General features: G+C 44.2%; 104 non-coding genes across 104 annotated transcripts; all 104 read right to left on the bottom strand.

Moving 5' to 3' along the window:
- Positions 1-6,032: 6,032 nt before the first annotated feature.
- Trnak-uuu (transfer RNA lysine (anticodon UUU)) lies at positions 6,033-6,105 on the bottom strand. The gene has a single exon. It is a non-coding gene; the product is annotated as a tRNA-Lys (tRNA).
- Positions 6,106-14,753: 8,648 nt separating this feature from the next.
- On the bottom strand, positions 14,754-14,826 carry Trnar-ucg (transfer RNA arginine (anticodon UCG)). Its single transcript has one exon. It is a non-coding gene; the product is annotated as a tRNA-Arg (tRNA).
- Positions 14,827-22,095: 7,269 nt separating this feature from the next.
- Trnar-ucg (transfer RNA arginine (anticodon UCG)) lies at positions 22,096-22,168 on the bottom strand. The gene has a single exon. It is a non-coding gene; the product is annotated as a tRNA-Arg (tRNA).
- A 6,397-nt stretch (positions 22,169-28,565) lies between these two features.
- On the bottom strand, positions 28,566-28,638 carry Trnak-cuu (transfer RNA lysine (anticodon CUU)). The gene has a single exon. It is a non-coding gene; the product is annotated as a tRNA-Lys (tRNA).
- A 462-nt stretch (positions 28,639-29,100) lies between these two features.
- Positions 29,101-29,173, bottom strand: Trnar-ucg (transfer RNA arginine (anticodon UCG)). Its single transcript has one exon. It is a non-coding gene; the product is annotated as a tRNA-Arg (tRNA).
- Positions 29,174-30,610: 1,437 nt separating this feature from the next.
- Trnar-ucg (transfer RNA arginine (anticodon UCG)) lies at positions 30,611-30,683 on the bottom strand. The gene has a single exon. It is a non-coding gene; the product is annotated as a tRNA-Arg (tRNA).
- A 1,468-nt stretch (positions 30,684-32,151) lies between these two features.
- Trnap-ugg (transfer RNA proline (anticodon UGG)) lies at positions 32,152-32,224 on the bottom strand. Its single transcript has one exon. It is a non-coding gene; the product is annotated as a tRNA-Pro (tRNA).
- Positions 32,225-38,551: 6,327 nt separating this feature from the next.
- On the bottom strand, positions 38,552-38,624 carry Trnak-cuu (transfer RNA lysine (anticodon CUU)). The gene has a single exon. It is a non-coding gene; the product is annotated as a tRNA-Lys (tRNA).
- A 451-nt stretch (positions 38,625-39,075) lies between these two features.
- On the bottom strand, positions 39,076-39,148 carry Trnar-ucg (transfer RNA arginine (anticodon UCG)). The gene has a single exon. It is a non-coding gene; the product is annotated as a tRNA-Arg (tRNA).
- A 508-nt stretch (positions 39,149-39,656) lies between these two features.
- On the bottom strand, positions 39,657-39,728 carry Trnat-agu (transfer RNA threonine (anticodon AGU)). The gene has a single exon. It is a non-coding gene; the product is annotated as a tRNA-Thr (tRNA).
- Positions 39,729-42,086: 2,358 nt separating this feature from the next.
- On the bottom strand, positions 42,087-42,159 carry Trnar-ucg (transfer RNA arginine (anticodon UCG)). Its single transcript has one exon. It is a non-coding gene; the product is annotated as a tRNA-Arg (tRNA).
- An 8,351-nt stretch (positions 42,160-50,510) lies between these two features.
- Positions 50,511-50,583, bottom strand: Trnar-ucg (transfer RNA arginine (anticodon UCG)). The gene has a single exon. It is a non-coding gene; the product is annotated as a tRNA-Arg (tRNA).
- A 510-nt stretch (positions 50,584-51,093) lies between these two features.
- Trnat-agu (transfer RNA threonine (anticodon AGU)) lies at positions 51,094-51,165 on the bottom strand. The gene has a single exon. It is a non-coding gene; the product is annotated as a tRNA-Thr (tRNA).
- Positions 51,166-51,502: 337 nt separating this feature from the next.
- Positions 51,503-51,575, bottom strand: Trnak-cuu (transfer RNA lysine (anticodon CUU)). Its single transcript has one exon. It is a non-coding gene; the product is annotated as a tRNA-Lys (tRNA).
- Positions 51,576-52,027: 452 nt separating this feature from the next.
- Positions 52,028-52,100, bottom strand: Trnar-ucg (transfer RNA arginine (anticodon UCG)). The gene has a single exon. It is a non-coding gene; the product is annotated as a tRNA-Arg (tRNA).
- Positions 52,101-53,524: 1,424 nt separating this feature from the next.
- Trnar-ucg (transfer RNA arginine (anticodon UCG)) lies at positions 53,525-53,597 on the bottom strand. The gene has a single exon. It is a non-coding gene; the product is annotated as a tRNA-Arg (tRNA).
- Positions 53,598-54,526: 929 nt separating this feature from the next.
- Positions 54,527-54,599, bottom strand: Trnak-cuu (transfer RNA lysine (anticodon CUU)). Its single transcript has one exon. It is a non-coding gene; the product is annotated as a tRNA-Lys (tRNA).
- Positions 54,600-55,643: 1,044 nt separating this feature from the next.
- Trnat-agu (transfer RNA threonine (anticodon AGU)) lies at positions 55,644-55,715 on the bottom strand. The gene has a single exon. It is a non-coding gene; the product is annotated as a tRNA-Thr (tRNA).
- A 338-nt stretch (positions 55,716-56,053) lies between these two features.
- On the bottom strand, positions 56,054-56,126 carry Trnak-cuu (transfer RNA lysine (anticodon CUU)). The gene has a single exon. It is a non-coding gene; the product is annotated as a tRNA-Lys (tRNA).
- Positions 56,127-56,578: 452 nt separating this feature from the next.
- Positions 56,579-56,651, bottom strand: Trnar-ucg (transfer RNA arginine (anticodon UCG)). Its single transcript has one exon. It is a non-coding gene; the product is annotated as a tRNA-Arg (tRNA).
- A 489-nt stretch (positions 56,652-57,140) lies between these two features.
- Trnat-agu (transfer RNA threonine (anticodon AGU)) lies at positions 57,141-57,212 on the bottom strand. The gene has a single exon. It is a non-coding gene; the product is annotated as a tRNA-Thr (tRNA).
- Positions 57,213-57,550: 338 nt separating this feature from the next.
- Trnak-cuu (transfer RNA lysine (anticodon CUU)) lies at positions 57,551-57,623 on the bottom strand. The gene has a single exon. It is a non-coding gene; the product is annotated as a tRNA-Lys (tRNA).
- A 451-nt stretch (positions 57,624-58,074) lies between these two features.
- On the bottom strand, positions 58,075-58,147 carry Trnar-ucg (transfer RNA arginine (anticodon UCG)). Its single transcript has one exon. It is a non-coding gene; the product is annotated as a tRNA-Arg (tRNA).
- Positions 58,148-58,660: 513 nt separating this feature from the next.
- Positions 58,661-58,732, bottom strand: Trnat-agu (transfer RNA threonine (anticodon AGU)). Its single transcript has one exon. It is a non-coding gene; the product is annotated as a tRNA-Thr (tRNA).
- Positions 58,733-59,070: 338 nt separating this feature from the next.
- On the bottom strand, positions 59,071-59,143 carry Trnak-cuu (transfer RNA lysine (anticodon CUU)). The gene has a single exon. It is a non-coding gene; the product is annotated as a tRNA-Lys (tRNA).
- Positions 59,144-59,594: 451 nt separating this feature from the next.
- On the bottom strand, positions 59,595-59,667 carry Trnar-ucg (transfer RNA arginine (anticodon UCG)). The gene has a single exon. It is a non-coding gene; the product is annotated as a tRNA-Arg (tRNA).
- Positions 59,668-60,592: 925 nt separating this feature from the next.
- On the bottom strand, positions 60,593-60,665 carry Trnak-cuu (transfer RNA lysine (anticodon CUU)). The gene has a single exon. It is a non-coding gene; the product is annotated as a tRNA-Lys (tRNA).
- A 451-nt stretch (positions 60,666-61,116) lies between these two features.
- Positions 61,117-61,189, bottom strand: Trnar-ucg (transfer RNA arginine (anticodon UCG)). The gene has a single exon. It is a non-coding gene; the product is annotated as a tRNA-Arg (tRNA).
- A 524-nt stretch (positions 61,190-61,713) lies between these two features.
- Positions 61,714-61,785, bottom strand: Trnat-agu (transfer RNA threonine (anticodon AGU)). Its single transcript has one exon. It is a non-coding gene; the product is annotated as a tRNA-Thr (tRNA).
- A 338-nt stretch (positions 61,786-62,123) lies between these two features.
- Trnak-cuu (transfer RNA lysine (anticodon CUU)) lies at positions 62,124-62,196 on the bottom strand. The gene has a single exon. It is a non-coding gene; the product is annotated as a tRNA-Lys (tRNA).
- A 9,424-nt stretch (positions 62,197-71,620) lies between these two features.
- On the bottom strand, positions 71,621-71,693 carry Trnak-cuu (transfer RNA lysine (anticodon CUU)). The gene has a single exon. It is a non-coding gene; the product is annotated as a tRNA-Lys (tRNA).
- Positions 71,694-72,145: 452 nt separating this feature from the next.
- Trnar-ucg (transfer RNA arginine (anticodon UCG)) lies at positions 72,146-72,218 on the bottom strand. Its single transcript has one exon. It is a non-coding gene; the product is annotated as a tRNA-Arg (tRNA).
- Positions 72,219-72,746: 528 nt separating this feature from the next.
- Trnat-agu (transfer RNA threonine (anticodon AGU)) lies at positions 72,747-72,818 on the bottom strand. Its single transcript has one exon. It is a non-coding gene; the product is annotated as a tRNA-Thr (tRNA).
- Positions 72,819-73,156: 338 nt separating this feature from the next.
- Positions 73,157-73,229, bottom strand: Trnak-cuu (transfer RNA lysine (anticodon CUU)). Its single transcript has one exon. It is a non-coding gene; the product is annotated as a tRNA-Lys (tRNA).
- Positions 73,230-73,681: 452 nt separating this feature from the next.
- Trnar-ucg (transfer RNA arginine (anticodon UCG)) lies at positions 73,682-73,754 on the bottom strand. Its single transcript has one exon. It is a non-coding gene; the product is annotated as a tRNA-Arg (tRNA).
- Positions 73,755-74,682: 928 nt separating this feature from the next.
- Trnak-cuu (transfer RNA lysine (anticodon CUU)) lies at positions 74,683-74,755 on the bottom strand. The gene has a single exon. It is a non-coding gene; the product is annotated as a tRNA-Lys (tRNA).
- Positions 74,756-75,806: 1,051 nt separating this feature from the next.
- Positions 75,807-75,878, bottom strand: Trnat-agu (transfer RNA threonine (anticodon AGU)). Its single transcript has one exon. It is a non-coding gene; the product is annotated as a tRNA-Thr (tRNA).
- Positions 75,879-76,741: 863 nt separating this feature from the next.
- Trnar-ucg (transfer RNA arginine (anticodon UCG)) lies at positions 76,742-76,814 on the bottom strand. Its single transcript has one exon. It is a non-coding gene; the product is annotated as a tRNA-Arg (tRNA).
- Positions 76,815-77,739: 925 nt separating this feature from the next.
- On the bottom strand, positions 77,740-77,812 carry Trnak-cuu (transfer RNA lysine (anticodon CUU)). The gene has a single exon. It is a non-coding gene; the product is annotated as a tRNA-Lys (tRNA).
- A 453-nt stretch (positions 77,813-78,265) lies between these two features.
- Positions 78,266-78,338, bottom strand: Trnar-ucg (transfer RNA arginine (anticodon UCG)). Its single transcript has one exon. It is a non-coding gene; the product is annotated as a tRNA-Arg (tRNA).
- A 509-nt stretch (positions 78,339-78,847) lies between these two features.
- On the bottom strand, positions 78,848-78,919 carry Trnat-agu (transfer RNA threonine (anticodon AGU)). Its single transcript has one exon. It is a non-coding gene; the product is annotated as a tRNA-Thr (tRNA).
- Positions 78,920-79,257: 338 nt separating this feature from the next.
- On the bottom strand, positions 79,258-79,330 carry Trnak-cuu (transfer RNA lysine (anticodon CUU)). The gene has a single exon. It is a non-coding gene; the product is annotated as a tRNA-Lys (tRNA).
- A 452-nt stretch (positions 79,331-79,782) lies between these two features.
- Trnar-ucg (transfer RNA arginine (anticodon UCG)) lies at positions 79,783-79,855 on the bottom strand. The gene has a single exon. It is a non-coding gene; the product is annotated as a tRNA-Arg (tRNA).
- Positions 79,856-81,326: 1,471 nt separating this feature from the next.
- On the bottom strand, positions 81,327-81,399 carry Trnar-ucg (transfer RNA arginine (anticodon UCG)). Its single transcript has one exon. It is a non-coding gene; the product is annotated as a tRNA-Arg (tRNA).
- Positions 81,400-82,301: 902 nt separating this feature from the next.
- Positions 82,302-82,374, bottom strand: Trnak-cuu (transfer RNA lysine (anticodon CUU)). Its single transcript has one exon. It is a non-coding gene; the product is annotated as a tRNA-Lys (tRNA).
- Positions 82,375-82,832: 458 nt separating this feature from the next.
- Positions 82,833-82,905, bottom strand: Trnar-ucg (transfer RNA arginine (anticodon UCG)). Its single transcript has one exon. It is a non-coding gene; the product is annotated as a tRNA-Arg (tRNA).
- Positions 82,906-83,435: 530 nt separating this feature from the next.
- Positions 83,436-83,507, bottom strand: Trnat-agu (transfer RNA threonine (anticodon AGU)). Its single transcript has one exon. It is a non-coding gene; the product is annotated as a tRNA-Thr (tRNA).
- An 867-nt stretch (positions 83,508-84,374) lies between these two features.
- Positions 84,375-84,447, bottom strand: Trnar-ucg (transfer RNA arginine (anticodon UCG)). Its single transcript has one exon. It is a non-coding gene; the product is annotated as a tRNA-Arg (tRNA).
- Positions 84,448-84,956: 509 nt separating this feature from the next.
- On the bottom strand, positions 84,957-85,028 carry Trnat-agu (transfer RNA threonine (anticodon AGU)). The gene has a single exon. It is a non-coding gene; the product is annotated as a tRNA-Thr (tRNA).
- Positions 85,029-85,891: 863 nt separating this feature from the next.
- Trnar-ucg (transfer RNA arginine (anticodon UCG)) lies at positions 85,892-85,964 on the bottom strand. Its single transcript has one exon. It is a non-coding gene; the product is annotated as a tRNA-Arg (tRNA).
- An 8,212-nt stretch (positions 85,965-94,176) lies between these two features.
- Trnar-ucg (transfer RNA arginine (anticodon UCG)) lies at positions 94,177-94,249 on the bottom strand. The gene has a single exon. It is a non-coding gene; the product is annotated as a tRNA-Arg (tRNA).
- Positions 94,250-94,771: 522 nt separating this feature from the next.
- On the bottom strand, positions 94,772-94,843 carry Trnat-agu (transfer RNA threonine (anticodon AGU)). The gene has a single exon. It is a non-coding gene; the product is annotated as a tRNA-Thr (tRNA).
- An 863-nt stretch (positions 94,844-95,706) lies between these two features.
- Trnaq-uug (transfer RNA glutamine (anticodon UUG)) lies at positions 95,707-95,779 on the bottom strand. The gene has a single exon. It is a non-coding gene; the product is annotated as a tRNA-Gln (tRNA).
- A 498-nt stretch (positions 95,780-96,277) lies between these two features.
- Trnat-agu (transfer RNA threonine (anticodon AGU)) lies at positions 96,278-96,349 on the bottom strand. The gene has a single exon. It is a non-coding gene; the product is annotated as a tRNA-Thr (tRNA).
- A 332-nt stretch (positions 96,350-96,681) lies between these two features.
- On the bottom strand, positions 96,682-96,754 carry Trnak-cuu (transfer RNA lysine (anticodon CUU)). Its single transcript has one exon. It is a non-coding gene; the product is annotated as a tRNA-Lys (tRNA).
- A 452-nt stretch (positions 96,755-97,206) lies between these two features.
- Trnar-ucg (transfer RNA arginine (anticodon UCG)) lies at positions 97,207-97,279 on the bottom strand. The gene has a single exon. It is a non-coding gene; the product is annotated as a tRNA-Arg (tRNA).
- Positions 97,280-98,745: 1,466 nt separating this feature from the next.
- On the bottom strand, positions 98,746-98,818 carry Trnar-ucg (transfer RNA arginine (anticodon UCG)). The gene has a single exon. It is a non-coding gene; the product is annotated as a tRNA-Arg (tRNA).
- A 513-nt stretch (positions 98,819-99,331) lies between these two features.
- Trnat-agu (transfer RNA threonine (anticodon AGU)) lies at positions 99,332-99,403 on the bottom strand. The gene has a single exon. It is a non-coding gene; the product is annotated as a tRNA-Thr (tRNA).
- Positions 99,404-99,741: 338 nt separating this feature from the next.
- On the bottom strand, positions 99,742-99,814 carry Trnak-cuu (transfer RNA lysine (anticodon CUU)). The gene has a single exon. It is a non-coding gene; the product is annotated as a tRNA-Lys (tRNA).
- A 452-nt stretch (positions 99,815-100,266) lies between these two features.
- On the bottom strand, positions 100,267-100,339 carry Trnaq-uug (transfer RNA glutamine (anticodon UUG)). The gene has a single exon. It is a non-coding gene; the product is annotated as a tRNA-Gln (tRNA).
- Positions 100,340-101,259: 920 nt separating this feature from the next.
- On the bottom strand, positions 101,260-101,332 carry Trnak-cuu (transfer RNA lysine (anticodon CUU)). The gene has a single exon. It is a non-coding gene; the product is annotated as a tRNA-Lys (tRNA).
- Positions 101,333-101,784: 452 nt separating this feature from the next.
- Trnar-ucg (transfer RNA arginine (anticodon UCG)) lies at positions 101,785-101,857 on the bottom strand. Its single transcript has one exon. It is a non-coding gene; the product is annotated as a tRNA-Arg (tRNA).
- Positions 101,858-103,299: 1,442 nt separating this feature from the next.
- On the bottom strand, positions 103,300-103,372 carry Trnar-ucg (transfer RNA arginine (anticodon UCG)). Its single transcript has one exon. It is a non-coding gene; the product is annotated as a tRNA-Arg (tRNA).
- A 1,442-nt stretch (positions 103,373-104,814) lies between these two features.
- Positions 104,815-104,887, bottom strand: Trnar-ucg (transfer RNA arginine (anticodon UCG)). The gene has a single exon. It is a non-coding gene; the product is annotated as a tRNA-Arg (tRNA).
- Positions 104,888-105,389: 502 nt separating this feature from the next.
- Trnat-agu (transfer RNA threonine (anticodon AGU)) lies at positions 105,390-105,461 on the bottom strand. The gene has a single exon. It is a non-coding gene; the product is annotated as a tRNA-Thr (tRNA).
- A 338-nt stretch (positions 105,462-105,799) lies between these two features.
- Trnak-cuu (transfer RNA lysine (anticodon CUU)) lies at positions 105,800-105,872 on the bottom strand. Its single transcript has one exon. It is a non-coding gene; the product is annotated as a tRNA-Lys (tRNA).
- Positions 105,873-106,324: 452 nt separating this feature from the next.
- Trnar-ucg (transfer RNA arginine (anticodon UCG)) lies at positions 106,325-106,397 on the bottom strand. Its single transcript has one exon. It is a non-coding gene; the product is annotated as a tRNA-Arg (tRNA).
- A 1,351-nt stretch (positions 106,398-107,748) lies between these two features.
- Trnar-ucg (transfer RNA arginine (anticodon UCG)) lies at positions 107,749-107,821 on the bottom strand. The gene has a single exon. It is a non-coding gene; the product is annotated as a tRNA-Arg (tRNA).
- Positions 107,822-108,750: 929 nt separating this feature from the next.
- Trnak-cuu (transfer RNA lysine (anticodon CUU)) lies at positions 108,751-108,823 on the bottom strand. Its single transcript has one exon. It is a non-coding gene; the product is annotated as a tRNA-Lys (tRNA).
- Positions 108,824-109,423: 600 nt separating this feature from the next.
- On the bottom strand, positions 109,424-109,496 carry Trnar-ucg (transfer RNA arginine (anticodon UCG)). Its single transcript has one exon. It is a non-coding gene; the product is annotated as a tRNA-Arg (tRNA).
- Positions 109,497-110,425: 929 nt separating this feature from the next.
- Trnak-cuu (transfer RNA lysine (anticodon CUU)) lies at positions 110,426-110,498 on the bottom strand. The gene has a single exon. It is a non-coding gene; the product is annotated as a tRNA-Lys (tRNA).
- Positions 110,499-110,950: 452 nt separating this feature from the next.
- Trnar-ucg (transfer RNA arginine (anticodon UCG)) lies at positions 110,951-111,023 on the bottom strand. The gene has a single exon. It is a non-coding gene; the product is annotated as a tRNA-Arg (tRNA).
- A 946-nt stretch (positions 111,024-111,969) lies between these two features.
- Trnak-cuu (transfer RNA lysine (anticodon CUU)) lies at positions 111,970-112,042 on the bottom strand. Its single transcript has one exon. It is a non-coding gene; the product is annotated as a tRNA-Lys (tRNA).
- Positions 112,043-113,496: 1,454 nt separating this feature from the next.
- Trnak-cuu (transfer RNA lysine (anticodon CUU)) lies at positions 113,497-113,569 on the bottom strand. Its single transcript has one exon. It is a non-coding gene; the product is annotated as a tRNA-Lys (tRNA).
- A 1,454-nt stretch (positions 113,570-115,023) lies between these two features.
- Positions 115,024-115,096, bottom strand: Trnak-cuu (transfer RNA lysine (anticodon CUU)). The gene has a single exon. It is a non-coding gene; the product is annotated as a tRNA-Lys (tRNA).
- A 1,454-nt stretch (positions 115,097-116,550) lies between these two features.
- Positions 116,551-116,623, bottom strand: Trnak-cuu (transfer RNA lysine (anticodon CUU)). Its single transcript has one exon. It is a non-coding gene; the product is annotated as a tRNA-Lys (tRNA).
- Positions 116,624-118,077: 1,454 nt separating this feature from the next.
- Trnak-cuu (transfer RNA lysine (anticodon CUU)) lies at positions 118,078-118,150 on the bottom strand. The gene has a single exon. It is a non-coding gene; the product is annotated as a tRNA-Lys (tRNA).
- Positions 118,151-118,602: 452 nt separating this feature from the next.
- On the bottom strand, positions 118,603-118,675 carry Trnar-ucg (transfer RNA arginine (anticodon UCG)). Its single transcript has one exon. It is a non-coding gene; the product is annotated as a tRNA-Arg (tRNA).
- A 1,446-nt stretch (positions 118,676-120,121) lies between these two features.
- Positions 120,122-120,194, bottom strand: Trnar-ucg (transfer RNA arginine (anticodon UCG)). Its single transcript has one exon. It is a non-coding gene; the product is annotated as a tRNA-Arg (tRNA).
- Positions 120,195-123,148: 2,954 nt separating this feature from the next.
- On the bottom strand, positions 123,149-123,221 carry Trnar-ucg (transfer RNA arginine (anticodon UCG)). Its single transcript has one exon. It is a non-coding gene; the product is annotated as a tRNA-Arg (tRNA).
- A 513-nt stretch (positions 123,222-123,734) lies between these two features.
- On the bottom strand, positions 123,735-123,806 carry Trnat-agu (transfer RNA threonine (anticodon AGU)). Its single transcript has one exon. It is a non-coding gene; the product is annotated as a tRNA-Thr (tRNA).
- Positions 123,807-124,645: 839 nt separating this feature from the next.
- Positions 124,646-124,718, bottom strand: Trnar-ucg (transfer RNA arginine (anticodon UCG)). The gene has a single exon. It is a non-coding gene; the product is annotated as a tRNA-Arg (tRNA).
- A 6,836-nt stretch (positions 124,719-131,554) lies between these two features.
- On the bottom strand, positions 131,555-131,626 carry Trnat-agu (transfer RNA threonine (anticodon AGU)). The gene has a single exon. It is a non-coding gene; the product is annotated as a tRNA-Thr (tRNA).
- An 863-nt stretch (positions 131,627-132,489) lies between these two features.
- On the bottom strand, positions 132,490-132,562 carry Trnar-ucg (transfer RNA arginine (anticodon UCG)). The gene has a single exon. It is a non-coding gene; the product is annotated as a tRNA-Arg (tRNA).
- Positions 132,563-133,065: 503 nt separating this feature from the next.
- Trnat-agu (transfer RNA threonine (anticodon AGU)) lies at positions 133,066-133,137 on the bottom strand. Its single transcript has one exon. It is a non-coding gene; the product is annotated as a tRNA-Thr (tRNA).
- A 338-nt stretch (positions 133,138-133,475) lies between these two features.
- Trnak-cuu (transfer RNA lysine (anticodon CUU)) lies at positions 133,476-133,548 on the bottom strand. Its single transcript has one exon. It is a non-coding gene; the product is annotated as a tRNA-Lys (tRNA).
- Positions 133,549-134,995: 1,447 nt separating this feature from the next.
- On the bottom strand, positions 134,996-135,068 carry Trnak-cuu (transfer RNA lysine (anticodon CUU)). Its single transcript has one exon. It is a non-coding gene; the product is annotated as a tRNA-Lys (tRNA).
- A 452-nt stretch (positions 135,069-135,520) lies between these two features.
- Positions 135,521-135,593, bottom strand: Trnar-ucg (transfer RNA arginine (anticodon UCG)). Its single transcript has one exon. It is a non-coding gene; the product is annotated as a tRNA-Arg (tRNA).
- A 934-nt stretch (positions 135,594-136,527) lies between these two features.
- Positions 136,528-136,600, bottom strand: Trnak-cuu (transfer RNA lysine (anticodon CUU)). Its single transcript has one exon. It is a non-coding gene; the product is annotated as a tRNA-Lys (tRNA).
- Positions 136,601-137,052: 452 nt separating this feature from the next.
- Trnar-ucg (transfer RNA arginine (anticodon UCG)) lies at positions 137,053-137,125 on the bottom strand. The gene has a single exon. It is a non-coding gene; the product is annotated as a tRNA-Arg (tRNA).
- A 914-nt stretch (positions 137,126-138,039) lies between these two features.
- Positions 138,040-138,112, bottom strand: Trnak-cuu (transfer RNA lysine (anticodon CUU)). Its single transcript has one exon. It is a non-coding gene; the product is annotated as a tRNA-Lys (tRNA).
- Positions 138,113-139,547: 1,435 nt separating this feature from the next.
- Trnak-cuu (transfer RNA lysine (anticodon CUU)) lies at positions 139,548-139,620 on the bottom strand. Its single transcript has one exon. It is a non-coding gene; the product is annotated as a tRNA-Lys (tRNA).
- A 452-nt stretch (positions 139,621-140,072) lies between these two features.
- Positions 140,073-140,145, bottom strand: Trnar-ucg (transfer RNA arginine (anticodon UCG)). Its single transcript has one exon. It is a non-coding gene; the product is annotated as a tRNA-Arg (tRNA).
- Positions 140,146-141,061: 916 nt separating this feature from the next.
- Positions 141,062-141,134, bottom strand: Trnar-ccu (transfer RNA arginine (anticodon CCU)). Its single transcript has one exon. It is a non-coding gene; the product is annotated as a tRNA-Arg (tRNA).
- Positions 141,135-141,586: 452 nt separating this feature from the next.
- Trnar-ucg (transfer RNA arginine (anticodon UCG)) lies at positions 141,587-141,659 on the bottom strand. The gene has a single exon. It is a non-coding gene; the product is annotated as a tRNA-Arg (tRNA).
- A 504-nt stretch (positions 141,660-142,163) lies between these two features.
- Trnat-agu (transfer RNA threonine (anticodon AGU)) lies at positions 142,164-142,235 on the bottom strand. The gene has a single exon. It is a non-coding gene; the product is annotated as a tRNA-Thr (tRNA).
- A 338-nt stretch (positions 142,236-142,573) lies between these two features.
- Positions 142,574-142,646, bottom strand: Trnar-ccu (transfer RNA arginine (anticodon CCU)). Its single transcript has one exon. It is a non-coding gene; the product is annotated as a tRNA-Arg (tRNA).
- Positions 142,647-143,092: 446 nt separating this feature from the next.
- Trnar-ucg (transfer RNA arginine (anticodon UCG)) lies at positions 143,093-143,165 on the bottom strand. The gene has a single exon. It is a non-coding gene; the product is annotated as a tRNA-Arg (tRNA).
- A 510-nt stretch (positions 143,166-143,675) lies between these two features.
- Trnat-agu (transfer RNA threonine (anticodon AGU)) lies at positions 143,676-143,747 on the bottom strand. The gene has a single exon. It is a non-coding gene; the product is annotated as a tRNA-Thr (tRNA).
- Positions 143,748-144,085: 338 nt separating this feature from the next.
- On the bottom strand, positions 144,086-144,158 carry Trnak-cuu (transfer RNA lysine (anticodon CUU)). The gene has a single exon. It is a non-coding gene; the product is annotated as a tRNA-Lys (tRNA).
- A 452-nt stretch (positions 144,159-144,610) lies between these two features.
- Positions 144,611-144,683, bottom strand: Trnar-ucg (transfer RNA arginine (anticodon UCG)). Its single transcript has one exon. It is a non-coding gene; the product is annotated as a tRNA-Arg (tRNA).
- Positions 144,684-145,182: 499 nt separating this feature from the next.
- On the bottom strand, positions 145,183-145,254 carry Trnat-agu (transfer RNA threonine (anticodon AGU)). Its single transcript has one exon. It is a non-coding gene; the product is annotated as a tRNA-Thr (tRNA).
- Positions 145,255-146,106: 852 nt separating this feature from the next.
- Positions 146,107-146,179, bottom strand: Trnar-ucg (transfer RNA arginine (anticodon UCG)). Its single transcript has one exon. It is a non-coding gene; the product is annotated as a tRNA-Arg (tRNA).
- A 505-nt stretch (positions 146,180-146,684) lies between these two features.
- Trnat-agu (transfer RNA threonine (anticodon AGU)) lies at positions 146,685-146,756 on the bottom strand. The gene has a single exon. It is a non-coding gene; the product is annotated as a tRNA-Thr (tRNA).
- Positions 146,757-287,020: the final 140,264 nt, after the last annotated feature.

Here is a 287,020-nt window from a genome sequence, read left to right on the forward strand (position 1 = left end):
CTCTCGTAAAGAAGTTTATATGACTGTGTGACCGCTCGGACGATATCCATTTGTGCGTCAACGCGTCGCCCATCCTCCGTCTCAACCTCGGTAATGAGATGCCTCTTGCGTCTTCTGCGTTCTTGAATGATATGGTGGAGGGAAGGTCGTTCACCACGAACATCATCAGTCGTCCTCGCTCGCACCCGCACACCCGCAAGACGTACGGCGTTGATACGAAGCAATTGTGCCTTGACGCGTTGTACTGCTGATTGTCGCTCTGGCAACGGCGGTTGTACAGCCAGTTCGCGGAGAGCAGTATAGTAGAAATCAGTAGTCGCAGTATACCAGCGCGCTCGGTCGCGTCCATAGCTGACTAATGTTCGGCACAGAGCGGGTTTTGCACACCGTAACCACCATTGAAGTACAGAACGGTAGGCGGGTAAACGCCTGTGGCAATTGCTCCATGTGGACTCGACTGCGCGTCTGCAATTTATCTCATCAAGAAGGGCCACATTGAGGCGCCATGGACCCCTACTTCGGCGGACGCGCTGGCGGGGAAGGATGAGAGTACACACATATGCGAGGTGATCCGTGAACGCTGCCGGCCACATCTCAGCGTCGACAACGGCCGATCGTAGGCCGCGGGTGACGTAGACTCGATCCAAACGGCTCGCGGAGTGACTAGTAAAGTAGGTGTGTTGGATGATCCAGGTGTCCAACAAGGCCAAGTCCTGTACAAGTGCCTGGAGTGCCGGACAGGTGGTATAGTGTGGCTCCTGGTCGGATGGGCGAGCACACAATTAAAATCGCCACCTACTACCAAGTGGTCGGTATTGCCCTGGAAGAGCGGGGCTATATCTTCGGCAAAAAAGGTGCGCCGTACTCTCCTTTTGCCGGTGCCTGAAGGAGCATATAAGTTCACCAGACGTACTGTACCAATCGTGAGTGCGACCCCCCGGGCCGACGGTAAATAGGAGACATCAGTGGCCATTATCCCTTCTCGCAGTAGAATCGCCGTACCTCCGCCGCCCACTTCTGCAGGCATAGTGTAGGCGTCATATCCGTAGGCATCGAGACAGAGTCCTGATCGGACTTCTTGAAGGAAAACAACGTCCAGATCCGCAGCGCGTAACGTATCCTTGAGCATACGGGTCTTGACATCAGTTGTAATGCCATTGACGTTGATCGTGGCGAGGCGGTATGCCTGGTCCATCAAGTCTCGGGAGGTGACCATGGTATGACAGAAGGGCAGTAGTCGTGACGTGGAGCGCCGGTCTTGCGAAGTGCTAGGCAGCGACGAGAGGTGCTCATGCCGCCTTAGGCGTCTGTCGCCGGCCGCGTAGACGCTGCCATCGGCATCGGTGCATCGTCTTGGTCCTGAAACGCATCCTGCAACTCCATCTCCTGCGCCCAGTCGCCCAGGGTCGTTGACACCACTAGATCTCGAGAGGCAGACGGAGGCAAGGGTGCATCCCCGGTGTCGGAGCTGCGGTGATCTCCCGCATCCCCATGTGGTCCAGACCCAGCGGTAGTGGGAGAAGACGTCGAACCGTGTGAGATGGTAGGGTCGCCTGTGTCGGCGCGGTGGAGCGGTTGAGGCACCTTGTCATCCAGCGGTGTCGCCTCGGGCTGTTCTACGTCGTCGGTTGTCTTGCGCCGCTTCTTATGACGCTTGGGTGATTTCTGCTTACGCTGCCACGCCTCTGTTTCCGACGTAGGGCAAGGGGAGGACGCTGCATCCTGTGCTTCAACTTCCATCGCACCGTCGGCGAGCCGTTGTGACGGTGCGCCGGGGTCCGACGAAAGGACATCAGTAGCATCAGCACTGAAAGACGCTTGGGGCTCCGTGGAAGCTACTGCAGGGTCCTCCAAAGCTCGCACCAATACAGTGGGGTCGTCATATAAAGCTGGCGTCTCCCGTCTCGCCGCCGCAACATACGTAATCGGCAGAGAGGTCGGTGTCGACGGACGAATCTGGTCGGTCGAGGGTGTCTGCACGAGACGGCGTTGCAGGCATTCGGTACGCATGTGTCCCGTCTGGCCACAACCGGAGCAGGTTCTCGGCTGACCGTCGTAAATAATTATTGCCCTGCAACCAGCGATCGTGAGATACGAAGGAATATGGCGATGCAGGTCAATACGGACTTGTCGCACCCCGTTAAGGACTGGGTAGGTGTCGAAGGTCTTCCATTTTTCGGCCGTGTGGCCGAGAACTGTTCCATAGGGTCAAAGAGCAAGGGTGACCAAACCCGCTGGAACTTCAAAAGGTAGCTCAAACACGCGCACATTTTGGATTCCCAATCCAGCACGTTCAAGCGTCACCACACCCACGTTTCCGTCTGAGTGGCAGAACCGATAACCTGGCGTCGAGCGTCTGAGAAGTTTGTCACATACTTCGTCGTCAGTGAACTTAAGATATACGACGCTGGAGACAATAGATAAGTGGATACCGAACAGCTCGTTAGGATCAACATGTATCACATCGCGTAAAAAACGCTCTACTTCGTGGGCCTTGGGTCTAGAGTACGTAGTGTCGAACTGCAGCTTGATCGTGGCTTTCCGATACGAAAGAGCCATTGTGTGTCAGGAACGTGACGGCAATACGTAACACTAGCGCGGCGGCGCGGTAAACGACAACACACCCGGAAACGCGACACGGAGCGGCCGGGACGTACCGCACCGCTCCACAGCCAAAGGCCGACTTGCCAACTGAGCTACGCCCCATGCACGACCAAACTGCGCTATTCCCCATTCTTTGCGACTCTGATGCGCATGGACACGGTGGTTGGTTGGTTTGTAGCGGTGAAGGGAGCAGAGTACAAAGGTACGGACACGTTCATATACACAAAAGTGCCAAGTACTTTCGATGCTCTGGTATTACAAATGCAAATTCCGTCTGTTTTTAACGTCTTAAATTGAAAGAGCCGTCACAAATTGCTCCGTTTTCACTCCTTGTCGACAATCATACAGCACCTGAGGTAACAAACACATCTCGAGCCCCATTGCGCACTCCATTATTCATGAAAACTCAGTGCCTCGCTCTTTACTACTGTGTACCAGTCTTGTCGTTCAACTGCAAAACACTGGGCCACAACAAGTTTCCGCGTCTCCATTGCACTGCGCATACTACGAAACGCTCCCCAAACTTGGCACTCACCCACGCAGCTGACTTTTCCGACTTTCCACGACGCTAACGCAACGCTCACGCTAGTGACAGCATTATTTCTAGTTCGACGTCGCGCCAAAGCGAATGAGCACATTTCGCCTACGGCTTAGGCCGCCCTCCTAGTGTGGCTGCTCGGTGTCTGCAGGCAGCGAGGGTCTGCAAGCTTCCTGTGTTCGCACCTATGTCACCTGTGCTTGCTTGTCAGAGACAGACTATCGCAAAACATACAACTCACTCCATGAAGTGATTGCTACGGCATCTATTATCAGCAGTCACAACTAGCAACACCAGTAGCAGCCGACTGCACGCAATGAATAGGAATGTGCAGTCGGATTTACGTGAACTCGGCGCAAGGCAGATCTTTCCGACATAGGCTTGAGAATCTTACGGGAACACTTGTACTGTTTCTAAATTAAGTGTAGGCGTTGGAGGAGGGTGCTTCCCGCGCACTGATAACAGCACGCTTGCCAATTGTGGATGCTAATCATTCGCTTGTATCTTCCTAGACACATCTGAAGGCTGAGAATTATTCCACTTGCATGGCAAGGTGCGCATGTAGGTGTGTTAAAAATTCTGGAGGCACTGGGTATTGATCCCAGTACCTCTCGCATACTAAGCGAGCGCTCTACCAACCGAGCTACTCCCGCCCTCTCCCCCGAAGACTAATGGTGCTACATACAGCCATATAGACGACACAGACCCTTGCACTCCCATTATTCAGCATACAAACACTACTCTCTATGTATCCGTTAGGGTGTCTTTCAGGTTTCGTGCATTCTGTATCGAATCGTAGTTTGCCACAATGAATGTGGCACGTATAACGTTGAAAACAGAGTTCGGACAGCGCTCTGAGTAAGACGAACGTGTTGTCCACCCTCTAGACTTTAATGAGGTTAAGCCGTGATACCTAAGACAGATCTGCACTCGATGACACCTCGATAACAGCCGGTCCCCACACTTACATCTTGCTCTCCTTACGTCAGTATACATCATATCAGTCTGTGACGCTGGCTTTGCAACATCTTGCGTGCCTTTAGGTTCGCCGCGACCAACACTTACAATGCACTGACCACAAAAAATTGAAGCGCCGCGGCTTGAACCCTGCACCTTTCACATGCGAAGCGAACGCTCTACAAACTGAGCTACGCCCCAGGCACGACCAAACTGCGCTATTCCCCATTCTTTGCGACTCTGATGCGCACGGACACGATGGTTGGTTGGTTTGTAGCGGTGAAGGGAGCAGAGTACAAAGGCGCGGACACGTTCATATACACAAAAGTTCCATGTAGTTTCGATGCTCTGGTATTACAAATGCAAATTCCGTCTGTTTTTAACATCATATCAGTCTGTGACGCTGGCTTTGCAACATCTTGCGTGCCTTTAGGTTCGCCGCGACCAACACTTACCATGCACTGACCACAAAAAATGGAGGCGCCGCGGCTTGAACCCTGGACCTTTCACATGCGAAGCGAACGCTACGCCCCATGCACGACCAAACTGCGCTATTCCCCATTCTTTGCGACTCTGATGCGCACGAACACGATTGTTGGTTGGTTTGTAGCGCTGAAGGGAGCAGAGTACAAATTCGCGGACACGTTCATATACACAAAAGTTCCAAGTAGTTTCGATGCTCTGGTATTACAAATGCAAATTCCGTCTGTTTTTAACGTCTTAAATTGAAAGAGCCGTCACAAATTGCTCCGTTTTTACTCCTTGTCGACAATCATACAGCACCTGAGGTAACAAACACATCTCGAGCCCCATTGTGCACTCCATTACGACGACGACGACGACGACCGCGAGAGGCTCTGAGATTTGTGAGAAATACATCTATAAAATGAAATTCAGACTGCCTCGTCGCAACTTATGCTTTCTCAGAACTGGAAAAACACGACCGTGGCACGATTAGAACCTGCAATCTTCGGATCCGAAGTCCAACGCCTTATCTATTAGGCCACACCGTCACTGACGACAATGTATAACTTACATACGACTCATCTCGAAACGCTCACACCCCCTGAGGAATTGTGTTTTCGTTCCACACAGCCGCTGCCCCTTGCTCTATCCCACCCATTCGTTACATTCAACCTCTTACGAGACCGAAAAAATATAGACTACTACATACTTTGTGCATTCGGAATCGAAGGCAGGGTGTCCCGCGCTCATTTGCTACGATGGCCATTTGCTACTTCTGCAGAAACGGCGGCGGCGACGACGACGACGACGACGACGTTGACGACGACATCCACGACCGCGAGAGGCTCTGAGATTTGTGAGAAATACATCTATAAAATGTAATTCAGACTGCCTCGTCCCACCTTATGCCGTACCGTTTTGGCAAATGCTTTATCTGCGCCATTCGCCTTAATCTCATCTGAGAGTAATTCTTAATAAAACGCCTGTCGCTAATTGTTCGTCATCACAGATACTGTTTGCTATACGGCCACGACGCGCAACTGATTTCCAAAATTCGTCTTCCTCCTGTGAGAATGGAACTCACGACCCCTAGTTTACTAGACCAGTGTTCTACCACTGAGCTAAAGAGGCGCGGCCTAGCGGCAATTTTGTGTACTTCGTCCGTACGGTCGTCTGAATCATCAGACTTCAGCTGACAATCCTTCATATTTTCGACTAATATTTGCACCTATGGCGACCCAATACTGCTTGGCTACACATCTGACACATAGCCGATATTCTCTCCAAACAAAACCACTTGCACTTCAGAACATGACTTTCACACATGTCTACAAAATCACCTTCACCTTCAAATACAGTTTCTTGCGACTGATGGAGACGTAGGCAAATTTTAAAGTTGCTATTTCCATTACATCTCGTTAAACAGAAAAACGGCAATTTACAACTGCAGCGGAAAAAAATACCGTTCCGCCCAGCGTAGGGCTCGAACCCACGACCCTGTGACTAAAAATCGCATGCTCTACCGACTGAGCTAGCCGTGCTAACTCGTTGGATACCTGCTGGGTAGCAGATCACACAGCACTCGTTTGGGTTTGTTGCTCCCATACAGAATCCCTCCATGCTGCCTAATGTTTTCCTAACGTCACACTCGTCACGTACTTCACTTTTATTTCATAATCATTTCTGAGAGGTAAAGGAGTTGCATGACAATCTGCAGAGCTAGCAGCGTCAAAATTAACACACTTACTTGATGTGACTCAAAAGCTGAACGAGTTACTTTCCGACGTTGTTATAGATGTGCAAGTGCCAGTCGAAGCTCGCGGTGACGGCACTCTGCCGACCATTTCGCTAGTTAACACCGGTCTTGTTGTGTGTTTCTCAAGCTCAAGACCATCTCCAAGCAGAAAATGGTCAACAGCAACATTCAGACGGTTTCGTACAGCTCAATTGCTACATTAAAACGGTATGTTTCTTTTTCAGAACTGGAAAAACACGACCGTGACACGATTCGAACCTGCAATCTTTGCATTTGAAGTCCAACGCCTTATCTATTAGACCACACCGTCACTGACGACCAAGTATAACTTATATACGACTCCTTTCGAAACGCTCACACCCCCTGAGGAATCGCGTTTTCGTTCCACACAGCCGCTGCCCCTTGCTCTATCCCACCCATTCGTTACATTCAACCTCTTACGAGACCGACCAAATATAGACTGGCAAACAAGACCACACACTTTGTGCATTCAGAATCGAAGGCAGGGTGTCCCTCACCACATTTGCTACGATGGCCATTTGCTACTTCTGAAGAAACGGCGGCGGCGGCGGCGACGACGACGACAACGACCGCGAGAGGCTCTGAGATTTGTGAGAAGTACATCTATAAAATGTAATTCAGACTGCCTCGTCCCACCTAATGCCGTAACGCTTTGGCAAATGCTTCATCTGCGCCATTCGCCTTAATCACATCTGAGAGTAATTCTTAGTAATACGCCTGTCGCTAATTGTCCGTCATCACAGATACTGTTTGCTATACGGCCACGACGCGCAACTGATTTAGAAAATTCGTCTTCCTCCTGTGAGAATGGAACTCACGACCCCTGGTTTACTAGACCATTGTTCTACCACTGAGCTAAAGAGGCGCGGCCTAGCGGCAATTTTGTGTACTTCGTCCGTACGGTCGTCTGAATCATCAGACTTCAGCTGACAACACTTCATATTTTCAACTAATATTTGCACCTATTGCGACCCATTACTGCTTGGCTACACATCTGACACGTAGGCGATGTTCTCTCCAAACAAAACCACTTGCACTTCAGAACATGACGTTCACACATGTCTACAAAATCACCTTCACCTTCAAATACAGTTTCTTGCGACTGTTGGAGACGTAGGCAAATTTTAAAGTTGCTATTTCCATTACATCACGTTAATCAGAAAAATGGTAATTTACATCTGCAGCGGAAAAAAATTTCATTCCACCCATCGTAGCGCTCGAACCCACGACCCTGTGATTAAGAGTCTCATGCTCTACCGACTGAGCTAGCCGTGCTAACTCGTTGGATACCTGCTGGGTAGCAGATCACACAGTACTCGTTTGGGTTGGTTGCTCCCATACAGAATCCCTCCATGCTGCCTAATGTTTTCCTAACGTCACACTCGTCACGTACTTCACTTTTATTTTATAATCATTTCTGAGAGGTAAAGGAGTTGCATGACAATCTGCAGAGCTAGCAGCGTCAAAATTAAAACACATACTTGATATGACTCAAAAGCTGAACGAGTTACTTTCCGACGCTGTTTTAGATGTGCAAGTGCCAGTCAAAACTCGCGGTGACGGCACTCTGCCGACCATTTCGCTAGTTAACAACGGTCTTATTGTGTGTGTTTCAAGGTCAAGACCATCTCCAAGCATAAAATGGATTACAGCAACATTCAGACGGTTTCGTACTGCTCAATTGCTACATTAAAACGGTATGTTTCTTTTTCAGAACTGGAAAAACACGACCGTGACACGATTCGAACCTGCAATCTTCGCATCCGAAGTCCAACGCCTTATCTATTTTTTTTGTTTTTTTTTTGTTTTTTTCCTTCTCTTTTTGTTTTTTTTATTTCTTTTTTTTTAGTTTTGGGCCTCCCATCACCCCTTTTAGCCCATCCTTGCGCTCTCCATAATTCGCCTTCATCGGCGTCGGCTTCTCACGCCATGTACATAACGATAAACTGATGAGACAAGGTTAATCCCTTTATCGTGGAGAAACTAATGTACCCCTTCTTTGGGCTTATTGATAATGTGAAAAAAGAATGAAGTCTTCAGTAGGTAGAAACAGAAGTTATGTTCAGTTTGTTTCCTTCTTCATCGCTGTTGTTTGTTGTCACACTTAAAGCAAATAGGCTTCCTTGACAAAGAAACGTCAGAGGGCATTCCGAAACTGCCTCTTCTCTCTGAAAATGCTTAAAAAAAACCATATGCGGTGAGAAGCAACTATTTATAATGGCTTCTTGAAAAATAAATTAATAAACGTTGAACTCAAAGAACGGCAATTCCGGTAAAAACTAAAATACTTTTTTTTTTCCACGATTGTAAAGTAATTTAGTAGTGGTGAACACTCTCTTACGTTTGTCTTCCGTGTCCGCAGATATTTCTTGTTAATTCTTTTACATCAAGGTCTTGATTAAAAAATTTGCGTATGTTTCTTTATATTTACTAGTCTTCAGTAACATGTGATGCTCAGTTAGCAGATAGATCCAAAAATCCTCTTGGCTTTTCTCTTCCTTCGTGAAGAGGTAATGTATCGTTGCCGCTTTCAGCCAATTGACTGCGTTGCGTTTCGTGTTAGGAAAGGGTACATCATCCGGTGTCAAAAAGTCCGCAGGCGTTATAGCGTTAGGTGACGTTCGAAGGATGAGTGCCAGCTTTCGTCGGACATTCAGCCATATATCTTTAACCTTGTCACACACGAAACGATGTTCTTCGTTATCAATTAAACTACACGTTGCACACAAAGGCGAATCCGCTAAGTGGATCGTATGAAGTTTCGAGTTTGTTGCAACTTTCCTATTTACAACAAAGTACCATGTTGCTTTCAGATGAGTAGCTAAGTTACGGTTATGAATATTTGCTCATATCACTTTCCAGTTAGAACATGGATAGTTTTGTTCTATTTTGTTGTTCTTCTTTTCTTCCATCAATTTACCATATATTTCTTTTACGTTTGTCATGTCTTTTTCCGGAATTCTTGAATGTAGGTAGCTATATTCTATTAAAAACCATCGTAAATGGTAAAGTCCGCTCGGTATGTGCTGCACATTAATGGGTGGAGAGAGGTCATCTGGAGCTATTTCAGATAGCAAGTGCGCGGCGATACAGCTGCCGGATTGTCTCCATTGTTGAAACGTATTGGAGATGTACAGAGCCTGCGACTTTTTAGTAACATTCGTTAAGTTTAAGCCACCATTATTAGTGGCGAGCGTCAGAGTGTCATACTGGATTTTAAATATGTGGCCACGGCTCACAAAATAGCCTATTGCTGACATAATTTGTTTGGCGATGCCGGCGGGTATTGGCAGTATCTGGGCGACATAATTGACTTTGGAAGTAATAGAGACGTTCGCTAAAGACACTCTCTGAATTTCATTTAATTGTCGAATACTATGTGTCCGTACACTAGCTCGTATGGTAGTTAGTACTTGTCTATAGTTGGCCGCAATAGTTTGACGTATATTTTTTCGGAAATCAATGCCGAGACACTTCAAGGCTGTTAGCTCACGTAACTGACCGTGTGTGCGCATGCCAATGCCACGTCCGATATTGAATATGCCGGACTTGGTTTTGTTTAACCTCGCGGCTGACGCTCGTTCGTATTTTTCTATTATGTGCATTGCCGTCCCGACTTCCGCTACATTCATAACGAGAAACCCAACATCGTCCGCATAAGCTTTACATATTATTTTGTTTCCTTGTATTTGCAATCCTTGTAACCGCTGAGTCAAGGTAGCGAGCAAAGGTTCGATGGCCATGGCAAAAAGTGCCATGGACAACGGACAACCTTGCCTGACGGAACATGCGATCTCGACTGGCCGGCTAGGCTGTCCATTTATGATGATTCTGGAGGAGTTATTCGCTACCAAACGTCGTATGAGGTCAACGAATCTCGGCGGAAAACCCATTGCGCCTATCGTTTTCAGGAGGTAGGAGTGGCTGATCCTGTCGAAGGCTTTATCGAAATCTAACGACACGATGGCACATTTTAGTCGACATACGTCTGCTATTGAAATTATGTCGCGGTAGTCGGACAGCGTCTGCTGAATTTTCCTACCTTTGCCCACGCTAGACTGATATGGGCCGGTGACGCTGGCCATTACATTTTTAAGTCTGTGGGCTAAGAGCCGCGAAAAAATTTTATAGTCACTGTACAGCAGAGTGATTGGTCTCAAATTTCCAATTTTCTTGCCAGCCGATTTTTTGCGATTAACACTATCATACCTTCGCGAAAATCTTTCGGTATCTCCTTATTGAGGTTCAGAAGTTAATTACAGATGCATGTAATTCTATGTTTTATATGTTCCCAGAAGACTTGATAAAATTCTTCTGGTATGCCGTCAGCTCCAGGGGATTTATTTTTTGCACTTTGATAGACAGCATAGTGTACATCGTCTTCGGTCGCCTCCGCTATTAGAGCTTCCGCGTACGCGTTACCAACGCGTCCTTGCAGGTGGGTCAGTAAATCGTCCTGTGCTTTTTCGTCTACCTCTTTATGTGAAAACAAGTTGTCGAAGTGGGTTAGTATTTCTGCTTTTATTTCGTTGTGCATTGTCAAGGTGGTTCCATTATCAGTTTTAAGCTCCGTCAGTATTTTGCGGAATCCTCGTTTAGTTTCACGAATCACATGATATACCGAAGTGGCTTCTTTTTGCGCCACAGTCTCTGCTCTTGACCTTATTTGGTATCCTTCAAGCTGTTGTCGCCTTAATGTCAGTATTTTTGCCTGGATTTTTTAAATTCTCCTATGGTTCGCAATAGCTGTAGCACCTTGCAGGTAGAGTTCTCGGAGACAATGAAAGTAAAATTCTATCGTTCTTTTCCGCCAAAAGCTCTTCTCCCGGGAGTAGTTGATGAAACATCTCCGGATCTGAGGTTTGGCGCATTTGAGCCACCAATCCAAAGTCGAGTGGTAAGAGATGAGTTTGGTCTCGCAGGCTCTCCAAATGGTGAGAAAGGCTTCTCGACAGGCAGGATCTTTTAAGTGTGAAACATTAAGTTTCCATGGCCCTTTATATCGACAGGTTCCTTGTCGTTCCAAATTTAAAGTGCATATATATGCAGCGGTGTCTGAAAAAACGGTTGGCCAAATTTCAGACTGCAGGATGCGGTGTTTCAGATTGGGCGAGACATATATTCGATCCAACCGGCTCGCTGAATGATTAGTGAGGTGGGTAAAGCCGGGTGCCGCGCAACGCTTTTGCTCCCACGAATCAGTTAAACGGAGGTCGGTGACGATACGTTCCAGGTCCGGCGATTTGTTGTAGTTCGGAGTTTGGTCTTTGGCATGTATGACACTGTTATAGTCGCCTCCAAGGATGGTATGGGTGCAGTGTACACCAAAGAAAGGAACAATTCCCTCCTTAAAAAACTGTGCTCGTTGGCACCGATTGGTAGAACCAGATGGGGCATAGACATTAATAATCCTGGTGTTATAAAGCGTGCCGGCAATGCCTCTGCCGTTAGGCAGTTTTGTTACGTCTGTAATGACGACGCCCTCTTTGAAAAGAAATGCGGTACCCAAATCACATCCAATTCCAGTATTGACTATAGCATTATACCCCTGTATGAAGTCAAGTTTGATATTTGTTACTTCTTGTAAAAACAAAATGTCCACATCAGCTGCATACAGGAAATCTTTTAAATTTTGTAAATTAAATGGGCTACAAATTTTATTGATGTTCAGCGTAGCGATCTTATAGGCCTGCAACGAAACTACGTTAGCCAAGACGGGAGTGTAATTAGGAAAAACTCTGGCAACATATCATTTCGAAAAAACATTAAGAAATCTGACCCGAGAGACATGTGGACACAACTCAGTAAAACCTTTCAGACTAGAAATATTCATGACTTGGGAAGGGATCAGTCGGCTTCTCCGTGTCTGGGACAGTATCCGTCGCGGCGATGACATTCAAGACGACGTCATCTCGTGGTGTGGCCATCGTGGTGACTGTAACGGTTCCTGTGGTGTCCATAATTGCGTCCTCCTTTGTAGTGTCGTCGACATCGTCTGCCCACGGATTCGACAGCCCTGTCATCGGTTCGTCATTAAGTGGTGCACTATATTCAGGTGTTTGCTGGTGATTTTTATCTTCGGTTCGGGTAATTGCTACGTCATCGGAGGGCAAACTGGCAGAACCTGAGGTACTATCCAAGGACACAGGGTCTTCGTTAGATGACTGCTGATTGCACTGCAAGTTCTCAGATGCAGATTGACGTATTTTGCCCCCTATTTGCTTCGCCTGTTCACGCAGTTGTGGTGCAGTCTGCTCTGCACCTTCACGCGCGATCCTCCGTTTTTTAGATTTCTTGGGAGATGCGTCTCGTGGTGGACTTTGGACGGTACCTGAAGAAGCCTCAGGTTGCAAAGTAGCACTACTCGAAGTGACTGACGCCAGGTCTGATTTCATTGCACTTGACGGGCTGTGGTCAGTGCCTAAGGCAGCTGCAGGATTCGGAGGAGCACCACTAGAAACGGCTGGTTGCGAGTCCGTTTTCTGTGCACCTGATACGCTTTTGATACCTCCTAAAGAAGCTCCAGGATGCAGAGGAGCACTACCCGAAGCGACTGAGGTCGCGTCCGTATCCATTGCCTCATTGGGCGATTCCACGGCGACAAGGGCAGGAGCAGATATGTCTTCGCAGGAGGGTTTAGTGTCTACAGATGCTACACCTGAGTCGGTCGGTTGGTCGGTCGCTTGTGGGTCGGTGTTCGTAGTAACTTCGGGGGGCGCAGTGGCACTTGCAAAACCGCGCGCTACGGCGACATATGTCACGGGCAGCGTTGACATAGCAGGGGGCCTGACGGCATCGCCGGCAGGCAGTTGCGCCACTCGCCTTTGAACACATTCTGCACGAACGTGGCCTGGTAAATTGCAGACAGCACACGTTTTCGGTTGGTCATCATACATCACAACAGCTCTATATCCGCAGACGTTTATAAACGACGGAATGTGCTTCTGCAATTCGACTTTTAATTGGCGCACACCATTCAAAACAGGGAATTTGTGTGCAGCAGACCACCGTTCGGCAATATTACTCAAAACTTTCCCGTATGGAGCAATAACAGCATTTATCTGGTCACTTGTAATTTCAAAGGGAAGTTCAAAGACTCGTACGGTCCGAATACCTAGACCAGCATGGGTAACGGTAACCTCCCCAACATTTCCGTCAGCATGTTTAAATTTCAGAATGCCACCACAAGATCGAACTACCCTTTCACACAATTCTGGACTGGCAAGTTTCACGAAAACCACACTGTTCATAATCGAGAAATGTATGCCGATAATATCATCAAGTCCTATTTTAACATCATCCTCTAACCACTGTTCAACATCAAATGACCTCGGTCGGACAAAGTTGCGATCAAACGTGAATTTCAAAGTATCTTTTCGTTGCGGTTGCGACATCTCTTAATTCTTTTTCATGTCTACACAAATACTATAGACAGCGACGCGTTGCAGCAAGAGCACAGACTTACCACGCGGAGCTAACGCAGCACAGCACACAGCACGGCACGTCCGACCTCCAGCGCAACCGCTGGCTGACGCACTGAGCTAAAGAGGCGCGTCCTAGCGGCAATTTTGTGTACTGCGTCCGTACGGTCGTCTGAATCATCAGACTTCAGCTGACAACACTTGATATTTTCAACTAATATTTGCAGCTATGGCGACCCATTACTGCTTGGCTACACATCTGACACGTAGCCGATGTTCTCTCCAAACAAAACCACTTGCACTTCACAACATGACTTTCACACATGTCTACAAAATCACCTTCACCTTCAAATACAGTTTCTAGCGACTGATGGAGACGTAGGCAAATTTTAAAGTTGCTATTTCCATTACATCACGTTAATGAGAAAAACGGTAATTTACATCTGCAGCGGAAAAAAATTCCGTTCCGCCCAGCGTAGGGCTCGAAACCACGACCCTATGATTAATGGTCTCATGCTCTACCGACTGCACTAGCCGTGATAACTCGATGGATACCTGCTGGGTAGCAGATCACACAGTACTCGTTTGGGTTGGTTGCTCCCATACAGAATCCCTCCACGCTGCTTAATGTTTTCCTAACGTCACACTCGTCACGTACTTCACTTTTATTTCATAATCATTTCTGAGAGCTAAAGGAGTTGCATGACAATCTGCAGAGCTAGCAGCGTCAAAATTAACACACATACTTGATGTGACTCAAAAGCTGAACGAGTTACTTTCCGACGTTGTTATAGATGTGCAAGTGCCAGTCAAAACTCGCGGTGACGGCACTCTGCCGACCATTTCGCTAGTTAACACCGGTCTTGTTGTGTGTGTTTCAAGCTCAAGACCATCTCCAAGCACAAAATGGTCAACAGCAACATTCAGACGGTTTCGTACTGCACAATTGCTACATTAAAACGGTATGTTTCTTTTTCAGAACTGAAAAACACGACCGTGACAGGATTCGAACCTGCAATCTTCGGATCCGAAGTCCTACGCCTTATCCATTAGGCCACACGGTCATTTTCGACCAAGTATAACTTATATACGACTCATCTCGAAACGCTCACACCCCCTGATGATTTGTGTTTTCGTTCCACACAGCCGCTGCCCCTTACTCTTTCCCACCCATTCGTTACATTCAACCTCTTACGAGACCGACCAAACATAGACAGGAAAACAAGACCACACACTTTGCGCATTCGGAATCGATGGCAGGGTGTCTCTCGCCGCATTTGCTACGATGGCCATTTGCTACTTCTGCAGAAGCGGCGGCGGCGGCGACGACGTACGACGACGACGACCGCGAGAGGCTCAGAGATTTGTGAGAAATACATCTATAAAATGTAATTCAGACTGCCTCGTCCCACCTTATGCCTTACCGCTTTGGCAAATGCTTTATCTGCGCCATTCGCCTTAATCACATCTGAGAGTAATTCTTAATAAAACGCCTCTCGCTAATTGTTCGTCATCACAGATACTGTTTGCTATACGGCCATGACGCGCAACTGATTTCCAAAATTCGTCTTCCTCCTGTGAGGATGGAACTCACGACTCCTGGTTTACTAGACCAGTGCTCTACCACTTTTTTATATATATATATATATATCGTGACAGCATTCGAACCTGTAATCTTCAGATCCGAAGTCCGGCGCCTGATCCATTTTTTTTTATTTTTTAGTCTGGCGCCTTGGACCGCTTTTTATTGTTTTTTATAAGGATGCATATCAGTAGGCGCATGGCGGGGACAACGAGGGCAGGGGTCAAAGAACTCGAGGCCTGGCCACGATGCCCCCAACATCACTCCCACCAAATGGCTCATTCAGTGCATTTTAATTGTTATAGAAAAGCGGGTATAGTCGTGTATATTTTTCGCCTGCTCTCTTTATTGTGGTAAGGAGCACTTGTTGTACGACATCTGGGGGTGAGATCCCATTGCAAAGCCGTCATTCGAGTTTTCTGTCAACAGACATTCGAGTACTAATCATGTGATTATATTGGAATATACATCGAGCATTTATGAGACACTTATTGGGTTGCAGACGTAACATAAATGGATAAAAGAGGAGGCATTTCCTTCATCTTGAACGTAGATTCATACTTCTCTTCTGCAGTACTCCTATAATAGTAAATTTAGTGTTTGACTGTGCGCTTTAACCAACACCTATTCGTTCGAATAAAATGATCAGCATGTTTCCATACATTTTCCTGTGGTCTGCATATTGCTTAATGTTGCTGTACTCCATTTGCATAAAAAGCTTGAACTCCGTTTCGTCGTCACCACCTATTTTATTGATAATGTAATGGACAAACTGTCCCATTAACCAATGTAATGCATTATTTTTGGTTTTGGGGTAATACTTAGTTTCAGGTCTGAAAAGCAACATAGGAGTAATGGAATTGGGTGACGTTAGTTGCAGTAGTGCAAGACTTTTCCTGAGCCAATGCCAATTGTTGAGATTTCCAGCACACGTAAATCTATGAATCACAGTGTCAACTAGTTTACGTTTCTGACATAAGGGGGTTTCAGCTTTCTCAATTTTATAAAGCCGCTCGTTGGTGCTGACAATATTATTGACGGCTTTGTACCATGCCGTTATCACATGTGAATTGAGCCCGTTAATACTAATATTCTCCCAAATTGCATCCCAGTTGTGACTCATATATTTCGTGGCAATTTTATTTTGTCCTTCATATTGTTGTCTTTGTCTCATGATATCTCTGGCTGTAATTTGCAGTGAAGTTCTGAGTTTCTCGTTAACATAGCTCAATTCTGTGTACAAGAGCCTAACGTATCGCAGGCGGGGGTTAATTTTTTGTACGTCTGCCGGTGGTTGAAGGCTTTCTGGTTGGACACATTTAAACAATTGTGTAGTAATACTGCCGGGGTTGGCGTGAAATATGTTTAAAGACCTTTTTATGAAAAGCGCAGATGCTTTATTGCGTATGTCCCCCAGTCCGAGGCCTCCATTTCTAGGATGTAAAGTCGCAGTTCTTAGGTTAACCCTGAAGATTTCCTCCTTCCATAAGAAATTTGCAACCCTCGACATTATTTTCTGAGCTATCAACTTCGGCAAGGGAAAAACTTGTGCCATATAAAATGCCTTTGAGAGAATGCATAAGTTTATGAACCTGACCCTCTGAACTTGGTTCATAAGTCGTTGTGAGTTCTCAGTAAGTCCCCCTTGAATCTTTGTTAATACCTCTTTCCAATTGAGGGCTGTCATCCTCATTGGACATACCGTCAGGATTGTCCCCAGGGTTTTATGTGTGGTAACTGACTTCGCCCGATCGATGAGTATCCGTTCAAGACCCCGCATTCCCAGGATTGTACTTTTATTTTAGTTTGCTGTCGCACCCAATGCGCTGCAGTAGTTTTGAAGAATGGCCCCTAGTCGAATTACATCATCTTGCCCTCTTATGACGACACCAACATCGTCAGCATAGGCTCTCACTACAGTTTTCCTGCCAGTTATAGTTATGCCCTTTAACCTTTCATGAACACTTCTTAAAAAGGGCTCTAACGACACAACAAACAAAAACATAGATAAGGGACTTCCCTGTGGGATGCCGCGGTTTATTTGAATTTGCCGCGTCAGCTGACCGTTGACAGCTAATTCAGCGTTCAGACCAGTAGCAACGTTTTTTATAACATTAAGTGTTTTGTGGACGAGTCCCATTTTTGTCAGTACCTCAAATAGGAAGCGGTGATTCACCGAGTCGAAGGAATTATTAAAATCTATAAAAAGTAAAGCACATTTGATATTGGAAACCGATGCTAAGGCGATGATGTCTCTATATTCAGAAATCGTATTAAAATACTTCTATTTGCTGCACTTGACTGATGTTGACTAATTAATTTGTCGGTCAGAGGGGAGAGTCTCTTTTTTAAAATCCTGCATACTATTTTGTAGTCAGTGTTTAAAAGGAAAATAGGGCGGTAATTGTTTAACTTTTCGTCCCTTTGTTTTTCGGTAAAAGTACAATTTTGCTGTCTTTAAAATCTGCAGGTATCGTCTGCTCGTAAAAATCTCATTGACAATGCATGTAAACGTGTCACCAACTAAAAACCAGAACTTTCTGTAAAATTCTACAGGGAGTCCGTCGGGTCCAGCAGATTTATTCACCGGGGACTTGGTTATTGTCTCACGAAACTCTTCGTTACTGACTTCAGAAAGGATATCGTCGTTTTCAGAACTTGTCAATTGTGGGGATAAAACACTGAGAAACTCTTGCAGAGACCCCTCGTGAGGTGGGCTGGAGGAATATAATGCATAGCAGTACTGGTATACTGCATTTAGAATCTCCTTCTGAGACGTCAGTGTTGTCCCATTGGGGGTTTTAAGTTCACTAATAACAGTGCGTCGCCTATTCTTTGCATGCCGAAGCAGATGATATAAGGATGTTGTTTCATCATCTACCACCGACTTCGCCTTGGACTTCAGTTTTAAACCTCCCATCTGTTGTCTTTTAATGGCGAGTAATTTCGCTTTGGTGTGTCTGATGTCTTGTAATCTAATGGTTGACACGTTTGCCTGTTCATAGAGGTCCCGCAACAAACTGTAATAAAATTCCATACTGTTTTTTAACTCCCACGCTCTTTCTGTGCTGTATCTGGTACACACTTTTCTCAGTCTCGGCTTTGCAACCTTAATCCACCAGTCAAATACTGTGGGGTGCCTCTCGATCGACCGCAGACATAAGGTCCACGCATCCGATACCGCTTCTGCCAAACCTTGCTCTTTTAAGAGAGAGACATTTAGATGCCACTGGTTCCTAAAAATCTCAATCGGCTGTGGAGCTAAATTAATGCACGCCTTCATACTGCAGTGGTCACTAAAATATACAGGTACGATTTCTGAATTTAGTAGACATCTTTCCAAGTTTTGGGAAACATAAAATCTGTCTATTCTACTGCGCGAAGTCTGTGTTATGTACGTATATTCAACCTTCGTTGGATATTTTAGTTCCCATGCGTCCTTAAGTTTTAGGTCGGTTACTAGGCGTTTAAGTTCCAAAGAACCGTTAAAATGTGGTTGTTGATCTTTACGATTTAACACACAGTTAAAATCACCGCCCATTATAAAACTGTTTCGGTTTCGACGTAATAAATATATAAGTTCCTCTTTATAAAATGCTGCCCTGTCCTGTCTATTACTATTTCCTGAGGGAGCGTATAAGTTAATCAATGTGGTACCGAAAACGTTAATACTAATTGCCCTTCCAGATTCCAACCGCTCCACTTGAGATACGGGAATCCCTTCCCTGAGCAGAACCGCTGTTCCTGTATGTGTTTGACAAGATACGTTAACAATTGCGGTGTATCCTGGTATTACAAATTCCGACGTTACAACGTCCTGTAGCAAAGCGATATCGGTTCCAGAGTCATACAAAAATTCCTTGAGAGCAGCTAGCTTTAATGAGGTTCGAATTTTATTTATATTGATCGTTGTGATAGAGTATGCTTGCATCTCTAACTTGCTATTGGCCACCGACAAAGTTGGTCAAAAAAAAAAACCTGTTGTACTTTTGGAGTGCTGAGATCCGGTTTAGAACTACAGTCATTCAGAACTTGGTAGCAGTCCTAGTAACACGGTCGCTAAACGTTAGTTTGTCTGCCATTGTCATCCTGCACCTTAGTACTGAGGGGCTGTTCGACATTGAGTGTGTCAGGAGGCTCATCTGAAGCACCTTCTCTGACAATTTCATATCGTATTTTTTTCTGTGATTTTACGTCTGACATTTCCGCTTTTTGTTTGGCTTGGTTGCGAGAAACAGTAAGGTGGACGCCCTGAAAACCCTGACCTGATTTTGTTGTGGCAACACTCGACGCGGCCGCTTCAGCAGCAGTGTCTAGAGAGACCTGGTTTGTAAACACTGTCTGCTGTTTACATGCTACCTTCGTTTGTTGTGATGCTTGCGACGGTGTTTGCTTATTTTCCGGTTCAGGAGTAAACACTTTCTCTTGTTTACACTCTGGTGCCGGTTGCTGTGCTGTTGCGGTGTCGTGGTGTTGTTGTTCTACCGCTTTCGCGAAGTTCCCGTCGGTAAACAGCTGATTATTGCTGTTTTCAGCTGGGCAAGTTGTCACTGCTTGGGGGACTTCTACTTTCTCGCTGTCGGCAGCTGCCGTTGCATTTTCTGGCAGTGAGCGAGATGTATCAGAAACTGCAATTAAATCCACTTGCATTCCGTCTTGGGGCACATGCAGATTTTCATCGCCAGCTTTCTGTTTACGTACAGCAGGAGATTGTCGGGAGGTGTAATCATCAGAATGATCATCTGTATGTTCAAGTGGTCGTTTCTTGGTTAGTACGTCTAACTCACGGGCAGAGGAATCACAATTGAAGCGTGTTACCAGGGGTGGAAAATCACTGCCATCAACTGCAATAGTTCCAGAACTAGGTACAGGATCCGAACCGTCACCCTGTTTGGCTGTGTTATCGGTTGCCAAAACTTCGCTCAAGGTCATCTTGCGGCGTTGGACTAAATTTGTTTTTAGTACAAAGATACGACGGGGACATTCCTGCCTTAAATGACCCGATTCATTGCATATATGGCACGTAGGGCTTTGACCAGTATAAATCACGTGTGCTTTATGCCCGTCAACAGTTATATGAGATGGGATATTTGTCTTTACTTCCATCTCTACCGAACGAATACCATAGAAGCTCTGAATTTTAAATTGCTTCTACCAACGTTCGTTAACTATATCCTTTACCTCAAGTTAATTGAGACAGGGCAACCTTGATTTTCTCATTATCTATCTCGATAGGTAAATTTAACACCCGCACAGATCTATAAAGAGCATCAGCTCTCCTGATAGCCACTTTACTTGTAGTGCCGTCTCTATGCAAAAATTCGACATAATACCCGAATTTTCCAATAATTTTATCGACCGAAACGGGATCCAAAAACTTTACGAAAACACAGTAGTTGTCAGTATCTAGCTGAGTGGTATGCACCTTATCAGAATTTATGCCAAGTACCTGATCAAGCCAATCATGAATTTCCAGAGCAGTCGGCTGAACACGTCGTGTTTCCTTAGCAAAGGCAAAAACCAGCGTATTCTTCCTATCAGTTGTAGCCATGGTATGCAGTAATCAAGGGGAGATTCCGGTAATTACCGAAAACTCCACAAACGACAAATAATCGTCGATAGAAAACAAAATAAACAGATCACACAGGAGGCAGAAGAATCACAAGTTACACACGAATAAAATCACAAAACTCAAAAACACCGAAACGCAAAAGTAAACACTGGCGAAACACTGACTACACGCAGCAAAAGGAGGCACGTCCGTACGCGTCGGCAGATAGAGCCAGAATAAACGCCACTGATTCCCAAAATTTGTCTTCCTCCTGTGAGGATGGAACTCACGAGCCCTGGTTTACTAGATCAGTGCTCTACCACTGAGCTAAACAGGCGCGGCCTAGCGGAACTTTTGCGTTCTTCGTGCGTACGGTCGTCTGAATCATCAGACTTCAGCTGACAGCACTTCATATTTTCGACTAATATTTGCAGCTATGGCGACCCATTACTGCTTGGCTACACATCTGACACGTAGCCGTGTTCTCTTCAAACAAAACCACCTGCACTTCAGAACATGACTTTCACACATATCTACAAAATCACCTTCACCTTCAAATACAGTTTTCTTGCGACTGATTGAGACGTAGGCAAATTTTAAAGTTGCTACTTCTATTACATCACGTTAATCAGAAAATCGGTAATTTACATCTGCAGCGGAAAGAAACTCCGTTCCGCCCAGCGTAGGGCTCGAACCCACGACCCTATGATTAACAGCCTCATTCTCTACCGACTGAGCTAGCCGTGCTGCCTCGTTGGATACCTGCTGGGTAGCAGATCACACTGTACTCGTTTGGGTTGGTTGGTCCCCTTACAGAATCTCTCCATGCTGCCTAATGTTTTCCTAACGTCACACTCGTCACGTACTTCACTTTTATTTCATAATCGTTTTTGAGAGGTAAAGGAATTGCACGACAATCTGCAGAGCTAGCGGCGTCAAAATTAACACACATACTTGACGTGACTCAAAAGCCGAACGAGTTACTTTCCGACGTTGTTTTAGATGTGCAAGTGCCAGTCAAACCTCGCGGTGAGGGCACTCTGCCGACCATTTCGCTAGTTAACACCGGTCTTGTTGTGTGTGTTTCAAGCTCAAGACCATCTCCAAGCACAAAATGGTCAACAGCAACATTCAGACGGTTTCGTACTGCACAATTGCTACATTAAAACGGTATGTTTCTTTTTCAGAACTGAAAAAACACGACCGTGACAGGATTCGAACCTGCAATCTTCGGATCCGAAGTCCGACGCCTTATCCATTAGGCAACACGGTCACTAACGACCAAGTATAACTTATATACGACTCATCTCGAAACGCTCACGCCCCTGAGGAATTGTGTTTTCGTTCCACACAGCCGCTGCCCCTTACTCTTTCCCACCCATTCGTTACATTCAACCTCTTACGAGACCGACCAAACACAGACAGGAAAACAAGACCACACACTTTGCGCATTCGGAATCGATGGCAGGGTGTCCCTCGACGCATTTGCTACAATGGCCATTTGCTACTTCTGCAGAAGCGGTGGCGGCGGAGGCGACGACGACGACGACGACGACGACGACCGCGAGAGGCTCAGAGATTTTTGAGAAATACATCTATAAAATGTAATTCAGACTGCCTCGTCCCACCTTATGCCGTACTGTTTTTTTTTCCTTTATTGTCATTTTATACCTACAAAGGTAGGCCGGCAGCGGCCTAATATGCCGCTCTTCGGCCACAAGAAACATACAAGAGATAAAAACAGGAAGACATAATCTCAAAACACAGACATGGAGGACAAAAATCAGAAGACAACAGAGAATAAAAAGAATTGAAGTCGTTCACCGACGCAGCACTGTTTCAGTTAAAAAAAAAAAAAAAAAAAAAACGGGCAGCACAGCACGGAACAGAGAACACTAGCACAGGTGAACGGTGGAGCAGAAAACGAAGAAACACTCGAGGCACAGACCGGACGAAATACACGGACACTGCGGAGATGGGCTTCGGCGCTTGCAGGGGCACTGTCCACACCGAAAAGCTGGGGGCCTGCCAAGGGAGAAAACAGGGGGAGGGAAGGAGGGAGGGGGAGATAGGATGCCAGGGAGGAGGAGGGGAGAAAACGAAAAGAGGGGGGTGGAAGCCCAGGGAGAGGGGGAGGGGAGGTAAGGATGGAAGGAGGGAGAGACGGAGGGAGAGAAGGGAGAGTGGGTGCCCACAGGAAAATGAGAGGAGAGGGGAAGGCAAGGCTCAAAGTTGGTAGTAGGGGTAGATGGAGGGGAGGAGGGCATCATCCGGGAGGGGGAGTCGGCGGAAGCCACCTTGGGAGAGGGTGTGGAGAGTGTGAAGATGGAGAGCAGGTGGGATACAGGAGTACAGGCGCGGCAGGGGGTTGGCGTGGGAGAGGATGGAAGAGACAAGCGGGTGGGGAGGATCAAGCTTGCGGGAGGTGTAGAGGATCCGTATCCGTTGGAGGAAGAGGAGGAGGTGTGGGAAGGGGATGAGGTCATAGAGGAGCCGCGTGGGGGAAGGGAGGCGGATGCGATAGGCGAGGCGGAGTGCATGCCGTTCAAGGATTTGAAGGGATTTGCAAAAGGTAGGCGGGGCAGAGATCCAGGCGGGATGGGCATAACAGAGGATAGGGCGGATGAGAGATTTATAGGTGTGGAGGACGGTGGAGGGGTCCAGACCCCATGTGCGGCCAGAAATGAGCTTCAGGAGGTGGAGTCGGGAGCGTGCCTTGGCTTGGATTGTCCGGAGATGAGGAGTCCAGGAGAGGCGACGGTCAAGGTTGACGCCAAGGTACTTGAGGGTGGGTGTGAGGTTAATAGGACGGCCATAAATGGTAAGATAGAAATCAAGGAGACGGAAGGAAGGGGTGGTTTTGCCTACGATGATTGCCTGGGTCTTGGAAGGATTGACCTTAAGCAACCACTGGTTACACCAAGAGGTGAACCGGTCCAGATGGGATTGGAGAAGGTGTTGGGAGCGTTGCAGGGTGGGGGCAAGGGCAAGGAAGGCGGTGTCATCGGCGTACTGGAGAAGGTGAAGGGGGGGTGCAGGTGGAGGCATGTCCGCCGTATAAAGAAGGTAAAGAAGAGGGGAAAGGACGGAACCTTGGGGCACACCGGCAGAGGGGTAGAAGGTGTAGGAATCAGTGTTGTGGATAGTGACATAGGAAGGGCGGTGGGAAATGAAGGAGGCGATCAGACGGACGTAGTTAATAGGAAGAGCAAAGGTTTGGAGCTTGAAGAGGAGACCAGAATGCCACACACGGTCATAGGCGCGTTCAAGGTCAAGGGAGAGGAATATGGCGGAGCGACGGGAGTTGAGTTATTCGGAGAGGAGGTGAGTGAGGTGAAGGAGAAGGTCATCGGCAGAGAAGGATGGTCGAAAGCCACATTGGGTGGAGGGAAGGAAGCGGTGCCGGTGGAGATGCTGGTGGATGCGGCGGGTTAGAATGGATTCCAGGACCTTGCTGAAGACCGAGGTAAGGCTTATAGGACGGTAGGAGGAGACAGCGGAAGGTGGTTTATCGGGTTTGAGGAACATCAGGATCCGGGAGGGTTTCCACAGGTCGGGGTAGAAGCCGGTGGACAAGACCACATTGTACAGCCTGGCCAGGGTGGAGAGGAAAGGGGCGGGAGCTTCACGGAGGTGACGGTAAGTAACACGGTCGTGACCAGGAGCAGTGTTGCGTTTGGTGCGGAGTATATCGATGATGTCTTGAGTAGTTATAGGGTTATTGAGTTCAGTGTGTGTAATGTTGTCCAAATACTGGAAGCCAGGAGCTAGTGGAGGGATAGAGGTGTCAGTTCGATCGCAGACATCGGGGAAGAGGGAATAATCGAACTGGGGATCGTCAGGGATGGTAAAGACATCGGTGAGGTAGGAGGCAAAATGGTTGGCCTTACTAAGGTTGTCAGGAAAGGGATTGTCATTATGAAGGAGGGGATAGTAAGGGGGGGGGGTTTGATCCAGTAAGGCGGCGGAAGGCTGACCAGTATTTGGACGAGTTAATAGGTAGGGTAGCAGTAAGACGGGTGCATGTCTGTCGCCAGTCCCGGCGTTTCTTAGCCGCGAGCAAGTTCCGGATGTGTCTCTGGAGTTGCCGGTGGCGATGTAGTGTGTCCCGGTCACGCGTGTGGAGGAAGGCACGGTAGAGACGACGGGATTCTCGAAGGAGGAGGACGGCCTGTGGGGGTAAAGTGGGACGGTGCGGGTGGATGGCGACGGTAGGGATGTGGGCCTCCACGGCCTCAGACAAGGTCTGCTGGAGAAAGGATGCGGCATGGGTTATGTCATGTGGGCGGTGGTAGGTGAGGGGGTGGCTATCGACTCGGGTAGTAAGGGTATCCCGGTATGCATTCCAGTCGGCACGGGAGTAATCATGGACATACTTGGGGGGAGGGTCAAGGCGAGGATCAGGACGGGGGCGACGACCGTCTGATGTGGTAAGAAGGACAGGGAGATGGTCACTGCCAATAGGGTCGAGGACGTCCACCGCTATGCGGCCAAGGAGGTTGGGGGAGGCTAGGACGACATCGGGTGTGGTATTGGATTCAGGGCGGGTGTGTTGGGGAAGAGGAAGGACATCTCCTTGGATGGTGGCGAGGAACCGATGCCACCGCCGTAACTGGGTGGCGGAGCGACTATGGATATTGAGATCTGCGGCAATCACGTAGGAGGAGAAGGTACGGTCGATGTGGGAAAGGAAGTCAAAAGGAATAGGGGCAGAGGGCGGACATAGATGGTGGCGCAGGTAACGGTGAGGCCGGGGAAGAATAGACTAAGGATCAGGTGTTCCGTGGGGTTGGGAAGGAGGGGTTGGAGCCGAACAGGGATCTGGCGATGGTGGCCAATGGCAACTCCGCCACGCGCTATCGGGAGGGGGTTGTCAGAGCGGTGAAGGAGGTAGGGCGAGGTATGGACAGTATGGTGGGGCTGGAGAAATGTTTCGTTTAGGAGGAAGGCATCCACGCGGTGGGTGGTGAGGGTATGCATAAGGAGATTCTTGTTGACAGGAAGGGAACGGATGTTGTTAAACAGGATACGTTGCTGTCGCGCCATAGTGGGAATTTAGACGAGGGTGTCGAGACGGGAGAAGGTAAAATGGGCCTGGTTATGGGAGTAGGTGGCGTAAGTGTTGAGCTGGAAGACGGAACGGGCGGCAAGGGATATCTGCTGGAGGGTGTGGGGGCGCTGAAAGGGGTGGATGTTCTGAAGGACAACGGTTACAAAGCAGATGATGTCCTCAGCTGTGGGGGGGGGACGGAGGGAATTGCCGGGAGGGGTGGGGGCATCCAAGGGGCGGACAGGGACAGTGAGTTCAGGAGCGGAGGGAGGGGGTCGGGCCTTGCACTTTTGGGAGTAGGTTGGGTGTTGGAGGTTACAGGTGTTACAGGAGGGGGGGGGACTGAAGGTTGGGGCACTGCCGGAGGAAGTGTGCTTCTATTGCAGTGCGGGCAGACGGGGGCCTCGCGGCACTCAGATGTAGGATGTGCATTATAGCGCAAGCACCTCAGGCAGCGGATGGACTGTGGAAGGGAGCGGGAGGGGTCGACCTTATAACGGCGGTTGAAAAGGAGGGCACCCTCCTTGAGGAGGAGGTCTATGGAGGGAGCATGCTCGGAGAACACCCGCATGAGGTGGGTGGGGCCGGCTGGATTGTGAATCTGGCGGACAGCTCGAACCTCTAGATAGGGATGGGCCTTCAGCTCCGCCAACACCTCCTCCTCCGTGATCATCGGGCTAAGCCGAGTGATCACGGCAGTGAGGGTCGGTGGGCGACGGGGCGGCTGGGGTTGTCGGGATGAGGAGGGGGAGGGAGCAGGGGCAAGGGAGGCATGGGGACCAAACCGGGTGAGGGGAATGCGGGAGAGGATGTCGGAGTGGAGGGTGGGGCTGGGGGATGTGATCAGGACGGAGTCCCAACGGGGGGTGAGAAGGGAGATCGGGGCTCCGGGGAAGTGCTGGCGGAGGAGAAGGGTAAGATTGCGGGCCTCCAGGAGAGAGGGACCAGGGTGAGAAAGGAGGTACCTGTAGGAGGGGGAGGTAGAGGAGGGAGTAGATAGGGCAGGTGGGGTGGTATCCATGGCATCCTGGGGGGTTGGAGGGGGGAGAGTCTGCGACTTCTTGGGAGCAGAAGAGGCTGGGGTGCCGCTGGGACGTTTCACAACGGGAGAGGGATGGGAAGAGGTGTGGGGGATGGGGACGACCGGGAGATGGCGGGAGATGGCAGGTCCCACCGGCGGTGCAGGCACTGGTGGTGGTGCTGATGCTGGCGCTGGAGCTGGAGCTGGCGCCACAGAAGATGCAGTGGCAGTGGTTGGCACTGGCGATGGCGAGGGCGATGGTGATGGTGATGGTGATGTCGATGATGATGGTGTGGCGTGGGTGGTGGCCCGACGGGCAACAACCCTGCCGGGGGTGGCATGAGTTACATGTGGGAGGGGAGGGAATGGGTCACGTGAGGCATGGGGGGTAGGAACAGGGGAGGGAGCAACAAAAGGAGCGGGGGTGGGAAGAGTGAGGAGGGGGGGGAATATATGGGGGAGGCGGTGATTAAGCACACCACGTGATGGTGGTGGTAGCAAGTGAGCGGGACGTGTACACCATTGCAGTGGTAGTGGCGGTAGTTGTGGGGGTTGTCATGGTGAGAGGATAAGTGGGAGAGGGGAAAAGAGGGAAAATAACAGGGGACAGTCAAAGGACAAGGACAAGAGACTGACGAAGAGGAAGGGTAAGACGTAAGCAGAGACGACAGAACGAAAGACGGGCAGGGAGCGGCGGCGGCGGCGGCGGCGGCGGCGGCGGCGGCGGCGGCGGCGGGAACCGGCGGCGGCGGTGGAAACCGGCGGCGGCGTCGGCGGCGAGCAGCGGCAGCGGCGGCACGAACCAGATGCGGCGCCGGCGGCGGCGGTCGGCAACAGCAGCAGCGGCAGGAACCGGATACGGTGGCGGCAACCGGCGTCGGCGGGAGACCGGCGCCGGCGGCGGCGGCGGCTGGGACCAACAGCGGCAAAGGCTCGGGACAACGGCAGCTGCAGCGATCACTGAAACTCCTAGCACTTCGATATTAACGACAATAATATCGAAGCGCGCAACCCTCTCGAGTTACGCCGAAGATGACGCCGTACTGCTTTGGCAAATGCTTTATCTGCGCCATTCGCCTTAATCACATCTGAGAGTAATTCTTAATGATACGACTGTCGCTAATTGTTCCTCATCACAGATACTGTTTGCTATACGGCCACGATGCGCAACTGATTTCCAAGATTCGTCTTCCTCCTGTGAGGATGGAACTCACAAACCCTGGTTTACTAGACCAATGCTCTACCACTGAGCTAAACAGGCGCCGCCTAGCGGCACTTTTGCGTACTTCGTCCGTACGGTCGTCTGAATCATCAGACTTCAGCTGACAACACTTCATATTTTCGACTAATATTTGCAGCTATGGCGCCCCATTACTTCTTGGCTACACATCTGACACATAGCCGATGTTCTCTCCAAACAAAACCACCTGCACTTCAGAACATGACTTTCACACATGTCTACAAAATCACCTTCACCTTCAAATACAGTTTTCTTGCGACTGATGGAGACGTAGGCAAATTTTTAAGTTGCTATTTTCATTACATCACGTTAATCAGAAAATCGGTAATTTACATCTGCAGCGGAAAAAAATTCCGTTCCGCCCAGCGTGGGGCTAGAACCCACAACACTGTGAATAAGAGTCTCATGCTCTACCGACTGAGCTAGCCGTGCTGCCTCGTTGGATACTTGCTGGGTAGCAGATCACACTGTACACGTTTGGGATGGGGGGGGGGGGGGGCTCCCATACAGAATCTCTCCATGCTGCCTAATCTTTTCCTAACGTCACACTCGTCACGTACTTCACTTTCATTCCATAATCATTTCTGAGAGGCAAAGGAATTGCATGACAATCTGCAGAGCCAGCGGCGTCAAAATTAACACACATACTTGATGTGACTCAAAAGCCGAACGAGTTACTTCCCAACGTTGTTTTAGATGTGCAAGTGCGAGTCAAAACTCGCGGTGAGGGCATTCTGCCGACCATTTCGCTAGTTAACACCGGTCTTGTTGTGTGTGTTTCAGGCTCAAGACCATCTCCAAGCACAGAATGGTCAACAGCAACATTCAGACGGTTTCGTACTGCTCAATTGCTACATTAAAACGGTATGTTTCTTTTTCAGAACCTGAAAAACACGACCGTGACAGGATTCGAACCGACAATCTTCGGATCCGAAGTCCGACGCCTTATCCATTAGGCCACACGGTCACTGACGACCAAGTATAACTTATATACGACTCATCTCGAAACGCTCACACCCCCTGAGGAATTGTGTTTTCGTTCCACACTGCCGCTGCTCCTTATTCTTTCCCACCCATTCGTTACATTCAACCTCTTACGAGACCGACCAAACATAGACAGGAAAACAAGACCACACACTTTGCGCATTCGGAATCGATGGCAGGGTGTCAGTCGCCGCATTTGCTACAATGGCCATTTGCTACTTTCTTCAGAAGCGGCAGCGGCGACGACGACGACGACGACGAACGCGAGAGGCTCTGAGATTTGTGAGAAATACATCTATAAAATGTAATTCAGACTGCCTCGTCCCACCCTACGCCATACTGCTTTGGCAAATACTTTATCTGCGCCATTCGCATTAGTCACATCTGAGAGTAATTCTTAATAACGCGCCTGTCGCTAATTGTTCCTCATCGCAGATACTGTTTGCTATACGGCCACGATACGCAACTGATTTCCAAGATTCGTCTTCCTCCTGTGAGGATGGAACTCACGAACCCTGGTTTACTAGACCAAAGCTCTACCACTGAGCTAAACAGGCGCCGCCTAGCGGCACTTTTGCGTACTTTGTCCGTACGGTCGTCTGAATCATCAGACTTCAGCTGACCACACTTCATATTTTCCACTAATATTTGCAGCTATGGCGACCCATTACTGCTTGGCTACACATCTGACACGTAGCCGTGTTCTCTCCAACACAAAACAACTTGCACTTCAGAACATGACTTTCACACATGTCTACAAAATCACCTTCACCTTCAAATACAGTTTTCTTGCGACTGATGGAGACGTAGGCAAATTTTAAAGTTGCTATTTCCATTACATGACGTTAATCAGAAAATCGGTAATTTACATCTGCAGCGGAGAAAAATTCCGTTCAGCCCAGCGTAGAGCTCGAACCCACGACCGTGTGAATAAGAGTCTCATGATCTACCGACTGATCTAGCCGTGCTGCCTCGTTGGATACCTCCTGGGTAGCAGATCACACTGTACTCGTTTGGGTTGGGTGGTCCCATACAGAATCTCTCCATGCTGCCTAATGTTTTCCTAACGTCACACTCGTCACGTACTTCACTTTTATTTCATAATCATTTCTGAGAGGTAAAGGAATTGCATGACAATCTGCAGAGCTAGCGGCGTCAAAATTGACACATATACTTTACGTGACTCAAAAGCCGAACGAGTTACTTTCCGACGTTGTTTTAGATGTGCAAGTGCCAGTCAAAACTCGCGGTGAGGGCACTCTGCCGACCATTACGCTAGTTAACACCGGACTTGTTGTGTGTGTTTCAGGTTCAAGACCATCTCCAAGCACAAAATGGTCAACAGCAACATTCAGACGGTTTCGTACTGCACAATTGCTACATTAAAACGGTATGTTTGTTTTTCAGAACTGGAAAAACACGACCGTGACAGGATTCGAACCTGCAATCTTCGGATCCGAAGTCCGACGCCTTATCCATTAGGCCACATAGTCACTGACGACCAAGCAAAACTTATATACGACTCATCCCGAGACGCTCACGCCCCTGAGGAATTGTGTTTTCGTTCCACACAGCCGCTGCCCCTTACTCTTTCCCACCCATTCGTTACATTCAACCTCTTACGAGACCTACCAAACATAGACAGGAAAACAAGACCACACACTTTGCGCATTCGGAATCGATGGCAGGGTGTCCCTCGCCGCATTTGCTACGATGGCCATTTGCTACTTCTGCAGAAGCGGCGGCGGCGGCGGCGGCGACGACGACGACGACGACGACGACGACGACGACGACGACGACGACGACGACAGGCTCTGAGATTTGTGAGAAAGACATCTATTAAATGTAATTCAGAGTGCCTCGTCCCACCTTATGCCGTACTGCTTTAGCAAATGCTTTATCTGCGCCATTCGCCTTAATCACATCTGAGATTAGTTCTTAATTATACGACTGTCGCTAATTGTTCCTCATCACAGATACTGTTTGCTATACGGCCACGATGCGCAACTGATTTCCAAGATTCGTCTTCCTCCTCTGAGGATGGAACTCACAAACCCTGGTTTACTAGACCAATGCTCTACCACTGAGCTAAACAGGCACCGCCTAGCGGCACTTTTGCGTACTTCGTCCGTAAGGTCGTCTGAATCATAAGACTTCAGCTGACAACACTTCATATTTTCGACTAATATTTGCAGCTATGGCGACCCATTACTGCTTGGCTACACATCTGACACGTAGCCGATGTTCTCTCCAAACAAAACCACCTGCACTTCAGAACATGACTTTCACACATGTCTACAAAATCACCTTCACCTTCAAATACAGTTTTCTTGCGACTGATGGAGACGTAGGCAAATTTTAAAGTTGCTATTTCCATTACATCACGTTAATCAGAAAATCGGTAATTTACATCTGCAGCGGAAAATAATTCCGTTCCGCCCAGCGTAGGGCTCGAACCCACGACCCTGTGAATAAGAGTCTCATGCTGCACCGACTGAGCCAGCTGTGTTGCCTCGTTGGATACCTGCTGGGTAGGAGATCACACTGTACTCGTTTGGGTTGGGTGGTCCCATACAGAATCTCTCCATGCTGCATAATATTTTCCTAACGTCACACTCGTCACGTACTTCACTTTTATTTCATAATCATTTCTGAGAGGTAAAGGAATTGCATGACAATCTGCAGAGCCAGCAGCGTCAAAATTAACACATATACTTTACGTGACTCAAAAGCTGAACGAGTTACTTTCCGACGTTGTTTTAGATGTGCAAGTGCCAGTCAAATCTCGCGGTGAGGGCACTCTGCCGATCATTTCGCTAGTTAACACAGGTCTTGTTGTGTGTTTTTCAAACTCAAGACCATCTCCAAGCACATAATGGTCAACAGCCATATTCAGACGGTTTCGTACTGCACAATTGCTACATTAAGACGGGACGTTTGTATTTCAGAACTGGAAAAACACGACCGTGACAGGATTCGAACCTGCAATCTTCGGATCCCAAGTCCGACGCCTTATCCATTAGGCCACACGGTCACTGACGACTAAGTATTACTTATATCCGACTCATCTCGAAACGCTCACACCCCCTGAGGAATTGTGTTTTCGTTCCACACAGCCGCTGCCCCTTATTCTTTCCCACCCATTCGTTACATTCAACCTCTTACGAGACCGACCAAACATAGACAGGAAAACAAGACCACACACTTTGCGCATTCGGAATCGATGGCAGGGTGTCCCTCGCCGCATTTGCTACGATGGCCATTTGCTACTTCTGAAGAAGCGGCGGCGGCGACGACGACCGCGAGAGGCTCCGAGATTTGTGAGAAATACATCTATAAAATGTAATTCAGACTGCCTCGTCCCACCTTATGCCGTACCGCTTTGGCAAATGCTTTATCTTCGCCATTCGCCTTAATCACATCTGAGAGTAGTTCTTAATAAAACGCCTGTCGCTAATTGTTCGTCATCACAGATACTGTTTGCTATACGGCCATGAGGCGCAACTGATTTCCAAAATTCGTCTTCCTCCTGTGAGGATGGAACTCACGACCCCTGGTTTACTAGACCAATGCCCTACCACTTTTTTTTTTTTTTCAAGCTGAAAATGGTCAACAGCAACATTTATACGGTTTTGTACTGCTCAATTGCTACATTAAAACGGTATGTTTCTTTTTCAGAACTGATAAAACGCGAGCGTGACAGCATTCGAACCTGTAATCTCCAGATCCGAAGTCCGACGCCTTATCCATTTTTTTTTTTGTTTACCATCTTTTTCTTGTTGTTTCATTTTATTTTTCCTTTCTATGTTTTGTATTACTTGATATGCCATTGTTTAAAATTTAGGGGTGGCACTCAGATTCAGGCTGCGGAAACAAAGCGGGCATGGGTCGAAACCCGAGGCCTGGCCACGATGACTCCACCGTCCTGTTTCCGAATGGCACCTGTACTACGGTGTCGTACTTTCCCCTACTGTCTCGGTTCTTGGTCTCACGTTTTTCTTGTTCGTCCTAAATATCCACGAAAACTTCAGTCCAGGTTTAGAAAAGTAGTTTACAGAAAGGTGGCAAATCCAGAAACAGTATATAGGAAATCGGCTAACACAGGCGACCTTAGCCAACACCCTCCCTTTCAAATGTCAGGCTAAGCATATTTGCAAAATCTTCACGGGGTCCTGGCATGCGCAATCGGTTCCAGTAAGCAGTAAGAATGTACTGTCGAAACGTTAGGTGTTCATCCTCTTCATGACAACTAATAACAAAATGTACGAAGTGTCCAAGCAACCACATAACGGTATTGAGCTTCGTTCGCGGATAAAAGGAAGAATCGGGCCGTACGATGATGTCAATGGTATAAGCGGTTTCGGCATTCCTAGTGACAAAAGCCAGTTGTTTCCTGAGCCAAATCCAATTAGCAAGGTGCCCACTGCAGGTGAATCGATGCACAAGTGTGTCCAGGAGACCACACCGAGTGCAGTTGTCCATGTCAGAAAGACCAATACGGTGCAGTCGTACGTTGGTGGGGACCAAACCATTAACTACCCTACACCACGTGGACGCCACAGCCATAGTGTGGATCGGCAGACTAACATTCTTCCAGACGTTCTTCCAGGACACTGATGGAGACGCCAGTTCGATTGGATTGGGACCTGCCAGCCCCTCCCAACGGGCAATCAAGCTCTTGGTTGTTGGCACCGGTCGTCGCAAGAAGACGTCACCGAGGTAACTAACCGCAATATAAAATTCCCGTACGTGTTTCAACTTAAAATTGAGGCGACCGACGTCGACAGGTGGAGCAAGGCTCTTCGGACGCACAACAGTAAAAAGTCTGGATGTAATTGAAGTCACTTCTTGCGTAACAATTAGAGTCGTACGGCGGACGTACAAGGCAGATGCCTTGCGAGTAATGTCAGTGAGGCCCAAGCCTCCGGAGATACGCGGTTTCATCATAACCTCGTAACGCAACTTGAATAGATGACCCTTCCATATAAACCTGCTAGACAATTGGCGCAACCTTTTCGCCACCATAATGGGAAGGGGGAACAGCTGAGCAACATAATAGGCTTTACATAACACGTATGTGTCTAAAATTCTGACTTTTTGCAAAATGGTAGCAGAGCGCTGCTCATGGACCATCAGAGCCCCCTGTATCTTCTCGGTGACAGATTTAAATTAAGAGCTGCCATTTTTATAGGACACCGATCAATGGTAATCCCCAATGACGTATGGCGATCGACAAAAGTGGCCCAAGGAACATCAGCATCGCGAAACCCTCGAATATCAAGGAACTTACACTTACCCTGATTAAGACGCGCTCCAGAGACACAACAGTATGCATCGACTGCCCCTTTCAACAATGTGATATCATCACGTTGACGGAGGAGAACAACGACATCGTCCGCGTACGCCTTAACCGTGAGCTTCCCACCAGAGAGGGTCATACCCTGAAGCTTGAAAGCAAGAGTCCGAAGCAGCGGTTCCAGGGACAATATGAATAGCGACATAGAGAGCGGACTACCCTGAGGTACCCCTCGGCGGATAGCAAAGGGCGGCGTCAGCTGCCCATTGACTGACACCCGAGCAGTTATTCCCCTATACAAATTGCCAAGAACACCACGTGATGAAGCGTTAAAACCTATTGTATCTAAAACATGATCTAAAAACACATGACTGACGTGATCAAAATCCTTATAAAAATCGAGGAAAGCAAAGGCACAATGAACGTTTGTAACCGCCGCAACCGAGACAACATCCCGATATTCGGCTACTGGGGTCAGAATAGATCTACCAGGAAAACAACATTGATGTGCATCAATCACACCCCGAAGCAGTGAAGACAATCGACTATTGAGTGCTCTAGCAGCTGTCTTGTAATCAAAGTTCAGCAATGTGAGCGGACGAAGATTGGCAGTAGATAAACGACCAGTGGACTTCGGAATTAAAACAATTTTCCCTACATTAAAATCGGCAGGCACATCCATCCCCTTGACAATCTCATTTAAAATCTGCGTAAAAGTGCCACCCAAAAGAGGCCAAAAACGCAGATAAAATTCTTTAGGCAGGCCGTCTGGACCCGGCGATTTACCGGACGGAGAGTGAGCAATAAAATCAAAAACATCATCTACCTGCAACTCCCGGAGAAAGTCGCCGTTCGCGTCAGGCGTGATCGTCGCAGGAAGATCCTCAAGGACATCATCAGAAAGTGACGCACCAGAATCATCGGCAGAATAGAGATTAGCGTAATACTGATGAAGAGCACGAGTCATATCCTCCTGTGCAATAAGCTGTCGTCCATCATCCACCATAAGGACGTCGAGTCTGATGCCGCAGCAGGTGGTACAAAGAAGTCAGTTCACCTTCAACAAGAGAGTGAGGTTTCGACTTTACTCGCAGACCATCCAACTGTCGTCGTTTGAGGGTCAAGAGCTTGGCTTTAATACGACGAACATCATGGATCCGCAGAGGAGAAGGACCCGCCGCGTCATACAGTTCACGCAGGACAGAGTAGTAAAATTCATACGTGTACTTAAAATCACGCGCCCTTGCGGCACAGTAAAAAATAAAAGTCTGACGAATCTTGGGCTTGGCAAACGCAGTCCACCAAACGAGCAAGGAGGGGTAACGCGGGACGGAGCGAAGACATCGCTCCCACACGGCACTTACAACTTCATCAATGGCACTGTCGGCAAGGTGGGAAACATCTAACATCCACTGGGAACGATAAAGTTTTGCTGGTTGGTGACTAAGATTTACAGTTGCAGTAAAAGCACAATGGTCAGAAAAACTAGTAGGAATAACATCGACAGAAAGAATGTTATCACATAAAAAGTCAGAGAAGTAGAATCTGTCGAGTCTACTGCATGAGGGCGCGGTAAAATACGAAAATTTCACCAGGGTGGGATATTTGTGTTCCCAAACATCACGCAGGTGCATCGTACGAACCAAGTCATGTAAATCTCGGCCATAATTAAAATTGGGGGACTGGTCTTCGGGGCGTAAAACACAATTAAAACCGCCTCCGAGCAGGAGACTCCGAGGACTCTTGCGCAAAAGATAAATAAGCTCTTCCTTATAAAAGCGCGATCGAGCCACAGTGCGACCCGAACCAGAGGGGGCATACAAAACAACTAGGTGGAGATCAAAAAGACGACAACCAATCCCACGGCCAGAGTCAAGGAATTCAATGTCAGTAATAGGAATACCTTCTCGAAAGAAAAGAGCAGTTCCTGTTGAATTCTCCGGTGCGACATTAAAAACAGTTTGAAATCCAGGTAGAGAGAGATCAGAAAACAATACTTCCTGCAAAAATACTACGTCCGCACAGGAGTCGTAAAGAAACTGCCGCAAAGAGGCAATGCGAACGTCGGACTCAATACGGTTAACATTTAAGGTAAGAAAGGTGTATGCTTGAACCATGGAGAGAAAAGCGAGGGAAGAAATCACCTACACCGACGCATCAACATCACAGTCCATAGCAGGGGAGACGGAGGCATCCTAGGGAAGGGGACTGCTACCCCCTTCCGCGGATCCCTTACGTTTCGGTTTTTTACGAACAGCATTGACGTTCGGCTGAACGCGCAACTTGCGTCGGCTGACGGGCAAGGAAGCGGCAGCCGCCGGTGACGTAGGAGGGTCAAGTTCTGTATCTGACAACACCCGCGCCGGTCCACAGTCAGGGTCCGGGGTCGCGGGGGAAACATCCGACGAAACGGACTGGTCTACACCAGTATTAGCTTCCGGCAAACATGGACTACACGGAGGCGAAACGTGAGCAGGAAGCTCAGAAACTGCTAAGTTGGAAGGAAGCGGAGCAGCTCCGCTGGCAGAGGTGTGGGGCAGCGAAGCAGGAAGTTGTTGCGGCTCAACTTGTTGTGACAACGAAGTCGGTTCGGAAGGCGGCGCCAACAGGCCCGACCGACGAGCCGACTCGAGAGAAGCCGCGTCGGATGCCGGAGGGGCGTCAGCAGCCGCTACCGGAACAGCTACTTCTGGAGAACAGGGAGCATCTACACTACTCTGTGGCTCGGAGGATGTCGGTCTCTCGGATTGGGGCATCTCGGGGAGATCCTCATCCGTACTATTTCCATCTTGTGCGCGACGCCGTTTATTATTCAAAAGCGGCACACCCACCTGAGGAACAGACGGAACAACAGCAGATTTAGCACGCAAAGGAGGAAATTCTGTGTCAGGGGCGTGCAAAACCTGCGGCGGGGCGCTACTACCACTGGACTGTTCGACACCAAGAGCAGAACCACCGGCAACGAGGTCAGCGACCGTTAACTTGCGACGCTGTTCGAGAGAATTGTTTAACACAAAAACCCTCCGCGGACAGTCGGTACGCACGTGGCCACTCTCATTACACAAGAAACAGGTGCCAACCTGACCACTATATGTTACATGGACACGATATCCACCGATCTGCAGGTACGAGGGAATATTCTGCTTCACGTGCATTTCGACGGAACGAATACCACTGTAACACTGCAGACGATGTTGGCTGGACCAGCGTTCAAGGCGAATACTCTTAACATCACCATACTTGAGTAAACCCTCCTTAAGATACACATTATCCACCTCCGGCGGAAGGTTGTAAACACGAACACTGGTGTACGTAATGGAACCATTTGAAAGCAGTACGGTACTGACAGAATCATCCCGATGCCGAAAGAGAACCTGATGACCACATTTGGAAATAATTTTATCAACCTGAAGGGGGTCCATAAATTTAACAAAGAAAACATAGAGTTCTGTATCAAAATAGGCAGTGCGCACCCGATCCGAATTAATGCCAAAGGTACCTACTAACCAATCATGAATCTCAAGGGATCTAGGTTGCACATGGCGGGTGGACTTGTCGAAAGCAAAACTAACTGTAGCCTGACGAGGAATAACCTGAGACGACATTTTCAAAAACTACGCGGTCTAAACCGCTAAACAAAAACACTGAAATACACACAAAAAAAAACACAAGGAACGAAACAACGACGGAGAAAAACTTACAGAAGGTACAACACTACACGTAAACAAACGATATCCCACTAAACGTAACGCTACGGCGGAGCGGAAGACTAGGCACGTCCACACTGCACGGCGTCTGAAGCGGAACTGAACTAATATTTGCATCTATGGCGACCCATTACTGCTTGGCTACACATCTGACACGTAGCCGATGTTCTCTCCGAACAAAACCACCTGCACTGCAGAACATGACTTTCACACATGTCTACAAAATCACCTTCACCTTCAAATACAGTTTTCTTGCGACTGATGGAGACGTAGGCAAATTTTAAAGTTGCTATTTCCATTACATAACGGTAATCAGAAAATCGGTAATTTACATCTGCAGCGGAGAAAAATTCCGATCCGCCCAGCGAAGGGCTCGAACCCACGACCCTGTGATTAAGAGTCTCATGCTCTACCGACTGAGCTAGCCGTGCTGCCTCGTTGGATACCTGCTGGGTAGCAGATCACACAGTACTCGTTTGGGTTGGTTGGTCCCATACAGAATCTCTCCATGCTGCCTAATGTTTTTCTAACGTCACACTCGTCACGTACTTCACTTTTATTTCATAATCATTTCTGAGAGGTAAAGGAATTGCATGACAATCTGCAGAGCTAGCGGCGTCAAAATTAACACACACACTTGACGTGACTGAAAAGCCGAACGAGTTACTTTCCGACGTTGTTTTAGATGTGCAAGTGCCAGTCAAACCTCGCGGTGAGGGCACTTGCCAACCATTTCGCTAGTTAACACCGGTCTTGTTGTGTGTGTTTCAAGCTCAAGACCATCTACAAGCACAAAATGGCCAACAGCAACATTCAGACGGTTTCGTACTGCACAATTGCTACATTAAAACGGTATGTTTCTTTTTCAGAACTGGAAAAACACGACCGTGATAGGATTCGAACCTGCAATCTTCGGATCCGAAGTCCGACGCCTTATCCATTAGGCCACACGGTCACTGACGACCGAGTATAACTGATATACGACTCATCTCGAAACGCTCACACCCCGTGAGGAATTGTGTTTTCGTTCCACACAGCCGCTGCCCCTTACTCTTTCCCACCCATTCGTTACATTCAACCTCTTACGAGACCGACCAAACATAGACAGGAAAACAAGACCACACACTTTGCGCATTCGGAATCGATGGCAGGGTGTCCCTCGCCGCATTTGCTACGATGGCCATTTGCTACTTCTGCAGAAGCGGCGGCGGCGGCGACGACGTACGACGACGACGACGACCGCGAGAGGCTCAGAGATTTGTGAGAAATACATCTATAAAATGTAATTCAGACTGCCTCGTCCCACCTTATGCCGTACCGCTTTGGCAAATGCTTTATCAGCGCCATTCGCCTTAATCACATCTGAGAGTAATTCTTAATAAAACGCCTCTCGCTAATTGTTCGTCATCACAGATACTGTTTGCTATACGGCCATGACGCGCAACTGATTTCCAAAATTCGTCTTCCTCCTGTGAGGATGGAACTCACGACTCCTGGTTTACTAGACCAGTGCTCTACCACTGAGCTAAAGAGGCGCGGCCTAGCGGAACTTTTGCGTACTTCGTCCGTACGGTCGTCTGATTCATCAGACATCAGCTGAGAACACTTCATATTTTCGACTAATATTTGCAGCTATGGCGACCCATTACTGCTTGGCTACACATCTGACACGTAGCCGATGTTCTCTCCAAAGAAAACCACCTGCACTTCAGTACATGACTTTCACACATGTCTACAAAATCACCTTCACCTTCAAGTACAGTTTTCTTGCGACTGATGGAGACGTAGGCAAATTTTAAAGTTGCTATTTCCATTACATCACGTTAATCAGAAAATCGGTAATTTACATCTGCAGCAGAAAAAAATTACGTTCGTCCCAGCGTAGTTCTCGAACCCACGACACTGTGATTAAGAATATCATGCTCTACCGACTGAGCTAGCAGTGCTGCCTCGTTGGATACCTGCTGGGTAGCAGATCACACAGTACTCGTTTGGGTTGGTTGGTCCCATACAGAATCTCTCCATGCTTCCTAATGTTTTCCTAACACCACACTCGTCACGTACTTCTTTTTTATTTCATAATCGTTTCTGAGAGGTTAAGGAATTGCATGACAATCTGCAGAGAAAGCGGCGTCAAAATTAACACATATACTTGACGTGACTCAAAAGCCGAACGAGTTACTTTCCGACGTTCTTTTAGATGTGCAAGTGCCAGTCAAACCTCGCGGTGAGGGCACTCTGCCGACCATTTCGCTAGTTAACACCGGTCTTGTTGTGTGTGTTTCAAGCTCAAGACCAGCTCCAAGCACAAAATGGTCAACAGCAACATTCAGACGGTTTCGTACTGCACAATTGATACATTAAAACGTTATGTTTGTTTTTCATAACTGGAAAAACACGACGGTGACAGGAATCCAACCTGCAATCTTCGGATCCGAAGTCCGACGCCTTATCCATTAGGCCACACGGTCACTGACGACCAAGTGTAACTTATCTACGACTCATCTCAAAACGCTCACACCCCCTGAGGAATTGTGTTTTCGTTCCACACAGCCGCTGCCCCTTACTCTTTCCCACCGATTCGTTACATTCAACCTCTTACGAGACCGACCAAACATAGACAGGAAACAAGACCACACACTTTGCGCATTCGGAATCGATGGCAGGGTGTCCCTCGCCGCATTTGCTACGACGACCATTTGCTACTTCTGCAGAAGCGGCGGCGGCGACGACGACCGCGAGAGGCTCCGAGATTTGTGAGAAATACATCTATAAAATGTAATTCAGACTGCCTCGTCCCACCTTATGCCGTACGGCTTTGGCAAATGCTTTATCTGCGCCATTCGCCTTAATCACATCTGAGAGTAATTCTTAATAAAACGCCTGTCGCTAATTGTTCGTCATCACAGATACTGTTTGCTATACGGCCATGACGCGCAACTGATTTCCAAAATTCGTCTTCCTCCTGTGAGGATGGAACTCACGAACCCTGGTTTACTAGACCAATGCCCTACCACTGAGCTAAACAGGCGCTGCCTAGCGGCACTTATGCGTACTTCGTCCGTACGGTCGTCTGAATCATCCGACTTCAGCTGACAACACTTCATATTTTCGACTAATATTTGCAGCTATGGCGACCCATTACTGCTTGGCTACACATCTGACACGTAGCCGTGTTCTCTCCAACCAAAACAACTTGCACTTCAGAACATGACTTTCACACATGTCTACAAAATCACCTTCACCTTCAAATACAGTTTTCTTGCGACTGATTGAGACGTAGGCTAGTTTTAAAGTTGCTATTTCCATTACATCACGTTAATCAGAAAATCGGTAATTTACGTCTGCAGCGGAGAAAAATTCCGTTCCGCCCAGCGTAGGGCTCGAACCCTTGACACTGTGATTAAGAATTTCATGCTATACCGACTGAGCTAGCTGTGCTGCTTCGTTGGATACCTGCTGGGTAGCAGATCACACAGTACTCGTTTGGGTTGGTTGGTCCCATACAGAATCTCTCCATGCTGCCTAATGTTTTCCTAACGTCACACTCGTCTCGTACTTCACTTTTATTTCATAATCATTTCTGAGAGGTAAAGGAATTGCATGACAATCTGCAGACCTAGCGGCGTCAATATTAACACATATACTTTACGTGACTCAAAAGCTGAACGAGTTACTTTCCGACGTGGTTTTAGATGTGCAAGTGCCAGTCGAACCTAGCGTTGAGGGCACTCTGCCGATCATTTCGCTAGTTAACACCGGTCTTGTTGTGTGTGTTTCAAACTCAAGACCATGTCCAAGCACATAATGGTCAACAGCAATATTCAGACGGTTTCGTACTGCACAATTGCTACATTAAAACGGTATGTTTCTTTTTCAGAACTGGAAAAACACGACCGTGACAGGATTCGAACCTGCAATCTTCGGATCCGAAGTCCGACGCCTTATCCATTAGGCCACACGGTCACTGACGACTAAGTATTACTTATATACGACTCATCTCGAAACGCTCACACCCCCTGAGGAATTGTGTTTTCGTTCCACACAGCCGCTGCCCCTTATTCTTTCCCACCCATTCGTTACATTCAACCTCTTACGAGACCGACCAAACATAGACAGGAAAACAAGACCACACACTTTGCGCATTCGGAATCGATGGCAGGGTGCCCCTCGCCGCATTTGCTACGATGGCTATTTGCTACTTCTGCAGAAGCGGCGGCGGCGACGACGACCGCGAGAGGCTCCGAGATTTGTGAGAAATACATCTATAAAATGTAATTCAGACTGCCTCGTCCCACCTTATGCCGTACGGCTTTGGCAAATGCTTTATCTGCGCCATTCGCCTTAATCACATCTGAGAGTAATTCTTAATAAAACGCCTGTCGCTAATTGTTCGTCATCACAGATACTGTTTGCTATACGGCCATGAGGCGCAACTGATTTCCAAAATTCGTCTTCCTCCTGTGAGGATGGAACTCACGACCCCTGGTTTACTAGACCAATGCCCTACCACTTTTTTTTTTTTTTTTTCAAGCTGAAAATGGTCAACAGCAACATTTATACGGTTTTGTACTGCTCAATTGCTACATTAAAACGGTATGTTTCTTTTTCAGAACTGATAAAACGCGAGCGTGACAGCATTCGAACCTGTAATCTCCAGATCCGAAGTCCGACGCCTTATCCATTTTTTTTTTGTTTACCATCTTTTTCTTGTTGTTTCATTTTATTTTTCCTTTCTATGTTTTGTATTACTTGATATGCCATTGTTTAAAATTTAGGGGTGGCACTCAGATTCAGGCTGCGGAAACAAAGCGGGCATGGGTCGAAACCCGAGGCCTGGCCACGATGACTCCACCGTCCTGTTTCCGAATGGCACCTGTACTACGGTGTCGTACTTTCCCCTACTGTCTCGGTTCTTGGTCTCACGTTTTTCTTGTTCGTCCTAAATATCCACGAAAACTTCAGTCCAGGTTTAGAAAAGTAGTTTACAGAAAGGTGGCAAATCCAGAAACAGTATATAGGAAATCGGCTAACACAGGCGACCTTAGCCAACACCCTCCCTTTCAAATGTCAGGCTAAGCATATTTGCAAAATCTTCACGGGGTCCTGGCATGCGCAATCGGTTCCAGTAAGCAGTAAGAATGTACTGTCGAAACGTTAGGTGTTCATCCTCTTCATGACAACTAATAACAAAATGTACGAAGTGTCCAAGCAACCACATAACGGTATTGAGCTTCGTTCGCGGATAAAAGGAAGAATCGGGCCGTACGATGATGTCAATGGTATAAGCGGTTTCGGCATTCCTAGTGACAAAAGCCAGTTGTTTCCTGAGCCAAATCCAATTAGCAAGGTGCCCACTGCAGGTGAATCGATGCACAAGTGTGTCCAGGAGACCACACCGAGTGCAGTTGTCCATGTCAGAAAGACCAATACGGTGCAGTCGTACGTTGGTGGGGACCAAACCATTAACTACCCTACACCACGTGGACGCCACAGCCATAGTGTGGATCGGCAGACTAACATTCTTCCAGACGTTCTTCCAGGACACTGATGGAGACGCCAGTTCGATTGGATTGGGACCTGCCAGCCCCTCCCAACGGGCAATCAAGCTCTTGGTTGTTGGCACCGGTCGTCGCAAGAAGACGTCACCGAGGTAACTAACCGCAATATAAAATTCCCGTACGTGTTTCAACTTAAAATTGAGGCGACCGACGTCGACAGGTGGAGCAAGGCTCTTCGGACGCACAACAGTAAAAAGTCTGGATGTAATTGAAGTCACTTCTTGCGTAACAATTAGAGTCGTACGGCGGACGTACAAGGCAGATGCCTTGCGAGTAATGTCAGTGAGGCCCAAGCCTCCGGAGATACGCGGTTTCATCATAACCTCGTAACGCAACTTGAATAGATGACCCTTCCATATAAACCTGCTAGACAATTGGCGCAACCTTTTCGCCACCATAATGGGAAGGGGGAACAGCTGAGCAACATAATAGGCTTTACATAACACGTATGTGTCTAAAATTCTGACTTTTTGCAAAATGGTAGCAGAGCGCTGCTCATGGACCATCAGAGCCCCCTGTATCTTCTCGGTGACAGATTTAAATTAAGAGCTGCCATTTTTATAGGACACCGATCAATGGTAATCCCCAATGACGTATGGCGATCGACAAAAGTGGCCCAAGGAACATCAGCATCGCGAAACCCTCGAATATCAAGGAACTTACACTTACCCTGATTAAGACGCGCTCCAGAGACACAACAGTATGCATCGACTGCCCCTTTCAACAATGTGATATCATCACGTTGACGGAGGAGAACAACGACATCGTCCGCGTACGCCTTAACCGTGAGCTTCCCACCAGAGAGGGTCATACCCTGAAGCTTGAAAGCAAGAGTCCGAAGCAGCGGTTCCAGGGACAATATGAATAGCGACATAGAGAGCGGACTACCCTGAGGTACCCCTCGGCGGATAGCAAAGGGCGGCGTCAGCTGCCCATTGACTGACACCCGAGCAGTTATTCCCCTATACAAATTGCCAAGAACACCACGTGATGAAGCGTTAAAACCTATTGTATCTAAAACATGATCTAAAAACACATGACTGACGTGATCAAAATCCTTATAAAAATCGAGGAAAGCAAAGGCACAATGAACGTTTGTAACCGCCGCAACCGAGACAACATCCCGATATTCGGCTACTGGGGTCAGAATAGATCTACCAGGAAAACAACATTGATGTGCATCAATCACACCCCGAAGCAGTGAAGACAATCGACTATTGAGTGCTCTAGCAGCTGTCTTGTAATCAAAGTTCAGCAATGTGAGCGGACGAAGATTGGCAGTAGATAAACGACCAGTGGACTTCGGAATTAAAACAATTTTCCCTACATTAAAATCGGCAGGCACATCCATCCCCTTGACAATCTCATTTAAAATCTGCGTAAAAGTGCCACCCAAAAGAGGCCAAAAACGCAGATAAAATTCTTTAGGCAGGCCGTCTGGACCCGGCGATTTACCGGACGGAGAGTGAGCAATAAAATCAAAAACATCATCTACCTGCAACTCCCGGAGAAAGTCGCCGTTCGCGTCAGGCGTGATCGTCGCAGGAAGATCCTCAAGGACATCATCAGAAAGTGACGCACCAGAATCATCGGCAGAATAGAGATTAGCGTAATACTGATGAAGAGCACGAGTCATATCCTCCTGTGCAATAAGCTGTCGTCCATCATCCACCATAAGGACGTCGAGTCTGATGCCGCAGCAGGTGGTACAAAGAAGTCAGTTCACCTTCAACAAGAGAGTGAGGTTTCGACTTTACTCGCAGACCATCCAACTGTCGTCGTTTGAGGGTCAAGAGCTTGGCTTTAATACGACGAACATCATGGATCCGCAGAGGAGAAGGACCCGCCGCGTCATACAGTTCACGCAGGACAGAGTAGTAAAATTCATACGTGTACTTAAAATCACGCGCCCTTGCGGCACAGTAAAAAATAAAAGTCTGACGAATCTTGGGCTTGGCAAACGCAGTCCACCAAACGAGCAAGGAGGGGTAACGCGGGACGGAGCGAAGACATCGCTCCCACACGGCACTTACAACTTCATCAATGGCACTGTCGGCAAGGTGGGAAACATCTAACATCCACTGGGAACGATAAAGTTTTGCTGGTTGGTGACTAAGATTTACAGTTGCAGTAAAAGCACAATGGTCAGAAAAACTAGTAGGAATAACATCGACAGAAAGAATGTTATCACATAAAAAGTCAGAGAAGTAGAATCTGTCGAGTCTACTGCATGAGGGCGCGGTAAAATACGAAAATTTCACCAGGGTGGGATATTTGTGTTCCCAAACATCACGCAGGTGCATCGTACGAACCAAGTCATGTAAATCTCGGCCATAATTAAAATTGGGGGACTGGTCTTCGGGGCGTAAAACACAATTAAAACCGCCTCCGAGCAGGAGACTCCGAGGACTCTTGCGCAAAAGATAAATAAGCTCTTCCTTATAAAAGCGCGATCGAGCCACAGTGCGACCCGAACCAGAGGGGGCATACAAAACAACTAGGTGGAGATCAAAAAGACGACAACCAATCCCACGGCCAGAGTCAAGGAATTCAATGTCAGTAATAGGAATACCTTCTCGAAAGAAAAGAGCAGTTCCTGTTGAATTCTCCGGTGCGACATTAAAAACAGTTTGAAATCCAGGTAGAGAGAGATCAGAAAACAATACTTCCTGCAAAAATACTACGTCCGCACAGGAGTCGTAAAGAAACTGCCGCAAAGAGGCAATGCGAACGTCGGACTCAATACGGTTAACATTTAAGGTAAGAAAGGTGTATGCTTGAACCATGGAGAGAAAAGCGAGGGAAGAAATCACCTACACCGACGCATCAACATCACAGTCCATAGCAGGGGAGACGGAGGCATCCTAGGGAAGGGGACTGCTACCCCCTTCCGCGGATCCCTTACGTTTCGGTTTTTTTACGAACAGCATTGACGTTCGGCTGAACGCGCAACTTGCGTCGGCTGACGGGCAAGGAAGCGGCAGCCGCCGGTGACGTAGGAGGGTCAAGTTCTGTATCTGACAACACCCGCGCCGGTCCACAGTCAGGGTCCGGGGTCGCGGGGGAAACATCCGACGAAACGGACTGGTCTACACCAGTATTAGCTTCCGGCAAACATGGACTACACGGAGGCGAAACGTGAGCAGGAAGCTCAGAAACTGCTAAGTTGGAAGGAAGCGGAGCAGCTCCGCTGGCAGAGGTGTGGGGCAGCGAAGCAGGAAGTTGTTGCGGCTCAACTTGTTGTGACAACGAAGTCGGTTCGGAAGGCGGCGCCAACAGGCCCGACCGACGAGCCGACTCGAGAGAAGCCGCGTCGGATGCCGGAGGGGCGTCAGCAGCCGCTACCGGAACAGCTACTTCTGGAGAACAGGGAGCATCTACACTACTCTGTGGCTCGGAGGATGTCGGTCTCTCGGATTGGGGCATCTCGGGGAGATCCTCATCCGTACTATTTCCATCTTGTGCGCGACGCCGTTTATTATTCAAAAGCGGCACACCCACCTGAGGAACAGACGGAACAACAGCAGATTTAGCACGCAAAGGAGGAAATTCTGTGTCAGGGGCGTGCAAAACCTGCGGCGGGGCGCTACTACCACTGGACTGTTCGACACCAAGAGCAGAACCACCGGCAACGAGGTCAGCGACCGTTAACTTGCGACGCTGTTCGAGAGAATTGTTTAACACAAAAACCCTCCGCGGACAGTCGGTACGCACGTGGCCACTCTCATTACACAAGAAACAGGTGCCAACCTGACCACTATATGTTACATGGACACGATATACACCGATCTGCAGGTGCGAGGGAATATTGTGCTTCACGTGCATTTCGACGGAACGAATACCACTGTAACACTGCAGACGATGTTGGCTGGACCAGCGTTCAAGGCGAATACTCTTAACATCACCATACTTGAGTAAACCCTCCTTAAGATACACATTATCCACCTCCGGCGGAAGGTTGTAAACACGAACACTGGTGTACGTAATGGAACCATTTGAAAGCAGTACGGTACTGACAGAATCATCCCGATGCCGAAAGAGAACCTGATGACCAAATTTGGAAATAATTTTATCAACCTGAAGGGGGTCCATAAATTTAAAAAAGAAAACATAGAGTTCTGTATCAAAATAGGCAGTGCGCACCTGATCCGAATTAATGCCAAAGGTATCTACTAACCAATCATGAATCTCAAGGGAACTAGGTTGCACATGGCGGGTGGACTTGTCGAAAGCAAAACTAACTGTAGCCTAACGAGGAATAACCTGAGACGACATTTTCAAAAACTACGCGGTCTAAACCGCTAAACAAAAACACTGAAATACACACAGAAAGTAACACAAGGAACGAAACAACGACGGAGAAAAACTTACAGAAGGTACAACACTACACGTAAACAAACGATATCCCACTAAACGTAACGCTACGGCGGAGCGGAAGAATAGGCACGTCCACACTGCACGGCGTCTGAAGCGGAACTGAACTAATATTTGCATCTATGGCGACCCATTACTGCTTGGCTACACATCTGACATGTAGCCGATGTTCTCTCCGAACAAAACCACCTGCACTGCAGAACATGACTTTCACACATGTCTACAAAATCATCTTCACCTTCAAATACAGTTTTCTTGCGACTGATTGAGACGTAGGCAAATTTTAAAGTTGCTATTTCCATTACATCACGTTAATCAAAAAATCGGTAATTTACATCTGCAGCGGAGAAAAATTCCGATCCGCCCAGCGAAGGGCTCGAACCCACGACCCTGTGATTAAGAGTCTCATGCTCTACCGACAGAGCTAGCCGTGCTGCCTCGTTGGATACCTGCTGGGTAGCAGATCACGCAGTACTCGTTTGGGTTGGTTGGTCCCATACAGAATCTCTCCATGCTGCCTAATGTTTTCCTAACGTCACACTCGTCACGTACTTCACTTTTATTTCATAATTATTTCTGAAAGGTAAAGGAATTGCATGACAATCTGCAGAGCTAGCGGCGTCAAAATTAACACACATACTTGACGTGACTCAAAAGCCGAACGAGTTACTTTCCGACGTTGTTTTAGATGTGCAAGTGCCAGTCAAACCTCGCGGTGAGGGCACTCTGCCGAACATTTCGCTAGTTAACACCGGTCTTGTTGTGTGTGTTTCAAGCTCAAGACCATCTCCAAGCACAAAATGGTCAACAGCAACATTCAGACGGTTTCGTACTGCACAATTGCTACATTAAAACGGTATGTTTGTTTTTCAGAACTGGAAAAACACGAACCTGCAATCTTCGGATCCGAAGTCCGACGCCTTATCCATTAGGCCACACGGTCACTGACGACCAAGTATAACTTATATACGACTCATCTCGAAACGCTCACACCCCCTGAGATATTGTGTTTTCGTTCCACACAGCCGCTGCCCCTTACTCTTTCCCACCCATTCGTTACATTCAACCTCTTACGAGACCGACCAAATATAGACAGGCAAACAAGACCACACACTTTGCGCATTCGGAATCGAAAGCAGGGTGTCCCTCGCCGCATTTGCTACGATGGCCATTTGCTACTTCTGCAGAAGCGCCGGCGACGGCCTCGACGACGACGACGACGACGACGACAGGCTCTGAGATTTGTGGGAAACACATCTATAAAAAGTAGTTCAGACTGCCTCGTCCCACCTTATGCTGTACCGCTTTGGCAAATGCTTTATCTGCGCCATTCGCCTTAATCACATCTGAGAGTAATTCTTAATAAAACGCCTCTCGCTAATTGTTCGTCATCACAGATACTGTTTGCTATACGGCCATGACGCGCAACTGATTTCCAAAATTCGTCTTCCTCCTGTGAGGATGGAACTCACGACTCCTGGTTTACTAGACCAGTGCTCTACCACTGAGCAAAAGAGGCGCGGCCTAGCGGAACTTTTGCGTACTTCGTCCGTACGGTCGTCTGAATCATCAGACTTCAGCTGACAACACTTCATATTTTCGACTAATATTTGCAGCTATGGCGACCCATTTCTGCTTGGCTACACATCTGACACGTATCCGATGTTCTCTCCAAACAAAACCACCTGCACTTCAGAACATGACTTTCACACATGTCTACAAAATCACCTTCACCTTCAAAAACAGTTTTCTTGCGACTGACTGAGACATAGGCAAATTTTGAAGTTGCTATTTCCATTAAATCACGTTAATCGGAAAATCGGTAATTTACATCTGCAGCGGAGAAAAATTCCGTTCCGCCAAGCGTAGAGCTCGAACCCATGACCCTGTGATTAAGAGTCTCATGCTCTACCGACTGAGCTAGCCGTGCTGCCTCGTTGGGTACCTGCTGGTTAGCAGATCACACAGTACTCGTTTGGGTTGGTTGGTCCCATACAGAATCTCTCCATGCTGCCTAATGTTTTCCTAACGTCACACTCGTCACGTACTTCACTTTTATTTCGTAATCATTTCTGAGAGGTAAAGGAATTGCATGACAATCTGCAGAGCTAGCGACGTCAAAATTAACACACATACTTGACGTGACTCAAAAGCCGAACGAGTTACTTTCCGACGTTGTTTTAGATGTGCAAGTGCCAGTCAAACCTCGCGGTGAGGGCACTCTGCCGACCATTTCGCTAGTTAACACCGGTCTTGTTGTGTGTGATTCAAGCTCAAGACCATCTCCAAGCACAAAATGGTCAACAGCAACATTCAGACGGTTTCGTACTGCACAATTGCTACATTAAAACGGTATGCTTGTTTTTCAGAACTGGAAAAACACGATCGTGACAGGATTCGAACCTGCAATCTTCGGATCCGAAGTCCGACGCCTTATCCATTAGGCCACACGGTCACTGACGACCACGTATAACTTTTATACGACTCATCTCGAAACGCTCACACCCCCTGAGGAATTGTGCTTTCGTTCCACACAGCCGCTGCCCCTTACTCTTTCCCACCCATTCGTTACATTCAGCCTCTTACGAGACCGACCAAACATATACAGGAAAACAAGACCACACACTTTGCGCTTTCGGAATCGATGGCAGGGTGTCCCTCGCCGCATTTGCTACGATGGCCATTTGCTACTTTTGCAGAAGCGGCGGCGGCGACGACGACGACGACGACGTTGACGACGACTGCGAGAGGCTCAGAGATTTGTGAGAAATACACCTATAAAATGTAATTCAGACTGCCTCGTCCCACCTTATGCCGTACCGCTTTGGCAAATGCTTTATCTGCGCCATTCGCCTTAATCACATCTGAGAGTAATTCTTAATAAAACGCCTCTCGCTAATTGTTCGTCATCACAGATACTGTTTGCTATACGGCCATGACGCGCAACTGATTTCCAAAATTCGTCTTCCTCCTGTGAGGATGGAACTCACGACTCCTGGTTTACTAGACCAGTGCTCTACCACTGAGCTAAAGAGGCACGTCCTAGCGGCACTTTTGCTTACTTGGTCCATACGTCTTCTGAATCATCAGACTTCAGCTGACAACACTTCATATTTTCGACTAATATTTGCAGCTATGGCTACCCATTACTGCTTGGCTACACATCTGACACGTAGCCGATGTTCTCTCCAAACAAAACCACCTGCACTTCAGAACATGACTTTCACACATGTCTACAAAATCACCTTCACCTTCAAATACAGTTTTCTTGCGACTGATTGAGACGTAGGCAAATTTTAAATTTGCTATTTCCATTACATCACGTTAATCAGAAAATCGGTAATTTACATCTGCAGAGGAGAAAAACTCCGTTCCGCCCAGCGTAGGGCTCGAACCCACGACCCTGTGATTAAGAGTCTTATGCTCTACCGACTGAGCTAGCCGTGCTGCCTCGTTGGACACCTGCTATGTAGCAGATCACACAGTACACGTTTGGATTGGTTGGTCTCATACAGAATCTCTCCATGCTGCCTAATGTTTTCCTAACGTCACACTCGTCACGTAATTCACTTTTATTTCATAATCATTTCTGAGAGGTAAAGGAATTGCATAACAATCTGCAGAGCTAGCGGGGTCAAAATTAACACACATACTTGACGTGACTCAAAAGCCGAACGAGTTACTTTCCGACGTTGTTTTAGATGTGCAAGTGCCAGTCAAACCTCGCGGTGAGGGCACTCTGCCGACCATTTCGCTAGTTAACACCGGTCTTGTTGTGTGTGATTCAAGCTCAAGACCATCTCCAAGCACAAAATGGTCAACAGCAACATTCAGACGGTTTCGTACTGCACAATTGCTACATTAAAACGGTATGTTTGTTTTTCAGAACTGGAAAAACACGACCGTGACAGGATTCGAACCTGCAGTCTTCGGATCCGAAGTCCGACGCCTTATCCATTAGGCCACACGGTCACTGACGACCAAGTATAACTGATATACGACTCATCTCGAAACGCTCACACCCCCTGAGGAATTGTGTCTTCGTTCCACACAGCCGCTGCCCTTTACTCTTTCCCACCGATTCGTTACATTCAACCTCTTACGAGACCGACCAAACATAGACAGGAAAACAAGACCACACACTTTGCGCATTCGGAATCGATGGCAAGGTGTCCCTCGCCGCATTTGCTACGATGGCCATTTGATACTTCTGCAGAAGCGGCGGCGACGACGACGACTTCGAGAGGCTCAGAGATTTGTGAGAAATACATCTATAAAATGTAATTCAGACTGCCTCGTCCCACCTTATGCCGTACCGCTTTGGCAAATGCTTTATCAGCGCCATTCGCCTTAATCACATCTGAGAGTAATTCTTAATAAAACGCCTGTCGCTAATTGTTCGTCATCACAGATACTGTTTGCTATACGGCCATGACGCGCAACTGATTTCCAAAATTCGTCTTCCTCCTGTGAGGATGGAACTCACGACTCCTGGTTTACTAGACCAGTGCTCTACCACTGAGCTACAGAGGCGCGGCCTAGCGGAACTTTTGCGTACTTCGTCCGTACGGTCGTCTGAATCATCCGACTTCAGCTGACAACACTTCATATTTTCGACTAATATTTGCAGCTATGGCGACCCATTACTGCTTGGCTACACATCTGACACGTAGCCGATGTTCTCTCCAAACAAAACCACCTGCACTTCAGAACATGACTTTCACACATGTCTACAAAATCACCTTCACCTTCAAATACAGTTTTCTTGCGACTGATTGAGACGTAGGCAAATTTTAAAGTTGCTATTTCCATTACATCACGTTAATCAGAAAATCGGTAATTTACATCTGCAGCGTAGAAAAATTCCGTTCCGCCCAGCGTAGGGCTCGAACCCACGACTCTGTGATTAAGAGTCTCATGCCCTACCGACTGAGCTAGCCGTTCTGTATCGTTGGGTACCTGCTGGTTAGCAGATCACACAGTACTCGTTTGGGTTGATTGGTCCCATACAGAATCTCTCCATGCTGCCTAATGTTTTCCTAACGTCACACTCGTCACGTACTTCACTTTTATTTCATAATCATTTCTGAGAGGTAGAGGAATTGCATGACAATCTGCAGAGCTAGCGGCGTCAAAATTAACACACATACTTGACGTGACTCAAAAGCCGAACGAGTTACTTTCCGACGTTGTTTTAGATGTGCAAGTGCCAGTCAAACCTCGCGGTGAGGGCACTCTGCCGACCATTTCGCTAGTTAACACCGGTCTTGTTGTGTGTGTTTCAAGCTCAAGTCCATCTCCAAAAACAAAATGGTCAACAGCAACATTCAGACGGTTTCGTACTGCACAATTGCTACATTAAAACGGTATGTTTGTTTTTCAGAACTGGAAAAACACGACCGCGACAGGATTCGAACCTGCAATCTTCGGATCCGAAGTCCGACGCCTTATCCATTAGGCCACACAGTCACTAACGGCCAAGTATAACTTATATACGACTCATCTCGAAACGTTCACACCCCCTGAGTAATTGTGTTTTCGTTCCACACAGCCGCTGCCCCTTACTCTTTCCCACCCATTCGTTACATTCAACCTCTTACGAGACCGACCAAACATAGACAGGAAAACAAGACCACACACATTGCGCATTCGGAATCGATGGCAGGGTGTCCCTCGTCGCATTTGCTACGATGGCCATTTGCTACTTCTGCAGAAGTGGCGGCGGCGGCGGCGACGACGACGACGACGACGACGACGACGACGACCGCGAGAGGCTCAGAGATTTGTGAGAAATACATCTATAAAATGTAATTCAGACTGCCTCGTCCCACCTTATGCCGTACCGCTTTGGCAAATGCTTTATCAGCGCCATTCGCCTTAATCACATCTGAGAGTAATTCTTAATAAAACGCCTCTCGCTAATTGTTCGTCATCACAGATACTGTTTGCTCTACGGCCATGACGCGCAACTGATTTCCAAAATTCGTCTTCCTCCTCTGAGGATGGAACTCACGACTCCTGGTTTACTAGACCAGTGCTCTACCACTGAGCTAAAGAGGCGCGGCCTAGCGGAACTTTTGCGTACTTCGTCCGTACGGTCGTCTGAATGATCAGACTTCAGCTGACAACACTTCATATTTTTGACTAATATTTGCAGCTATGGCGACCCATTACTGCTTGGCTACACATCTGACACGTAGCCGATGTTCTCTCCAAACAAAACCACTTGCACTTCACAACATGACTTTCACACATGTCTACAAAATCACCTTCACCTTCAAATACAGTTTTCTTGCGACTGATTGAGACGTAGGCAAATTTTAAAGTTGCTATTTCCATTACATCACGTTAATCAGAAAATCGGTAATTTACATCTGCAGAGGAGAAAAATTCCCTTCCGCACAGTGTAGGGGTCGAACCCACGACCAAGTGATTAAGAGTCTCATGCTCTACCGACTGAGCTAGCCGTGCTGCCTCGTTGGTTACCTGCTGGGTAGCAGATCACACAGTACTCGTTTGGGTTGGTTGGTCCCATACAGAATCTCTCCATGCTGCCTAATGTTTTCCTAACGTCACACTCGTCACGTACTTCACTTTTATTTCATAACCATTTCTGAGAGGTAAAGGAATTGCATAACAATCTGCAGAGCTAGCGGCGTCAAAATTAACACACATACTTGACGTGACTCAAAACCCGAACGAGTTACTTTCCGACGTTGTTTTAGATGTGCAAGTGCCAGTCAAACCTCGCGGTGAGGGCACTCTGCCGACCATTTCGCTAGTTAACACCGGTCTTGTTGTGTGTGTTTCAAACTCAAGTCCATCTCCAAGCACAAAATGGTCAACAGCAACATTCAGACGGTTTCGTACTGCACAATTGCTACATTAAAACGGTATGTTTGTTTTTCAGAACTGGAAAAACACGACCGTGACAGGATTCGAACCTGCAATCTTCGGATCCGAAGTCCGTCGCATTATCCATTAAGCCACACAGTCACTAACGACCAAGTACAACTTATATACGACTCATCTCGAAACGCTCACACCCCCTGAGTAATTGTGTTTTCGTTCCACACAGCCGCTGCCCCTTACTGTTTCCCACCCATTCGTTACATTCAACCTCTTACGAGACCGACCAAACATAGACAGGAAAACAAGACCACACACATTGCGCATTCGGAATCGATGGCAGGGTGTCCCTCGTCGCATTTGCTACGATGGCCATTTGCTACTTCTGCAGAAGCGGCGGCGGCGGCGACGACGACGACGACGACGACGACGACGACGACGACCGCGAGAGGCTCAGAGATTTGTGAGAAATACATCTCTAAAATGTAATTCAGACTGCCTCGTCCCACCTTATGCCGTACAGCTTTGGCAAATGCTTTATCTGCGCCATTCGCCTTAATCACATCTGAGAGTAATTCTTAATAAAACGCCTCTCGCTAATTGTTCGTCATCACAGATACTGTTTGCTATACGGCCATGACGCGCAACTGATTTCCAAAATTCGTCTTCCTCCTGTGAGGATGGAACTCACGACTCCTGGTTTACTAGACCAGTGCTCTACCACTGAGCTAAAGAGGCGCGGCCTAGCGGAACTTTAGCGTACTTCGTCCGTACGGTCGTCTGAATCATCCGACTTCAGCTGACAACACTTCATATTTTCGACTAATATTTGCAGCTATGGCGACCCATTACTGCTTGGCTACACATCTGACATGTAGCCGATGTTCTCTCCAAACAAAACCACCTGCACTTCAGAACATGACTTTCACACATGTCTACAAAATCACCTTCACCTTCAAATACAGTTTTCTTGCGACTGATTGAGACGTAGGCAAATTTTAAAGTTGCTATTTCCATTACATCACGTTAATCAGAAAATCGGTAATTTACATCTGCAGAGGAGAAAAATTCCGTTCCGCCCAGCGTAGGTCTCGAACCCACGACCCAGTGATTAAGAGTCTCATGCTCTACCGACTGAGCTAGCCGTGCTGCCTCGTTGGGTACCTGCTGGGTAGCAGATCACACAGTACTCGTTTGGGTTGGTTGGTCCCATACAGAATCTCTCCATGCTGCCTAATGTTTTCCTAACGTCACACTTGTCACGTACTTCACTTTTATTTCATAACCATTTCTGAGAGGTAAAGGAATTGCATGACAATCTGCAGAGCTAGCGGCGTCAAAATTAACACACATACTTGACGTGACTCAAAACCCGAACGAGTTACTTTCCGACGTTGTTTTAGATGTGCAAGTGCCAGTCAAACCTCGCGGTGAGGGCACTCTGCCGACCATTTCGCTAGTTAACACCGGTCTTGTTGTGTGTGTTTCAAGCTCAAGTCCATCTCCAAGCACAAAATGGTCAACAGCAACATTCAGACGGTTTCGTACTGCACAATTGCTACATTAAAACGGTATGTTTGTTTTTCAGAACTGGAAAAACACGACCGTGACAGGATCTGAACCTGCAATCTTCGGATCCGAAGTCCGACACCTTATCCATTAGGCCACACAGTCACTAACGACCAAGTATAACTTATATACGACTCACCTCCAAACGCTCACACCCCCTGAGGAATTGTGTCTTCGTTCCACACAGCCGCTGCCCCTTACTCTTTCCCACGGATTCGTTACATTCAACCTCTTACGAGACCGACCAAACATAGACAGGAAAACAAGACCACACACTTTGCGCATTCGGAATCGATGGCAGGGTGTCCCTCGCCGCATTTGCTACGATGGCCATTTGATACTTCTGCAGAAGCGGCGGCGACGACGACGACCTCGAGAGGCTCAGCGATTTGTGAGAAATACATCTATTAAATGTAATTCAGAGTGCCTCGTCCCACCTTATGCCGTACCGCTTTGGCAAATGCTTTATCTGCGCCATTCGCCTTAATCACATCTGAGAGTAATTCTTAATAAAACGCCTCTCGCTAATTGTTCGTCATCACAGATATTGTTTGCTATACGGCCATGACGCGCAACTGATTTCCAAAATTCGTCTTCCTCCTGTGAGGATGGAACTCACGACTCCTGGTTTACTAGACCAGTGCTCTACCACTGAGCTAAAGAGGCGCGGCCTAGCGGAACTTTTGCGTACTTCGTCCGTACGGTCGTCTGAATGATCAGACTTCAGCTGACAACACTTCATATTTTTGACTAATATTTGCAGCTATGGCGACCCATTACTGCTTGGCTACACATCTGACACGTAGCCGATGTTCTCTCCAAACAAAACCACTTGCACTTCACAACATGACTTTCACACATGTCTACAAAATCACCTTCACCTTCAAATACAGTTTTCTTGCGACTGATTGAGACGTAGGCAAATTTTAAAGTTGCTATTTCCATTACATCACGTTAATCAGAAAATCGGTAATTTACATCTGCAGAGGAGAAAAATTCCGTTCCGCCCAGCGTAGGTCTCGAACCCACGACCCAGTGATTAAGAGTCTCATGCTCTACCGACTGAGCTAGCCGTGCTGCCTCGTTGGGTACCTGCTGGGTAGCAGATCACACAGTACTCGTTTGGGTTGGTTGGTCCCATACTGAATCTCTCCATGCTGCCTAATGTTTTCCTAACGTCACACTTGTCACGTACTTCACTTTTATTTCATAACCATTTCTGAGAGGTAAAGGAATTGCATGACAATCTGCAGAGCTAGCGGCGTCAAAATTAACACACATACTTGACGTGACTCAAAAGCCGAACGAGTTACTTTCCGACGTTGTTTTAATGTGCAAGTGCCAGTCAAACCTCGCGGTGAGGGCACTCTGCCGACCATTTCGCTAGTTAACACCGGTCTTGTTGTGTGTGTTTCAAGCTCAAGTCCATCTCCAAGCACAAAATGGTCAACAGCAACATTCAGACGGTTTCGTACTGCACAATTGCTACATTAAAACGGTATGTTTGTTTTTCAGAACTGGAAAAACACGACCGTGACAGGATCTGAACCTGCAATCTTCGGATCCGAAGTCCGACACCTTATCCATTAGGCCACACAGTCACTAACGACCAAGTATAACTTATATACGACTCATCTCGAAACGTTCACACCCCCTGAGTAATTGTGTTTTTGTTCCACACAGCCGCTGCCCCTTACTCTTTCCCACCCATTCGTTACATTCAACCTCTTACGAGACCGACCAAACATAGACAGGAAAACAAGACCACACACATTGCGCATTCGGAATCGATGGCAGGGTGTCCCTCGTCGCATTTGCTACGATGGCCATTTGCTACTTCTGCAGAAGCGGCGGCGGCGACGACGACGACGACGACGACGACGACGACGACCGCGAGAGGCTCAGAGATTTGTGAGAAATACATCTATAAAATGTAATTCAGACTGCCTCGTCCCACCTTATGCCGTACCGCTTTGGCAAATGCTTTATCAGCGCCATTCGCCTTAATCACATCTGAGAGTAATTCTTAATAAAACGCCTCTCGCTAATTGTTCGTCATCACAGATACTGTTTGCTATACGGCCATGACGCGCAACTGATTTCCAAAATTCGTCTTCCTCCTGTGAGGATGGAACTCACGACTCCTGGTTTACTAGACCAGTGCTCTACCACTGAGCTAAAGAGGCGCGGCCTAGCGGAACTTTTGCGTACTTCGTCCGTACGGTCGTCTGAATGATCAGACTTCAGCTGACAACACTTCATATTTTTGACTAATATTTGCAGCTATGGCGACCCATTACTGCTTGGCTACACATCTGACACGTAGCCGATGTTCTCTCCAAACAAAACCACTTGCACTTCACAACATGACTTTCACACATGTCTACAAAATCACCTTCACCTTCAAATACAGTTTTCTTGCGACTGATTGAGACGTAGGCAAATTTTAAAGTTGCTATTTCCATTACATCACGTTAATCAGAAAATCGGTAATTTACATCTGCAGAGGAGAAAAATTCCGTTCCGCCCAGCGTAGGTCTCGAACCCACGACCCAGTGATTAAGAGTCTCATGCTCTACCGACTGAGCTAGCCGTGCTGCCTCGTTGGGTACCTGCTGGGTAGCAGATCACACAGTACTCGTTTGGGTTGGTTGGTCCCATACAGAATCTCTCCATGCTGCCTAATGTTTTCCTAACGTCACACTTGTCACGTACTTCACTTTTATTTCATAACCATTTCTGAGAGGTAAAGGAATTGCATGACAATCTGCAGAGCTAGCGGCGTCAAAATTAACACACATACTTGACGTGACTCAAAAGCCGAACGAGTTACTTTCCGACGTTGTTTTAATGTGCAAGTGCCAGTCAAACCTCGCGGTGAGGGCACTCTGCCGACCATTTCGCTAGTTAACACCGGTCTTGTTGTGTGTGTTTCAAGCTCAAGTCCATCTCCAAGCACAAAATGGTCAACAGCAACATTCAGACGGTTTCGTACTGCACAATTGCTACATTAAAACGGTATGTTTGTTTTTCAGAACTGGAAAAACACGACCGTGACAGGATTCGAACCTGCAATCTTCGGATCCGAAGTCCGACACCTTATCCATTAGGCCACACAGTCACTAACGACCAAGTATAACTTATATACGACTCATCTCGAAACGTTCACACCCCTGAGTAATTGTGTTTTCGTTCCACACAGCCGCTGCCCCTTACTCTTTCCCACCCATTCGTTACATTCAACCTCTTACGAGACCGACCAAACATAGACAGGAAAACAAGACCACACACATTGCGCATTCGGAATCGATGGCAGGGTGTCCCTCGTCGCATTTGCTACGATGGCCATTTGCTACTTCTGCAGAAGCGGCGGCGGCGACGACGACGACGACGACGACGACGACGACGACGACCGCGAGAGGCTCAGAGATTTGTGAGATTTACATCTATAAAATGTAATTCAGACTGCCTCGTCCCACCTTATGCCGTACCGCTTTGGCAAATGCTTTATCTGCGCCATTCGCCTTAATCATATCTGAGAGTAATTCTTAATAAAACGCCTCTCGCTAATTGTTCGTCATCACAGATACTGTTTGCTATACGGCCATGACGCGCAACTGATTTCCAAAATTCGTCTTCCTCCGGTGAGGATGGAACTCACGACTCCTGGTTTACTAGACCAGTGCTCTACCACTGAGCTAAAGAGGCGCGGCCTAGCGGAACTTTAGCGTACTTCGTCCGTACGGTCGTCTGAATCATCCAACTTCAGCTGACAACACTTCATATTTTCGACTAATATTTGCAGCTATGGCGACCCATTACTGCTTGGCTACACATCTGACATGTAGCCGATGTTCTCTCCAAACAAAACCACCTGCACTTCAGAACATGACTTTCACACATGTCTACAAAATCACCTTCACCTTCAAATACAGTTTTCTTGCGACTGATTGAGACGTAGGCAAATTTTAAAGTTGCTATTTCCATTACATCACGTTAATCAGAAAATCGGTAATTTACATCTGCAGAGGAGAAAAATTCCGTTCCGCCCAGCGTAGGTCTCGAACCCACGACCCAGTGATTAAGAGTCTCATGCTCTACCGACTGAGCTAGCCGTGCTGCCTCGTTGGGTACCTGCTGGGTAGCAGATCACACAGTACTCGTTTGGGTTGGTTGGTCCCATACAGAATCTCTCCATGCTGCCTAATGTTTTCCTAACGTCACACTTGTCACGTACTTCACTTTTATTTCATAACCATTTCTGAGAGGTAAAGGAATTGCATGACAATCTGCAGAGCTAGCGGCGTCAAAATTAACACACATACTTAAGTGACTCAAAAGCCGAACGAGTTACTTTCCGACGTTGTTTTAGATGTGCAAGTGCCAGTCAAACCTCGCGGTGAGGGCACTCTGCCGACCATTTCGCTAGTTAACACCGGTCTTGTTGTGTGTGTTTCAAGCTCAAGTCCATCTCCAAGCACAAAATGGTCAACAGCAACATTCAGACGGTTTCGTACTGCACAATTGCTACATTAAAACGGTATGTTTGTTTTTCAGAACTGGAAAAACACGACCGTGACAGGATCTGAACCTGCAATCTTCGGATCCGAAGTCCGACACCTTATCCATTAGGCCACACAGTCACTAACGACCAAGTATAACTTATATACGACTCATCTCGAAACGTTCACACCCCTGAGTAATTGTGTTTTCGTTCCACACAGCCGCTGCCCCTTACTCTTTCCCACCCATTCGTTACATTCAACCTCTTACGAGACCGACCAAACGTAGACAGGAAAACAAGGCCACACACATTGCGCATTCGGAATCGATGGCAGGGTGTCCCTCGTCGCATTTGCTACGATGGCCATTTGCTACTTCTGCAGAAGCGGCGGCGGCGACGACGACGACGACGACGACGACGACGACGACGACGACGACGACCGCGAGAGGCTCAGAGATTTGTGAGAAATACATCTATAAAATGTAATTCAGACTGCCTCGTCCCACCTTATGCCGTACCGCTTTGGCAAATGCTTTATCTGCGCCATTCGCCTTAATCATATCTGAGAGTAATTCTTAATAAAACGCCTCTCGCTAATTGTTCGTCATCACAGATACTGTTTGCTATACGGCCATGACGCGCAACTGATTTCCAAAATTCGTCTTCCTCCTGTGAGGATGGAACTCACGACTCCTGGTTTACTAGACCAGTGCTCTACCACTGAGCTAAAGAGGCGCGGCCTAGCGGAACTTTAGCGTACTTCGTCCGTACGGTCGTCTGAATCATCCAACTTCAGCTGACAACACTTCATATTTTCGACTAATATTTGCAGCTATGGCGACCCATTACTGCTTGGCTACACATCTGACATGTAGCCGATGTTCTCTCCAAACAAAACCACCTGCACTTCAGAACATGACTTTCACACATGTCTACAAAATCACCTTCACCTTCAAATACAGTTTTCTTGCGACTGATTGAGACGTAGGCAAATTTTAAAGTTGCTATTTCCATTACATCACGTTAATCAGAAAATCGGTAATTTACATCTGCAGAGGAGAAAAATTCCGTTCCGCCCAGCGTAGGTCTCGAACCCACGACCCAGTGATTAAGAGTCTCATGCTCTACCGACTGAGCTAGCCGTGCTGCCTCGTTGGGTACCTGCTGGGTAGCAGATCACACAGTACTCGTTTGGGTTGGTTGGTCCCATACAGAATCTCTCCATGCTGCCTAATGTTTTCCTAACGTCACACTTGTCACGTACTTCACTTTTATTTCATAACCATTTCTGAGAGGTAAAGGAATTGCATGACAATCTGCAGAGCTAGCGGCGTCAAAATTAACACACATACTTGACGTGACTCAAAAGCCGAACGAGTTACTTTCAGACGTTGTTTTAGATGTGCAAGTGCCAGTCAAACCTCGCGGTGAGGGCACTCTGCCGACCATTTCGCTAGTTAACACCGGTCTTGTTGTGTGTGTTTCAAGCTCAAGTCCATCTCCAAGCACAAAATGGTCAACAGCAACATTCAGACGGTTTCGTACTGCACAATTGCTACATTAAAACGGTATGTTTGTTTTTCAGAACTGGAAAAACACGACCGCGACAGGATTCGAACCTGCAATCTTCGGATCTGAAGTCCGACGCCTTATCCATTAGGCCACACAGTCACTAACGACCAAGTATAACTTATATACGACTCATCTCGAAACGTTCACACCCCTGAGTAATTGTGTTTTCGTTCCACACAGCCGCTGCCCCTTACTCTTTCCCACCCATTCGTTACATTCAACCTCTTACGAGACCGACCAAACATAGACAGGAAAACAAGACCACACACATTGCGCATTCGGAATCGATGGCAGGGTGTCCCTAGTCGCATTTGCTACGATGGCCATTTGCTACTTCTGCAGAAGCGGCGGCGACGACGACGACGACGACGACGACGACGATGACCGCGAGGGGCTCAGAGATTTGTGAGAAATACATCTATAAAATGTAATTCAGACTGCCTCGTCCCACCTTATGCCGTACCGCTTTGGCAAATGCTTTATCTGCGCCATTCGCCTTAATCACATCTGAGAGTAATTCTTAATAAAACGCCTCTCGCTAATTGTTCGTCATCACAGATACTGTTTGCTATACGGCCATGACGCGCAACTGATTTCCAAAATTCGTCTTCCTCCTGTGAGGATGGAACTCATGACTCCTGGTTTACTAGACCAGTGCTCTACCACTGAGCTAAAGAGGCGCGGCCTAGCGGAACTTTTGCGTACTTCGTCCGTACGGTCGTCTGAATCATCAGACTTCAGCTGACAACACTTCATATTTTTGCAGCTATGGCGACCCATTACTGCTTGGCTACACATCTGACACGTAGCCGATGTTCTCTCCAAACAAAACCACCTGCACTTCAGAACATGACTTTCACACATGTCTACAAAATCACCTTCACCTTCAAATACAGTTTTCTTGCGACTGATTGAGACGTAGGCAAATTTTAAAGTTGCTATTTCCATTACATCACGTTAATCAGAAAATCGGTAATTTACATCTGCAGCGGAGAAAAACTCCGTTCCGCCCAGCGTAGGGCTCGAACACACGACCCTGTGATAAAGAGTCTCATGCTCTACCGACTGAGCTATCCGTGCTGCCTCGTTGGATACCTGCTGGGTAGCAGATCACACAGTACTCGTTTGGGTTGGTTGGTCCCATACAGAATCTCTCCATGCTGCCTAATGTTTTCCTAACGTCACACTCGTCACGTACTTCACTTTTATTTCATAATCATTTCTGAGAGGTAAAGGAATTGCATGACAATCTGCAGAGCTAGCGGCGTCAAAATTAACACACATACTTGACGTGACTCAAAAGCCGAACGAGTTACTTTCCGACGTTGTTTTAGATGTGCAAGTGCCAGTGAAACCTCGCGGTGAGGGCACTCTGTCGACCATTTCGCTAGTTAACACCGGTCTTGTTGTGTGTGATTCAAGCTCAAGACCATCTCCAAGCACAAAATGGTCAACAGCAACATTCAGACGGTTTCGTACTGCACAATTGCTACATTAAAACGGTATGTTTGTTTTTCAGAACTGGAAAAACACGACCGTGACAGGATTCGAACCTGCAATCTTCGGATCCGAAGTCCGACGCCTTATCCATTTTTTTTTTTTTTTTTTTTTTCGTTTCTAGAAACGATCGCAAAACACTGAGTCAGGTTCCACCGAGACTCGAACTCGGATCGCTGGATTCAAAGTCCAGTGCTAACCATTACACCATTTTTTTTTTTTATATTGAATAGCTCCACCTACTCTTCAGCACGGTCAAAACGGTAGGGCTCGTCCGGGATTTGAACCCGGGACCCCCCGCACCCAAAGCAGGAATCATACCCCCTTTTTTTTTTCTTTTTTTTTTTTTTGCTCGACCAACTTTTTTTTTTTTTTTTATCTCGTTATTATCTCACGATAATGATCAACTATGATCGAAGCAGACTAAATCAATTAAAATTTGTGCCGCAGCCGGGACTCGAACCCGGGTCTCCTTGCTTACTAGGCAGATATGCTACCACTACACCACCTTTTTTTTTTTTTTTATATAAGCAGCATGAGGCAGGCGGAGGCAAAGCGGGCAGGGGTCAAAATCTCGAGGCCTGGCCGCGATGTCTCCACCCAGTCCTGTTGCTGAGGCGTGTCTTTATCATAGTTTTCAATAAGAAATTTTACATCTTGTGTATACGTAGATATATGCTGTTTTGCCTTCGAAATCCTGAACCAAAAGATGCTTCATTTGAAACAAAAAGTTTATGTCATGCCGAGGCAATAGAGATTGAAGGTTATAGCTTTAGTGCTTTGTTTTTTTTTTTTTTTTTTTTTTTTTTTTTTTTTTTCTCATCCACTGCTTCTCGGCAACCTAGCATACTTCTTTGGAATATATAATAAAGTTGTAGGAAGTAGTGGACCCTGAACCTGTATATTATTTTTTTTTAATTTCTGTTGAGTTATTTTATTGTTATTATTATTATTTTTGTTTGTTTGTTATTTTTTTATTGTAAAAGAAAAATCTTCATGGAATGTGAAGAAGGAATTTTATGTTAAGGCACTAATTCCATAGCCTCCTTTCCTTCTTGAGATTAATAATAATAATAAAAAAGTATGTTCCCTTCCATTGGAAACAAATGAGACTTCCTTCTCAGTCATAAAATGAATGTATAAGAAAACAATTTATCTTTAACCCTGCGATACTGGCTTTCGGCTTCGGCTTCTTCTGTGCAAAAAACAAAATAGCCTTCTTTGCCAGCAGAGGATAAGTGAATGTAATATGAAACTGTAAAATTGTACTTCTCCCCAATTGCTTTTGTTTAAGCGTCGTTTCGCTTAAATAAACGATTTTTGTTTATCTCGTTGGCTTGTCAACCAATGCCCAGTCGCTCGAATACAATTTTAAGCATATTGCCGTAGTTTTTCTTGTGGTCTTTATATTTCAGGGCGTTATAAAAAGCACACTTCAAGTACATGTAAAAATCAGTGGAATTGTCATTTCCCAGGTGATTAATTACGTAATTCACATAGTGTCCCATTAACCAATGGACCGAGTTGTTTTTTGCTGCTGGAAAATAGCAAGTCTGAGGCCTGAGGAATGTAACAGGGGGAAAATTTTCCACCGAAGATCTCGTAAGAAAAGCCAGTTGTTCCCTAATCCAATTACAGAGTTGTAGATTGCCACCGCACGTGAATCTGTGCACTAACGTGTCGATCAATTTACATTTGAGACATAGGTTCGTGTCGCTAACGCCGATTGCATGTAACCTTTCATTGGTGCTTACGGTCTCATTCACTGTTTTATACCACGCTGACTTGACGTCCGATGGTAGACCACGCATATTAATATTTTTCCATATGGCGTCCCAATCAGTGTGTGGGTATTTACTTTCCAATTTGTTTCTCCCCTCCATTTTCTTTCGATGGCACAGAATATCGCGGGCCGTGATCCGTCGTGAGTTGATGATGACACCGCCGAGATAGCTGAATTCCACAAAATATACACGAACGTACTGGAGCCGGTTATTTATTTTTTGCACATTCACCGGCGCCTGTAAACTGGCAGGCCTGACAACTTCAAATAATTTAGTTGTAATGCTATCAGCGTGGTCGCTAAGGATAGTGGCGGTCCTTTTTATAAAAAGCGCAGACGCCTTATTTCTGATGTCAACTAACCCCAAACCTCCATTCCTGGGATCTAAGGTCGCAGTTTTTGCGTCGACTCTGAATATATCCCCTCTCCAAAGATAGCTGGCAACGGTAGACATTATCTTTTTTCCAATCATTTTCGGTAGTGGGAAGATCTGTGCTATAAAGTAACTCCTGGAGAGAATGCAGTGGTTAATGAAAATCACCCTCTGAACTTGGTTCATGTTACGGTGGAGGTTTTCTCTTGTTGTTCCAAGAAGTTGTCCCGACGTATTTCTCCAATTGATAGCTGCCATTTTTAACGGACAAGGTGTCAGTGTTATTCCTAGTGCTTTGCATTGGGTGACCATTGTGGCCCAGGCTAAGGTGGTATGTTGAAAACCCCGCAGGTTTAGGAGTTTGCTTTTGTTTGCGTTGACACCTGCTCCGGAGACTCTACAGTACTTTTTAATTAGCGTTTCCAATTTCAAAATGTCGTCGGGATTTCGCAGGACGACTCCGACATCATCGGCATAGGCGTTTATGACTGTTCGGTGACCAGATAATGTGATGCCAGTTAGAGTGGCATGAACACTGCGGAGGAAAGGTTCTAATGAAAGCACGAATAGGAACATGGAGAGGGGGCTTCCTTGAGGAACGCCGCGCCTGATCTGAATCTGCTTTGTCCTCTGGCAGTTAACTGATATACAAGCGCTGATGCCTGTTGCAACATTTCTGATCACACTTACGACTCGCTCATTAAAACCTATTTTGTTCAGTGTGGCACTAAGGAATCTATGATCCACACGATCAAATGCTTTCTGGAAGTCAATAAACATGATAGCACATTTTATGGTGGTCACAGCAGTGATTGCAATTATATCTCTATATTCAGCTATGCTTTTGAAAATGCTCTTGGTAGGCACACAGGACTGGTATGGACTTACTATCTTTTTGGCCAACTGTGAGAGTCTGTTGTTTAAAATTCTGCCGATGATTTTATAATCGGAGTTTAACAGGGAGATAGGACGAAAGTTGTTGAGGTTTCTTTTTGCAGCATTTTTTGGGATTAGTACTATTGTGCTCTCTTTAAAAACAGCAGGTAAATGCTTTCCCTGAAGCACCTCGTTCGTCATTCGGGTAAACATGTCACCAATCAGTGGCCAGTATCGTTTATAAAATTCAACAGGCAAACCATCCGGTCCCGGCGATTTCCTCAGAGGAGATTTGCAGATGATTCTGTGGATATCTTCGTTAGTACACTCAACGAGAAGGTCTTCGTTTTCCTCGTCCGAGACCTGTGGAGCTATGAAATTAAGGAACTCATCGAAGGACTCTTCACATACCGGGTTGGCAGTGTATAGGTCTTCGTAATATTTGTGCACTGCATTGACGATGTCTCTCTGAGTCGTGAGTGTCTCGCCAGTTTCAGACTGAAGTCCATCAATGAAGGTGCGTCTCCTGTTTCTTTCGTGCTTCAGTAGATGGTACAAGGAAGCATGTTCATCCTCCACGACTGTCTTAGCCTTGGATTTTAATTTCAGACCCTCCATCTGCTGTCTTTTAAGACTGAGCAATTTGGCCTTAGTTTGCTTGATATCTGCCAGACGGACGTTGGAAGTGTTTGCCTGCTCATATAAATTTCGCAGCATGGTATAATAAAATTCTATGGAATTTTTCAAGTCTTTCGATCGTTGTACACTATACTGGATGAGAACTTTTCTCAGTTTAGGCTTTGCCCTGTTGCACCACCAGTCTAGTACTGAGACGTGTCTATCTGCAGAGCGGAGGCACAATGCCCACGCTTCTGTCAAACTTTCTTCTAATCCGTCGTCCTGCATCAGTGACGTATTAAGGTGCCATGAACTTCTAAAACGGCGAGTGGGTTGCGCAGTAAGGTTGATGGAAGCTAGCACGGAGCTATGATCAGAAAAGTAAACTGGAATCGTCTCTGCTTTAATGAAGGAGCTAACTAGACTTTGCGATATGTAGAGTCTGTCGATCCTGCTACGTGAGTGAGGACCTAGGAATGTAAATGCCACAAATGTGGGATACATTATTTCCCAAGCATCTTTAAGCTGTAAAACAGTGACGAAACGCTTCAGTTCATTGCAGGTATTGAAATTCGGAACCTGGTCTTTCTTATTTATCACACAATTAAAATCACCGCCTATTATAAGATCTTTTGGGTTTTTCCGTAATAAATAAATGATTTCTTCTTTATAGAACTGTGCTCTTTCCATTCTATTAGATGTGCCAGAAGGGGCATACAGATTGATAAGGGTAGAACCAAAGACTTTTATACCTATCGCTCTGCCGGAGTCCAACCTCTCGATATCCGAGACAGGAATCCCCTCCCTGACTAAAATTGCTGTACCGACGTTGGTGTCAAGTGAGACATTTAAAATCGCCAAATATCCAGGCACTGTAAGATTAGTCAGCACTACTTCCTGTAGGAAAGCAATGTCCGTCCCTGACTCAGATAAATAATCCTTGAGCGCTGTAACTTTAGTCACGGATGTAATCCTGTTAATATTGATAGTCGTAATTGTATATGCCTGGGACATTTAGTTTGCATAAAAAGTAAATAAGTGGTTAAAAAGATAACAAAATATTAATAAAAAAAAAAGAAAAGAGATGTGCAGCTTCTAGAAGGGAGAAACGACTCCGCTTAAACAAACATCTAAAAGAATAGTCAGTATTTGAAGCTCGGTAAACACTTCATCTGGTTCCTCTGAAATATGACTAAGACAGTAGTAGAATTAGAAATGAAACTGGTTCAACAAAATCCTTTTTTTTTTTTTTTTCATCTTACAGCCTCATTTTGGTGCAGGATTCCGAACATCTCGGGTTTTAGTTTTACCGAGGGGCTTTGCATCACTAATGTCACTTGAAGGTACCTCCTTAGGTCTTTCCGTGATGATTTCATACAAGACGTTCTTGGCCGTCGCTTCCTCTTGTGCTGGTTGTTGTTTGCTTTGGTTACGGGAAGCTTTGAGAGTAGGTTGCGGTTTGAGTCGGCGTCTTCGGACATCTTGGTTCAACGCGCCGTCATTCGGATTGTCTATCTTTACCACCGTTGTGACCGAAGCTGCCTCAACAGCGTCCTTTTTACGAGTGCCATTTCCTTGTTCTTCCGTCACTTGCTCCAGAGCACTGACTGAGTCGGCGGTTTGTGGGTCTGTAAGTTCTTGAGTTGGGTTCCGCTCCGTCACCTCTTGTGCTTCGGAGTGCGCCTCTTCCGTCTCCGCGACAATCGTTACTGCGTCCCCTCCGTGGACCGTTTGTACCTGTTCAGCCGCCGACAGCGGCCGGGTTGCCTCAGCGGCTGTCGTCACGTCAATACATGTACTGTTTGTTTCCTCGAGCACATCCGCATTACACTGCTTCTGCTTGCGGGTGGAAGGCGAATTACGGGCGGACTCGCCGTCCGAGCCGTCATCGGTCGTTTCCAACGGTCGCTTCTTAGTCTGGAGATCACAATCGGGAACAGAAGGGTGTGATGTAATGACGCTCAGGGGAGGGAACTCCGTAGTAGTTATGGCGGGCACTGCAGAAGTACATGCACCACTGTCGTTAACCGAAAGAAGGGAAGTGCTATTTGGTAAGACATCGCTGAGGGTCAGTTTTTGACGCTGTGTTAGATTGTTCCGAAGAACAAAAAACACGGCGCGGACAATCTTGTCGGAAATGACCTGTCTCATTGCAAATATTGCACGTGCGCTCCTGACCAGAATACACAACATGTGCTTTATGGCCTGCAACGGATATATGGGACGGAATGTTGGCTTTCACCTCCATTTCAACGGATCTAATGCCATTAAAACACTGTATCTTGTATAGCTTCGACCATCTTTCGTTATAGATAGATTTAACTTCGCCATATTTAGATAGAGCGTCCTTGATCAACTGATTATCAATTTCAATTGGAACATTCAAAATCCTGACATTGGTGTACATGATATCAGCTTTTCGTACAGAGACATTACTTTTTGAACCGTCTCGATGAACAAATTCGACGGAATTACACCATTTTGCAAGCAACTTATCGACTGTCACTGAGTTCAGAAATTTAACAAAAACACAGTATTTTTCAGCATCTAATTGCGTGGTATGAACAGAGTCAGAATTTATACCGATTACCTCAGTCAGCCAATCGTGGATTTCCAGCGCAGTGGGTTGGACCGGCCGTGTTTCTTTCTCGAACGAGAAGACTAAAGTATTCTTCCTGACGGTGTCAGACATGGTCGTCGGTTCCGACGAAATTCCGGCAACAACCGAAATATCGGCGAAGCACGAAACGTGGAACGGACGAAAGCACTATAAAGACACTTATCAGAGACACCACTCAAAAAATAACAGCGAAAATGTACAGCTAACTTCACGTAAACACCAAACACCGGTGATAGCGCTAACGTACGCGGAGTAAACAACAAGCACGTCCGACCGCGGCGACGGCTAAAGCCAGAATGGAATCCATTAGGCCACACAGTCACTAACGACCAAGTATAACTTATATACGACTCATCTCGAAACGTTCACACCCCCTGAGATATTGTGTTTTCGTTCCACACAGCCGCTGCCCCTTACTCTTTCCCACCCATTCGTTACATTCAACCTCTTACGAGACCGACCAAACATAGACAGGAAAACAAGCCCACACACTTTGCGCAATCGGATCGATGGCAAGGTGTCCCTCGCCGCATTTGCTACGATGGCCATTTGCTACTTCTGCAGAAGCGGCGGCGGCGGCGACGACGACGACGACGAACGTGAGAGGCTCAGAGATTTGTGAGAAATACATCTATAAAATGTAATTCAGACCGCCTCGTCCCACCTTATGCCGTACCGCTTTGGCAAATGCTTTATCAGCGCCATTCGCCTTAATCACATCTGAGAGTAATTCTTAATAAAACGCCTCTCGCTAATTGTTCGTCATCACAGATACTGTTTGCTATACGGCCATGACGCGCAACTGATTTCCAAAATTCGTCTTCCTCCTGTGAGGATGGAACTCATGACTCCTGGTTTACTAGACCAGTGCTCTACCACTGAGCTAAAGGGGCGCGGCCTAGCGGAACTTTTGCGTACTTCGTCCGTACGGTCGTCTGAATCATCCGACTTCAGCTGACAACACTTCATATTTTCGACTAATATTTGCAGCTATGGCGACCCATTACTGCTTGGCTACACATCTGACACGTAGCCGATGTTCTCTCCAAACAAAACCACCTGCACTTCAGAACATGACTTTCACACATGTCTACAAAATCACCTTCACCTTCAAATACAGTTTTCTTGCGACTGATTGAGACGTAGGCAAATTTTAAAGTTGCTATTTCCATTACATCACGTTAATCAGAAAATCGGTAATTTACATCTGCAGCGGAGAAAAACTCCGTTCCGCCCAGCGTAGGGCTCGAACCCACGACCCTGTGATTAAGAGTCTCATGCTCTACCGACTGAGCTAGCCGTGCTGCCTCGTTGGATACCTGCTGGGTAGCAGATCACACAATACTCGTTTGGGTTGGTTGGTCCCATACAGAATCTCTCCATGCTGCCTAATGTTTTCCTAACGTCACACTCGTCACGTACTTCACTTTTATTTCATAATCATTTCTGAGAGGTAAAGGAATTGCATGACAATCTGCAGAACTAGCGGCGTCAAAATTAACACACATACTTGACGTGACTCAAAAGCCGAACGAGTTACTTTCCGACGTTGTTTTAGATGTGCAAGTGCCAGTCAAACCTCGCGGTGAGGGCACTCTTCCGACCATTTCGCTAGTTAACACCGGTCTTGTTGTGTGTGATTCAAGCTCAAGACCATCTCCAAGCACAAAATGGTCAACAGCAACATTCAGACGGTTTCTTACTGCACAATTGCTACATTAAACCGGTATGTTTGTTTTTCAGAACTGGAAAAACACGACCGTGACAGGATTCGAACTTGCAATCTTCGGATCCGAAGTCCGACGCTTTATCCATTAGGCCACACGGTCATTGACGACCAAGTATAACTGATATACGACTCATCTCGAAACGCTCACACCCCCTGAGTAATTGTGTTTTCGTTCCACACAGCCGCTGCCCCTTACTCTTTCCCACCCATTCGTTACATTCAACCTCTTACGAGACCGACCAAACATAGACAGGAAAACAAGACCACACACATTGCGCATTCGGAATCGATGGCAGGGTGTCCCTCGTCGCATTTGCTACGATGGCCATTTGCTACTTCTGCAGAAGCGGCGGCGACGACGACGACGACGACGACGACGACGACGACGACGACGACGACGACGACCGCGAGAGGCTCAGAGATTTGTGAGAAATACATCTATAAAATGTAATTCAGACTGCCTCGTCCCACCTTATGCCGTACCGCTTTGGCAAATGCTTTATCAGCGCCATTCGCCTTAATCACATCTGAGAGTAATTCTTAATAAAACGCCTCTCGCTAATTGATCGTCATCACAGATACTGTTTGCTATACGGCCATGACGCGCAACTGATTTCCAAAATTCGTCTTCCTCCTGTGAGGATGGAACTCACGACTCCTGGTTTACTAGACCAGTGCTCTACCACTGAGCTAAAGAGGCGCGGCCTAGCGGAACTTTTGCGTACTTCGTCCGTACGGTCGTCTGAATCATCCGACTCCAGCTGACAACACTTCATATTTTCGACTAATATTTGCAGCTATGGCGACCCATTACTGCTTGGCTACACATCTGACACGTAGCCGATGTTCTCTCCAAACAAAACCACCTGCACTTCAGAACATGACTTTCAAACATGTCTACAAAATCACCTTCACCTTCAAATACAGTTTTCTTGCGACTGATTGAGACGTAGGCAAATTTTAAAGTTGCTATTTCCATTACATCACGTTAATCAGAAAATCGGTAATTTACATCTGCAGCGGAGAAAAATTCCGTTCCGCCCAGCGTAGGGCTCGAACCCACGACCCTGTGATTAAGAGTCTCATGCTCTACCGACTGAGCTAGCCGTGCTGCCTCGTTGGGTACCTGCTGAGTAGCAAATCACACAGTACTCGTTTGGGTTGGATGGTCCCATACAGAATCTCTCCATGCTGCCTAATGTTTTCCTAACGTCACACTCGTCACGTACTTCACTTTTATTTCATAATCTTTTCTGAGAGGTAAAGAAATTGCATGACAATCAGCAGAGCTAGCGGCGTCAAAATTAACACACATACTTGACGTGACTCAAAAGCCGAACGAGTTACTTTCAGACGTTGTTTTAGATGTGCAAGTGCCAGTCAAACCTCGCGGTGAGGGCACTCTTCCGACCATTTCGCTAGTTAACACTGGTCTTGTTGTGTGTGTTCCAAGCTCAAGTCCATCTCCAAGCACAAAATGGTCAACAGCAACATTCAGACGGTTTCGTACTGCACAATTGCTACATTAAAACGGTATGTTTGTTTTTCAGAACTGGAAAAACACGACCGTGACAGGATTCGAACCTGCAATCTTCGGAACCGAAGTCCGACGCCTTATCCATTAGGCCACACGGTCACTGACGACCAAGTATAACTGATATACCACTCATCTCGTAACGCTCACACCACCTGAGGAATTGTGTTTTCGTTCCACACAGCCGCTGCCCCTTACTCTTTCCCACCCATTCGTTGCATTCAACCTCTTACGAGACCGACCAAAAATAGGAAAACAAGACTACACACTTTGCGCATTCGGAATCGATGGCAGGGTGTCCCTCGCCGCATTTGCTACGATGGCCATTTGCTACTTCTGCAGAAGCGGCGACGACGACGACGACGACGACGACGACGACGACGACGACGACGAAGACCGCGAGAGGCTCAGAGATTTGTGAGAAATACATCTATAAAATGTAATTCAGACTGCCTCGTCCCACCTTATGCCGTACCGCTTTGGCAAATGCTTTATCTGCGCCATTTGCCTTAATCACATCTGAGAGTAATTCTTAATAAAACGCCTCTCACTAACTGTTCGTCATCACAGATATTGTTTGCTATACGGCCATGACGCGCAACTGATTTTCAAAATTCGTCTTCCTTCTGTGAGGATGGAACTCACGACTCCTGGTTTACTAGACCAGTGCTCTACCACTGAGCTAAAGAGGCGCGGCCTAGCGGAACTTTTGCGTACTTCGTCAGTACGGTCGTCTGAATCATCAGACTTCAGCTGACAACACTTCATATTTTCGACTAATATTTGCAGCTATGGCGACCCATTACTGCTTGGCTACACATCTGACACGTAGCCGATGTTCTCTCCAAACAAAACCACCTGCACTTCAGAACATGACTTTCACACATGTCTACAAAATCACCTTCACCTTCAAATACAGTTTTCTTGCGACTGATTGAGACGTAGGCAAATTTTAAAGTTGCTATTTCCATTACATCACGTTAATCAGAAAATCGGTAATTTACATCTGCAGAGGAGAAAAATTCCGTTCCGCCCAGCGTAGGTCTCGAACCCACGACCCAGTGATTAAGAGTCTCATGCTCTACCGACTGAGCTAGCCGTGCTGCCTCGTTGGGTACCTGTTGGGTAGCAGATCACACAGTACTCGTTTGGGTTGGTTGGTCCCATACAGAATCTCTCCATGCTGCCTAATGTTTTCCTAACGTCACACTTGTCACGTACTTCACTTTTATTTCATAACCATTTCTGAGAGGTAAAGGAATTGCATGACAATCTGCAGAGCTAGCGGCGTCAAAATTAACACACATACTTGACGTGACTCAAAAGCCGAACGAGTTACATTCCGACGTTGTTTTAGATGTGCAAGTGCCAGTCAAACCTCAGTTGAGGGCACTCTGCCGACCATTTCGCTAGTTAACACCGGTCTTGTTGTGTGTGTTTCAAGCTCAAGTCCATCTCCAAGCACAAAATGGTCAACAGCAACATTCAGACGGTTTCGTACTGCACAATTGCTACATTAAAACGGTATGTTTGTTTTTCAGAACTGGAATAACACGACCGTGACAGGATCTGAACCTGCAATCTTCGGATCTGAAGTCCGACACCTTATCCATTAGCCCACACAGTCACTAACGACCAAGTATAACTTATATACGACTCATCTCGAAACGTTCACACCCCTGAGTAATTGTGTTTTCGTTCCACACAGCCGCTGCCCCTTACTCTTTCCCACCCATTCGTTACATTCAACCTCTTACGAGACCGACCAAACATAGACAGGAAAACAAGACCACACACATTGCGCATTCGGAATCGATGGCAGGGTGTCCCTCGTCGCATTTGCTACGATGGCCATTTGCTACTTCTGCAGAAGCGGCGGCGGCGGCGACGACGACGACGACGACGACGACGACGACGACGACGACGACGACCGCGAGAGGCTCAGAGATTTGTGAGAAATACATCTATAAAATGTAATTCAGACTGCCTCGTCCCACGTTATGCCGTACAGCTTTGGCAAATGCTTTATCTGCGCCATTCGCCTTAATCACATCTGAGAGTAATTCTTAATAAAACGCCACTCGCTAATTGTTCGTCATCACAGATACTGTTTGCTATACGGCCATGACGCGCAACTGATTTCCAAAATTCGTCTTCCTCCTGTGAGGATGGAACTCACGACTCCTGGTTTACTAGACCAGTGCTCTACCACTGAGCTAAAGAGGCGCGGCCTAGCGGAACTTTTGCGTACTTCGTCCGTACGGTCGTCTGAATCATCAGACTTCAGCTGACAACACTTCATATTTTCGACTAATATTTGCAGCTATGGCGACCCATTACTGCTTGGCTACACATCTGACACGTAGCCGATGTTCTCTCCAAACAAAACCACCTGCACTTCAGAACATGACTTTCACACATGTCTACAAAATCACCTTCACCTTCAAATACAGTTTTCTTGCGACTGATTGAGACGTAGGCAAATTTTAAAGTTGCTATTTCCATTACATCACGTTAATCAGAAAATCGGTAATTTACATCTGCAGCGGAGAAAAACTCCGTTCCGCCCAGCGTAGGGCTCGAACACACGACCCTGTGATTAAGAGTCTCATGCTCTACCGACTGAGCTATCCGTGCTGCCTCGTTGGATACCTGCTGGGTAGCAGATCACACAGTACTCGTTTGGGTTGGTTGGTCCCATACAGAATCTCTCCATGCTGCCTAATGTTTTCCTAACGTCACACTCGTCACGTACTTCACTTTTATTTCATAATCATTTCTGAGAGGTAAAGGAATTGCATGACAATCTGCAGAGCTAGCGGCGTCAAAATTAACACACATACTTGACGTGACTCAAAAGCCGAACGAGTTACTTTCCGACGTTGTTTTAGATGTGCAAGTGCCAGTGAAACCTCGCGGTGAGGGCACTCTGTCGACCATTTCGCTAGTTAACACCGGTCTTGTTGTGTGTGATTCAAGCTCAAGACCATCTCCAAGCACAAAATGGTCAACAGCAACATTCAGACGGTTTCGTACTGCACAATTGCTACATTAAAACGGTATGTTTGTTTTTCAGAACTGGAAAAACACGACCGTGACAGGATTCGAACCTGCAATCTTCGGATCCGAAGTCCGACGCCTTATCCATTAGGCCACACAGTCACTAACGACCAAGTATAACTTATATACGACTCATCTCGAAACGTTCACACCCCCTGAGATATTGTGTTTTCGTTCCACACAGCCGCTGCCCCTTACTCTTTCCCACCCATTCGTTACATTCAACCTCTTACGAGACCGACCAAACATAGACAGGAAAACAAGACCACACACTTAGCGCAATCGGATCGATGGCAATGTGTCCCTCGCCGCATTTGCTACGATGGCCATTTGCTACTTCTGCAGAAGCGGCGGCGGCGGCGACGACGACGACGACGACGACGACGACGACGAACGTGAGAGGCTCAGAGATTTGTGAGAAATACATCTATAAAATGTAATTCAGACTGCCTCGTCCCACCTTATGCCGTACCGCTTTGGCAAATGCTTTATCAGCGCCATTCGCCTTAATCACATCTGAGAGTAATTCTTAATAAAACGCCTCTCGCTAATTGTTCGTCATCACAGATACTGTTTGCTATACGGCCATGACGCGCAACTGATTTCCAAAATTCGTCTTCCTCCTGTGCGGATGGAACTCACGACTCCTGGTTTACTAGACCAGTGCTCTACCACTGAGCTAAAGAGGCGCGGCCTAGCGGAACTTTTGCGTACTTCGTCCGTACGGTCGTCTGAATCATCCGACTTCAGCTGACAACACTTCATATTTTCGACTAATATTTGCAGCTATGGCGACCCATTACTGCTTGGCTACACATCTGACACGTAGCCGATGTTCTCTCCAAACAAAACCACCTGCACTTCAGAACATGACTTTCACACATGTCTACAAAATCACCTTCACCTTCAAATACAGTTTTCTTGCGACTGATTGAGACGTAGGCAAATTTTAAAGTTGCTATTTCCATTACATCACGTTAATCAGAAAATCGGTAATTTACATCTGCAGCGGAGAAAAACTCCGTTCCGCCCAGCGTAGGGCTCGAACCCACGACCCTGTGATTAAGAGTCTCATGCTCTACCGACTGAGCTAGCCGTGCTGCCTCGTTGGATACCTGCTGGGTAGCAGATCACACAGTACTCGTTTGGGTTGGTTGGTCCCATACAGAATCTCTCCATGCTGCCTAATGTTTTCCTAACGTCACACTCGTCACGTACTTCACTTTTATTTCATAATCATTTCTGAGAGGTAAAGGAATTGCATGTGCAATCTGCAGAGCTAGCGGCGTCAAAATTAACACACATACTTGACGTGACTCAAAAGCCGAACGAGTTACTTTCCGACGTTGTTTTAGATGTGCAAGTGCCAGTCAAACCTCGCGGTGAGGGCACTCTTCCGACCATTTCGCTAGTTAACACCGGTCTTGTTGTGTGTGATTCAAGCTCAAGACCATCTCCAAGCACAAAATGGTCAACAGCAACATTCAGACGGTTTCTTACTGCACAATTGCTACATTAAAACGGTATGTTTGTTTTTCAGAACTGGAAAAACACGACCGTGACAGGATTCGAACTTGCAATCTTCGGATCCGAAGTCCGACGCTTTATCCATTAGGCCACACGGTCATTGACGACCAAGTATAACTGATATACGACTCATCTCGAAACGCTCACACCCCCTGAGTAATTGTGTTTTCGTTCCACACAGCCGCTGCCCCTTACTCTTTCCCACCCATTCGTTACATTCAACCCCTTACGAGACCGACCAAACATAGACAGGAAAACAAGACCACACACATTGCGCATTCGGAATCGATGGCAGGGTGTCCCTCGTCGCATTTGCTACGATGGCCATTTGCTACTTCTGCAGAAGCGGCGGCGGCGACGACGACGACGACGACGACGACGACGACCGCGAGAGGCTCAGAGATTTGTGAGAAATACATCTATAAAATGTAATTCAGACTGCCTCGCCCACCTTATGCCGTACCGCTTTGGCAAATGCTTTATCAGCGCCATTCGCCTTAATCACATCTGAGAGTAATTCTTAATAAAACGCCTCTCGCTAATTGTTCGTCATCACAGATACTGTTTGCTATACGGCCATGACGCGCAACTGATTTCCAAAATTCGTCTTCCTCCTGTGAGGATGGAACTCACGACTCCTGGTTTACTAGACCAGTGCTCTACCACTGAGCTAAAGAGGCGCGGCCTAGCGGAACTTTTGCGTACTTCGTCCGTACGGTCGTCTGAATCATCCGACTCCAGCTGACAACACTTCATATTTTCGACTAATATTTGCAGCTATGGCGACCCATTACTGCTTGGCTACACATCTGACACGTAGCCGATGTTCTCTCCAAACAAAACCACCTGCACTTCAGAACATGACTTTCAAACATGTCTACAAAATCACCTTCACCTTCAAATACAGTTTTCTTGCGACTGATTGAGACGTAGGCAAATTTTAAAGTTGCTATTTCCATTACATCACGTTAATCAGAAAATCGGTAATTTCCATCTGCAGCGGAGAAAAATTCCGTTCCGCCCAGCGTAGGGCTCGAACCCACGACCCAGTGATTAAGAGTCTCATGCTCTACCGACTGAGCTAGCCGTGCTGCCTCGTTGGGTACCTGCTGAGTAGCAAATCACACAGTACTCGTTTGGGTTGGTTGGTCCCATACAGAATCTCTCCATGCTGCCTAATGTTTTCCTAACGTCACACTCGTCACGTACTTCACTTTTATTTCATAATCATTTCTGAGAGGTAAAGGAATTGCATGACAATCAGCAGAGCTAGCGGCGTCAAAATTATCACACATACTTGACGTGACTCAAAAGCCGAACGAGTTACTTTCAGACGTTGTTTTAGATGTGCAAGTGCCAGTCAAACCTCGCGGTGAGGGCACTCTTCCGACCATTTCGCTAGTTAACACTGGTCTTGTTGTGTGTGTTCCAAGCTCAAGTCCATCTCCAAGCACAAAATGGTCAACAGCAACATTCAGACGGTTTCGTACTGCACAATTGCTACATTAAAACGGTATGTTTGTTTTTCAGAACTGGAAAAACACGACCGTGACAGGATTCGAACCTGCAATCTTCGGAACCGAAGTCCGACGCCTTATCCATTAGGCCACACGGTCACTGACGACCAAGTATAACTGATATACGACTCATCTCGTAACGCTCACACCACCTGAGGAATTGTGTTTTCGTTCCACACAGCCGCTGCCCCTTACTCTTTCCCACCCATTCGTTACATTCAACCTCTTACGAGACCGACCAAAAATAGGAAAACAAGACTACACACTTTGCGCATTCGGAATCGATGGCAGGGTGTCCCTCGCCGCATTTGCTACGATGGCCATTTGCTACTTCTGCAGAAGCGGCGGCGGCGGCGGCGGCGGCGGCGGCGGCGGCGGCGGCGGCGGCGGCGACGACGACGACGACGAAGACCGCGAGAGGCTCAGAGATGTGTGAGAAATACATCTATAAAATGTAATTCAGACTGCCTCGTCCCACCTTACGCCGTACCGCTTTGGCAAATGCTTTATCTGCGCCATTTGCCTTAATCACATCTGAGAGTAATTCTCAATAAAACGCCTCTCACTTACTGTTCGTCATCACAGATACTGTTTGCTATACGGCCATGACGCGCAACTGATTTTCAAAATTCGTCTTCCTTCTGTGAGGATGGAACTCACGACTCCTGGTTTACTAGACCAGTGCTCTACCACTGAGCTAAAGAGGCGCGGCCTAGCGGAACTTTTGCGTACTTCGTCAGTACGGTCGTCTGAATCATCAGACTTCAGCTGACAACACTTCATATTTTCGACTAATATTTGCAGCTATGGCGACCCATTACTGCTTGGCTACACATCTGACACGTAGCCGATGTTCTCTCCAAACAAAACCACCTGCACTTCAGAACATGACTTTCACACATGTCTACAAAATCACCTTCACCTTCAAATACAGTTTTCTTACGACTGATTGAGACGTAGGCAAATTTTAAAGTTGCTATTTCCATTACATCACGTTAATCAGAAAATCGGTAATTTACATCTGCAGAGGAGAAAAATTCCGTTCCGCCCAGTGTAGGTGTCGAACCCACGAACATGTGATTAAGAGTCTCATGCTCTACCAACTGAGCTAGCCGTGCTGCCTCGTTGGTTACCTGCTGGGTAGCAGATCACACAGTACTCGTTTGGGTTGGTTGGTCCCATACAGAATCTCTCCATGCTGCCTAATGTTTTCCTAACGTCACACTCGTCACGTACTTCACTTTTATTTCATAATCTTTTCTGAGAGGTAAAGGAATTTCATGACAATCTGCAGAGGTAGCGGCGTCAAAATTAACACACATACTTGACGTGACTCAAAAGCCGAACGAGTTACTTTCAGACGTTCTTTTAGATGTGCAAGTGCCAGTCAAACCTCGCGGTGAGGGCACTCTTCCGACCATTTCGCTAGTTAACACTGGTCTTGTTGTGTGTGTTCCAAGCTCAAGTCCATCTCCAAGCACAAAATGGTCAACAGCAACATTCAGACGGTTTCGTACTGCACAATTGCTACATTAAAACGGTATGTTTGTTTTTCAGAACTGGAAAAACACGACCGTGACAGGATTCGAACCTGCAATCTTCAGATCCGAAGTCCGACGCCTTATCCATTATGCCACACGGTCACTGACGACCAAGTATAACTGATATACGACTCATCTCGTAACGCTCACACCCCCTGAGGAATTGTGTTTTCGTTCCACACAGCCGCTGCCCCTTACTCTTTCCCACCCATTCTTTACATTGAACCTCTTACGAGACCGACCAAAAATAGGAAAACAAGACTACACACTTTGCGCATTCGGAATCGATGGCACGGTGTCCCTCGCCGCATTTGCTACGATGGCCATTTGCTACTTCTGCAGAAGCGGTGGCGACGACGACGACGACGACGACGACGAAGACCGCGAGAGGCTCAGAGATTTGTGAGAAATACATCTATAAAATGTAATTCAGACTGCCTCGTCCCACCTTATGCCGTACCGCTTTGGCAAATGCTTTATCTGCGCCATTCGCCTTAATCACATCTGTGAGTAATTCTTAATAAAACGCCTCTCGCTAACTGTTCGTCATCACAGATACTGTTTGCTATACGGCCATGACGCGCAACTGATTTTCAAAATTCGTCTTCCTTCTGTGAGGATGGAACTCACGACTCCTGGTTTACTAGACCAGTGCTCTACCACTGAGCTAAAGAGGCGCGGCCTAGCGGAACTTTTGCGTACTTCGTCAGTACGGTCGTCTGAATCATCAGACTTCAGCTGACAACACTTCATATTTTTGCAGCTATGGCGACCCATTACTGCTTGGCTACACATCTGACACGTAGCCGATGTTCTCTCCAAACAAAACCACCTGCACTTCAGAACATGACTTTCACACATGTCTACAAAATCACCTTCACCTTCAAATACAGTTTTCTTGCGACTGATTGAGACGTAGGCAAATTTTAAAGTTGCTATTTCCATTACATCACGTTAATCAGAAAATCGGTAATTTACATCTGCAGCGGAGAAAAACTCCGTTCCGCCCAGCGTAGGGCTCGAACCCACGACCCTGTGATTAAGAGTCTCATGCTCTACCGGCTGAGCTAGCCGTGCTGCCTCGATGGATACCTGCTGGGTAGCAGATCACACAGTACTCGTTTGGGTTGGTTGGTCCCATACAGAATCTCTCCATGCTGCCTAATGTTTTCCTAACGTCACACTCGTCACGTACTTCACTTTTATTTCATAATCATTTCTGAGAGGTAAAGGAATTGCATGACAATCTGCAGAGCTAGCGGCGTCAAAATTAACACATATACTTGACGTGACTCAAAAGCCGAACGAGTTACTTTCCGACGTTGTTTTAGATGTGCAAGTGCCAGTCAAACCTCGCGGTGAGGGCACTCTGTCGACCATTTCGCTAGTTAACACCGGTCTTGTTGTGTGTGATTCAAGCTCAAGACCATCTCCAAGCACAAAATGGTCAACAGCAACATTCAGACGGTTTCGTACTGCAACTGCACAATTGCTACATTAAAACGGTATGTTTGTTTTTCAGAACTGGAAAAACACGACCGTGACAGGATTCGAACCTGCAATCTTCGGATCCGAAGTCCGACGCCTTATCCATCAGGACACACGGTCACTGACGACCAAGTATAACTGATATACGACTCATCTCGAAACGCTCACACCCCCTGAGGAATTGTGTTTTCGTTCCACACAGCCGCTGCCCCTTAATCTTTCCCACCCATTCGTTACATTCAACCTCTTACGAGACCGACCAAAAATAGGAAAACAAGACTACACACTTTGCGCATTCGGAATCGATGGCAGGGTGTCCCTCGCCGCATTTGCTACGATGGCCATTTGCTACTTCTGCAGAAGCGGCGGCGGCGACGACGACGACGACGACGACGACGACGACGACGACGACGACGACGACGACGAACGCGAGAGGCTCAGAGATTTGTGAGAAATACATCTATAAAATGTAATTCAGACTGCCTCGTCCCACCTTATGCCGTACCGCTTTGGCAAATGCTTTATCAGCGCCATTCGCCTTAATCACATCTGAGAGTAATTCTTAATAAAACGCCTCTCGCTAATTGTTCGTCATCACAGATACTGTTTGCTATACGGCCATGACGCGCAACTGATTTCCAAAATTCGTCTTCCTCCTGTGAGGATGGAACTCACGACTCCTGGTTTACTAGACCAGTGCTCTACCACTGAGCTAAAGAGGCGCGGCCTAGCGGAACTTTTGCGTACTTCGTCTGTACGGTCGTCTGAATCATCAGACTTCAGCTGACAACACTTCATATTTTCGACTAATATTTGCAGCTATGGCGACCCATTACTGCTTGGCTACACATCTGACACGTAGCCGATGTTCTCTCCAAACAAAACCACCTGCACTTCAGAACATGACTTTCACACACACATGTCTACAAAATCACCTTCACCTTCAAATACAGTTTTCTTGCGACTGATTGAGACGTAGGCAAATTTTAAAGTTGCTATTTCCATTACATCACGTTAATCAGAAAATCGGTAATTTACATCTGCAGAGGAGAAAAATTCCGTTCCGCCCAGTGTAGGGGTCGAACACACGACCAAGTGATTAAGAGTTTCATACTCTACCAACTGAGCTAGCAGTGCTGCCTCGTTAGTTACCTGCTGGGTAGCAGATCACACAGTACTCGTTTGCGTTGGTTGGTCCCATACAGAATCTCTCCATGCTGCCTAATGTTTTCCTAACGTCACACTCGTCACGTACTTCACTTTTATTTCATAATCTTTTCTGAGAGGTAAAGGAATTGCATGACAATCTGCAGAGCTAGCGGCGTCAAAATTAACACACATACTTGACTGGACTCAAAAGCCGAACGAGCTACTTTCAGACGTTGTTTTAGATGTGCAAGTGCCAGTCAAACCTCGCGGTGAGGGCACTCTTCCGACCATTTGGCTAGTTAACACTGGTCTTGTTGTGTGTGTTCCAAGCTCAAGTCCATCTCCAAGCACAAAATGGTCAACAGCAACATTCAGACGGTTTCGTACTGCACAATTGCTACATTAAAACGGTATGTTTGTTTTTCAGAACTGGAAAAACACGACCGTGACAGGATTCGAACCTGCAATCTTCGGATCCGAAGTCCGACGCCTTATCCATTAGGCCACACGATCACTGACGACCAAGTATAACTGATATACGACTCATCTCGTAACGCTCACACCCCCTGAGGAATTGTGTTTTCGTTCCACACAGCCGCTGCCCCTTACTCTTCCCCACCCATTCGTTACATTCAACCTCTTACGAGACCGACCAAAAATAGGAAAACAAGACTACACACTTTGCGCATTCGGAATCGATGGCACGGTGTCCCTCGCCGCATTTGCTACGATGGCCATTTGCTACTTCTGCAGAAGCGGCGGCGGCGACGACGACGACGACGACGACGAAGACGAAGACCGCGAGAGGCTCAGAGATTTGTGAGAAATACATCTATAAAATGTAATTCAGACTGCCTCGTCCCACTTTATGCCGTACCGCTTTGGCAAATGCTTTATCAGCGCCATTCCCCTTAATCACATCTGAGAGTAATTCTTAATAAAACGCCTCTCGCTAATTGTTCGTCATCACAGATACTGTTTGCTATACGGCCATGACGCGCAACTGATTTCCAAAATTCGTCTTCCTCCTGTGAGGATGGAACTCACGACTCCTGGTTTACTAGACCAGTGCTCTACCACTGAGCTAAAGAGGCGCGGCCTAGCGGAACTTTTGCGTACTTCGTCCGTACGGTCGTCTGAATCATCCGACTTCAGCTGACAACACTTCATATTTTCGACTAATATTTGCAGCTATGGCGACCCATTACTGCTTGGCTACACATCTGACACGTAGCCGATGTTCTCTCCAAACAAAACCACCTGCACTTCAGAACATGACTTTCACACATGTCTACAAAATCACCTTCACCTTCAAATACAGTTTTCTTGCGACTGATTGAGACGTAGGCAAATTTTAAAGTTGCTATTTCCATTACATCACGTTAATCAGAAAATCGGTAATTTACATCTGCAGAGGAGAAAAGTTCCGTTCCGCCCAGTGTAGGTGTCGAACCCACGAACAAGTGATTAAGAGTCTCATGCTCTACCAACTGAGCTAGCCGTGCTGCCTCGTTGGTTACCTGCTGGGTAGCAGATCACACAGTACTCGTTTGGGTTGGTTGGTCCCATACAGAATCTCTCCATGCTGCCTAATGTTTTCCTAACGTCACACTCGTCACGTACTTCACTTTTATTTCATAATCTTTTCTGAGAGGTAAAGGAATTGCATGACAATCTGCAGAGCTAGCGGCGTCAAAATTAACACACATACTTGACGTGACTCAAAAGCCGAACGAGTTACTTTCCGACGTTGTTTTAGATGTGCAAGTGCCAGTCAAACCTCGCGGTGAGGGCACTCTCCCGACCATTTCGCTAGTTAACACTGGTCTTGTTGTGTGTGTTCCAAGCTCAAGTCCATCTCCAAGCACAAAATGGTCAACAGCAACATTCAGACGGTTTCGTACTGCACAATTGCTACATTAAAACGGTATGTTTGTTTTTCAGAACTGGAAAAACACGACCGTGACAGGATTCGAACCTGCAATCTTCAGATCCGAAGTCCGACGCCTTATCCATTAGGCCACACGGTCACTGACGACCAAGTATAACTGATATACGACTCATCTCGTAACGCTCACACCCCCTGAGGAATTGTGTTTTCGTTCCACACAGCCGCTGCCCCTTACTCTTTCCCACCCATTCGTTACATTCAACCTCTTACGAGACCGACCAAAAATAGGAAAACAAGACTACACACTTTGCGCATTCGGAATCGATGGCAGGGTGTCCCTCGCCGCATTTGCTACGATGGCCATTTGCTACTTCTGCAGAAGCGGCGGTGGCGGCGGCGGCGGCGGCGGCGGCGACGACGACGACGACGACGACGACGACGAAGACCGCGAGAGGCTCAGAGATTTGTGAGAAATACATCTATAAAATGTAATTCAGACTGCCTCGTCCCACCTTATGCCGTACCGCTTTGGCAAATGCTTTATCTGCGCCATTCGCCTTAATCACATCTGTGAGTAATTCTTAATAAAACGCCTCTCGCTAACTGTTCGTCATCACAGATACTGTTTGCTATACGGCCATGACGCGCAACTGATTTTCAAAATTCGTCTTCCTTCTGTGAGGATGGAACTCACGACTCCTGGTTTACTAGACCAGTGCTCTACCACTGAGCTAAAGAGGCGCGGCCTAGCGGAACTTTTGCGTACTTCGTCAGTACGGTCGTCTGAATCATCAGACTTCAGCTGACAACACTTCATATTTTTGCAGCTATGGCGACCCATTACTGCTTGGCTACACATCTGACACGTAGCCGATGTTCTCTCCAAACAAAACCACCTGCACTTCAGAACATGACTTTCACACATGTCTACAAAATCACCTTCACCTTCAAATACAGTTTTCTTGCGACTGATTGAGACGAAGGCAAATTTTAAAGTTGCTATTTCCATTACATCACGTTAATCAGAAAATCGGTAATTTACATCTGCAGAGGAGAAAAATTCCGTTCCGCCCAGTGTAGGGGTCGAACCCATGACCCAGTGATTAAGAGTCTCATGCTCTACCGACTGAGCTAGCCGTGCTGCCTCGTTGGGTACCTGCTGGGTAGCAGATCACACAGTACTCGTTTGGGTTGGTTGGTCCCATACAGAATCTCTCCATGCTGCCTAATGTTTTCCTAACGTCACACTCGTCACGTACTTCACTTTTATTTCATAACCATTTCTGAGAGGTAAAGGAATTGCATGACAATCTGCAGAACTAGCGGCGTCAAAATTAACACACATACTTGACGTGACTCAAAAGCCGAACGAGTTACTTTCCGACGTTGTTTTAGATGTGCAAGTGCCAGTCAAACCTCGCGGTGAGGGCACTCTGTCGACCATTTCGCTAGTTAACACCGGTCTTGTTGTGTGTGATTCAAGCTCAAGACCATCTCCAAGCACAAAATGGTAAACAGCAACATTCAGACGGTTTCGTACTGCAACTGCACAATTGCTACATTAAAACGGTATGTTTGTTTTTCAGAACTGGAAAAACATGACCGTGACAGGATTTTTTTTTTTTTATAATAAGAGGAGAAAGGAAAGGGTATAATACGTTATTATATTTGATTTGTTGTTCATTTTGTTCTTGTGTATTTATTAGGATTCTAAACGCAGGTCTCCTGCCCACTTTTTTTAAATCTTTTTTTTTTTATTTATTTATATAGGTATCAATGTGCGAACAGTCATAGTTAATCAAGCCTGGAAAACTAAAACAGAATGAAGACACCATCGAAGATATTAAACGTAAATAACATGAAAAAGAAAACTACCACGTCGTAGTTAGGCTTCCCATTGACTGCGCCCTCTGATAAAGATTGTTCAATATATGCTCGTTTGCAGTTTGTTCTGACCTCATCTGCCACTGCCTGGAACATTCCAGCTGCACGGGGGGCTGTGAAAGGCGCTCCATAGGTAGTTTGCGAACCATTGTCGATATCTGGTATGCCCTGAAATAGCATGATGTCTTTCTTGCAAATAGAGCCAGAAGTCAAGGAAATTCTTGTGTCCGTCACGACAGAGGTAATGGACCGCATGTCCACGTATCCAGGTGACGGAGTTGGTTCGAGTCTTGGGGTAAAATGTCTCATCCGGAAACAATAACGTGCGTGCAGATATATGCTCCGGCCTAACTCGCAAGACATAAGCCAGCATCTGCCGCACTAGGTGCCAAACCGGTTTCGCCTCTCCGCAGCTGAGGCGGTGCTCGTCAGAATCTACAGTGTTACAACCCACACAATTAGGAGATTCTGCCATGTGGATATTGTAGAGACGTTCTTGCGTCACCAGCTTCCCATTAACGACTACGTACCATTGGGAAACAACGTCGGAATCAAGCATGGCATCGTGTACAGTCTTCCACACAACGCGCCACCGTACGTCAGGATATTTTAGTTCGACCACATTTAGGGGGCGGCGTTGCATCATGTCGTGATAAATACGTCGAGTCGTGGCCATTTGTGGTGTCGTGAGCGCTACACTGCAATAACTTTGTTCTAAATAGAAACGTCCTATATAAAAGAGGGGCGCTGGGATGTCCTGTAGTGGCACCGGCGCTCTTAGTGAAGTAGGTCGTAGCGCCGTCAGAAGCAGACTCGTGAGGCTCGTAGGACAACGGCGCAGCAGACATAAATGTGAGCTAACATAGAGGGCAATGGCCCTATCATGGACGTTGACTAGGCCGAGACCACCTTTTTCCTTGGGGAGAGTAAGAGATACGTATCTGATCTTCAGTAACATACCAGCTGTGACGAAGTATCCCAGCGCTGCCATAATGCTACGAGCCAAGGATTTCGGAATGGGTAGCGTTTGGGCGACATGCGGTATGCGGGACGCAAGGTATACATTGGCATAATACGCCCGCTGAACGATGTTGAGGGACCGCAAGCGCTGATTTGCAATTCCGGCCCTAATTTGGTGAAGAAGGCGTCGATAATTGAGCGTCGTCGCGCGTCGCATGTCGTTCATGAAATCTAAGCCCAAGCAGCGGACAGTATCACTGAAGTGTAAGGGGGCAATGTGTTCCTGCGGTAGCCCAATCCCGATGCTCAAGGCGACAGATTTGTCAATGTTGATTTGGCTACCAGAAGCTGTACCGTAGGTTGCAATCCAGTCCAACGTCGCGGCCATATCGTCAGCTCCTCGTATGACGATCATCAAATCATCCGCATATGCGGTGCAGTGATAGATGGAGCCGCCGAACTGTATCCCAGTGAGCCTGTCTCGGAGACCACACAACAAGGGTTCTAAGGCCAATGCAAATAACAATGTTGATAATGGACATCCCTGTCGTACTGATCGGCGGATCGGCATGGGTGCCGTCAGTCTTCCATTAACAAGAACTCGAGAAGTAGCCCCATGCAGAAGGCGTGTCAACACTGTGATAAAGGGGTCGGGATATTCCATGCGCCGTAGAACGGCAGTGAGGAAAGTGTGGCCCACACGGTCAAAAGCCTGGCTAAAGTCGATAGACGCCAGGGCTGCCGGCAAACGTCTCACCCTTGCAAGGGAGATGAGATCTCTGTAACGACATAACGCAGTTCTGATGTTGTTTGGTCCCCCCAAGGACATCTGATCGCTGGACAGGACGTGCAATAGTGTGCCCCGAAGACGTTCTGATAGTAGCCTCGAAAAGATCTTGAAGTCGCTGTTCAATAACGTTAAGGGGCGATAATCGCGGACATGATTCCGTCCCTTCGGCTTATGGATGGGGACAATCAGTCCTTCCAAGAACGGTGCAGGCAGCGGTATACCCGGGGACATCAATTCCTGACAAATTTCAACCCAACACGGTACCAACAGTTGTTTAAATGCTCGATAGAACTCTAATGGTAATCCATCGATTCCTGGTGATTTATGGGAAGCACCTTTACCAATGGCGTCGAGCACTTCCTCTTCTGTCACTTCCCCCAGTAAAGTCGGTACCATGTCTGGTGGAACTGTACCGTGGACATGTGCTGAAACGGAGTCTACCGTCGCCATATCAGGGAGCACTGCTGAATAAAGTTGAGCGTAATGCCCATAGAAGGCTTCTGCTATATCTGCTTGTTCTGCCACGTGTCGTCCGTCGTCCGTTATCATGTCGGTTACCAGTGCCCTACGGCGCCTCCTGCGTTCTAGGAGCACATGGCGCATAGATGGCCTTTCTGATTGTATCATGTCTGGAGCACGCGACCGTATAACAGCGCCTTGTAAATGATGGCGTGCTAAGGAGATGAGTTGCGCTTTCGCGCGATTGACTATGATATGCCGGTCAGGTGAGGGCTCCATAGCAAGACATTCCCGTAGGACGGTGTAATAAAAGTTTTCCGTGCTCCTCCTCCATGCCGCCGCTTCTCGGCCGTAAACCATGAAGGTGCGCCTAAGAGCAGGCTTGGCACATTCAATCCACCAACTGAGGGCCGATCGGTAACGACCACGACGCTGTAAGGACGCGTTCCACGACTCTTCGATAGCACGTTTACATGCCGGCTCGTCCAGATGGGCGACGTTCAGTTTCCAGGGGGGCCTACTGCGCCACACACGTGCAGCTGGAAGGGCAATGGTGCAAATATAGGCTGTGTGGTCGGTGAATGCAGTGGGTCAGAGCTCTGCTCCTCTCGTCGCCGTCGAAAGGGTGCTTGTGACGTAAATCCTGTCTAATCGACTTGATGAATGACTTGTATAGTGGGTGTAACCAGGAGGTGGGCCATGGATATGGCGCCACGTGTCAATCAGGTGGAGGTCACGCACTAGCATTTCCAATTCCGCACACGAGACGTGATGTGGCTGCTGATCAGACTGAGATAATGTACAGTTAAAATCTCCTCCGATCACCATATCGTCTATGCGGCCCATAAATAGACGTGTGATATCTTCCGAAAAGAAGCGGGCCCGGTCTCTCCGTCTCCCTGATCCTGAAGGGGCATAGACATTGATGAGTCGTACACCGTTGACAGTTACTGCCATGGCTCTTGCACTCGGTAAGTACAGTACGTCCGTAGCCTCCAAACCGTCCCGTAGCAGAACAGCCACACCACAATCGGTAGAAGAGGCGTGGGAGATGTGGGCGGTATATCCGTAGAAGTCAGGGAAACTAGCGACACATACTTCCTGTAAGAGGGCCACGTCGACGTCCGCCGCATCAAGCATGCGTTGTAGCATTGTCAGTTTGTGTGGTGCCCTTATCGCGTTGATATTGATTGTGGCTAGGCGAAAGGTGTGCTGCCTAGCCTCTTCACCTAGGGTAGACCCCATGGCAATCAAAGCTAACCGCAAGAGATGCCGGACCTACCAAATTCGTTACAAATTATGCGTCTTTTACGATAGGAGTGGCATCTCCTATGCCACCCCCTCCGCTGTCACCCGTGCCCTCTTTAGGAAGTTCCTCAACATCGTCCGACCACAGTGGCTGCAACACGATGCTGTGTAGCTGATCAGCACCTAAATCTCCCGCACGTACGTCGTCTTTGTTAGAGGTAGACGGAGCGCCATCCATCGACGCGACCTGCTGAATCCGTGGTGCAAGAAGTAACTTGGCACTCGTGGTATGGGCAAGTGAACCGTCTACACCACTTAGATTCTCAGCAGGCGCAGCATCCATGCCGTCTGAGGAGATGTCACCGTCTTGACCGGCCGTGTGTAGGAGGCAATCGTCTGAAGGGGTCCGCCGACGTCGCTTCCGTCGTCGAGGCGAACGTTGCTTGCGAACGTGGACATCCGTATCCGAATGTGGGAGGCAATCCAGCGTCGTATCACCTTCCGCTAGGAAAGCCGCGGTCGGGACAATGTTCGCGTCCACGTCCATCGCGTTCTGGATGTTACGTTGCGTCTGGAGTCCGTGGGACTGCTGCTGCTGTTGTTGCTGTGGAGGGGGCAACATATGGGTTGGCATCGGGGGCCCTTCCTCTTCCTCCCTTGGTGCTTCTGGCGTCGATGTGTGTGGCTGATCGCCCGTTTCGTCCTCAACTATGGTGCGCATCGTCGTCTGAGCGTACGTGAGGGGCAGGATTGTCGTCCCCGTCGGGGAAACGGAGTCTCCCACTGGTATCTGCGTAATTCTACGTTGTAAGCAGCTCGATCGAACATGGCCTTCCTGCCCACATCCGGAACAGGTACGCGGCTGACCGTCGTACATGATGATTGCACGACAGCCACCGATGTTCAAATAGGACGGCACATGTTTCTTGAGCTCAAGTTTAATTTGGCGCACACCATTGTAGACCTTATACGTCGAGAAAGTTTGCCACTTTTCTGCAACGTGGTTGATAACATTGCCGTACGGTCGGAAGGCGGCCTTGACAACTTCCTCTGGGACCTCGAAGGGGAGCTCAAAAACTCTTACAGTCCTTAGGCCCATGCCTGCATGATCCACCGTCACTGCACCGATATGCCCGTCAGAATGTTTGAATCTGAGAGAGTTCGAGTATTTAGACACCACTGTCGCGCAGACCTCTGCACTGGTCATTTTAACATAAACCACGCTCGCCGTTATAGAAAAATGTATTCCGACGACAGTCGCCGGATCTAAACGTAGATCGTCTCGTATGAACTGTTCTAATTCATAGGCTCGAGGACGCGCGTGATCTGGTTGGAAGGTAATTTTGATCGTATCGTGGCGCCATGTGTGTGCCATAGTCGCACCGAACTTGAAACTAATACAACTCGCGCCGCGAGAAGGTAAACACAAGCAAGCGCTCACGGTCGCGCACGGCGGGGCGCAGCGGACGTCCTCGCCCCACCGCAGCCGAAAGCAGACTAGATTCGAACCTGCAATCTTCGGATCCGAAGTCCGACGCCTTATCCATTAGGCCACACGGTCACTGACGACCAAGTATAACTGAAATACGACTCATCTCGAAACGCTCACACCCCCTGAGGAATTGTGTTTTCGTTCCACACAGCCGCTGCCCCTTAATCTTTCCCACCCATTCGTTACATTCAACCTCTTACGAGACCGACCAAAAATAGGAAAACAAGACTACACACTTTGCGCATTCGGAATCGATGGCAGGGTGTCCCTCGCCGCATTTGCTACGATGGCCATTTGCTACTTCTGCAGAAGCGGCGGCGGCGACGACGACGACGACGACGACGACGACGACGACGAAGACCGCGAGAGGCTCAGAGATTTGTGAGAAATACATCTATAAAATGTAATTCAGACTGCCTCGTCCCACCTTATGCCGTACCGCTTTGGCAAATGCTTTATCTGCGCCATTCGCCTTAATCACATCTGAGAGTAATTCTTAATAAAACGCCTCTCGCTAATTGTTCGTCATCACAGATACTGTTTGCTATACGGCCATGACGCGCAACTGATTTCCAAAATTCGTCTTCCTCCTGTGAGGATGGAACTCACGACTCCTGGTTTACTAGACCAGTGCTCTACCACTGAGCTAAACCGGCGCCGCCTAGCGGCACTTTTGCGTACTTCGTCCGTACGGTCGTCTGAATCATCCGACTTCAGCTGACAACACTTCATATTTTCGACTAATATTTGCAGCTATGGCGACCCATTACTGCTTGGCTACACATCTGACACGTAGCCGATGTTCTCTCCAAACAAAACCACCTGCACTTCAGAACATGACTTTCACACATGTCTACAAAATCACCTTCACCTTCAAATACAGTTTTCTTGCGACTGTTTGAGACGTAGGCAAATTTTAAAGTTGCTATTTCCATTACATCACGTTAATCAGAAAATCGGTAATTTACATCTGCAGAGGAGAAAATTCCGTTCCGCCCAGTGTAGGGGTCGAACCCATGACCCAGTGATTAAGAGTGTCATGCTCTACCGACTGAGCTAGCCGTGCTGCCTCGTTGGGTACCTGCTGGGTAGCAGATCACACAGTACTCGTTTGGGTTGGTTGGTCCCATACAGAATCTCTCCATGCTGCCTAATGTTTTCCTAACGTCACACTCGTCACGTACTTCACTTTTATTTCATAATCATTTCTTAGAGGTAAAGGAATTGCATGACAATCTGCAGAGGTAGCGGCGTCAAAATTAACACACATACTTGACGTGACTCAAAAGCCGAACGAGTTACTTTCCGACGTTGTTTTAGATGTGCAAGTGCCAGTCAAACCTCGCGGTGAGGGCACTCTGTCGACCATTTCGCTAGTTAACACCGGTCTTGTTGTGTGTGATTCAAGCTCAAGACCATCTCCAAGCACAAAATGGTCAACAGCAACATTCAGACGGTTTCGTACTGCACAATTGCTACATTAAAACGGTATGTTTGTTTTTCAGAACTGGAAAAACACGACCGTGATAGGATTCGAACCTGCAATCTTCGGATCCGAAATCCGACGCCTTATCCATTAGGCCACACAGTCACTAACGACCAAGTATAACTTATATACGACTCATCTCGAAACTTTCACACCCCCTGAGATATTGTGTTTTCGTTCCACACAGCCGCTGCCCCTTACTCTTTCCCACCGATTCGTTACATTCAACCTCTTACGAGACCGACCAAACATAGACAGGAAAACAAGACTACACACTTTGCGCAATCGGATCGATGGCAAGGTGTCCCTCGCCGCAATTGCTACGATGGCCAATTTGCTACTTCTGCAGAAGCGGCGGCGGCCGCGGCGACGACGACGACGACGACGACGACGACGACGACGAACGCGAGAGGCTCAGAGATTTGTGAGAAATACATCTATAAAATGTAATTCAGACTGCCTCGTCCCACCTTATGCCGTACCGCTTTGGCAAATGCTTTATCAGCGCCATTCGCCTTAATCACATCTGAGAGTAATTCTTAATAAAACGCCTCTCGCTAATTGTTCGTCATCACAGATACTGTTTGCTATACGGCCATGACGCGCAACTGATTTCCAAAATTCGTCTTCCTCCTGTGAGGATGGAACTCACGACTCCTGGTTTACTAGACCAGTGCTCTACCACTGAGCTAAAGAGGCGCGGCCTAGCGGAACTTTTGCGTACTTCGTCCGTACGGTCGTCTGAATCATCAGACTTCAGCTGATAACACTTCATATTTTCGACTAATATTTGCAGCTATGGCGACCCATTACTGCTTGGCTACACATCTGACACGTAGCCGATGTTCTCTCCAAACAAAACCACCTGCACTTCAGAACATGACTTTCACACATGTCTACAAAATCACCTTCACCTTCAAATACAGTTTTCTTGCGACTGATTGAGACGTAGGCAAATTTTAAAGTTGCTATTTCCATTACATCACGTTAATCAGAAAATCGGTAATTTACATCTGCGGAGGAGAAAAATTCCGTTCCGCCCAGTGTAGGGGTCGAAACCACGACCAAGTGATTAAGAGTCTCACGCTCTACCAACAGAGCTAGCCGTGCTGCCTCGTTGGGTACCTGCTGGGTAGCAGATCACACAGTACTCGTTTGGGTTGGTTGGTCCCATACAGAATCTCTCCATGCTGCCTAATGTTTTCCTAACGTCACACTCGTCACGTACTTCACTTTTATTTCATAACCATTTCTGAGAGGTAAAGGAATTGCATGACAATCTGCAGAGCTAGCGGCGTCAAAATTAACACACATACTTGACGTGACTCAAAAGCCGAACGAGTTACTTTCCGACGTTGTTTTAGATGTGCAAGTGCCAGTCAAACCTCGCGGTGAGGGCACTCTGCCGACCATTTCGCTAGTTAACACCGGTCTTGTTGTGTGTGTTTCAAACTCAAGTCCATCTCCAAGCACAAAATGGTCAACAGCAACATTCAGACGGTTTCGTACTGCACAATTGCTACATTAAAACGGTATGTTTGTTTTTCAGAACTGGAAAAACACGACCGTGACAGGATTCGAACCTGCAATCTTCGGATCCAAAGTCCGACGCCTTATCCATTAGGCCACACAGTCACTAACGACCAAGTACAACTTATATACGACTCATCTCGAAACGCTCACACCCCCTGAGTAATTGTGTTTTCGTTCCACACAGCCGCTGCCCCTTACTCCTTCCCACCCATTCGTTACATTCAACCTCTTACGAGACCGACCAAAAATAGACAGGAAAACAAGATTACACACTTTGCGCATTCGGAATCGATGGCAGGGTGTCCCTCGCCGCATTTGCTACGATGGCCATTTGCTACTTCTGCAGAAGCGGCGGCGACGACGACGACGACGACGACCGCGAGAGGCTCAGAGATTTGTGAGAAATACATCTATAAAATGTAATTCAGACTGCCTCGTCCCACCTTATGCCGTACCGCTTTGGCAAATGCTTTATCTGCGCCATTCGCCTTAATCACATCTGAGAGTAATTCTTAATAAAACGCCTCTCGCTAATTGTTCGTCATCACAGATACTGTTTGCTATACGGCCATGACGCGCAACTGATTTCCAAAATTCGTCTTCCTCCTGTGAGGATGGAACTCACGACTCCTGGTTTACTAGACCAGTGCTCTACCACTGAGCTAAAGAGGCGCGGCCTAGCGGAACTTTTGCGTACTTCGTCCGTACGGTCGTCTGAATCATCAGACTTCAGCTGACAACACTTCATATTTTCGACTAATATTTGCAGCTATGGCGACCCATTACTGTTTGGCTACACATCTGACACGTAGCCGATGTTCTCTCCAAACAAAACCACCTGCACTTCAGAACATGACTTTCACACATGTCTACAAAATCACCTTCAAATACAGTTTTCTTGCGACTGATTGAGACGTAGGCAAATTTTAAAGTTGCTATTTCCATTACATCACGTTAATCAGAAAATCGGTAATTTACATCTGCAGCGGAGAAAAATTCCGTTCCGCCCAGCGTAGGGCTCGAACCCACGACCCTGTGATTAAGAGTCTCATGCTCTACCGACTGAGCTAGCCGTGCTGCCTCGTTGGATACCTGCTGGGTAGCAGATCACACAGTACTCGTTTGGGTTGGTTGGTCCCATACAGAATCTCTCCATGCTGCCTAATGTTTTCCTAACGTCACACTCGTCACGTACTTCACTTTTATTTCATAACCATTTCTGAGAGGTAAAGGAATTGCATGACAATCTGCAGAGCTAGCGGCGTCAAAATTAACACACATACTTGACGTGACTCAAAAGCCGAACGAGTTACTTTCCGACGTTGTTTTAGATGTGCAAGTGCCAGTCAAACCTCGCGGTGAGGGCACTCTGCCGACCATTTCGCTAGTTAACACCGGTCTTGTTGTGTGTGTTTCAAACTCAAGTCCATCTCCAAGCACAAAATGGTCAACAGCAACATTCAGACGGTTTCGTACTGCACAATTGCTACATTAAAACGGTATGTTTGTTTTTCAGAACTGGAAAAACACGACCGTGACAGGATTCGAACCTGCAATCTTCGGATCCGAAGTCCGACGCCTTATCCATTACGCCACACAGTCACTAACGACCAAGTATAACTTATATACGACTCATCTCGAAACGTTCACACCCGCTGAGGTATTGTGTTTTCGTTCCACACAGCCGCTGCCCCTTACTCTTTCCCACCCGTTCGTTACATTCAACCTCTTACGAGACCGACCAAACATAGACAGGAAAACAAGACTACACACTTTGCGCAATCGGATCGATGGCAAGGTGTCCCTCGCCGCATTTGCTACGATGGCCAATTTGCTACTTCTGCAGAAGCGGCGGCGGCGGCGACGACGACGACGACGACGACGACGACGACGACGACGACGACGACGAACGCGAGAGGCTCAGAGATTTGTGAGAAATACATCTATAAAATGTAATTCAGACTGCCTCGTCCCACCTTATGCCGTACCGCTTTGGCAAATGCTTTATCAGCGCCATTCGCCTCAATCACATCTGAGAGTAGTTCTTAATAAAACGCCTCTCGCTAATTGTTCGTCATCACAGATACTGTTTGCTATACGGCCATGACGCGCAACTGATTTCCAAAATTCGTCTTCCTCCTGTGAGGATGGAACTCACGACTCCTGGTTTACTACACCAGTGCTCTACCACTTAGCTAAAGACGCGCGGCCTAGCGGAACTTTTGCGTACTTCGTCCGTACGGTCGTCTGAATCATCAGACTTCAGCTGACAACACTTCACATTTTTGACTAATATTTGCAGCTATGGCGACCCATTACTGCTTGGCTACACATCTGACACGTAGCCGATGTTCTCTCCAAACAAAACCACCTGCACTTCAGAACATGACTTTCACACATGTCTACAAAATCACCTTCACCTTCAAATACAGTTTTCTTGCGACTGATTGAGATGTAGGCAAATTTTAAAGTTGCTATTTCCATTACATCACGGTAATCAGAAAATCGGTAAATTACATCTGCAGCGGAGAAAAATTCCGTTCCGCCCAGCGTAGGGCTCGAACTCACGACCCCGTGATCAAGAGTCTCATGCGCTACCGACTGAGCTAGCCGTGCTGCCTCGTTTGGTACCTGCTGGGTAGCAGATCACACAGTACTCGTTTGGGTTGGTTGGTCCCATACAGAATCTCTCCATGCTGCCTAATGTTTTCCTAACGTCACACTCGTCACGTACTTCACTTTTATTTCATAACCATTTCTGAGAGGTAAAGCAATTGCATGACAATCTGCAGAGGTAGCGGCGTCAAAATTAACACACACACTCGACGTGACTCAAAAGCCGAACGAGTTACTTTCCGACGTCGTTTTAGATGTGCAAGTGCCAGTCAAACCTCGCGGTGAGGGCACTCTGCCGACCATTTCGCTAGTTAACACCGGTCTTGTTGTGTGTGTTCCAAGCTCAAGTCCATCTCCAAGCACAAAATGGTCAACAGCAACATTCAGACGGTTTCGTACTGCACAATTGCTACATTAAAACGGTATGTTTGTTTTTCAGAACTGGAAAAACACGACCGTGACAGGATTCGAACCTGCAATCTTCGGATCCGAAGTCCGACGCCTTATCCATTACGCCACACAGTCACTAACGACCAAGTATAACTTATATACGACTCATCTCGAAACGTTCACACCCGCTGAGGTATTGTGTTTTCGTTCCACACAGCCGCTGCCCCTTACTCTTTCCCACCCATTCGTTACATTCAACCTCTTACGAGACCGACCAAACATAGACCGGAAAACAAGACTACACACTTTGCGCAATCGGATCGATGGCAAGGTGTCCCTCGCCGCATTTGCTACGATGGCCAATTTGCTACTTCTGCAGAAGCGGCGGCGGCGGCGACGACGACGACGACGACGACGACGACGAACGCGAGAGGCTCAGAGATTTGTGAGAAATACACCTATGAAATATAATTCAGACTGCCTCGTCCCACCTTATGCCGTACCGCTTTGGCAAATGCTTTATCAGCGCCATTCGCCTCAATCACATCTGAGAGTAATTCTTAATAAAACGCCTCTCGCTAATTGTTCGTCATCACAGATACTGTTTGCTATACGGCCATGACGCGCAACTGATTTCCAAAATTCGTCTTCCTCCTGTGAGGATGGAACTCACGACTCCTGGTTTACTAGACCAGTGCTCTACCACTGAGCTAAAGAGGCGCGGCCTAGCGGAACTTTTGCGTACTTCGTCCGTACGGTCGTCTGAATCATCAGACTTCAGCTGACAACACTTCATATTTTCGACTAATATTTGCAGCTATGGCGACCCATTACTGTTTGGCTACACATCTGACACGTAGCCGATGTTCTCTCCAAACAAAACCACCTGCACTTCAGAACATGACTTTCACACATGTCTACAAAATCACCTTCACCTTCAAATACAGTTTTCTTGCGACTGATTGAGACGTAGGCAAATTTTAAAGTTGCTATTTCCATTACATCACGTTAATCAGAAAATCGGTAATTTACATCTGCTGCGGAGAAAAATTCCGTTCCGCCCAGCGTAGGGCTCGAACCCACGACCCTGTGATTAAGAGTCTCATGCTCTACCGACTGAGCTAGCCGTGCTGCCTCGTTGGATACCTGCTGGGTAGCAGATCACACAGTACTCGTTTGGGTTGGTTGGTCCCATACAGAATCTCTCCATGCTGCCTAATGTTTTCCTAACGTCACACTCGTCACGTACTTCACTTTTATTTCATAACCATTTCTGAGAGGTAAAGGAATTGCATGACAATCTGCAGAGCTAGCGGCGTCAAAATTAACACACATACTTGACGTGACTCAAAAGCCGAACGAGTTACTTTCCGACGTTGTTTTAGATGTGCAAGTGCCAGTCAAACCTCGCGGTGAGGGCACTCTGCCGACCATTTCGCTAGTTAACACCGGTCTTGTTGTGTGTGTTTCAAACTCAAGTCCATCTCCAAGCACAAAATGGTCAACAGCAACATTCAGACGGTTTCGTACTGCACAATTGCTACATTAAAACGGTATGTTTGTTTTTCAGAACTGGAAAAACACGACCGTGACAGGATTCGAACCTGCAATCTTCGGATCCAAAGTCCGACGCCTTATCCATTAGGCCACACAGTCACTAACAACCAAGTACAACTTATATACGACTCATCTCGAAACGCTCACACCCCCTGAGTAATTGTGTTTTCGTTCCACACAGCCGCTGCCCCTTACTCCTTCCCACACATTCGTTACATTCAACCTCTTACGAGACCGACCAAAAATAGACAGGAAAACAAGACTACACACTTTGCGCATTCGGAATCGATGGCAGGGTGTCCCTCGCCGCATTTGCTACGATGGCCATTTGCTACTTCTGCAGAAGCGGCGGCGGCGACGACGACGACGACGACGACGACGACGACCGCGAGAGGCTCAGAGATTTGTGAGAAATACATCTATAAAATGTAATTCAGACTGCCTCGTCCCACCTTATGCCGTACCGCTTTGGCCAATGCTTTATCTGCGCCATACGCCTTAATCACATCTGAGAGTAATTCTTAATAAAACGCCTCTCGCTAATTGTTCGTCATCACAGATACTGTTTGCTATACGGCCATGACGCGCAACTGATTTCCAAAATTCGTCTTCCTTCTGTGAGGATGGAACTCACGACTCCTGGTTTACTAGACCAGTGCTCTACCACTGAGCTAAAGAGGCGCGGCCTAGCGGAACTTTTGCGTACTTCGTCAGTACGGTCTTCTGAATCATCAGACTTCAGCTCACAACACTTCATATTTTTGACTAATATTTGCAGCTATGGCGACCCATTACTGCTTGGCTACACATCTGACACGTAGCCGATGTTCTCTCCAAACAAAACCACCTGCACTTCAGAACATGACTTTCACACATGTCTACAAAATCACCTTCACCTTCAAATACAGTTTTCTTGCGACTGATTGAGACGTAGGCAAATTTTAAAGTTGCTATTTCCATTACATCACGTTAATCAGAAAATCGGTAATTTACATCTGCAGCTGAGATAAATTCCGTTCCGCCCAGCGTAGGGCTCGAACCCACGACCCTGTGATTAAGAGTCTCATGCTCTACCGACTGAGCTAGCCGTGCTGCCTCGTTGGGTACCTGCTGGGTAGCAGATCACACAGTACTCGTTTGGGTTGGTTGGTCCCATACAGAATCTCTCCATGCTGCCTAATGTTTTCCTAACGTCACACTCGTCACGTACTTCACTTTTATTTCATAATCATTTCTGAGAGGTAAAGGAATTGCATGACAATCTGCAGAGGTAGCGGCGTCAAAATTAACACACACACTCGACGTGACTCAAAAGCCGAACGAGTTACTTTCCGACGTCGTTTTAGATGTGCAAGTGCCAGTCAAACCTCGCGGTGAGGGCACTCTGCCGACCATTTCGCTAGTTAACACCGGTCTTGTTGTGTGTGTTCCAAGCTCAAGTCCATCTCCAAGCACAAAATGGTCAACAGCAACATTCAGACGGTTTCGTACTGCACAATTGCTACATTAAAACGGTATGTTTGTTTTTCAGAACTGGAAAAACACGACCGTGACAGGATTCGAACCTGCAATCTTCGGATCCGAAGTCCGACGCCTTATCCATTACGCCACACAGTCACTAACGACCAAGTATAACTTATATACGACTCATCTCGAAACGTTCACACCCGCTGAGGTATTGTGTTTTCGTTCCACACAGCCGCTGCCCCTTACTCTTTCCCACCCATTCGTTACATTCAACCTCTTACGAGACCGACCAAACATAGACAGGAAAACAAGACTACACACTTTGCGCAATCGGATCGATGGCAAGGTGTCCCTCGCCGCATTTGCTACGATGGCCAATTTGCTACTTCTGCAGAAGCGGCGGCGGCGGCGACGACGACGACGACGACGACGAACGCGAGAGGCTCAGAGATTTGTGAGAAATACATCTATAAAATGTAATTCAGACTGCCTCGTCCCACCTTATGCCGTACCGCTTTGGCAAATGCTTTATCAGCGCCATTCGCCTCAATCACATCTGAGAGTAGTTCTTAATAAAACGCCTCTCGCTAATTGTTCGTCATCACAGATACTGTTTGCTATACGGCCATGACGCGCAACTGATTTCCAAAATTCGTCTTCCTCCTGTGAGGATGGAACTCACGACTCCTGGTTTACTAGACCAGTGCTCTACCACTTAGCTAAAGACGCGCGGCCTAGCGGAACTTTTGCGTACTTCGTCCGTACGGTCGTCTGAATCATCAGACTTCAGCTGACAACACTTCACATTTTTGACTAATATTTGCAGCTATGGCGACCCATTACTGCTTGGCTACACATCTGACACGTAGCCGATGTTCTCTCCAAACAAAACCACCTGCACTTCAGAACATGACTTTCACACATGTCTACAAAATCACCTTCACCTTCAAATACAGTTTTCTTGCGACTGATTGAGATGTAGGCAAATTTTAAAGTTGCTATTTCCATTACATCACGGTAATCAGAAAATCGGTAAATTACATCTGCAGCGGAGAAAAATTCCGTTCCGCCCAGCGTAGGGCTCGAACTCACGACCCCGTGATCAAGAGTCTCATGCGCTACCGACTGAGCTAGCCGTGCTGCCTCGTTTGGTACCTGCTGGGTAGCAGATCACACAGTACTCGTTTGGGTTGCTTGGTCCCATACAGAATCTCTCCATGCTGCCTAATGTTTTCCTAACGTCACACTCGTCACGTACTTCACTTTTATTTCATAACCATTTCTGAGAGGTAAAGGAATTGCATGACAATCTGCAGAGGTAGCGGCGTCAAAATTAACACACACACTCGACGTGACTCAAAAGCCGAACGAGTTACTTTCCGACGTCGTTTTAGATGTGCAAGTGCCAGTCAAACCTCGCGGTGAGGGCACTCTGCCGACCATTTCGCTAGTTAACACCGGTCTTGTTGTGTGTGTTCCAAGCTCAAGTCCATCTCCAAGCACAAAATGGTCAACAGCAACATTCAGACGGTTTCGTACTGCACAATTGCTACATTAAAACGGTATGTTTGTTTTTCAGAAATGGAAAAACACGACCGTGACAGGATTCGAACCTGCAATCTTCGGATCCGAAGTCCGACGCCTTATCCATTACGCCACACAGTCACTAACGACCAAGTATAACTTATATACGACTCATCTCGAAACGTTCACACCCGCTGAGGTATTGTGTTTTCGTTCCACACAGCCGCTGCCCCTTACTCTTTCCCACCCATTCGTTACATTCAACCTCTTACGAGACCGACCAAACATAGACCGGAAAACAAGACTACACACTTTGCGCAATCGGATCGATGGCAAGGTGTCCCTCGCCGCATTTGCTACGATGGCCAATTTGCTACTTCTGCAGAAGCGGCGGCGGCGACGACGACGACGACGACGACGACGACGACGAACGCGAGAGGCTCAGAGATTTGTGAGAAATACACCTATGAAATATAATTCAGACTGCCTCGTCCCACCTTATGCCGTACCGCTTTGGCAAATGCTTTATCAGCGCCATTCGCCTCAATCACATCTGAGAGTAATTCTTAATAAAACGCCTCTCGCTAATTGTTCGTCATCACAGATACTGTTTGCTATACGGCCATGACGCGCAACTGATTTCCAAAATTCGTCTTCCTCCTGTGAGGATGGAACTCACGACTCCTGGTTTACTAGACCAGTGCTCTACCACTTAGCTAAAGACGCGCGGCCTAGCGGAACTTTTGCGTACTTCGTCAGTACGGTCGTCTGAATCATCAGACTTCAGCTGACAACACTTCACATTTTTGACTAATATTTGCAGCTATGGCGACCCATTACTGCTTGGCTACACATCTGACACGTAGCCGATGTTCTCTCCAAACAAAACCACCTGCACTTCAGAACATGACTTTCACACATGTCTACAAAATCACCTTCAAATACAGTTTTCTTGCGACTGATTGAGACGTAGGCAAATTTTAAAGTTGCTATTTCCATTACATCACGGTAATCAGAAAATCGGTAAATTACATCTGCAGCGGAGAAAAATTCCGTTCCGCCCAGCGTAGGGCTCGAACTCACGACCCCGTGATTAAGAGTCTCATGCGCTACCGACTGAGCTAGCCGTGCTGCCTCGTTTCGTACCTGCTGGGTAGCAGATCACACAGTACTCGTTTGGGTTGGTTGGTCCCATACAGAATCTCTCCATGCTGCCTAATGTTTTCCTAACGTCACACTCGTCACATACTTCACTTTTATTTCATAATCATTTCTGAGAGGTAAAGGAATTGCATGACAATCTGCAGAGGTAGCGGCGTCAAGATTAACACACATACTTGACGTGACTCAAAAGCCGAACGAGTTACTTTCCGACGTTGTTTTAGATGTGCAAGTGCCAGTCACACCCCGCGGTGAGGACACTCTGCCTACCATTTCGCTAGTTAACACCGGTCTTGTTGTGTGTGTTTCAAGCTCAAGTCCATCTCCAAGCACAAAATGGTCAACAGCAACATTCAGACGGTTTCGTACTGCACAATTGCCACATTAAAACGGTATGTTTGTGTTTCAGAACTGGAAAAACACGACGGTGACAGGATTCGAACCTGCAATCTTCGGATCCGAAGTCCAACGCCTTATCCATTAGGCCACACAGTCACTAACGACCAAGTATAACTTATATACGACTCATCTCGAAACGCTCACACCCCCTGAGGAATTGTGTTTTCGTTCCACACAGCCGCTGCCCCTTACTCTTTCCCACCCATTCGTTACATTCAACCTCTTACGAGACCAACCAAACATAGACAGGAAAACAAGACCACACTTTGCGAAATCGGAATCGTTGGCAGGGTGTCCCTCGCCGCATTTGCTACGATGGCCATTTGCTACTTCTGCAGAATCGGCGGCGGCGACGACGACGACGACGACGACGACCTCGAGAGGCTCAGAGATTTGTGAGAAATACGTCTATAAAATGTAATTCAGACTGCCTCGTCCCACCTTATGCCGTACCGCTTTGGCAAATGCTTTATCAGCGCCATTCGCCTTAATCACATCTGAGAGTAATTCTTAATACAACGCCTCTCGCTAATTGTTCGTCATCACAGATACTGTTTGCTATACGGCCATGACGCGCAACTGATTTCCAAAATTCGTCTTCCTCCTGTGAGGATGGAACTCACGACTCCTGGTTTACTAGACCAGTGCTCTACCACTGAGCTAAAGAGGCGCGGCCTAGCGGAACTTTTGCGTACTTCGTCAGTACGGTCTTCTGAATCATCAGACTTCAGCTGACAACACTTCATATTTTTGACTAATATTTGCAGCTATGGCGACCCATTACTGCTTGGCTACACATCTGACACGTAGCCGATGTTCTCTCCAAACAAAACCACCTGCACTTCAGAACATGACTTTCACACATGTCTACAAAATCACCTTCACCTTCAAATACAGTTTTCTTGCGACTGATTGAGACGTAGGCAAATTTTAAAGTTGCTATTTCCATTACATCACGTTAATCAGAAAATCGGTAATTTACATCTGCAGCTGAGAAAAATTCCGTTCCGCCCAGCGTAGGGCTCGAACCCACGACCCTGTGATTAAGAGTCTCATGCTCTACCGACTGAGCTAGCCGTACTGCCTCGTTTGGTACCTGCTTGGTAGCAGATCACACAGTACTCGTTTGGGTTGCTTGGTCCCATACAGAATCTCTCCATGCTGCCTAATGTTTTCCTAACGTCACACTCGTCACGTACTTCACTTTTATTTCATAATCATTTCTGAGAGGTAAAGGAATTGCATGACAATCTGCAGAGGTAGCGGCGTCAAAATTAACACACACACTCGACGTGACTCAAAAGCCGAACGAGTTACTTTCCGACGTCGTTTTAGATGTGCAAGTGCCAGTCAAACCTCGCGGTGAGGGCACTCTGCCGACCATTTCGCTAGTTAACACCGGTCTTGTTGTGTGTGTTCCAAGCTCAAGTCCATCTCCAAGCACAAAATGGTCAACAGCAACATTCAGACGGTTTCGTACTGCACAATTGCTACATTAAAACGGTATGTTTGTTTTTCAGAACTGGAAAAACACGACCGTGACAGGATTCGAACCTGCAATCTTCGGATCCGAAGTCCGACGCCTTACCCATTGCGCCACACAGTCACTAACGACCAAGTATAACTTATATACGACTCATCTCGAAACGTTCACACCCGCTGAGGTATTGTGTTTTCGTTCCACACAGCCGCTGCCCCTTACTCTTTCCCACCCATTCGTTACATTCAACCTCTTACGAGACCGACCAAACATAGACAGGAAAACAAGACTACACACTTTGCGCAATCGGATCGATGGCAAGGTGTCCCTCGCCGCATTTGCTACGATGGCCAATTTGCTACTTCTGCAGAAGCGGCGGCGGCGACGTATGCCGTACCGCTTTGGCAAATGCTTTATCAGCGCCATTCGCCTCAATCACATCTGAGAGTAATTCTTAATAAAACGCCTCTCGCTAATTGTTCGTCATCACAGATACAGTTTGCTATACGGCCATGACGCGCAACTGATTTCCAAAATTCGTCTTCCTCCTGTGAGGATGGAACTCACGACTCCTGGTTTACTAGACCAGTGCTCTACCACTTAGCTAAAGACGCGCGGCCTAGCGGAACTTTTGCGTACTTCGTCCGTACGGTCGTCTGAATCATCAGACTTCAGCTGACAACACTTCACATTTTTGACTAATATTTGCAGCTATGGCGACCCATTACTGCTTGGCTACACATCTGACACGTAGCCGATGTTCTCTCCAAACAAAACCACCTGCACTTCAGAACATGACTTTCACACATGTCTACAATATCACCTTCACCTTCAAATACAGTTTTCTTGCGACTGATTGAGACGTAGGCAAATTTTAATGTTGCTATTTCCATTACATCACGGTAATCAGAAAATCGGTAAATTACATCTGCAGCGGAGAAAAATTCCGTTCCGCCCAGCGTAGGGCTCGAACTCACGACCCCGTGATTAAGAGTCTCATGCGCTACCGACTGAGCTAGCCGTGCTGCCTCGTTTCGTACCTGCTGGGTAGCAGATCACACAGTACTCGTTTGGGTTGGTTGGTCCCATACAGAATCTCTCCATGCTGCCTAATGTTTTCCTAACGTCACACTCGTCACGTACTTCACTTTTATTTCATAATCATTTCTGAGAGGTAAAGGAATTGCATGACAATCTGCAGAGGTAGCGGCGTCAAGATTAACACACATACTTGACGTGACTCAAAAGCCGAACGAGTTACTTTCCGACGTTGTTTTAGATGTGCTAGTGCCAGTCACACCCCGCGGTGAGGACACTCTGCCTACCATTTCGCTAGTTAACACCGGTCTTGGTGTGTGTGTTTCAAGCTCAAGTCCATCTCCAAGCACAAAATGGTCAACAGCAACATTCAGACGGTTTCGTACTGCACAATTGCCACATTAAAACCGTATGTTTGTTTTTCAGAACTGGAAAAACACGACGGTGACAGGATTCGAACCTGCAATCTTCGGATCCGAAGTCCAACGCCTTATCCATTAGGCCACACAGTCACTAACGACCAAGTATAACTTATATACGACTCATCTCGAAACGCTCACACCCCCTGAGGAATTGTGTTTTCGTTCCACACAGCCGCTGCCCCTTACTCTTTCCCACCCATTCGTTACATTCAACCTCTTACGAGACCGACCAAACATAGACAGGAAAAGAAGACCACACACTTTGCGCAATCGGAATCGATGGCAGGGTGTCCCTCGCCGCATTTGCTACGATGGCCATTTGCTACTTCTGCAGAAGCGGCGGCGGCGACGACGACGACGACGACGACCACGACGACGACGACGACCGCGAGAGGCTCAGGGATTTGTGAGAAATACATCTATAAAATGTAATTCAGACTGCCTCGTCCCACCTTATGCCGTACCGCTTTGGCAAATGCTTTATCAGCGCCATCCGCCTTAATCACATCTGAGAGTAATTCTTAATAAAACGCCACTCGCTAATTGTTCGTCATCACAGATACTGTTTGCTATACGGCCATGACGCGCAACTGATTTCCAAAATTCGTCCTCCTCCTGTGAGGATGGAACTCACGACTCTTGGTTTACTAGGCCAATGCTCTACCACTGAGCTAAAGACGCGTGTCCTAGTGGAAGTTTTGCGTACTTCGTCAGTATGGTCGTCTGAATCATCAGACTTCAGTTGACAACACTTCATATTTTTGACTAATATTTGCAGCTATGGCGACCCATTACTGCTTGGCTACACATCTGACACGTAGCCGATGTTCTCTCCAAACAAAACCACCTGCACTTCAGAACATGACTTTCACACATGTCTACAAAATCACCTTCACCTTCAAATACAGTTTTCTTGCGACTGATTGAGACGAAGGCAAATTTTAAAGTTGCTATTTCCATTACATCACGTTAATCAGAAAATCGGTAATTTACAACTGCAGCGGAGAAAAGTTAAGTTCCGCCCAGCGTAGGGCTCGAACCCACGACCCTGTGATTAAGGGTCTCATGCTCTACCGACTGAGCTATCCGTGCTGCCTCGTTGGATACCTGCTAGGTAGCAGATCACACAGTACTCGTTTGGGTTGGTTGGTCCCATACAGAATCTCTCCATGCTGCCTAATGTTTTCCTAACGTCACACTCGTCACGTACTTCACCTTTATTTCATAATCATTTCTGAGAGGTAAAGGAATTGCATGACAATCTGCAGAGCTAGCGGCGTCAAAATTAACACACATACTTGACGTTACTCAAAAGCCGAACGAGTTTCTTTCCGACGTTGTTTTAGATGTGCAAGTGCCAGTCAAACCTCGCGGTGAGGGCACTGTGCCGACCATTTCGCTAGTTAACACCGGTCTTGTTGTGTGTGTTTCAAGCTCAAGACCATCTCCAAGCACAAAATGGTCAACAGCAACATTCAGACGGTTTCGTACTGCACAATTGCTATATTAAAACGGTATGTTTGTTTTTCAGAACTGGAAAAACACGACCGTGACAGGATTCGAACCTGCAATCTTCGGATCCGAAGTCCGACGCCTTATCCATTTTTTGGTCAACAGCAACATTCAGACGGTTTCGTACTGCACAATTGCTACATTAAAACTGTATGTTTGTTTTTCAGAACTGGAAAAACACGACCGTGACAGGATTCGAACCTGCAATCTTCGAATCCGAAGTCCGACGCCTTATCCGTTAGGCCACACGGTCACTGACGACCAAGTATAACTGATATACGACTCATCTCGAAACGCTCACACCCCCTGAGGAATTGTGTTTTCGTTCCACACAGCCGCTGCCCCTTACTCTTTCCCACCGATTCGTTACATTCAACCTCTTACGAGACCGACCAAACATAGACAGGAAAACAAGACCACACACTTTGCGCAATCGGAATCGATGGCAGGGTGTCCCTCGCCGCATTTGCTACGATGGCCATTTGCTACTTCTGCAGAAGCGGCGGCGGCGACGACAACGACGACGACGACCACGACGACGACGACGACCGCGAGAGGCTCAGAGATTTGTGAGAAATACATCTATAAAATGTAATTCAGACTGCCTCGTCCCACCTTATGCCGTACCGCTTTGGCAAATGCTTTATCAGCGCCATCCGCCTTAATCACATCTGAGAGTAATTCTTAATAAAACGCCTCTCGCTAATTGTTCGTCATCACAGATACTGTTTGCTATACGGCCATGACGCGCAACTGATTTCCAAAATTCGTCTTCCTCCTCTGAGGATGGAACTCACGACTCCTGGTTTACTAGACCATTGCTCTACCACTTAGCTAAAGACGCGCGGCGTAGCGGAACTTTTGCGTACTTCGTCCGTACGGTCGTCTGAATCATCAGACTTCAGCTGACAACACTTCACATTTTTGACTAATATTTGCAGCTATGGCGACCCATTACTGCTTGGCTACACATCTGACACGTAGCCGATGTTCTCTCCAAACAAAACCACCTGCACTTCAGAACATGACTTTCACACATGTCTACAAAATCACCTTCACCTTCAAATACAGTTTTCTTGCGAATGATTGAGACGTAGGCAAATTTTAAAGTTGCTATTTCCATTACATCACGGTAATCAGAAAATCGGTAAATTACATCTGCAGCGGAGAAAAATTCCGTTCCGCCCAGCGTAGGGCTCGAACTCACGACCCCGTGATTAAGAGTCTCATGCTCTACCGACTGAGCTAGCCGTGCTGCCTCGTTGGGTACCTGCTGGGTAGCAGATCACACAGTACTCGTTTGGGTTGGTTGGTCCCATACAGAATCTCTCCATGCTGCCTAGTGTTTTCCTAACGTCACACTCGTCACGTACTTCACTTTTATTTCATAATCATTTCTGAGAGGTAAAGGAATTGCATGACAATCTGCAGAGCTAGCGGCGTCACAATTAACACACATACTCGACGTGACTCAAAAGCCGAACGAGTTACTTTCCGACGTTGTTTTAGATGTGCAAGTGCCAGTCAAACCTCGCGGTGAGGGCACTCTGCCGACCATTTCGCTAGTTAACACCGGTCTCGTTGTGTGTGTTCCAAGCTCAAGTCCATCTCCAAGCACAAAATGGTCAACAGCAACATTCAGACGGTTTCGTACTGCACAATTGCTACATTAAAACTGTATGTTTGTTTTTCAGAACTGGAAAAACACGACAGTGACAGGATTCGAACCTGCAATCTTCGAATCCGAAGTCCGACGCCTTATCCGTTAGGCCACACGGTCACTGACGACCAAGTATAACTGATATACGACTCATCTCGAAACGCTCACACCCCCTGAGGAATTGTGTTTTCGTTCCACACAGCCGCTGCCCCTTACTCTTTCCCACCCATTCGTACATTCAACCTCTTACGAGACCGACCAAACATAGACAGGAAAACAAGACCACACACTTTGCGCAATCGGAATCGATGGCAGGGTGTCCCTCGCCGCATTTGCTACGATGGCCATTTGCTACTTCTGCAGAAGCGGCGGCGGCGGCGGCGGCGGCGGCGGCGACGACGACGACGACGACGACGACGACGACGACGACGACCGCGAGAGGCTCAGAGATTTGTGAGAAATACATCTATAAAATGTAATTCAGACTGCCTCGTCCCACCTTATGCCGTACCGCTTTGGCAAATGCTTTATCAGCGCCATTCGCCTTAATCTCATCTGAGAGTAATTCTTAATAAAACGCCTCTCGCTAATTGTTCGTCATCACAGATACTGTTTGCTATACGGCCATGACGCACAACTGATTTCCAAAATTCGTCTTCCTCCTGTGAGGATGGAACTCACGACTCCTGGTTTACTAGACCAGTGCTCTACCACTGAGCTAAAGACGCGCGGCCTAGTGGAAATTTTGCGTACTTCGTCAGTATGGTCGTCTGAATCATCAGATTTCAGTTGACAACACTTCATATTTTTGACTAATATTTGCAGCTATGGCGACCCATTACTGCTTGGCTACACATCTGACACGTAGCCGATGTTCACTCCAAACAAAACCACCTGCACTTCAGAACATGACTTTCACACATGTCTACAAAATCACCTTCACCTTAAAATACAGTTATCTTGCGACTGATTGAGACGTAGGCAAATTTTAAAGTTGCTATTTCCATTACATCACGTTAATCAGAAAATCGGTAATTTACATCTGCAGCGGAGAAGAATTCCGTTCCGCCCAGCGTAGGGCTCGAACCCACGACCCTGTGATTAAGAGTCTAATGCTCTACCGACTGAGCTAGCCGTGCTTCCTCGTTGGGTACCTGCTGGGTAGCAGATCACACAGTACTCGTTTGGGTTGGTTGGTCCCATACAGAATCTCTCCATGCTGCCTAATGTTTTCCTAACGTCACACTCGTCACGTACTTCACTTTTATTTCATAATCATTTCTGAGAGGTAAAGGAATTGCATGACAATCTGCAGAGCTAGCGGCGTCAAAATTAACACACATACTTGACGTGACTCAAAAGCCGAACGAGTTACTTTCCGACGTTGTTTTAGATGTGCAAGTGCCAGTCAAACGTCGCGGGGAGGGCACTCTGCCGACCATTTCGCTAGGTAACACCGGCCTTGTTGTGTGTGATTCAAGCTCAAGACCATCTCCAAGCACAAAATGGTCAACAGCAACATTCAGACGGTTTCGTACTGCACAATTGCTACATTAAAACGTTATGTTTGTTTTTCAGAACTGGAAAAATACTAACGTGACAGGATCTGAACCTGCAATCTTCGGATCCGAAGTCCGACGCCTTATCCATTAGGCCACACGGTCACTGACGACCGAGTATAACTTATATACGACTCATCTCGAAACGCTCACACCCCCTGAGGGATTGTTTTTTCGTTCCACACAGCCGCTGCCCCTTACTCTTTCCCACCCATTCGTTACATTCAACCTCTTACGAGACCGACCAAACATAGACAGGAAAACAAGACCACACACTTTGCGCAATCGGAATCGATGGCAGGGTGTCCCTCGCCGCATTTGCTACGATGGCCATTTGCTACTTCTGTAGAAGCGGCGGCGGCGGCGGCGGCGACGACGACGACGACGACGACGACGACGACGACGACGAACGCGAGAGGCTCAGAGATTTGTGAGAAATACATCTATAAAATGTAATTCAGACTGCCTCGTCCCACCTTATGCCGTACCGCTCTGGCAAATGCTTTATCTGCGCCATTCACATCTGAGAGTAATTCTTAATAAAACGCCTCTCGCTAATTGTTCGTCATCACAGATACTGTTTGCTATACGGCTATGACGCGCAACTGATTTCCAAAATTCGTCTTCCTCCTGTGAGGATGTAACTCACGACTCCTGGTTTACTAGACCAGTGCTCTACCACTGAGCTAAAGACGCGCGGCCTAGCGGAACTTTTGCGTACTTCGTCCGTACGGTCGTCTGAATCATCAGACTTCAGCTGACAACACTTCATATTTTTGACTAATATTTGCAGCTATGGCGACCCATTACTGCTTGGCTACACATCTGACACGTAGCCGATGTTCACTCCAAACAAAACCACCTGCACTTAAGAACATAACTTTCACACATGTCTACAAAATCACCTTCACCTTCAAATACAGTTATCTTGCGACTGATTGAGACATAGGCAAATTTTAAAGTTGCTATTTCCATTACATCACGTTAATCAGAAAATCGGTAATTTACATCTGCAGCGGAGAAGAATTCCGTTCCGCCCAGCGTAGGGCTCGAACCCACGACCCTGTGATTAAGAGTCTCATGCTCTACCGACTGAGCTAGCCGTGCTGCCTCGTTGGGTACCTGCTGGGTAGCAGATCACACAGTACTCGTTTGGGTTGGTTGGTCCCATACAGAATCTCTCCATGCTGCCTAATGTTTTCCTAACGTCACACTCGTCACGTACTTCACTTTTATTTCATAATCATTTCTGAGAGGTAAAGGAATTGCATGACAATCTGCAGAGCTAGCGGTGTCAAAATTAACACACATACTTGACGTGACTCAAAAGCCGAACGAGTTACTTTCCGACGTTGTTTTAGATGTGCAAGTGCCAGTCAAACGTCGCGGTGAGGGCACTCTGCCGACCATTTCGCTAGGTAACACCGGCCTTGTTGTGTGTGATTCAAGCTCAAGACCATCTCCAAGCACAAAATGGTCAACAGCAACATTCAGACGGTTTCGTACTGCACAATTGCTACATTAAAACGTTATGTTTGTTTTTCAGAACTGGAAAAATACTAACGTGACAGGATCTGAACCTGTAATCTTCGGATCCGAAGTCCGACGCCTTATCCATTAGGCCACACGGTCACTGACGACCGAGTATAACTTATATACGACTCATCTCGAAACGCTCACACCCCCTGAGGGATTGTTTTTTCGTTCCACACAGCCGCTGCCCCTTACTCTTTCCCACCCATTCGTTACATTCAACCTCTTACGAGACCGACCAAACATAGACAGGAAAACAAGACCACACACTTTGCGCAATCGGAATCGATGGCAGGGTGTCCCTCGCCGCATTTGCTACGATGGCCATTTGCTACTTCTGTAGAAGCGGCGGCGGCGGCGGCGGCGACGACGACGACGACGACGACGACGACGACGACGACGAACGCGAGAGGCTCAGAGATTTGTGAGAAATACATCTATAAAATGTAATTCAGACTGCCTCGTCCCACCTTATGCCGTACCGCTCTGGCAAATGCTTTATCTGCGCCATTCACATCTGAGAGTAATTCTTAATAAAACGCCTCTCGCTAATTGTTCGTCATCACAGATACTGTTTGCTATACGGCTATGACGCGCAACTGATTTCCAAAATTCGTCTTCCTCCTGTGAGGATGTAACTCACGACTCCTGGTTTACTAGACCAGTGCTCTACCACTGAGCTAAAGACGCGCGGCCTAGCGGAACTTTTGCGTACTTCGTCCGTACGGTCGTCTGAATCATCAGACTTCAGCTGACAACACTTCATATTTTTGACTAATATTTGCAGCTATGGCGACCCATTACTGCTTGGCTACACATCTGACACGTAGCCGATGTTCACTCCAAACAAAACCACCTGCACTTAAGAACATAACTTTCACACATGTCTACAAAATCACCTTCACCTTCAAATACAGTTATCTTGCGACTGATTGAGACATAGGCAAATTTTAAAGTTGCTATTTCCATTACATCACGTTAATCAGAAAATCGGTAATTTACATCTGCAGCGGAGAAGAATTCCGTTCCGCCCAGCGTAGGGCTCGAACCCACGACCCTGTGATTAAGAGTCTCATGCTCTACCGACTGAGCTAGCCGTGCTTCCTCGTTGGGTACCTGCTGGGTAGCAGATCACACAGTACTCGTTTGGGTTGGTTGGTCCCATACAGAATCTCTCCATGCTGCCTAATGTTTTCCTAACGTCACACTCGTCACGTACTTCACTTTTATTTCATAATCATTTCTGAGAGGTAAAGGAATTGCATGACAATCTGCAGAGCTAGCGGCGTCAAAATTAACACACATACTTGACGTGACTCAAAAGCCGAACGAGTTACTTTCCGACGTTGTTTTAGATGTGCAAGTGCCTGTCAAACGTCGCGGTGAGGGCACTCTGCCGACCATTTCGCTAGGTAACACCGGCCTTGTTGTGTGTGATTCAAGCTCAAGACCATCTCCAAGCACAAAATGGTCAACAGCAACATTCAGACGGTTTCGTACTGCACAATTGCTACATTAAAACGTTATGTTTGTTTTTCAGAACTGGAAAAATACTAACGTGACAGGATCTGAACCTGCAATCTTCGGATCCGAAGTCCGACGCCTTATCCATTAGGCCACACGGTCACTGACGACCGAGTATAACTTATATACGACTCATCTCGAAACGCTCACACCCCCTGAGGGATTGTTTTTTCGTTCCACACAGCCGCTGCCCCTTACTCTTTCCCACCCATTCGTTACATTCAACCTCTTACGAGACCGACCAAACATAGACAGGAAAACAAGACCACACACTTTGCGCAATCGGAATCGATGGCAGGGTGTCCCTCGCCGCATTTGCTACGATGGCCATTTGCTACTTCTGTAGAAGCGGCGGCGGCGGCGGCGGCGACGACGACGACGACGACGACGACGACGACGACGACGAACGCGAGAGGCTCAGAGATTTGTGAGAAATACATCTATAAAATGTAATTCAGACTGCCTCGTCCCACCTTATGCCGTACCGCTCTGGCAAATGCTTTATCTGCGCCATTCACATCTGAGAGTAATTCTTAATAAAACGCCTCTCGCTAATTGTTCGTCATCACAGATACTGTTTGCTATACGGCTATGACGCGCAACTGATTTCCAAAATTCGTCTTCCTCCTGTGAGGATGTAACTCACGACTCCTGGTTTACTAGACCAGTGCTCTACCACTGAGCTAAAGACGCGCGGCCTAGCGGAACTTTTGCGTACTTCGTCCGTACGGTCGTCTGAATCATCAGACTTCAGCTGACAACACTTCATATTTTTGACTAATATTTGCAGCTATGGCGACCCATTACTGCTTGGCTACACATCTGACACGTAGCCGATGTTCACTCCAAACAAAACCACCTGCACTTAAGAACATAACTTTCACACATGTCTACAAAATCACCTTCACCTTCAAATACAGTTATCTTGCGACTGATTGAGACATAGGCAAATTTTAAAGTTGCTATTTCCATTACATCACGTTAATCAGAAAATCGGTAATTTACATCTGCAGCGGAGAAGAATTCCGTTCCGCCCAGCGTAGGGCTCGAACCCACGACCCTGTGATTAAGAGTCTCATGCTCTACCGACTGAGCTAGCCGTGCTGCCTCGTTGGGTACCTGCTGGGTAGCAGATCACACAGTACTCGTTTGGGTTGGTTGGTCCCATACAGAATCTCTCCATGCTGCCTAATGTTTTCCTAACGTCACACTCGTCACGTACTTCACTTTTATTTCATAATCATTTCTGAGAGGTAAAGGAATTGCATGACAATCTGCAGAGCTAGCGGTGTCAAAATTAACACACATACTTGACGTGACTCAAAAGCCGAACGAGTTACTTTCCGACGTTGTTTTAGATGTGCAAGTGGCAGTCAAACGTCGCGGTGAGGGCACTCTGCCGACCATTTCGCTAGGTAACACCGGCCTTGTTGTGTGTGATTCAAGCTCAAGACCATCTCCAAGCACAAAATGGTCAACAGCAACATTCAGACGGTTTCGTACTGCACAATTGCTACATTAAAACGTTATGTTTGTTTTTCAGAACTGGAAAAATACTAACGTGACAGGATCTGAACCTGCAATCTTCGGATCCGAAGTCCGACGCCTTATCCATTAGGCCACACGGTCACTGACGACCGAGTATAACTTATATACGACTCATCTCTAAACGCTCACACCCCCTGAGGGATTGTTTTTTCGTTCCACACAGCCGCTGCCCCTTACTCTTTCCCACCCATTCGTTACATTCAACCTCTTACGAGACCGACCAAACATAGACAGGAAAACAAGACCACACACTTTGCGCAATCGGAATCGATGGCAGGGTGTCCCTCGCCGCATTTGCTACGATGGCCATTTGCTACTTCTGTAGAAGCGGCGGCGGCGGCGGCGGCGACGACGACGACGACGACGACGACGATGACGACGACGAACGCGAGAGGCTCAGAGATTTGTGAGAAATACATCTATAAAATGTAATTCAGACTGCCTCGTCCCACCTTATGCCGTACCGCTCTGGCAAATGCTTTATCTGCGCCATTCACATCTGAGAGTAATTCTTAATAAAACGCCTCTCGCTAATTGTTCGTCATCACAGATACTGTTTGCTATACGGCTATGACGCGCAACTGATTTCCAAAATTCGTCTTCCTCCTGTGAGGATGTAACTCACGACTCCTGGTTTACTAGACCAGTGCTCTACCACTGAGCTAAAGACGCGCGGCCTAGCGGAACTTTTGCGTACTTCGTCCGTACGGTCGTCTGAATCATCAGACTTCAGCTGACAACACTTCATATTTTTGACTAATATTTGCAGCTATGGCGACCCATTACTGCTTGGCTACACATCTGACACGTAGCCGATGTTCACTCCAAACAAAACCACCTGCACTTAAGAACATAACTTTCACACATGTCTACAAAATCACCTTCACCTTCAAATACAGTTATCTTGCGACTGATTGAGACATAGGCAAATTTTAAAGTTGCTATTTCCATTACATCACGTTAATCAGAAAATCGGTAATTTACATCTGCAGCGGAGAAGAATTCCGTTCCGCCCAGCGTAGGGCTCGAACCCACGACCCTGTGATTAAGAGTCTCATGCTCTACCGACTGAGCTAGCCGTGCTGCCTCGTTGGGTACCTGCTGGGTAGCAGATCACACAGTACTCGTTTGGGTTGGTTGGTCCCATACAGAATCTCTCCATGCTGCCTAATGTTTTCCTAACGTCACACTCGTCACGTACTTCACTTTTATTTCATAATCATTTCTGAGAGGTAAAGGAATTGCATGACAATCTGCAGAGCTAGCGGTGTCAAAATTAACACACATACTTGACGTGACTCAAAAGCCGAACGAGTTACTTTCCGACGTTGTTTTAGATGTGCAAGTGCCAGTCAAACGTCGCGGTGAGGGCACTCTGTCGACCATTTCGCTAGTTAACACCGGTCTTGTTGTGTGTGATTCAAGCTCAAGACCATCTCCAAGCACAAAATGGTCAACAGCAACATTCAGACGGTTTCGTACTGCACAATTGCTACATTAAAAAGTTAGGTTTGTTTTTCAGAACTGGAAAAACACGACCGTGACAGGATTCGAACCTGCAATCTTCGGATCCGAAGTCCGACGCCTTATCCATTAGGCCACACGGTCACTGACGACCAAGTATAACTTATATACGAATCATCTCGAAACGCTCACACCCCCTGAGGAATTGTTTTTTCGTTCCACACAGCCGCTGCCCCTTACTATTTCCCACCCATTCGTTACATTCAACCTCTTACGAGACCGACCAAACATAGACAGGAAAACAAGACCACACACTTTGCGCAATCGGAATCGATGGCAGGGTGTCCCTCGCCGCATTTGCTACGATGGCCATTTGCTACTTCTGCAGAAGCGGCGGCGGCGGCGACGACGACGACGACGACGACGACGAACGCGAGAGGCTCAGAGATTTGTGAGAAATACATCTATGAAATGTAATTCAGACTGCCTCGTCCCACCTTATGCCGTACCGCTTTGGCAAATGCTTTTATCAGCGCCATTCGCCTTAATCACATCTGAGAGTAATTCTTAATAAAACGCCTCTCGCTAATTGTTCGTCATCACAGATACTGTTTGCTATACGGCCATGATGCGCAACTGATTTCCAAAATTCGTCTTTCTCCTGTGAGGATGGAACTCACGACTCCTTGTTTACTAGATCAGTGCTCTACCACTGAGCTAGAGAGGTGCGGCCTAGCGGAACTTATGCGTACTTCGTCCGTACGGTCGTCTGAATCATCAGATTTCAGCTGACAACACTTCATATTTTTGACTAATATTTGCAGCTATGGCGACCCATTACTGCTTGGCTACACATCTGACACGTAGCCGATGTTCTCTCCAAACAAAACCACCTGCACTTCAGAACATGACTTTCACACATGTCTACAAAATCACCTTCACCTTCTAATACAGTTTTCTTGCGACTGATTGAGACGTAGGCAAATTTTAAATTTGCTATTTCCATTACATCTCGTTAATCAGAAAATCGGTAAATTACATCTGCAGCAGAGAAAAATTCCGTTCCGCCCAGCATAGGGCACGAACTCACGACCCCGTGATTAAGAGTCTAAAGTTCTACCTACTCAGCTAGCCGTGCTGCCTCGCTGGGTAAGTGCTGGGTAGCAGATCATACAGTACTCGTTTGGGTTGGTTGGTCCCATACAGAATCTCTCCATGCTGCCTAATGTTTTCCTAACGTCACACTCGTCACTTACTTCACTTTTATTTCATAATCATTTCTGAGAGGTAAAGGAATTGCATGACAATCTGCAGAGCTAGCGGCGTCAAAATTAACACACATACTTGACGTGACTCAAAAGCCGAACGAGTTACTCTCCGACGTTGTTTTAGATGTGCAAGTGTCAGTCAAACCTCGCGGTGAGGGCACTCTGCCGACCATTTCGCTAGTTAACACCGGTCTTGTTGTGTGTGTTTCAAGCTCAAGACCATCTCCAAGCACAAAATGGTCAACAGCAACATTCAGACGGTTTCGTACTGCACAATTGCTACATTCAAACGGTATGTTTGTTTTTCAGAACTGGAAAAACACGACCGTGACAGGATTCGAACCTGCAATCTTCGGATCCGAAGTCCGACGCCTTATCCATTAGGCCACACGGTCACTGACGACCAAGTATAACTTTTATACGACTCATCTCGAAACGCTCACACCCCCTGAGGAATTGTGTTTTCGTTCCACACAGCCGCTGCCCCTTACTCTTTCCCACCCATTCGTTACATTCAACCTCTTACGAGACCGACCAAACATAGACAGGAAAACAAGACCACACACTTTGCGCAATCGGAATCGATGGCAGGGTGTCCCTCGCCGCATTTGCTACGATGGCTATTTGCTACTTCTGCAGAAGCGGCGGCGCCGGGGAAGATGACGACGACGACGACGACGACGACGACGACGACGACGACGACGACGACGACGACCGCGAGAGGCTCAGACATTTGTGAGAAATACATCTATAAAATGTAATTCAGACTGCCTTGTCCCACGTTATGCCGTTCCGCTTTGGCAAATGCTTTATCAGCGCCATTCGCCTTAATCCCATCTGAGAGTAATTCTTAATAAAACGGCTCTCGCTAATTGTTCGTCATCACAGATACTGTTTGCTATACGGCTATGACGCGCAACTGATTTCCAAAATTCGTCTTCCTCCTGTGAGGATGGAACCCACGACTCCTGGTTTACTAGACCAGTGCTCTGCCACTGAGCTAAAGAGGCGCGGCCTAGCGGAACTTTTGCGTACTTCGTCCGTACGGTCGTCTGAATCATCAGACTTCAGCTGACAAAACTTCATATTCTTGACTAATATTTGCAGCTATGGCGACCCATTACTGCTTGGCTACACATCTGACACGTAGCCGATGTTCTCTCCAAACAAAACCACCTGCACTTCAGAACATGACTTTCACACATGTCTACAAAATCACCTTCACATTCAAATACAGTTTTCTTGCGACTGATTGAGACGTAGACAAATTTTAAAGTTGCTATTTCCATTACATCACGTTAATCAGAAAATCGGTAATTTACATCTGCAGCTGAGAAAAATTCCGTTCCGCCAGCGTAGGGCTCGAACCCACGACGCTGTGATAAAGAGTCTCATGCTCTACCGACTGAGCTAACCGTGCTGCCTCGTTTTACTTGCTGGGTAGCAGATCACACAGTACTCGTTTGGGTTGCTTGGTCCCATACAGAATCTCTCCATGCTGCCTAATGTTTTCCTAACGTCACACTCGTCACGTACTTCACTTTTATTTCATAATCATTTCTGAGAGGTAAAGGAATTACATGACAATCTGCAGAGCTAGCGGCGTCAAAATTAACACACATACTTGACGTGTCTCAAAAGCCGAACGAGTTACTTTCCGACGTTGTTTTAGATGTGCAAGTGCCAGTCAAACCTCGCGGTGAGGGCACTCTGCCGACCATTTCGCTAGTTAACACCGGTCTTGTTGTGTGTGTTTCAAGCTCAAGACCATCTCCAAGCACAAAATGGTCAACAGCAACATTCAGACGGTTTCGTACTGCACAATTGCTACATTAAAACGATCTGTTTGTTTTTCAGAACTGGAAAAACACGACCGTGAAAGGATTCCAACCTGCAATCTACGGATCCGAAGTCCGACGCCTTATCCATTAGGCCACACGGTCACTGACGACCGAGGATAACTAATATACGACTCATCTCGAAACGCTCACACCCCCTGAGTAATTGTGTTTTCGTTCCACACAGCCGCTGCCCCTTACTCTTTCACACCCATTCGTTACATTCAACCTCTTACGAGACCGACCAAACATAGACAGGAAAACAAGACCACACACTTTGCGCAATCGGAATCGATGGCGTGGTGTCCCTCGCCGCATTTGCTACGATGGCCATTTGCTACTTCTGCAAAAGCGACGACAGGCTAAGAGATTTGTGAGAAATACATCTATAAAATGTAATTCAGACTGACTCGTACCTCCTTATGCCGTACCGCTTTGACAAATGCTTTATCAGCGCCATTCGCCTTAATCACATCTGAGAGTAATTCTTAATAAAACGCCCCTCGCTAATTGTTCGTCATCACAGATACTGTTTGCTATACGGCCATGACGCGCAACTGATTTCATAAATTCGTCTTCCTCCTGTGAGGATGGAACTCACGACTCCTGGTTTACTAGACCAGTGCTCTACCACTGAGCTAAAGACGCGCGGCGTAGCGGAACTTTTGCGTACTTCATCAGTACGGTCGTCCGTATCATCAGTCTTCAGCTGACAACACTTCATATTTTTGACTAATATTTGCAGCTATGGCGACCCATTACTGCTTGGCTACAGATCTGACACGTAGCCGATGTTCTCTCCAAACAAAACCACCTGCACTTCAGAACATGACTTTCACACATGTCTACAAAATCACCTTCACCTTCAAATACAGTTTCCTTGCGACTGATTGAGACGTAGGCAAATTTTAAAGTTGCTATTTCCATTACATCACGTTAATCAGAAAATCGGTAATTTACATCTGCAGCGGAGAAAAATTCCGTTCCGTCCAGGGTAGGGCTCGAACTGACGACGCTGTGATTAAGAGTCTCATGCTCTACCGACTGAGCTAGCCGTGCTGTCTCGCTGGGTACCTGCTGGGTAGCAGATCACACAGTACTCGTTTGGGTTGCTTGGTCCCATACAGAATCTCTCCATGCTGCCTAATGTTTTCCTAACGTCACACTCGTCACGTACTTCACTTTTATTTCATAATCATTTCTGAGAGGTAAAGGAATGGCATGACAATCTGCAGAGCTAGCGGCGTCAAAATTAACACACATACTTGACGTGACTCAAAAGCCGAACGAGTTACTTTCCGACGTTGTTTTAGATGTGCAAGTGCCAGTCAAACCTCGCGGTGAGGGCACTCTGCCGACCATTTCACTAGTTAACACCGGTCTTGTTGTGTGTGTTTCAAGCTCAAGACCATCTCCAAGCACAAAATGGTCAACAGCAACATTCAGACGGTTTCGTACTGCACAATTGCTACATTAAAACGGTAAGTTTGTTTTTCAGAACTGGAAAAACACGACCGTGACAGGATTCGAACCTGCGATCTTCGGATCCGAAGTCCGACGCCTTATCCATTAGGCCACACGGTCACTGACGACCAAGTATAACTGATATACGACTCATCTCGAAACGCTCACACCCCCTGAGGAATTGTGTTTTCGTTCCACACAGCCGCTGCCCCTTACTCTTTCCCACCCATTCGTTACATTCAACCTCTTACGAGACCGACCAAACATAGACAGGAAAACAAGACCACACACTTTGCGCAATTGGAATCGATGGCAGGGTGTCCCTCGCCGCATTTGCTACGATGGCCATTTGCTACTTCTGCAGAAGCGGCGGCGGCGGCGGCGGCGGCGACGACGACGACGACGACGACCTCGGAAGGCTCAGAGATTTGTGAGAAATACATCTATAAAATGTAATTCAGACTGCCTCGTCCCACCTTATGCCGTACCGCTTTGGCAAATGCTTTATCAGCGCCATTCGCCTTAATCACATCTGAGAGTAATTCTTAATAAAACGCCTCTCGCTAATTGTTCGTCATCACAGATACTGTTTGCTATACGGCCATGACGCGCAACTGATTTCCAAAATTCGTCTTCCTCCTGTGAGGATGGAACTCACGACTCCTGGTTTACTAGACCAGTGCTCTACCACTGAGCTAAAGAGGCGCGGCCTAGCGGAAATTTTGCGTACTTCGTCCGTACGGTCGTCTGAATCATCAGACTTCAGCTGACAACACTTCATAATTTTGACTAATATTTGCAGCTATGGCGACCCATTACTGCTTGGCTACACATCTGACACGTAGCCGAAGTTCTCTCCAAACAAAACCACCTGCACTTCAGAACATGACTTTCACACATGTCTACAAAATCACCTTCACCTTCAAATACTGTTATCTTGCGACTGATTGAGACGTAGGCAAATTTTAAATTTGCTATTTCCATTACATCACGTTAATCAGAAAATCGGTAATTTACATCTGCAGCGGAGAAAAATTCCATTCCGCCCAGCGTAGGTCTCGTACCCTCGACCCCGTGATTAAGAGTCTAATGCTCTACCGACTGAGCTAGCCGTGCTGCCTCGTTGGGTACCTGCAGTGTAGCAGATCACACAGTACTCGTTTGGGTTGCTTGGTCCCATACAGAATCTCTCCATGCTGCCTAATGCTTTCCTAACGTCACACTCGTCACGTACTTCACTTTTATTTCATAATCATTTCTGAGAGGTAAAGGAATTGCATGACAATCTGCACACATACTTGACGTGATTCAAAAGCCGAACGAGTTACTTTCCGACGTTGTTTTAGATGTGCAAGTGCCAGTCAAACCCCGCGGTGAGGGCACTCTGCCGACCATTTCGCTAGTTAACACCGGTCTTGTTGTGTGTGTTTCAAGCTCAAGACCATCTCCAAGCACAAAATGGTCAACAGCAACATTCAGACGGTTTCGTACTGCACAATTGCTACATTAAAACGGTATGTTTGTTTTTCAGAACTGGAAAAACACGACCGTGACAGGATTCGAACCTGCAATCTACGGATCCGAAGTCCGACGCCTTATCCATTAGGCCACACGGTCACTAACAACCAAGTATAACTTATATACGACTCATCTCGAAACGCTCACACCCCCTGAGGAATTGTGTTTTCGTTCCACACAGCCGCTGCCCCTTACTCTTTCCCACCCATTCGTTACATTCAACCTCTTACGAGACCGACCAACATAGACAGGAAAACAAGACCACACACTTTGCGCATTCGGAATCGATGGCAGGGTGTCCCTCGCCGCATTTGCTACGATGGCCATTTGCTACTTCTGCAGAAGCGGCGGCGATGGCGACGACGACGACGACGACGACGACGACCGCGAGAGGCTCAGAGATTTGTGAGAAATACGTCTATAAAATGTAATTCAGACTGCCTCGTCCCACCTTATGCCGTACCGCTTTGGCAAATGCTTTATCTTGGCCTGGCGTGAGGTCGGTCGCTCGACGGCGCGTTCGGCGCGGGCCCGCCCGTAGCCGGCGCGCCGTAAGGCACGGAGGCTCGCACTGGGGCGTATCGCTTCCAGACGGGCGTGCCGCGGCACTCCTCACAGGGGAAGTGATGTGTCTCTTACAACCTCTCCTTCCCAAGTGGCTCTTTCCGCCTTCCCGTGGTGCCAGACGTTAAGCTCGGCATTTTGCCTTGCGACAAAAGGGAGAGCTGCGACCCAACCCGATGCGAAAGCGAAGGGTGCGTGGCACAGGGGGAGCTGTGTCAAGGGACGAACATCTGTCCCTTCCTGTTCGCAGGGCCCAGACCAGCAGGAGCTCTGCATGCCGGCGACTTCGTTTGTCGGCGTGGGATCGCGGCGCGAGTCGGCAAGGGTGCCTCGCCGCGCCCCTGGGTAACCGGGGCGTGTTCTGCCAAACCCAGGAGGTGGTGACATCGCCTGGGCCAGGTTAACTGGGTCCAGACCGCCGAACGTCTGGGGGACCGGCCCGCCACCTGAGTAGGAGTGGGTCCTTGGCCGTAAGGTGGAAACTCGGGCTAGTAGGCGGCGAAGGGCGAGAGGTGCATCCGCCTCTCCGGAGTGCGGGGTGCAGTTGCCGAGGAGCGTCGCGTGAAATCGCCGATGACGGAGCCATCGATGGGGACCAGTGCGCTGGCGACGGCGCGCTGAACCCGGCAGCTCGGGAGTGCCCTTGACCTTGGGGCGAGGTCGGTGGGCGAGCTGCAAGAAGTCCCCCCCCATGCCAGAGGAGCCGGTCCGGGGCAAGAGACGGGCTCCCATCTTTCTTTTATCACTCGTATAATCATGGCGACAACCGATACGAGTGACTCGAGTGCGCCTCAACGGGCTTCTTTTGCGCCGCCTGATCCCTCTCCTCAGGATGAGTCGGGACAGCCCGAAAATGAAACTGTGACGCAGAGATTAGCACGAATCACGTTGCTCATGGAGCAAAACATTAAAAACGGGAAGATAAGTCAAGCAGGACTCTCAACAATTAAAAATGAACTGGCTGCATGGGCCATTGCCCACGCAAAGTTGGAAGGAAGGGTGGAAGAATTAGAGAAGGAAAACAATCGATTGAGGAAACAACCAGTTAAAACCTGGGCTGCCGTGGCAGCGCAAGCTCCCACGAAGCCCAAAACGACTAGAGATACCATAGATAAAGTGACTAAGAGGCCAGATACGGCAGTTTTCTTGAGGACCCTGCCGGGCCAAGACACAAGTGTCAAAAGAATCCAGGAGCTATTCACGACTACTGTGGACCCTGTAAAAGAGAAAATAAAGATCAAAAGAATCAAACCCAGCAAGAATTCAGTAATAGTGGAAGTCGCATCCGAAGAGGATAAAGAAAAAATATTGAACAACCACAAATTAAATTCAGTAATTAAGTGTGAGCCTCCAAGGAAAAGGAACCCTCTCGTGATTCTGTACGACGTTCCAACAGTAATGACCAATGAAGAGTTATGCGACACAATCAGGAAACAAAACTTTGAGCATCTGAGTGAAGAAGAGTTCAAAGACTGTTTTAAACTCAGATTCAAGACAGGTCCACGGGGTCGAGATGTGGTACATCACGTCGCTGAGGTTACAGCGTGGATGTGGAAAAGCATTACGACAATGGGCAAAATATATGTTGGCTTCCATGCCATCAACACTAGGGACTATGTCGTGGTACCTCGTTGCCACAACTGTGGCGACTTGGACCACATTCTCAGGCTGTGCACCAGGGAGTCGGCCTGCACAAAATGTGGAGAGAACGGTCACAACCGTAAAGACTGCAAGGCAGCAGCAATCTGCATACCATGCAGGAACGGAGGCAAGAAATCATGCGGAGCTACAGGTCGAAACTGCCCAACATACAGGATGCTTGAACAAAGACTGATTTCCAGGATTGATTATGGGTGAGCCCGGCATACTGAACAGGATGCCGAAACATAAGTCCCCGAGCAAAAGGAGGAGGGATGCTATGAGGGCTAACAAGTTTAAGTTGTTCTTAAGGTCGCTTACGAGCACCAAGAAAACTGAAAATAGAGCCACACAGACTGAGATCTATATGATAAATATGGCAATACAGACAGATCCCCCCATAGCTGCAGCTCCCTCCTCCGAAAGCCGGGGAGCAGAGCCGACAGAACACCAGAAACGGCAAGGGCATCCTGTGGCTGTGGCAGTTTCCAGAAAGGAGCAGAAAAAAGTCATTCAACCGATACAGGAAAACTTGATAACCAGTAGCTCTAGTACAAGTTCTCCCACACAGGGTACTCCAGTAGTTAGACTACCACCTGTGGACCCTGTAAGAGTGTACCCCAACTTGGAGTACACCATGCAACTAGCAAGACTTGAGCAGCCGGCTACCCTGACCACTGCCCTGAGACATGTGGTTCGTGTAGGACACGAAGAGGGACGAAAGATAACCTTCTCGGTGATGGAGGCTGTGGACAGAATTCAACTAAAATCAGTGAATCTCCCCACTGACTTTGGAGCCCTGCGAGACTTGTTAAGAAAGGTGTTTGAAAGAAGGGGCGAGAAATTCGACCTAAATGACATCTACGAACAGGCAGTTTTGGCGAACGGACGAATTGCGTTCGACTGGACTAAGACCTGGCCACATGACCGAGTACACACCTACTTTCCATAATGACCAAAATAAACATAGGACAACTAAACACTCATAATAGTCGACTTGTGATGCAGGAACTCCGAAGGGAGGTGGAGGAGAGGAGATTGGATGTGCTCTGTCTGCAGGAGCCGTACTCCCAAGCTGGGAAAGTCGCATTTGCTGCCGCCACATGGCAAGTAATAAGCAGAGGAGAAGACCCAAGGGCGGCAATTATAATTACAAACAAACTCGTGAGAGTAACCACATTCTCTCAGTTTACAACTCCCCATTGCAACGTCGTGGAGCTCCAATCTCCAGCAGGAATCATCACCATCATTAATATGTATTTCCAGTATGGAGATGACATTGAAATACACCTAGACCACCTGATGAGGGTGACCACGGCGTTGCGGGGAAGGAAAATTGTAATAACAGCTGATATTAATGCCAAGTCCCCCCTATGGTTCAGTGGCACAAGAGACGCAAATGGAGAAAAGGTGGAAGAATACATTATGGCGTCGCAACTCGTGGTGGCCAACAGGCCTGGTAATCCTCCTACCTACACGGCAGGAGGAGGGCAGGGTACAAATATTGATGTCACTCTCGTGACACCAAATGTAACAAACATCATTCAAAATTGGAAAGTAGTAGGAAACGCCACCACTAGCGACCATAACTTAATAACTTTCACAGTAGGGGAGAGAGAGTGCCGCTGGGCCATGGGATGGGAAATACAATTTAACTACAGGAAAGCTGACTGGGAACGCCTGGCGAGGGAGTGCGACATTCCTCCGTTACCGGAAGATGACATACAACAAGACATAAACGTAGACAACAGAGCAGATGAACTAGTAACTGCAGTAACCAGGGCGGTGAGGGCTGCTGTACCGATCAGGAGGAAGGCCATGGCGGCTTCTCCGTCACCGTGGTCGCCTGAACTGGAAGATCTACGCCAATCTGTCAGGAGGCTAAGGAGGCACTACCAGCGCAGTGTCGTCTGGCAGGAGAGACAAAGGTGGCAATTGCAGTACAGGGAGGCAAAACAGAGGTTCCAGAGTGAACTACGTGAAGTCAGAAGGCGAAGCTGGGAACACTATGTGCTCAGCCAGCTAGCTCTGGATCCATGGGGACTCCCCTATAAATTAGTCAGGGAGAAAATCCGCTCTCCTATGGAGCTATCTACAGTCAGGCACGGGGACAGGATGACGGAGTCCTGGCAGGAGACTGCTGGGGTCCTCCTCCGGTCCCTGCTGCCTGATGACAATGCGGATGGGGAGACAGAGGGACAACGGCAATTGCGAGAACAAGACCGTGAAATATATAATAATGACACGGCGGTCTACCCCTTCTCAGAAGAGGAGGTGGCGACCCACATAAAGCAACTTAAAAGAGGCAAAGCTCCTGGGCCAGACGGCATTGTGGCGGAGGTGGTGCAATTCCTGACACCCCAGCTGGTTGCCCCGCTTACCCACCTCTATAATGAGTGCCTGAGGCAACAACAGTTCCCAAGAAGGTGGAAAACTGGGAACGTCGTCATCATTAAGAAGGGACCGGACAAGGATCCTGCAGAAGTAAAGTCGTACAGGCCGATCTGCCTGTTAGATTTGTTTGGAAAAATCTTGGAAAAACTGCTGGCTGACAGACTGGCAGCACATAGAGTATTGTGCGGGATGAGCAGTAGGCAATTCGGTTTCAGGCCGGGGCGGTCGGCATCTGATGCAATCGCCCTGGCGGCCGAGGTCTGTGGCTCAACCCCGCACAAATACGTGGTGGGCATCATGGTGGACATCAGTGGCGCCTTCGACAACCTGTGGTGGCCCTCGCTCTTCTCCTGCTTGCGGGAGAAGGAGTGTCCAGGGCCGCTATATGGCTGCCTGAGGAGCTACTGTGAGGATCGGGAGGTCTGGCTATCATCCCCTAGCGAAAGGGTAGGGAAAGCTGTCACGAAAGGATGTCCCCAAGGATCGGTCCTAGGGCCGCTCTTTTGGGACATCCACATGGAGCCATTACTAGACAGCCTGCAACGAAGTGAGGATGTGCTAGAGGTGATAGCCTACGCTGATGACCTCCTCCTGATGGTCGGTGGCCGTAGCCGAGAGGACATAGAACCTAAAATAGAGAGAGCGTTAGACAGACTCCTACAGTGGTGCCACACCACGAAAATGACCATATCACCAAGCAAATCGACATACTTACTACTTAAAGGACAACTAATCAGGAACCCTACGGTCAGAATTGACAGCACACCGGTACTGCGAAGACGAGACACACGTTACCTAGGAGTCATCATTGATGAGAAATGGAACTTCGGAAAACACATTGAAACTGTAACCCAAAAAGCTCTGCAAATATTAAACAACCTCATTTCCATAGGACATAAAAGATTTCACCTACCTCCACATCTCATTAAACTTTATCACAATAGTATCCTAACTTCAGTAGTGGGTTACGGCTCCGGGGTCTGGGCGCACAGACTCACGAGGGTTGTGCCCGCCATGGCAGTGAGAAGGGTTCAGAGAAGCATGGTTCTAAGATCTGTGGGCGCTTATAGAACATCTCCAGGAGGGGCCCTATTAGTCATAATGGGGCTCTGCCCACTTGACATCAAGATTAGGGAGCAAGCAGCCTGGTATTGGGCAAAAAAAGGGAACCAGGGGAAAATAGAAGAAATCATGGGTGTGAGGGTAGAGGACAAAAGGGGGATTAGAAGAAGGGGGGAAGAACTCTGGCAGGGGTCCTGGGAGACAGAAGAAACCGGTCGCAGAACCTTTCAGTTCTTGCCGAACGTGAGGGAGCGCTTAGAAATGAAGTACTTTCAGCCAACACGGGGACTGATCCATTTTCTCACTGGTCATGGACCCTACCCGACATACTTATGTCGGTTTGGGAAGAGGGCTACGCCAGCGTGTGACTGTGGCGCGCCGGAAGGCACTCCGGATCATGTGATTTACGAGTGCCCTCTCTTCAATGATGTAGCGACTACACTTCGAGACGGACTACCGAACCATGACACGTATCAACTCCTCAGACGTGAAGACACTTTTCAGATGATTAATACTCTGGCCAACGAGGTATCACGGAAAGTGTTAAATGAATATCTGAGGGAGATTAACTAAGAATGTGAAAATGAACACCGATATTGTCTAGATCCCTTTTCCCATACCGCCAGCGCGCGGACTGGCCGACTTCACATCACAGTTGGGATCCGCCGCGCGCAGGATTAGGGGGAGGAGGGGTTAATCTCACCGACTTAGAGATGCACCAGATTTGACTTAGGATAAGTTAGCTCCGTAGAACTTAGAATAGGATATTATGTTAGGTTATGGAACTGCAGCGAGTTAACATCTTGGCCAGCCCAGTGCCGGGGCAAGCTCTTTGGGGTTAGCCCGAAGAGCAAGGCTTGCAAAGTAGGTTTATATATTCTACTGGCATATATGTGACGCTGCAGGTGTAGAAATTAGCAATTAGTGACAGTAATAGTTTCTTAAGTAGTAAGGATAGTTAGTATAATGCCCATTGTTGTAGTAACCTGTAGCACATCATATTTTGTAGCATGCTGCATGAAACAATAATAAATGTATTAATATTACGACCCACTAATGCTATTAAGGAAGTGGGTTAATATTGTATAATTATTATTATTAATGATGAATAAAGGTTTTTTTTTTAAAAAAAAAAAAAAAAAATGCTTTATCTGGCGCCATTCGCCTTAATCACATCTGAGAGTAATTCTTAATAAAACGCCTCTCGCTAATTGTTCGTCATCACAGATACAGTTTGCTATACGGCCATGACGCGCAACTGATTTCCAAAATTCGTCTTCCTCCTGTGAGGATGGAACTCACGACTCCTGGTTTACTAGACCAGTGCTCTACCACTGAGCTAAAGAGGTGCGGCCTAGCGGAACTTTTGCGTACTTCGTCCGTACGGTCGTCTGAATCATCAGACTTCAGCTGACAACACTTCATATTCTTGACTAATATTTGCAGCTATGGCGACCCATTACTGCTTGGCTACACATCTGACACGTAGCCGATGTTCTCTCCAAACAAAACCACCTGCACTTCAGAACATGACTTTCACACATGTCTACAAAATCACCTTCACCTTCAAATACAGTTTTCTTGCGACTGATTGAGACGTAGGCAAATTTTAAAGTTGCTATTTCCATTACATCACGTTAATCAGAAAATCGGTAATTTACATCTGCAGCGGAGAAAAATTCCGATCCGCCCAGCGTAGGTCTCGAACCCACGGCCCTGTGATTAAGAGTGTCATGCTCTACCGACTGAGCTAGCCGTGCTGCCTCGCTGGGTACCTGCTGGGTAGGAGATCACACAGTACTCGTTTGGGTTGGTTGGTCCCATACAGAATCTCTCCATGCTGCCTAATGTTTTCCTAACGTCACACTCGTCACGTAATTCACTTTTATTTCATAATCATTTCTGAGAGGTAAAGGAATTGCATGACAATCTGCAGAGCTAGCGGCGTCAAAAATAACACACATACTTGACGTGATTCAAAAGCCGAACGAGTTACTTTCCGACGTTGATTTAGATGTGCAAGTGCCAGTCAAACCTCGCGGTGAGGGCACTCTGCCGACCATTTCGCTAGTTAACACCGGTCTTGTTGTGTGTGTTTCAAGCTCAAGACCATCTCCAAGCACAAAATGGTCAACAGCAACATTCAGACGGTTTCGTACTGCACAATTGCTACATTAAAACGGTCTGTTTGTTTTTCAGAACTGGAAAAACACGACCGTGACAGGATTAGAACCTGCAATCTTCGGATCCGAAGTCCAACGCCTTATCCATTAGGCCACACGGTCAGTGACGATCAAGTATAACTAATATACGACTCATCTCGAAACGCTCACACCCCCTGAGGAATTGTGTTTTCGTTCCACACAGCCGCTGCCCCTTACTCTTTCCCACCCATTCGTTACATTCAACCTCTTACGAGACCGACCAACATAGACAGGAAAACAAGACCACACACTTTGCGCATTCGGAATCGATGGCAGGGTGTCCCTCGCCGCATTTGCTACGATGGCCATTTGCTACTTCTGCAGAAGCGGCGGCGATGGCGACGACGACGACGACGACGACCGCGAGAGGCTCAGAGATTTGTGAGAAATACGTCTATAAAATGTAATTCAGACTGCCTCGCCCCACCTTATGCCGTACCGCTTTGGCAAATGCTTTATCTGCGCCATTCGCCTTAATCACATCTGAGAGTAATTCTTAATAAAACGCCTCTCGCTAATTGTTCGTCATCACAGATACTGTTTGCTATACGGCCATGACGCGCAACTGATTTCCAAAATTCGTCTTCCTCCTGTGAGGATGGAACTCACGACTCCTGGTTTACTAGACCAGTGCTCTACCACTGAGCTAAAGAGGTGCGGCCTAGCGGAACTTTTGCGTACTTCGTCCGTACGGTCGTCTGAATCATCAGTCTTCAGCTGACAACACTTCATATTCTTGACTAATATTTGCAGCTATGGCGACCCATTACTGCTTGGCTACACATCTGACACGTAGCCGATGTTCTCTCCAAACAAAACCACCTGCACTTCAGAACATGACTTTCACACATGTCTACAAAATCACCTTCACCTTCAAATACAGTTTTCTTGCGACTGATTGAGACGTAGGCAAATTTTAAAGTTGCTATTTCCATTACATCACGTTAATCAGAAAATCGGTAATTTACATCTGCAGCGGAGAAAAATTCCGTTCCGCCCAGCGTAGGTCTCGAACCCACGACCCTGTGATTAAGAGTCTCATGCTCTACCGACTGAGCTAGCTGTGCTGCCTCGCTGGGTACCTGCTGGGTAGCAGATCACACAGTACACGTTTGGGTTGGTTGTTCCCATACAGAATCTCTCCATGCTGCCTAACGTTTTCCTAACGTCACACTCGTCACGTACTTCACTTTTATTTCATAATCATTTCTGAGAGGTAAAGGAATTGCATGACAATCTGCAGAGCTAGCGGCGTCAAAAATAACACACATACTTGACGTGATTCAAAAGCCGAACGAGTTACTTTCCGACGTTGATTTAGATGTGCAAGTGCCAGTCAATCCTCGCGGTGAGGGCACTCTGCCGACCATTTCGCTAGTTAACACCGGTCTTGTTGTGTGTGTTTCAAGCTCAAGACCATCTCCAAGCACAAAATGGTCAACAGCAACATTCAGACGGTTTCGTACTGCACAATTGCTACATTAAAACGGTATGTTTGTTTTTCAGAACTGATAAAACACGAGCGTGATAGGATTCGAACGTGCAATCTTCGGATCCGAAGTCCGACGCTTTATCCATTAGGCCACACGGTCACTGACGACCAAGTATAACTTATATACGACTCATCTCGAAACGCTCACACCCCCTGAGGAATTGTGTTTTCGTTCCACACAGCCGCTGCCCCTTACTCTTTCCCACCCATTCGATACATTCAACCTCTTACGAGACCGACCAACATAGACAGGAAAACAAGACCACACACTTTGCGCATTCGGAATCGATGGCAGGGTGTCCCTCGCCGCATTTGCTACGATGGCCATTTGCTACTTCTGCAGAAGCGACGGCGGTGGCGACGACGACGACGACGACGACGACAACGACCGCGAGAGGCTCAGAGATTTGTGAGAAATACATGTATAATATGTAATTCAGACTGCATCGTCCCATCTTATGCCGTACCGCTTTGGCAAATGCTTTATCAGCGCCATTCGCCTTAATCACATCTGAGAGTAATTCTTAATAAAACGCCACTCGCTAATTGTTCGTCATCACAGATACTGTTTGCTATACGGCCATGACGCGCAACTGATTTCCAAAATTCGTCTTCCTCCTGTGAGGATGGAACTCACAACTCCTGGCTTACTAGACCAGTGCTCTACCACTGGGCTAAAGAGGCGCGGCCTAGCGGAACTTTTGCGTACTTCGTCCGTACGGTCGTCTGAATCATCAGACTTCAGCTGACAAGACTTCATATTCTTGACTAATATTTGCAGCTATGGCGACCCATTACTGCTTGGCTACACATCTGACACGTAGCCGATGTTCTCTCCAAACAAAACCACCTGCACTTCAGAACATGACTTTCACACGTGTCTACAAAATCACCTTCACCTTCAAATACAGTTTTCTTGCGACTGATTGAGACGTAGGCAAATTTTAAAGTTGCTATTTCCATTACATCACGTTAATCAGAAAATCGGTAATTTACATCTGCAGAGGAGAAAATTTCCGTTCCGCCCAGCGTAGGGCTCGAACCCACGACCCTGTGATTAAGAGTCTCATGCTCTTCCGATTGAGCTAGCCGTGCAGCCTCGCTGGGTACCTGCTCGGTAGCAGATCACACAGTACTCGTTTGGGTTGGTTGGTCCCATACAGAATCTCTCCATGCTGCCTAATGTTTTCCTAACGTCACACTCGTCACGTACTTCACTTTTATTTCATAATCATTTCTGAGAGGTAAAGGAATTACATGACAATCTGCAGAGCTAGCGGCGTCAAAATTAACACACATACTTGACGTGTCTCAAAAGCCGAACGAGTTACTTTCCGACGTTGTTTTAGATGTGCAAGTGCCAGTCAAACCTCGCGGTGAGGGCACTCTGCCGACCATTTCGCTAGTTAACACCGGTCTTGTTGTGTGTGTTTCAAGCTCAAGACCATCTCCAAGCACAAAATGGTCAACAGCAACATTCAGACGGTTTCGTACTGCACAATTGCTACATTAAAACGGTATGTTTGTTTCTCAGAACTGGAAAAAAACGACCGTGACAGGATTCGAACCTGCAATCTTCGGATCCGAAATCCGACGCCTTATCCATTAGGCCACACGGTCACTGACGACCGAGTATAACAAATATACGACTCATCTCGAAACGCTCACACCCCCTGAGGAATTGTGTTTTCGTTCCACACAGCCTCTGCCCCTTACTCTTTCCCACCCATTCGTTATATTCAACCTCTTACGAGACCGACCAACATAGACAGGAAAACAAGACCACACACTTTGCGCATTCGGAATCGATGGCAGGGTGTCCCTCGCCGCATTTGCTACGATGGCCATTTGCTACTTCTGCAGAAGCGACGGCGGCGGCGACGACGACGACGACGACGACGACGACGACGACGACAACGACCGCGAGAGGCTCAGAGATTTGTGAGAAATACATGTATAATATGTAATTCAGACTGCATCGTCCCATCTTATGCCGTACCGCTTTGGCAAATGCTTTATCAGCGCCATTCGCCTTAATCACATCTGAGAGTAATTCTTAATAAAACGCCACTCGCTAATTGTTCGTCATCACAGATACTGTTTGCTATACGGCCATGACGCGCAACTGATTTCCAAAATTCGTCTTCCTCCTGTGAGGATGGAACTCACAACTCCTGGCTTACTAGACCAGTGCTCTACCACTGGGCTAAAGAGGCGCGGCCTAGCGGAACTTTTGCGTACTTCGTCCGTACGGTCGTCTGAATCATCAGACTTCAGCTGACAAGACTTCATATTCTTGACTAATATTTGCAGCTATGGCGACCCATTACTGCTTGGCTACACATCTGACACGTAGCCGATGTTCTCTCCAAACAAAACCACCTGCACTTCAGAACATGACTTTCACACATGTCTACAAAATCACCTCCACCTTCAAATACAGTTTTCTTGCGACTGATTGAGACATAGGCAAATTTTAAAGTTGCTATTTCCATTACATCACGTTAATCAGAAAATCGGTAATTTACATCTGCAGCGGAGAAAAATTCCGTTCCGCCCAGCGTAGGGGTCGAACCCACGACCCTGTGATTAAGAGACTCATGCTCTACCGACTGAGCTAGCCGTGCTGCCTCGTTGGATACCTGCTGGGTAGCAGATCACATAGTACTCGTTTGGGTTGGTTGATCCCATACAGAATCTCTCCATGCTGCCTAATGTTTTCCTAACGTCACACTCGTCACGTACTTCACTTTTATTTCATAATCATTTCTGAGAGGTAAAGGAATGGCATGACAATCTACAGAGCTAGCGGTGTCAAAATTAACACACATACTTGACGTGACTCAAAAGCCGAACGAGTTACTTTCCGACGTTGTTTTACATGTGCAAGTGCCAGTCAAACCTCGCGGTGAGGGCACTCTGCCGACCATTTCGCTAGTTAACACCGGTCTTGTTGTGTGTGTTTCAAGCTCAAGACCATCTCCAAGCACAAAATGGTCAACAGCAACATTCAGACGGTTTCGTACTGCACAATTGCTACATTAAAACGGTATGTTTGTTTTTCAGAACTGATAAAACACGACCGAGACAGGATTCGAACCTGCAATCTTCGGATCCGAAGTCCGACGCCTTATCCATTAGGCCACACGGTCACTGACGACAAAGTGTAACTTATATACGACTCATCTCGAAACGCTCACACCCACTGACCAATTGTGTTTTCGTTCCACACAGCCGCTGCCCCTTACTCTTTCCCACCCATTCGTTACATTCAACCTCTTACGAGACCGACCAAACATAGACAGGAAAACAAGACCACACACTTTGCGCATTCGGAATCGATGGCAGGGTGTCCCTCGCCGCATTTGCTACGATGGCCATTTGCTACTTCTGCAGAAGCGACGGCGGCGGCGACGACGACGACGACGACGACCGCGAGAGGCTCAGAGATTTGTGAGAAATACATGTATAATATGTAATTCAGACTGCCTCGTCCCACCTTATGCCGTACCGCTTTGGCAAATGCTTTATCAGCGCCACTCGACTTAATCACATCTGAGAGTAATTCTTAATAAAACGCCTCTCGCTAATTGTTCGTCATCACAGATACTGTTTGCTATACGGCCATGACGCGCAACTGATTTCCAAAATTCGTCTTCCTCCTGTGAGGACGGAACTCACGACTCCTGGTTTACTAGACCAGTGCTCTACCACTGAGCTAAAGAGGCGCGGCCTAGCGGAACTTTTGCGTACTTCGTCCGTACGGTCGTCTGAATCATCAGACTTCAGCTCACAACACTTCATATTTTTGACTAATATTTGCAGCTATGGCGACCCATTACTGCTTGGCTACACATCTGACACGTAGCCGATGTTCTCTCCAAACAAAACCACCTGCACTTCAGAACATGACTTTCACACATGTCTACAAAATCACCTTCACCTTCAAATACAGTTTTCTTGCGACTGATTGAGACATAGGCAAATTTTAAAGTTGCTATTTCCATTACATCACGTTAATCAGAAAATCGGTAATTTACATCTGCAGCGGAGAAAATTTCCGTTCCGCCCAGCGTAGGGGTCGAACCCACGACCCTGTGATTAAGAGACTCATGCTCTACCGACTGAGCTAGCCGTGCTGCCTCGTTGGATACCTGTTGGGTAGCAGATCACATAGTACTCGTTTGGGTTGGTTGATCCCATACAGAATCTCTCCATGCTGCCTAATGTTTTCCTAACGTCACACTCGTCACGTACTTCACTTTTATTTCATAATCATTTCTGAGAGGTAAAGGAATTGCATGACAATCTGCAGAGCTATCGGCGTCAAAATTAACACACATACTTGACGTGACTCAAAAGCCGAACGAGTTACTTTCCGACGTTGTTTTACATGTGCAAGTGCCAGTCAAACGTCGCGGTGAGGGCACTCTGCCGACCATTTCGCTAGTTAACACCGGTCTTGTTGTGTGTGTTTCAAGCTCAAGACCATCTCCAAGCACAAAATGGTCAACAGCAACATTCAGACGGTTTCGTACTGCACAATTGCTACATTAAAACGGTATGTTTGTTTTTCAGAACTGATAAAACACGACCGAGACAGGATTCGAACCTGCAATCTTCGGATCCGAAGTACGACGCCTTATTCATTAGGCCACACGGTCACTGACGACAAAGTATAACTTATATACGACTCATCTCGAAACGCTCACACCCACTGAGGAATTGTGTTTTCGTTCCACACAGCCGCTGCCCCTTACTCTTTCCCACCCATTCGTTACATTCAACCTCTTACGAGACCGACCAAACATAGACAGGAAAACAAGACCACACACTTTGCGCAATCGGAATCGATGGCAGGTTGTCCCTCGCCGCATTTGCTACGATGGCCATTTGCTACTTCTGCAGAAGCGGCGGCGACGACGACGACGACGACGACGACGACGAGCGTTTCAGAGATTTGTGAGAAATACATCTATAAAATGTAATTCAGACTGCCTCGTCCCACCTTTTCCGTACCGCTTTGGCAAATGCTTTATCAGCGTCATTCGCCGTAATCACATCTGAGAGTAATTCTTAATAAAACGCCTCTCGCTAATTGTTCGTCATCACAGATACAGTTTGCTATACGGCCATGACGCGCAACTGATTTCCAAAATTCGTCTTCCTCCTGTGCGGATGGATCTCACGACTCCTGGTTTACTAGACCAGTGCTCTACCACTGAGCTAAAGAGGCGCGGCCTAGCGGAACTTTTGCGTACTTCGTCCGTACAGTCGTCTGAATCATCAGACTTCAGCTCACAACACTTCATAGTTTTGACTAATATTTGCAGCTATGGCGACCCATTACTGCTTGGCTACACATCTGACACGTAGCCGATGTTCTCTCCAAACAAAACCACCTGCACTTCAGAACATGACTTTCACACATGTCTACAAAATCACCTATACCTTCAAATACAGTTTTCTTGCGACTGATTGAGACATAGGCAAATTTTAAAGTTGCTATTTCCATTACATCACGTTAATCAGAAAATCGGAAATTTACATCAGCAGCGGAGAAAAATTCCATTCCGCCCAGCGTAGGGCTCGAACCCACGACCCTGTGATTAAGAGTCTCATGCTCTACCGACTGAGCTAGCCGTGCTGCCGTGTTGGATACCTGCTGGGTAGGAGATCACACAGTACTCGTTTGGTTTGGTTGATCCCATACAGAATCTCTCCATGCTGCCTAATGTTTTCCTAACGTCACACTCGTCACGTACTTCACTTTTATTTCATAATCATTTCTGAGAGGTAAAGGAATTGCATGACAATCTGCAGAGCTAGCGGCGTCAAAATTAACACACATACTTGACGTCACTCAAAAGCCGAACGAGTTACTTTCCGACGTTGTTTTAGATGTGCAAGTGCCAGTCAAACCTCGCGGTGAGGGCACTCTGCCGACCATTTCGCTAGTTAACACCGGTCTTGTTGTGTGTGTTTCAAGCTCAAGACCATCTCCAAGCACAAAATGGTCAACAGCAACATTCAGACGGTTTCGTACTGCACAATTGCTACATTAAAACGGTATGTTTGTTTTTCAGAACTGGAAAAACACGACCGTGACAGGATTCGAACCTGCAATCTTCGGATCCGAAGTCCGACGCCTTATCCATTAGGCCACACGGTCACTGACGACCAAGTATAACTTATATACGACTCATCTCGAAACGCTCACACCCCCTGAGGAATTGTGTTTTCGTTCCACACAGCCGCTGTCCCTTACTCTTTCCCACCCATTCGTTACATTCAACCTCTTACGAGACTGACCAAACATAGACAGGAAAACAAGACCACACACTTTGCGCAATCGGAATCGATGGCAGGGTGTCCCTCGCCGCATTTGCTACGATGGCCATTTGCTACTTCTGCAGAAGCGGCGACGACGACGACGACGACGACGACGACGAAGACGACGAGCGTTTCAGAGATTTGTGAGAAATACATCTATAAAATGTAATTCAGACTGCCTCGTCCCACCTTTTCCGTACCGCTTTGGCAAATGCTTTATCAGCGTCATTCGCCGTAATCACATCTCAGAGTAATTCTTAATAAAACGCCTCTCGCTAATTGTTCGTCATCACAGATACAGTTTGCTATACGGCCATGACGCGCAACTGATTTCCAAAATTCGTCTTCCTCCTGTGCGGATGGATCTCACGACTCCTTGTTTACTAGACCAGTGCTCTACCACTGAGCTAGAGAGGTGCGGCCTAGCGGAACTTTTGCGTACTTCGTCCGTACGGTCGTCTGAATCATCAGTCTTCAGCTGACAACACTTCATATTCTTGACTAATATTTGCAGCTATGGCGACCCATTACTGCTTGGCTACACATCTGACACGTAGCCGATGTTCTCTCCAAACAAAACCACCTGCACTTCAGAACATGACTTTCACACATGTCTACAAAATCACCTTCACCTTCAAATACAGTTTTCTTGCGACTGATTGAGACGTAGGCAAATTTTAAAGTTGCTATTTCCATTACATCACGTTAATCAGAAAATCGGTAATTTACATCTGCAGCGGAGAAAAATTCCGTTCCGCCCAGCGTAGGTCTCGAACCCACGACCTTGTGATTAGGAGTCTCATGCTCTACCGACTGAGCTAGCCGTGCTGCCTCGTTGGGTACCTGCTGGGTAGCAGATCACACAGTACTCGTTTGGGTTGGTTGGTCCCATACAGAATCTCTCCATTCTGCCTAATGTTTTCGTAACGTCACACTCGTCACGTACTTCACTTTTATTTCATAATCATTTCTGAGAGGTAAAGGAATTGCTTGACAATCTGCAGAGCTAGCGGCGTCAAAATTAACACACATACTTGACGTGACTCAAATGCCGAACGAGTTACTTTCCGACGTTGTTTTAGATGTGCAAGTGCCAGTCAAACCTCGCGGTGAGGGCACTCTGCCGACCATTTCGCTAGTTAACACCGGTCTTGTTGTGTGTGTTCCAAGCTCAAGTCCATCTCCAAGCACAAAATGGTCAACAGCAACATTCAGATGGTTTCGTACTGCACAATTGCTATATTAAAACTGTATGTTTGTTTTTCAGAACTGGAAAAACACGACCATGACAGGATTTGGACCTACAATCTTCGGATCCGAAGTCCGACGCCTTATCCATTAGGCCACACAGTCACTGACGACCAAGTATAACTTATATACGACTCATCTCGAAACGCACACACCCCCTGAGGAATTGTGTTTTCCTTCCACACAGCCGCTGCCCCTTACTCTTTCCCACCCATTCGTTACATTCAACCTCTTACGAGACCGACCAAACGTAGACAGGAAAACAAGACCACACACTTTGCGCAATCGGAATCGATGGCAGGGTGTCCCTCGCCGCATTTGCTACGATGGCCATTTGCTACTTCTGCAGAAGCGGCGACGACGACGACGACGACGACGACGACGACCGCGAGAATTTCAGAGATTTGTGAGAAATACATCTATAAAATGTAATTCAGACTGCCTCGTCCCACCTTATGCCGTACCGCTTTGGCAAATGCTTTATCAGCGCCATTCGCCTTATTCACATCTGAGAGTAATTCTTAATAAAACGCCTCTCGCTAATTGTTCGTCATCACAGATACTGTTTGCTATACGCCCATGACGCGCAACTGATTTCCAAAATTCGTCTTCCTCCTGTGAGGATGGAACTCACGACTCCTGGTTTACTAGACCAGTGCTCTACCACTGAGCTAAAGAGGCGCGGCCTAGCGGAACTTTTGCGTACTTCGTCCGTACGGTCGTCTGAATCATCAGACTTCAGCTCACAACACTTCATATTTTTGACTAATATTTGCAGCTATGGCGACCCATTACTGCTTGGCTACACATCTGACACGTAGCCGATGTTCTCTCCAAACAAAACCACCTGCACTTCAGAACATGACTTTCACACATGTCTACAAAATCACCTTCACCTTCAAATACAGTTTTCTTCCGACTGATTGAGACGTAGGCAAATTTTAAAGTTGCTATTTCCATTACATCACGTTAATCAGAAAATCGGTAAATTATATCTGCAGCGGAGAAAAATTCCGTTCCGCCCAACGTAGGGCTCGAACCCACGACCCTGTGATTAGGAGTCTCATGCTCTACCGACTGAGCTAGCCGTGCTGCCTCGTTGGGTACCTGCTGGGTAGCAGATCACACAGTACTCGTTTGGGTTGGTTGGTCCCATACAGAATCTCTCCCTGCTGCCTAATGTTTTCCTAACGTCACACTTGTCACGTACTTTTATTTCATAATCATTTCTGAGAGGTAAATGAATTGCTTGACAATCTGCAGAGCTAGCGGCGTCAAAATTAACACACATACTTGACGTGACTCAAAAGCCGAACGAGTTACTTTCCGACGTTGATTAGATGTGCAAGTGCCAGTCAATCCTCGCGGTGAGGGCACTCTGCCGACCATTTCGCTAGTTAACACCGGTCTTGTTGTGTGTGTTTCAAGCTCAAGACCATCTCCAAGCACAAATTGGTCAACAGCAACATTCAGACGGTTTCGTACTGCACAATTGCTACATTAAAACGGTATGTTTCATTTTCAGAACTGGAAAAACACGACCGTGACAGGATTCGAACCTGCAATCTTCGGATCCGAAGTCCGACGCCTTATCCATTAGGCCACACAGTCACTGACGACCAAGTATAACTTATATACCAGTCATCTCGAAACGCTCACACCCCCTGAGGAATTGTGTTTTCGTTCCACACAGCCGCTGCCCCTTACTCTTTGCCACCCATTCGTTATATTCAACCTCTTACGAGACCGACCAAACATAGACAGGAAAACAAGACTACACACTTTGCGCATTCGGAATCGATGGCAGGGTGTCCCTCGCCGCATTTGCTACGATGGCCATTTGCTACTTCTGCAGAAGCGGCGGCGCCGACGACGACGACGACGACGACGACCGCGACCGCGAGAGGCTCAGAGATTTGTGAGAAATACATCTATAAAATGTAATTCAGATTGCCTCGTCCCAACTTATGCCGTACCGCTTTGGCAAATGCTTTATCTGCGCCATTCGCCTTAATCACATCTGAGAGTAATTCTTAATAAAACGCCTCTCGCTAATTGTTCGTCATAACAGATACTGTTTGCTATACGCCCACGACGCGCAACTGATTTCCAAATTTCGTCTTCCTCCTGCGAGGATGGAACTCACGACTCCTGGTTTACTAGACCAGTGCTCTACCACTGAGCTAAAGAGGCGCGGCCTAGCGGAACTTTTGCGTACTTCGTCCGTACGGTCGTCTGAATCATCAGACTTCAGCTCACAACACTTCATATTTTTGACTAATATTTGCAGCTATGGCGACCCATTACTGCTTGGCTACACATCTGACACGTAGCCGATGTTCTCTCCAAACAAAACCACCTGCACTTCAGAACATGACTTTCACACATGTCTACAAAATCACCTTCACCTTCAAATACAGTTTTCTTGCGACTGATTGAGACATAGGCAAATTTTAAAGTTGCTATTTCCATTACATCACGTTAATCAGAAAATCGGTAATTTACATCTGCAGCGGAGAAAAATTCCGTTCCGCCCAGCGTAGGGGTCGAACCCACGACCCTGTGATTAAGAGACTCATGCTCTACCGACTGAGCTAGCCGTGCTGCCTCGTTGGATACCTGTTGGGTAGCAGATCACATAGTACTCGTTTGGGTTGGTTGATCCCATACAGAATCTCTCCATGCTGCCTAATGTTTTCCTAACGTCACACTCGTCACGTACTTCACTTTTATTTCATAATCATTTCTTAGAGGTAAAGGAATGGCATGACAATCTGCAGAGCTATCGGCGTCAAAATTAACACACATACTTGACGTGACTCAAAAGCCGAACGAGTTACTTTCCGACGTTGTTTTAGATGTGCAAGTGCCAGTCAAACCTCGCGGTGAGGGCACTCTGCCGACCATTTCGCTAGTTAACACCGGCCTTGTTGTGTGTGTTTCAAGCTCAAGACCATCTCCAAGCACAAAATGATCAACAGCAACATGCAGAAGGTTTCGTACTGCACAATAGCTACATTAAAACGGTATGTTTCTTTTTCAGAACTGGAAAAACACGACCGTGACAGGATTCGAACCTGCAATCTTCGGATCCGAAGTCCGACGCCTTATCCATTAGGCCACACGGTCACTGACGACCAAGCATAATCTTATATACGACTCATCTCGAAACGCTTACACCCTCTGAGGAATTGGGTTTGCGTTCCACACAGCCGCTGCCCCTGACTCTTACCCACCCATCCGTTACATTCAACCACTTACGAGACCGACCAAATATAGAGAGGATAACAAGACCACACACCTTACGCATTCGGAAGCGATGGCAGGGTGTCCCTCGCCGCATTTGCTACGATGGCCATTTACTACTCCTGCTGAAGCGGCGACGACGACGACGACGACGACGACCGCGAGAGGCCCAGAGATTTGTGAGAAATACATCTATAAAATGTAATTCAGACTGCCCCGTCCCACCTTATGCCGTACCGCTTTGGCAAATGCTTTATCTGCGCCATTCGCCTTAATCACATCTGAGAATAATTCTTAATAAAACGCCTCTCGCTAATTGTTCGTCATCACAGATACTGTTTACTATACTGCCATGACTCGCAACTGATTTCCAAAATTCGTCTTCCTCCTGTGAGGATGGAACTCACGACTCCTGGTTTACTAGACCAGTGCTCTACCACTGAGCTAAAGAGGCGCGGCCTAGCGGAACTTTTGCGTACTTCGTCCGTACGGTCGTCTGAATCATCAGACTTCAGCTCACAACACTTCATATTTTTGCAGCTATGGCGACCCATTACTGCTTGGCTACACATCTGACACGTAGCCGATGTTCTCTCCAAACAAAACCACCTGCACTTCAGAACATGACTTTCACACATGTCTACAAAATCACCTTCACCTTCAAATACAGTTATCTTGCGACTGATGGAGACGTAGGCAAATTTTAAACTTGCTATTTCCATTACATCACGTTAATCAGAAAATCGGTAATTTACATCTGCAGCGGAAAAAAATTCCTAACCGCCCAGCGTAGGGCTCGAACCCACGACCCTGTGATTAAGAGTCTCATGCTCTACCGACTGAGTTAGCCGTACTGCCTCGTTAGGTACCTGCTGGGTAGCAGATCACACAGTAATCGTTTGGGTTGATTGGTCCCATACAGAATCTCTCCGTGCTGCCTAATGTTTTCCTAACGTCACACTCGTCACGTACTTCACTTTTATTTCATAACCATTTCTGAGAGGTAAAGGAATTGCATGACAATCTGCAGAGCTAGCGACGTCAAAATTAACACACATACTTGACGTGACTCAAAAGCCGAACGAGTTACTTTCCGACGTTGTTTTAGTTGTGCAAGTGCCAGTCAAACGTCGCGGTGAGAGCACTCTGCCGAACATTTCGCTAGTTAACACCGGTCTTGTTGTGTGTGTTTCAAGCTCAAGACCATCTCCAAGCACAAAATGGTCAACATCAACATTCAGACGGTTTCGTACTGCACAATAGCTACATTAAAACGGTATGTTTCTTTTTCAGAACTGGAAAAACACGACCGTGACAGGATTCGAACCTGCAATCTTCGGATCCGAAGTCCGACGCCTTATCCATTAGGCCACACGGTCACTGACGACCAAGCGTAATCTTATATACGACTCATCTCGAAACGCTTACACCCTCTGAGGAATTGGGTTTGCGTTCCACACAGCCGCTGCCCCTAACTCTTACCCACCCAACCGTTACATTCAACCACTTACGAGACCGACCAAATATAGACAGGATAACAAGACCACACACCTTACGCATTCGGAAGCGATGGCAGGGTGTCCCTCGCCGCATTTGCTACGATGGCCATTTGCTACTCCTGCTGAAGCGGCGGCGACGACGACGACGACGACGACGACGACCGCGAGAGGCCCAGAGATTTGTGAGAAATACATCTATAAAATGTAATTCAGACTTCCCCGTCCCACCTTATGCCGTACCGCTTTGGCAAATGCTTTATCTGCGCCATTCGCCTTAATCACATCTGAGAATAATTCTTAATAAAACGCCTCTCGCTAATTGTTCGTCATCACAGATACTGTTTACTATACTGCCATGACTCGCAACTGATTTCCAAAATTCGTCTTCCTCCTGTGAGGATGGAACTCACGACTCCTGGTTTACTAGACCAGTGCTCTACCACTGAGCTAAAGAGGCGCGGCCTAGCGGAACTTTTGCGTACTTCGTCCGTACGGTCGTCTGATTCATCAGACTTCAGCTGACAACACTTCATATTTTTGCAGCTATGGCGACCCATTACTGCTTGGCTACACATCTGACACGTAGCCGATGTTCTCTCCAAACAAAACCACCTGCACTTCAGAACATGACTTTCACACATGTCTACAAAATCACCTTCACCTTCAAATACAGTTATCTTGCGACTGATGGAGACGTAGGCAAATTTTAAACTTGCTATTTCCATTACATCACGTTAATCAGAAAATCGGTAATTTACATCTGCAGCGGAAAAAAATTCCTAACCGCCCAGCGTAGGGCTCGAACCCACGACCCTGTGATTAAGAGTCTCATGCTCTACCGACTGAGTTAGCCGTACTGCCTCGTTAGGTACCTGCTGGGTAGCAGATCACACAGTAATCGTTTGGGTTGATTGGTCCCATACAGAATCTCTCCATGCTGCCTAATGTTTTCCTAACGTCACACTCGTCACGTACTTCACTTTTATTTCATAACCATTTCTGAGAGTTAAAGGAATTGCATGACAATCTGCAGAGCTAGCGGCGTCAAAATTAACACACATACTTGACGTGACTCAAAAGCCGAACGAGTTACTTTCCGACGTTGTTTTAGTTGTGCAAGTGCCAGTCAAACCTCGCGGTGAGAGCACTCTGCCGACCATTTCGCTAGTTAACACCGGTCTTGTTGTGTGTGTTTCAAGCTCAAGACCATCTCCAAGCACAAAATGGTCAACATCAACATTCAGACGGTTTCGTACTGCACAATAGCTACATTAAAACGGTATGTTTCTTTTTCAGAACTGGAAAAACACGACCGTGACAGGATTCGAACCTGCAATCTTCGGATCCGAAGTCCGACGCCTTATCCATTTTCTTTTTCTTTCTTTAATTTTTTTTTACGTAACTGCCAAAGACACTACCCTTTTTTTATATACTTTATAGAAATTTTCGAACCCTAGAACTCTGGTGTAACAGTCCGAGCCATTAACGTCTATTTTTTTTATTTTTTTTATCTTACTTTTTTTTTAGAATGCATAAAAAAACAAGGCATCCATGCGCAAAAAGTTGCCAATAAAGTGAACTAAAAAGGGCCATCTTGCTCGCCGCGGTCACATTGCTAGGCGGGCGGCCAGGAACGGGCGGTCGTCATTACATTGGATATCACCAGCCACCAATCGTTGGAGCGCCCAGGGCCGCTGCACACAGTCTGAGACTGTTTCTGTTACCATAGGGGAATCGTGGAAAGATCACATCTACAAGTTAATGTCTTCTCACACCCGGCACACCCCAGCTGGGTGGTGGGTCCATGAATGACGAACCCAAATAGTTCGCAAAAAGGTTCCGGTAATCCTGTCTGTTCGTTAAGACCAGAAACTCGTCGATCATATAGTACCATAAATCGAGGACGTCTTCATCGCGGTATATGTAGTGTATCGCCATTCCTCGTACCCAATTAACCGCATTCATCCGGGTCATAGGGAAATAGACAGCGTCGGGATGAAAGAGTTCTTGGGGTAAAATCGAAACGTAGGGGCGGCGGAGCAGGAAAGCCAGGATCTGGCGGATCAGTTTCCAGCACTTACGCGCGGGGCCACAGTTCAGTCTATGTTCGTCCGTGTCTAACGTCGTGCAACGGGGCACACAGGGTCGTCAATTAGGTGAATGGCATGCAGCCGTTGTCGGGTTGGAAGTTTCTCGTTAACGACCACATACCACGTCGACCGCACGAAAGTAGACAGGAACGGCGCGTGGATGGCTCGCCATACCCGTGGCCAGTCGACCGTAGGGTGGCGCCGTACAATGTCGTTATCCGGAGTCCAGTGCTGGAGAGCACTATAATAAGTCTTCGCTGTCGGATTCCGTGTCTCCGATATAACCCGCAACACATAGCTATGCTCTACGAAAAACGTTGTAATATGTGACAGCGAGGGCGATAAATGTTCAACTGGTACCGGTGGGTACAGCGTACGTGGGGCCACTTCTTCAATCAGTAGGCCGGGGAGACTGGCTGTTGGTGAAAGCCAGAGTCGCCTCATGGAACGGAGATACAGTGCTTGACGTGAGTGAGTCCCACACCGCCTTTGTCGAAGGGTAAAGTAAGCGTAACAAAACGGATCTTGAAAACAGCACCATCGTTCACCACGTGTCCAAACACTGCCTCTATCCAGGAAGCCATCGTGTCTGTTATCGGCAGTACATGGGCGTAATGGTAAATGTGAGAAGCCATGTACACATTGACGTATTGGGCGCGTTGCAAAATGTTCAATGATCTGAATTTATTCAGACGAGCCTCTAAACGGAGTCGTCGTAAGACCATACGATACGTAAAGGCCGCCGTGCGTTGTATTTGCCGATGGAGTGATATCCCTAAACACTTGAGCATCGGGACCTTTGTCAGAGGTACGGCCAGACTTGCAGGCATTCCTGGTCCTACCTCCATGTAGCGTGATTTCCGAAGGTTGAGCACACTGCCTGCCACCGCCCCATACTGGTGGAGCCAGGAAAACGCCGTGTGTATTTCGTCACCAGACCGTGCTAAGAACATCACATCGTCGGCGTATGCACCACATCGAAAGGTTACGGAACGGAGGTTAAGTCCTTCTAAGCGTCGCCGTAGTCCGTGAAGAGCTGGTTCCAGGGCAACGGCGAAGAGCATGGCAGAAAGAGGACAACCCTGCCGGACGGACCTGTTGACACGGACGGGGGCGGACCGACAGCCGTTGATCATAATCCTCGTGACAGCCCCATGGATTAATCGAAGCACAACAGACGTCGTCAGACGCGGGACACCGATGTGTTCCATAACAGCACGCAGGAAACCATGGTTAACGCGGTCGAAAGCATGGTCGAAGTCCAGCGCAACAAGAGCGCCTTGGAGGCGGCAAGTTTGCATGAGCGCCACCACGTCTCTATAGGTGCTTAAAGTCGTAAACACATTAGTGTCGCCCCCGAGGCAGGTTTGATCAGTGTGAATGGCCGCCATTACCGTAGGTTTGAGCCTCTCACGGAGCATGCGTGTCAACAGCTTATAGTCAGTGTTTAGCATTGTCAACGGGCGAAAATCAAGAGGGCGACGGCCTCCGTCGGGTTTGGGCACAGGGATCAAGAGACCCTCAGTAAAGTCAGATGGTACCTGAAAATCGGCGTCCAGGAGTTCACTGTACACCCTGACCCACATTGGGCCCATGAGATCAAAGAACCGCTTGTAAAATTCAAGAGGGAGGCCGTCAGGGCCAGGCGTTTTGTTGGGAGAGCCACGCAACAGAGCCTCTCGCAGTTCTTCCAAAGTCACCGCCGACAAGAGCGTAGCATCATCTTGTAGGTTCCGAGAGACTGGTAGGTCAGATAGGACTTCCCTGACCCCTACATTCATGTGGGACTCCCTCTCGTAAAGAAGTTTATATGACTGTGTGAACGCTCGGACGATATCCATTTGTGCGTCAACGCGTCGCCCATCCTCCGTCTCAACCTCGGTAATGAGCTGCCTCTTGCGTCTTCGGCGTTCTTGAATGATATGGTGGAGGGAAGGTCGTTCACCACGAACATCATCAGTCGTCCTCGCTCGCACCCGCACACCCGCAAGACGTACGGAGTTGATACGAAGCAATTGTGCCTTGACGCGTTGTACTGCTGATTGTCGCTCTGGCGACGGCGGTTGTACAGTCAGTTCGCAGAGCGCAGTATAGTAAAAATCAGTAGTCGCAGTATACCAGCGCGCTCGGTCGCGTCCATAGCTGACTAATGTTCGGCACAGTGCGGGTTTTGCACACTGTAACCACCATTGAAGTACAGAACGGTAGGCGGGTAAACGCCGGTGGCAATTGCTCCATGTGGACTCGACTGCGCGTCTGCAATTTATCTCATCAAGAAGGGCCACATTGAGGCGCCACGGACCCCTACTTCGGCGGACGCGCTGGCGGGGAAGGGTGAGAGTACACACATATGCGAGGTGATCCGTGAACGCTGCCGGCCACATCTCAGCGTCGACAACGGCCGATTGTAGGCCGCGGGTGACGTAGACTCGATCCAAACGGCTCGCGGAGTGACTAGTAAAGTAGGTGTGTTGGATGATCCAGGTGTCCAACAAGGCCAAGTCCTGTACAAGTGCCTGGAGTGCCGGGCAGGTGGTATAGTGTGGCTCCTGGTCGGACGGGCGGAGCACACAATTAAAATCGCCGCCTACTACCAAGTGGTCGGTATTGCCCTGGAAGAGCGGGGCTATATCTTCGGCAAAAAAGGTGCGCCGTTCTCTCCTTTTGCCGGTGCCTGAAGGAGCATATAAGTTCACCAGACGTACTGTACCAATCGTGAGTGCGACCCCCCGGGCCGACGGTAAATAGGAGACATCAGTGGCCATTATCCCTTCCCGCAGTAGAATCGCCGTACCTCCGCCGCCCACATCTGCAGGCATAGTGTAGGCGTCATATCCGTAGGCATCGAGACAGAGTCCTGATCGGACTTCTTGAAGGAAAACAACGTCCAGATCCGCAGCGCGTAATGTATCCTTCAGCATACGGGTCTTGACATCAGATGTAATGCCATTGACGTTGATCGTGGCGAGGCGGTATGCCTGGTCCATCAAGTCTCGGGAGGTGACCATGGTATGACAGGAGGGCAGTAGTCGTGACGTGAAGCGCCGGTCTTGCGAAGTGCTAGGCAGCGACGAGAGGTGCTCATGCCGCCCTAGGCGTCTGTCGCCGGCCGCGTAGACGCTGCCATCGGCATCGGTGCATCGTCTTGGTCCTGAAACGCATCCTGCAACTCCATCTCCTGCGCCCAGTCGCCCAGGGACGTTGACACCACTGGATCTCGAGAGGCAGACGGAGGCAAGGGTGCATCCCCGGTGTCGAAGCTGCGGTGATCTCCTGCATCCCCATGTGGTCCAGACCCAGCGGTAGTGGGAGAAGACGTCGAACCGTGTGAGACGGTAGGGTCGCCTGTGTCGGCGCGGTGGAGCGGTTGAGGCACCTCGTCATCCAGCGGTGTCGCCTCGGGCTGTTCTACGTCGTCGGTTGTCTTGCGCCGCTTCTTATGACGCTTGGGTGATTTCTGCTTACGCTGCCGCGCCTCTGTTTCCGACGTAGGGCAAGGGGAGGACGCTGCATCCTGTGCTTCAACTTCCATCGCACCGTCGGCGAGCCGTTGTGACGGTGCGCCGGGGTCCGACGAAAGGACATCAGTAGCATCAGCACTGAAAGACGCTTGGGGCTCCGTGGAAGCTACTGCAGGGTCCTCCAAAGCTCGCACCAATACAGTGGGGTCGTCATATAAAGCTGGCGTCTCCCGTCTCGCCGCCGCAACATACGTAATCGGCAGAGAGGTCGGTGTCGACGGACGAATCTGGTCGGTCGAGGGTGTCTGCACGAGACGGCGTTGCAGGCATTCGGTACGCATGTGTCCCGTCTGGCCACAACCGGAGCAGGTTCTCGGCTGACCGTCGTAAATAATTATTGCCCTGCAACCAGCGATCGTGAGATACGAAGGAATATGGCGATGCAGGTCAATACGGACTTGTCGCACCCCGTTAAGGACAGGGTAGGTGTCGAAGGTCTTCCATTTTTCGGCCGTGTGGCCGAGAACTGTTCCATAGGGTCGAAGAGCAAGGGTGACCAAATCTGCTGGAAGTTCAAAAGGGAGCTCAAACACGCGCACATTTTGGATTCCCAATCCAGCACGTTCAAGCGTCACCACACCCACGTTTCCGTCTGAGTGGCAGAACCGATAACCTGCCGTCGAGCGTCTGAGAAGTTTGTCACATGCTTCGTCGTCAGTGAACTTAAGATATACGACACTGGAGACAATAGATAAGTGGATACCGATCAGCTCGTTAGGATCAACATGTACCACATCGCGTAAAAAACGCTCTACTTCGTGGTCCTTGGGTCTAGAGTACGTAGTGTCGAACTGCAGCTTGATCGTGGCTTTCCGAAACGAAAGAGCCATCGTGTGTCAGGAACGTGACGGCAATACGTAACAATAGCGCGCCGGCGCGGTAAACAACAATACACCCGGAAACGCAACACGGAGCGGCCGGGACGTACCGCACCGCTCCACAGCCAAAGGCCGACTGTCCACTAGACCACCGAGGACCCCGGCCGTTTCCTTCTCTGGAGTATAGCTAGTGGTCGTAGAGCACTTCTTGCTGTCCTCCGTGTTTACACCGAGGCAGCAGTGGCGTGGTGTAACAGGAAGTGTTTACCTGCGTCCGCTGGATGCCCACTTAGTGTGCGGCTTATTTACCCGGCTGACGTTCGTGTCGCTATAATGTCCTTAGTTGCGTCACAATTATTTGCAGGGACCAAAAATCTGCCTAAGCAGTTACACGCAGTCGCACCTCACTATTTGAACCTCTGTGATTCGATCATGTTGTCAAGACCCATGTAAGAACTTCTGTTTATCGAAGAAACCTCCTGTGTGCAGTACATTCCATAAACGGAAGCGATTGGCATAACAGATAGCCCCGTAAACGTTTTGTAACGAAGTGTCGGCCGGTACGTAATACTCGATATCTGGAACGGTTTTATCCGTTATTAAGATAATCCTTTCACCCCTATACACTTCGAAAAATTTCCGTGTTTTCTCAATAACGCATAAGCACAGTACATAAATCCGTCGCGAAAATGACATCGAAGAAGTACAAGTGTTCGACTGCCACAGAAAAGAAGTGGGTCCTTGAAGGTGTGGAACGGAGAGCAGAACTAAAATAAGATGTAACGTCGCTGTAGACACTCCAGAAGCAGGAAGATCAGTTTGATGACGTCTCATGAGGAGCGAGGAATAAATTCACTCTCAAATAACTACTGTACGAGATGACTCGCTGCCTCTTGAAGGGTGTCATGGGCTTCTGCGGCCGTGGACTCGGCGACCCGTGAGTCAACGCGGTGTTTCTGGCCACATACATTTTAGCTGCCGGTTCTCCGACCTGCAAAGGAAGCCGCGACAATGGGGAGGCTCTGCCTGTCGTTCTGTAATAAGAACGCCGCTCCACATTTTATCTAGGCTTAAGACTGTCTATGCACATAGTACATAGCTGTGTTTTAAAAATTATTTTTTTTACCTTTTCCATTCTAGAACATTACTTCCTGTCTTATTTTACGAACTTTTCGTAGGAATGACGTAAATCTTAAGTGTGTTAAATCCACCGAGTCATTATGTATTCTTAAAATATCTTTAAACTCTTTTTCAACACATATGTATCTTTTATCTCTTTCACTGACAACCGGATTATTTTTTTTTTAATTTCAGGTATTGATTTTATTACCTTCTCCTTTAGCGTATTGATCAGAAATTGTAGGTTCAGATACCTTTGCCTTATTGAGTATCGTTTGCTATGCCAAACTTCGACAGCATTCATGGTCCTTTGCATCGAATTGATGACGGTAGATAGCTGACCGAAATCACTTCGAAATAAATTTTCTGAACGCAGATAACTTTTATACAGTTGTGTTAGGTATCGAGGTATTACCTAACGAAACTGAAGCCAAGTTAAGAGTGAATTTATTTCGAAACAATTTCTGTTGACTGTCTGTTTTCACCAATTCCACATTTCAGATGGTGTACTAGGATTTTCCATCTATGGACTGACCATATAGTCTACGAATTCATGATATTTTCGCCACTGGGCATTTGCTACGCTGTTACCTTCCATGCGTCATCAAGGCAGTCCGGTGGAAGATGTGCTCTGCAGCATACATTCGGCAAGACAATCGAACTACTTCTTCATCCCTGTATTTCTCCACTAATTCCAGTTCTTGTATGTCTTCCAGAGACATTGCTTGAAATGAAAATTACAACTGGAAATAGATGTCTAGGGTAACACTGTTTGCATAGCTTAATTTGCAGCCATTTCGAAGTAAACCAATGCAGTTTTAAATGACCACCCAGTTATGACATTACTCGGTCCAGAATAAAATATTTCACAATTATTTCGACTTTCCCCTGGTAGAAAAGCTAGTCTTCCGCGCTTCAGATATCAATATGCAATGCTGTACAGTTGCTCTGAAATGTCCCTCCATAAGAAGAGATTTATTTTCATACATTTTCTCCCCTTCTTCGCAACTGATCACCCGGATTCATTTGTCGGAAACAGGTTTACTATCAATTTTCTAAAAAACTTTAGTCAGTTTCAAAATCTCTTCGCGCAGCTGAATCCCTGAACTAGTGCCATGGTTATAGGGCTTCTAGTAGCTTCCCTTACACAGTGCAGTGTTTCTCATAATTCGTCATACTTGCGGCGTAATCTCGCAAATCTTGAAATTGCTCTTTGACTTTCGGGAAACAGGCATGTATCGGGAGACCAAACCTGCTACTTACCGTGACAGCGTGGGCGGTATTGCAGTTATTATCCATCTGGCAACTTGCGTTTTAGTTGTCTGTTGGCCACTGGTCAATCTCTTTCCATTGTAAATATCAATACGAATTGTCACCATATATCACCAGCATAACTCGGTCTGTTTTATTTGATGTAGTCAGTAACATTGTACATCTTTACTATGGATATCTGCAGCCCTCTGCTTTGTACCGCGTAACATAGCGGTGTGTGACGTGACTATGTTGGTGGGTGAGAAAGAGCTCACAAAACTAAAAGCACGGATTCGAAGACTTCGTCCGCATGTGGACACACTCTTCTTAAGCACGGCAGTGCCAAACTACACACGAGCGCTGCGACATCTGCAGCAAACCGACGTCCTTGGTTCAGTGCCGTCGATCATCCTACACACAGTCTCCATTTTCGTCTTTGTGCAAAACTAAGAAAAACTTCTAGCACTTCAATTGTTTCAAGTGGTGCAAGCAGAGGTAAGGTTGTGGCTCTGTTAACATAGTCAAACAATATATTGTGACGGTATCAACAAAATAGTATCTAGTTGGGGAAATTGTTCTGGTTCCCGGGATGAGTGTGTTGAGAGATAAATTTACAGACGTGAAGAATACAGATGCAGAATGTTAATGAAATTTGTTTTATTTAAAAAGCGTTGCGAGTTTTCACATAAAACATCTGTCGACATTACATTTCAGTGCGTCCTCGTACGGTGGATGTCTGAGAAAATACGTACATTGATCAAAAAAGTGGTGATATGAGTGCTGTTAACAGCACTACGTTTAAAACATTTTAACTGTATGGCAACTGCAGATTAATTTTATTTGCAGCTAGCTCCATTATATGAGTGGAGGAGTAGTAAATTTAATGGTGAGCATTTATGTAATTTTTAAGCATTGTCTGTATTGCCTCGTCCTCCAATACTGCTGCCGATCGGTAGCATGACCTGTTGTCCGTCCATGGTTTTTCAGAACATCGATTCAGTGCTGAACCGAAGCTGCTGGCTTGAGTTATTAAGCCAGGATAATCCTGTGCGTCGTGGGTCACCCATGCCATTAATCTTTAAAAAAAAAAGAAAAAATGGTTCGAGTGGCTCTGAGCACAACGGGACTTAACATCTGAGGTGATCAGTCCCCTCGAACTTAGAACTACTTAAACCTAACTAACCTAAGGACATCACACACCTATGCCCTGGGGAAGGATTCGAACCTGCGACCATAGCGGTCGCGCGTTTCCAGACTGAAGCGCCTAGAACCGCTCGTCCACACTGGCCGGCCATTAATGTTCCCTTGAATTATTAATTTCAACAGGTTTTATTTATTGTTGCGGAATTGCGCTACCAAAATAATGGAGTTTTGCTCTCTGGATGCTGTTGAGAATTTCTGCGTCTTCGTACCGCCATATTTTTGACTATATCTGTCGATGGTATCCTTAATATTTTTCGATACGACCGCTTTCCAAATGCCTCAAGTTTTTTGCCTGATACAGTCCATGACTCAGCTCCATAGAGTAGGATACCGAACGTGTAACATCGAAGTACTCGAGTAGATGTGTGTGCTGGCGAACAGACGCGCCACTTTAGTGCAGCTGACCGCCCAGACGAACAAAGGGCTACCACTAACGTTTCCTCAACAACGTACGGGCTTCCGCAGTAGGCACATGGTCCCTGCACCCATGCTGACTGCTCTTCATGGGCGTCGAAAGCTTGCATTTGCACGCCGGTACCACAACTGAAAGTCCACTGAGTGCTATAGGTGGCCTCTCCATATTAATCACATTTTATGCTCCATCGGACAGATTTCCATCTGCGTGTAACGTCTGAAAGCAAACGCCCTGCAACCCTGAGAGACCGTTATGGTGTGGGCAATGTTTTCGTGGCGCTCCCCGGGTGATCTCGTTATTCTGAAAGGCACAATGGATCAACCCTAGTACGCACCTATCCCTGGGGACCATATCCATCAGTAGATGCATGTGTATGTGCGAGGTTCTGAAAGCCCTAGGATGAATTTACCGTACTGCCCTCACCGCCAAATTTTCCGCCTTTAAACCCAATCGAGAATCTGAGAGGTCACCTCGATCGAGTAGTTTGTGCCACGGATCCTCAATCGATAAAATTCTAACGCAGCTGGACAGGTAGTGGAGTCGGAATGGCTTCTTATCCCTGTCATTGCCTCATTCACTCTATTCCTGTACGTCTCATGCTGCAAAGTGCGTTTATTCGGGATTTTAACACATGGTCAGATTAATGCGACTGGACAGTGTAATAATACTAATAACTTTGGCGTATTTCAGTGCCCTCGTTTAAGTCTTTCAATTGGACGGCACTTTGGCGACTTGCTTATCATTAACGTACACCAGTTGTCCAACCGGGGAAAGGGAATCGGCAGTTTAGCGTGGAATCCGCACCACATGTTGTTTCTACCGACTCCTCATATCATTGAGAGGTGAAGGCTGGATTAAAAGCAGACTGAAAAATTTATTGGTTCATCTGGGATTCGATCCCGCGATTCTCGATTTGCAGGCACGCACTGTGCCGGTAGACCACCAGGTCCAACAGTTACGAGACGGTAATCGAACTGTATTTCGTCGTATTTTATATCAAGTAAATGTGCTGTGGTGCAAGCCAAAGTAAATTCACGCTAAGGGCATCAGTTCCGAACCCAGAAAAATGTGCAGCCAGGGCAGTATTGTAAGTAAAAATCAAGCTCTTCCATCTTTCTTACCGAATTGCTATACATCTAGAAAACAAACCAAAATTGTGAAAACATTTCATACAAGATTACTGAAAAATTTTTATGAGTAAAAATAAACGGTTATGGTAATATACATGGAGGTGGATGAAAAGTAGTGGCAGTTCGGTTATAATTCATGTCAGACTTCAGTGACTAAAATTCACTTTATTACATTTCCGTCTCGCGTCTCGATCATTTTCCACACCCACATGAAAGATGTCATACACTGTCAGTGCATCCATCTGTGATGATGTCTCGCTAGAACCGCCATATGGTGTCTTATCATTTGGTGTAAGGCGTGCCACGAAATACTTCGTTCATTTGGGCGATCAAGCCATAATTGGAGGGACTCTGCCGGATGAATACGGTGGATGTCCCAGTATGTCCCGCTGCCACGTACTCGGTGCTCCTGCACAGGGCTCGTCGTTTGGCGTCGTGCACTGTCGTGAAAGTTGGTGGAATGCAGCGCTGGAAGGAAAGATTGTTGCGCGCTCCGACCACGTGTCCTTCCAGCCTTGACCCAAGCACGTTTTTCGTGTTTCCCAAACATGCTATTAAGGCACTTGAGATAGCCTCTGCAACTTTGAAGTAGTACACACAGCAACTTACTCAAACACGACCTATGCCGCTTACTTTACTACTTCAGCCCACCATCTATCAGCAACAGAAAGCGTGCGTACCAAATGACTCTCATCGTTCATGTTACGGCACTGTGCTACTATTTTTTATCCAACACATGCAAAGACGCATGTGTGAATACTTGTCAACTCTCGTCTTGGTAGTGGCCTAATTATTGGGAGGTTTTAAAGTGCGCTATCTATATCGGGTGTATGAAAAACAATAATACACTCTGGCCCTTCTATATTTCGGAAACTAAGAGACATATACAAATAATTTTGATTTTGATGAACAGAAACTGAAAAAGTTTTTTCATCCTTTTCATTGGTGTTCAATATGCATCCTTGAGATGCACGGAATGTATCAATGCGCTGTTCAAATTGTACCAACACTGCAGCAAGCTTGTCTGGAGTAACAGTTAACACAGGTGCTGTTATCCGATGTCTCAGTTCATTTATTGCTGTTGGTTCTGGAGGTAACGTAGGTACATAAAGAGTCTGTTACAAAACCGTACATATATAATCACATATAGTCGGGTACGGTGACCTTGGAGGCCAGTAATCTAAGGCTGAGTCATTTAGTCCAGTGTCACTTACCCATCGTTCAGAAATCGTTTGATTTAGAAATTCCCACACTTCCAGATGCCACTCTCGCGGTGCCCCATCCCATTGGTAAATAAAGTCGTTCGAATCAAACTGTGGGAAAAGAAAGTTTTCAAGCATATCGAGATATATGCTTCCTGTAACCGTGTTTTAGGCAAAGAAAAATGAATCATACACCTTTTCCCTCTAAACTGCACAAAACACATTAAATTTAGGAGAGTCTATTTTATGTTGTACAACTTCATGTGGTTGTCCCGTACTTCATATTGTCACATTATGGCAGTTCACCACTCCATATAAATGGAATGTTGCCTTGTCACTAAACACTTACTGTGGGAGAAAATAGCCATCCTCCACCTAGCCAAGAGTGAAATTACGGAACTTCACACGATGTTATCACCATCACGAAGAGCTCGCAGTAGCTGACTTTAATATTATCTGATGCATAAACGTCGACGCATAGACGCCAGACGGACATCGGGGGCGTGCTGAGCTGTCGAGCTGCACGGCGAACGGATTTCTGCGGACCCCTCGTGAAACTGTGGCGGATGCCTTCGATGTCTGTGTCAGGCACTCGGGGACGGCCCGGCGATTTGCCTTTCCGAAAACATTCTGTTTCTCTTAATCGTTGATGCCATCGTTTAATTCTCTGTGCTGTAGGAGGATCCGCACAGCACCTTGTACGAAAGTCACGCCGAACACTTATTACTGCCCACACTGCACAAAATGCAGAACGCAAAACGCGTTCTGTCGTCGCGACACCAGTTTTACTAGGACTGAAATGGGCGGACAGTGCTGCTGCCATGCGGTAACCATGTGAAACCCGAGTTTTTGCTCTTTCCAGCATTACGCCATACGCGCACATATGTCGAATTACATAATAGTTACTTTTTTTTAAAAAATCGGTTGATTCTTTTTGATACACCCTGTATATTTACACTCTAAACCGTACCACCAAGAAATTACCCCAGTGTGAATAAAATCGGTAGATGTGATGTACGTGTAGAGGCAAACTAATGATAATCCTTCCAGGAAAATTGGGTGATTCATTCAGGAGAAAGTCATAGCACGTTGGTCCATCTCTGGCCCTTAAGCAATCAGCTATTCGGCTTGATCTTGATTGATAAAGTTGGTGGATGTCCTCCTGACGGATGTCGTACCATGTTCATTTCAATTGATTCGTTACATCGACAAAATCCAGACGTGGTTGTAAGGGGTTGCCCGCATTGCTCCAAAATTGGGGAGAGAGGCGGCGATCTTGCTGGCCAGTTTATTGCCTGGTACGTACACACAGATGAAACTCTCAACATGTGTGGTGCATAAAATATCGTCGACACTGAAAGCGTTCCCAGCAGAGGTTAACCCCTCGTAATGACAAAAAGTGGTCATACCGCATATTGAAGTCCACTACTAGCTGTCTGGATACTTTTGATCGGATAGTGTATTTCAGAATGTTAGCAGTGGCCAGTAGTTGGGATATTTGGCTTTCCGCTTAAGGCTGGTGCGGGTCAAGATACCTCTAAAAATATACACATCTGGCAGCATTAGAGGAAAATATCCATCAAAGTAGCTGTGTTGCGCTCTCTACCTACATTTGTTCTCGTGGGCGTCAGAGCCGCCGTAGGCAAAACGCCCCCTGGGTTTTATACTGCGGAAACGGTAGTCGCGCCTGATGAGCTCTCAGAAATTATGAAATGTTTTCGCAGATTTGGTAACGCGACCACTTGTACAAGTAAGTGATTAGGTGTGACCCAGTACAACAATAGTGCCACAATTCCACTCATTAAAAGGAAACTTGATAAGTTTTCAGAAACACTGTTCTTTAAAATACGGAATTTTACAACTCGGGTGCGCTGCGTCTCTTTGAAGCACTGCAGTCACCCCTGCTGACGGTGAACGCACCATTTTCTCAAAGTCGTTGCGCAGTTGTGGCGAAAAGCGTATGCTATGAAGTCGGACGCTGCGGAGAATGAACTTGATAAAGGCGACGAGCTTCGCCATACAGAAGGATCATGTCGGTGTATCCGGCAAAAGTGCTCTCCGCAATGTTGCTCTAATACTGAGAGACACGTGAGTGACGGACGAGCCATGTCAGAGTGGCAGGACAGACGGTGAATGACATCCGACGAAAGCTCCTCCCCCCACCCCCACCCCCTCCGCCTCCCACGATGACTACCCTGCTGCATACCCACCTAGCTAGCATGTATTCAAACGACTGTAGCACGGAGAGTATACGTTTCCGTACGTGGGTCCAATTTAAAAATATTGTCGTTTAGTTCCTTCTAAAAGTGCTAGAATTTCGGAAAACTCGGTATCTGTCCAGTAAACTGTATAGCTGGTGTCGTACGACATTCGAAATATCCGATTATATTTCAGGATTTCGGTGTTATGGCACTTTGCAGAAACATTACTGAATTTTCCTGTATATTGTTATCATTAAAGCCAAGTACCATTTCTGTCTCCATACCATAAAGCATAAGTACCATTTATATCATTTGAAGCACTGATTCAGTTGAGGTTTTAGGAAAAAATTATTCTATCGTTCTGAAAATATCGGAGAGAAGGGATATAGTTCCTACAACAAACTTGAAGAAAATCATTTTGGGTACTAGGCCATGCCATGATAAACACTGAAAAACCAAACTACCGACATTTCGACCATCGTTTCAGCGATCCTCTTCAGGGCGAATAAATGCCAGGAAATTTCAAATCAGAGCACACTCCATTGCAAAGTGAGAGTTCAATTAGGGAACAACTTCTATTTCTTCTTCTTCACGTTTCATTACTTTCGAGAATTCCTCATCCTTTTTGTTTGTTGCTGTCTTTATAAAGGTGTTTTACAAATCATGTCACACATTTTTTGAGCTTGCAGTTTTACGTAGAAACTCATGCCTGCAAACGTCACGCAACGACGCCGTGCAGCATCAAAGTTACAGGCGCCAGCTCCGGTAAATGTATGTATATACAGGATGATCCGTGATGGTGTTACAAATTTTCTAGGATGATGGAAATAGACAAATGTATCGATTTGAGGTAAGAGCCCCTGTACCGAAAGTTGTAAGTGAAAGTTGTTATCCTACTTCTGACAGTGGAATACAAGTACTGGTACTGTTGTTGCTAGGACTGTAGGGTAGGCAACTTTCAGAGGCGGCAGTATAGACCACAACAAGAAAATATGTGCAGTAAACATGGACTCTAAACTACATGCTCCTGGAGCCATAAGCACTTGTTCAACATTGGAGATGGGTTTCACGCTAGCGAAAATGAACAAGTGCTCATGGTTCATGATGTATGCATTTTACAGCCTATGTGTACTGCACATAGTTAGCTTCTTCCGTTCCGTACCACCCACTCTGAAAGTTTCCTGTCCTACATCTTAGCAACAACGATAATGGTACATACTGTAAGAGGTAACAGAAAAGTTTTCTGTTATAATTTTCCGGTACAAGGACAAAATCTCAAATTTATACATTTATCCATCTGCATCATCTTAGAAAGTTTGTAACATCTTCGTGGGATCCCTCTATTTTTGTAGGCGCCGATGCCTATAACTTTGACGGTCTGTAGTGTCGCTAGATGACGTTTTCAGAAGTAGATTCCTATGTAAGAATTGATCAATTAATTCCCCTCTACAGCCCCTAGTAATGTGAAGAATGACTTATGAAACACCCTGTATATAGAATGAATAACATCAGGGAATGGACTAGAACGCTGTCTCACTCACTTGTCACGTATTTACTTTCTTTTATGTCGTTCAACTAGTACAGCTACTGTCTTGTTTCTGGTGGCGTTCTAAGTAACGTTTCGATCGCTATATTTTATTCCTGGTTGCATCTTAAATTCAAACTGTATATTCTGGTCAACATTGTCAAAAGTTTTTTCTGTAACTAAAGATGTTATAAATATGGGTTCTGTTCCCTCCAAATGTATTTTCCTCTAGATCAGCTTCTGTAAGGTGCTAGATTCCTCTGTAAATAGTTTGTATCAGTATTTTCAGCTACGAGTTATCATAGTGGTGGTTTGACAATATTCTCACTGACCCCTTATTTGGTATTGGTGCTATTACGCTTCTCGTTTAGTGTAAGGATTTAGCGGTTATTTCTGCTGGCGTAGACGTTCAGGAGTGAAGCAGCAAATCCCGGCATAGTGAGTCGTCACCAGCTACGCTAGAGCCCTCTGGTAGCGAAGCCCTGCACTACAGACAACTGACTGTGTGGGGGACCAGTAGCGACACCTAGCAGCGATGTGGTGAACAGGAAAATAGTATTGCTACAAGTTTTATCCACGCTTTTTAGCACTTAGAGTGGAGATATGGCACGGAATTTAATAGCAAAAGAAAACAGCCATAGTAGCAGTCTCTCTCTTGCAATGCAACGTCAATGATACAATAGTACAACAATAATAGACCAACTGAATCTGTACTGGTAGTAATATAATTTCTTTTCTGACATGCAAGATACTTTCATATAAAGCTGAGCCTGAGAGGCAGTCATGTAATACCAACAGAAATATTATATGAAACATGTAGACCTGTCAATAAAGCCATCAAGAAATTCGTTATTTTAAACTGTATCTGTTTAATTTAGCATTCAGCTCACATAAAACCAGGAGAATTATCCTCTTTCATACAAAGAAAGAGTTTATCCCATTAGTGACCTGTGTCACATCATAATCTCATTTTGACACTTGAATAACTAGAAGAAAAAAAAAAGAAGAGCCTGTGTTCGTTTTGAAAATACACTTAGTGACAATCAGTCTGGTGAAGAAATTGTGCGTATTAAAATTTTAAATAAGTGATTGCAAAAGCATAATGAGGTATATTTTGTTGTGTGGGAGTGAGCTCGACGTGGGATCCGAAGCACGGACCCTACGGGGGTGCCCGGCATGCGCCACATGCCAGGGCAGAGGTGGAGGCTAGTGTTCGGAAGTCTGAAAATTCCAGCGCCGTCCGGGGATTGAACCCTGGCCCGGCTGGGGCGAATAGCCCCAGCCCAGGCGCTGGAACGTTCCAGACCCCTTACCACGAGACCACCGCGGACCCCGGCCGTTTCCTGCTCTGTACTCGGTCTGGTGGTCGTGTCACAGTACAGCACTTCCTGTTATCGGCTGTGATTACATCAGACGCTGAGTGGCGTAGTGTAACCGGCAACATTAGAACGCTGTGAGGGGGAAGTGTTTACCTCCGACTGGTAGCTGTCCTCCTAACCCAGCTGAAGTAGCTTTACAGTTATCAAACACATTTGAAATCAGCCTTTGCGACTGTATGCAGTCGACGCTTGTTAATCGTTTGTTTCAACCTGATCCCAAATGCCTCTAGGAAACCGAAGAAACTTCTTCACTAATTTAGGCGAGCGTCATAGCAGAACGACCCACAAACATTCTATAATTACAATTCAACGCCTAGCTTACACCGGATAATTCTATTTGTTTCATCAGTTGTTTTAACAATGCACGAAATACCAAAGCATATTAATCAGTTGCAAATAAATTTCTATGTGTGCAGTTCAGGTCCGCACCGTAGATTTTTCGTGAAAACGTCGGGATAAAATCGTAACAGGTGTTTCATATTAAATTACATATTGATAATTAATATCTGTAATACAGTGGTCACACGGTTACTCACAGTGGTCCCACTTGCAGTGGCCGGTGTACGATATAGCCCTTGAGAATGATATCGGGTTGCGCCGTTGCTTCCCTTTTTTCCGACTCTGCGGGAGCTGTCGCATTCGCTCAGCGCTTTTTAGGCTTCTGGGAGGGCTTTTCTCGCGTTTTCTGTAATTTAGAGCATATACAACTCCTATGAGACGAACTCTTCCTTTGTGTCGTAGGTTTAAACTCAATATAGATTTTCGTTTATATCCCGCTAGTATTTTTATTTTCTATGAATCCTAGCGCAGCTCCCTAAGCTGTTCATCGCAATGACACCCAAATCAGAATCCTAGCTTACAGCTACACCAGTTTATAACTTTACACAAAGCTGATTTGTAACAATGACGCGCATTTGCCTACACTGGCACGCTGACAACACAGGCAATAAACGACAACCACGTACAGACGGCGTGGACTTAACCTTTGTTTGCGCACTGTCGGTCTCGTTGTTATTAGTGATTCAAATATGACGCCACTTTGCCACAGAAGAAACTTCGACAAAGGAGAAAATAGACGTTTTCACTTCAGAATAACATCCAGGAAGTTTTCGACTTTCGTAAAACAGAAACGAGTTTCGACGCTGTGAAATGCAATAAGAAGTAGCAGGTAACGAATTTTTTCGGGATTCCACCATCCATGCTGCAAACGATGATCGAGCGGAAAGATAATGTTGCTGATAAGTATTAAAAGGCGAAAGCAAGCAGACCGGCGAGGCTAGTCGCGCATCTTGCTGAAAGCTTATGGAATTGGCTTACTCAATGCAGGGTACAAAAGGTATTTGTCAGAGGTTATAGCTTAACGGAGCGCTCAATCATTAACGATTAGTCTGGGAACCGAAGTCTCAGATACAAATAAGGAGTGACACGCCAGCTCCAAAGCCATAAGGTCGTTTATAAAAAATTTACTTCATAAAATTCATCCATTCCTGAGTTTATTCAGCATTGAAAAATGAATGAAGCTGAATTTACGTATTTTCGAACATTTGTGTGTGCCTTCCGTTTCAAATACAAAAGCAATTAACATGTAAGAAAACTGGGAATACAAAAGAAAAAAAGTCTAAATTTTATTTCGATTTTCCCTCATTTCATGTAGAATAAAGTGGAGTTAAATAGAATTAATTATTCGAACTTTTTCTCTTAATTATTCGAACTTTTTCTTAGTTCCTTTGAACTTCGAATTATGCATACTTGATTGTAACGGTCCCTTGAGCTTCGAATTTTCTAGAGTCTGCAGTAATGTCTAAAAAGTAAAAACAAATCTTCTCGTGCTATTATCCACGTTTCAGTGGATGCTGATTTGGTTGTCCTTTTCAGTATATTTGTATGATTATAGAGTCCTAATCAACGTACGCAACGCGCTTACGGTGTAAACGTACGTTTATTTTTACCAAAGTTGCGTAAGAATGCGCTTCTGCCATGCATCCCCACTCCCTAAATGCGCCATCTGGCAAAAGAAACTGAATACTCTTTCCTTTGTTTTTCACCCTTCATCGATGGAAGTGATAATGACTTGGCAGCAGAGACCTGTTAACCTTGAGTGAGCGCTTAAACGAAAGGCATGGACGAATAAAAATACAAAACAGATATATACGTAACGTCACGTAACCATGAAGAAAAGCACACTTCGTTTAGTTTACCATATCAGTTTATTCTTTTAAAACATCGTAAGTGGAATTTACAATTTTGGTAGCTTTCAAAATCTAGGAACGTTCTTTATAATAGATAAGTTTCTGATATTTACTTACAGCATTCTTGTGTCTTTTCCCCTTGCATTTGGAATTGTCTTCTCAGACTACAGATTTCTGAGCAGCACTGATGCCATTAGCCTAAATTTATGTTGGTCTACAGCGCTGAGGTTGATCCCTCACCTGTGGTCGACTGAGGGACCATTCCAAAGTCTGGCAGGCAGCCAAAGGCTTTGCTAGGGGCCGATCGTAGGGCGTCCAGAGGAAGATTCTTGGAACGCAAATTCTGGGCGTTCACAGAAGGTGAGTTTGCCGGTAGTTCGGAACTCCAATAATAGGCGCGTAATTGGGCCCCCTTAGTAACATGGCTGCCAAGGAGGGGAAGGACGGCAGTGTGCACAAGCTGGGGAGTCACTCTTGATTGCTTCCGGATGCCATGAAGAGTACAGGGTGCACCCAACTGCAGGTGGTGGCCCAACTCGGTGCCAATGGCGTATGTCGCTTTGGATTGGAGGAGATTCTCTCTGGTTTTGGTTAGCGGATATGGTAAAGACTGCCAGTCTTGCTTGCGAGATTAAGGCGGAGCTCACCATCTGCACCACCATCGACAGAACCGACTGTGGAACTTCGGTGCAGAGCCGAGTGGAAGGTATGAATCATAGGCTCAGGCGGTTATGTGACTGCGTAGGCCTCAGATTCCTTGACTTGAGCCATAGGGTGGTAGGTTTCCGGATTCCGCTTAATAGGTGAGGAGTCCACTACACGGGTAGCGGGGGCGGCGGGGGTGCATTTTTAGGTTAGAGGGTCTCAGGAAACCATAGCAATGGCTCCCGTCTAAAAGGAGTCAGGGAACACACAGTAAGGTGGTTGAAGAAACGATCGGTGTTGTAAATTATCTTAGCTGTGTTGGGAAAGAACCAGATCTCCAGGCCCTAATAGAAAGCACTGAAGCTCAAACAGTTATAGGTACGGAAAGCTGGCTAAAGCCGGAAATAAGCCAAAATTTTTTCAAACGACCTAACAACGTTCAGAAGGGATAGATTAAACACAGTTGGTGCTGGAGTATTTATTGCTGTCAGAAGTAGTTTACCTTGTAGTGAAACTGAAGTAGATAGTTCCTGCGTAATAGTATGGGTAGAGGCTATACTTGTCTATCGGATTAAACTGGATCGTTTTACCGGCCCCCGACGGAGAGGATATAGTTGCTGAACAGTTCAAAGAAAACGTGAGTCTCATTTCAAATAGGTAGCCCACTCACACAATTATAGTCGGTGGTAATTTCAATCTACCCTCGATATGCTGGAAAATTTATGCGTTTAAAGCCGGCGGCAGGCATAAAACGTCATCTGTAATTGTACTGAATGCTTTCTTAAAAAATTATTTTAAACAATTAGTTCGTGAGCCCACTCGAAGCATAAATGGTTACGAAAGCGTACTTGACCTCTTAGCAGCAAATATTCCTGGAGGAATATGTAGTATCATGACGAGTACAGGGATTGGCGACCACAAGGCAGTTGCTGCTACACTGAATACTGTAACGCCTACAACCATCTAAAAGAAACTCAAAATACATCTATTTAAAAAAAGCTAATAACGCTCTTAACGCTTTTTAAAGAGACAGCCTCCACTCCTTCCGATTAGATCATGTAAGCGTAGAAAAGATGTGGAATGATTTCATATATATATATATATATATATATATATATATATATATATACCACATAAATTAATATGTGATATACTGATCCCCCATGGACAAAACGGGTCAAATCGCTGTTGCAGAAGCAACGAAAAGGCATGCCAAATCTGAAAGAATCCAAAATCCGCAAGACTGGCGAAGTTCTAAATATAGCAGCTACTTCAGTGCGAGATGCTCTTAATAATTTCTGCAACAAAACTCTGTTTCGAAATCTGGCGAAAAACCCGAAGAGATTCTTGTCATACATAAAGTACACCGGTGTCAAGATGCAGTCAGTACCTTCACTGCGCGAAAATAACGGTGAAGTCACTGATGACAGTGCCACTAAAGTAGAGTTAAGAAACATGGTTTTGCGAAACTCCTTCATCAAGGAATACGAAGCAAGTATTCCCGAAGTGCAGTCAACAGAAAGTGCCAAGATGAGTAGCATTGAAGTAAATATCCTCGGTGTAGCAAAGTAGCTTAAATCACTTGATAAAGGCAAGGCTTCCGGTTCAGATTAGATACCAGTCAGGTTCCTCTGAGTGTGCTGATACAATAGCTCCATATTTAGAAATTATATACAACCGCTCACAGAAAGATCCGTACCTAAAGACTGGAAAATTGCTCAGGTCACAACAATTTCTTAAAGTACTGCCTTTTGTGAAGTTTAACAAAACTCTTAGCAAGCGTACTTGTTATACAAATGGGTACAGCAAAGGCTTCCGGTCGTAAAAGAATTTCAGCGTTAAACTGGAAATAGTTATAGGAGAGTATCAGAAGTAATAACCTAATGACATCTTTAATTTCTTGTACATGAAGATTTTGTGTTGGAGAAGATTCTCTCTGTGTTTGTAGCGGTGGGCACCAATTGTCGGCTGCGACTGGAAGCACACTTACACTCGAGTGGCCGCACGAGTCACGGTGGATGCAGCAGCAGTGACCCTGTCGCGGTTGTGTGCACCACCTGCTATAGTGTCTCGTGTGCACGAAGGACCTCTGCGGACCGAGCTGCAACTTTCTTAGCTCGCTGGACTGTGCAGTTAATGATTTACAGGGGCTGTGCACAATGCAGCCCGCCTGGCAGAGGTGTGTTGCAGGGCTGCGTCAGCGCCTGACGGCTTCCGCGACTGGAAAAATGTACTGGCGGTACAAAAAAAGTCACAGTAACTTTCGATTTCTGACAAAGGCTGCAGCCAAAAATTTAGTTATAGAGTGTGATGGTCTTTTCTATGTGCCTGAGCGATCATCCTTACGGTGAGTTGCTGACTACTCTCAGAGTATTTGCTCCAGTTACCTGTTGCGTGTGTGATCACCGCGGTCTCATTTCATCGACGTGGTGTCTGTGCACATGAATAGCTGGCCACATGAATGGACTTCCGCGTCGGGCCAAAATTGCAGGCATCTCTAACGGATCGGGCCTGCCGATCCAAAGCCAATAGTTTGCCACTAATGTGCGGGCTCTGTCCTCTGACTTGGCCTGTGTGTGTGGCGTAGTACCACGGACCTAGGACTGTGGTGCCCGTCCTCGGCCCCAGGCGATGTGTTTCGGGAACCGTGACTGTCTCACAGCAAGTACATTGTACAGTGCGGCGTTTGATACAAATTTTATTTATTATAGTATCTTCTGGCACTTCGAAAGTAGTTTATATATTTGAAAGAATGGACGATAAGAAAAAAAATTGTGGCAATCGCAGGCAGTTTGTACACTATGACGTCAAGTATTTCTTGAAAGAAAAAAATCACACAATACCGGTAGATAATAGACATAACGCATACCATCACTGCTTTCAGGAATGTGTCTCGCAACTCCAAGAAAATGCATATTTTTGTCACCAAATGGGTTTCGCTTTATGAAAATAAAATCAGTGATCTTAATGAAACATGTCTGCCACTGGGCTTCCTTTCTCCATCTACAAGCAGTTCATTACACAACATTTTGATGTTAAGTACTTACGATTTTTGTTCAGACGTTTAGAAATACAGAAGTCATTACTTTTTTTTTTACGTCTTAGGTCTGCACTTAGACTTGATACCTCAAAATTGGTCAGAGAAAAATGTTAAAACTTGTCTGGAGAGAATGTTTTCATTTTAATAGTGTAAATATGACAAGGTCATGCAGGAAGCAGGCGACCAGTATTATTATTTTCATTTTAATAATGAACAGCCTCAGTTGCACCGCTTACATAGACTTTACCCAAGTTTCAGTCGGGATAACCCAACATTCTTCAGAATAACAGTGTCTACTGTTTGTCCATAGTGGAGTTCCAGTACAGCACTCGTGGCTGCCGCGACGTGGGGCCGACGCAGTGCCAGATAAGTTTTACATTCTGACGATAATTTATGAATACTTGACGATGTCCACTGTGGACAAACAGTAGATACTGTTATTGTGAGGAAGGTTGGGTTATACCGACTGAAACATAGGTAAATTCTAGATAAACGGTGCAACTGAAACTGTTAATTATTAAAATTAATATTTATACAGTTGCTGACAGGGCCGCGAAATGTTGAAGATGTTTAAGTAGTATTATTTGAGTAATTAGTAGCATTGAGGCTGATTGCGTCTATTCTGCGAATTTTTGGTTCACGTGCAACTTTGAACGACATATGCACATGCAGTAATCGCATATGGATATCTGATGACGGCTAAATTCCGAAACGCAATACTGACATTCCTTGCGCGATATCTGACGTTTAGTATTGCGATCCAGTCAACATGAACGCAGAACTACTGATTGTTGTAATTTCAAGTTCGATGTTGGATAACAATTTCCGTGTGATATAATTACAAATTGCCAGTTTTCGGACTTTTCCTTTACCTTGCTTCTTGCCAATTTTCATTAGTGTAGGTCAACAGAAAGTGCCCTATAGGTCTGTACATTTTACACCGTGAAGGGAACACAACCTCAGTATGTGAAAAAAATTTCAATTTGATACATCTCCAAGTTCCTGAAGCAAAGGATGTGCAACAGACAGACGAAAAACAAGGGTTCTGTTTTTTTCCGATTGAGGAACGGAATAAAAAAAAAAAGACAAAGTATTGTTAGTTTCAGAGCATATGGTAGCTCCAGTTATAAAAGCTTAAGTGGTATATTTAGACAAAAACATGGCACACTACACTTAAAAATACAAAAAAGAGAGGCACTGAGATTCAAACTCGCGACTTCTACTGTTCCTGCACGCTCATTACCGCTAGACTACCAAGCCCGACATTAGCTTTTTTATGCTTATGGGGGGGGGGGGGGGGGGAGGAGGAGGATTTATTGTAATTGGTTGTCATGCCCAGATAAACATACACGTAAACGCGATCCTGTTGGCAGTTACAAAGCAGTAAAACTCGCTTCAGAAACTCAGTATATTGCTTTATTTGTGTTATCACATATTCGAGCACAATTTCCATCTGTTCTTGTGTAAACTTTTAAGAAGCTAATCGCCATAACTACGCTAGCGTCTTTGGTCACGAGATATTTTTTGTACTCTTACTGTCAAACTCTGTGTTACCTTTTGCGTCGGTAATCACGTGCTGATTATCTAAGTAGCAGCCGACAGTTAATAAATGTTTTACTTTTTATCAATGCACCTTGTATGCACGCATACGGCTGTGTACAGTTCTCAGAGATTATCAGCATTAGCTTCCAAGCCATCCACAAGGAATCAAGAGTGGCATTAGAGCCACCCTGAAGTCTAGGCTGGTCTTCACGGTGGCACGAAATCTTGGTCAAGCAGAAAATTTATAATTCTGAACTCAGGCATAACGAGGTACCTCAGACTGAATGACCCCCCCCCCCTTCTATGCAGCATGGATTCCGAAAACATCGATTACGTGCAACCCGACTCCAACGACAGTCTGAAAACCACGGATCAAGGCAGACAGGGGAAAACGGTGTTTACTCATTTCCGAAACGCATTTCGCTCACTAGCAAAACTGTGCTTATTAAATGAATTGGGTTTTGCACTGTCTGTATTCTCGAAATACATCCTGGATGGCGTTGAGGTCGTTCTGTTTGACCTCAGAATATGTTCTAAGGTACTACAGCAAATCGATAGCGAAAAATAAAACTGTGCACTTAAACAAGCGAAAAAATGCCGTACCCTATTACCGTGATGCCAAAGAGTCGCAGTTGTAACAGCTGAAATCATACAAATACATTGTTGCAACACTTAGTTGGTATAAGAAATGTCATGACCACAACAGTCTGAGTTGTAGGTAAAGCGGCAAAACAGTGCAGCTGATGGTCGCCGTGAATTTCCGCCTAAAAGCGGGCACACCCCTTGTAACTCAGGGCAGGCTGCCGTTTCTTGTGTTCGAACAGCGAACCCCTTACTGCATTCCACAATTACGCCCATGGCGAAGGTTGTGATACTGAGACGAGAAGAATTTAGTGCACGAAGACTGAGGGCTTACACATCCACACTATGTTCGTTTAGGACTTAAGCTCACGTACTTTAAACACTCCCATAGTGGCAAATGATGAAAGGTTTCTGTTCCAGTAGTGTGCAGCAGCGTTGGCTCTTGCTATACCGTGCCCAGTTGACTGTGTTTTGCCTTGCAATGCATAACACACTCATCCACTCGCAGCTGCAACTTTTGTTTATCCTCATCCCAATAAACCATGAACCATGGATCTTGCCGTTGGTGGGGAGGCTTGCGTGCCTCAGAGATACAGATAGCCATACCGTAGGTGCAACCACAACGGAGGGTATCGGTTGAGAGGCCAGACAAATGTGCGGATCCTGAAGAGAGGCAGCAGCTTTTTCAGTAGTTGCAAGGGAAACAGTCTGGATGATTGACTGATCTGGCCTTGTATTACTAACCAAAATGGCCCTGCTGTGCTTGTACTGCAAACGGCTGAAAGTGAGGGGAAGCTACAGCCGTAATTTTTCATGAGGGCATGCAACTTTACTGTATGGTTAAATGATGATGGCGTCCTCTTGGGTAAAATATTCCGGAGGTAAAATAGTCCCCCATTCGGATCTCCGGGTGGGGACTAATCAGGAGGATGTCGTTATGAGGAGAATGACGTTCTACGGATCGAAGAGTGGAATGTCAGATCCCTTAATCGGTCAGGTAGGTTAGAAAATTTAAAAAAGGAAATGGATAGGTTATAGTGGGAATTAGTGAAGTTTGGTGGGAGGAGGGACAAGACTTTTGGTCAGGCGAATACAGGGTTATAAATACCAAATAAAATAGGGGTAACGCAGGAGTAGGTTTAATAATGAATAAAAAAAAAGGAGTGGGGGTAAGCTACTACAAACAGCATAGTGAATGCATTATTGTGGCCAATATAGACACGAAGCCCATGCATACCACAGTAGTAGAAGCTTTATGCCAGCTAGGTCTAGAGATGATGAAGAAATGTATGATGAAATAAAAGAAATTATTCAGATAGTGAAAGGAGACGAAAATTTAATAGTCATTGGTAACTGCAATTCGGTAGTAGGAAAAGGGAGAGAAGGAAACATCATAGGTGAATATGGATCGGGGGAAAGAAATGAAAGAAGAAGCCGTCTGGTAGAATTTTGCACAGAGCATAACTTAATCATAGGTTCAATAAGCATAGAAGAAGGTTGCACACATGGAAGAAGCCTGGAGATACTGACAGGTTTCAGATAGATTATATAATGGTAAGACAGAGATTTAGGAACAAGGTTTTAAATTGTAAGAAATTTCCAGGGACAGATGTTGACTCTGACCACAATCTATTGGTTATGAACTGTAGATTAAAACTGAAGAAACTTCAAAAAGGTGGGAATTTAAGGAGATGGGACCTGGATAAACTGAAACAACCAGAGGTTGTAGAGAGTTTCAAGGAGAGCATAAGGGAACAATTGACAGGAATGGGGGAAAGTAATACAGTAGAAGAAGAATGGGTAGCTTTGAGGAATGAAGTAGTGAAGGCAGCAGAGGATAAAGTAGGAAAAAAGATGGGGGCTGCTAGAAATCCTTGGGTAACAGAAGAAATATTGAACCTAACTGATGAAAGGAGAAAATATAAAAATACAGTAAGTGAAGGAGGCAAAAAGGAATACAAATGTCTAAAAAATGAGATCGACAGGACATGCAAAATGGCTAAGCAGGGATGGATAGAGGACAAATGTAAGGATGTAGAGGCTTGTCTCACCAGGGGTAAGATTGATACTGCCTACAGGAAAATTAAAGGGAAACACTTGTATCAATATCAAGAGCTCAGATGGAAACCCAGTTCTAAGCAAAGAAGGGAAAGCTGAAAGGTGGAAGGAGTATATAGAGGGTCTATACAAGGGCGATGTACTTGTGGACAATATTATGGAAGTGGAAGAGGATGTAGATGAAGATGAAATGGGAGATACGATACTGCGTGAAGAGTTTGATAGAGTACTGAAAGACCTGAGTCGAAACAAGGCCCCCAGAGTAGACAACATTCCATTAGAACTACTGACGCCCTTGTAAGAGCCAGCCCTGACAAAACTCTACCATCTGGTGAGCAAAACATATGAGACAGGCGAAATACCCTCAGACTTCAAGAATAATTCCAATCCCAAAGAAAGTAGGTGTTGACAGATGTGAAAATTACTGAACTGTCAGTTTAATAAGTCACAGCTGCCAACTACTAACGCAAATTCTTTACAGATGAATGGAAAAACTAGTAGAAGCCGACCTCGGGGAAGATCAGTTTGGATTTCGTAGAAATATTGGAACACATGAGGCAATACTGACCATATGACTTATCTAAGAAACTAGATTAAGGAAAGGCAAACCTACGTTTCTAGCATTTGTAGACTTAGAGAAAGCTTTTGACAATGTTGACTAGAATACTCTCTTTCAAATTCTGAAGGTGGGGGAGGGGGGGGGGGGGTGAAATACAGGGAGCGAAAAGCTATTTACAATTTGTACAGAAAGCGAATGGCAGCTATAAGAGTCGAGGGACATGAAAGGGAAGCAGTGGTTGGGAAGGGAGTGAGACAGGGTTTTACAATCTCCCTGATGTTATTCAATCTGTATATTGTGCAAGCAGTGAAGGAAACAAAAGTTCGGACTAGGTATTAAAAGCCATGGAGAAGAAATAAAAAACTTTGAGGTTCGCCGATGACATTGTAATTCTGTCAGAGACAGCAAAGGACTTGGAAGAGCAGTTGAATGGAATGGACAGTGTCTTGAAAGGAGGATATAAGATGAACATCAACAAAAGCAAAACGAGGATAATGGAATGTAGTCGAATTAAGTCGGGTGATGCTGAGGGAATTAGACCCTTAAAGTACTAAAGGAGTTTTGCTATTTGGGGAGAAAAATAACTGATGATGGTCAATGTAGAGAGGATATAAAGTGTAGTCTGGCAATGGCAAGGAAAGCGTTTCTGAAGGAGAGAAATTTGTTCACATCGAGTATAGATTTAAGTGTCAGGAAGACATTTCTGAAAGTATTTGTATGGGGTGTAGCCATGTATGGAAGTGAAACATGGACAATAAATAGTTTGGACAAGAAGAGAATAGAGGCTTTCGAAATGTAGTGCTACAGAAGAATGCTGAAGATTAGATGGGTAGATCACATAACTAATGAGGAGGTATTGAATAGGATCAGGGAGAAGAGGAGTTTGTGGCACAACTTGACTAGAAGATGGGATCGGTTGGTAAGACATGTTCTGAGGCATCAAGGGATCACCAATTTAGTATTGGAGGGCAGCATGGAAGGTAAAAAACGTAGAGGGAGACCAATAGATGAATACAGTAAGCGGATTCAGAAGGATGTAGGTTGCAGTAGTTACTGGTAGATGATGAAGCTTGCACAGGATAGAGCGGCATGGAGAGCTGCATCAAACCAGTCTCAGGACTAAAGACCACAAAATCCCAATGATCACATTTGTGCTACATTCATATGAATTTATCTTACGTTTAATACAATATACAACAAATAACTGTTTTTATAACACAAGAAATTATGTGGTGGAGAGATCTATTCCCTTATGTTGTGATTCCATTTGTCACATCATATATTTTTGTACAGTTGAGCAGAGCTATTCACTTATACTGTTGTGACATTTGTTAAGCATGTGGTTATTGATCTTCTTATGGGTTTGCCAGACATATTCATTGATGAAATTTCATTTGTCACATGAAATTAAATCCTTATACAGTTTTGCAGAGCTATTCACTTATTACAGCATAACATTTGTCAAGCATGTGGTTCTTTATAACAGTTTTAAATTTATCCCAATTTTCCAGCTCTTTGATATGTTTTGGTAGTGCATTAAAAAGTTTGATGCCTTGATTACATACATGCTTCTGACTTAGGGTCCGTGTTACAGCGTGTAAGTAGAGATCTTTACATTGCCATGTATGGTAATCTGTATTGGTTTTAATTTTGTCCTGCTTTCTTTTGATCACCAACAGACATTTCAGAATGTATAATGATGGAATTGCTAAAATTTTCAATGCTTTAAAATGGGGCCTACAACGTGTTTGATGTGGGTTCTGGGTCATTACCTGAATAGCGCATTTTTGTAATTTGAAAATCTCATTTAGGCGACAATTTCTTTTTCCCCAGGATACTATCCCATAGGCCACAATTCACTGAAAATATACTAATCTGGTGCAGTCGTTACTACACACTCTTAGAATAATTCTAAGTACAAAACATGCTGAATTTAGTTTTAGTGCTAAGCTCACCACACGGCATTTCCAGTTTATCTTCTCATCAATGTGCATACCCAGGAATTTTGCACACTGTACTGTTTCAAGTTGTTTCCCTCCATAGTGGGATGTAGGTCGTCATGTTCACTTATTCTTCCATTTTGCACATAATTAGTTTTTTTTTTTTTTTTTTTTTTTTTTTTTTGCATTCAGTGTTAGCTTGTTTGCGCTGAGCCATTTTTGTGTATCTTGTAGGAGATGGTCCACAGTACTGTGCAATGACTGCTTCATATAACAAACAATTAAACTAGTATCATCAGCAAGTAACATGGTTCTAGCTTTTCTCTCTGACACCTGAGTATAATTAATGTAAATGGGGAACAGCAAGGGGAATAATACACTTCTTTTGGTGCTGTACTTTCAACCACCTGCATCCTCTTTTTCCAGATACAACTCATGCCACTTTTTTTCCAGTCCTTTGATACTTATAGCTTCAAATGTTTCAAAAGTATGCTGTGGTCAACAGTGTCAAAGGCTTTTGACCGATCTAGATTTATCCCAAAAACACTTATGCCTCTTCCAATTTACTATTTATATCTTTTGTGTATTCCAGTACAGCTGTTTCGGCACTTCTCCCAGCTAGAAATCCATGCTGATTACTGTTTATCAGATTCCACAATTAAGATAATGTGTGACTGTATACATCATTAGTATCGCTAAAACCTTAGAGAAAGTTGGGAGAAGTGAGACAAGTTTGTAGTTTGCTGTTTTAAACTTATCACTCTTTTTCAACAGGGGAATGAATCAAGAAATTTTCAGTTCCTGTGGAAAAAACTTGCATATTGTGTGATGGAATACAGTTGATGTGCTACACTGGGTTTTTCTTTATTGTGTAGATACACGGTCCGGTCCATCACATTAATGTGACCAAAATCGACATGCAGTGACCACTCACAGAAGGCACCACTAGCAGTCAAGAGTATATAAAGCATGTTGGGAGCCACAGAAAAGAGTGCAGTTGTCACTGTAAGTAGGAGACAAGATGATGTCGAAATGTGCACAGTCATTGGCGTTTGGGGAAAGGGTGGAAGCATTTTGGAAAGACTAAGTCTGTAAACTGTTCACATGTCAGTGTGGTAATGAAAAGAGCTTCTACTGCTTGTCTTTATGCTTTCCGAGACCTGCCACGCCCAATTGAGAAAGGAGTGCTATGGGCAGGGCCCTGCAAACATATTGAGATTTCAGTGCTCCAGTCCACAATTTAGACAGAATTTGGCATGATATTCCCCAGGAGCACATCCAACAACTGTATCAACAAATATCAAACCGAATTACTGCTTGCATATGGGCTACAGGTTGTCAATGCATTAATGACTCCCTCAGTTTGTGATGCTCTTCCTGTTGACCAACTCATCCAAATGTTCTGAAATTGCAAACATTTGTTTCTGTGCACATGAACATCAAATCTAGTCGTTACAACCCTTTACATAATTTCTGTGTTGTGCAACTTTCTTCTTTCCTTAGAGTGTACTTTAAAAATTGTGTTAACAGCCCTATAAGTTTGCCATCTTAAAAGAGGACACAGGTCCCTTTGAAGTGTTGTACATGGAGTGGAACTGATACCTGCCAGTCATCTGAGCCTTCACTGCTGACATAAGCCACATCATTGAAGAAATGTGTATGTGCCAGTCGACTATAAGGAGTCAGTGTAGTACAATGGATTGAAACCACAGATTAAAGCTATTGTCTTTGGATGTGCCAATGAATTAAGCTGCCCAATTTGTTGGTGTGTCAGTGAAGACTGTCCAGCATGTCTGCAAGGAATGCTGTACCACTTGCAACCACATAATGTGGCATAATAATAAAAGTGGCCACATTAAGACCCAAACTTGTTGTTAGTCATAGAGGTGAACGTTGTAAGTTGCCATTGACAGTCAGTCTCAAACACAACAGGAATCGCTGCAGACCCATGAGTACTAGTTTTCAGCCAAATATTGTGATGGCAAGATGCATGCAGTGGGACCCTTGCAGAAGACTACTGAGGCATAAAAATGTACATGTTGTCAGTGGAGCAAACACAACACAAACTGGACAGTAGGTGAGTTGAAATGTGTGGTGGTTTTGCCTCTTTCTGAGAACATATCAAAGGCTCTGACAGCACAATAAGGTTTTTAACCTGCTATGGACAGAGGATATACAGATTGTCTCAAAAGTTACAGCATCCGAACTAATTAGACCTAAGGTATTCACACCATGTTTGGCTTATGTGACATGGTGTCACGAAGATTTTATGGAGTTTAATCAGTTTCAGCATGTGTGCACCAGTGGTGGTGGGCACAATTTCCAGTCTGTTATCAGGATCTATCCACATTCAGCACATTATATCTGCATCACCTGTGGCAAGGGCAGAAATGATTTTGTTCATTAAATTTTTGATGTGGTTGACAGCTGCTTGGTCGACTCTGTCCTTCATATATGCTGATAGAAACAAGCCCACCTTTCTAATGCCTGGTGGCCTAGAAAACGAGGGAATAGGACCACCCCTGCCAATTCAGCATACCTCGTAACACCTGGTCCGCAACATCTGCCACAGCCTGAGCCCAATGTGCCAGTGCACCATATTACTGGGAAAAGACTGTATCTCGGCAGTCAGCCAGTCATAGTAACAGCCAGAGCATATCAAGGTAACTGGCTTTTTTTTTTTTTTTGGGGGGGGGGGGGGGGAAATGATACCAGAATACCATCAACCGCCAAACAACACAACACATTCCCTATCATGTACCTCTTCCATCATAGTATGTGGATTGGTAATATATCATTATCTTCTCACAGGATATATACATACTCTGAATTGCCAACAAAACTGTCACAGGCATGCGTATTCAAATACAGGGATATGTAAACATACAGAATATGGCACTGCAGTCCGCAATGCCTATATAAGACAACATGTGTCTGGCACAGATGCTAGATTGCTTAGTGCTGCTACAATGGCAGCTTATCAAGATTTACGTAAATTTGAATGTGGTGTTATAGTGGGTGTACGAGCAATGGGACAAAGCATCTCCAAGGTAATAATGAAGTGGTTATTTTCCCATATGAGTATACAGTGAATATCAGGAATCTGGTAAAACATTAGATCTCCAACATCGTTACAGCCAAAAAAATATCCTCCAAGAACAGGAGCAACAACTGAAGAGAATCGTTCAAAGTGACAGAAGTGCAACCCCTCTGCAAATTGCTGCATACTTCAATGTTGGGCCATCAACAAGTGTAAGAGTATGAACCATCATTGATATGAACTTTTGTAGCTGAAGGTCCACTTGTGTACCCTTGATGACTGCATGAGACAAAGCTTTTTGCCTCACTTGGGTCCATCAACGCCGATACTGGACTGGAAACATGTTGCCTGGTTGGACGAGACTCGTTTCAAAGTGTGTCGTGCAGATGGACACGTACATGCATGGAGACATCCTCTTGAATGGACACTGTGTTGTGTTTGGCAGGAGAGCCAATCCGTATACCTAAAGGAGGCCGAAATGCACGCGTCTCAGCTCACGCAGGCTGGAATGATGTCTGGAACATGACAAGAGAATTAGAATTGAGAAAAATGGACGTAGCTGGTGGAATACTTAACTTTAATCCATTAATGGAGAACTTCGCTCTTTATGGTACATGATTCACAATATCAATAGTACGGATACTGGCACCTTGCTTGGTCGTAGCAAATAACGTAGCTGAAGGCTATGCTAACTATCGTCTCGGCAAATGGGAGCATAGAAGTCAGTGAACCATCGCTAGCAAAGTTGGCTGTACAACTCGGGCAAGTGCTAGGAAGTCTCTCTAGACCTGCCGTGTGGCGGCGCTTGGTCTGCAATCACTGATAGTGGCGACACGTGGTTCCGACGTATACTACCGGACCGCGGCCGATTTAAAGGCTACCACCTAGCAAGTGTGCTGTCTGGCAGTGACACCACACACTGCATGTCAGCAGGGGATTGTTGAAGCTGGTGGAGGCTCTGTAATGGTGTAGGAGGCGTGCATTTGGAGTGACATGTCTAGGTATGACCCTGAAAGTTGACACATACATAAGCATCCTGTCCATTGGGGATTCCGATGGACTTGGCCAATTCCAGCAGGACAATGATACACTTGGCATGTTCTGAATTGCTACAGAGTGGCTCCTGGAACACTCTTCTAAGGTTAAACACTTCCACTGGCCACCAAACTCCCCAGGTTTGAACATTGAGCATATCTGGGATGATTTGCAATGTGCTACTCAGAAAAGATACTCACATAGCCCTCTATGCAACATTCACAGTGTCAATTCCTTCCATCACTACTTTAGACAATAGTCAAGCCCATGAGACACAATTGATTACTAAACTCAGCCAGCATCCAGCATGCACTGTACAACTGATGCGTGTTATAAAGATATAATATACTTTGCTCAGAGACAATAAAATTGTGTGGGTAAGTACTTTATTTCTCTATTTTTGGGCATTCATGTTCAGTTTTGAATAAAGTGAAGTTCCAATATTTGCAGCTCTTGATATGTACATGAACTTTACTTTTTAAAACAAGAGTAGAAGGTTTAGATATATCATGCAAGATTTTATATAGTGATATCAACGTAGGTAAGATGCAAAGAGAGATTGAGAGGGGGCATGTTATATATATATATATATATATATATATATATATATATATATATATATATATATATATATATATATATATATATATATATATATATATATATATAATAGAAAGAAATTTCCACATGGGAAAAATATATTAAAAACAAAGATTCCAAGACTTACCAAGCGGGAAAGCGCCGGCAGACAGGCGTGTGTGTGTGTGTGTGTGTGTGTGTGTGTGTGTGTGTGCGTGTACACACCTGTCCTTTTTTTCCCCTAAGGGAAGTCTTTCCGCTCCCGGGATTGGAATGACTCCTTACCCTCTCCCTTAAAACCAACATCCTTTCATTTTTCCCTCTCCTTCCCTCTTTCCTGATGAAGCAACTGCCAGTTGCGAAAGCTCGTAAATCTGTGTGTGTGTTTGTGTGTTTTGTTCATGTGCCTGTCTGCCAGCACTTTCCCTTTTGGTAAGTCTTGGAATATATATATATATAAAATAGTAAGTCTTCATAATTGTGAAGGCGAAACTTGTCATTGAGTAGGTAGGCTGGTGCTGTATCTGTGTTGAAAGATATTTCAGTTCCTTCAAGAAAGTCAAATTTCTTGCCTGGTTCTTTTCTACACTGTTTGCCACAATTCTTGCCCAGTAACTCATTCTGCAAAGTAGGATTTGTTCTGTATGTTAAGACAGAGTGCATCCCTGTGCTTCTACCAGTTTGTTTATTGCAGAAGTTTGGACATACCTGGTTTTTTATATTCTTGCTTAGTGCTTTCAGTACTTTGGATGATATTATTCTGTATTTTGTTGCTTGCGAAGAAGCTTGTTTGTATGACATACAACTTGAAGAGGTTGGCAATTTGGTATGAAACCTTCCTTGAGGAAAGTCAGCTTATTACAAAGATGGTCTTCCTGTTTGTGGGTGGTTGTCCAGAAACTGGTTGGTTTAATTTATGTATTACAGCTGGATTGTATTCATAACTGGAGGCAGCTGATTTTACAATTTGTGTTTATTTTTATCTTTCACTTGAATCCATTGGGTCTTTAAGCATGTGATTAAACATTCTTCTGAAGAACACTTTTTTATTGTGATCTGAAGAGTTACGGATGGTAACACTGGTAATTGTTGGCTTCGTGGAAGTTTGATCATATTTATATACAACTTTTGTGAATGTTTTCTGGTGTTTCATTTCTACAGTGATAGGAAGTGAATTGAATTTTGTGGTGTAATTTATTAATTTCCTCAGCTAGATTTTCTATTTCCTTTGGTTGTTCTGTTGAAAAGAATGAAATGATACTGATGCAATTTTCTGTATTTACACTAAATAAACTTAATCAAGGTCCCTACAGCTGTTGTGCTATAATCTAGTGTAAATACCTGCAGATAAGAAAGGGATTTTCAACTCACATTCATATAGTTCCCATAAGCTGCACTCATATGCAATACTTATAGAAATGCTTCTGGTTGTTATTCAGTACAGTGGTTCTACCGACTTAATGCATTACTGTCCCAATAATAATTTTTGCCACACTTTGTGTGTTTCAGGACCTTCCAAGCAGAACACTGCCACCTCCTGACAGTTCTCTCAAAACGCAGCGATGTAGCATGGGGAGTGGAATGCTTTCAAGTCTCACAGCCAGACCACTAACAAGGTTTTGCCTCCTGCTGAACACCAAACCCACAGACAGTCTGGTTTTCTTTTTATGAAAGTGAAATTGAACCATTGCGGTTGCTAAGACTGTCAGTTTCTATTAACATGACACAGGCAGAGTCGTGGGTATTATACAAAAAAATAAATAAATAAATAAAATGAAGTCCCATATCTTGGCTCACTGTTGTTGACTTCTTTGATTTGTTCAGCAATGCAGTAATCACAGCAGAATGCCAAAGTTACAAATTGTATGAGGTGAAATGAGATATTACATTTGAAATCATTACAGCCCACAATAAACTAGTGATTGCTTCTCGCAAGTGATCAAAATGCGGTCCATAAAGAAACCTTCATTATTCGAGTAGGCAGCGGGTCATTGATGTTTAGTATGCATGAGAGCTCTTCTTTGTTCACACAGTGTTGTTCATGAAAAATGACATCTTGATGTGAACTCTACATCAAAATAGAAACGTTATACATTGGGCCTGCCATAACCTTGTAACACACATCTCTCCAGCCTCCCTTCTTTCCCCCCAAAATATGTTGTGCCTCTTTAACTCATTAATTTCACCTCTTATGGAAAATTGCTCCCTGACTTGTGTTTCCCCTTTGGAAACGACCAGTGGACAGTGCAAACACATATGGAGCCACACTTTCCCATGTAATAAATGAGTGGATGAAATTTTGCTTCTTGTTAGATACATTCTTCTGAAACAGAAATGAGGTATTGGTTCTTGCTAACTTGTCACTACTCAAACAAAGTTTTCTTTCAGTGGCTTTGGATAACAGCTCAAGGTTTTATATGTTGTAATCTTAATTTCTTTCATAGATGTGTATTGAGGATTCCTGGTGTGACTGTGTGAAGTAAAATAAACTTCTCATTTCATTGACATCTGTTATACTGTACTTGTTTGGACCAAGTTTATTTCTACAGTGTCTGCTAGGATGCTATTGTTTATCAATGAACAATGTAAACCACGTGAAAGTAGATGAGAACAACAGGGTTTAGGAGCATACTTGTCACAACCATTGTAGTGGAAGTGCTTCTGTTGTGACTAACATTGTGTGAATGTTTCCAACTGGATGATAATAAGACCATGGTCAGTACTGGAACCTGCAATATTGATAATTACTTCTACTTGCCAGTCATTCCCTGGAAGTACCTCATCTTGCTCCTGCCCCTCTGCAATAATATAAAAATGAAATAGAGTGTCTTCCAGTGTAGAGACTCTTGTAGAATTTTAATATTTTAAAGTAGTTCCTAGAACATGTTTCAGTATTCAAGTTGCAAAAGAAATTTTAGGAGCATCTGTCAACATTTTCAATTGTATAACTGTGTCGAAATGTACATACATGTTTCAACAGTATTCCATTTGTAAATATTTCAAGAGAGATGCTCTTTCTAGTTTATGAAATCCCACATCAGTAAAGTGGTAATCTATGGGATCAAATTAAGGCAAATGCTCTGAATACTTACACATTACAGTTTTAATGTTGAAACTGATAAGGCCTACAGTTGCACTACTGGTTATTTATACTAAACACAAGCCTTAGAACAAAATGAATAGCACTGAATGTAAACAAATTTTGAAAGAGGTTTTTTTAATAATTAAGTGCTGGCACAGATTGCATTGACTTGTTTATCAAGTTTTGTATTGTCATTAAAGATAATACGTGCTAATAAAGTTATTGCCAATAACAATGAACATGAAGGAGTTACAAGACAGACTTATATCAACTGGCCAAAATTGAAAACTACAATCAGATAATGAAAGAACAAGGGGACAAAAGTGACAACATAATCTGGATCTTGGTGAAACAAACTCAAATGAATACAGATATTATTTAGTTACATTTATTAGCTCTTCTAGTTCCCCACAACAATGTACAATTGTCTTTGTCTATGAGTTTAAGCATTATTGCAGCAAGAGAGAATGGATGTAAGGAATTTCAGTGTGTAGTGCAAGTATGTTGATGAATTTTCATTTTGAACAAGCAGTACATTATGGCTGTAGTGTTGCTTGCTGTAGGCATACAATTTTAAATGTATTGGACCTAATTACTGTTTCCATTGCAAACATGACTAGTGTTAGTGTTCATGTAAAAACAGTAGCACATATTATGTAGCTCTACTTGCTGAAGAGCGACTCAGGTCAGAATATTACAACCTACTTGTAGCCCACCTTATTGGTGAAATTATTGTAGATATGAAATTTCATTTAAGTTGTCATTTGGAACAGAAGCGCACAATAAAGTTTTTTGAGACCAGCAGAACTGCTTTTCACCCATGTATGTATGTAGTTATAACAACTTTTCGTCCAGTGAGTCTTCCACCTAGCCTATGGTTTCAACACAATGTAGCAGGCTGCAAAGTAACCATCGGCATACATCGATGTTTCTTAACCTAACTGTTTCTGTAAGTTGATGATAAAATTAACCTTTAAGTAATATTATGCATGTTGAGTAACAAAAATAATCATTTATATAGCTGCACATTAAATAGTGTTCCATGGAACTGAAGTGCCAAATAATATATATAATGCACGGTCACAAATCATAACACAGTGTTTGCTAATGTTGTAACGTCCCTACAAAATGGTTGAAATTTACTGTTCTTTTCTGTAAAAGATAGATGAATTTTAAAAAATGCTAATGGTCTTCTTAATTTTGTTGGTTCCGTTGTTCCCATTACCTATTACATATATGAGAAATATTAACAGTGAGGCTGTTTTGTTTTTTTGTATGGCATGGAGTAATTACTTCGTAGCTTATCCCAGAGGTTAAAACTGTGTACTGCATGAAAGACACTATAATTCTGCAGAGTTGTAGTTGTACTACCTTTGAGCTGTGTACATTTTTAAGTTACAAGCGAGTATTGGCTTAATGCTGTATATGTCTTGGTAAGCTTTCCAGTGGAACAACCAGAACTCTGTGTGCAAATTAACACCATGTAAGCAGTGTAGGTAATGGTGACAGCTATTTTCATATACAGGGTGTATTAAAACAAAAAACTACATACACACACTTTTCATGTGTTTGGGAGAGAAAAAGAAGCTTTATTTTGTGTGACTGCCTCTAAATTTCTTTTCTTTTTTTTCTTTTTTTTTTTTTTTTATAGGGGGAGACGATGTTGGAATATGAAGCACTGGTTACCAGTCAGCTGAATGCATTGTCATTATTCACACTTGGTTGTTTTGAGCAAGCATATTCCAGTTGTGCCATAATGTAGACAGGCGATATTTTCTGAAATGCCCCTATACCAATAGTCACACCATATCTCGAGCATTACTAACATCAAAACTTTAACGGATCCATATCAGCAACATGGTTCACACCAGTGACATGTAATTAAGTGTATCTCTATCTCCTCTGACCCCACAAATTCTTTGTAAATGTAGGTTTTTTTTTTTTTTTACACACAATGTATGCCGTTTTTTTAGGAGCAGCTGCAGGCCAGAGAGTAACAACCTCAGGATAAAAGCAAGTAGCTGTACAGGGCAGAAGAGTTGGAGCTTGACTCAGGTAAGTCAGAAAGTACCTCTCTGTCCTTGAATCACATTACCTGTCATGACTAGAGAAAGATAAACAAAACACACTGTTTCAACATAGTTTCCATCATAAGCAAAAATTTACATTGAAAGGTAACGGGCACTTTCATAGAAGTTCAAAGTATGAGGTGATTCCTGAAAGTAAGTACCAAATCAATCTGCTGCCACTGCAGCACTTGTGTTGTAGGTTCACACATTTCTCTGGTTCATTGTCTTTCCACAGTTGACTCTGCAGCTAAATTTTGTGGTATTTATATTTGTTAGTGATCAGTCAAAATCTTTAAGACAGCCTTTGAGCCCAGTGACTGTGAAGTGCGCTCTGTTATGTTTTGTTTCAACACACAGAACATTAAGCCAGCTGAAATTCATCAACTTGTAGACATTTATGGTGAGGAAGTGGATGAGACAGTTGAAGAAACACTCATGATGAAGCATGTGTTGGACAGCCTTCTGTTGTCACTGATGGTATGGGTGAGAAAAATTCATGAAAATACATGGTTCACAATAATAATGTATTTCAAAAACTGTTTTGCATGACTCAGTCATAAATTGCTTAAATTTTTGTGAAATCTGTTTCAAAAATGCTTACAAAATCATGTACCTTGGCAGTGTTTTGACATTTTAGCACTGAATACAGTAATAAGGAAGATGAATTCTTAAATAGAATCATGACTGGTGATAAAACTTGGGTTTTTCATGACACTCCAAAACAAAAACAACAATGTCTGGAGTGACGGAACTCAGAATCCAACAATATTCCTCCTCCCCTCCCCCCCCCCCCAAAAAAAAAGAAATCAGAATGAAGTTGTCAGTGCAAAAAATCTGGTGCAGTGGGTTCTATGACCAATGAGACATTCCGCTTGTTGAGTTCCTTCTCCAAGAATCATGAAAGCGGTATGACACTGCAAAACACCAAGAGAACTCCATCACACTATTCAAAACAAAAGATGCGAAATTCTCAATTGAATTATTATGTTGCTTCATGACATCACATTTCATTTGTGCTGGTGGCACTGAAAACCTTACTAAATAATTCAGTTGGGAACAGTTCGACCACCTGCCAATCAGTGTTGATCTCACATCTGCTGACTACCACTTTTACTTCATCATCAAGTAGGATGAAGGTGCTTCAACACCAATGATGATGTAAGAAAGCGTGATCAGTATTGGATGTCTACACTGGTGGTATCTTTCTATGAAGAGGGCATAGAAAAGTTGGATTACCGCTATGACATATGACTGAAGAAATGATTTCATGAATCCTTTTCCCACAATGGTACTTACTTTTCTGCCATGCCCTGTATATTTTAATGTGTTTTGCCTTACCAATGTGGGTATAAAAGTTGACAGTGAACATCCCACATTCTCTTCTTTACTTCAGTCACATAACGGGGATACACAAAGCCAATATGAACTACCTATTTTCTATCAGCAGCCATGTTTGAACATGAGGTGTACTAAGCATGTTGTTGAATCATCTGGATCATACACAGGGTTATTCGGCTGCCCCTGCCATAAAGTTTTATGGAATCTGCAACATCTTCAAGAACCACACCCATGATTTTAATCTTCTCTCCTCCCTACATGCACATTGTTAGGCCTACGAAAACAATGAACAGGACCTTTTTGTATGAAAATTAACTACATTAAATTTTGAACTACAATCAGTTTTTGTTGGAGACCACAGTTTTTGTGTTATTCAAGAAAAATGCATTTGGGCCTCTAACAAATGAACCACCCACCCACCCCCCAACCCCCCCCCCCCCCACACCAAAAATATGGCTACATTAAATTTCCCACAAAAAAGACCCTGTTCATTTTTTTTATGTAGGACTAGTAATTTGCATGTAGTGGGTGAGAGAAATGAAAATCTTGCCCATGACATTTGTAGGCATTGCAAGTTGCATAAAACCCATGGGTATGGGTAGATTAATCATCCTGTACAGGTTTTTTATGCCAAAAGAACTAATATAAGATTTCTCTGGCTTCATAAACAGCTCAAGAAACATTTTACACCACATTAATGTATAGTATTTGCAGTTTTCTTTATCAGAAAATCCTTTCTCATTGCTTTCCTGACCACAGGAAATTCCTACATACAGCCAACTCTTTTTGTTGAGGTATTCAGTCCAAAGACTGGTTTCATGCAGCTCTCAATGCTAGAATATCACACGCAAGCCTACATCCATTTGAACCTGCTTACTGTATTACTGTATTTCCCACTCAACAGTTTTTCCTCCCCTCACTGAAATCCCACCAATACCAAATTGATTATTCCTTGATGCATCAGGGTATGTCTTATCAACCTGTTCCTTCTTTTAGTCAAGTTGTGCAGAAAATTTCTTTTCTTCTTAATTTCATTCAGTGCCATTTTCTTAGTAATTTGATCTGCAACTGCATAATTATTCCATAAGCCACCTCTAGGTGCATCACAGAGGGTATCTAGTAGCAGTCATAGTCATCTATCCACCTCCGTAACTTTGTGTTCACTGCTGCTGCCTATCATGGGGAGGACACAGGTACTGCCAGGGATTTTTTTTCTAGGTGAGAGGACTGGAATGGTGTACATTCACCCTTGTGATGCCAAAAGAGAAGCTACTGAAGCAAGCAGGTCTCGAGGTCAAGAAAACTGACACAGGCAGGATAGTGGTGTGCCGGACGTCATTGGCAGACGATGACACGGTGGTCGGCCAGTACCGATGCACAGAGTTTACCTTTATGTTTTATCCACGTAATCTTCAAAATTTCTTCCTAGAAACACATTTCAAAAGACACCATCCTTTTCTAGTTGAACTGCTTGTTGTTCACATCTCGTTTGGAGCAAGGCTACAGTTCAGGCAGATACCTCCAGTAAAGACTCCTTAACATTTAAATTTATATCCACTCCTAACATATTCCTCTTTTTCAGATATTCTGTCCATCAGACAGTCCAGCCTGCATTTTATATCCTCTCTGTGTCAGCCGTCATCAATAATTTTGTTACCCAAATAACAAAACACTTCTATTACCTTCAGTGTCTCATTTCCTAATCCACGAGGTTTGTCCGAAAAGTATGTATAAAAGTTGAATAATAACTTTATTTTACAATTATTCAGGTATTACAATATGGCCTCCTTCAAAGTACTTGCCCTGAGATGTGATACACTTCTGCCAACGCTGTTTCCACTGTTGATAACATTGCTGAAAGTCTTCAGTTGTGATGTTGTTCAGTTGCTGTGTCGTTTCCACCTTGATGGCTTCCACATCTCCCAAGTGCCGCCACCGAAGCACCATTTTGCATTTTGGGAACATGAAGAAGTCACACAGGGCTAAATCGGGTGAATAAGGTGGATGTTCTGTCAAGTTTATCGACCTTCGGGCCAAAAACTCGCGCACAACGAGCAACGTGCAAGTGGGGGCGCATTTTCGTGATGAAGGATCGACCTGCCCCCTTTTGCCAACTCCGGTCGAACTCGGGCCACACGAGCTCTGAGATGTGTCAGAACTTCAATGTAAAAATTTCTGTTGCCAGGATCAATGCCCCTAGACTCAATGAAAAGGATCAACATTGTCTTCAAATTGGACTCGCGACTTTTTTTGTTCTTGGTTCTCCTGCTAGTTTCCGTTCCTTGCTTTGAGATTTGAGCTCCACATCGAATCCGTAAAACCAGGACTCGTCTCCAGTGATGACTGAGTTGAGAAAGTCCCCTCGTTCCTCTGCTTCCAACCAATCCTCACAGCACTCGACCCTCTTTGCTTTCTGATCTGGCGTCAAGAGCTTCTGTATGTTTTATGCACACAATTTCTTCATTTCAAGTTTTTGTGTCAGGATTTCGTGAACGATTGTTTTGGTGAGTGACAGCTCATCAGCAATCATTCTTACTGTGAATCTACGGTCTTTAAGAACACAAGCCCTATTTCGTTCAACATTTGCATCAGAACTCGATGTCCACGGGAATCCTGGGAGAGGGTCATCGTTCACTTCTTCTCGGCCAACCCAGAACCTTTTTAACCACTTGTTCACTGTTGGTTCCTTTAGAGAATTGTATCCGTAAACCTGTTTCAAAACCTTAAAAATCTCAAGGCCATTTTTGCATACCTTTGCAAGAAACTTGATGTTGACGCACTGTTCCTCAATCAGAAAGAGCTCCATGCCGACGGCAGGTGAAAAAGGGTAAGTGTCAACAAGCCCACCTTCACACAGAGTGCTCTGACTCAAACTGAGCGTTGATGGGATTGAATACAGCAGTAGTCCGAGCTGGCGGTGACTGCAATCTCTAACATAAAGACATTATTCAACTTTTATACGTATTTTCCGGACAAACCTTGTGTAATGGACAATAAAAAAGTTCCCATTCAAGGGTGTTGCCACAGAGTAAGAGCAAAGTAGCATGACTCCAGTGTGGTTACAGCAGCAATGTGTGACATTTGTGCCTTTCTGAAGTTCATGTAGTAAATATAAAAATTCGAACTACGGCAGTGTAATTACCAAATATGTCCAAACAGGATCACATACTGTTGTTCTTTTCTCAGCTGCTGGAAGGCAAACACTGGTAGACATCCATCATACATTGAAGAATGTGTGTGAAAGAGCACTTCTGTTGAAAACCACCATTGTGCATCAAGTTGGATAATACACATCCCCATAATGCAGGCACCAGCTAAAGTGGGAGACACTCGAGTAGCCACCCTGCAGTCCTGATCTCTACCTGTGTGCTTATCGTGCCTTTGGTCCCTTAGAAAGGTCTTGAAGGATCAATGAATCCTGTTGCAAGAGGATGTGCAGCAAGCAGTGACGGACTTCTTGACAAAGCTGGACACAGTGTTCTACCAAGTGGGCATCTTCAACCTGCTGCACTGGTAGGGTGGTTGCCTCAGTTCTCATTATAATTTTGCCCGATTCGCATATGAGGGGTGACTGAAAAGTTTCTAGCCCCAGATAGTTACTGTAATGTGTCACATTAACACCACCACCTACTTTTATGGTGACCCTTTATGGGTACGCAAGTCAAATGTTGCAGCTCCACCTTCATTAGTGTAGCCACTAAGATGCACTGTATACTGTAGTTTAAGCAAAGTGGTGAATATTGGGAGAATAAGGAACTGTGTAGTGGTTGAATACCTTCATTTTGGAGGGAACAAATTCCAAGGAAATTGTGGAGAACACGCGGAATACACTTACGAACAGTGTTCTGTCTTGTGCAACAGAGAAAAACTGGGCGTCTGACTTCAAACACAGAAGAATGAGTGCTAGAGAAGCACCAAGGAATGGAAAGCCTGCCACTGATGAAACAGTGACTACAATTCACGATACAGTTTTGCAGGACATTGAAACCACATTTGGAATCTCCCATGGGCGTGCTCATGACACTGTTGTGGATATTTTGGGAGTGCTGAAAGTTTCATCTAAGTGGGTCCACAAAGACTCGAGTGCAGATCAGATATGGGAATACGTGCAGTGTTGTGAAGAAATCATCACCCAATTTGAAGTGAATGAAGATGGCTTTCTTGCAAGGTATGTCACAATGGACAAAACGTGTGTTCAACTCTTTGATCCTGAGACAGAACAAGAGTCACAGCAATGAAACCATCCTTCACCCTCTACACACACACACACACACACACACACACACACACACACACACACACACACACACACAAAATTCCATGTGCAAATTTGAGAAGAGAGGTAAGGAAAATGAGGGGTGGAAAATTGGCTCACTGTACTCTTTAGTGTCAGGACAATGCATCGGTGCACAAAGACCTGGCAACATTGGAAACTCTGCATGACTGCGGGTTTGAATTCTTACATCACCTACCATATTCTCCAGATCTGACTGTGTCACACTTTTTCCTTTTCCCAAACCTAAAAAAAATACCTCAAAGGATGATGATGCAGTGACTGATGCTTTGTTGGACTTGAAATCAAAGACCTTTTATTTGAATGGTTTGCAGAAGTTATCTGAGCATGCCTTCAAGTGTATTAGTGTACACAGGTATCATATAGACAAATAAATTGATATTATGAAATTTCTTTCATTCTTTATTTGTTAGGGTAGAAGCTTTTTGACCCCTTCTCGTACAGCTTCCAAATGGAAACTCGTTGATCATCCCTCATAACTCCCTCCGCATCTCTTGATTCGACTTGACTACATTCCATTATCCTTGTCTTATGTTCATCTTAGAACTGCTCTTTAACACACTATCCATTCCATTGTCTACCTCCTTAGCCGTCCCATTCAACTGACTACCATTTGACGGACCTGGGTTCGATTACTGGTACTGCCAGCGATTTTTCCTCAGTGGGGGGTGACTGGTACAGGATGCACTGAATCTAGTGAGGAGATGCTTGACCGATTAGTAGTGGATCCACAGTCAGAAAGTCCCACGAGAGAGGTGTGCTGACCAGCTGCCCCTCCATGCTGCATCACATTACACTACTGGCAGTCACCAACATGTTGGTTGGTGGAATTTTACCATTTTTAAAACAACCAATGGATATTCCAGGTAGGAATGTCAACAATGCATGATTTCCATCCCTTCGATTCCATTCAACTTATCTTCCAAGTCCTTTATTTCTTCTCTCTGAACATTAAATCCTGTGCCTTCTAAGAGTCCTGTTCCTCACTCCAAACAACAAGAAATTTTTGAAATGATGTAATTAAAGCTGTAACATTTCTTTGTCAGAACTGTCTGAAGTGTAACGCTGGGATATGACACTGTAGGATAGAGTTCCAATGATATTTGTTACATAGAAAACAGTACCAACAATCATCCACATGATTTGAAGTATTTTGTGGCTCAGCTCACAATCCAAATATATTTAGCAGTACAATTCATTGTGGGCTCTAGATCGTATAGTTTCAGTTAATATCTTGACTTGCAGATGAAAGAACATTGTAGCTTTTGCTAAATCTCCAAATGTAATCAACAATTAACACCACATTTTTAAAGCTTTGGTGACTGGCTAAAAAGAGTCACTTTTAAATGGACACTGATTTCAAAGTTGCAGAATTATAAAAACAAATTACAGTTCATGAGATACACTGAGCTCACATTGCTTAGTCCAACAGATAAAACTGCACTTGGTTCCATGTGCAGTCAAGTCAAAGACTTGGTCCAACACAACTGCTCTCATTCAGTAACCTCACTAAAACCATTGAGAAAGTTAACAAAGATAGATCAACTCAACTCATTGGTGCAAAGCATCAAAGGCACATTTTTACAATATTAACTTCAGGAACTGTTCTGGTGTTTATGAAAAATTATAACAGTTTTTATTTGATAGAGAAGTGCTATGAGGCATTTTCATAACCAAATAATTTCAAAATGTGAAACACATGCCACTTTACAGTTGGAAAAAAATGAAATGTGTAATGTAATTAATATTCTCAAACATCAAAGAAAAAGAAAGAAATTTCAAACAAAATATTAATCCAAAAGGCTTCCATTTTTGAACAGCAGATTTGCAATTATTGAGAAAACATAGCTGCAAAATGAATGGAATCAGATACTTCGTTGGCCAGAATATTTATCATAATCTACTATTGAACAGAAGTCTCTGTGAGACAGATTCATTAAAACCTTTAACTATGTTGTCCGTAAACATGCTCTGAAGAATCATTTCAGGCTTATCCAATTTGTGAGCCTATGGCAGGAAGGTTGGCAGCATGGTAAGTTGCCTGTCAATTTGTCATACACCACAGTGACATCATTCAAACAGAGAACCACTACTGTGAGACAAACCATCGTCCAGTGGTAGCCTGGAGTCAACAACCTGATTAGAGCATAAGAGTTGTGGGTCATAGGCACCCACAAGAAAATGCAAAAGAGCTGTGCACTGCCCATTTAGAAGGCAGCTGTATTAGTACAGACCAGTCACCAAGTTTTTTTCTGAACTAAATCGGGATATTTTTAAAAAACCAAGACTAAACCCACACAGGCTACAATTCAAAATAACAAATCACTGTATTTCATCTTATTGAGATTTTTGCTCACTTTTCAATCTCCTTCATAGAATCTTCTTTCTCATCAAGAAAGCAACAAAACTTGAGACATGTAAATCACTAAATCATCTTCATTATTATTTCAGCTTCCAAAGTTGCTGCTGGGAAAAGCTTCCTCTCAGCTCACCAAGTGTTCATAATCAGGCTGAAAACTCATCTGAAGCAAAACGGAAAAGTTTGAAGAAGTTGTCATAGTTTTCATAACAATGAAAAAAATTCCTTCCACTAATCAAATTTCAGGTTAAAAAGTTCTTCTCTTCTTCCTTGAGAAAATTCTTTAACTGCACACATTCTTCAAACATCAAATCCCCATCTACAAGAAATCACTTACACAAATTCTGAAAATTAGCTCTTTTTCATTGTCAGTGAAAATGGTTTTAAAGTCGTGTAGACACCTTCTTTAAAGTCAAATCATTTTTCACCATAGTTTATACTGTGCTGCAAGTAAACTGCCATTTTGTTGTGGTTTGCCTGCTTTGTTTCTCTGTTGTCCTCGGTGTTGGCATACTGGCTGAAACATAGGAGGTGGACGCGCAGTACTGTCTACTGTAAATGATGTACCTGACAGATGCACAGCTGTGTTTCACAGTCTTTTACTTTCACTTTTCACAACCTCCCAATAATACACGGTTATATATGGGCAGTGCACAATTTCCCATAAGGCTCATTACTAGTTTCCAGGCAAACATCCACATACTGCTACAATAGTTTTCTGTTGAACATCTACAGCAATAAAAACATAACCAAATAATTCACAGTTCTTTCGGAATAATCAGGTACATATGGAACAGACACTGTCATTGCTTTAACACATGGCTTATTCGTGTACCACTTACATCACTGTTAAGGTGATGCACCATGGTTGTTCTAACCAACACAGCCTCCTTGTCTGAAACTTGGCCATGAACTGACTGTCTCATGACCCTTATATATCACCACAATAATAGGTACCAAAATTACACATTGTTCAAAGTTAAATTTACAGAAATTGCAATTAAAATCATACATCTAAAAATCCATCTTTTTAACAGTTTCTTCTACTACAAGAGTTAGGCCGAATTTTTTGTTTTAATCATGAAATTCATATATATAGTTATGCAAGCAACACTTTTGTCTAATCTGTTAATTACCTTAGAATTAATTAAGGGCTGGCTTTGCTAACATGTGTCCAACTAGAGCCAAATAGACACTTTACGAATACTAGCATTTCATATTCCAAATGTTTGCAATTATTACAAGATTTATATTTGCTTATAAGTCAACAATAGAATTCAAGTTAGATGAAAATGAGAGATTTTGCCCTATACTAAAAGATACTAACTTTGGAATACTCAATATAAATTAGAAAATCAATTACATAAACAAAATTCAACCTGGTGTTAAATTCTTTAAAACTGAGGGCCAACCTTTCTCTTTTATGAAAATGCATGTTATATTCTTATATGTTAATAATAATTAGTTAAAAGTGAAAAAACGAATTTTAAGGAGGCATATGGCAAAACAAGGGGGAAGTAAAAATTATCCCAGCTTCCTTCGTCACAACTTCTCTTTTGAATGTTTTGATATGATCATCATATATCGGCATCATGATGACTAAGGCTGCAACAGGGGAAAGAAACTGCACAACCCTATTCAGTTTTTTCAGCAGAGAATTACAAAGCATTGTCAAGATTGACCACTGATGCACTGCTCAAAAACAATGTCTATTGAGTCAAGTATGGCAACTTAGCGCTCTTAATAAAAGCAGAAGTTTAAAGTCAAGACTGCCCCTCAATTGAAATCAGTAATGAACAATTTGAAGTGAAGAGCACAACATTATATAAAAAGGTGTCCATTTTTATGTTACCATGATTTTTATCCATCCCAACAAAGTACAATTGGGAGCTGGGAGTTGGGTTTCCAACCAGATATTTTGGATGACCCCACCTAAACTGGGATATCAGGCAACTATGGTCAACACAGAATCCAAGTCTCCCCATTATCAACGTGGCCTCCATTACAGATGATGCTAACATCCCTCCCCCAAAGCACTGGTCTGTGGAGATGGGTACCGGAAATCACAGAATGGGTGCTCAATCAGTGGGGTAGGATTCTGTTCACTGATGCATCCAGGAGTAACCTGGCATCTAATGATTGTCAAGGAAAGGTGTGGAAGCAGCAGGAAACTATGAGACTCAGAGGGCCTTAGACACAGGTTTACAGGTAGATGCCGTGTTTCTTGACTTCCGCAAGGCGTTCGATACAGTTCCCCACAGTCATTTAATGAACAAAGTAAGAGCATATGGACTATCAGACCAATTGTGTGATTGGATTCAGGAGTTCCTAGATAACAGAACGCAGCATGTCATTCTCAATGGTGAGAAGTCGTCCGAAGTAAGATTGATTTCAGGTGTGCCGCAGGGGAGTGTCATAGGACCGTTGCTATTCACAATATACATAAATGACCTGGTGGATGACATCGGAAGTTCACTGTGGCTTTTTGCAGATGGTGCTGTGGTGTATCGAGAGGTTGTAACAATGGAAAATCATACTGAAATGCTGGAGGATTTGCAGCGAATTGACGCATAGTGCAGGGAATGGCAATTGAATCTCAATGTAGACAAGTGTAATGTGCTGCGAATACATAGAAAGATAGATGCCTTAACATTTAGCTACAAAATACCAGGTCAGCAACTGGAAGCAGTTAATTCCATAAATTATCTGGGAGTACGCATTAGGAGTGATTTAAAATGGAATGATCATGTAAAGTAGATGCCAGACTGCGATTCATTGGAAGAATCCTAAGGAAATGCAATCCAAAACCAAAGGAAGTAAGTTACAGTACACTTGTCTACCCACTGCTTGAATACTGCTCAGCAGTGTGGGATCTATACCAGATAGGGTTGATAGAAGAGATAGAGAAGATCCAACGGAGAGCAGCGCACTTCATTACAGGATCATTTAGTAATCGCGAAAGCATTATGGAGATAATAGATGAAGTCCAGTGGAAGACTCTGCAGGAGAGACTTTCAGTAGCTCGGTATGGGCTTTTGTTGAAGTTTCGAGAACAAACCTTCACCGAGGAGTCAAGCAGTATATTGCTCCCTCCTACGTATATCTTGCGAAGAGACCATGAGAATAAAATGAGAGAGATTAGAGCTCACACAGAAGCATACTGACAATCCTTCTTTCCACGAACAATACGAGACTGGAATAGAAGGGTGAACCAATAGAGGTACTCAGGGTACCCTCCACCACACACCGTCAGGTGGCTTGCGGAGTATGGATGTAGATGTATGACAGACTGACTAACTTTTACTGTATGCTGCAATGCAATTCAAAGTGATGCAGATACTACTTTTGCTACAGTCACCAAGATCTGTAAACAATTGTAACATCCCAGCAACTGTTCAGTTTCTTGACTGTGTAAATCTGCCCCTCAGTCATGGAACAATTTGAGGACTGCTGTGTGAATTTCCTCTTTGATGGAAAATCTCTTTCCTGACATATATCCATCCAGCTTGCTGGAAAGACTGAATGGTCTTCATCAAATTGTTGGCACTGTTTCACTATGACTGGATGCTACATTGCATTGCACCTCATTTGGGACATACGCTGCCAGAATTTCATGGCGAATTTGTGTGCAATTTAGATGTTTTGCCAACAAGAACCATACTGTTCCCTGTACTTCAAGTTTGGAGTGCCATTTCACTCCCACAATGTGATGAACCTGTTGTCTGTACTGCAGCAGAATTGTCTCTGCAGGAAATAGGGAACATGCCCACTCTTCCACCAGTGTGCCGTGCCTGTTGCGTAATGGTCTTAGCATGAGATGATGTGTAACTTAATTTCAGAAGTCCCTACACCTCAAGTATATCTCTTGAATGAATCAGTAACCATCCAAGACCATTTCTTCAGCAGTTATTTTGGATCAGTGCTCATTGTGTACAAGCAGAAGAAGATACACACATTTATGCAAGTCAGGAGGCAACACTTCAAATCTGTGTCCAACCTTTGCTAAAGTTAAGGAAATTATGCCTTCCCTCTGCAACAGAAAATTCTCTGGAATTAAACAATGGTAACCTGCATTTTGTTCTGTAGGTAGTGCAACATTCTTCAATAATTCTCCTGATACTGTGTTACTATCACATTTTTACTGTTGCATGATGTTTGCTGATCTCACTTGGTGATGGGGTGGTAGGGTCAACCAATAACCCTCTGGAAATTTATACAGTGAGATAATCACCAGCCTATACGGTCACAGGTAGGGAGATTGGGGCCCACCCAAACAGAACCCTGCTTGCCTCAGTACGGCATATTCCATAGCAGTTACTCAATAATGATTGTTTCACTTGAATAGCCAATCCCCTTAACCCTTATTGACAAATTGTGCAACTTCAAAATTATTTTCCTCCTACAATTTTCACAGTTCAGCCAATAAAAATTTCCATGCACTATGACGTACAATGTTCCATTACTGTGTCATTGGATGGTAGGCAAAAGCATGCCCAGAGCTTAGAGTATCAATGGACTGTTCATGTTAACAAGTCCCCAGCTCATGAAATCCATGTTTGACAAATGTGCACCCAGTCAATGAGACTGATCTCATCAAGATGTTCAACATTTGTCATGACCCAAAAATCAAAAGTGGAATAAAGAATAATGAGGGCAGAGCAAGCATTTAACATGCACCCTGCCCCAAAACCCCCACCAAGTGTTTTCTGGAAGTTGAGGAAGACAATTGTAACCTGAGAACTATTCTCGTCTGAGGTTCTCATTGCACAGCATTAGTTCATGCTGACTATTTACTGAACTTTGTTGCTTTTTGTTTCAGTCTTAATCTTCAACAAAATTTTATATGTGTGACCCAGACACATATGAGGAGCTTACATGCAAAGGCAAACATGTCTGGAATTTAAAATAAACGAGACACACAATGGAACAAAACAAACAGGATAAGCAGAACCTAAATAATCATATAATTTAAGTCACACTGTTGTTCTCATGCAGAGCAACAGTTTGTGCTTCTGTGCTCCCTCATAATATGTTGCCTAGTACTAATAATTGTTTTTACAAGTACCCAGTTACTTATCCACTGACTGCATTTTTGATAGAATAGGAAAACTTCTAAGAAAAGGCCAACATTTGTAACAAAAGAGGAATACAATGAGATCTACAATCAGTGACTGAGTTAAGAAACGTTGCTGACAGATATGAAATCCCTATCTAAAGGCCTGCAAGATCTACATTTCATATGTGAAATAAAATGCATTTCCATACACAAGTACAAAGCTATGTGAAACACTCGTACTGATGTTGAGGCAACTGCCTTCTGGAAATCCCAGCTAGATGTGAAAGAGCAGATGAACCATTACAAAACCCTTTCCTTGGACAAAAGCCAAACTACTCTTCAGCCATTCAATCTAAGATAACAGGAAAAATAATATTGATGGCTTACAGTAAACTATTTTTTAAGAAGACTGGTGAAATCACTAGGAATAAGTTGGAACACAACCATCACTGAATACTTCTAAAGATAGTTAATGAAACAGTTACATTTCAAATAATTGTGAAGTAACAATAAAACCTGAAATTTGAATAAAACAGTGAAAACAAATATTAGTGCTACCGTGGCCAATTTACAATCTAGTACTACTAATCCCATGCTCTCTGTGACGTTAACTGTCTTGAGGTGATTTCCATGCATCGATGCAGCAAGCTGTAGAATGGTAACTGTAACTGAATGCAGAAAATTAAGAATTGGAAATATAACAAAAACAGACACAGTGTAATCCAATGAGCAATTGTACTTTCACTCACTCATTCATATTTCATTTGTACTGAATAACCTTGTCTCTGAGCTGGAAATTATAATATTAACACTTTTAGGGATACCAGTTGTGACATTTCACACTTTCCAGAAGCACATGAAAATATTCTGAATTCAAATTTTGAAGATGGAACATTTTGGCACTATAATACACAGATGGAACATGATTCAGCAGCAGAAACCTATTACAAAACTAGATACTGTTATAAAGAGGAGATCCCTGATTTTGTTTATATTTTGCTGTAGCAACTCAATATGATCCCTGTGTTTAGACCCATCTCTACCAATTAAGTTACAGTTATCTTGACAGAGAGAACACTTAAAATAGCAGAATGTCTGTGCTAGTAGTAAGTGGCATACATTCAAATCTTTCACATCAGATCTCTTAAAGAGGTTGAATTGCAATCACACAATTCCATTTCTGAGATTTAGAAGCAGTTTATGTTGGGACCACTATAAAACCACTTACATGCTGCTTTGGTCCTTGAGATGTGCCAACACTAATTCCAATGACTCTGATGGCTTGCTGTCAGATGCATTTTGATCTTTTCTGGTGTCCAAGAGCTTTGGTCATCATGTGGTAGTTTGGTTTCAATGATCATACTTGTTGTCTGCGAATATTCTATCATAAAAGTGTTCTGATAGTAAAACAAGTAGAAACATGCAAAAACTAAGCTCATCTGTTATGTTTCCAAATCGTTGTTCACCCAGAGAGGTGCTGGTGAGTATCCACAACAATGACGGCCTTTACCTAAGAGAGTTACATTTAAATAGGTTTCATTTCTTCTGCTGCCTTTGTAGCAGTGAGTCTATAGTACACTGTGTGCCTCTAGTAGTGAGTTTGTAAACTTGATCAAGTTCATGCCATATTGAATCCTAATAAGATGGAAGGAGGAGGTCGGAATTGAGAAAAGTGCTGTAATTATAGCTCTGCAGTGCAAAGGCTATTCTAGCAAGGCTATAGTAACAAAATTTGGCATAACCAAGCCTACAGTGGTGTATACATTGCACCAGTTCAAGCAGACTGGTGCCAGCATAAGTGTTTGACAATCTGGAAGACCCAGAGTAACACTGTAAAGCAAAGATTAGTTCATTTGTGTACAGAGTAAATGGGAGGACCCTTCCTGCACCTCAAATTAACAACAAAGTAAACAATATGTGAAAGCTCCAACCTTTGTCTCAGCAGAGCAATGACATTTATGTGACCATGACTTAAATGGATGAATAGAAAGAAACTGAACTGACTGCAATGGGTACAGCAACAGAAAAACTGGAGAGCGCAACAATGATGCGAGATGGTGCTTGTGGATGAAACAAGTTTGAAATTTGGAAGCCTTCACTGAATGTTTACTCATTGACTTTGTGGAGAACATATGAAGTCAGCATGTAGTGCCAATGACAAAGAGTGGTGGAGGGTCAGTCACTGTGTGGGGATGTTTTGTGGGTGATAGAATCAGTTTTTTTAGTGAGAATTAATGGAACATTAAAGAAGCAAGGATATGACAAGATACTGATCAACAATTCAGTTCAATCTGCCAAGAGACATATTAGTTGTGGGTTGTTCTGCAGCAAGACAATGATCCCAAACAGACTTCTAAATTGTGCCGACAGTAAGTCAATAGAAGAGAGAAATTTGCGAAACTGAAGAATATGGTCTGGTGAAGTCAGCCACCTCACATAAGTCCCATCGAATAATTAAGGGAGGGAGGAAGTAGATTAGCATTTAATGTCCTGTTCACAATGAGGTTATTAGAGACAGAGCACAAGCTCGGATTAGGGAAGGATGGTGAGGGAAATCAACTGTGCCCTTTCACATGAACCATCATGGCATTTGCCAGAAGCGATTTAGGGAAATCACAGAAAACCTAAATCAAGATGGCTGGACACGGGTTTGAACCATTATCCTCCTAAATGTGAGTCAGTGTGCTAACCATGCACCACCTCACCAGCTGGGATGAACATGGCAGGGATATCAGAGAACTGAGGTAATGTAATGTTGAAAATCTATGGATTACGGATGTATTGGACTGTAATCTCAGCAAAAGTATTATCTCCATAATGCCGACAGTCTGTGCAGCTGTTATTAGCATGAAGGGAACTTAATGACAGAGAGAGAAAATATTTGTATTGTTAGCCTATTTAGTTTGAAGAGTGTAGTTGTCAATTAAAATAAAGTGTACAGCTTTTTTTTTTTTCATAGGTGATCGAATACTTTTGACCTGTAGTATATACTTAGTAACAACATTAAACAGAAAATAAGCAAATATTGAGATCCTTGTCAAGGAAGGTAATTTATTTACTAAACTAGACAGGTTACAATAAAATGCATACCATGTACTCTGCTGAAAAAGGAAACTGCAACACCCTCAAAGAAATGGTCATTTTTTGTCACACGATCTGACATCATTGTAATTCAGGTCAAATGAAACACGTGTCACAGTGAAGGGTGTCCTGTCACATCACTACAATGCATACAACTCTCTGATGGCAATGCAGGTGTATATTCTCACACACATAGATGATCATAAAGGTGCCAAATGGCATCCTGTGATACATTGCCCCAAAGCATCTTGGGCTGTTTGTTGCAACTTGGCAATGGTCCTTGCAAGCTCTGGAGAAAAACTACATTCCCAGACAGACAGACAGAAGCTACTCTCAGCAATAACAACAGAGCACCACTTGATATTCCATTTGACCCCTTCATGACACCCGAGTCACTGTGCGTCAGTGGTAATCTGGCCAGAACCGCTCTTGATCGCAGTCCTGCAGCAAGATGATAACAAGCGTTCATCAGAGACAAGGGTATCATCTCGAGTGCCCCAGGGAAGTGTGATAAGGCCATTATTTTCTGTATACATGGATGATCTGGAGGACAGCAATCTGCAGCTGTGGTATATGGGAAGAGTGAATGTACAAGGTTATAGACAACATTTAGCTAGTCTCATGAGTGGCAGCTAGCTCTAATGTAGAAACATGTAAGTTAATGCAGATGAGCTTGAAAAACAAAACCCGTAATGTTCAAATATGGAACACACAGATGTAGACATCCTTTATTTGACACAATCTCATCATTTAAATACCTGGATGCAATGTTACATGGTAATTTGAAATGGAATGAGCATCTGAGAACTGTGGTAGGGATGACAAACAGTCTGCTCTGGTTTATTGGCAGATTTTTTAAAAAGTGTGCTTCATCTGTATAGCAGACTGCATATAGGACACAACTGCACACTTTCTGAAGTACTGATGGACTATTTGCGATCAGCACCAGGTCACTTTAAAGTGAAACATCAGAGGAAGTTAGAGGTGTGCTGCTAGATTTGTTACCCATAGGTTAAAATAACAAACAAAAATTACAGAGATGCTTCAGGAATTTAAATGGGAATCCCTGAAGGAATGGAAACGTTTGTTTTATAGAAAAATATTGAGAAAATTTAGACAACTGGCATTTGGAGCTATCTACAGAATGATTCTACATCTACCTCCATACATTTCACATAAGGATAACATATGCAAGATTAGAGCTCTTACAGAGTCTTGTAGACAGTTGTTGTTCCTTCACTCTACTTGCAAGTGTAACAGGAAATGAATGACTAGGAGTGCTATGGGGTAGCTTATGTGACACACCAGGCAGTGTCCTGGGGTACATACCCACAGATGTAGGCACAGACAGTTTCCCATGATCCTTGACGACACAGTGTGTACCTCAATTTCATTCATGGATTATGTTTGGTCGGCCACTGCTGTCGTGTAATGCATCAATCTTGACACGCATCTGTACTATGTGGATGTCCTGAACCTCATCTACAGGTGAGGGCACATTCCACAGACCACTGTTGATAGAAATGACATGCCCGACTTGTGTAGCAGTCCACCAATACATCCATACAGCTCCCTGCAGGACCACAATACATTCGAGTTCAAAATGTTTGACGCGGTTCAGCAGGAGTATGTACTCTTTGGTGTGCCATGGTTATACAGTAGAATTAAAGTTGCAAACACTGTTCAACCCTAAACTCAGCACAGTTGCAGCCTGCAGAATCAAAGGAGAGGGTGCACAGACAGCCCTCACGAGCACCGTGACTTCAAAAAATGAATAACTGACACTAAAATCCCTCAGCACGCACTTGTTATACCCAGGTGCCACTGAATACAGTTCTTTCCTGGCCGAACACAGGTTTGATACATCTATTCACATTATTCTATTCTCTGAAGTTATCTTCATACCTATATGACTACTGCAACTTACTTATGTTTCCAAACTGAGAAATCCTCATTGCCTTGGAATGTGTCCTACTTATTATTATTATTGTTGTTTTTCGCAAGAAGTTGTACCACAAATATCTTTCTTCCCCATATTGATTCAATTGCTTCCAAGTGTTTATTCCATTTACCCATCAAATTTTTACCATTCTATTCCTGTCTGCACTGCTTATCATCCAATTTCACTTCCACACAGCTTTACCCCAATTACCTTCAGCAACTTTTTCCTAACACTTAAATTTATATTATATGTTAATGAAATCCTTTTTCCAGGAGTGCTTTTTATGCTATAACGATCCTGCATTTTATGAGGGGCACTCAAATAACAACTTAACACTTGCCGCAAGTTCCGTTCAGAACTAATCACTGCACACGTTAAGGCATTTTTCTCACTGGGTGACAAGATGATCAACTCTTGTTTTGAGGAAGGCAAATGGCTGCTGATGATTCCACAACTGCTATCACTTTAGTGCTTCCTCTTCCAACTGAAACTGACATTCATGCATATCTTTCTTTCTTCAGATAAGCAAAGATATGAAAATCACACAGAGAAAGATTTGGGCTGTATGGAGAGTGTTGCAGCATTTCCCAGCAAAATCAGAGGAGCATACATTTCATCCAATTGGCAGCATGGGGGCAAGCATTATTATATAACAGGATGATTCCAGCTGACAGTATTCCAATAGCCTAAGGTAAAGTGCCAAAGCCAACAGTGGAAACATTCCATGTCTCCCCCAACAAAGCAACCAAAAACTGTTCACACAAGATCTGTTAAGGCCACGATGACCTTAATGCACGACGATTCCCACCTGCCACTTTGTGAATTGGAGAAAGGCTACACTTCAGCGACTTGCAATGTTTCCCAACCAACATCCTCCATAAAGCCTCAATCTTTCACTGTGTGATTCTCAAATCTTTGGCAGTCTGAAGAAAGATGTGCACGGATGTTGCTTTCAGCTGGACACGGAGTTGGGTGCTGTTGTGGATCTGTCAGTGGCTGACTGCATTCTACAGAAAAGGAAGTGATAGTTTCATCTCCCATTGGGATAAATGTCTTAATTTGTGTGGTGACTGCTTTTTAATGGAAGCACTCCATGGTTCTGTCATGTCAGGTGTTACATAAAAAACACAATTTCTAATTAAATAACAAAGCACCCAATTTATTTGAAAATTACTAGTATTACTATGTTAATACAAAACACAAAGACGGCAATTAAACACGAAACAAAATATTTAGCAAATGTCATCCATGGCTTTGTACACACACATTCATTCTTTGGACAAAATTTTTGATGACTCTAGAGCAAAGTTCCACATGAATTTGATCCATGACATATCTAATTTCTACTTTGAGGTATGGTATGGTTCAACTAAATGCAAGATGTGACATGCCTCCACAAAACAGTCATATGGTGTCATATCACATGACACCAGTGGCCAGTTCACATCGCCATTACAAAGATGAGACAAGCAGGAAATCTTTCTGTTAGCACCCTAGTTGTTTCAACAAGCATTGTTGCAGATTGCCCTCATCCTGTTGGTGGATGTCTTTCACATTCACATTCAATTCTTGCCCTTGCAATTGCGCCCATAAAAACTGTTATCATCTGGCAATAACAATCACCAGTGACTCTCACTGCATTTCGAGTCTTGCCTTCAAAAAAGTATGGCCCATAACCTGCACAAAACAGTGACTTGTTCTGGATAAAGACACTTCTCGCTGACTTTGTAAGGATTCTCTGTGCCCCAAACCCAGCAATTTTGGTTATTCACACAACCTTTAAGCCAGAAAGGTGCCTTGTCACAGAAGATTTTTTGTTGTTGTTGAAATTCTTGTTTTGTGAATGCCCAATCAGCAAATACTGGTCCATTGACCTCAGCTCATGTGTTGTTTGGATCATAAAAGAATGTAAATGCAGATCTTTTGTTAAAATTCAATGCAAATTCAATCTCAGATGGGCTCACCATTGAGAATGGCGGTGAATTCACTTCACTGCACATGTAGCAGTGGGACATTGATGACCGAGACATTCCCTACCAGTTGACAAGTATGAGGACATCCATGTGATTTTATGTTTCCAGTCAATCACGTATCTTCGAATTTCCTTACCGGTCTCTGCACTTTTGACACATTAGGCAAATTTCGGATACCAAAAATTACATGTCTTCAAATGGTCTCTGCATGGCATTCGATGTACTTGAAATGCCCTTTAAAAATCTGGATTGTTGATCCATCATGTATCACTCTGTTTTACTGCCTGCTCAGTGTAGAGACTGAAAAACATTTGGGATAGGCTGCAGCCCTGCCTGTCCTCCTTCTCAGTTAGCACTTCCCTTTCAGTTCCTTGACTCTTGTAATGGCAATGTCCTTTGTGCACAACCTGCACACTGCCTTTTGCTCCCTGTATTTTATCACCATAGTTTCATAATTTTAAATCTATGTTCTTGTCATCAGTGTCAAAAGCTTAGGTTCTTCACATGTCCATTAATTTTGAAGACTGCATAATTTTCATTGAGTGTACAACCCTTATAAATCTACAGAACCTTAAACTTTTCTTTTTATCAGTAATTCCACGCCTATTATATGCTACAGACAGCTTGTTAACAGAAAGAACATTGAGAACTTTTCCACTTGTGTCCTGACAGGAACAGTACTTGACAAAAAGTAAGACATTCTTGCAACTTGACAACAGGTTATGTCAAATACCTTCTAATTCACATTTCTGCTACAGAAATGCTGATTTGGCACATTAATATGGAAATGTGGGAGATTAAGCAAAGAAATTCTTCAATAAACAATGACAACTGGCAATTAAAAACAAGTGATTTGCTCTAAGTATGCAAAGATGCTAATTTTTTACCATCTAAAATTTTATTTCTTTTGAGTCACCCTTCACATGTGGTAATGCACACATAACAAAATGAATTTTAAAGTTCTGTTAATTGTACTTTACTTTCATATTCCTTGCCATGATCCTCCTTTCTCCCAAAGCTCTTCAATCAGTAATTCCAACTGAAGAGCATTAAGAGTTAAATGTATCTCCTTATCTTGACCTCTTTTCTGTTTAATTTCATCATATACATGCTGATCTCCAATACTGAGGTAAACATTCATACTGGCGTTCCTTACAACTGCTTCATTGTTCTTCGTCAACACTGTTTAGTAATACAACAGTCTACAAATGAAGCATATTATTATCCATAGTGATTGCTTCATGTAACTGTGTGTCATACAACTTTTAATACCCAATGAAGCATATTTACAGTATATATATATGTTTAACAACATGTCATAAATGCACACATTAAAATAATGTATGCAATTTGCAGCTAACACAAGCCAATTACAATGCATGTTGTCTCATGATGATTTAGTTAGTTTAAGGTTGAGACATACTAGGAATTAGGCCCAAACCAGCAGATTCATGTGTAGTATCTTGCAAATAAATGATTTTAAAGAACAATTTAACATCCTAGTACTGGGTGATTATAATTGAAATGCAGGTGCTCACAGAGGTCCAGTGTGTGGTGTACTTATCATGTGGCAGCAAAACTTGGTAGATATTATAATGCATAAATACAGAAGTGATTTTTTTGTTCCAGAGTAAAAGTTCCAATTTGGCCCCCGAGTGCAAATCTGGCACTGTGAATGCAAGAAAGATGTATAGACATGTTTGCACATGAAGTGGATTAGGAACAGGACATGAGTAGAAAAGTTCAAACAAGACAGGAGGGAATAATTGTCAGTTTATTACTATGCACTTCTTACACAATTTGCTCAATATAAGCACTGGAGATGTCTACAAAATGCTGTATGGGATTAGATTTGCACCTGGTGACAAAAATTGAAATTAATTTTTTTCCCAATGTAAATTGGTTCTGCATTATCCCACTAGTGTATCTACCAAGTTTCACCACCATATGGTAATTACAGCCCACACTGGATCTCCCTGAGCAGCCACACTTCAGTTGTAACCACCCAGCATTTTACTCGAGTTCAGAATCAGACATCCCCAGCTACAATAATAAATAGTAAAGAATAATAACACAGTACTTAAGTGCAGTATTTTGATGATTTGTAAGTAATTCTTTGAAAATCATGATAAAACACAGTTTTATGTTTCTATTCTTTATTGAAGCCACACAATTTCAATTTTATAACAGATGTTTCCAGGTTTCTAACGACAAAGTTAATAGACACACTATGAATAAGGGAAATGGCCTTCTCATTGGATGTGACCAGAGTGTCACATTATAAATGAGGAATGTGATGTAGAAGGGCACAAACAGAGTCATTTATCAAACAGAATATGAGTATTAGATGATAATATTTTTCATTTATACTTTAAGTGCATGCATGGAAATCTTTTTGTGACTGTACAAGGTAATATTTTCATGAAATCTCAATGAAGAAACAAAGAGTTTGTCAATGACAATATGTTCACCTTTTGACTGTAAAACTGTTGATTTGTTAATCCCAATATTGCAATATTGATCATGTGGGAATAACTGCATGTTAGCACATGTCAAAATCTGACAAGCATATGACATGACAAAGAGAGATAGTTTCATCACATTGTGTTCCTGATTACAACTTTTTGTATGTACTGCACTGTTCCATAACATTTTGTGGGGTAAATGATTCCATATTTGTTTTTGTTTCATATAAAATAGAAGCTGGTTTTACCACTTGCTTTTCTGTGGGCTCACATATAGTTGTTCCTGTGTACAAATCTGCGTGTAAACTACTTGATTTAAATGTGTTTGGATATGTTGCACATTTTTTACTTTATGTTCATACCATTCCTCTGTACTTTCTCACATTTAATGGAGAACTTCATGCTAGGAAGCTTTTGACAAAATTGGTATTTAACTTTTTTTACATCTTGTCATTGAATGACTATGCAATTCTGCTTTGAACACTATTGCTTTTTGCCACAGACTATGTTTTGTAGTCTCAGTGACTGGAGAACCCTTCCTCACAAATACTAAAAAATTCAACAGCAGCTTCAAATATTTTATCACACATTATTGACAAGTACTACAAACAATACATTTTAGCAAAAATTGATGCATTAGAATCATCCTTCCACTCCAATGAGTTCTCCATTAAATGCAAGAAAGTATGGAAATGAACACAAACAAAAATAAGGTAGAATATGAGCAATATACTTACAATTTAGCAGTTCACACATGAATTTGTAAGCAGAAACAAATATATATGAGCTTGCAGAAAATCATGTGATAAAAGCTACCTCAATTCTATAAGAAACAAAAACCCAATAAGAACAATATTACGAAAAAGATGGACTGCTATTCACCACATGGAGCAATCAGTGAGCTGCAGACAGGTATAATGAAAAGAGTGCTAAACATTTAAGCTTTTGGCTGAAAGGTCATGTTCAGAGATAGAAAGCAATTATATATTCACACACTCGTGGCCACTTCCACCTAATGTGGAATTATTTATCTCCCACAATATTACAGGTATTAGCAAAAATCAGACAGAGTAGGAGTAACATATTTACAGTACGATTTATGGAAACCGGATACGAGTAGTGGTATACGGAATAAACTTTCCCCAGTAATATTTGAACATACATATATTTCGACAATTATCATACACATGCACACAGTACAAGGTATACGAATGGACTGAATTAAAATAGTGGCTCGGATAAGTGACCTGAGTCCCAAAGGTTAATGTTGTCTATTGTCGATATGACCTATCAATGCCACACAGCACCTCCACCCCCTGGCAGTAAGAAGTACTGCATATGAGTCTTGAGGGGAGACCATGTGGGCATTGATGTTGCTGGTATTCGTACAAGCTGGGAGCCGCACAACCAGGACCTCCACCCCTACCGTGGTGGATTTTGGAGGCAAAGCAATGGGAGGCAGGTCTACCTTGAAGTCGTTGAGCCGGAGAGGGTAGATGATGCGGAGGCCAGCCTGAGATCAGGTGAGGAATGGAGGATGGTGGGGTAAGCCCGGATGCTGATCGAGCTGTCCGGTGAGATGAAGGTGGCAGTTGTCATCAGGTCTTACTCACGAGGGAGGGTGAGGCTATGCACAACACTGATGTTTAACTGGTCGTCGGGTGACGGGCAGTGGTGTCTGCATTGTGTGACTCTTCTACAGTACCGTATGCCTGTTACCCCCCCCCCCCCTCCCCACTCACTGATCCAGCTGGCCTTCGAACTGCATAACCTCACTCACCCTGGTGTCTGCTCCAGCACATGGCTCATCTCTGAGTGTTTAATTTGGAAAAATATAAAATGGTACTGTCAGACCTGGGCACACTGCTGCATCTCCTGCCAATGCAACAAAGTCAGCCGCCATACCGCCCCACCACTGGGCAAGTTCAACATCCCTCCAGGACGATTTCGTCACATACATATCGATCCTCTTCCACCATCGCGGAGGGCCACAGATACATTCTATCCAGAATTGACCACACATCCCACCAAGTAGAGGCAGTCCCCTTACCTAACATCACTGCTGAGGGTTTTATCTCCTCATGGGTTGCTAGGTTCAGTTGTCCGACCACTATCACCACTGACTGAGGTCGGCAGTTTGAGTATTTCCTGTTCACCATTTTATGTGACATCTGCGGCATAAAGAAAATTCATGCCACAGCCTACCACCCACAAAGCAACAGGCTAGTGGAATGGAGGCACAGCACTCAGGTGCCACAACTGCCTCTGGTCTGACGCACTTCCATGAGTACTGCTCAGTCTCTGTTCAACTTTCAAGCCCAACTTACAGGAACTATCTCAGAATTCGTTTTTGTGGAGAACCCCATCCTACCAGGGGAATTCATTCAGCCTCAAGTACCTGAAGACTTCCCACTCCCCCAATGTCATAAGTTGCATGCACACCCACTTCAAACATGCACGTCTTCAGCCACATGCCAACCATTCTCAACACTTGCTCCCATGTAATGCTGAGAGAATTCGGTCTGACAGCCTCTGCAACCGCCTTATCTCGGCCCCTTTAAAGTCCTGCAGCAGGGCGATACAACTTTCGACATCAACGTCAAAGACAGTCCTCAAACTGTTTTGTTACACCCCCTCAAACCAGCACTCATGGACCATGATGTCCCTATGCTGGCTCAGTCTGATCCTCCTAATGACTCTCCTGCCAGTCTCCCTCCCACTGTGGAGTCCGACAGTGTATCTTCTCAGGCCACCACACTGTTTTATTCACCTGACACCTCCCTGTCACCTTCTACGGGTTTCTCAGACACATCACCCTACACCTCGTGTGCAGGTTTTGCTGCTACCTTATCGACTATGGAGACACCCTCTCCGTCAGTCACCCTGCTCTGCAATGTACCCCCGTACCACGTTGACAACATTTCAGACATCACTCTCGATGTTCGAGTTCTCATTCTACTAGCAGACACCACTGGTAGAAGAGTCAAACAACAGCTTTGTCCGCAATGCTAGGGAATTGGGAATTTAGTTTTAGTAAACACAATGGATGTTTGAGGGCCTGTGAGGAGAGCTTGAGATTCCTCATCAGAGGCTTGTAGAGTGGTTGGATTAGTCAATGATGCGTGAAATAGTATTGATCTGCGGTGATATTTGATATAGTGAACATCGGTTATGAATTGGGAGACTAGATCAAAGGGACAGAAACGCAGGCAGGGCAGGTCCTCGGGGGGGGGGGGGGGGGGGGGGGGGGTTGCAGAAAGCATCTGTGAGTGGTTTGTGGTCTGCGAGGATGAAGAATGAGTGACCCTCCACGTCAGGGCAGAAGTGTTTGACAGCCTTGTAGACCACAAGGAGTTCTCTATCAAAAGTGGAGAATTTCTTCTCACCTGGTTACAGCTTTTTAGAGAAGAAATGAAGAGGGGAAACCATGTCTATCTTGCATTGATGTAGTACCACTGCCACTGCAATGTCACTGGCGTCCGTAGTGATGGATGGCTCAGGGTGAGCTAAAGAAGTCTAATACATTGAAAGCCTCCTGTGTAGGTGCAGTCCAGTGAACGGGTTTGAGTCCTGAAGTGTGTTTACCCAAGAGCGAGTCTGTCAGTGGGGCCAGCACGGCAGTGGCAGAAGCCAGGTGACAACGGCAGTAACTTATTGTGCCCGGGAAACATTGGAGTTCTTTGTAAGTAGCTGGGGGTGGCAGTGAAGTGACGGCTTGCACACGAGATTTGGGAGGCTGTATTATGTCAGTGGAGACGGTGTGAGCCAAGAAAGTGACGGAAGGCTGACGCAACTGCAATTTTTCTTTGTTGACCTCAATGACATTGGATAATAATTTTCATGTTCCTCAGCTGACTTGCTGAAAATTAGTATGTCATCCAGGTATGTGGAGCAAAACTCTAGCTGTGGGTAGGATGGACTCAATGAAATGCTGCTGCATTTCTTAGGCCATACGGCATAAAGTGGTATTAGAACAAACCAAGCGGCATGATAATAGCTGTTTTAGGGAAGTCATCCGATGCTACGGGATTCTGATGGTAGGCATGTTTACAGCCAATAACACTCAAGATTATAGTACCCAGTAACATATGAGTGAAATATTTTATGTTGGGCATTGGGTAATTGTACATGACAGTACAAATAGCGATATACGTAATAAACTGTTCTCACTAATATCTGCACATATGTATATTTTGATAATTATCTTACACATGCACACAGTACAAGACATAAGAACATGCTGGATTAACATGGTGGCTCAAATGAGTGACCTGAGTTCCAAAGATTACTGCTGTCTATGATGAATATGACCTATCGACGAAACAGATTCAAAGAGTGCAATACAAACAAGAAGTAATAATCAGGAACACAATGGAATGAAACCACCTTCTGTTTACTATGAAACAAAAAGCAATATTGAGTACTTTAAATTACTTAACAAGAAAATGATGTGTGCTTGGCAGCAAACCAAAGTCCCTACTTAAGTTTCATACCCCTGGTAGCACCAGTCGAATAAAATGACAAAACATGTGTAACATTACAACAAACATAGGGCTGTAAGTGAACCTGTCAATCACAGCTTCTCATATCATTATATCATATGAGAGTAAATGCATAAATAATAAAATTCCTACCACCTACATCAAATTATTATGCTACTTTAGAATCAAGTTGCTTAATCATTTGGATATACCATTTGATACTTGAAAGATATATTGGTCCACCAGAAGAAACACGAACTGACAGTCTAATGTTAAGAGATCTTTATCATTCAGTGAAGAATGGAATAAGGTAATGTAATTAAGAAAATACAAGAGAAAAAGGAAATACGTTTAATATCAAACTGCAGCCACTCATTTCAGTTTACAACATTGGTGGGTAGGTTGTCTAATGACTAACAAAAATTCACCATTCCTCTGCTGCATAAATATATTGACAAAATTATTACTGTACTGAAAATACTGATTAACAACAATTGTGAATCAGACATTCTGCAGCTGTTGGCTATGGCTGATGGTGACTGAGTGCACGTCTGTTCCATGAACAGTGCTGCACTATTGCACATAAAGCAATACAACAGCTGTAAGAATGTCCATGCATGTAAAAGCATTATAATGTAACCAGGCATCCATTAGTACAATTAAATGCTGTGATGCAGTCAGTGTTATGAATATAATTACATGGAACAACTAGAATTAGCGTTGTTTCATACCTTGTACAAGAATGATTGGTTTTAAAAGCCTACTAGTCAACTTTCACAGCCAATTTACGTACATCACCGCTGGAAAGGAGAAAAAATGAAGCCCCTGTATTATGGACTGGCTACACAAAAGCTTCGCTAAACTGGAAGTTTTGGAAGAAATGAAAGTTTCTATCCTCTAGAAGACAGAAATGAGTGTTAACCACTTTTGTTTATTAACAGTTATGAAAAGGGTAGATTGCTACTCACTGTAAAGATGAAACATTGAGTTGCAGGCAGACACATGAAATAGATTGTTTTACACTGAGTTTTGGCCAAAGCCTTCTCCAAAAAATAAAAGAAATTACACATGCATATGCAGCACAGACAGGTTAAAATATGCCATTGTCAGGCCTCTCTACAAAAAAGGGGGACACCTCAAATGTCAATAATCATTGGCTAGTGACCTTGCTTACAGCATTATCAAAAATCCTTGAGAGCGTAAGGTACTCACTAACGGTTAGCCATTTCAACAGTAATGGGATACTTAGTAAATCACAGTTCAGATTTCAAAAATGCCGTTCCACTGAGACAGCAATATACAATTTCACTGTCCACATTATAGAATCTTTAAATAGTAAAACGTCACCAATAGGAATTTTCTGTGACTTGTCCAAAGCATTATGTTATAGGAATTACAATTCTATGGAATAGCATATGAGTGGTTTAAGTCACCTACAGAACAGGAACCAAAAGTTTCCTTATATGGGTCAAGTGATTGAAGTAAGTTTACCACTTCATCAAACTAGTGTTAAATTACATTAGGCGTTCAACAGGATTCATTCCATCAGTCCCCTTCTGTTCTTGATATGTGTGAACAACCTCCCTTCTTATCTGAAATAGGAAGCTGAACTGGCACTGTTTGTGGGTGACACAAGAATCATTATTAATCCAGTAGAAGAAAGTCCAATTGAAAATGATACAAATAAGGTATTTGGAAAAGTCATTAATTGGTTTTCTGCAAATGGGCTTGCTTTATACTTTGAAGAAACTCAGTACATCCGATTTTCTGCTGCAGAAAGTACAGTTCCTTCATTAATATAGCACATCAGCAGACATGGTAGAGCACACTAAGATTTTGGGTGTACATATAGATGAGAATCTTAATTGGAAAAATCATATTTTGGATCTTCTAAAGCGAATAGTTTCAGCAACTTTTGCACTCAGAATAATTGCCAATTTTGAGGATACAGAAGTTAGTATGCAAAATATGTTATCACTCCATAATGTCACGCAGAATAATATTTTGGGGTAACTCAACATTTAGAGAAAAAGTATTCATTGCTCAAAAGAAAGTGGTTAGAATAATGTGTGGGGTTTGTAGTTGCACATCTTGTAGGTATCTTTTTAAAAGATGTTCAATACCCTTTTTATAATGGGAACTGCCTAACTCCTCAAAATAGCCATTAACTGCCGACATCATGTCTTCATTTGTAAAAAATTTTCGACCACCAAGTCTTTTTTTTCAAGTTTGAGAACAGAATAGAGTGCATGAGGTAGAAAGTGAATCTTTAATTCATTAATGTTGGCCATTGTAATGTGAGCTGGTGCATTGTCCTGAAGAAACAACACTTCCTTCTTGGCCAAATGTGGCCATTTTTGTTTGATTTCTTTGCCCAAATGTTGCAGTACGTTTGCATAATACTCACCACTGATGTTTACTCCTTTTTCAATATAGTCAACGAAAACTATCCCACGTGCATCCCAAAAAAAAAAAAAAAAAAAAAAAAAAAAAAATGATGCCTTGGCCTTGCCGCCAGATGAAATAGTCGTTGCCTTCTTTGTAGTCTGTTCTCCAATTTGTAACCATTTTTTTGATTTTTTTTGTATCAGGAGTGAAGTGGCGGACCCATGTTTCATCCATGGTTATGAAAAGGTGCAAAATATCAGCTTCATTATTCTGAAACTTCTCTAAACACTCAACTGAAACATCTTTATGACATTGTTTCTCCTCGAGTGTGGGCAAATGCGGCCTGAACCTTGCACACAGTTTTCTCATGTCCAAGTTATGTGATGTACAACACATTCTGAAATGCCTGACAGCTCATGCACTTACAGTAGACAATCATCCAGTACTGCTTTGTGGATTTTTTTCACAATTTCTGGAGTCATCACCTCATATGTTCAACCACTGCGATGCTCGTCTTGGCAGCTCATACGGCCTTGCTTAAACTCAGGCACCCAATATTTTACTGTTGACAACAAAGGAGCAGACTCCCTGAAAGTAGAAGCTTTAATATTTGTTGCACTGAAGCGTTTAAAAAAATATATTGCATCAGGTAACAATGACGAATTTTCTCCACTTTAACAAGATCACACAACATTCACTACTGGAGGATACTAAACAATGTGGCGTCTTCAGACTTGAAACAAATGCTTCATAGATCATATAGTTTCTAATTCAGAGGTATTATTCAACAACTGCCATCTCCCAGTCAGTCCAGGTACTTATGGGACCACCCTTATATATGGGCTTCATTTCTGGATCCTGATAAATGTGTAATAAAATTAAAAGATCTTGTTATAATATTTGTAGAATATTTAATTTTCTTCCATTTAACCGTTCCAATTTTTCGTAAAAGAAATATACCCTCTTGATTTACTTTTTCCTGCGATATTCATGATTTTCTGATACTTCTTGTTCCATTCCTCAAATATGACCAATTTAATGTACAGAATTCTCGTTCTCTTCATTGTCAGGAACATCATCACTCAGCTCATGGAACTATTCCAGTCAAACATTAAGATTGCTGCTAAACTCTGTCCTATTTTTCTTTTACCTAACATGTTTATTCCACAAACTAGAGGTTTAGAGAGCATTATTTCTCATAGGTAAGTGTTCTATATAAAAAGCAAATTAACTGTAATTAGTTTTGATATACCTAAAGTAATGTACATAAAAGTTGAGTGAGTATAGGAAACCAGTGAAGTAATGTGCACATTGTTTTGGATTCTAGCACTTGTGCTCGTACAGATGACAAGTGTCCTCCAAACTATAATAATGTTTCACAAACAGTTCAAGCCAATGATGGCTAAAGCTTACAGGTAGAGAGTTAAGGGCCTGAACTCCATCCACCTGAGACAAAATGTAGATGGGAAAATCATGTGGGACAAGTGTCACCCGCACAAACAATGTAGGGTTAGAAGAGGAGCTGGTGTCTGCATGAAGCAAACACACAGGCTGTAATAAATGGAAGACAAGCAGCATCAATTATACAAATGGGTAGCATGCAGGAATAGTAAGATCAACCAGCAACACCTATCACAGCATCTCAATGATGGCAAGGTGCAATCCTGATGTAAGCAGCTGAGCATTCCACAGCCATAACCTACTGTGTCGATGTTGTTGGGCACCTCGAAGATTCTTTACATGAGTTTGAGTGCTTACTGGCAAATGACATTTTAGTGCAGAGTCATGCTACAATTACCAGTATTTTGAGAGATTTCAGTGAAAAACAAGAGTCTGATCACAATTTGTACTAACCACTGCAGACATCATAAAAATTAGGAGTTAAGCATCATATATTTCCTGAGAACAATTACACCAAACAAAAATGATTAAAAAGCCTATAAACATAATGATTCACTTTTACTTGGTAATGCTTTTGCATGGTTTATGAATAGGATTTGACAAGCAAACTATTGAATCATCCTCTGAAACACAAGTTGGAATCTGATGATGTGCCAGCTGCATGTTTCCCTTCCTACAGAATGGATATAGGTGGGAATAATGAGCCTAATATCAGGATGCTAATCTGGATATAAAAAGGAAATTACAGTAAAGAAGTAGAAGAGATTCTGCAAGTAAAGACAGGGTGAATCATCTAACATTCTCACGGCAAATCTTGTAGAAATGGGAACAGGTGTGGTTTTCACAAAATGAATTGGTAGTCTGGAGCTCATATTGCTAGCCAAGAAACAGATCATAATAATACTTCAAAACTGTATTGTTTGTGAAAACGTGCAATTTTTTAAATGGAACGATGCCTATTGACATTTAGAAATTAAAAGTGGTATACCTCAGAATGTCAGTGGGGTTTGTTGCAGGAATCTAGTACGAGTCATTTATGCAATATAATATTGTACACACTTTCCCCACTGACACTTGTCTGTGCCATTAAACCTGCATAGTTGCTAGGTACAATGTTCTTATGTTTGCCTACAGTGTGCATAAAGACTTGCTAGTCAGTTAATATGTGACAGTCCAAGCAGTAGGTCAAGAGTGGTTGACGGGATTTACTAATGCATAAAAAGCAGACATACTCATGATGTACAAAGAGTTTCATAAGATTGCAACTAATTCTTGTACAGTATACGAGGCAAGATATCCCAATAGATGTGGACCATCTTGGCAATTATTTATCATCTTCAACGAGTTACTAAAAGTGGTAGTGTAACACCTAAACATTGTAATGGAAATAAACAAATTAGGACAGAAGATAGGGAAATTAGTATTCTTGATGCTGTTTGCAGTTGATCCACACATTAGTTTCTGCAGAATTGCAAGAGGAAGTGGTATGAGTCAGACAAGTGTCCTACACATTCTTCACTGTCACAGGTTCCATTCCTAACACATCTCTAAAACATTACTATGAATTAATTTTGATTTAAGTTAAAGTACTCACAATTGCTGGTGATCTGTCACAGCAGAAGTCCCAGAAAACAGCGACTGTAGGATTTAACCATAAAGTTGAATGATTTTATAATCTAGTATAATGTTTCAGCTGAATATTTAATATGATCTCAAAGTAACTAAAAGCATCTTGAAAAATCTTAAATAAGTTGTAACATACTTGCAATAATGAAATGAAATGAAACGAAACATGCTCAACAAGCAACATACTTTCTGTCCAAATACACACAAAGTACTGACCCACTATGTATAAACTCCAAACAATCTGCGGCATTGTTTAGAATCATTTTTTGATTAACTAACAACTAAAATTAACACACAAAAAACTGAAAATACATATATAATCGTATATTTACTCCAGAACAGCAAGTACAATTCTATGTTGGGTCATATTTGTGATACTATTTGAGTATAATTTCTTGAAAACATAATTGCAATAATGCATTTACATTTCTTGTGAAGTACTGGAGGTTCCCTTCATGTACAGAGCTTCTACACTTTGAAGTAAATAAAATCAAGCATTTATAATTTTTTTCTAGATGAGTCACATGCTTTTATATGCATGTGTAATTCCAAATTCATCTGGAGAATGCATGTTTTAAGTGAGTCTGTTAAGTTTCAACACACCCAAAAGGATTTTTGAAACTGAAAGATGAACAAAACCTTTTACGACCCATGGAGGAACAAGAATTTTACTTATGATATGAAATAAATCCACTATTTGATTAAATATGTAAAGTAATATGAAGCATAATAAAAAATTATTACTCAATAGCAGAAGGAAAGAACAAGTTGTTTCTTAACGGTATGAGATAATATGTAACTTAGAGTTTCAAAGGTAGCAAAAATTCCTAAGCATAAATGCAATAATCTCTGTACTTTACATAAATGTAAATAGTCTTGAAGTATGCAGACTGCTTCGTAGAGAATCTTGAAGTGTGCAGTATGCAGACTGCTTTATGAGATGACATGCCTGACCAAGTATCTTCAAGAGTGCAAAAATACTAGCTTGTTTCCCAGATCCTCCTGTAAAATGGGCTTTTGTCAACAATGGCAAGTGTTGACATGGTAAGCTAGAAGGATCTCAGCAATAGAGGCATATGCATGTGGACAGAGTGAAGGAGATCATGGTACTCCAATGAGAAGTAAGAAATTAAATAGAAGATTCAGAGTGTTGGAGTTGAAGAAGAAAAGATGACAGACCCCCAAAGACAGGACCCCTACTGTTCCAGAACTTCACTGTCATGCCGGAGAGAGAAGAGTGTTCGGCATTCCCTGCAGAACTGACTTGCCACAGCTTCACCTTCCCAGTCCTCGAATATTAACCCCAACACTCCCTACTGACTAATCAACAAAGGGTGAACAACTAGCTTTCTACAGGAGAGAGTAAATGACATGTAAAATGCTGTATTGGTTAATTCAAGTAAAAAATGCTAGGTACTACCAACTGACTTACAAGCAGCCCCTCTAATATCTGGGTTTGATCTTACATAAACATGAAATACTGAAACATAAACATGAAAATAATAAAGAGAGGTACAGAATTACTGTGTTCATCTGATATCTGTTGATGCTCAAACATAAATTAGTACATAAACATGAAAATATAGAAATAAGGTATCCAAATGCATCAAATTACAACATATCCCATATCAATTAATAGACAAAGTCAACTAACTGCTTCATTGGGTATATCATAGATATGTAGAACGTTCATATTATAAGAAGTACTTTGTGATGCATTGATATGTTTGCTAAACACAATAGAGTCAAGTACAAAAGTGAAAATATCACATTTTCGAAATTAAACAGAAGGCGAGTCTGAGATACAAAACTTTAGGTTACTAAAATCTTGGCTAAGTGTCATGTTCTCCTTCCAAATGACAAAGCATATATGAAGTGCTATTTCAAGTTCACAGACATATTTCATGTGTTTATAATGTTACAAAATTATATATAAGGCAAAGGTGGAAGATGTATATTTTTTCAAGCTCTATTACATATAAATAAACAGTTGTTAGCAGAGTGATGGAATTAATTAAGTCAAGATATTGTTGTTAATAACTGCTGGGGTATGCTGTACAGCACAAGAAAGCAGTTTACCACTTGGACAATGAACAGTTACAGAGAATTAGACTGCATGTGACAGCACATCATGGTATAATATATGGCAATACATTGCTAGTTCTAACTTTGTTCCCATAAGTTGCAGATCTAGTGAAAGTAAATATACTTCTTTTGAAAGAAAAAGAGCATTGATAATGAGTGGTTACTGAGAACCACATTGCACTTGACAGTGTATCATTGTGTTTAATAGACATAGAAGATATTTCAAGCAGCAGTGCGTATCAATAAGAACTCTTAAGTTTTAGAATACATTGACAATGGGTGATTATATAGAATTACATTGCATGTCTTTGTATTAAGTCCAGATAGACCAGATTAAACAGATGATTATAGCATACATTGTATCATGTGAAGGTAGTTGTTAAGCTATTTACAAGAAACAGTAATTGTTAGCCTTTCAGACATCTACTTTCATGGAATAATTATGTTAGTTTTCAACTGTTGAAATGTACCTAGACATAATGACTGTGCCACTTGTAGGACAAAAAGGAATTATTTCTTTACAAGTCAAACTCAGACTTTACAGCAACTGAACTGACATGAAAATTTAAGGTCAGGAAGCTACAAGGATGGATAGAGGGATAGAGGAATTTGCCTGCAATAATTGTCATAGGCACCATGTTCTTGTAGCTAGAAAGTCATCATCCCAATTTTTTTTTAAATTTCTTTTGTAGGGACTGAGAGCCACCATGGCCAGATACCACTGTAGAATCAGGTTTATAGTGGGAAATGAAGAACCCACAGGGTACTTCCAGAATGTATACTACTCAATAACCAGTTGACAGTCGTCTTGTTGATCATCGCCACACTAGACATGATGTAGCAACATCACATCAGACAGTAAATAAAACTGGGCACAGATAAGGTAAATTCCAACATAGATTAAATTAAAGGATGATGTACCATGAGTTACACATGAATGAGTAAAAAAATAATAATAATTGGAACAAAATGGATAGTTCAGCCATCCTAAAGGTTTGATCTATATGTATATATTTTCTCATTAGTTATAAAATGTTGAATTAACTAGACTTCAGTTGAAAGTATATGTCTGCAGGAACAATAGCTATACCATGAATGCAAATCCTCACGGGCTGCAGACAAATAGCTAATCTTTGAAACATTATTTTATCATAGATTTGCCTTGTCCAACACATTACATTGCAGTTGTTTATGACTGTCGGAATACAACTGATGCAATAACATAATGAAAATGAGTCCAATATTAAGTACACATTAGTGAAAAGCTATGGCTTGCTCCAACATTGAATAGCACCTAACCTACTTTCTTCAGCATTACAAATTTTCCATTCAATTATCCTACGTCACCTTCGATTTATAGCTGAGCAGTTTGCTGATTTGAGTAGACATTACAACAAAAGTAATATGCAGAACACCTTATATCTGTATCTGACAGATAGCATAATATATATGGATACCAGACATGGAGCAATCATCCAAGTATGTCTGAATACACAGTGCATCAAACACTTCTAACGATGGGCCTCTGCAGCCATGACCCGTACGTGTGCCACCGTTAAACCACAACATCGGCAACTACAACTGAAATGGGCATGTGACCATTGGCACTGGAAATTAGTACAGTGACAGAGCATTACTTGGTCTGGTGAATTGTGATACATTTTTAATCGTGCTGATGGGAGGGCGCAAAGCCTTTGTCTTCCAAAGGAACATATGGCGGTGGCTCTATTATGCTCTGAGCACATTCAAGTGGGCATCCGTAGGTCCAGTGAAGCTCGTGCAAGCAGTATTGTACACCCCTTCTTAACAATTACATTTTCCAACGGCTGTGGTATTTTTCAGCAAGATAATGCTCCATGTGACAAGGCCAGGAGAGAGTGATGGAGTGGTTCGAGGAACACAGTGGCAAGTCCAGTTGATGTTCTGGTCGCCCAACTCGCCAGATCTGAAACTGGTCAGGATGTGACTGAACGTGGCATCAGAGATCAGAACACCCTCTCTGGAATTTGGTAACTTATGTGGCGCCAACTCCCTCCAGCTACCTACCAAGACCTCATTGATTGCATTGCTACCATTATCCCTGTCGGAGGTGGCCATACCAGTGATTAGGTAGGTGATCGTGCTGTTCTGGCTGATCAGTGTATGCACAAGTAAATTATGTGTATTAATGACCTTGTGGACAATATTAAAAGTAAACTCAGGCTTTTTCCAGTTGATGCAGTTATCTATATTGAAGTACTGCCTGAATGAATCTTCAAAAATATTCAGTTAGCTCTTGATAAAATTTGAAAGTGGTGTTCTTCAACTTGATTTAAATGTTCACTAGTGTAAAATTGTGCACTTCACAAAATGAAAAAAATGTAGTAACCTGTAACTATAATATCAACGAGTCACTGTTGGAATCAGCAAAATTATACAAATACCTGGGTGTTACGCTTTGAGAGGATATTAAAGGGAGATGATAATGTGGGCTGAGTCATGGGTAAAGAAGGTGCTGTACTTTGATTTATTGTAGAAAGCTGGGGAAATGCCCTCAGTCTACAAAGGAGATTGCTTACAAATCACTCATGTGACCCATCCTAGAATATTGCTCAAATGTGTAGGAACTGTACCAGATAGGACTAACAGGGGATATTGAATATATACAGACAAGGGCAGCACAAATGGTCACAGGTTTGTTTAATCCAAGGGAGAGTGCCACAGAGATGCTTAAGAAATGGAAGTGGTAACAATAATTACAGCACACATGAAGGTATCCAAGCACTCATTCTTTCTGCACTCCATATGTGAATGAAATGAAAAGAAATCCCTGTACCTGGTATATAAGGCTATCACCAAGAGAATCTTGTAAAATCAAATTCAGACAATTTACAATTTTGACAGTTCCATCCATCTATGTATGTATGTGAAACTATAATGTATGTCATAGCAAACTATGCACTAATGCTAAACAGATAAGTACACATTTGTAGCACAAAAGTTAAAGTTTGTTATCACATAGTCCATTATCACATCAATGGTACTTGACTACAAGTGGCTGATAAAGGTCGTACTAAAGCTGAATGTTTTTACACAACAGGCTTCCAAACAGTGTACAAAATACGAAAGCACTACCAGGCTTCATAACAAATGTAAGAGTACAAAGTTAAGGAATACTTTGGGACTAGTCCAAAAGAATTGCTCTACTATGGCAATTTCCTGATGAATGTGTTACATATAAGGGGTCAGTGACCAGTAAATATGTAAATTTTCTTATGTTTTGTCAACACTCGAGTACCACAGCTGAAAGCAAAGTTGAGGGCCTGTATTTATTAAATTAAATTAGAAATAAAGTTTTGGTTTTTCCTTTTCATTAATTATTATATGTATCTACACAAGTAAGTCTACTGTAAAATAACCTGTGTGCTCAGTTTCTAAATCACCCTCTAACTGTAAATGTAAATGATACTGATGCATCCAATATCATTCTAAACAGTGGCAATAAATAAGTAAATATTTGTTGAAAAGGAACACCCTCTCTCTGTGGTTTCAGTTGCATGAGATGCAGCCGTGTGTTTGTGTGCACATGCACAAGTTTCTGTGTGTCATCTGTTTTTGACAAAGGCCTTTTGTGAGTCTATTAGTTGTGGCCATCTGCGACTCAGCATCTCTGATATATGGTGAGTAGCAAGTTTCCTTTTCATAGTACTGTTACATTTCATCCTGGATTTCACATTGTTTAAAAATTTGATGACTTTAATACAATGCAAATCCAAAGAATATAGTAAATTTGAAGCTCATTGAGATGTTAAACTCATAAAATCTTTTAAATATAATACATCTACATCAATACTACACAAGCTACTATATGGTGCATGGCATAGGATGCCCTGAACAATTACTTATTATTTCCTTTCCTGTTCCATTTGCAAACAGTGTGAGGGGGAAATGACTACATTCTTTCATGAGGATTCTTATTTCTCTCATCTAATCTTCTTTCTCCTTGCATGAAATGTAAGTTGGTGACAGTAGAATTGTACTGCAATAAGCCTCAGATGCTAGTTCTTTAAATTTTCTCAATAGTGTTCCTAGAGAAGAATGTTTCCTTACCTCCTGGGTTTCCCTAAGCATCTCCACAATACTTGCATGTTGACTGAACTTACCAGTAACAAATATAATGGCCCACCTCTGAATTGCTTTGTGTCTTCCTTTAATCTGACCCAAAAACTGAAATAGTACCATGGGTTTCACTAGTATGTCATCTCATTTAAAGCTAAACCATACTTTACTAAAAGTCAATCATTCACCTTCCCTACTACAGTCCTCACATGCTTGTTTCATTTCACATCGCTTTGTACCATTATGCCTAGACATTTAATCGACACGAATGTTCCAAGCATTTCTGGTTTGTTTTTCCTACTCGTGCGCATTAATTTACATTTTTAGACATTTCAAGCTAGCTGAAAGTTATCACAACAAATAGAAATTTTTGTCTAAGTTATCTTGTATTCTCCTAGAGTCACTCAATGATGACACCTTCCTGTGTGTGACAGCATCATCAACAAACGGCTGAAGATTGCTGCTCACCCTGTCTGCCACATCATTTGAGCATACAGAAAAAAAAAAGCAGTCCTTTCACATCTCGCTGGGGAACCCCTTACAATATCCTTGTCACTGACTGACATCAGCCCTCAACGACAGCACACAGGGTCCTGTTACTTGAGAAGTCTTTGAGCAACTTTCATAGCTGGAGACTTATTCTTTATGCTCATGCCTTCAGTAACTGTCTACAGTGGGGCACAATATCCAATGCTTTTTGGAAATCTGAGAATATGAAGTATTCCTGTTGAACTTTTTCCATAGTTTGCAGTATATCATGTGAGAGAAAGGCAAGCTGATCTTCACATTAGTAATACTTGCTAAAACCATGCTGATTCGTGGACACAAGTTTCACAGTATCTAGGAAATTTACTGCATTCGAATTCAGAATGCATTCTACAATTTTGCAGGAAACCCAATGTTAATGATACTGGTCTGTAATTTTTTGGGTCCTTCTTGTATACAAGAGTCAGCTGTGACTTTTTCTAGGCACCTGGAACTTTTCAGTGGATGAGAGATTAATTAATTCAAGCTAAGTAAGAGGGCAATGCCATAAACTACTCTTCGTAAAAGCTAATTAGGATTCCATCTGGACCTGTGACTTATAAACAAATAACTCTTTTAGTTGTTTCATTATGCCAGGGATGACCATTGCTGTGTCCCCCATATGGAAGTCTTTGCAACACATCACTGTTTGTATGATCGTCCTGTGTGGATTATTTCTTCAACACAAAATTTAAAACTTCAGCTTTCTTTTTGCTGTCTTCTACCTCCATGCATGTTGGTCAATGAGTGACTGGTTAAAAGCCTAAGACTTGATTAGTAGTCTTATAGATGACCAGAATTTTCTTGTGTTCTCAACAATATCTTTTGCTTAGGTATGACCGTTGTACGGATCACACATTTATCTTTTTACAGATGCTTGAACCTCTACTAACTTTTTCCTGTAATAATTTGTTCATTCTCTTTTGAACTGAGAGTACAACAGCCTTCACTTTCTCAGTATTTTCCAAATTTCAGTGGTAAACCACAGTGGATATTTTCTGTCCTTCATCCACTTAATCAGTACGTACTTCTCCAGAGCATTTAAACTTTTCCTATAATTCCTCTACATCCATCATACTGGATGAAACATGGTACCTACCAGAATGAAAGAAAACGTGGAAGGAAGGACCCACAAATGTAACTTACTTTTCACACAACCTGTATATTTAACATTATACAACCATACCTGCAGCCCACACATTATTGGGTCAAATGGCAGTGTTTACTACTGCACTGGACAAAGCCTCTGCTACTACATGCCTTTCTGCAACATGTGAAAATTATATAAGCACCATTGATGACAAGAGTGATTAAGTTACTCAAAACAGATGACGTAATTTTTAATTTGAAGGCTGTATGTCTAAAGGTCCTGGGTTATTATGTGCACCTGTGCTTAAAGACTAAACAGATTAGGAAACAATATGACACTGATAAAGCTTATTTAAAAGCAACCAAATTTTTAATTTCAATCAACAGCCAAGGTGCGATTGGATCCCAACCTGTCCATTTTGACTAATTCCCTGGTGACAGTTGGCTGTTAATATTTTCAAAGTTAAACTGATTGTCAATTATTAAGACTGTTCTGAATTAACGTCTTAAAATATCACTTGTGAATACTTATTACAAAAGAACTCACTTGCCAGAACCACAAGTTCCAGCTAAAATACACCTACAATGACCCGGTCTTTCAAACACACCTTAGTACAACAGGTTGTTCAGATTATAACTAAAGACTTAAAAATGTAAATGCAATCAAAGAACTGAACTGGTTAACACCTAAATCTAACTACAAGGTCCCTCTTTTGTTTAATGGCAACATGTGCATTAGTACAATTGTTCTGGCTGTATTTATGGCCAGGAGCTGGTCATTAAAACATTAATGATTGGGTACAAACAAGAAAGGAAAGGAAATATAATAATGGGACAAATTTTCAAATGACAACTAGTGTCTGAGTACAATATTACAGCCTCTATTATTGACCAAAGAGCTGACCGAGTAAAACTCTGAGGGTCGGGTACAAACCACAAAATCATAGGCAATGACACAAATCAACACAAGGATTATAGAATGTTACTCCACTTTATCAGCAAACAGTTACAGTGGTTACTGAGTGTTGCCAATGAAAGCCAGGTAGAAGAGGGCAGCCAGGCCACGAGCAGCCATCCGAAACAAATGTTGACAACCCACTGACGGGATGTCAGCCTGCTGCTTGTAGTCAATGCTGACCCCAGCGAAGTACTCTGGTGTCTTAACTCTGCAGAGGCCCTCCTCACACAGCTCGTGGTTTCGGCCACTCGGACCTCATAGCCACCTTTTGCTGTGACGCTACTGCAATCGGCAAACTTCGTGCCTCCCTTCTCAGGCCAGCAGACCCCTCTCAGGGACCTTCTAAGTACACGACCCAAAGATATCCACTCTTCCTCACAGATATTGACAATGGGGTTGCACGAGGGACAGTTGATACTACTCTTGAGCCAGTGGCTCCAGTCTACTAACTCAATGGCACCACAGCTCACTGGAACAAAATGATGTCAGTTCATTATCTAAGTGGGGATACCAACAACTATTTACACTATGTCATCAAAAGTATCCAGACACCTGGCTGAAGATGAGTTGCAAGTCAATGGTGCCCTCCACCAGCAATGCTGCAATTCAATAAGGTGTTGGCCCACCCTTAGCCTCGATGACAGCTTCCACTCTCTCAGGCATGCATTCAACCAGGTGCTGGAAGGTTTCTTGGGGAATGGCAGCCCATTCTTCACAGAGTGCAGTACTGAGGAGAGGTGCCGATGTCGGTTGGTGAAACCTGGAATGAAGTCGGCGTTCCAAAACATCCCAAAGGTGTTTTACAGGTTTCAGGTCAGACCTCTGTGCAGGCCAGTCGATTACAGGGATGTTGTTGTCATGTAACCACTCTGCCACAGACAGTGCATTATGAACAGGTGCTCGATCATGTTGAAAGATGCAATCGCCATCCCTGAATAGCTCATCAACAGTGGCAAGCAAGAAGGTGCTTAAAACATCAATGTGGCCTGTGCTGTGATAGTGCCACACAAAACAAGAGGTGCAAGGTCACTCGATGAAAAACGTGGCTACACAATAACACCATCACCTCCATATTTTACTGTAGACACTGCACACACTGGCAGATGATGTTCACTGGGCATTCGCCACATCCACACCCCACCATTCGATCACCACACTGTGTACCACAATTCATCACTCTGCACAATTTTTTTCCACTGTTCAATCGTTCAATATTTATGCTCCTTACACCAAGCAAGACATCGTTTGGCATTTACTGGTGTGATGTGTGGCTTATGAGTAGCCGCTCAGCCATGAAATCGAAGTTTTCTCACCTCCGACCTAACTGTCATAGTACCTGCAGTGGATCCAGATGCAGTTTGGAATACCTATGTGATGGTCTGGGTAGATGTATGCCTACTACACACAATGACTCTCTTAAACTATCAGCGGTCTCTGTCAGTCAACAGACGACGTCGACCTGTACGCTTTTGTGCTGTACGTGTCCCTTCGTGTTTCCACTTCACTATCACAGTGGTCCTAGGTATGTTTAGGAGTGTGGAAATCTTGCATAAAGACGTCTGACACTAGTGACACTCAATCACCTGACCACATTCGAAGTCCATGAGTTCCGCAGAGCAACCCATTCTGCTCTCTCACGGTGTCTAATGAGTATTGAGGTTGCTGATATGGAGTACCTGGCATTGGGTGGCAGCACAATGCACCTAATATGAAAAACGTATGATTTTGGGGGTGTCCTGACACTTTTGATCACACAGTGTATCTGCTGCTTCCAGCAGAAACACTCTCCAAGCTTTCTTGATTGATTCATTTAGTAACCCTAGTTACTAAGATGACATCATAATCACTAATCCCTGACTCTAAAATGATGCAACCAATAGAGCCACACCTGTTTGTAGCTACAAGGTCTAAAATATTCCCACAGCATATGGGCTGTTGAATTAGCTTCTCAAGGCAGTTTTTGGAAAATATGTTCAAAAGTACTTTGTCTGTATGTACCAGTCCATACTCAGTAGGTTAAAGACACCTAAAACTAACATTGTATTTAGGTGCTTCTGACTGAAGACTTTCTTGAATGACTGTAGAACTGTCACAATGAAATTTGGCAACCAGTAAAAACATGCAACAATTAACTTGATTTTATCTAGACCTGTTAGACATGGCCAGGTAAATTCAGTGTCATTCGAATTTATCATCAGTAGAGTAAGTATTTTTGTTAACTGCAATGAAGCCCAGCTTCCTGATGCATCAGGTACTAGAGTAAATGACAAATACTCCGCTAAAATGGATTATTCTACAACCACCAGGAATTTTATAGGTCAGTTAGCCTAGCTTTAAATTATTCTCATCAATTTAGTCATGTGGTAGAGTATATAAATTCAGCCATAGAAAAATTACAAAGGATGTTCTGCTGAAATTAACTCCAAATAGATTGAATAGTAATGCCTTTAAATACAATCAGAGGAGAAATGAGGTTCTGTGCACAGGTGTAAGGAACTGATGACAAATGGAATAAGTTCTATTGATCCCTGATGAGACATTATGACTATTGCCACTCTTTCAGAGAAACCCTTCAGGTAGTTAAACATTACCAAAATGGAAGTAATCCTAGACTGAAACTCCCCCAAGTGTGATTAGGCTCAGCCAAATATACATCTAAACCTACTTTATAAAGCTAATGCTGCACAGCTTTTGAAGGACAAATGGAATGAGGCGAAGGAAACTTTTAAAACTGAAATTGCTACTCATAGGAAATACATTAGCAACAAAACAATCTGAGAACTAATTAAAGAATGAATTTAAGTTCAAAGATGATGAACATGAACCATTTAGCATAATACACGATGGTGAAACATCCAAACACAATCTATATATATATCAGGCCATAATGCCCTGACTGACTGCCTCCTTTTTGCCCAGTCCAATGATAGACTGGACAGAAACTTGAAATTTGGAGGTGTGGATCTTATATTTCCGGTGTCATTTTTGAAATACCAACATCAAGGGGGTGAAATATGGGATGAAGGGTGTTTTTCAAAAATGTTTCTATTAAGGCAATTTTGAAGCTAGACTTACAAAAATTGGTATTTGGTTTCTTGGTCAGAAATAAAGAATTAAGTGTTTCAGCAATTTTGGAAATTTAACAAGAGACTAGACTGTAGTTTCAATTGTTAAGGCTATCTCTTAACTAGTACTTGTATTACTGTCCATGTTTAACAACTCTTGTAGTTGTCTCGCCAAATATTGTTTATACTTTACTTGGTTCATTTGTTTAATGCAAACTGTTACATAGACACAGTTTTGAATATAATATTAATGACAAAGTGCTGTACCGCCACACTCTCAAAGGCTGCATTTACAGTATGTTCCCTCAAATGCGCCCATTTTCCTGCATCTATGTTTCTGTTTATCTTATTGATATTGCCTACGTTACTTATGTATTCAATAGATACGTTAGTAGTAGTAGTACCTTTATTCATCCGTAGACCGCTTTTTACAAGGATATAGGACATGGCAAAGTATTTATAAGTTTACATCAATTTAAAATAAGCTAATTTGTATACACGTGTATTTATAGAATTCTAGTTAGAGACAATAATTAAATCTACTCCTGCAATGTTAATATTATTTATGTGTATAACATTCTTTATCAAATCCCTACCCTGTTTTATCTAAGTAATCCTTCAATGTATAAAATGCATTGCATGACAGGTAATTTTTAGCTGCCTTATTAAATAAGTGTATTTTGGCAATTTATTGTACAGTTTTATTCCATGGTAGAAAATGATGTTTTGAGTTTTATGTTTATTTTTCTTGGTAAATGTAAGCTGAGTCTGTCTCTTGTTGCATGGTCATGGACAGAGCAGTTTGTGCATTAATTACCAAAGTTATTTTTGATGTGTACAACTGACTGGCAAATGTATTCACATGGAGCAGTTAAAATCCGTAGTGTTTTGAATAGAGCTTTGCAATGAGCTTGACTAGTATTTTTGGTTATTGTTCTTATGGCTCTTTTCTGGAGTTTGAAAATTGCGTTCATATTCTGTGCATTTGTTTCCCAAAAAAGAAGGCCATAGCTAAGAATTAAGAGAACATATGAAAAATATGTAACTAAAAGACACTGCATGTTAGACACTGGTGATAGGATTATATGGGTATAACATGCTGATGATTGTTTCTTCTTTTAATTGGTTTGTGTATCACTCTCCGTTGTAGCCTTGTCAAGTACTAATTTTATTTTATTAGTTTTCTTTATTAATAGAAACTGTTATGTAGTCATGCTGTTCCTATTTTGTGTTAAAGATTTTCCTGTTTAGTCCATTTTTATCTATTTACTTCCCAGTCATCAATGCACTACCACCACACTGTCAAAGATGTTGCTTGATGTATGTTTCACATCAGCACACACTCCACTGCAGAGTGAAAATTTCATTCTGTAAACATCCCCCACGTTGTGACAAGCCATGTCTTTGCTATATCCTTTCTTCCAGGAGTGCTAGTTCTGCAGCATTGCAGGACAGCTTCTGTGAAGTTTGGATGGTAGGAGATGAGGTACTGGAGGAAGTAAAGCTGTGAGGATGGGTCATGATTCGTGCTTAGGTAGCTCAGTTGGTAGAGCAGTTTCCCACAAAAGGCAAAGGTACTGAGATAGAGTCTCAGTACAGCACACAGTTTTAAATCTGTGTACACTTTGCTGCATTCTGGAAGCTTTGAGAGGTTGTGTGTTCGGGTGGGAAGGAGTGTTTTACGACTGTGGAACATGTATTGTGATTAGTTGGTTTATTAGCACAGAATAGAACTACTGAAACTAATAAGTTATTGGAGGTAATTTGTCATACTTTTTGTGGATTTTAGAAGCAGAGTGTTCACGACTTTGCAATACAGATGTTCAGAATGAATCTCTGAGATTGTGTTTATAAGCTGACTTGAAGTTCCCTCGATCCCATTCAGTAGCAGCTGTCCTCACCGTAGTGGCAGCAGACCTCCTCTGTGGCTGTGTGTTGGTTGGCCAAACATTTGACAAGTCTCCTTACACATCACTGTAGCAGCTGTGAATTGAAGTTCATCTGTGAGGAGAGATTGATCCAATTTCTCAGTATGAGGGAAACCTTGAATTGCCAAATTTCTCTATATGTGCTTAATTTTACTGGCTGTGCTCTGGATCTTCCAAGCTCTGACTGACAAAAATGCTCCTCAGAGAGCACAACTCCCCTTCCCTGGGCTATGTTTTACTCGGGTAACCATTGCTCCCCCTTCTGCTATACTCCTCGGAAAAAGTCGTGCCTCGCAATTCGTATCTCTCTCCCCTGTCAGTGAGGCAGCTTCCTTTTGGCTCTGTTGGGCTCTCTGTCACTCTGAAAAACATCAAGATGAACCACTGTCCAAAGGTCTTAAATCCTTAAACAAAGTTTTTGTAAGAGTTGTGTGTTTGGTGGCATCTCAAAAATTTACAAGGCCTAGCTGGGAGTTCACCTGTAAGATAGCAGTCTCTGGTATGCATCCCAAAGCCAGATTTTCAGCAATTGGCAGTCAATAGCATCTTTTGCTAACATTACTCCTCACTCTAAGACGTAAAACATTTGTGTGAGCGAACACTACAGAATGTCTCGACTGTTGTCCATCTGCACGGTGGTGCCATTAGGGATCACAAAGACACTTGCTGGGCCAGGCTGCCACAGTGAAAGTTTCCCCTCACCGCCGCTTTCCAGATGAGCTCGGCCAGGTCCCTGACTGTTACAGTGCTCAGCTCAGTCTGTGTCACTGGATGTGCTTCCAAACATCCCCTTATTCCCAGCTAACATACAAATCTGTTTTAAATTACTCTCTAAACTGACAATCACCCAGACATTTAATATCAATACCGTGCTTCATTCATAATTAATTGCACAGCTCAAGGTGGATCTCTACTATGAACTCACAAGAATTTGTGTATGTTGTATGACAGTGTTGAAAAATTGTCCTGTAACAATTATTATAGCTTCATACTTAGGTGTACATCATTTTATGGCCACAGAAATTGAAATTTAAGCTTGCAATGTGAAATATTTTAAAATGTTGTGTAAATGCCCCACTCCATCACATGAGTCATGTAGGTGGTTGTTGGTCACAGTTTGGAAGAGTCCATTCAGGATGGCAGACACCTGGTCATACATCATACCCTCATAGAGTACCATGCACGAATAGAGTGTAAGAAGGTTTGCTAGCTGATTATCAAGGGAATTAAATATATGGTGGGAACCTGGGATCAGGATGACATACAAATGCACTAGCATATGGTTTAAGTTGAGTGATTAATAGCATACTGTTATGGGAAGCAGAAACAAAATTTTGACCACGATATTCCTTACTCCTCACATCAAACTATGATGAAGTGGGCAAAGTTCTGTTGAAAGATGTAGCCAATTTTCACAAAGCCTGTAAATGTTGGTAAGTCAAGTATTCATTTGTTAGCGAGCAATTTAATCAAATACATTGGCACTATAAGAAAAAACTATGGTTCTGGGATTAGACATGTCTGTTATCCAGCCTGAAAGCCAAATTCTGAGCCCTGTAAGAAACCACGTGTGATTTTAACCGATGCACATCTTGATGAAACATTGTGAGTGAAGCTCTCTGTACTGTGCTATGTGGCCAAGGTTCAATAAGGGTGCACACAGCCCTTGTAAGGCCAACTGAGGAGCTACTCGACTGAGAAGTAGCATTGCCACTGCCAAAAACTGACAACGGCTGGGACAGAGGTGTGCTGACCCCATGCACCTCAAGTGAATTTGGTTTGCTGAGAATGACACAGTTGTCAGTCAGTACCAGCACTGTTGAGACATCCAATGCCTCTTCGCATCAATTTTTTTTTTTAGATTCAAGTCATGGCTGAAATGTACTGATTGTTATTTACAATTTTTTTTTATGGAAGAGTGAAAAATATGACTATTAAGCTGCTGTTAAGTGTGCTTGTAGCCCATCATATGTACAAAAACTCTATGAAAGAAGGAGGCTAAAAGACTGATAGTATGCACAGGTTCCTAATATATCTAAACTTCAGCTAGTGCTCACTATTACTTTATTATTCAGCTTTTCTGTGAATTCCCAATAGGGCACTGACTGACTTGTAAATAAATTTCAAAATGACAAAAATAAATATAGATCAACCCAGAGCACAATCTTTTTTTAAATCTCATTTTCACAAGAAACAAGTAAAGCTGAGTTACACACTGGTTCCAGATGTCACCTGTCAAAGATGAGGACAACAGCTAGTTAGGTCATTAGATTTTTCTGTTTTCTTCATAGATTAATTCTTAATTTCCATGAGTTTTCTTCTATTTAAGAGGTGTAGTCTCACATTTTTGTAGCTTTAAATGGAAATTCAGGCAGTGTGTAGCACAGTCATCATTTCTCTTGAACGACTAACTACACTGATCGGTTAGGCGTGTGGATGCTGGCTGTGCGGCCTTGCCCACTCGTCTGTGAGTCACTCCTCCGACGGCATCTGAGCGAGCACACAGGGAGAGGGGTTTACTAGTTATTGGGACTGCTAGTGTTGGACACATTGGGGAAATATTGTTCAGATCCAGAAAGATAGCCAATGTGCACTCGGTATGTCTATCAGGGAGCCTCATCCAAGATGTGGCGGCTACGTCTGTCTCTATCGAGCTTGCAGGGTGCAGTCATCTGCGAGGAGTGGCATCACTTCCGAGGTCATCCTGATGACTGGTGGAGGCTGCTGGCCGCTCGTATGGAGTGCAAGCACAGCTCACAATTTGCAGCACAGTTTCCAGAGTTGACTGGGGTCCTGCGGCCTGGAGCCCAGTGGACAATCTCGGCCGGAGGCTTTGTTGAGCCTGACAGTCTTGGATGGACCTGCATTATTGGGTGGATAATTGTAGGACTCTCCTAGACATGTCAGGGTACACTACACAAAGGAAGCAGCTACTCAGTTAGGTAAGTACTTGTGGGGTGCACATAATGGTTTTTAGGCTACATGGTAGTCTGAGATACTCTGATGAACACAAAGCAGTTGACATACAGATAACAAAATCAGAGAACTTTCAGAGTGAAGACACTGGTACTGCGAACGGCTGAAAGCAAGAGGAAACTACAGCCGCAATTTTGCCCAAGGACATACGGCTTTACTGTATGATTAAATGATGATGGCGTCCTCTTGGGTAAAATAGTCCCCCATCCAGATCTCTGGGCGGGGACTACTCGAGAGGACATCGTTATCAGGAGAAAGAAAACTGGCATTCTACAGACCGGAGTGTGGAATGTCAGATCCATTAATTGGGCAGGTATGTTAGAAAACTTAAAAAGAGAAATGGATAGGTTAAAGTTAGATATAGTGGGAAGTAGTGAAGTTTGGTGGTAGGAGGAACAAGTCTTTTGGTCAGGTGAATACAGGGTTATAAATACAAAATCGAATAGGGTTAATGGAGGAGTAGGTTTAATAATGAATGAAAAAAATAGGAGTGCTACTAAACCAGCCTAGTGAACACATTATTGTGGCCAAGATAGACATGAAGCCCAACTAGCTCTGCCGATGATGAAGAAATTGAAGAAATGTATGATGAAATAAAAGTAATAATTCAGATAGTGAAGGGAGACGAAAATTTAATAGTCACGGCTGACTGGAATTTGAGAGAAGGAAAAGGGAGACAAGGAAACATAATAGGTGACTATGGATGGGAGGTAAGAAATGAAAGAGGAAGCCGCCTGATAGAATTTTGCACGGAGCAAAACTTAATCATAGTTTACACTTGGTTCAAGAATCATAAAAGAAGGTTGTATATGTGGAAGAAGGCTGAAGATACTGACAGGTTTCACATAGATTATATAATCGTAAGACAGAGATTTAGGAACCAGGTTTTAAATTGTAAGACATTTCCAGGGGCAGATGAGGACTCTGAACACAATCTATTTGTTATGAACTGAAGAAACTGCAAAAAGGTGGGAATTTTAAGAGATGGGACCTGGATAAATTATAAGAACCAGAGGTTGTACAGAGTTTCAGGGAGAGCATAAGGGAACAATTAACAGAAATATCTACATCTACATCCATACTCCGCAAGCCACCTGACGGTGCGTGGCGGAGGGTACCCTGAGTACCTCTATCGGTTCTCCCTTCTATTCCAGTCTCGTATTGTACATGGAAAGAAGGATTGTCGGTATGCTTCTGTGTGGGCTCTAATCTCTCTGATTCTATCCTCATGGTCTCTTAGCGAGATATATGTAGGAGGGAGCAATATACTGCTTGACTCTTCGGTGAAGGTATGTTCTCGAAACTTTAACAAAAGCCCGTACCGGGCTACTGAGCGTCTCTCCTGCAGAGTCTTCCACTGGAGTTTATCTATCATCTCCGTAACACTCTCGCAATTACTAAATGATCCCGTAATGAAGCGCGCTGCCCTCTGCTGGATCCTCTCTATCTCCTCTATCAACTCTATCTGGTGCGGATCCCACACTGCTGTGCAGTATTCAAGCAGTGGCCGAACAAGCGTACTGTAACCTACTTCCTTTGTTGTCGGATTGCATTTCCTCAGGATTCTTCCAATGAATCTCAGTCTGGCATCTGTTTTATCGACGATCAACTTTATATGATCATTCCATTTTAAATCGCTCCTAATGCGTACCCCAAGATAATTTATGGAATTAACTGCTTCCAGTTGCTGACCTGCTATTTTGTAGCTAAATGATAAGGCATCTATCTTTCTATGTATTCGCATCACATTACACTTGTCTACATTGGGATTCAATTGCCATTCCGTGCACCATGTGTCAATTCACTTGAGATCCTCCTGCATTTCAGTACAATTTTCCATTGTTGCAACCTCTCGATACACCACAGCATCATCTGCAAAAAGCCTCAGTGAACTTTTGATGTCATCCACCAGGTCATTTACGTATTTTGTGAATAGCAACAGTCCTATGACACTCCCCTGCGGCACACCTGAAATCACTTTTACTTCGGAAGACTTCTCTCCATTGAGAATGACATGCTGCATTCTGTTATCTAGGAACTCCTCAATCCAATCACACAATTGATCTGATAGTCTGTATGCTCTTACTTTGTTCATTAAACGACTGTGTGGAACCTTGTCAAACGCCTTGCGGAAGTCAAGAAACACGGCATCTACCTGTGAACCCGTGTCTAAGGCCCTCTGAGTCTCGTGGACAAATAGCGCGAGCTGGGTTTCACATGACTGTCTTTTTCAAAACCCACACTGATTCCTACAGAGTAGATTTCTAGTCTCCAGAAAAGACATTATACTCGAACATAATATGTGTTCCAAAATTCTACAACTGATCGACGATAGAGATATAGGTCTACAGTTCTGCACATCTGTTCGACGTCCCTTCTTGAAAACGGGGATGACCTGTGCCCTTTTCCAATCCTTTGGAACACTTTGCTCTTCTAGAGACCTACGGTACACCGCTGCAAGAAGGGGGCCAAGTTCCTTCCCGTACTCTGTGTAAAATCAAACAGGTATCCCATCAGGACCAGGGGCCTTTCCTCTTTTGAGATACTTTATTTATGAAAATATACAGTACAATCACCAAAAAACTTTACATATTCACATACACCTTTACCTTTTACCCAAATAAATAGAGATTCATTTACAGATACTTTCCTCCTGTTACGAGTCTATAAAGACAAAGATGAAGGTGAGACATATGCTGATTTACCAAAATCTTTATTAGCTAGTTCGGAAATATGATAAGTGCGAAATGCAATAATGTCTCTGTCCACAAAACTTTCAAGTCTGGGAACATTTGGTACTCCTGTACCTCCTTGAACAATGGCTACAGTAAACCATCTGTTACCATGACCAAATGAATCATTTATATCTAAACTAAAATTAAGTCTGCAACTGCAGAAAACAGAGGGTCCGTCCAGCAGGGCTTGAGCAGCGACAGACTTGACCGGAATGCGATTCTTCTTGTCTCCAGCTGTTGTAGCAAATTCGATGGTCTTGTAGACTGTCTGTTTCGAACGGCAGTGGTATCTTCTATACGGCATCTTGGCAGCGTTCAATGCAGTTGCCTGTGCAGCAGCAGCAGTGCGACATAGCCGCAGCGCGGCGCTCGCTCGCTTATATAAAATTCCGACAACGCGTGACCTTGATTCAGACTTAGAATATTTCGGCCTGCTGGTGGAGCGTTATCCCAGCCGTACTAGGCGCTCGGGTCCGCTGTGCGCTGAGTCCGCCACAGGCGCGCTGCCAAGATTGCATAAGCCGTAAGTCTACAAGACCATCGAGAATATCGAATTTGCTACAACAGCTGGAGACAAGAAGAATTGCATTCCTGTCAAGTCTGTCGCAGCTCAAGCCCTGCTGGACGGCCCTTCTGTTTTCTGCAGTTGCAGACTTAATTTTAGTTTAGATATAAATGATTCATTTGGTCATGGTAACGGATGGTTTACTGTAGACATTGTTCGGGGAGGTACAGGAGTGACAAATGTTCCAGGACTTGAAAGTTTTGTGGACAGAGACATTATTGCTTTTTGCACTTCCCACAGGAAAGATATACTGTAGAAGAAGAATAATTAGCTTTGAGGGATGAAGTAGTGAAGGCAGCAGAGGATCAAGTAGGTAAAAAGACAAGAGCTAGTAGAAATCCTGGGATAACAGAAGAAATATTGAATTTAATTGATGAGAGGAGAAAATATAAAAAAGCAGTAAATGAAGCATGCAAAAAGGAATACAAACATCTCAAAAATGAGATCGACAGGAAGTTCAGGATGGCTAGTGGACAAATGTATGAATATAGGGGCTGATATCACTGGGGTAAGATAGATACTGACTAGAGGAAAATTAAAGAGACCTTTGGAGAAAAGAGAACCACTTGTATGAATATCAAGAGCTCAGATGGAAAGCCAGTTCTAAGCAGAAAGATGGAAGGAGTATACAGAAGGTTTATACAAGGGCGAAGTACTTGAGGACAGTATTATGGAAATGGAAGAGTATGTAGATGAAGATGGAATGGGAGATATGATACTGCGTGAAGAGTTTGACAGAGCATTGAAAGACCTGAGTAAAAACAAGGCCCCGGGAGTAGACCACATTCTCTTAGAATTACTGACGCCCTTGTAAGAGCCAGTCCGGACAAAACTCTACCATCTGGTGAGCAAAATATATGAGACAGGCGAAATACCCTCAGACTTCAAGAATAATTCCAATCCCAAAGAAAGTAGGTGTTGACAGATGTGAAAATTACTGAACTATCAGTTTAATAAGTCACAGCTGCCAACTACTAACGCAAATTCTTTACAGATAATTGGAAAAACTAGTAGAAGCCGACCTCAGGGAAGATCAGTTTGGATTCCGTGGAAATATTGGAACACGTGAGGCAATACTGGCCCTACGACTTATCTTAGAAGCTAGATTAAGGAATGGCAAACCTACATTTCTAGCATTTGTAGACTTAGAGAAAGCTTTTGACAATGTTGAGTGGAATACTCTCTTTCAAATTCTGAAGGTGGCAGGGGTAAAATACAGGGATCAAAAGGCTATTTACAATTTTTACAGAAACAAGATGTCAGTTATAAGAGTGGAGGGACATGAAAGGGAAGCAGTGGTTGGGAAGGGAGTGAGACAGGGTTTTAGCCTCTCCCTGTCTGTGTATTGAGCAAGCAGTGAAGGAAACAAAAGAAAAATTCAGAGTAGAATTAAAATCCATGGAGAAGAAATAAAAACTTTGAGGTTCACCGATGACATTCTAAGTCTGTCAGAGGCAGCAAAGGACTTGGAAGAGCAGTTGAACGAAATGGATAGTGTCTTGAAGGGAGAATATAAGATGAACATCAACAAAAATAAAACGAGGATAATGGAACGTAGTCGGGTGATGTTGAGGGAATTAGATTAGGAAATGAGACACTTGAAATAGTAAAGGAGTTTTGCTGTTTGGGGAGCAAAATTACTGTTTATGGTCAAAGTAGAGAGGATATAAAAAGTAGACTGGCCTTGGCAAGGAAAGTGTTTCTTAAGATGAGAAATTTGTTAACATCGAGTATAGATTTAAGTGTCAGGAAGTCTTTTCTGAAAGTGTTTGTATGGAAGTGAAACATGGACGATAACTAGTTTGGACAAGAAGAGAATAGAAGCTTTTTAAATTTGGTGCTACAGAAGAATGCTGAAGGTTAGATGGGTAGATCACATTACTAATGGGGAGGTATTGAATAGGATTGGGGAGAAGAGAAGCTTGTGGGACAATTTGACTAGAAGAAGGGATCGGTTGGTAGGACATGTTCTGTGACATCGAGGGATCACCAATTTAGTATTGGAGGGCACCGTGGAAGGTAAAAATCATAGACGGAGACCAAGAGATGAATACACCAAGCAGATTCAGAAGGATGTAGGCTGCAGTAGGTACTGGGAGATGAAGAAGCTTGCACAGGATAGAGTAGCATGGAGAGCTGCATCAATCCAGTCTCAGGACTGAAGACCACAACAACAACAACAATATTAAACAATATTAACTCCCGTGGAGGCCTACGAAAAGAATAGACCTCTGGTATGTTCTGCCAGTCATAAAAGATGATGAAACGGACAAACCACTAATAGGGCTAACCCCCCCCCCCCTCCCTTTTAGTATGATTAGTTGGCTCAGGACAGAACTAATGAAGCGCTGTCATGGTCGGGGATGATGAAAGAACCCTATGCCCGTCCACAATGGTAATGACACTACTAGCCACACGGAAAATTATTTAAATCCAAATAGAGGTGTTTTGCAGGATATGCTTCCTGCAACAACTCTAGAAGGGAAACAAAGACAGAGAATGAGATGGTCAGATGAAGTTAACTAACACCTCATGTTCTGTTATTACCAAGCAACAAACTTAGGAACCTTTACAAGTATACAGAACATTTATTACCAGATGCCCAGAATTAAAATTTTTAACAGAACAACGACTTGCTGATCAGATCCGTGTAATAATCAAAAATAACATCAAACGAAAAAATACTGGGACAAAATAATGCTCAATCAGGAGAAGTAGAAGAAGAAGAAGAAGAAGAAAATACAGTAATGGACTCAAACATCACAGAGCAAACAAACAAAGAACAACACACATCAATTAAACAATCAGAGGAGAACAAAATCTTAAGACAGCCACCAGAACAAGCACAACTATAACACAAAGTGACACACATGGTAGATATAGAAGAAAAATTTCAGCCGACATATATAGAATACAAATACAGACATTAGACCATTCTTGCATAGACCACCAAATAACCCACAAGTCAAACCAACAATAACAACTATCAACACAATCATACACAACAAGTAAATGAAAATACAACTATGGAAGAGTTACAACTATTGGTTTATATAGGAGCACTAAATATACACACTAGGCAGACATCAGAACCAACAAACACAGAGAAGAAACCCACAAAACGAGCATGGCAACATAGGCTACAGATCAGAATAGGAAAACTGAGAAAAGACATCGGACAGCTTAATATAATTTATAAGAAATGAAATATCAGACAAAAAATGAAAAAGGTTGGGTAAAATCTCACAACAAGAAGCAATAGGGCAATTAGATGAAAAGAAGCAGAAATTACAAGCATTGGCCAAACGACTTAGAAGATACAACAAGAGTGAAATTAGAAAGATACAAAACCAAACATTCAACACAAACCAAAAGAAATTTTACCAGGCACACAAATTAAAATAGACAATCCACCAAACATAACAGACGCAGAATACTCCTGGAGCAAAATTTGGTCAAACCCGCTACAACATAAGAGACATGCAGGTCGATACAAATGGAAACAGACACGTAAAAGATGATACCACAAATGCCTGAAGTGGTAATTTTGCAACATGAAGTCACCTGAGCAATTAATTCTATGCACAACTGGAAAGCCCTTGGAAAAGATAAAATAGCAATTTTCTGGCTAAAGAAGTTCACCTCAACACATTAACATCTAACTAAGTTATTTAACATTTACATTGCAGACCCATACACATTCCCTGATACACTTACACAAGGAATAACTTATCTGAGACCTAAAGATCAAGCACACCCAGCAAAATATTGCCCCATAACATGCCTACCAAGAATATGCAAAATATTAACTTTAGTTATTACACAGAAATTAATGACACAGACAACACAGAACAGTATTATAAATCAAAAACAAAAAGGTGGCTGCAAAGGAGCACGAGGTTGTGAAGAGCAACCAATAATAGATGCGGAGTGAGATATCAAGCTAAAAGTAAACAAAGGTCACTACACTATGCATACATTGATTACCAAAAAGCTTTTGATAGTGTACCCCACTCTTGGTTACTACAAGTATTGAAAATATACAAAGTAGATCCTAAATTGATACAGTTCCTATACATAGTAATGAAAAACTGGAAAACCACACTTAATATCCAAACAAATTCTAATAATATCACATCACTACCAATACAAATTAAGTGTGAAGTATACCAAGGAGACTCATTAAGTCCTTTCTCATTCTGGCTTGCTCTGAACCCACTATCCAACATGCTAAATAGTACTAGTTATGGATATAATATTACTGAAACATACCAACACAAAATCACACCTTTGCTATACATGGATGATCTAAAACTACTGGCAGCAACAAATCAACCAATTACTAAAGATAACAGAAGTATTCAGCAATGATATAAATATGGCTTTTGGAACAGACAAATGAAAGAAAAATAGCATAATCAAGGGAAAACACACTAAACAAGAAGATTACGTGTTGGATAACCACAGCGACTGCATAGAAGCGATGGAAAAAACTGATGCCTATAAATATCTAGGATACAGACAAAAAATAGGAATAGAAAATACAAATATTAAAGAAGAACTAAAAGGAAAATATAGACAAAGACTAAAAAAATTGACAGCAAGAAACAAGACAAAGGCTATAAATACTTATGCTATACCAATATTGACCTACTCATTTGGAGTAGAGAAATGGAGTAACACAGACCTACAAGCACTCAATACACTTACAAGATCACAATGCCACAAATATATTCTGTATCACATACATTCAGCAACAGAAGGATTCACATTAAGCAGGAAGGAAGGAGGAAGGTGACTTATTGACTTAAATTGTCTACCTGTCCATAATGTAGGTTTTTTGAAAGAAAATTCTTTCCAAGACGAGCAGAAAGTAGCAAAATACACAAAGCAATCATTCACATAAATATATCAGCTACACCACTGCAATTTCAAAACCACTTATACAACCCTTTAGCTCACATAACATAAACAGATACAAAGAAAGTAAACACTACATGGCAAGCATCCGTATCCTCTGACACAGCCACACATCGATCAAGATGCATCCAACACATGGCTAAGAAAAGTATATATATATATATATATATATATATATATATATATATATATATATATATATATATATATATATATATATAAAACAGAAAGAAACTTCCACATGGGAAAAATATATTAAAAATAAAGATTCCAAGACTTACCAAGCGGGAAAGCGCCGGCAGACAGGCACATGAACAAAACACACAAACACACACACAAAATTACGAGCTTTCGCAACTGGCAGTTGCTTCGTCAGGAAGGAAGGAAGGAGAGGGAAAAATGAAAGGGTGTGGGTTTTAAGGGAGAGGGTAAGGAGTCATCCCAATCCCGGGAGCGGAAAGACTTCCCTTAGGGGGAAAAAAAAAAAAAAAAAAATATCCTCTCTTCTCGATATCCGCCAGGCCTCAACCTCCGCTAATTTCAAGTTGCCGCCGCTCATACCTCACCTGTCTTTCAACAACTTCTTTGCCTCTGTACTTCCGCCTCGACTGACATCTCTGCCCTTAACTCTTTGCCTTTAAATATGTCTGCTTGTGTCTGTGTATTTGCGGATGGATATGTGTGTGTGTGTGCGAGTGTACACCTGTCTTTTTTTTTTTTTTTTTTTTTTTTTTTTTTTTTTTTTTTTTTTTTTTTTTTCCCCCTAAGGGAAGTCTTTCCGCTCCCGGGATTGGGATGACTCCTTACCCTCTCCCTTAAAACCCACACCCTTTCATTTTTCCCTCTCCTTCCTTCCTTCCTGACGAAGCAACTGCCAGTTGCGAAAGCTCGTAATTTTGTGTGTGTGTTTGTGTGTTTTGTTCATGTGCCTGTCTGCCGGCGCTTTCCCGCTTGGTAAGTCTTGGAATCTTTATTTTTAATATATATATATATATATATATATATATATATATATATATATATATATATATATATATATATATATATATATAACAGAAAGAAACTTCCACATGGGAAAAATATATTAAAAATAAAGATTCCAAGACTTACCAAGCGGGAAAGCGCCAGCAGACAGGCACATGAACAAAACACACAAACACACACACAGAATTACGAGCTTTCGCAACTGGCAGTTGCTTCGTCAGGAAGGAAGGAAGGAAGGAGAGGGAAAAATGAAAGGGTGTGGGTTTTAAGGGAGAGGGTAAGGAGTCATTCCAATCCCGGGAGCGGAAAGACTTCCCTTAGGGGACAAAAAGGACAGGTGTACACTCGCACACACACACACACATATCCATCCGCACATACACAGACACAAGCCATGCATTTTCTCCAAATTTGAATTGTGCACTATTTCTTCAATTGTTTGGAGGACTGTAGGAAATGAGATTCATGCAGCAATGTCTTCAGCTATCTTCATCCATTCTTTTTCTGTCAGGTCCAGATCGTGACCAACATGAGTGGACACTTCCTTGTATTACATTTTAATGTCTGCAGGGCACTTTTCACTGGTTTTGTTGCTTCCTGGCAATTTTAGATGTCTGCTCCCATCACGTTTGGAGATAAAATTACCTGGGAAATAGCAAACATGACATCATCTGGTGCCATCATTGTAAAATTTAGTGCCACTGTTTTTAATGAATTTGGAATGTGTAGCACGTTCTGTTTCTTCTTTTCATTTTAAAAATTATTCTTCACTGGAAAATTCTAAGGCCTCTGGTTTTACACATAAGGCATGTGCAGACTAGAAATGATCCATCCAGTACCTTTTGGAATCAGTTTCATAATGCACACATCATGCTGTATAGTGGTTCCACTCATATCTTACATGCCATCAGTAATGTGTAATGACTGAAACAGAGAAAGAACTTAGTATCAAGGGACCCACAAGGATCTGTATTGAGCCCATTACTTTCCTCGTTATATGTTAACAATGTGTCGAGTATGGTCTCCCACTGTAAATACGATTTATATGCTGATGATCTGCAGTTATACGTAAATGCAAGCCCAACAAATCTTTGTTCAGCCATCCAGAAAGTAAATGCTGACCTACTTGCCTTATCACAAAGGATGCAGAACGCTTCATTCACTACAGAAATGTAAAAAGATATTTTCTCTTGAACTTAAAAAGAAACTTGTAGAATCACTAATACTCCTCTCGTTGGTTGCGGTGATCCTATTCTCTGGGGATTTTCATGTGAGAGCTCATGTCAGTTGGATCTGATGAAAAATGCTTCTGTGATTTACAGTATTTCTACCATATCACTTCTATGAACAATTATCATGGCTATGTGCCAATAGACATAGAGATTATCATACACTGTGTTTGCTGCATTGTTCAAATGTGTGCGAATTCCTAAGGGACCAAACCTGTGGGTTCATCAGTCCTTAGACTTACACAGTACTTAAACTAACTACACACACACACCCCTATGCCCGAGGGAGGACTCGAAACTCCAGTGGGAGGGGCCGTGCAAACCACGACACGGCGCCTCAAACTGTGTGGCCATTTCAAGCGGCTTTCTACATCATATTCTCAATCATTGCACTCCTGCCTATTTATCTTCAAGTCTTACACTGCTGTCTGAACAGCACAGTGGATATACTCATTCTCTATAAAGTAAAATCCCGGGAGCGGAAAGACTTCCCTCAGGGGAAAAAAAGGACAGGTGTACACTCGCGCACACACACACACACACACACATATCGATCCGCACATACACAGACACAAGCCACTTCCCATGTTCCCATGTGGAAGTTTCTTCCTATTTTGTATATATATATATATAAAACAGAAAGAAACTTCCACATGGGAAAAATATATTAAAAATAAAGATTCCAAGACTTACCAAGCGGGAAAGCGCTGGCAGACAGGCACATGAACAAAACACACAAACACACACACAGAATTACAAGCTTTCGCAACTGGCAGTTGCTTCGTCAGGAAGGAAGGAAGGAGAGGGAAAAATGAAAGGGTGTGGGTTTTAAGGGAGAGGGTAAGGAGTCATTCCAATCCCGGGAGCGGAAAGACTTCCCTTAGGGGAAAAAAAGGACAGGTGTACACTCGCACACACACACACATATCCATCCGCACATACACAGACACAAGCCACAATACAATACACAATACACAATTCAAATTTGGAGAAAATGCATGATTTGCATAATTTGCAGCTGCATATAACCTGTCTTCAAAGTCAGTCAGACGTACAAATGATGTGATCAGCATTGAAGCTCGGGTGCAAGAAGTGCAGCAAAGTGACAATCCATGTGTATTGTTCTATAAGCCTCAAGAAACAATTAATGATCTACACCCTGCACTGAGAAGTGAAGACTTTGTGTTAATTATAATGAATGACATATAAGCAAAATATGGAAGTGATTGTATTTGTGTTGATGGAACTCATGGCCTAAATGGCTATGATTTTGAAGTTACAACATTACTTGTACTGGGTGATATGAGGCAAGAATTCTGTGTACTTTATCATTTGTAACAGGAATGACTCTGATGTTTTGAGTATATTTTTCAATTGTGTTAAGTTACAGGTTGAACATATTTCCCCAAAAGTATTCATGACAGTTCTGGCAGAATCATATAGTATTGCTTGGAACAAATAAATGAGACTTATCTGTACCTGGCATGTCGACAGAGCCCGGAGAACCAATATTAAGAGAAAAATTAAAAATGTGGACAAGAGAAATGAGGTGTACAAACTAGTTAAGACACTAATGCAGGTAAGAGATATTGCTGTGTTTCGGGAATCATTGATAAAAGCTCAACAGTGATTCAGAGACATCACAATTTGGTCACTATTTCCAGATGTATTATGAAAAAGATGTGAAGTGTTGGGCATATTGCCATAGGATGCAAACAGGCTCAACACAGACATGCACCTGGAGAGTATGCATAAGACACTGAAATACATACATGGTAACACAAAGCAGGTAAAACATATACCTGCATTCATGTTGCTTGTAACAGCAAAGCTGCTTGACAGTCTCTCTTTATTTCTCTCCTTTCCGGTACTTACCCCCTCCCCTCTTCACCTTCTCTCCTGCCCTCCTTCTAAACTGAAACACTTCACTGTCCGCCACTCCCACCATAATATCCCTCCTCCTCCTTACCACCACCCAGTGGCCACTGATGATGCTGCTGCTCGCAGTGTGGTTTCAGTTTTCTGAGACTGTAGGTGTGTGTTCAAGTTGCATGTGTATGTCTGTCTACTGCTGACAAAGGCCTCATTGGCCGAAAGCTATAATTGTGTAAATCTTTTTGTTGTGCCTATCGCAACTCAGCACACTGAGTGAATGCTTGGAGAATTGAGTGCTTTCTAAGTATTTGCAGGTTCCAGCAGAACTCATAGAATTACTGGGTGAAAACTCAGTGGCATACACGGCAGTGAGATAGGCAACATTTATCACCTGGTATGTGTATGTAATTCTGTGAAGTGGACCACACTGCATGTAATTTATCTTTCATTTCACACATACACAGTGCCATGTTTCTGTTTTATGTATGGAACATGATTTAAAAGCCTACAAGTGTCAGTACATGTGTGCAACAAACTTTGAGTCAACCAAGGCAGCAACAGCTCCAACACACCACACTGGGTATGAAATTAAATCTGTCTTACGTACAACACTAAAATGTCTTGAGAGCTATCCCTAAATTCACATATGTTCAAAGCTACTTTTCTGTTCTGATGCAGTATGCCTGCATGCTGTTTTAATCTTTACTTACAGCATCTGTCATTGGATCTGTAGAAAGAGTTTGTGACTTACCATGGCAGTAGACCAGGTATGAGACTAATTCTGTGCTACACACAATACTGGAATGCCTTGTGAGACCTCTATAAATTGAAATATGCTCAACGTTACTTTTCTGATCAAATGCACAATGTCTGCACTCTGATTTAATGTTTAATTGTTTACTTAAAGGACCTGTCACTGAGTGTAAGGGGGGAAGCTTTTGGCATACAATGCCAGTAAGAGCATCCAAACCGCACACCAGGTATGAGATTCATTCTGTGATATGCAGAATTGTGTAATACCTTGTGAGACATGTATCAATCCAAATATGCTCATTGTTCCTTTTGTGTTCATATGGACAATGATCACATTCTGATTTAATAAAATCACTTGATGCCTTCCTAAGAAATGGTCTCCATTCCTTCCAGGCTAGACCAGATAGGGCTCAAATTCAATGATACACTATCGACAGCAATAGATACATTCATACCACATAAGTTAATAAGAGATGGGACTGATACACAGTGGTAGACAAAACACGTAAGAACACTGTTGCAGAAGCAATGAATAAAGCATACCAAATCCCCAAGACTGGCTAAGTTTCATAGAAGCTCAAACTTTTGTGTGGACGTCATTGTGAGATGCTTTTAATAGTTTCCACAATGATACATTGTCTCAAAATATGGTAGCAAACACAAAGAGGTTCTGGTTGTATGTAAATTACACCAGTGGAAAAAAACAGACAATACCGTCACTGCATGATAGTGGTGCAAATGTTACCAATGATAGTGCTACTAAAGCGGAGTTACTAAATACAGCTTTCTATCATTCCTTCACGAAAGAAGGCAAAGTAAATATTCCAGAATTTGAAAACAGAGAAGCTGTTAGTATGAGTGACATAAAAGTAGATATTTGAGGTGTTGCAAAACAACTCAAATCAATGGCAGCAACAGCTTCCACACAGCGCACCAGGTGTGCGATTATTTCTGTCTTATGCGCAATAGTGAAATTCTTTGTGAGACATCAATGAAGTTAAATAGACTCAATGTTCCTTTTCTGTGCCAATGCCCAATGCCTGTATTTTGATTTAATGTTTAATTGCTTACTCACAGTGCCTGCCACTGAGTAAGAGGGGGCAAACTTTTGGCATATCATGGCAGCAAGAGCTTCTACTCAGCAGACCAGGTGTGTCACAAATTTTGTGTTATGCACAACACTGAAATCCCTCGTGATTCGTCTATAAATTTGAATATGCTCAATCTTACTTTTCTGTTCCAATGCACAATGCCTGCATTCTGCTTTAATGATTAATTGTTTACTTTCAGTGCTGGTGACTGAGTGCAAGGTGAAAGCTTTTGGCATTCCATAGCAGCAAGGGCTTCCACACAGCACTCCAGGTATGCGATTAATTCTGTGTCATGCGTAGTACTGAAATGCCTTGTGAGTTATCCCTATATTCATTTCTGTCCAACACTACTGAGTGTGAGGGGAAGCTTGTGGCATACCATGGCAGCAAGAGCTTCCACACTGCCCACTAGGTATGAGATTAATTCTGTGTTATGCACAAAACTGAAATGCCTTGTGATACATGTACGAATTCAAATATCCTCAGTGTCACTTTTCTGTTCCAATTCACAATGGCTGCATTTTGATTTAAGTTTAATTGAATGCTATTTTGCGTTTTATATTTATATTTTCTTGGTAAACGCAACTTGAGTCTTGCTGTTGTTCCATCTTCATGGACAGAATGGTAATTACTGCACAAACCTATGTTATTTTTGATATGCACAACTGACTGGTAAAGGTGTTCACATGGTGCAGTTTGAATGCACAGTGTTTAGAACAGATATTTTCAATGAGCTCAACTACTATTTTTGGTTATCATTCTTCTGGCTCTTTTCTGAAGTTCAAAAATTGTGTTCATATTTTGTGCATGTTTTCCTCAAAACAGAATGCCATAGCTAATAACGGACTGTACATATGAATAGTATGTAACTGGAAAGCTCAGCATGTTATACACTGATGATGGGATTCTAAGGGCATAACATGCTGATGACATTTTGTTTGCAAGCATCTTTATGTGTTCTCATGACTTCAACTGATAATCAATATTCATTCCTAGAAATTTTGCATTTGTCAGACAGTCTACAGAGGTGAAATCTACATTTAATTTAATATTGTCATTTTCACTCTTCAAACTGAAATTCATGGCATTAATTTTCGTTATGTGAATGTCACTCTGTCGCTTATTAACCAAGGCACAGATCAGATAATTTTAGTGTCCTTCACTGGAATGTACAGTGTTTATCTAATAAGTTGGAAGTAGTGGAATATGTCATAGAGACTTATCAATTAGATGTAGACTGTCTCGTAGAACACTGGTTAAAGCATGATGAAATAGGTCTATACTGCCCTGAGGGCTACACCCTAGCTGAAAAATATTGTAGAACTAATAAAAAACATGGCGGGTGTGTTATATTTCTAAAAAAAGGAGATTAAATATGAATCAATAGCAAAAGTTAAAGCATTATCTCTAGAAATGTCATGTGAAATTGCAGCTGTTTGGTTAACAGATTGAACTTTACAAAACTACAACTATTACTCAACTAAGACGGGAGGCAAGTCAACAGATGATTTTGTTAACAAGTTAGTGTCTTTATGTGAGAAAGTCTGTAATTATAAGTGTAGGATACTAATCTATGGAGATTTCAATTTGAATTTTCAGTTGCCCACTATCTATAACTCATTTGTAAATAATTTATTAAATTCTTTTGGTCTTTATATTACAACCACAGAAATAACAAGGCCACATTATAAAGGTACTGGTACCTGTGTTGGCAATATATTTGTATCAAATGAGTTAATGCAACTCAAGTCAGAGGTAATTAAGACCTGGGTATCTGACCACTGGCCACTACTTCTTAGAACAGATATAACACGAAATTGTAACAATGACTCAGTGCACATGGCAGCAAAGAAAGTATGTGTGGTCAATTATTATAATCTAAGTATGTTTAAGTCTTATACTGCTAAAGGTAATTGGTTGCAGGTTTATCAAGAACATGCAATAGATAGAAAGGTGGAAGAACTCATATCTACTCTTTCTGTATATGCTAAGATGTCCTTTCCCATTAAGTTACCAAATAATAAAAAGGCACTAAGAGTAAATAAGGTCAAGGATGAAAAGGTGTTAGTTAGTTAGTTAGTTAGTTATATTACTTGTTCCATGGATCATGAACACGACTCTTTCGTAATGATGTGGAAGTACACAAGATTCATTTATCCCAAATAATCATTGTTAGTCTTATATACGGTACAATTGTTAATGCTTACTGTATTTCTTTGGCCTATGTCTAAAAATTCATCTATGGAGTAGAAGGAGTTGTCATTCAGGAATTCCCTTAACTTACTTTTGAATACCGATTGGTTGTCTGTCAGACTTTTGATATTGTTTGGGAATTGACCAAAAATGTTTGTGGCAGTATAATTCACCCCCTTTTGTGCCAATGTCAAATTCAATGAACGGTAGTGAAGGTCACCCTGTCTCCTAGTATTGTAGCTGTGGACTGTGCTATTAATTCTGAAGTGATCTGGGTTACTAACAACAAATTTCATTAGGCTGTATATATAATGTGAAGCTACTGGCAATATCCCTAATTCTTTAAATAATTGTGTACAAGATGATCTTGAATGATCCCCAGACATTATTCTGATAACACGTCTTTGTGCAATAAATACCTTCTTTCTTAGTGATGAATTGCCCCAAAAGATGATTCCGTAAGAAAGCAACGAATGAAACTATGCATGGTAAGCTAACTTACTGATGTGCTTGTCTCCAAAATTTGCTATGACACTAACAGCATAGGTAGCTGAGCTCAATCATTTCAGTAGATTGTCAATGTGTGTCTTCCAGTTTAAATTCTGATCAATAGAGACACCCAGAAATTTTGAACAATTTGCTTTAGCTAAAGATTTTCCCCCACACTCTATATTTATTTCCGGTGTTATGCCTTTCCCTGTACTGAATTGTATGTACAGTGTTTTTTTAAAGTTCAATGAAAGTCCATTTGCGGAAAACCACCTAATAACTATTTGAAAAACATTATTTGCATTTTCCTCAGCTGATTCTTGCTTTTTAGAATTGATTACAATACTTGTGTCATCTGCAAAGAGAACCAAGTTTGCATCTTAATGAATATAATTAGGCAAGTCGTTAATATATATTAAAAACAATAAAGGCCCCAAGACAGAACCTTTTGGTACCCCATTCTTGATACATCCCCAGTCTGAATGATCTGATGCCCTTTGTGTACTATGTGGGTTTACTGTTTCAACCTTCTGCATTCTACCAGTTAAATATGAAGTGAACCATCTGTGTACTGAACCATTCATTCCATAGTACTTCAGCTTATCTAAGAGGATTTCATGATCCACACAATCAAAAGCCTTAGAGAGATCACAGAAAATCCCAATTGGTGATGTTCTACTATCCAGAGCATTTAAAATTTGATCAGTGATAGCGTGTATAGCACTATCTGTTGAAACACCTTTCTGAAAACCGAACTGACATTTTGTTAAAACTGTGGCGTGCAGCGCTGTAAATATCGATATTTGTAAAGAGTGTAAGTGTGCTATCTTTGAGATGGAGAGTTTTGGAGGATGTTTTCCGCTAACGAGTTAGTTAGCCTCATGAACTTGTATTGGTGTAGACGTGAAGTGCTAATAAATTGTTGTATGAGAGAATACTAGTTGTTTACCTACAACTATCACCTAATTCCCTCACTGGTGACCCCGTTTTGTGTAATACGCGTTCAAGTTACGGCACGAAGTGTTATTTACGCGCCTACCGCGTCGGTTTTCTTTTCGCTATCTCGAGGGCCGGTGTTTTAGCTTCAGACAATGGCCTTTCAGCACTCACTGCCACCCGGATCTCAGCAACATCTCTCCAGCATCCCTGCCGTCGTAGTGGATATGCCGCGAGATCCTTCGGAATCTTTCAGCCCGAACATGCAGTGGAATTCATCGAGTGCAGCCAGTTTCTGCCAACCGCCAACGGTCGCGGACTCTGGCTTTGTTAGCCTAGACTTTTCCACGTGTTCTCCACAGAGTGTTGTTCAGAACATTCCTACTCCTGTGTCGAACGCACAATTCAATACAGTTCGTGGTGTCGAGCGGAATCTTGCCACTTTGGAAAATCCCGCAGTAAATTCAATCCCGAGCCATTTCCCGCCACGTGGGTATCCTTCCGCGCTGGTTAGTCAACATGTGCTCAATGCTCGCCAAACAGACAATATCACATCGAATGTGCATCCTTGTGGACATGTGTGGGATCCTTGTGTTGCTCATAATCAAGTCAACAATTCTGTGCTGGACAGTAATTACCCGGACATTTACAACCAACCACACCGTTCACGGCCGAATGAATACAGAGTGCATAACGGACATTCACCGGCGTACGTAAGTACTAGCGGCTTCTCTCTGAGCTATCTAGTCAATGAGAACGCACATTGTGACTACGATTCTCACACTGTCTGTGCGTCCGTCGCTTCTCAGCCGCCCCCCCGGCGTCAAGTGAACTTTGCGATACCCGCATTACAGGACGCCAGTAATTCGGACACTCTATCCTCTTCGTGCTCTACTCCCATCCGAAGAAATAGGTGCACCTCCACAGTGACTGCTGTGCCGAATCTACCAGACTTCAAACCCGCTCACCCGGAATTTTGGTTCAACCTGGTTGAGCAAACATTCAATGTGTGTGCTTTGGACGACGACGCGCGCTTCGTGTGCCTCATGAACCACCTTCACGACCACGTCGATTTAATTTACGATCTGGTCAAAGCACCGCCCCTAGCAGAGAAGTATGCTATGGCGAAACAGACGATACTGGAGAGCGTCTCAAAAACCAGGAGAGAAAACGTGCGACAGCTAATTTACGAAGAGCGTCTCGGCGACAGGTCTCCGTCCCAGCTGTGGCGGTGCATCCGTCTTCTCGTCGACGAGCAAGTTATGCCTGATGACACACTCGCAGAAATCTGGACAGAAAAGCTGCCTCTGCCTGTCCAGACTGCAATCTCTGCGTATGAGGATAGGCCAGTAAATTAACGTTTACGTTCCGCTGATAGAGCTTACTCCGCCAGGCAGCGTGAGCTCCACGCACTGCATTCTGGATGTGACCGCACTAAGAAGCTGTCCAACACCACGCCCTTGTCTGGTGCTGCTAATAACAAGTTTGTTAAACTAGCCGCCCTACCTGCACCTCCAGCTCAGCCCAACGACAGTGCACCGGCCTCGGTGGAAGATTCTGGGTCGCATACTCCGTCACCTAGTTACTACCCACAGGAGCACAGGCCCGCTCAATCTTACTGTTTCTTCCACGCGAGATTCGGGGAGCAAGCACGCAAATGCCAGTCGCCGTGCTCTTACCCAAACTCCAACTGCAGGTAGGCAGCGGTGCACCTCCTGCGACATAAACAACATGCACCATCCAACGTTGCATTCCGTTTTGGACAACAGTAAGTGTGGTCGAGTCTATGTCCGAGATTTACAATCGAGTGTACGGTTTCTGGTAGACACTGGCGCAGATGTCTCTTTGCTACCGGCCCGCCTAGCGACCAATAAAGTGCAACCGAACAAAACAGTACTTCGTGCAGTGAACTTGTCTACCTTACAGTGTTCGGGTTCTACACTGTATACAGTGAAACTTTCACCCGAGTGCAAGCTGAAGTGGACTTTTTAGAGTCAACAGTTGAAGAACCTATTCTCGGAATTGATTTCCTCAGGCACTATCAGTTGTCACTAGATTTTGTGAAAAATACTGTGTTTTACCCCCCACTGAACAAACATATTCCTTTCGCTCCGCCGAGTGACAGTTCGGCTAACTCCAAACATGTGCGCTGGGCTAAGAAGTGCCCAAACCTATCTTGGACAAACGAGTGGCTAGCGAAGCGTGCCGAGTCTCCGAACTTGCGGATGGAACGTAGGTAAATGCTGTTGCAACCCCGCGACATACATCACGAGTTGACCTCCACACAACAACGCCTCGCGTCACTACAAGCGGACGACTCGTCGGCTACAGACAAGGTTAGTCCGTGCCAATCTGGTGTTCCCGTGCCCGCACACATTAATGACAATGTTGTGAACTCTGCAAACTGTGTCAGCATTCCCCCTTGTAATGACAGTGTATGCCTGTGTGCTCATGTTCCATGTGTTTCGAATGAACAATTAACCTCCCAAGCCCGTGGCAATGAAATACAGCCGTCTGCTGTTAGGCCACACCCACTCGGGCCTACAGCGCGCGTAGCGGCACGGCCCGCTACCAAAAACCTGTGTACCAACCTCGCCCAGGTTAACATGCGTGCGTTCGCTACGCAGCCTTCAAGCGATTGGCACGCCTGAGCGCCACAGCTTTGCTTGCCTGCCACCGCCTGCTCCGCTTCACGGACATCTGACTGTTTTGCCGCGCCACGTATTGCAGTAGTCACTAGTGGCACAGTTCACCGGTTACGTCTAACCGCTGGGCCGCCCATATCGCAACGCCCACGCCGCCTCAAGCCGGAATTTATGAAAATTTCAAAAGAAAAATTAGATGATTTATTACAAAAGGGAATAATTGAACCTTCTTCCGGTTGCTGGGCTAGTCCTATCTTGTTTGATCAAAAGAAAGACGGTACTTGGCGTATGGTCGGAGACAATAGGCGTTTAAATGCCCGCACCACCATTGATAAATACCCGGTCCCACACATTGCGGACTTCAATCATGCGCTCGCAGGTGCAGAGTACTTCTCTGTTTTGGACTGCAAGCACGCATTTCATCAGATCCCCATGGCTCCGAAGGATATTGAAAAGACTGCCATAACCACTCCCTTCAGGTTGTTTCAATACAAATTTATGCCTATTGGGTTGAAAAACGCCCCCCAAACGTGGCAGCATTTCATCAATCAAACCTTATCCAATTTAGACTTTTGTTTCGTATACATGGACGACATATTGGTTTTTGCTCATACTTTGGAACAGAGTAAGGAGCGTGTTCAAGTCGTGACAGACACGTTAGCAGCTGCTGGTATAGAACTGAACAATAAAAAGACTCAATTGCACCAGTCATCCGTCACATTCCTAAGTTATGTTGTGTCGTCGGACGGTCTGACACCACCGCAGGACAAGATCAAGCCTGTTCTTGAGATGCCACGCCCCCAGACCTATAGGGAATTACGCAGGTTCATCGGAACAGTTAATTATTACCGTAAACATTTGCCAGCTGCTTCTGCAGTGCAGGCACCTCTCACAGATGCACTCGCCGGCTCACAAACTTCCGGCACCCGCCAGGTCCCATGGACACCAGACATGGACAAGGCATTTAACGAACTCAAACAGCTGTTGGCCTCCGCTGTCACTATTGCTCACCCACGTGTGGACGCGACAATGTTTATCACTACTGACGCTAGTGACAGTGCTGTCGGCGCAGTACTGAGTCAGACATACAATGATGTTACGACACCCCTGCAGTTTTTCTCAAAAAAGTTAAACACTGCACAGAAGAAATACTCAGCATTCGACAGAGAATTAATTGCAGTGTACGAGGCCATAAAACACTTCAAAACTGATGTTGAGGGACGAGATTTCTATGTGCTCACTGATCACAAGCCGTTGGTTCCTGCGATAAAAAATCCTTCGTCTGATCCGCCCCTACGACGCTTTCGTCACATCGACTACATCTTGCAATTTACAAATGACATTCGCTACATCCGAGGAGCGGACAATGTGGTTGCTGATTTTCTCTCACGTGTAGGTGCTGTCACAACCTTAATTGACTTAACAGACCTACCTCGGTTGCAATCGGCGGACCCTGATACCATGCAGTTGATTTCGGACCACAGCTCCTCTCTCAAACCGGTACGCTCTACTTTCCCCGGCATACCTGAATTAGTGTGGTGTGATGAATCGACTGGTACGTTGCGGCCATTCATTCCTAAGCCCCTTCAGCGCCAGGTCTTTGACAAATTACACACATTAGCACACCCCGGTGTCAAAGCTTCCACCCGTCTGGTATCTGAACGGTTTGTTTGGAGAGACATGCGCCGCAACTGTCAGTCTTGGGCCCGGACATGCTTGTTGTGTCAACAGAACAAAGTTTCCAGGCACACTTCCCCATCCCTTGGCTGTTTTGCCCAACCGCCAGGCTGGTTTCATCATATTCATGTGGACCTTGTAGGACCTTTGCCCCCGTCCGTGGGTTTCCGTTACTTGTTTACAGCCATTGACAGGATGACTCGGTGGGCTGAGGCCGTGCCTATTCCAAACATTACCTCTGAGACAATAAGCCGAGCATTCTTAGATTCGTGGATCTCTAGATTTGGCTCACCTGTTTACCTCACTACTGACCAGGGACGGCAATTTGAGTCTTCAGTTTTCTCCGATTTATGTAAAATGTGTGGTATTGTCAAAATTCATACTTCTGCATACCACCCCCAAAGCAATGGGCTTGTCGAGCGATGGCATCGTACCTTAAAGTCTGCCTTGCGTTGTCATGACTCACTATGGACAGAAGCACTGCCCTTGGTGCTTCTTGGCCTTCGTGCGACTTTCAAGGAAGATCTCAAGGGTTCCGTAGCCGAGTTTGTGTATGGCCAACCGGTGGTTTTGCCTGGAGAATTAGTCGCTCCGACCCCACTTCCTCGGCCCGCCGAACTCCCTTCACTTCTCGAGCGAGTGTGCTTGCACTGCAGCAAACTTCAGCCGCCACTTCCGGCTAGTCATACACCTCCGCACGTGTACATACCGTGCACTCTAGACTCTTGTGGGTATGTGTTTCTCAGAGATGACTCAATCAAAGCCCCTCTCAGTCACCCTACACAGGTCCTTACAAGGTTGTCAAACGCTCCGGGAATAACATGGACCTCCTCATAAAAGACTCTGTAACCACGGTCTCACTCAACCGAGTGAAACCAGCTTTCATTGAGCCTCAGGTGGACCCCCCTGATTCGGCCCCTATCTCTTCCAGTCCTACTTCAAGTGGCCACTCATCTTCTCATACCATACATTCGGGTACTGATTCTCCACAGGGGCTTCTTTGCCGAGCACTGCTTCTTCTCCGCTCTCATCTAATTCGAGTGGCCAAACTTTTCGAGGCTTCACTCCTCCCAGCCCTCGCAGTCGAGCTGCCAACCACTTGGATTCTACCATTGTGTCACCATCTTCGTGTGACAGCTCTTGGTCACGCCGTTCAATCCATGTGGGCTCCTCGTTGCCTTCGGCCACACTCCCTCGGTCGTCAGTTGATCACCCGAGGTTGTCGCCTGCGCAGTCCAGTGCACCTGCCACACCCCTCTCCGCAAACGCTTCTCCCTGCCATGGCTTCCCCACACCTCCCTGCCGCCCCCCTCCCCTGGCTCGTACAGGTGCCACCCAAGAATTCACAACACATGTACATCCTGATGACATACATAAATTATCTGTTGTTGTTGATGGTGATAAGGCGTGTGTGTTACTCTCGTGTGACAAAATTGAGGGAGGGAGTGCAGAAACTCGTGTGGTGCGTCGCTTTAAATTAAGCACAAGTGCTGCGTGTGGCAATTTGCGTGCCTTTGTTAGGCCTTCTGGCAAGGTGATTCTCCGCCTGCCTGCAGACGGAGTGCTACACCTCCACTCCAGGACAGGACGTCGTCTTCGGCCGCCGGCTTCGCTTGCTGATTTTGCCGTTGACATACCGGGTTTCACGCCCCGGTCTCCTACCGCCTGACGCTGAAGAACTGTATGTTACCTTCCTAACTTCTCACCCCCCCTCCCCCCATTCCCCCCGTACACCATACTGCGCGGGGGGGGGGGGGGGGGGCTATGTGGCGTGGAGCGCCGTAAATATCGATATTTGTAAAGAGTGTAAGTGTGCTATCTTTGAGATGGAGAGTTTTGGAGGATGTTTTCCGCTAACGAGTTAGTTAGCCTCATGGACTTGTATCGGTGTAGACGTGAAGTGCTAATAAATTGTCATATGAGAGAATACTAGTTGTTTACCTACAACTATCACCTAATTCCCTCAAAACGTTATTCCCACTAATGTGTAAAGTTACTCTTGAGTACATTACTTTTTCAAACGCTTTTGAGAAGGATGTCAGAAGTGAAATAGGATGGTAATTGTTGACGTCTGTCTTGTCACCATTTTTATACAAGGGTTTAACTATGGCATATTTCAATCTGTCAGGAAATATTCCCTGATTCAAAAAGCTATTACATATGTGGCTAAGAACTCGACTTATCAGGTGTGGACAAGATTTTAGTATTCTATTGGAGATACCATCAGTTACATGTGAGTTTTTATTCTTAAGTGAATTTATTATTTTCTTAATTTCAGATGGTGATGTGGGTAGGATTTCAATTTCATTTGTTTGCACCAGGAATGCCTCTTTCATATAGAGTTCTGCCCTATCTGGTGAGCAGCTGGTGCATATATTTTCCACTACATTTATAAAATGATTATTAAAAATATTTTCAACCTGTGATTTTTCATTTATAAGCTTTTCATTGTGCTTAACAGTAATACTGTTGTCCTGTGACCTTGGTTGCCCTGTTTCCCTTTTAACTATATTCCATATTGTTTTAACTTTGTCATCAGAGGTGCTAATCTCAGACTTGATACACATACTTCTGGATTTTTTTATAACTTTCCTTAATATATTACAATATTTCTTATAATGCTTGAGCTTTTCTTCATCTCGACTTATTCTAGTGTCTTGGTATAGTTCCCATTTCCGGCTACAAGAAATTTTAATCCCTTTAGTCAGCCATGGTTTTTTATCAAGTTTATTTGAATTATGATTCACTAATTTCTTAGGAAAACTGTTTTCAAATATACCCACAAGTTTATCATGGAATAAGTTAAATTTAACATTTGCATCAGGTTCCCGATAAACATCCTCCCAGTCTACCCTTTTCAAGCTTTCCTTAAATTGTTGAATTGTTATATGGTTAATTGGGCATATTATTTTGTTTGTTTTTTTCACATTACTGTATGGAGCAAAGTCATGAATTGAAAGTAGCTGTGCATCGTGATCAGAAAGCCCGTTCTTAATAGGATACGTGCTTACTTCTTTTAATTTATCTTGGTCTATGAAAATGTTATCTATCAGGGTGCTACTGTCTTGTACAATACAAGTAGGAAAATCAATGACTGATGCCAGATTGTAAGAGCAAAGTAATAGTTCAAGGTCGTTCTTCTTGCTTGAGTGTTTAAGAAAATCTACGTTAAAATCTCCACAAATGATAATGTGTTTTCCCTTTTCTGACAGATAATGCAGCAAGAGATCTAGGTTTTTAGGAAAAATTTGAAAATTTTCAAGTGGGGACCTATACACAGTCACAATTATGAATTTACCACTGTCCAATTTAAGCTCACAAGCACATACTTCAATGTGCTGTTCTACACAGAATTTTGTGGTCTCTATGTTTTTAAAACTATGTTCCCCCTTAACATAAATGGCAGCTCCTCCTTTCTCCATATTGTCTCTACAAAAATAAGTTGCTAGTTTATACCCATTAATATTTACATTTTCCATTTGTGTAGTTATATGATGTTCAGACAGGCAAAGTACATCAACTTCTGATCTATTTTTTATATTGCCAAAACAAATTATTAGTTCGTCTATTTTGTTCCTTAATCCCCTGATATTTTGGTGAAATATATTAACAAAACTGTTTCCTCTACCTTTATTTGAACCATTTATTTTTTTACCTTTAAGAGCTGTCTGTGTGGACATCTTGTTCAACCTAAAAAAGGTGCCCCTATGCCCTTTCGGGTCACAGGGGTTTTGCCTTGAGTGCTGGTGGCTCCCTTTAGACGACCTAAAACTAAATCAGCTAATCTATCCTGCCCTAGACTATTTAGGTGCAGGCCATGTTGAGTGTATCCCCATCTCCCAATGCTACCAACAGGCACTGTATAAATGTGTGTCTTTGCACCATCCAGCAGCTTCTCGCTCAACTCTCTGTGAACTCGCCACACAGAAGGGTTAACCGAGGGCTGATCATAACGCTGCAATACCTCAACAAAACCCACATTCTTACATCCTGTTGCAGCTCCTATTTTATCCAGGTCACTCTTAATATCATAATTCCTATCCTTAGCCAGGATGTTTCCAGCCCCACCTATTACTATCACCTCATCATTCTTGTCAAAGTCCCTACAGAGTGGTCCTATGTTTTCTATCACCTGGCTAAGCCTAGCACTTGGCTTAAACAAACTCGTGACCTGGTAATCTGCTCCTAATTTTTCCTACACTAGTTGGCCTACACCCCTCCCATGACTGCTACCTAGCAGCAAGACTTTTCTTTTCCTATTACTAGAATTTCCCGACCTAATGCTGTTACCAATTTTAGTAGTCTGCTGCACCCTACTTTCAACTACTCCTGATTTGGCTCCTCCCTTCCTATTTCAGGTAACAAGCAGGCCAGGCATATTGCGGCAAGGTGTCAGGGGCAGTTAGTGCTACGACTTGTCTCAGTGTCGCCCTCATACCCGTCACCATTCACATTGATTGTACAAGAACATTGAAAATTTTTTGTTTTTGATTTCCCAGACCATATGGATATGAAAATTTCACCAAACCAACTTTCTCTTTATACATATATCAAGCTGGCCAAACAGATGATGGCAAGGAGTCAGCGGCCGTTAGTGCAAGGCCTTTTTCCAGTGCCGCCCTCATACCCGTCACCACTCACATGAGTGTAAAGGAACATTGAATTTTATGATTGATTTCCCAGACAATATGTACATGAACATATCACCAAACCAACTCTCTCTTTATACATATATCAAGTTGGCAGATAACGATAAGAGTCAGGGGCAGTTAGTGCTAGGCCTTCTCCCAGTGCCACCCTAATACCCGTCACCACTCACATTGATTGTACAAGAACATTGAAAATTTTTGTTGTTTTCCCAGACCATATAGATATAAACATTTCACCAAACCAACTCTCTCTTTATACATATATCCAGCGGACAGATAACGATAGGAGTCAGGAGCAGTTAGTGCTAGGACTTGTCCCAGTGCCGCCCTCATACCTGTCACCACTCACATGATTGTTAAGGGACATAGAATTTTTTTATTGATTTCCCAGACAATATGTATATGAACATATCACCAAACCAACTCTCTCTTTATACATATATCAAACAATCCAGGCAGATGGCTGCAAGCAGTCAGCGGCCGTTAGGGCAGGGCCTTTTCCCAGTGCTGCCCTCCTACCCGTCATCACTTACATTGATTGTAAAGGAACATTGAATTTTTTTTATTGGTTTCCCAGACCATATGTATATGAACATATTACCAAACAGACTTTCTCTTTATACATATATCTAGCGGGCCGGGCAGATGGTGGCAAGGAGTCAGGGGCAGAAAGTGCTAGGCCTTGTCCCAGTGCCACTCTGATACCCGCCACCACTCTATTTGATTGTAAAGGAACATTGATTTTTTCTTTTGATTTCCCACAGAATGTGTATATGAACATATCAAAAAAACTAATTTCTCTTTATACATATATCTAACAGACCAGGCAGATGGCGGCAAGGTGTCAGCAGTAGTTAGTGCTAGGCTTTGTCCCAGTGCCGCCCTCATACCCCTCACCACTCACATTGATTGTAAAGGAACATTGATTGCTTTTTATTGAATTTTTTATTGATTTCACAGACTATATGTATATGAACATATCACCAGAGCAGCATTCTCTTTATACATACACCAAGCAGGCCTGGCAGATGGCGGTAAGGAGTCAGGTGCAGTTAGTGCTAGGTCTTGTCCCAGTTTGGCCCTCATACCCATCACCACTCTTATTTATTGTAAAGGAACATTGATTTCTTTTTATTGATTTCTTTTTATTGCTCTCCCAGACCATATGTATATGAACATATCACCAAACCAGCTCTCTCTTTATACATATATCAAGCTGGCCAATCACATAACGGCAGGGAGTCTGAAGCAGTTAGAGCTACGCCTTGTCCCAGTGTGGCCCTCATACCCACCACCACTCGCATTGATTGTAAAGGAACATAGATTTTTTATTTATTTTTTTTTATTTCCCACACCATGTGTATACGACCTTTTCACCAAACCAACTTCCTCTTTATACATATATCAAGTTGGCCATTCAGATAACGGCAAGGAGTCAGGTGCAGTTAGTGCTAGGCCTTGTCACAGTGCTGCCCTTATACCCATTACCACTCACATTGATTGTAAAGGAACATTGAATTTTTTTATTGATTTCCCAGACCGTATGTATATGAACATATCACCAAACCAACTTTCTCTTTATAGATGTATCAAGCGGGCCAGGCAGATAATTGCAAGGAGTCAGGGGCAGTTAGTCCTAGTTCTTGTCCCAGTGCCGCTCTCATACTTATCACCACTCACATTGATTGTAAAGGAACACTGAATTTTTTCATTAATTTTGCAGACCATATGTATTCGAACATATCACCAAAACAACTTTCACTTTATACATATATCAAGCAGGCCAGGCAGATAATTGCAATTATTCAGTGGCAGTTAGGGCTAGGTCTGGTCTCAGTGCTCCCCTCATACCCGTCACCACTCACATTGATTGCTAAGGAACATCGATTTTTTTTTTTATTGATTTCCCACACCATGGGTATATGAACATATCACCAAACCAACATTCTCTTTATACATATATCAAGCGGTCCAGGCAGATGGCGGCAATGGATCAGGGGCAATTAGTGCTAGGCCTTGTGCAAGTGCCGCCCTGATATCCGACACCACTCACATGGATGGAATATTAACAAGGAACCTTTTTTATTGATTTCCCTGACCATACGTATATGCACATATCACCAAACCAACTTTCCCTTTATACATATATCAAGCGGGCAGATAGCGATGAGAGTCAGGGGAAGTTAGTGCTAGGCATTGTCCCAGTGCCGCCCTCATACCCGTCACCACTCAAATTGATTGTAAAAGAACATTGACATTTTTTTGTTGATTTCCCAGACCATATGTATATGAACATATCACCAAAATAACTTTCTCTTTATACATATATCAAGCGGGCAAGGCAGATGGCGGCAAGGAGACACGGGCCGTTATTGCTAAGCCTTGTCCCAGTGCTGCCCTCAGACACATCACCACTGACATTGATTGTAAAGGAAAATTGAATTTCGTTATTGATTTCCCAGACCATATGTATATGAACCTATCGCCATACCAAATTCCTCTTTATACATATATGAAGCGAGCCAGGCAGATAAGGGCAAGGAGTCACGGGCAGTTAGTGCTAGGCCTTCTCCCAGTGCCGCCCTCAGACACATCACCACTCACTTTGATTGTAAAGGAACATTTAACTTTTTTATGATTTCCCAGATGATATGTACACTCCCGGAAATGGAAAAAAGAACTCATTGACACCGGTGTGTCAGACCCCCCATACTTGTTCCGCACACTGCAAGAGGGCTGTACAAGCAATGATCACACGCACGGCACAGCGGACACACCACGAACCGCGGTGTTGGCCGTCGAATGGCGCTAGCTGCGCAGCATTTGTGCACCGCTGCCGTCAGTGTCAGCCAGTTTGCCATGGCATACGGAGCTCCATCACAGTCTTTAACACTGGTAGCATGCCGCGACAGCATGGACGTGAACCGTATGTGCAGTTGACGGACTTTGAGCAAGGGCGTATAGTGGGCATGCGGGAGGCCGGGTGGACGTTCCGCCGAAATGCTTAACACATGGGGCGTGAGGTCTCCACAGTACATCGATGTTGTCGCCAGTGGTCGGCAGAAGGTGCACGTGCCCGTCGACCTGGGACCGGACCGCAGCGATGCACGGATGCACGCCAAGACGGTAGGATCCTACGCAGTGCCGTAGGGGACCGCACTGCCACTTCCCAGCAAATTAGGGACACTGTTGCTCATGGGGTATCGGCGAGGACCATTCGCAACCGTCTCCATGAAGCTGGGCTACGGTCCCGCACACCGTTAGGCCGTCTTCCGCTCACGCCCCAACATCGTGCAGCCCGCCTCCAGTGGTGTCGCGACAGGCATGAATGGAGGGACGAATGGAGACGTGTCGTCTTCAGCAATGAGAGTCGCTTCTGCCTTGGTGCCAATGATGGTCGTATGCACGTTTGGCGCCATGCAGGTGAGCGCCACAATCAGGACTGCATACGACCAAGGCACACACGGCCAACACCCGGCATCATGGTGTGGGGAGCGATCTACACTGGCCGTACACCTCTGGTGATCGTCGAGGGGACACTGAATAGTGCACGGTACATCCAAACCGTCATCAAACACATTGTTCTACCATTCCTAGACCGGCAAGGGAACTTGCTGATCCAACAGGACAATGCACGTCCGCATGTATCCCGTGCCTCCCAACGTGCTCTAGAAGGTGTAAGTCAACTACCCTGGCCAGTAAGGTCTCCGGATCTGTCCCCCATTGAGCATGTTTGGGACTGGATGAAGCGTCGTCTCGTGTGGTCTGCACGTCCAGCATGAACGCTGGTCCAACTGAGGCGCCAGGTGGAAATGGCATGGTAAGCCATTCCACAGGACTACATCCAGCATCTCTATGATTGTCTCCATGGGAGAATAGCAGCCTGCATTGCTGCAAAAGGTGAATATACACTGTACTAGTGCTGACATTGTGCATGCTCTGTTGCCTGTGTCTATGTGCCTGTGGTTATGTCAGTGTGATCATGTGATGTATCTGACCCCAGGAATGTGTCAATAAAGTTTCCCCTTCTTGGGACAATGAATTCACGGTGTTCTTATTTCAATTTCCAGGAGTGTATATGAACATATCGTCTAAGCAACTTTCTCTTTATACATATATCAAGCGAGCCAGGCAGATAAGGGCCAGGAGTCAATGGTAGTTAGTGCTAGGCCTTGTCCCAGGGCCGCATTCATACACTTCACCACTCACATTGATTGTAAAGGAACATTGAATTTTTTTTATTGATTTCCCAGACCATATGTACATAAACATATTACCATATGAACTTTCTCTTTATACATATATCAAGCAGTCCAGGCAGATGGCAGCAAGTGGTCAGGGGTAGTTAGTGCTCATCCTTGTCCCAGTGCCACCCTCATACCCGTCACCCCTCATATTGATTGTAAAGGGTCACTGAATATTTTTTATTGATTTCTAAGACCATATGTATATGAACATATCACCGCCAAACTGGCGGCAAGCAGTCAGGGGCAGTTAGTGCTAAGCCTTGTTCCAGTTCCGCCCTCACACCCATCACCACTCACATAAATACACTCCTGGATATGGAAAATAGAACACATTGACACCGGTGTGTCAGACCCACCATACTTGCTCCGGACACTGCGAGAGGGCAGTACAAGGAATGCACACACGCACGGCACAGCGGACACACCAGGAACCTCGGTGTTGGCCGTCGATTGGCGCTAGCTGTGCAGCATTTGTGCATCACCGCCATCAGTGTCAGCCAGTTTGCCGTGGCATACGGAGCTCCATCACAGTCTTTAACACTGGAAGCATGCCGCGACAGCGTGGACGTGAACCGTATGTGCAGTTGACGGACTTTGAGTGAGGGCGTATAGTGGGCATGCGGGAGGCCGGGAGGACGTACTGCCGAATTGCTTAACACGTGGGGCCTGAGGTCTCCACATTACATCGATGTTGTCGCCAGTGGTCAGCGGAAGGTGCACGTGCCCGTCGACCAGGGACCGGACCGCAGCGACGCACGGATGCACGCCAAGACCGTAGGATCCTACGCAGTGCCGTAGGGGACCACACCACCACTTCCCAGCTAATTAGGGACACTGTTGCTCCTGGGGTATCAGCGAGGACCATTCGCAACCGTCTCCATGAAGCTGGGCTACGGTCCCGCACACCATTAGGCCGTCTTCCGCTCACGCCCCAACATCATGCAACCCGTCTCCAGTGGTGTCGCGACAGGCGTGAATGGAATGCGAATGGAGACGTGTCGTTTTCAGCAATGAGAGTCGCTTCTGCCTTGGTGCCAATGATGGTCGTATGCGTGTTTATCGCCATGCAAGTGAGCGCCACAATCAGGACTGCATACGACTGAGGCACACAGGGCCAACACCCGGCACCAATGTGTGGGGAGCGATCTCCTACACTGGCTGTACACCTCTGGTGATTGTCGAGGGGACACTGAACAGTGGACGGTACATCCAAACCATCATCGAACCCATCGTTCTTCCATTCCTAGACCGGCAAGGGAACTTGCTGTTCCAACAGGACAATGCATGTCCGCATGTATCCCGTGCCACCTGACATGCTCTAGAAGGTGTAAGTCAACTACCCTGGCCAGCAAGATCTTCAGATCTGTCCCCCATTGAGCATGTTTGGGACTGGATGAAGCGTCGTCTCACGTGGTCTGCACGTCCAGCATGAACGTTGGTCCAGCTGAGGAGCCAGGTGGTAATGGCATGGCAAGCTGTTCCACAGGACTACATCCAGCATCTCTACGATCGTCTCCATGGGAGAATAGCAGCCTGCATTGCTGCAAAAAGTGGATATACACTGTACTAGTGCTGACATTGTGCATGCACTGTTGCCTGTGTCTATGTACCTGTGGTTCTGCCAGTGTTATCATGTGATGTATCTGACCCGAGGAATGTGTCAATAAAGTATCCCCTTCCTGGGACAATGAATTCACGGTGTTCTTATTTCAATTTCCAGGAGTGTAGTAAAGGAACATTGAATTTTTGTTTATTGATTTCCAGAACATATGTATATCAACATATTACCAAACAAACTTTCTTTATATACATATATCAGAGGGAGAGGCAGATGGCAGCAAGGAGTCACGGGCAGTTAGAGCTAAGCCTTGTCCCAGTGCCTTTTACATACCCGTCACCACTCAGATTGATTGTAAAGGATCATTGAATTTTTATTATTGATTTCCCAGTCCATATGTGTATGAACATATCACCAAACCTACATTCTCCATATACATAAATCAAGCGGGCCAGGCAAATGGCAGCAAGGAGTCGGGGGCAGTTAGTGCTAAGCCTTGTACCAGTGCCGCCAACATACCCGTCATCACTCACATTGATTTGAAAGGAACATTGAATTTTTTTTATTGATTTCACAGTCCATATGTATATGAACACATCACCAAAAAGACATTCCTCTTATACATATATCAGGCAAGCAAGGAAAAAGGCAGCAAAGAGTCAGTGGCAGTTAATGCTAGGTACTTGTCCCAGTGCCGCCTTAATACCCGTCACCACTCACATTGAATGTAATGGAACATTGAATTTTTTTATTGAATTACCAGTCCATATGTGTATAAACATATTACCAAACAAACCTTCTCTTTATACATATATCAAGCGGGCCAGGCAGATGGCGGCAAGGAGTCAGTGGCAGTTCAGGCTAAGCCATGTCTGAGTGCCGCCCTCATACCTGTCACCACTTACATTGATTGTAAAGTAACATTGAATATCTTTCATTGATTCCCCAAACCATATGTATATGATCATATCACCAAATCAACTTTCTCTTTATACATATATCAAGCGGTCCAGGCAAAAGGCTACAAGGAGTCAGAGGCAGTTAGGTCTAAGCCTTTTCTCAGTTCCGCCCTTATATCCGTCACTACTCACATTGATTGTAAATGAACATTGAATTTTGTTATTGATTTCTCTGACCATATGTTTATGAACATATCACCAAATCAACTTTCTCTTTATAAATATGTGAAGCGGGCCAGGCAAATGGCGGCAAGGAGTCCGGGGCATCTAGGGCTAAGCCTTTTCCCAGTGACGCCTTCATATCCGTCACTACTCACATTGATTGTAAAGGAACATTGAATTTTTTTTTTTATTGATTTCGCAGTCCATATGTATATGAACTTATCACCAAATCAACATTCTCCTTATACATATATGAAGCGTGCCAGCAAATGGCGTCAAGGAGTCAGCGGCATTTAGTGCTAGGCCTGTTCACAGTGCTGACATCAAACCCGTCAGCAATCACATAGATTCTAAAGGAAGATTGAATATTTTTTATTGATTTCCAAGACCATATGTATATGAACATATCACCAAACCACCATTCTCCATATACATATATCAAGCGGACCAAGCTGATGGCGGCAAGGAGTCAGCCGCAGTTAGGGCTAGGCCTTGTCCTAGTACTGCCCTCATACTCGTCACCACTCACATTGATTATACAGGAACATTGAATTTTTTGATGATTTCCCAGACCATGTGTATATGAACATATCACCAAACCAACTTTCTCTTTATACAAATATCAAGGGGGCCAGAAAGATGGCAGCAATGAGTTGAGGAGCCATTTGTTCTACGCCATGTCCCAGTGCTGCCCTCATACCCGTCACCACTCACATATATTTTAAAGGAACATTGAATTTTGTTAATTGCTTTCCCAGACCATATGTATATGAACATTTCACCAAACCAACTTTCTCTTTATACATATATCTAGCGGGTCAGGCAGATGGCGGCAAGGAGTCAGGGTCAGTTACTGCTAGGCCTTGTCCCAGTGCCACCCTCATATTCGTCACCACTCACAATGATTGTAAAGGAACATTGAATTTTTTTATTGATTTCTCTGGCCATATGTTTATGAGTATATCACTGAACCTACTTACTCTTTATACATATATCAAGTGGGTCATGCAGATGGCATCAAGGAGTCAGGGGCAGTTAGTGCTAGTCGTTGTCCCAGTGCCGCCCTCATACCAGTCACCACTCACATGGATTGTAAAGGAACACTGATTTTTTTTATTGGTTTCCCAGTCTATAAGTATTTGATCTTATCACCAAACCAACTTTCTCTTTATACATATATAAAAGCGGGCCAGCAGATGAAGACAAGAAGTTCAGGGGCAGCTAGTGCTAGGCCTTGTCCTAGTGCCGCGTTCATACCCGTCATTACTCACATTGACTGTACAGGAACATTGAATATTTTTTTTATTATTTCCCAGTCCATATGTATATGAGCATCTCACCAAACCAAGATTCTCTTTATACATATATCAAGCAGGGCTTGCAGATTGCGCCAAGGAGTTTCAGGGCACATAGTCCTAGGCGTGGTCCCAGTGCCGCCCTCATAACCGTCACCACTCACATTGATTATAAAGGTACATTAATTTTTTTTATTGATTTCCCAGTCCATGTACGTATAAAAATATCACCAAGCTAATTTTCTCTTTCTTCACATATCAAGCGTGCCAAGCAGATGGTGGCAAGTAGTCTGGATCAGTTAGTCCAAGTCCTGGTCACAATGCCGTCATCATACCCGGCACCACTCACATTGATTGTAAAGGAAAATTGAATTTTTTATTGATTTCCGAGACCAGATGTATATGAAAATATAAAAAAGAAACCAACTTTCTCTTGATACATATATCAAGTGGGCCAGGCTGATGGGGGCTAGGAGTCAGGGGCAGTTAGTGGTAGGCCTTGCCCCAGTGCCCCCTCGTTCCCGTCACCACTCACATTGATTCTAAAGAAAAATTGAATTTTTTTTTTATTTCCGAAACCATATGTACATGAAGATATCAAAAAAACGAACTTTGTCTTTGTACATTTATCAAAGGGGCCAGGCTAATGGTGGCAATGAGTTCAGGGGCTGTTAGTGCTAGGCCTTGTCCTAGTGCCCCCTCATTCACAACACCACCCACATTGATTCTAAAGAAACATAGAATTTTTTTATTGAATTCCCAAACCATATGTAGATGAACGTATCAAAAAACCAAATTTCTATTTATACATATATCAAATGGGCCAGGCACATGGCCGCAATGAGTCATGGGCAGTTAGTGTTAGGCCTTGTCCCAGTACCAACTTATACCCGTAAACCATAACATTGATTCTAAGGAAACATTGAATTTTTTTTATTTATTTCCCAAACAATATGTCATTTAACATATCAAAACAAGCAACTTTCTCTTTATAAATATATCAAGTGGGCCAGGCAGATTGCGGCAAGGAGTTAATGGCAGTTAGTGCTAGGCATTGTCCCAGTGCCCCTATTAAACGTCACCACTCACATTGATTCTAAAGAAACATTGAATTTTTTTTATTGATTTCCCAAACCATAGGTAAATGAACATATAAAAAAAACCAACGTTCTCTTCATAAATATATCGAGTGGGCCCGGCAGATGGCGGATAGGAATCAGGGGCAGTTAGTGCTAGGCCTTGTCCCAGTGCCCCCACATACCCGTCACCAGTCACATTGATTCTAAAGAAAAATTGAATTTTTTTTATTTATTTCACAAACCGTATGTAAATGATCATATCAAAGAAACCAACTTTCTCTTTATACATATATCAAATGATCCAGGCAGATGGCGGCAAGGGGTCAGGTGCGGTTAGTGCTAGGCCTTGTCCCAGCGCCCCCTCATACCTGTCACCACTCACATTGATTCTAAAGAAACTGAATTTTTTTTATTGATTTCCCAAACCATATGTAAGTGAACATATCAAGGAAACCAACGTTCTCTTTATAAGTATATCAAATTGGACAGGCACATGGCGGCAAGGAGTCACGGGCAGTTAGTGCTAGGCCTTGACCCAGTGCTACCTCATACCCGTCACCACTCACATTGATTCTAAAGAAACATTGAATTTTTTTATTGATTTTTCAAACTATATGTATATATAAATTTCAAAGAAACCAACTTTCTATTTATAGATATACCAAGTGAGGCACGCAGATGCCGGAAAAAAGTCACGGGAGGTTAATGTTAGGGCTTGTCAAAGTGCCCCCTCATACCCGTCACCAGTCACATTGATTCTAAAGAAAAATTAAATTTTTTTATATATTTCCCAAACCATATGTAAATGATCATATCAAAGAAACCACTTTCTCTTTTTACATATATCAAGTGAGCCATGCAGGTGGCGGCAAGGAGTCGTGGGCAGTTAGTGCTAGGCCTAGTCCTAGTGCCCCATCATACCCGTCACCACTCACATTGATTCTAAAGAAACATGAAATTTTTTAATTTATTTCCCATCCATATGTATATGAACATATCAATAAAAACCAAGTTTCTCTTTATACATATATCAAATGGGCCAGGCAGATGGCGACAAGGAGTCAGGAGCAGTTAGTGCTAGGCCTTCTCCCAATGCCCCCTCATACCTGTCACCAAATACGTTGATTCTAAACAAACATTGATTTTTTTTATTTGTTTCCCAAACCGTATGCTAATGAACATATAAAAAAAACCAACTTTCTACTAATACATATATCAAATGGGCCAGGCAGATGATGGCAAGGAGTCAGGGGCAGTTAGTGCTAGGCCTTGTCCCACTGCCCCCTTATACCTGTCACCAATCACAGTGATTCTAAAGAAACATTGAATTTTTTTTATTTATTTCCCTAACCATATGTAAATGAACATATAAAAGAAACCAACTTTCTCTTTAGGCATATATCAAATGGGCCAGGCAGATGGCGGCAAGGTGTCACGGGCAGTTAGTGCTAGGCCATGTCCCAGTGATCCCTCATTCCCGTCACATCTCACATTGATTCTAAAGAAACATTGAATTTTTTAATTGATTTCCCAAACTATATGTATATGAAAATATCAAAAAAAAACTTTCTCTTTATACATATATCAAATGGGCCACGCAGATGGCTGCAAGGAGTCAGGGGCAGTTAGTGCTAGGCCTTGTCCCAATGCCCCCACATACCCGTCACCACTCACATTGATTCTAAAGAAACATTGAATTTTTTTTAATTATTTCCCAAACCGTATGTAAATGAACATATCGAAAAAACCAACTTTCTCTTTATACATATATCAAGTGGGCCAGTTACCACTCACATTGATTCTAAAGAAACGTTGAATTTTTTTATTGATTTCCCAAACCATATGTATATGACCATATCAAAAAAACCAAGTTTCTCTTTATGCATATATCAAGTTGGCCTGGAAGATGGCGGCAAGGAGTCAGGGGCAGTTAGTGCTTGGCCTTGTCCCAGTGCCCCCACATCCCTGTCACCAGTCACATTGATTCTAAAGAAATATTGAGTTTTTTTTATTGATTTCGCAAACGATATGTATACGAAAATATCAAAAAAACCTACTTCCTCTTTATACATGTATCAAGTGGGCCATGCAGATTGCGGCAAGGAGTCAGGGGCAGTTTTTGCTAGGCCTTGTCACAGTGCCCCCTCATACCCGTCACCACACACATTGATTCTAAAGAAACATTGAATTTTTTTTATTGATTTCCCAAACCATATGTATATGAAAATATCTAAGATACCAACTTTCTCTTTCTACGTATATCAAGTGTGCTAGGCAGATGGAGGCAAGGAGTCAGGATCTGTTAGGGCTAGTAATTGCCCAGTGCCCCTTCATACCCGTCACCACTCACATTGATTCTAAAGAAACATTGATTTCTTTTTATTTATTTCCCTAACCATATGTAAATGAACATATCAAAAAAACCGACTTTCTCTTTGTACATATATGAAATGGATCAAGCAGATTGCGACAATGAGTCAGGGGCAGTTTGTGCTAGGCCTTGTCCCAGTACCCTCTCATACCCGACACCACTCACATTCATTCTAAAGTAACATTGAATTTTATTTTTTTTTTGATTTCCCATACGATATGTATATGAAAATATCAAAAAAACCTACTTCCTCCTTATACATGTATCAAGTGGGCCATGCAGATAGCGGAAAGGAGTCCGGGGCAGTTAGTGCTGGGCCTTGTCCCAGTGCCCCCCCCCCCCCCCCCCCCCATACCCGTCGCCACTCACATTAATTCTGAAGAAACATTGGATTTTTTTATTGATTTCCCAAACCATATGTATATGAACATATCACAAAAACCAACATTCTCTTTATACATATATCAAAGGGGCCAGGCAGATGGCGGCATGGAGGAAGGGTCAGTTAGTGCGAGGCCTTGCCCAGTGCCCTCTAATACCCATCACCGCTCACAATGATTCTAAAGAAACATTGAATTATTTTTACTTATTTCCCAAACCATATGTAAATGAGCATATCAAAAAAGCCAACTTTCTCTTTATACATATATCAAATTGGCCAGGCAGTAAGGAGTCAGGCGCAGATAGTCCAAAGCCTTGTCCGAGTGCCACATTATACCCGTCACCACTCACATTGATTCTAAAGAAGCATTGAATTTTTTTTATTTATTTCCCAAACCATATGTATATGAAAATATCAAAAATACTAACATTCTCTTTATACATATATCAAATGGGCCAGGCAGATAGCGGCAAGGAGTCAGTCGCAGTTAGTGCTAGGCTTTGTCCCAGTGCCCCCACATACCTGTCACCAGTCACATTGATTCTAAAGAAACATTGAATTTTCTTATTTATTCCCAAACCATATGTAAAAGAACATTTCAAAAAAAAGGGGCCAGGCAGATGGCGGTATGGAGGAAGGGTCAGTTAGTGCGAGGCCTTGCCCAGTGCCCTCTAATACCCATCACCGCTCACAATGATTCTAAAGAAACATTGAATTATTTTTACTTATTTCCCAAACCATATGTATATGAACATATCACAAAAACCAACATTCTCTTTATTCATATATGAAATGGGCCAGGCAGATGGCATCTAGAGTCAGGGGCAGTTAGTGCTAGGCCTTGTCCATGTGCACCCTCATACCCATCCCTACTCACATTGATTCTGAAGAAGCATTGAATTGTTTTATTGATTTCCCAAAGCATATGTATATGAACATATAAAAAAAACTTTCTCTTAATAGATATATCAAGTGGGCCAGGCAGATTGAGGCAAGGAGTCAAGGGCAGTTTTTGATACGCGTTGTCACACTGCCCCCTCATAACCGTCACCACTTACATTGATTCTAAAGAAACTTTGAATTTTTTTTATTTGTTTCCCAAACCATATGTATATGAAAATATTAAAAATACCAACTTTCTCTTTACACATATATCAAATGGGCCAGGCAGATGTTGGCAAGGAGTCATGGGCAGTTAGTGCTAGGCCTTGTCCCAGTGCCCACTCATACCCATCACCACTCACATTGATTCTAATGAAACATTGAATTTTTTTTATTTATTTCCCAAACCATATGTGAAATGTACATATAAAAAAAACCAACATTCTATTAATACATATATGAAACGGGAGAGGCAGATGGCGGCAAGATATCAGGAGATTTTAGTGCTAGGCCTTGTCCAATGCTCCCTCATAACCGTCACACTCACATTGATTCTGAAGAAACACTGAATTTTTTATTGATTTCCAAAAGCATATGTATATCTACATTTTTAAATAACCAACTTTCTCTTTATACATATATCAAATGGGCCAGGCAGATGGCAGCAAGGAGTCAGGTGCAGTTAGTGCTAGGCCTTGTCCCAGTGCCCCCTCATACCCGTCACCACTCACATTGATTCTAAAGAGACATTGATTTTTTTTTATTTATTTCCCTAACCATATGTAAATGAACATATAAAAAAAACAACTTTCTCTTTATACATATATCAAGTGGGCCAGGCAGATGTCGCCAAGGAGTCAGGGGCAGTTAGTGCTAGGCCTTGTCCCAGTGCCCCCTCAAACCCGTCACCACTCACATTGATTCAAAAGAAATATTTTATTTTTTTATTTATTTCCCAAACCATATATATATGAAAACATCCTAAAACCACCTTTCTCTTTATACATATATAAAGTGGGACAGGCAGAGTGCGGCAAAGAGTCAGGTGCAGTTAGTGCTAGGCCTTGTCCCAGTGCCCTCTCATACCCGTCACCACTCACATTGATTCTAAAGAAACATTCAATTTTTTTAATTTATTTTCAAACCATATGTAAATGAGCATATAAAAAAACAACTTTCTCTTTGTACATATATCAAATGTGCCAGGCAGATGGCTGCAAGGAGTCACGCTCAGTTATTGCTAAGCCTTGTTCCAGTGCCCCCTCATACCCTCACCACTCTCTTTGATTCTAAAGAAACATTGAAATTTTTATTTATTTCCCTAACTATATGTAAATGAACATATAAAAAAAACCACTTTCTCATTATACATATATCAAGTGGGACAGGCAGTGTGCGGCTAGGAGTCAGGGGCAGTTAGTGCTAGGCCTTGTCCCAGTGCCCCCTCATACTCATCACAGCTCACATTGATTCTAAAGAAACATTGAATTTTTTTATTGATTTCCACAACAATATGTAAACGAACATATAAAAAAATCTTTCTCTTTATACTTATATCAAGAGGGCCAGGCTGATCTCGGTAAAGAGTCAGGGGCAGTTACTGCTAGGCCTTGTCCCAGTGCCCCCTCATACCCGTCACCACTCACATTGATTCTAAAGAAACATTCAATTTTTTTATTTATTTTCAAACCATATGTAAATGAGCATATAAAAAAACAACTTTCTCTCTGTACATATATCAAATGTGCCAGGCAGATGGCAGCAAGGAGTCACGGTCAGTTATTGCTAAGCCTTGATCAAGTGCCCCCTCATACCCTCACCACTCACATAGATTCTAAAGAAACATTGAATTTTTTTTATTTATTTCCCTAACCATATGTAAATGAACATATAAAAAAAACCACTTTCTCTTTATACATATATCAAGTGGGCCAGGCAGATGTCGGCAAGGATTCAGGGGTAGTTAGTGCTAGGCTCTGTCCCAGTGCCCCCTCATACCCATCACATCTCACATTGATTCTAAGCAAATACTGAATTTTTTTTACTGATTTCCCAAACCATATGTAAATGAACATATCAAAAAAAACAAATTTCTCTTTATACATATATCAAGTGAGACAGGCAGAGTGCGGCAATGAGTCAGGGACTGTTAGAGCTAGGCCTTGTCACAGTGCCCCCTCATAACCGTCACAACTCACATTGATTCTAATGAAACATTAAATTTTATTATTTATTTTCAAACCATATGTAAATGAGCATATAAAAAAACAACTTTCTCTTAGTACATATATCAAATGTGCCAGGCAGATGGCTGCAAGGAGTCACGGTCAGTCATTGCTAAGCCTTGTTCAAGTGCCCCCTCATACCCTCACCACTCACATTGATTCTAAAGAAACATTGAATTTTTTGTATTAATTTCCCTAACCATATGTAACTGAACATATCAAAAACAAACTTTCTCTTTATACATATATCAGTGGGCCATTCAGATTACGACAAGGAGTCAGTACTAGGAATTTTTCCAGTGCCCCCTCATACCCGTCACCACTCACTTTGATTCTAAAGAAACATTGAAAGTTTTATTTATTTCCCTAACCATATGTAAATGAACATATATATAAAAAAAACAACTTTCTCTTTATACATATATCAAGTGGGCCAGGCAGATGGCAGCAAAGAGTCAGGGGCAGTTGGTGCTGGGCCTTTTCCCAGTGCACCCTCATGCCCATCACCACTCACATTGATTCTAAAGAAACATTGAATTTTTTTATTTATTTCCCAAACCATATGTAAATCAACATATAAAGACACCAACTTTCTATTTATACATATATCAAGTGGGCCAGGCAGATGGCGGCATGTTGTCAGGTTCATTTAGTGCTAGGCCTTGTCCCAGTGGCCCCACATACTCGTCACCACTCACATTGATTCTAAAGAAACATTGATTTTTCTATATTTATTTCCCTAACCATATGTAAATGAGCATATAAAAAAAAACCTTTCTCCTTATATATATACCAAGTGGGCCAGGCAAATGACGGCAAGGTGTCAGTGCTGGGCCTTGTCCCAGTGCCCCCTTATACCCATCACCACTCACATTGATTCTAAAGAAACATTGAATTTTTTTTCTTTATTTCCCAAACCATATGTAAATGAACATATAAAAAAACCAACTTTTTCTTTATACATATATCAAGTGGGCCATGCAGATGGCAGCAAGTAGTCAGGGGCAGTTTGTGCTAGGCCTTGTCCCAGTGCCCCCTCAAGCCCGTCACCACTCCCATTGATTCTAAAGAAACATTGAATTTTTTTTATATATTTCCCTAACCATATGTAAATGAACATATAAAAAAAAACAACTTTATCTTTATACATATATCAAGTGGGCCAGGCAGATGTCGGCAAGGAGTCAGGGGTAGTTTGTGCTAGGCTTTGTCCCAGTGCCCCCTCAAACGCATCACATCACACATTGATACTAAGCAAATATTGAATTTTTTTTACTGATTTCCCAAACCATATGTAAATGACCATATCAAAAAAACAAATTTCTCTTTATAAATATATCAGGTGGGCCAAGCAGATGGAGGCAAGGAGTCAGGGGCAGTTAGTGCTAGGCCTTGTCCCAGTGGACCCCCATGCCCGTCACCACTCACATTGATTCTAAAGAAACACTGAATTTTTTTTATTTATATCCCAAACCATATGTAAATGAACATATCAAAACAACCAACTTTCTCTTTATACATATATCAAGTGGGCCAGGCGGTTGGCAGCAATGAGTCACGTTCAGTTAGTGCTAGGCCTTGTCCCAATGCCCCTCCATACCCGTCACCACTCACATTAATTGTAAAGAAACATTGCATTTTTTGTATTGATTTCCCAAACCATATGTAAATGAAAATATCAAAAAACCAACTTTCTCTTTGTACAAAAATCAAGTGGGCCAGTCTGATGGTGGCAAGGAGTCAGGGGCAGTTAATGCTAGGCCTTGTCCCAGTTCCACCTCATACCCGTCACCACTCACATTGATGCTAAAGACACATCGAATTTTTTTAATTGATTTCCCAAACCATACGTAAATGAACATATAAAATAACAACTTTCTCTTTATACATATATCAAGTGGGCTAGGCAGATGGCGGCAAGGAGACAGGGGCAGTTAGTGCTAGATCTTGTCCGACTGCCCCTCATACCCGTCACCACTCACATTGATTCTATAGAAACATTGAACTTTTTTTATTTATTTCCCAAACCATATGTAAATGTACATATCAAATAACTAACTTTCTCTTTATACATATATCAAGTGGGCCAGGCTGATGGCGGCAATGAGTCAGAAGCACATTTTGGTAGACCTTGTCACAGTGCCCCCGCAGACCCGTCACCACTCAAATTGATTCTACAAAAATACTGAATTTTTTTTTTACATCCCAAACCATATGTAAATGGACATATAAAAAAAAAACTTTCTCCTTGTACATATATCAAGTGGGCCAGGCAGATGGCGGAAAGGAGTCAGGGTTAGATTGTGCTAGGCGTTGTCATAGTGCCCTCTCATACCCGTCACCACTCATATTGATTCAAAAGAAACATTTAACTTATTTTATGTATTTCCTAAAGCATACGTAATTGAGCATATAAAGAAGTCAGGGGCAGTTAGTGCTAGGAATTGTCCCAGTGCCCCCTCATACCCGTCACCACTCACATTGATTCTAAAGAAATATTGAATTTTTTTTTACTTACTTCCGTAACCATATCTAAACGAACATATATGAAAAACCAACTTTCTCTTTATACATATATCAAGTGGCCAATCAGATGTCGGCAAGTAGTCAGGGGCAGTTAGTGCTAGGCCTTGTCCCATTGCCCCTTCATACTCATCAGAGCTCACATTGATTCTAAAGAACATTGAATTTTTTTTATTGATTTCCAAAACCATATGTAAATGAAGATATAAAAAAAATCTTTCTCTTTATACATATATCAAGTGGGATATGCAGATTGCAGCAAGGAGTCAGGGGCAGTGAGTGCTAGGCCTTGTCCGTGTGCCCCAACATACCCGTCACCACTGACATTGAATCTGAAGAAACATTGAATTTTTTTTATTTATTTCCAAACCATATGTAAATGAACATATCAAAAAATGCAACTTTCTCTTTATACACATATCAAGTGGGCCAGGCTGATGGCAGCAAGGAGTTAGGGGCAGTTTGTGCTGGGCCTTTTCCCAGTGCCCCCTCATGCCCGTACCACTCACATTGATTCTAAAGAAACACTGAATTTTTTTATTTATTTCCCAACCCATATGTAAATGAACATATAAAGAAACCAACTTTCTCTTTATACATATATCAAGTGGGCCAGGCAGATGGCGGCAAGGAGTCAGGTTCATTTAGTGCTAGGCCTTGTAACAGTGCCCCCACATGCTCGTCACCACTCACATTGATTCTAAAGAAACATTGATTTTTCTATATTTATTTCCTTAACCATATGTAAATGAACATATAAAAAAAAACCTTTCTCTTTATACATATAACAAGTGGGCCAGGCAGATGACGGCAAGGTGTCAGTGCTAGGCCTTGTCCCAGTGCCCCCTTATACCCATCACCACTCACATTGATTCTAAAGAAACATTGAATTTTTTTTCTTTATTTCCCTAACCATATGTAAATGAACATATAAAAAAAACCAAATTTTCCTTTATACATATATGAAGTGGGCCAGGCAGATGGCTGCAAGGTTTCATGGGCAGTTAGTGCTAGGCCTTGTCTCTGTGCCCCCTCATACCCGTCAGCACTCACATTGATTCTAAAGAAACATTGAAGTTTTTTTTATTGGTTTCCCAAACCATATGTATATGAACATATAAACAAAACCAACGATCTTTTCGTACATATATCATGTGGGCCTGCCAGATTGCGGCAAGTAGTCAGGGGCAAATAGTGCTAGGTCTTGTCCCAGTGCCCCTCAAACACGTCACCACTCACATTGATTCTAAAGAAACATTCAATTTTTTTTATTTATTTCCTTAACCATATGTAAATGACATATAAAAAAAATCAACTTTCTCTTTATACATATATCAAATGTGCCAGGCAGATGGCTGCAAGGAGTCACGTTCAGTTATTGCTAGGACTTTTTCAAGTGCCCCCACATACTCGTCACCACTCACATTAAGTCTAAAGAAACATTGAATTTTTTTTATTTATTTCCCTAACCATATGTAAATGAACATATCAAAAACCAACTTTCTCTTTATACATATATCAGTGGGCCAGGCAGATTACAACAAGTAGTCAGTGCTAGGCCTTGTTCCAGTGCCCCCTCATACCCGTCACCACTCACTTTGATTCTAAAGAAACATTTTATTTTTATTTATTTCCCTAACCATATGTAAATGAACATATAAAAAAAAAACAAATTTCTCTTTATACATATATCAAGTGGGCCAGGCAGATGGCAGCAAGTAGTCAGGGGCAGTTTGTGCTGGGCCTTTTCCCAGTGCCCCCTCATGCCCGTCACCACTCACATTGATTCTAAAGAAACATTGAATTTTTTTTAATTGATTTCCAAAACCATTTGTAAATGAGCATATAAATAAAACCTTTCTCTTTATACATATAACAAGTGGGCCAGGCAGATGACTGCAAGGTGTCAGTGCTAGGCCTTGTCCCAGTGCCCCCTTATACCCATCACCACTCACATTGATTCTAAAGAAACATTGAATTTTTTTTCTTTATTTCCCTAACCATATGTAAATGAACATATAAAAATACCAACTTTCTCTTTATACATATATCAAGTGAGCATGCAGATGGCAGCAAGGACTCAGGGGCACTGAGTGCTAGGCCTTGTCCGAGTGCACCCACATACTCGTTACCACTCACATTGATTCTAAAGAAACATTGAATTTATTTTATTTATTTCCAAACCATATGTAAACGAACATATCAAAAAATGCAACTTTCTCTTTATACATATAACAAGTGGGCCAGGCAGATGGCAGCAAAGAGTCAGGGGCAGTTGGTGCAGGGGCTTTTCCCAGTGCACCCTCATGCCCGTCACCACTCACATTGATTCTAAAGAAACATTGAATTTTTTTATTTATTTCCCAAACCATATGTAAATCAACATATAAAGACACCAACTTTCTCTTTATACATATATCAAGTGGGCCAGGCAGATGGCGGCATGTTGTCAGGTTCATTTAGTGCTAGGCCTTGTCCCAGTGCCCCCACATACTCGTCACCACTCACATTGATTCTAAAGAAACATTGATTTTTCTATATTTATTTCCCTAACCATACGTAAATGAGCATATAAAAAAAAACCTTTCTCCTTATATATATACCAAGTGGGCCAGGCAAATGACGGCAAGGTGTCAGTGCTGGGCCTTGTCCCAGTGCCCCCTTATACCCATCACCACTCACATTGATTCTAAAGAAACATTGAATTTTTTTTCTTTATTTCCCAAACCATATGTAAATGAACATATAAAAAAAAACAACTTCTTCTTTATACATATATCAAGTGGGCCATGCAGTTGGCAGCAAGTAGTCAGGGGCAGTTTGTGCTAGGATTTGTCCCAGTGCCCCCTCAAGCCCGTCACCACTCCCATTGATTCTAAAGAAACATTGAATTTTTTTTATATATTTCCCTAACCATGAACATATAAAAAAAACAACTTTCTCTTTATACATATATCAAGTGGGCCAGGCAGATGTCGGCAAGGAGTCAGGGGTAGTTAGTGCTAGGCTTTGTCCCAGTGCCCCCTCAAACGCATCACATCACACATAGATTCTAAGCAAATATTGAACTTTTTTTACTGATTTCCCAAACCATATGTAAATGACCATATCAAAAAAAACAAATTTGTCTTTATAAATATATGAGGTGGGCCAAGCAGATGGAGGCAAGGAGACAGGGGCAGTTAGTGCTAGGCCTTGTCCCAGTGGACCCCCAGGCCCGTCACCACTCACATTGATTCTAAAGAAACACTGAATTTTTTTTATTGATTTCCCAAACCATATGTAAATGAACGTATAAAAAAACCAACTTTCTCTTTATACATATATCAAACGGGCCAGGCAGATGGCGGCAAGTAGTCAGGGGCAGTTTGTGCTAGGCCTTGTCCCAGTGCCCCCTCAAGCCCGTCACCACTCCCATTGATTCTAAAGAAACATTGAATTTTTTTTATTTATTTCCCTAACCATATGTAAATGAACATATAAAAAAAACATCTTTCTCTTTATACATATATCAAGTGGGCCAGGCAGATGTCGGCAAGGAGTCAGGGGTAGTTAGTGCTAGGCTTTGTCCCAGTGCCCTCTCATACGCATCACATCTCACATTGATTCTAAGCAAATATTGAATTTTTTTACTGATTTCCAAACCATATGTAAATGACCATATCAAAAAAACAAATTTCTCTTTATAAATATATCAGGTGGGCCAAGCAGATCTAGGCAAGGAGTCAGGGGCAGTTAGTGCTAGGCCTTGTCCCAGTGGACCCCCATGCCCGTCACCACTCACATTGATTCTAAAGAAACACTGAATTTTTTTTATTTATATCCCAAACCATATGTAAATGAACATATCAAAACAACCAACTTTCTCTTTATACATATATCAAGTGGGCCAGGCAGATGGCGGCAAGGAGACAGTGGCAGTTAGTGCTAGATCTTGTCCGACTGCCCCTCATACCCGTCACCACTCACATTGATTCTATAGAAACATTGAACTTTTTTTATTTATTTCCCAAACCATATGTAAATGTACATATCAAATAACTAACTTTCTCTTTATACATATATCAAGTGGGCCAGGCAGATGGCGGCAATGAGTCAGAAGCACATTTTGGTAGACCTTGTCACAGTGCCCCCGCAGACCCGTCACCACTCAAATTGATTCTACAAAAATACTGAATTTTTTTTTTTTACATCCCAAACCATATGTAAATGGACATATAAAAAAAAACTTTCTCCTTGTACATATATCAAGTGGGCCAGGCAGATGGCGGAAAGGAGTCAGGGTTAGATTGTGCTAGGCGTTGTCATATTGCCCTCTCATACCCGTCACCACTCATATTGATTCAAAAGAAACTTTTAACTTTTTTTATGTATTTCCTAAAGCATACGTAATTGAGCATATAAAGAAGTCAGGGGCAGTTAGTGCTAGGAATTGTCCCAGTGCCCCCTCATACCCGTCACCACTCACATTGATTCTAAAGAAATATTGAATTTTTTTTTACTTACTTCCGTAACCATATCTAAACGAACATATATGAAAAACCAACTTTCTCTTTATACATATATCAAGTGGCCAATCAGATGTCGGCAAGTAGTCAGGGGCAGTTAGTGCTAGGCCTTGTCCCATTGCCCCTTCATACTCATCAGAGCTCACATTGATTCTAAAGAACATTGAATTTTTTTTATTGATTTCCAAAACCATATGTAAATGAAGATATAAAAAAATCTTTCTCTTTATACATATATCAAGTGGGATATGCAGATGGCAGCAAGGAGTCAGGGGCAGTGAGTGCTAGGCCTTGTCCGTGTGCCCCAACATACCCGTCACCACTGACATTGAATCTAAAGAAACATTGAATTTTTTTTATTTATTTCCAAACCATATGTAAATGAACATATCAAAAAATGCAACTTTCTCTTTATACACATATCAAGTGGGCCAGGCAGATGGCAGCAAGGAGTTAGGGGCAGTTTGTGCTGGGCCTTTTCCCAGTGCCCCCTCATGCCCGTACCACTCACATTGATTCTAAAGGAACACTGAATTTTTTTATTTATTTCCCAACCCATATGTAAATGAACATATAAAGAAACCAACTTTCTCTTTATACATATATCAAGTGGGCCAGGCAGATGGCGGCAAGGAGTCAGGTTCATTTAGTGCTAGGCCTTGTAACAGTGCCCCCACATGCTCGTTACCACTCACATTGATTCTAAAGAAACATTGATTTTTCTATATTTATTTCCTTAACAATATGTAGATGAACATATAAAAAAAACCTTTCTCTTTATACATATAACAAGTGGGCCAGGCAGATGACGGCAATGTGTCAGTGCTAGGCCTTGTCCCAGTGCCCCCTTATACCCATCGCCACTCACATTGATTCTAAAGAAACACTGAATTTTTTTTCTTTATTTCCCTAACCATATGTAAATGAACATATCAAAAACCAACTTTCTCTTTATACATATATCAGTGGGCCAGGCAGATTACAACAAGGAGTCAGTGCTAGGCCTTGTTCCAGTGCCCCCTCATACCCGTCATCACTCACTTTGATTCTAAATAAACATTGAAATTTTTATTTATTTCCCTAACCATATGTAAATGAACATATAAAAAAAAACAAATTTCTCTTTATACATATATCAAGTGGGCCAGGCAGATGGCAGCAAGTAGTCAGGGGCAGTTTGTGCTGGGCCTTTTCCCAGTGCCCCCTCATGCCCGTCACCACTCACATTGATTCTAAAGAAACATTGAATTTTTTTTAATTGATTTCCAAAACCATTTGTAAATGAGCATATAAATAAAACCTTTCTCTTTATACATATAACAAGTGGGCCAGGCAGATGACTGCAAGGTGTCAGTGCTAGGCCTTGTCCCAGTGCCCCCTTATACCCATCACCACTCACATTGATTCTAAAGAAACATTGAATTTTTTTTCTTTATTTCCCTAACCATATGTAAATGAACATATAAAAATACCAACTTTCTCTTTATACATATATCAAGTGGGCATGCAGATGGCAGCAAGGACTCAGGGGCACTGAGTGCTAGGCCTTGTCCGAGTGCACCCACATACTCGTTACCACTCACATTGATTCTAAAGAAACATTGAATTTATTTTATTTATTTCCAAACCATATGTAAACGAACATATCAAAAAATGCAACTTTCTCTTTATACATATAACAAGTGGGCCAGGCAGATGGCTGCAAGGAGTAAGGGGCAGTTTGTGCTGGGCCTTTTCCCAGTGCCCCCTCATGCCCGTCACCACTCACATTGATTCTAAAGAAACATTGAATTTTTTTTATTTATTTCCCAACCATATGTACATGAACATATAAAAAACCATCTTTCTCTTTATACATATATCAAGTGGGCCAGGCAGATGGCGGCAAGGAGTCAGGTTCATTTAGTGCTAGGCCTTTCCCAATGCCCCACATACTCGTCACCACTTACATTGATTCTAAGGAAACATTGATTTTTCTTTATTTATTTCCCTAACCATATGTAAATGAACATACAAAAAAAAACCTTGTTCTTTATACATATACCAAGTGGGCCAGGCAGATGACGGCAAGGTGTCACTGCTAGGCCTTGTCCCAGTGCCCCCTCATACCCATCACCACTCACATTGATTCTAAAGAAACATTGAATTTTTTTCTTTATTTCCCAAACTATATGTAAATGAAAATATAAAAAAACCAACTGTCTCTTTATACATATATCAAGTGGGCCAGGCAGATGGTGGCAAGGAGTCAGGGGCAAATAGTGCTAGGCCTTGTCCCAGTGCCCCTCAAACACGTCACCACTCACATTGATTCTAAAGAAACATTGAATTTTTTTCATTTATTTCCTTAACCATATGTAAATGAGCATATAAAAAAAATCAAATTTCTCTTTGTACATATATCAAATGTGCCAGGCAGATGGCTGCAAGGAGTCATGGTCAGTTAT

Source organism: Schistocerca gregaria, chromosome 3 (genome assembly GCF_023897955.1).
Source record: "Schistocerca gregaria isolate iqSchGreg1 chromosome 3, iqSchGreg1.2, whole genome shotgun sequence".
Classification (NCBI taxonomy): Eukaryota; Metazoa; Arthropoda; class Insecta; order Orthoptera; family Acrididae; genus Schistocerca; species Schistocerca gregaria.